Source organism: Chrysemys picta, chromosome 6 (genome assembly GCF_011386835.1).
Source record: "Chrysemys picta bellii isolate R12L10 chromosome 6, ASM1138683v2, whole genome shotgun sequence".
In the NCBI taxonomy this organism is placed as follows: Eukaryota; Metazoa; Chordata; order Testudines; family Emydidae; genus Chrysemys; species Chrysemys picta.
The window spans coordinates 117,363,329-117,651,686 of record NC_088796.1 but is presented as its reverse complement, the minus strand read 5'-3'; the positions used below and the strand labels follow the sequence as shown (position 1 = coordinate 117,651,686).

The following is a 288,358-nucleotide window of genomic DNA, read 5'->3' as shown; positions in this document are numbered from 1 at the left end:
CAGATTTGGCCTGGACAAGAAACCAAGATCCTCTTAGCTCCCAAACCCTTTGCTTTCAAACCACACAACCACATGGGAACATGTTTTCCAAAAACACGGTATTTTGGATGAAACCATATTACAAAAGTGGTATAGGCATCTTTCCTATAGTCTAAACGTCCCCCTTCTGTTTTAACAGATCCTATTGCCCTGTAACGTTGAGCGTGGGTCATTCTAAGGCCTGAGGTCTAAATCAAAGAGTTTTACTTGTGTTCTGAAATATCACATGTAGATCTTCTTATACCCACTGAATTTCTAGTTATGAAGTTACATACTTGGTCACCCCTTCACAGCATCACAGATCTTCCCATTGCTCACTAAGATCTTTGGGATAGAGAGATTCTCTCACAAAAAGGTCTCAACCTCTAGTATTTTGGAGGTGTCAAGACAGAGAAGTACATCGTTGTATGCAGTGTTGTCATAGACATGTTGGTCCTTGGATATTAAAGAGACAAAGAGGGTGGTGATCTTTTATTGAACCAACTTCTGTTGGGGAGAGAGACAAGTTTTCAAGTTTACAAGAGCAACTCTGTGTAAGCTCAAAATCTTGTTTCTCTCACCAACAGAAGTTAATCCAATAAAAGATATTACCTCACCATCCTATCTCTCTAAGTACATCCTTGGTTGTAATGCCACTGAAGGAGAGTAGTTTACTCAGAACTATTTCATTTCCTTTAGGTGGGGCTTTCAGCAGCTATGTTTCACTCCTCAGCCAAATGTTTGTTATTTCAACTTTGCCCAGCAGAAAGCGTTATTTTCTGTACTCCAAGTGCAAGGATATGCCCAATATTTTTGTTGTTAATGCATGTTAACTATGCGCACTGATGGAACAAATAGGCCCCAAAGCCTCAATTTTGCTATTGAAATAAATCCATTTAAAGAGATCCTAAAAAGTGCTTTTAAACTAAGAGTCTCTACAAGTCACTATTCCAAGATTCTTTACCAAGAACTGAACTTGGAGAAAGGGTACAGAACAAGGAGGATTACTCAAGATTCATCTTTATCCCATGCATTGTTGAATGCTTCAGAGTTTCCATTTTCCCGCCAATATGTGGCTCCCTACAAAAGATATTAATCTGAACTGAATTTAGGAAAAGGTCTTTTATAAATGAGGCATCATTTCCTCCCACGGGGATTCGTCCATCCCCCCTCCACCCACCAATCCCCAAATATAAAACCACATGCCTGCTTTAGGCACTGACAGAAGTTCTTCAAACCATAGTCTCCAAGGAACCCAAGAGGAAAATAAATCTGTTCTATTAAGTCAAAGGGGCCAAACTTCCACAAGGTTTCTCCCATGGTGAAGCCATGAATTCAACAAGGATATTTAGAATATTTTAGAGAAAAGTTGTTTACTCAAGATGCATTAGTTTTACTTGTGGATGTAGTAGATTTCACTGGGAGGGGCAGTGGGGAAAGAAAGAAATATCTATAGCTTTAAACTGTCAGAACATCAAACCAGATTTAGGGTTCACAGAAAGGACTTGCCACAGCATTTTCTAAACTCGAAGTTCAAATTACAGTTGCTTCAGTTATGTGAGCTAGCATTGGTTTGTTTTTGGAAAACAAAACTGTTATGAAGCCTCGAGTCAGACATATGCCAACAGTGTCCAATATGTCAATCTCCATTATTTTGAGGATCAAGCAGACCAGCAGAATTAATTTTTATTAAAGTATCATCCTTGCCAGCCAAACAAGTATTAAATTAGTTATAATAAAGCTGATTTCATGGAGAATAAGAGATGAACGATAACGAGTTGCAAGAAAATAAATTCCATTAGGAGTGCCAATTGAGTCAAATTGAGAGAGATTCTTTATGGAAAGAGTGCATGCAATAATGGTGTTTTTTTCTCAAACCAAAACACTAAGTGACTTTCAAAACTCAGGTTATTTTTCTGGCCCCTGATAAGTATTTACAGGCTATGGGCCAGATCCTCAGGTCTGAATAACTCCAGTGACTTGAATGCGGCTATCCAGATTTACAGCTGAGAATCTGGACCTATAGTTTGCTGACTTAACAATTGCAAAAAAAATTTTTAATTTCCCATGTATTATGACTGGGTCTAAACCAGTTAGCACAATAGTCAAGATATATTAAACAGGGGGGAAAAAAATTAGGAAAGATTTTATGCCTGGGCTGGTAAATTATCTGCCTACTCTTTCCACGATGACAGTAATGGCAAAAATTCAAGACATATATGACAAACTATATGGCAAAGATATAGTATAGCTGGATTTTCCTCTTCTATCATCCTCACAAACTGATTGTACTCAACCTTTTACATAACAATACTCACAATTTTATGCAGGAAACATGCAAAAAAAAGTGCTGCATTATAAAACTAGCAGCATATATCATCTTTAATAAAAAAAAGCAAGTAGTATAGCCGCTACTTCCTTCAATCAGAGCTTAGACGTGTGCTAGTTTTAAGTCACAATTGCTCTGAAAGTGCTTATATGAAATCATCAAAAAAAATCCCAAATCAAATGACATCAAACACAAAAACGCAAAGTAAAAACAAAAATCAGACCTCTCTCAAACATATTTAAAATGCAGAAATCCTTAAGGTATCAAATTTGATTTCACTTTTTCATTCAAATAGTATCTTTGATGGTATAATATAATAGTTATCAGACATGTACCATATCCGTCATTTCTAACTGATGATTTTACAGTATGTTACAAACTCACTGTTTCTTCACATATATGTACAGTGTAATAAGAGAAATAATCCTATGAAATACATTAGATATGATCAATTTAGTCTATAGATCATCAGCTGCAACTTCCCAGTTCACTTGACCGTGGGCTAAATTCACAGTCTATGCACTTTTAAAATATACCAATCTAAAAACACCCGGAGACTAAATACTGCTCCTCCTGTTTTAGAACAGAAAGTCATTGATGGCCAGACTCCGATTCCTGATGCCAATTCCTGAGTTTACAGAACTTGTTTTTCCTTTTAGGCCTGAATCAACATACAAACAGCATTACTGTGTAGGGTTGGCGAAGGATGAACAAGCCCCTCACACTGAAGAGATTCTACTGTGCTTCCCAATTCCAGGAGCACCCCAGTTCTTAAAGTTGCCCTTTGCAGAGTGGGTTGTGGAAAGCAGAGCCCCCCACCAACACCACAACTGCCTTCTCTATGAACATTAAAAGAAAACCCCTAACAACCCTCCAAATCAGGCCATGCCTGCTAAATTGAACAATGCTTTCAAGTTAAGAAGAGATGCGCATTTTCAATGTTCTCCTGGGGGCGGGGGAGGGGGGGACAGATCAGCACCCAGGTCGCCCTCTCCAGAAGCACCCGGCCTAGGCCGGGGAAGCTAATGATCCAATCAGTGGACCATATTCAGTGATGAATCCTGGTCACGTGCCACCTGAGGCACATTGCACATACGCTAAGAAGAATGATCTCAGGGAAAATGATACTAAGGCTTCAGTGCTCTTTGTGTCACAAACTCTACAGGGACAGGATGAACAAATGAAACCATGAGTTTCCAGTCAACAGGGTGCCAAGTTAAATCCTTGCTCTACTAAAAGATCCTGATATTGATGCATCGCATGACTACAACATAGTGTTTGATTTCGACCAGAGGAATAATGGTCTATTGGCAGAGAAGGTCTGCCAGAGTTTAAGTAAAGCCACAGCCAAGCTCTGCCTAGACAATATTGCCTTCACCTCAGTCCCTCAGTCCACTCACCTGAGAGCTGATGAAATCCAGCTAATAACAAGTTCTGTCAGTGGCCTTAAGATTTGAGGACGTAATAGACATTCATGAAAAGTAAGCATTCACCATCATATGAGCTGTGTCTATATGCCAGCATGGGGAATTAGCTCATTAAAACTGCTAAATGATACGGGAGTTGCTTTATATTTGAACAACAAACCTCTCTAATGCAGGACAGAGATGGGCGGAAACACTTGTGAGGTGCACTGTACGTCAGTGACTGCAGACAGACAGCATACGTATTGAAAACATCTTTTTAAAAAGTCAGTCTCCACAGTACTGGCTGGTTTTCATCCTACCATGTAACAACTGCATGTCAACCAATCAATCACCTGGTTAGGGGACAAGTTACTGATAATACAGTGGAATTTGCTTTAACCAATTGCATATGTCGAGAAGTAGGTGACTTCCTGCTACATTCCTTTAACCAAGCAAAATGAAAAGTACCCCCAGCCCTGAGGATTAATTAGGTTCTCAAGAGCTCACTATATTACCTTAGTTATTGTCTGCCGCATTTCATTTCAGTTTGGTACCCTGGTTGTGAAAGTTTCAGAGTCAGTACAAAAAATTAAAGTCTCTTGTGCAATTCATAACTGTGGCAGGAAAAAAACCCTGTCAACAAGCAGTTCTATCCTTCCAGATGTTTACTCTGAACTTCCAGATGTTTCCATCACATTTATCTCTCCATTGCAATAGCAAGGAGATGTGTTTAAAGAAAGCGACACTCCTTTATGGTAAAACGGTTAACAACTAAAATTCATTATAATCCTGCGCCCATCTCTATTTCCACGTCTTGCAGATTAAACCAAACTGATCACTCTCACACACTGCCAGTGCCCTTACATTTCAGAGAAAATAAATCATGCAGGTTTTCCAGTTCCCAGGGAGTCTAGGTGCAAGCAATCAGGAATTCATTGCTTGCTCCACCTATGTCACGGAAGGCAGCTACGGAGTTAAAGTCAATATACATAACTAATTTTGGTAAAATAATATTGACAATGTGCAGGGAGGGAGGCTAAAAAAGGAAGGAATAAATCTGTGGCTCAGTTATAGGCAACTTTGTCACACTTCTATCATGTAATTGGGAAGAGTTGTTACTATAATTTCAATGTCAGACACAAGAGCCCAATTCTGCAAACTCTGATTACTAGCTGTAGTGTTTGCTATTTTGAGTAGCCCCACTGACTCCCTCCTATGGAAGCACAGTAGCAATACCACACTGCATTATGGATAGCCTCTAAGGAGACTGCATGTGCGCCACGAATGACCCTCACTATTAGTTCATTTGTATTACCATAGAGCAGCGGTTCTCAAACTGTAGCTTGGGAACAAAGTGGGTTGCGACCCCGTTTTAATGGGGTCGCCAAGGCTGGCATTAGACTTGCTGGGTCCCGGGGCCCAAGCCCCCCGCCTGTGCCCAAAGCTGAAGCCTGAGCCCCACCACCCGGGACCGAAGTGCAAGGACTTCGGCCCTGGGCAGCGGGGATCAGATTACAGGCCTCCTGCCTGGGGCTGAAGCCCCTGGGCTTCGACTTCGCTTCCCCCCTTCTGCGGCCTGGGATGGCAAGGCTTGGGCTTCAGCTTTCCCCCCTCCCCGCCAATCCTGGACAACAGGGGTCAGGCGGGCTCAGGCTTTGGTCCCCCCTCCTGGGGTCATGTAGTAATTTTTGTTGTCAGAAGGGGGTTGTGTTGAAATGAAGTTTGAGAACCCCTGCCATAGAGACTATGGAGAGACAGTCCCTGCCATGAACAGCTAACTTTTTAAATAGATAAGACACTTTTTTGCTCACCCGGTGTGTATCCCCATGTTACAGATAGGAAACTGAGAAACAGAGATTAAGGGCCAGATTTTTAAATGTCTTTATCCATCTAAATATGCAGATATATCCTTAGTGCTTTGAGGAATTCCACTCGCAACGAATCTGTATACTTAGACACCTAAATAGCATTTAAAAAATCTGGCTGTAAGTAATTTTTCCAAAGTCACACAAGTAGTCTAAGATCATGCTAGGATTTGAACTTAGATCTCTGGATTCCTGGTTCAGAGCTTTAATACCTGTCTTTCTCATATAGCAGTGAATGTTTCCAGCCCTGCATTTGGCTAGTGAAGAAGATTCAAATAACAACTTAACTAAAAACCCAATAGGAAAACTGGTTTAACTTCATCCTAAAAGAGTGTTCGAAGATAAGCAATAAAAAGGAAAAGATACATGTTTTAAGCTTGTTATATCAGTTAGATTCTTTCTGCAAATTCCCTTTTTTACTTTAATAACACACTGCAATTATGAAATGCTTTTGGTATGATTTGAGTCTCAGCCTAACCGAGACCCAATTTTACATCTGTGTTTGTTATACGAATCAATTCTGCATAAGCCCCAAAGCAAAAAGGCATCTTATGGAGAAAGAGCTTTATGTTCTTGTTACATTACAGATTTCAAAAGGAGCCTTGTTAAAAGAAAGGACTCAACTATGAAATCACTTCCTTCTGTTTAAAATATTTTACTCAAGGAAAAAACACAAAAGGGCATGAAAAGCAAAAAAAGAAAAAAAAAATCTGTTTTCTGCTTTGACTCAGTCCCAGGATTCAACATCCTAGCAGCTCTGTGGGATGACGCAGTGTGCCAGCTCCCGACCGCTCCAGCCAGAGCTTCAAGCCCTCTTAGTCATTGGGAAAACAATGAGTCCTCTTATGCAACTCAATTGGATTGCACCTCACACATGCTGACAGCATAGCCATCAGAAGAGGATTTTTTTTTTTTCTTGTGGGTGGCTGTCCTCTTGGAGCAAGGCAATGAGATGTGGGGATGGAAGACAGTGTTAGGCATTTACTGGGGTTGATAAACAAGAAGTTCTTTTGTTTATCTGCCTCCCCTTGAAACTGCAGTAAGGACGGATGAAAAAAATTGTACGCTCATTGGCTAACTTCAGAAAGACCAGTTTATGTAAGTTTAGAAATCAAGTGAAAGAATCCCTTGTTGACTGACTTACGGGGTAGTTATTTATGGATTCAGAGGACCATAAAATAAGATCAACATTACATCTCTTTGCAGTGTTTGTTGATTTATATTTGAGGATTCCTCTAGAGCCCCTTCCCTGCATTTTTCATTCTGATCCTCACCCTACCCTCCCCCCATTGCTCCAAAGCAGCTCTGTGCTGAGCAAACCCAATCTTTCAGTTCAAGAGGGCTAGCACGCACCAACTGCATTCTTGAGTCAGCTGCAGGGAATTTCAGGGGAGAAGATCTTTTGAGAATAAAACGAAGGCACTTCCTTTCCCCTCTCTCTGTAGAGGGGATGAGCTTTGCCTCAGACTTTAATGCACTACATTGCATTAACAGCTAGACCACCAAGAAAGCCCAAGTTCTCCTCTTCTGTGTAATGTATTGAGGCAGAAAGAGAAAGCTGATTTGGAAAGAGCCAAGTAGCATAGAGATAAACATTCCATGAGCTTTTCCACACGGGTCTGAAAATATATCTTATCCCAGGGCTGGGAAAACCAATCCCAGCACAGTTTCCCTGCAGTGTCCTTGTGCGGTAGGTTTGCTATACAAAAAGACATTTAGAAGCTGCTACAACTGAAATCAAGCTCATTTCGCTCACCATGAACATTTTCAACCAGACCTAAAAGCAGGCCTCTAGAAGTAAAGATTATGTTACCCCCTTTCTCTTCCCGCCCTCCATTCGGCAGTCTGATTTCTTACTGAGATCCATACTGGCGAATAATATAGTGCGGTTATAGAAAGCTATGCTTTGAGAGTCTCATTGGAAAGCCCAGCTAGAAACTTCCACCTCTATTTGTTGTGCACTGGCTGCATGAAAGGCATCACTCACTGGCTGATGGATCACCATTAATCCATGCCAACAAACTGTTGCCCTTAATACTGAGGAATAACTCATCTGAGAATTAGAGGAAAGTAAACCTGAAGGCCAGAGTCCAAATGCATCTGGAGGCCAAAGTGGGAAAGCTAAGTCCATGTTTGATACGTAGGCAAGTGTGCTGATTTTCAGAAGTGCTCAGCATCGGTGACTGTACAGGTCGTCAACGTCTATGAAATTCATGTAACCTCTTCAAGGCCCTCATTCAGTAAAGCACTTAAATATGTGCTTAAGACCCAATGGGATTTAAGCACATGCTTAAGTGCTTTGCTGAACTGGGGCCTGGATGGTTAACTTCAGAGATGCAAGTTTGAATATGTTGGCCTCAAATATTAATTTTTACTTTTTTCGGTAATCCTTACAGTGGTCATCGCTATGAAATCAGCATTTGCAAAACACAGCCACAAAGACGATAGCTATAATAATTGTGTGGCTATGGTTGCTGAATGTTGACTTTTAATTGGCTTCTACAGATAAGGAAAATTACTGGAACACACTGGTCATCTACCTACTTCAGTCCCTTGGTCCCCACAGTGACCAATGTCAGATACTCCAGAAGAAGCCCCCCATACATACAGCTAATGGCAATAATACACCCAGTAGAGTGGTACAATGAGTTCCTTCCTGACCCCAGCTAGCAGTCAGCCCAATACCGTGGTTCATGAGGATTCACAGCCCTCGTAGATTGTCCTAGCAAGTGTAACTACAGCTTCTATTTTTCATGTAAGCATCTAATCTCTTTTGAAAAGGCTACTTCAAGTCTTATACTTAATATCCTGTGACACACAGGATACACATTTCATAAAAGAGTTGGCCACACAGTAAAACAAACATAACCTGAGAACTGCATTCATTATTGTTTTTTAAGGAAAGCAATTTTATTTATAAGACTTCTCAAGAAGTGTTTTATGGGACTACAGCCAGGTCTACACTAGCACTTATGTTGGCAAAACTTTTGTTGCTCAGAGGTGTGAAAAAAACACTCCCCTGAGCAACACAAGTTTTGCTGGCATAAGCACTCACATGAGCATCTGCCACCGACATAGCTACCACCGCTTGTTGGGCCTGCTTTTATTATGCCAGCGGGAGAGCTCTCTCCTATCGGCGCACTGCAGGCACACAAGTGGCACAGCTGTACTGGCATTAACTACCAAATTAGATTTACTCAGTATTTTTTACTCTTTCAAAGCACTGCTAAAAATGCTTACTATTTGTCTGGTTTACGAGATTTGACCGGCCAGTTATATGACAGGAAGTGCTTTACTGCTACGCAGTTGGAAAGAGTGGCAGTTCATCCAAAAGGGAAAATATAGATTTGCTTTCGGAAGATATGCTCAGAGCTGAAGCTTTCTTCTGAACCTCATCTGCCTGCCTGAATTTGGTGAAAGGGAGGTAGAACAGGTGGGTTTAGAAACAGCATTGAGTGCAGTAGAGCAGTCCATGAATCAAGGGAAAGTTTACCTATTTTATCCTTCCCAACTCAAAACAATTTTTTCTGCCTTAGACAGAAAAGCAAAACATGATAATGATGCAAGTAAACAGAGAATACAGTAACATGGATTGTTAGTAAATTTCCAGCTTGTTCTTGCTATGGCACAGAGACATTTGCTCCTCTACCAAAGTGTTAGATAAGTGAGCACACCAACACTTACCTGCTTGTATTAATGAAACTAAAGCACAGATTCTTGCCTCTTGCTCCAAGATTAATCAGCAGGCAGTTAAATATAAACTTCCATCAATTCATGTTAATGTAACTAATATATAACAAAGATGTCCATGCATTTGAACATTATATAACAGAGATCTGAACCTAGCTAGACATATTTTCACTTCACTTAGTGAGATTTAATAGTTTTTGACATCATCTGTCACTGAACAGAGGGAATGGTTTTGTGCCACATAAGCAAGTCAAGCATTTGTTACCTGGACTATCTCCAAATATGGCAACAGATACCTGTGAGAACGTGCCATTTCTTGAGCAACAAGAAATGGAAAACACAGCGGGTACTTACCTAGGAGATGAAAAGCATGCAGCAAGTAGCAGCTACCCCTGTGCCACTTCCGTGCTGCAGCTGCTTAGCTCTGCCAAATACACAGGCCTAGCACCAGGAAGACATACAGGGGATAACGTTTCTATGAAAGAGGGTTTGTCTGCATTGGGGAGGTTTATAATGGACCAGGAAATGTAAGTGAAGCTGCTCCTGGGGAAGGGGCTGTTTTTGCCTTGTGCATATCAGCATTATAATCCACGTCCTGTTTTCCATCACTCCCTGAATGTTCCCCTTAAAAAAATTATATTACCAGGACAGATGTTGAATTATAGAATGATTGAGGTTTAGAGATCAGTGCCATAAATATGATAATTCCAAGAGTGGTATGAACACTTGGTGTTCGCTCGCTCCTCACTCCCTTTCCCATCCCCCACAAATTTATGATGTGCCAACGGGAAGGTTGGGCATGCATGTTCCAGTTCTCCTCTAGCACTAATGAAATCTTTTATTAACTTACGCTACGGGAAACAGAGAAGAACATTTTTGCTGAAGTAGATACTCACCAAGCACAATGACCACGGTCTTCAGGAGACTCATCATGGTGTCCCGATTTCTGCGGGGCCCAGAACTGTGTCTGGACATTCTCATAGTCCTTTGGCGGACATACCCAAAGATATGAGCATATAGGACCACCATAACCAAAAAAGTGACCAGGTTGAAAACAGCCCAGAAAACCAAGTAAGAGTCACTATAGAGTGGCGCCATATTGGAGCAGTGAGTGATATCACAGATACAGTTCCAGCCGACACTTGGTATAGCACCCATCACAATGGCCATAGTCCAGATGACAACAATTACTACCACCACTCGTCGGTTGCTCATCCGAGTATGCAGCTGCATTCGGAAGACCGTAATGTGCCTCTCAATAGCAATGGCCAGCAAATTGGCTACAGAGGCCGTCAGGCTAGTGTCAATGAGACCCTGGCGAAGAAGCCAGGTGCTTACAGTCAATCTTCTAGTGTTTGGTCCCGTGTTAAACATTAGGTAAAAGTAGGCCAGCCCTGCAAAGAAGTCTGCAGCAGCTAAGTTCGCCATTAAGTAATAAATAGGAAAGTGGAAGCGGCGGTTGACATAAATAGCCACCATAACTAAGAGATTGGCCAGCATTATGAAGATACAGACGGTAATACCCAGTCCCATCACAAGCTTGCTGACAGTGTTCCATTCAGTGGCTAAGTATTTTCCACTCCGGTTATAAAAGAAGGCAATGTTTTCATTGTAGTAGCACTGGGGTTCACTCATGACTGTGGACTGAAAAAAAAAGAGAAAACAGACATCAGAACTGAAAGCAGCATTCCAGTGACTGCAAACTTGCCTCTACAAGTAAGGCACATTCTGAAACAAGGAAACATGAATAATTCTGCAGACAATGTATTTAAATTCATATCCAAGATGACATTACAATTGTTTCAGAGTGGTATCTGTGTTAGTCTGTATCAGCAAAAAGTCCTTGTGGCATCTTAGGGTATGTCTTCACTACCGGCTGGATCGGCAGGCAGCGATTGATCCAGCAGGGTTTGATTTGTCATGTCTAGTCTAGATGTGATAAATCGATCCCCGAACAGTCTCCTGTTGACTCCTGTACTCCAGCTCCGCGAGAGGCGCAGGCAGAGTCCACGGGGGAACAGCAGCAGTTGACTCACCGCAGTGAAGACACCACAATAAGTCAATCTAAGTACATTGACTTCAGCTATGTTATTGACGTAGCTGAAATTGCATAACTTATATTGATCGCCCCCCTCCAGGGTAGACCAGGCCTTAGAGACTAACAAATTTATTTGGGCATAAGCTTTCATGGGCTAAAACCCACTTCCTCAGATGCATGCAGTGGAAAATACAGCATGAAGATATATATACACACACAGAGAACATGAAAAAATGAGTGTTGCCATACCAACTCTAACGAGACTAATCAATTAAGGTGGGCTATTATCAGCAGGAGAAAAAAAACTTTTGTAGTGATAATCAGGATGGCCCATTTCAAACAGCTGACAAGAAGGTGTGAGTAATAGTAGGGGAAAAATTAGCATGGGGAAATAGTTTTTACTTTGTGTAATGACCCATCCACTCCCAGTCTTTATTCAAGCCTAATTTAACAGTGTCCAGTTTGCAAATTAATTCCAGTTCCGCAGTTTCTCATTGGAGTCTGTTTTTGAAGTTTTTTGTTGGAGAACTGTGACTTTTAGGTCTGTAATTGAGTGACCAGGGAGGTTGAAGTGTTCTCCGACTGGTTTTTGAATGTTATAATTCTTGACGTCTGATTTGTGTCCATTTATTCTTTTGCATAGAGACTGTCCGGTTTGGCCAATGTACATGGCCATGCTAATTTTCCCCCTACTGTTACTCACACCTTCTTGTCAACTGTTTGAAATGGGCCATCCTGATTATCATGACAAATGTTTTTTTCCTCCTGCTGATAATAGCCCACCTTAATTGATTAGTCTCGTTAGAGTTGGCATGGCAACACCCATTGTTCAGCCAGCTCTACTCACTATGTATAAACCTGTACTTTTAGCATTACTAACATGTTAGAACTAAGTATGTGCACAACTGGGAAACAGAACTAGTGGGTGGAGCTGAGTAAAAACAGACCCTGAAAGATTTCTTTGGAATTATTAAAAGTTATTTCCACTAATGTTTATTTGTGAAAGTCAACACTATTAGGAAAATTCCTGTAAACCAACATGGCAAAAACTTTCCATGTATACACAAAACGTGTTGCACAACAGGTAAAACTAAAGTTAAGGAATAAAAATGTCCTTTTAGTTGCAATAATTTTACCCTCCACCCTAAACACTGTTCAGCAGGCTGAGCTTAACTTTTATAACTCTCCAAATAAAGCCCTTTCCTAGAAGTTTGGCCTTTAAGTCCTAATTATTTATCAATTAAAAACTCTTATAGAATCCCTCAATTGAATAGGGCAGGGGTCAGCAACGTTTGACATGCGGCTCGCCAGAGTAAGCAAACCCTGGCCGTTTGCCGTCCCGGGCCAATCGGGGCGGCGAGAAGCGGCGTGGGCGAGGGATGTGCTGGCCGCGGCTTCCCGCTGCCCCCATTGGCCCGGGATGGCGAACTGTGGCCAGTGGGGGCCGCGATCGGCCGAACCTGCCACGTCAGCAGGTAAATAAACTGGCCCGGCCCGCTAGGGTGATTACCCTGGCGAGCCGCGTGCCAAACGTTGCCAACCCCTGGAATAGGGCAACTCATGTTCAGTGGGTAACTTCAGTAGGACAGACTTAAGGACATAACACATATGGCTTTAAATTCTTTGTTTAAAGATTGTGAGCGAATAATAGGTCAAGTATAAAAGCCCTTGGGAGAGAGGGGAAGTCGTATAGGATTTAATTAATGAACATTATAAAAAGCTTTGCCAGAATCTGCATTATTATATGAATACCAGACTTGTTGCAAATTTTACGGGAGTAAACTGGATGAAGTTCTAATGCCTGTGTTACGCAGGAGGTCAGAGTAGATGATCTAATGGTGCCTTCTGGTCTTAAATCTATCAATGAATGTTCTCTGTTGCATTCATGCACTAAGTTTAGTGGCTGGAATTTCTTTTTCAGATAGTCAATACCCATATTTATGGTCTGAGCTTCACTGTTGCCTCTCCGCAACTGATTAGGATTAGTTTTCCTTGCAAATATAGTTTTGAGGATTACATTTTTGTAGTTGTTCTGCAAAATAGAGCTAACTGAAAAAATGCAATCCATACAACAGTTGAGTGTATAGCATTGTCCCCTTCTTGTCAGAACCCCCACTATTCCAAACACACATAAGCAAGCTATGATAAAATCAATGCATTACAGGTAGCAATGTTAAGTGTAATGTATCTCAGTTATGTATAAAAAGCCAATCACCAAGCCAGCAGGAAATATATGTACACACAATGCATATATGAATATAGGGTATGCCTAAACTAGGATTGGTTAAATTCAGGAATGCTATAGAACTTGAGTATCCTAACAAGTACCTGACTGTGGAGTCTAATAATACTGAAGATAGTGGGACACAGTGCTCTACAAACTGCTCTTTCGAGGAGTTTCAAAGGAAAGAGCTTTGCTTTTCAGTGGATGCTAGTCTAAAGTCTGTAATTGCTGGCAAGAGTCATCGCTATTCCCAAGGGAAAGAAAGGCATTTCCACATTTCAGACATGCAGGTGTTTGCTCTTGAGAAGAAAAAGGGCAACTGATTCATGGTCACTCTTGGAGTTTTAAGAGACGTCAAGAGGCACATCTGGGATAGCAATCAGGTGTGGTTTGCTGACATATTCAAACAGGGGAGATTGCAGCTGATCAGCTCTCCTCATTCCAGCACACATCTTTATAGAAGAGTTAATCACCCATCTACTGACTCTGAGATTCCAAGGCAATGCATTGATATACTGAATAGTTCTACATGACAGCTTATGGTCAAGCAATAAAAGAATAGGGGATGTCTTTGGACATCCAAAGTGTTAACCTAACATACTGGCATAAGCAAACAGACAGGCCCGTTCCCAGCTCCTGCCCCTTCAGGAAGGAGGCAGGGAAGTTTATATTTTAATTTCCTGAAGTTTCACTCTCAGCATTTCATAGCCCAGTTAAAAACAGATGTTCAAGGTCCTAAACTTTACCTTATCCATTTAATAGATGATTTCAGCAGAAGTTGATTTAAACTGAATTGCAAATGTTCATTTTAAATACATCTTTATAATGTTCAGGAAATAAGTCTATTATGAAGCATAGATGAGACAAATGAAAAGCAGAAGAGAAGGAAGCCAGACTCAGACTACCTGGTTAATCACATCAGGCTAAGCTTAGTTCTCAAAGAGCCAATTCTCCCGGTAAAATAAAATAAAACAATTTGTTAAGAGACCGTCACATTTGTAAAATCTTATTTATTAAAACATTAGTAGAAATGGTTCTAACCAAAGTAAGAGAGGGTCAGGAGATTCAGTACTCAGATTTAATAAATAAAATTCACTCTGCCCCTCTAACCAATGCCCAATCTTCACTCTTACAGGAAACTTACGGTACTTTGCACAGGGCTCAAAGATTGCTATTTCCTATCTTTTTCCTTTAGATTCATAACTTCCCTATTTGAAAGACCCCACTAGGCCAAATCATTGATATCATCTTGTGACCACCCTGCAGGATATAGTGGGGTGGGGAACCAACATCTTGCCTCAGCTACTCTCCCTCCTCTGCCAGGTGCGTGAAAAACCTGGTATTAAGAGAACTGCAACAGCATCCATTCCATCTCTCTGCGGAATGGCCCAGGAGCAGCTCAGGGACCAGCAAAGAGAAGCCAGTGAGTCAAGAGGACAAGGATATCTGAGGTTGGTGAAGATTCCATCACCACCTTTTCTCTTCTGGTAGAAAATGTGAGTGAGAGGAGGTGCTGGCTGGCTAGAGCAGGAATTTGAGATAAGAGCTCTGGAAATTCACTGCAACAAGACTGGGAACAACCTGATTTTCAGGGTGAAAAGCAAATGCTGACAAATTTTCAGAACATTAGCAATTGACGGATATTTTCTAAATGAAGCATACGTTAGCACAGGGAGGGTCTGAAGGGTTAATGGTCACGGTATATAAACCCTGCTGGGACCTGATAGTTTTCAAAGCTCATTAGTGAGCAGCTCTAAAATTAGCTACCCAGCCTAACTAAAAAAGAACACTCAAGTGCGTTTTTTTTTTTATTTCTCATTGTGTCATCTTCAGACCTGAGAAATTCCAGAATGAGCCATTTTCAAGTGTTACTTCAGGTACAATTGACTATTTAAAAACAAACATAAAACAAAATTTCAAAATCCCCCCCAAAAAGTTTTATCAACAAAGCTCATTTCCAATTAAAATTAAAAATTCTGCCACATTTTTCTTACGCTGTTAGAAAACATGCGGAAGGGTTGGCGGCTTCTTGGCTTTTTTAAATGTTGAGGGAGGAATCAAAATCATGCGTATAACAAAAACATCAAATAAAACTCAAGGCCTGAAATTTTGCAAAGGGATTCAACTTGTATGCAGCCCTTCTTGAAGCCAATGAAACTCAGAGCAGACTGATTGCTTTTGCAAGATGAAATCTTAACTACCTTGCTCCCTAATTAACAAAGACCCCTGAGAGAAGCAGTAATCTGAATGCCCTCAGAGAGATCCAGAAGATCGTTTCTGCAACAGAAATTTAGAGTCAGGAAGGATGTGGGATTCTGTACTGAGAGAGACTTGGATTCACATAGAGTATTTACTACAGGAGTTGTCAGGAAAAAAGTGCTGCTGCTTTGAATTTAACTACATGACTTTAAATCTACCAATGTACCAGGAAAACTAGATTTGAGAGACAAACCAGGAAACCCAGCCAGAGGCCCAGAATAAAGGGTAAAAGGTCAGTCAGCATGTGAATAATTCCCCACCCATCCCATAATTACAAAACCATATTTCAGAAAACTAACATTCCAAGTTGAAAAGGGTCTGGTTAGTAGTAAACATGGATTTAGAGCACAGACTAAAATGACTTGGCTGTAGAGTGCAAGATAAAGAGGAGGTACAAAAACCAAGTGTAAAAAATACTTTTTTTTTTGTTGACACAAATCTATTCATCTAAACATATGTTTGAGTAAAGATATTAACCCTTATTTTCCAGTTCCTAAACTTAGAAGAAAGTAAATGATGGCTGTGAAGTCCACAAAAGGGGGAACTTTGATACAGAGAGCCTGATTCTCCACTGCCTTACGTCATGTGTAGGTATTTACATCTTACAATGTGAGTGTACAACATTATCTGGTAGCACTTTATATCCATTTTCCACAATCATTTTAGTCTGTGCTCTAAATCCATATGAGAATCACGCCCAGAACATCCGCAGCCTATGACTGCTGAAACCACCACAAAAACCCAAAAGAACTGCAGGCATCAAGAGATGCACCGAAGGAGGGTCAACACCTTATTTGGTTTTACAGGCAATATTGTGGGACAGCATTAAACTAGTTTGGCTGCTCACATACATGAATGGGCAGTGCTAATAACCATACTGCTCCTCTCTAAGGACATGGCCACATTACCGGTAGATCTGCAATCGATGCAGCAAGTGTTGATTTAGCAGGTCTGGTGAAGACATGCTAAATCGATGGGAGAGCACTCTCCCATTGATTTGTGTACTCCACCTCCCTGAGAAGCTAAAGGGAAGTCGATGAGAGACGCTCTCCCGTCGCCACAGCGCAGTGTAGCCACCGCGATAAGTGGATCTAACTACGTCGAATTCAGTTACGTTATTCATGTAACTGAAGTTACGTAACAGATTGATTTAGTGCGGTAGCATAGACCAGCCCTTTGGAACGTCTACAGTGAAAGTAAAGATGTGATTGGTGCACAGTTAGGCATACCTGTGCTAGCTTTAACCTAGCTAGCACAGGTAACGATTGTAGTGCAAACGTGGCAGAACGGGCTTCAGTACAGGCCAGTATGTACGGAGACAATACCTTGTTCCCAGTGAAGTTAACTAGCTCAACTTCCTCTACCAGTCACACAGGTTCTCGGGGAAAGGACTATGCATTAGCTGCTTGAGACACAGAAGAGGGAGAACGTGTCAGTTACATCGGGGCTCTGGATCCAGGTTCACACGTCCGGGTTGAACCCCAGTGCAGGGGAGTTTTCTGTTACTCTGTTTTTTTACTTATGTTACATGACTGGTTTTCTGGTTATAAACATTATCCTTTGAAGAAAACCCTGGCTGACTATCTTGATGCTTTTATTTCTCCCAAGCCAAGCAATAGTCCAGCAAGTGAAACCTTATTCTTTCTTCTGAGGCTCAAAATTCATATTTCCAAAGTCATTTATTTTTGAGACACCTTCAAGATGTAAGCTGAGAGTTCTATTAACAATGGCTCTGCCTCTCATTTATACTGCAGCCATTTAAAACCCCTCCAGCCATGTAAAGAGGTCTCAAAGGGGTGGCAATTCTTATTATTACACCCATTTTAAGGTCCTTTTACATGGCTCTGGCAATGTAAAAGAGGCCTTAGTGTCAATGGGAATCAAGCCCAATACCCCAATATCTTTAGTACGCTTTTTGAACAAGTTGTGTTGTGGCCCAGTGAAAGCTTGAATGACGATGGAGTGCAGCATCTGTCCTCAATATTGAGCGGTTTATGTGAAAGTGTACCAAAAGGAATGAACAGCCACTGGGGACTGTGCAGAAAGAAACAGTTTTACCACAAGAAAGCATAATTCATTGGAGACACAAATCCTGTTGGAAGCCATGATTACCACAGGTTGCCTGTAAAACCAAAGAGGGTGTTGACCTTCTTTAATGGTTATTCACTGTAAAGTTATTACGAAGAAAAATTCAAAAATAGTTCCCCTGGAATGAAAAAAGAACAGGCAGCAGGAAGTTTGGCTCTCTGACTCTCAAAATCCCTTTCTTATCAAGGGATGGTTGAGCAGTCTGCCAAAGATAAATGGAGTACCGGCAATTTTACTGAAGTTTTGTTTTGAATAGTAAAAGGAATTAAGGTTGCAAATACGTTTCAGTCAGGTCCAGTTAGCCCTTTAAAACATTACAACCGCATGCTCCCAGTCCCCTGCAGGTACCCTCACTATCACTGCCAAAAGCATTTCCCTGCCGCCAGGCCAGGAAAAACAAACAACAACAAAACAAAAAAACCCAAACAACATATTTGGAATTTGTTGTCCAAAGCAGTTGGGGGAAATGAGAAGCCAAAAAAAGTTCAGAAAGATTTCAAAAAGTGAAATTAAAAAACAAGCAAACAAGAACACGCTATCACTAAAGGTCCTTTTCTGATATTTCCAGGCTTCTCGGAAGAATTCTACCCTGGAATGAGGAAAATGTAAAGTTTCTGGTGGGTGCTTTCCTTTTGGGAAGTAAAGAGGACTGACAGAATGAGAAGCTAGCTTCAGTCTTAGGTCTATCCACTGAATGGCTACTCCTGGTTCCATAACGTACAAGTGGTTTTAGATGACAACTTAAAATGGAAACTGACATCTTCCAAAAGCATGGAATAACGCTGAGGTAAGGGAGAGGGGATGCTATTCTTCCAAGCTTTACTTGCAAAAATAAGCTCTACTCTCCTATGATGCCACTCACAGTAAATCATGCAGATGTTCAAAATACGATCACACACTTTCCCTGGAATCCTTGAGCTTGTCACCTCCTTGGAGGGGGTTCAGATATCCCTGGGCTCTGACTCCTTCTTGCACTGGGGGTAAGGGGAGGGGTTTGAGGAGTGAGACAGGGCAGGTGTGGTACTCTTCCAAGACAACTCTCTTGTGCTAAAATACCACTGTCACTCAGTAGATTGTGCAGGTCTTCATAATACGGTCCTTTATCTGTACATGCTGTGATGAGCAGAGAAACAGTTAACAATGGTAACATTTAAAGTATTGCATTAGGCATCTGAGTTAGCATCCACTGAGATTACTAGTCCAGTCCACACACAGCTTGTGTCTCAGATTCTGCAAATGTCGGTACACCTCACTGCACCAGCCAGCCTTGAAAATGTGGACCAAATGCACTTCAGCAACCATAACAGCTAGAGAGTGACTGTTTTTAATGAAATCCTATATTCTAGACCAAGAAGGCATCATGAAAGAGGTACCAGCTCACCATTTTCAGATAATGCTACGCACCCAACCTAAGATGATCAGGCTCCTTTACAAGATGTCAAGCCAGGCAGCCATAAATCACTCATTACCACCTTTGGAAATCTTGGCCAGAAAATCTCTGATGTCATTGGACTGCATTGCAAAGCCAGTTGGGATGTTCACTTGGCAACTGCAGGTTTATTACTCTTATTAAAATATTTGTAATTGCACCAGTTCCCGAGGGCCCCAATCAGGTTCAAGGCCTGATTGCGTTAAGTGCTGTACAAACACAGTCTCTGCACTGATGTACTTTGGGATGAAAAAAGATATCAAAATGCATTCAAAGAGGCCTTTCAGTTCATAGTGAACTGCAACGTGTAGACTTTATGCCCAATCCTATTTATATCAAAATACTGATTGGCTTCAATGGGTGCAAGATTGATTCTCTACAATAGGATGCTTGGACCACTCTCTACCTCCAAATAAGATGCACCTTTCAGTTTTTTCGTGCAGTGTACAAGCAAGGTAAGCATGTGGGAAAACGTAGCCAGTAAGGAAAATGTTTATTCAGAATTATGTTTACTAGTGTAGGACATTTAGCTTGGGGTAGGAAAACAAGTTTTTAAATGGAAATAATAAGACTACTCAGTATTTACCTCTTGAAATATTTTTTCCTGGCAATATACTGGACCTTTGCGTACACAGACAGCATTGATCCATCTCTCAGTTTACTTTGCTTTGATGGACTCTTTCATGAAACATGTGTAAACAGAATATATGAAGATGTACATAACAGAACCTCTCTTTTGGGGACATGGGCAACAATGGGCTCTCTATCAATGACACATTCAAGCCCGACCAACCCAAAGTCCATAAAACACAATGCTATTCTACTCTGTAACCATGAGTACATATTTTGAACACTGACCATTTCATTTGGCGCAATGAGAAAGCCACACAGTATTTAAGTTTCCCCCTTATGAAATGCCTATAATTGGGTGGATTCATGTTTATCACTAGTTATTCATTTCCTGGCCTGTCTGACCACTGCTGATTTGCTCTCGTATTCAAAGTACTCAGCGCTACCGGAGATCTGTTTTGGTAATGTCTTTAATCTGTTTACTCACCTGGAGGGGGAAAAATGCTGCATACTTCACTCTGCTCAGTCCTGCAATTGGGAGCCAACCCCAAACCACAGACAATGCTGTTTTGTCTAAGTGGAGGGGACAAAAATAGCTTTGCTGCTCTTTTCTATATTAAGGCTGTCCTCAGGCGTCAATAGTTATGAGCATTAAAACTAAGTCTATTATCAAAAGTGGGAATAGCCACTGTGGAGGCAGAAGAACCCAAATCATCCTACGATAGTCTAGGGAGATACTAGTAAGATAGTCTCACTAGTTTAAATTACAGCAACACTTTCTACTGGAATTAAAAATGTATCAACATTTCTCCCCCCTCATGTTTGTTGTTCCATTTTATTTCAACACTGTCAATGTAATTCCAAGCGACAATGAGTCCTGTGGCACCTTATAGACCAACAGACGTATTGGAGCATAAGCTTTCGTGAGTGAATACCCACTTCGTCAGACGCATGTAATTCCACTGATCGTACTGCAATTAAAAAGTTCAATTAATCACCTTTTCAAAGGTGCTGGCACTACCACTATTTAGCCACATGTCAGTGACTGGAGTTTTCTACTATGCCACATTTTGAAGAAGCAAACCCCAATGCTGTGCATTTCCCCCTTTTTTGAAGCAAATAGTCATTTCACATCACCTACATTAAAGGTCATGATGTCTCAACTACAGGATTTCACCTTCACAATGGGGGGTAAGGAGTGCAAGGAGGAGGTCGGCATGTCAGCATGTCTTACAAGATTATTCAGTATAATGAGACAGGGAAAAGTACATTGAAAGAATATTTACAATGAAAAGCGACAGTGCCAATAGAGGGCTGCTAGAAATGGGATTGAAAATACACAGGTCCGATATCAGCTACCATTGCATTCTCCCTGCCCTTTTCCCCTTCTACTCATTGCCACACTTTTAAAAAGTTATAGCATTAGCGCATGGGAATCCAAGTCTCCTCCATGCAGAAGCAGGAATACTGGAAAGGAAAGGGAAACAGAAACTTATTCCATTTCAAAAGGAGGAGAATTGCTTTCTGAAGACTGGTTTGGCAATGCAGAGAGGACAATGAAAGCTGTCTTCTGGACTCCCTTTTAAAGCGATTCCAGCTATTTATTTGTGTGTCCCCATTTACATCTAGCACTAGGTAGCTCTGGCTGGCAAAATCAAAAATCGAAATGTAAACAAAAACACAACAAGAGAACGGCGGCCTTTCTAGCGTGTTTGAAGTGCTCTAAGAACTCTTAGGGCTGGTCTTCACTACCCGCCCGGATCGGCGGTAGAAAAATCGATCTCTCGGGGATCGATTTATCGCGTGTCGTCAGGACGCGATAATAGATCCCCGAATCGACGCGTGTACTCCACCAGCCCAGGTAGGAGTAAGCGCCGTCGACGGGGGAGCCGCGGCGGTCGATTTGCCACCGTCCTCACAGCGGGGTAAGTCGGATCAAATACGTTGAATTCAGCTACGCTATTCGCGTAGCTGAATTTGCGTATCTGAAATCGATCCCCCCCATAGCGTAGACGTAGCCTTAGTTCATAAGAGCAAATAATTTCTTCTTGAAGCTGTGAAGTGTAAACAGAATGGATAAACTGTTTCTGGCCTCCAATTTCCCACTGTGGGAAAAAATATAATTCTCTCTCCCTTACCCGCCACCTCATCTTTAAAGCCAACCTTCTAATCACTCTATGCAGTAAATTATCTTATCTAGAACTTCATTAGTTATCGCTTCCCCTTGCAAACAATATACGGCCTTCCAGGCATCCTAAAACGCTTCCTCAAGAGTCCTGCTGGCCACTCAGTAAAGCTTTCTACCTACTATACTATGGGGTTCTCACAGCGTATCTCTCTGTGTAGCATTTTTGCCTATATGAAGGTGAGGGGGAAAGATTGGCTGAAAAGGAGGAGGAAAAAGGAGTAGGAAGAAGTCACACTTTAAAAAAAAAAATCAGTCCAAAACTCTAAAGATGAAGAATCATGTTTGTCAAGTGTTGGTTACTTTTGTCTCTACTACTACTTCAGTTAAGGGGGGTGATTTTTTAACTATTATTATTTGTATTGCAGTAATGCCTCTGAGCCCCAAGCATGAATTAGGATCCCAGTGTGCTATATGCTGTACAAACACAAAACATAAAGATGGCCCTGCCCCCAAGAACTTACAACCTACTGCTATCCATTTCTGTATGTGGGCAAAGTAACCAACACCTGAGAGATTTATTCTTAGATTCTTTCATTGTTCAAGTGCCTTTCCTTGAAGGATTGGAGAGGTGTTGGTACATACAGTGATCAGCTTTAACAGAAGTTATTTGTATTTCCTAGTCATCTCCTTTTCCTAAACTTCATAATCTTCACAAACTTCTAAGAATTAATCTGCATAGCCATCAGGATGTGCACACATCTTCATGTACAGTGTGAGCACAAACTTGAGATGGAGAACATTTTGAGTTATTTGCAAGCTTTAACAAAAGGGAGTTCAATTATATTGAACGCTGTGCTACATACAGTGACAAACCATAACCGTTCTTCCTGATCCACACATTTCACATTAAACAAAAGAAAGATTAAAATGGGGCATAGATTTTAGGCACTGAAGGCTGAGAGGGACATGACCTATTTTGCAAGTTAGTGGTGAATCATATAAGATACTGAGTATAAAAAAAGAGGCGCTAACAGCCATACCAAATTCAATTGCAAAATTAATGCACAGTATGGACAGATTATGGATAAGCTATGCTTGTACCAAAGAAAAACTATGGAAAAACTGTGATCTTTTATACCAGTTAAATCTCGACTAACTCTTTAAATCCCATGTTAAAAGATGTGATAGATCCAAAGAAATTTGTTTGGGGCTAATGTAGGATGATCTTCAGTAAAAAAAGTACCACTCGAGGATTTCTACTGTTATTCATTATTCATTAACTCTAGCAAAAGTGGCCAGTAAGAATATTAAAAATTCTTACAATAAGACTTTTAGAAATAAAATGGCCTAACCATTTTGAAATTAGGAAGACAAGTCCATAACGTGGAATGTGACTATATCTTTTTTAAATGTATTGGAAAAATAAAAATGCCTAAAACATCTGAACACATTATGATGTGACAAAGTGGGGGATTTTCTTGTTTTTTCCTTGTTTTCGGTGGGGTTCCAATGGTTTGCATGCGGAGGGGGTGGGATTCAGTTTCCCTGGGTGTTACTGGTTTAACGAGGTGAGGGGAGAGGGAGTTTGTTGTTACAGAGGACCGGAGAGGGAACTTGGGACCCCAGCCAATGGCCTGGAGCATGGATACCCCAGCGACCGGTGACCTCAGACCCTGACCCGGAGACCCAGCTCAGGAGTTGCAGCCGGTTCTGGCCAGTGGGAGAACAATGGGCTGCAGAGTGAGGACCCAGTGACCTAACCAGCCGGTTCCAGCCAGAGGACAGAAGCAAGGAGAGGAGGCCCCAGTTTATGGCCCTGTTTACCTGGAAAGAAGACAATGGACAGAGGCGGGGCCTGGGATCTCAGATGCCGAGCTGGGAAGCAGGGGGGCTCTAGCTTGGAGAGGGGGAGCAGGCAGAGCCCACCTGGATGCAGAGAGACTGGGAGGTGCTGGGCTGGGGAGGCCAGGCCTGAGGCTCTGAGAGTTTCCTGTGCAATGTTCAACTCTCAATAAAACCCTCTGTTTTATGCTGGCTGAGAGTCACTCCGGTCTAGAGAACAGGGTTGCATCAACCCCTTCAGGGGTGGAAGCCCGGGGGGTCCAGAGCGAGTGGACTCCCTGCGGGGGCCCACGGCAAGAGACAGATGTGCTAAGGCTCAAAGAGGTGTGGCTCCAGGGGGTGGAGGGGCCTGACCCTGAGAGAGAGTGGACCCCCAAGAAGGGCTGTCTCACTGAAAGGGGCACCCCCCACGGACCGCACAGGGCCAATAGTGGGCACAATCTGTGAGTCCGTAACATATGAATTACTGGAATTAAAAACAAATGGATTTGTTTAATGTGTAGAACAGCCTCCTGGAGCAGAGATTGCTTGTACCAGGTTTCAATTCTGGATGAGCCAACTGCCCTGAACATTCACCACCCCTCAGCTATAAATTTTACTAAGATCCCTTAAGCCATGCATCCAAGTACCTAATCATTTTTTATCTGTAGTAACAATATGCTGGAAGGGGAAAAGGGGTGGTGTACTGAGAACCTGAGACAGCTCAGCAGGTTGAGGGAGCTTATGAAGGGATTCTAGTGAGGAGGTTTTGATAATTCAGAAGACTTCATGAAAGCATTAGAATCTTTGACGGTGTTGAAATTAGTGATGGGCAATTTTCAAAAAGATTAGACAGTCTAGAACCACCAAACAACTTTTGGAAGCTCATCTGAATTTTCAAAACTTTCAAAAAGCACCTATTACCCACTCCAGAAAATGTTTATGAAGATCTCCTTACCAACCTTAGTTTTTGGGGTGACACTGAAAGAATTTTACCTCTGGAAGTGCCATCAGGTGCAATTGTAGGCCCCACTCCTGGACAAGGATCTACAAGTGTGGACTCTTGTTCCCACACAGAGACCTACTGAGGTCAGTGGGAATCCATCCAGGATTAAGGGACCATGGACCTCCCAGTGCAGGATCAGGGCCATAATTAAAGGATGGGGGTGGGACAGAGAAGAATTAGATTTGCTCTTTCTAAAATAAATATATCCAGTGTTCTCAATGTATTTCCTAGATAACTGTCCACTGAACATGAGGAAATCCTATTGCATCTATAAATTGAGTTTTCAAAAAGACCATCAGTATTTTTTTATGTAAATCAAATGTAACCCAGCTCCCGCAGGAGGTATGCAACCTTACTTCCAAGCACAGAAGAAGAAGAAAAAAATCCCTGAAAATGTTTGTCTCAATTTCCTCTGCAGCAAAAATTTTGTCACCTCTGCTGACTAGACAGAATAATATACTCCCCAAAAACTATATTTTAGTGAAGCATTGGGATTTCCTAGGTAGCCTGGAAGACATTTAAGTTTTATTAAGTTTTAAAGATTTAAAGTGTTTACAGAGAATACAAACAAAATAACAAACAAAGAAAAATCTCTGTGTGTTTAGTTTGCAGTTTGCTTTAATTGACTTGGTTCCAACCTAATCAGCCTTCCCATTAGCCATTTTGGTTCCTTATGTTCAGACCTGCTGTTAAAAACAAAACAAAACACCACACCTTACTTTAGCCTACCAATAACAGCAATTCAAAATCTCACATAGTAATTTTTTTTTCACTTGCAGTGATCCTGGATGACATAGCCTATTACAAGCTATATGCCAGTTGGTTTACAGTCATTACACATTTTAAATTGACTAGCACCCCAGGCCTAAAGTTAGATTCATGCAGGTGCACTGATCACAATGGGAACTCATCCAGACACACAAATCTACCTATCCAGATCTTAATGAAGAATCAGAGCCTAGTTTTGTAATAGCACTGTGATAAGAAAGACACATAAAAGAGATGAACTCACGAGTGTTTAGAGATTATATCTACACTGTGTGTACACTGCAAAAAAAAAGTGTGTTAACTTGTGTTAACTAACCTGTGGTTTTTTGTTTGAGGGTTTTTTTGGTTTGTGTTTGCAGTTTAGACATACCCTACATGTGGCTGAATTGTTCTTTTTCTAATATAGGGGTAGTACAGTACCTGCTAGCTCATGCAATATTTGGTCGACGGATGTGAATTTAGTAGCAATATTTTGGCCAATAGAGACTTCCTGTGCTTTCTCATTAACAACAACAAATGGAGAGTAAGAGTGTGTGTGTGTGTGTGTGTGTGTGTGTGTGTGTGTGTGTGTGTGTGTGTATAGAGAGAGAGAATGTGCGTGCACATGACTGCGCCTAGAACAATTGGGCCCTAATCCCAGTTGAGACTTCAAGGTGTGACCAAATAACAGTGGACTGTGAACTAGCTTCTATTAATAAAGTACTGGAGCGAACAACAATAGTGTCACTTCACAAAAAGGATAATATTATGCAATGAATGCTGAGTATATCCAGAGTACAAAACATTAGGAGGAATTCTATCAATGACTTGAAACCAAGCCAGCCAATGATTAGGAATCCAATCTTAACACCTTTGCACACACAAGTTTGATCAATTCTACTCTACCAGAATTTGTGTTAGGCTACTCACCTCAATTACCTGTGGTAGCGACATCATTGAGGAGGGCACCAAAGCAGACGGGTCTGCCATGGTAGCTCAGCAGATGTTAACTAAGTTAGGCCCTTCCTCCACACCTCAAGTATTGACACAGTTGGTCAGATCTCAATCATGCTGGCATTCGCTCCTAGAAGGAAGGGGAAAAAATCTTTAGATCATCAAGAAAGCCATGTAAGCATAACCACCCAAATACCAAACTGCCTCCAAAGCAATCTCCGATTAATTTAATTGCATGGCACAGTTTGCCTGTTGGATGCATGACCATTTACAGAAGACTTGAAAGAGAAGTTTCAAAGGGCATCTTTGAAAGTTTGGTTCAGGACAATAAAATATTTAACCCAGCCATGTAAAACTAAATGGAAACATATTGAATCTAGCAACATGTTAACAAAAAAATTCCAATGTATGTTTTAAAAGAAATGTGAGATTGTGCCCTACATAGTACCAGCATTATATGCACGCATTTCTTCACCAAGAAAATTGTTTCAGAAAAATTAGTTTTCAACTTGTATTATATTAACGATTTCTAAAGTACCAACATGATAAAACAACATTTTATTTTTTATTTGAAACAAGATAATATAACTGCTCTGATATCTCTAATTGTAAAAAAAGGACAGATTTCAAAAATGGAAAGTATCTCCTCTCCCCTCCATATTGTCTAAATACTGCAGCATGATATAGTATGATCACATTAACTGCATAATTTTTTCACCATCAATATAGAGTAACTACTAGAAGCTTGAGTCTCATCATAATTGATACTCAGTTTTAAAAGCAAAATATGCTTATTCAAGAATGCAATTAAATACTTAAAAATTCCCCAAACTTCTTCAGAAACATCCCACTGCTATATTTAAAAAAACAAACAAACATTACTGCTCATTACCCATCTCTAAAGGAGACAGGCATTTCCAGTTAAAGGTGATATAATGATCTCAGCTTTCCCAAGACACGCTGAAATAATTTGGAGGATGAACAGAAGTACAGCAGCCCTTGATCATTTTTAGTTTGCATTCATTCTTTTTTGATTGTGCTACTTACACCACTCAAACAAACTGTTTTTGTGAAGTATGATAAATGTATTCCCTTATTGGTTTAAGGTTCAGTTGTTGACTGACTTTTGTTTTATGGGAGGGCGGGGGGGAAATTTATTTAAATATTTTAACTTTGTCTTCTGTTGCCATAAATGTATTCTAACATCCTCATTGTGTCGGGTATCTCTTATATAGTTTTAGATAATTTATCTGGATAGTTTAATTGAGTGCATAAAACGATATTTTAAATGAGTCTGCCCCTTCAATAAGTATGCTAAACCATTTCAGAAAACTGCAATGACCCTTTTTCTGAAAATTTTGAAGTCTGGCCTTTTGCTGCCTGTGTCTAGCAAAGTCTTGTTGTGTTGTTGATCTTACAGCATTGTATTACCAATGGAGCAGTTCCAGAAGCAGTAACAATGGTGGTGGCATGCGTGTAGACAAGGCGCTGTCATTTATACCCCTATGTCATTTCACCCTTACCAGAGCCAGTCTAGATGTCATTCTGGCAAAAATGCCAGCAGCTGCCTGATCCCACCTTTGCTACCACTAGTATAGCTAGTAATGCAACAGTAGGAGATTTAAGAAAGAAGTTTAACAGACAACACCATTGTGTCTTGGTAATTAGCACACATGCCCTCAATACAGTTGCAACATTCTATGCATCTGGTACTCTGTGTGAAAGTAATGTACTCTAAATGTTCTCTCACTTAAGTTGCAGATATTTAAAGGTATACTCAAATGTAGTTTGAGCTACTGGTCTCCGGCAGAGATATGCACATTTGTGAACTCTGGTATGATTATTGCAACTCGTCTTTAGGAACGAAGACACATTCTGAAAAAGCTCCCAATGATACACAACACAGCAGCCTGTGCGCTTAGGAATATAGGTCAATGTAAGCACATTGCGCCAGTACTCCTCAAGCTGCGCTGGCTTCCCACTGAACATGAAGTATACTTCAAAGTCTCAGTCCTGCTTCAAGTCCTTCAAAGGATCAACAATAGGTGCCCAAGAGATGTTTTCTTCCTTGGCAACCTCCCACAATGGCTACATGCCACAACTCTTGAACAACATGGGGAGATTCCTGGAGTGCCGGAGGCAGAACTTTTAGAGGAGTTGGACCTACACTATGGAACTCAGACTCACAGACAGAATGATGGTGCTCAGGACTAAATGCAAAACACATCGACAGCCAATACCTTTGTTAAACAACTCAAGACATGTCTCCTACACCTTTTAAAGGAGGCATGGAGAGTGATTGTCTTTACTGCTATTTCAGTCCTTGAACTATTATTCTAGTATTGGAACACATTACAAGACAAATTTGATTACAGTTTTTCCCACAAACTGTAAACAAAGAACAAAGATGCAACAGGAAAACAGATTTGTTAGTGAAATGCAAAAGAGTTCCCCATTCCGGTTGCTTTGGCCGAGGTTATACCAGCTTCTTTGTGTATTTCCTTTCATTATATGTGTAAAACATGAAATAAAGAATGGTGAAAAGAAATGAAGTTAGTGTGTTCTCTGAAACTGGTTTTAAGATAATGATCAAATTCCAGGATCTCAACTCTTGAAAATGGAATTTAGCAGTTTCATTCACAAAACAAAACAAAAATCCCCTGCGTCCCTGTATACAGATATATATTAATGGCCATGGAAAAGATTTTAAAGTTTTGTAGGCAAACTTAATGCTGTCCCTACCTAACAGTGCCTTTCCTGGAAGATGTTGTGGAAAACTGCTCCCACTGATTGTACTGAACATCCAACAGATATGCACACACACACAAAAAAAGAGTTAATTGGTATTTATCAGACTGAGGCCACAGTGTAGTCATCTAGATCAACCCTGCCAGTAACTTTCCTATTCTTAATTCACTTTCCTCAAAGCCAGCATATATTTAGCATGCCAAGTAAGAGCAGATAGTAATGTAGGAAAGCTGTATTCCACATGCTTCTCTGAGTCAGTCATGTCTTTTTTTTTTGTTTAAGCTCAGTCTCTGCCTGCCATTGTGTAAGGTATTCCTCCCTCTTAAAAAGGGTGATCCTAGAAAGCTTGCTTCAGTTTCATACATAGCCCAGCAGGCTTACCTCACATGTAATTGAAACCGACCATCTTCCATGCACTAGGGTCAGTTTTTCCATCTTCTTTATATAGCTTTCCACTGATCCCGCTTCTCCCCAGCTTCTCCCCTGCAAGAAATCTTTTCATTCTTTCCACATGGCATTCTGCTCCAGATCTCTGCTACTGTCCTCCCACCGAGGAAAAAAACATGGAGACCTCACCATCCCCAAAAGGCCTTTAGAGGAAACTAAATAACCAAGAGAGAGCACTTTAAAACTCCCAAATCCTTTGCAAAACACAGTTGTGGCTGTTTTATAACTCTCTGATTTTTGGACTAAACATGATGCCCTCTGACAAACACAGAAAGCAGATTAACACTGTGTGAATATTAGTGTGCATTTATTTATTTATTTTTAAACCAAAAGAAACTTCATTATTTGATTAAATACGAATGGGTCAGTAAAGATCTTTTCTAGTCCTAGGCCACTAACTTCCCCTGCCACTGATTTGACAGATTTTGTCACTTTCTCCCTAGCCTCGGTAAGCCCGGCCGAAGTGCCTCATGAGGTCTTACTACCTTCTCTAAAGTCAGCTGGGGATAATGGTCCACATACACTATATTTTTCACATTGCTTCTTCTCATTTCTTTTTATTCCCCAAATGTTGTTACTGTTAGAAAATAGTGTTCAGGGTTCTAATGAGAAAAAGGGAAAATTCAAAACAAATGAGCCGAAAACTCTGTTTTACTAACTCTGGGGAGAGCTGTCCAGCTTGGAACAGGAGAAGTCACAGAAAGAAGTATTACCAGATAAGAAAAAGTTACCATTTTCTGTCCTTCTCCTTACAGGGTTGCTAACTTTCTAATTGCACAAAACTGAAGACCCTTTCCCTGCCCCCTTCCCCAAGGCCCACCCCTTCTCTGAGGCTCCACCCCCACTCACTCCATCCCCATCCCTCTGTCGCTCAGGGTTTGGGGTGCAGGAGGAGGCTCCAGGCTGGGCCAAGGGTTTTGGAGCGTGGGAGGGGGCTCCAGGCTGAGGGAGGGGGTTGGGCTCTGGGAGGGGATATGGGCTCTGGGCTGGGGGTGCGGGCTCTTGGTGGGGCCAGAATAGAGGGGTTCAGGGTGCAGGAGGGGGATCCAGGCTAGGGCGTGGGAGGGGGTTCTGAGCTGGGGCAGGGGCGCAGGACAGGGTTTGGGATGTGGACTCCAGGAGCGAGTTTGGGTGTGGGAGGGAGTTCTGAGCTGGGGCGGGGGTTCAGGCGCAGGACAGGGTTTGGGCTCTGGGAGGGAGTTGTGGTGCGGGAGGGTGTGCGAGCTTCAGTAGCGAGTTTGGGCGTGGGAGGGGGCATAGCCTCCACTCACCTCGGCTGGCTCCCCACAAGTGGTGACATGTCCTTCGGCTCCTAAGCGGAGGCACAGCCAGGCAGCTCTGCATGCTGCCTTTGCCCGAAGGTGCTGCCCCCGTAGCTCCCACTGTTCCCAGCCAATGGGAGCTGCGGAGCTGGCGCTCGAGGCAGGGCCAGTGCGCGGAACCCCCCTGGCCGGCCCTTCACCTTGGAGCCAAGGGACATGTCACCGCTTGCAGGGAGCTATGCAGAGTCAGGTTGGGAGCCTGCCAGCCCCACACCAACTGGACTTTTAATGGCCCAGTCAGCAGTGCTGACCGGATCCGCCAGGGTCTCCTTTTGACCAGGCATTTCGGTCGAAAACCGGACACCTGGCAACTCTATCTCCTTATACCTGCCAGACAGCATCAAGGGACAAAAAAGATTCTAAATCCATTGAACCTTAAATTGGTTATGTTCGCTGTATCATGTACAAAAGGGAGAGATACAACACACAAAGCTTAAAACCGATTAAATGCTATCTTAATTTGATTTTATTTAGAAGTTTAATGCATCTTGGCTCATTACTCCTCAAATGGTGAGAGATAAGTTTTCGAGTTTACACATGCTGAGAAGTTGGTCCAATCAAAGTAAAAAGTAGCCTGCTGATTCAATGAACCTCGCCCCAGTGCTCCACTTTCTTCACTGTCTTGCCACTGAATACGAGGTTTTGGAACTCATCTTTGAAGTCCACCATGGGAACAGCACGAGTTACTGGAGGGACTGCCTACCTCTGTGTGACCACGGCCTCCCACAATGGCTGCGTTCCACTGGAGCAATCTAATTGTCAACCTCAGGAGTGAGACTTGTGTGAGCAGAAGACAGCTTTTTAGAAGATCTGCTTCTTGAAGAGATCAGAATGACCACAAACCTCAATGAATGTGAAGTTAAAAATACCTCCATGTTTCAGAACATGCAGACACCAAGTACAAGAAACCAACAGATCAAGGTTCAAACAAAAGTACAAAATACTGAAAAGTGATGGGGACAACATATTAACCAAAATCATTGATGCGTGGAACTCTCTCTTCTCTTAATGTATATATGCACACACCACAGAAAATCCCTGTAATAGAAGGGGCAACAGGATATGACAAATGGGGTCACATCACACACAAAAATATGTATAGTTTCTGCTGAGTATATTTTTCATAGAATGCTTATCTGAATTCCTTAACTAGCCTATCATTTGCAGTAAAGGAGAAGTTACTAAAGAAGTAGTGACTAAGCAACTCATCTGGACTTAACAGCCAAAACCAGTAGACAACATGTCAGAACAGCACTAAAATACTGAAATCCCTGACACAATCAGATACACACACACACACACACACACACAGATTAACCTAAACCAACAGCCCAACGCTAGTATCACATGTGTTGCTGCAGCAACCTGCACTATTCTGAGTAACTCATTTTTATGTATTATATATAGAACCCTGGTTGGAATCCAGCTGGTGGTGGCCGGATAGGTGGGTTTTCCCACCGGAGCTTTCGCTTAGAACCACACTGCTGTGAGCCCCACCCCTTCATCTTTCATATCATCTTCTAGCGTATAGGCATCTGGTACATTTTTAAAGCGCTGGTTGACAAGAAAAATCTTAAAAGCTTTCCAAGTAAAGGTTAAGACAGTTTCTAAGAGCTCTCCAGATTTAACATAAAATAATAGAGCACAAAACCTGAAAATACACAGGAAAACCATTGTGTAGGCAAATTATAAAGGTCGGATCACAAACTAAGTGCGGGGGGGGGGAGTCAATACTGCCTGCTTGCACTGTGTCTGACTACTTGACCTGCTTAAGAGAACTATTACGACGAGAAGCTTCTGATAGATGATCAGGTTCTTGAAAGTGCTCCAGCTGGAAATTAATATGTCCATATTAAAAATACTCCACAACTCTGGCTGGATGATATACAATAGGCACTGCTGTAAAAACACACACACACAGAGTTGATTATGGTCTTGCATCAGTATAAAATCAGGAATAATTCCATTTAAGTCAATGAAGTTACATGGATATAAAATTAGTGAGAGTTCAGAATCAGGCCCTGAGTCCCTGGGAGGAAAATACAGGAAATAGGATCCCCAGACAAATTTACTATAGCAAAAGGGCACAGTGCCAGAAAATGCAATCACTTATTAAAGAGGAACAAGGCTGAACCACAAAAGGACAAGGGCAGCTTCTTACTAATGAGACTTTGACAACTTGCTGAATTACAAGGCAATGAAAGAGTGCCAAGAATTAGTGAGCAGATTCAAACACATCATAACCAAACTATGAAATGGCAGGTGTTTAATACAAATATTACTCTAATTACTCCTACTGTTTATATACATGGTTATCTTTACAGTAAACATACCCAGCCAACAGATAACTATATATGGGGAACTACATAGGAGCCATACATTTAATGATGAAACTGTAGATTATGGAATTTCTTCTGCTTTATGAACATGACTAATCTCTACCAGATGCTATTTGGCCACAAGACAGTATACAGCATCTAGAAAGCTTCAGTTATTTTAAAAGTTCAAGCATTGGGTTCACTAAGAAAACCAGTTAAGATAATTGACACTGTAGTGCAGATCTGACATAGACAACACACAAATATCCCAATGAATAAGGTGCACCGCTCTCAAAAAAATGTTGTACTTGATCACGTTAATTTCTGGATCACCTGTCCCAGACTCAACACGAAGACGAACAAAACAGTCATTTTTTAAGTTATTTTTAAAAGGTAGAAGAATAGATCGCTGTATAGAAGTAAAGGTGAGGTTGGAAGTACATGGTACAAAGGACCATACATGTTGTTTGAGCTCCACAACTAATTTGTTTGAGACCCTAAGTATATATTTACTTCATTGGAAAGAAGTCGAAGCTGTTATAAACAGACTCGTTAGGCCAAAGGATAAACTGGGATTTGGGAATTCGTAACTTTTCACTATGCCAGATTCTCTCTTTGATGATCTGCTGCAACCTTACAGTTTTAAACACTCTGAACCCAAATCAGAGCTAGGTAATGCAATTCGGCTGTAAGTGTGTGTGGTTACACATATCATATAAGAATAGATTTTTTTTTTATGGGAACAAAAGACTACTTTGGAGAATAGGTTTCCTGGGGATGAAAAGTAACTTACAATGTCAAAGGTTACGTCATAAAATCATCTTACTACAGGGCTTAAGAAACAAAGATAAATGCAACTGAAAAGAGTTCATGAGAGACTCTGGATTAGATTGGTGAGATGCCAATCTGTATCAGAAGATGCTGTTCCTGATCATTATTATTATTACATGGTTCCATTATAGGCTTGAAACAAAACCCTCCTGATTTCATCCATTTTGAATATGGCTAATGCTGTGGAATATAAACAGAAGTTAGGACTATAAAAAGGACAGTTATAACCATTTGTTGTACCAGAAGCATTTAGGATAAGATCCTGAGACTGTCAAGGGGAAAAAAGAAAAAACACATGTAAACATGTAATAGGGCAAGTTAACAACAACAAAAATCAGATCTGAGACACAGGTTCCATTTTCAGGTTTTATTTAGGAGTCATTCCAGATTGTATGCAGTCTCCTACTGCCAGAAGTACCCACTGTCTGTCTCCTCACTCTTCCCCTGCAGTCTCCATCTCTAAACACAATTATTTATTAAACATTAGTTTGTTCAGCACTACACAAACCCGAGTAAAAGACTATCCTTACCAAGAGAGCTTTAGAATACAGAAACAGACACAAATAAAACAAGATGTGCTGGCAGGCTCAAAGAATGGCAACAACAGGTTTGTGTACTGTTTTGTTTTTCTCCCTCTGCACACATGTAACTCTGAAGACGACATTTTATTGACGTTGACATGGGTTAGTATTTAGGGGCATCACAGAAGTGAGACAAATAATCTTTTCCTTTAGTGAGCCCCCATTATAGCAATTTGATAGAAGAGTTCACATAAGGATAACAACATTGCTCTTTGTTCAGCAGAAGGCAGTTCACTTACTACATTTGGTTAAAATTTTTGAGAAGTCATCTGCTTCAGAGATAAAATGTGCTATTTATTATGTATTTTAATGTGCTGAATTTAAATATGACAATTAAAACAACTGATTGGCTACTGTTTCTAAGATATTTAAGTTTTTACATTTTATGTCTATGTATATTGTGTAGATAGTAGAGTTTTAATCATAAATTGTAAACCTAGGTCTTTTCATGTGTTTATGGTTGCTTTAGATGATAATATTTCACCTGTCCTGTTTATGTAACACTTTAAAAATCAGCAAAAGGGATATATAAATAAAATTTATTATGAAACAAAAGGCAAAAAACTATTATGTACATAGTTTAGTCCTAATCAGTGTCTAGTTGGCGCTTCTTGGCTTGTCTCTTGTATTCATTAAATGGAGCATCTCTTGTCACTGTCCAGCAATAGTCTGCAAGCATTGATGGGCTCCATTTGCCCTGATAGCATTTCTCCATTGTTGCAATGTCCTGGTGAAATCACTCGCCGTGCTCGTCGCTCACTGCTCTGCAGTTCGGTGGAAAAAAATCTAGATGAGAGTGCAAAAAACGTATCTTTAGTGACATGTTGCAACCAAGGCTTTTGTATGCCTTGAGGAGGTTTTCCACCAACAACCTGTAGTTGTCTGCCTTGTTGATTCCGAGAAAATTTATTGCCACTAACTGGAAGGCTTTCCATGCCGTCTTTTCCTTGCCACGCAGTGCATGGTCAAATGCATCATCTTGAAGAAATTCACGAATCTGAGGACCAACAAAGACACCTTTCTTTATCTTAGCTTCACTTAACCTTGGAAATTTTCCACGGAGGTACTTGAAAGCTGCTTGTGTTTTGTCAATGGCCTTGACAAAGTTCTTCATCAGACTCAGCTTGATGTGTAAGGGTGGTAACAAAATCTTACAAGTGGTGGATGCTGAACACTTTTCCTCCCAGGCTCCAATGACTGTCGGAGTGGCCAATCTTTCTTGATGTAGTGGGAATCTCTTGCACGACTATCCCATTCGCAGAGAAAACAGCAGTACTTTGTGTATCCAGTCTGCAGACCAACCAAGAGAGCAACAACCTTCAAATCGCCACAAAGCTGCCACTGATGTTGGTCATAGTTTATGCACCTCAAAAGTTGTTTCATGTTGTCATAGGTTTCCTTCATATGGACTGCATGACCAACTGGAATTGATGGCAAAACATTGCCATTATGCAGTAAAACAGCTTTAAGACTCGTCTTCGATGAATCAATGAAACAGTCTCCACTCATCTGGATCGTGAACGATGTTGAGGGCTGCCATCACACCATCAATGTTGTTGCAGGCTACAAGATCACCTTCCATGAAGAAGAATAGGACAAGATCCTTTTGAAGGTCACGGAACATGGAAACCCTAACATCACCTGCCAGGAGATTCCACTGTTGTAGCTTGGAGCCCAACAGCTCTGCCTTACTCTTGGGTAGTTCCAAATCCCTGACAAGATCATTCAGTTCACCTTGTGTTATGAGGTGTGGTTCAGAGGAGGAGGATGGGAGAAAATGTAGGTCCTGTGACATTGATGGTTCAGGACCAGAAGTTTCATCCTCTTCCTCGTCTGACTCAAGTGAGAATGATTCCGGTGCATCAGGAACCGGCAGTCCTTCTCTGTGGGGTACTGGGCGTATAGCTGATGGCATGTTTGGATAATGCACAGTCCACTTTTTCTTCTTTGACACACCTTTCCCAACTGGAGGCACCATGCAGAAGTAACAATTGCTGGTATGATCTGTTGGCTCTCTCCAAATCATTGGCACTGCAAAAGGCATAGATTTCCTTTTCCTGTTTAACCACTGGTGAAGATTTGTTGCACAAGTGTTTCAGCATATGTGTGGGGCCCACCTCTTGTCCTGATCTCCAATTTTGCAGCCAAAATAAAGATGATAGGCTTTCTTAACCATAGTGGTTATACTGCGCTTTTGTGATGCAAAAGTCACTTCACCACAAACATAGCAGAAGTTATCTGCACTGTTCACACAAGTACGAGGCATCTCTGCTCACTTTGGCTAAACAGAAATGTGTCCCTTTGCAAAATCAAACACTGACAAATAAGAGAGCACGACACTGTATGATTTCTAGAGCTGATATAGGGCAATTTGTTCAGCAGAGTGATGTAAGCTTCGTTATGATTGCATCATCCATGACTTCTAGGAATAACATGATGCAATTCATATCATGTATGACGCAATACCAGCTGCAGATTGGATCATTCATTGTTTTGCCTAAAAAGCAAGTACTGTCCAAACCCAGTCATAGATTTATGCATAGATCCAGTCAAAGATGTATTTTAGTCATTTCTGGTTTAAATTGAGATCCCTTCCCTTTAGAACTCACTTATCCTCCGCCATTCCCAAGTCAAGGGTCGTATATACTGACCCAATAGCATATCTTGAAAACTAGAGCCAATCAACAATTTTAAGCATCATTTTCGTTCTCAGTGACCCAGAATTAGTAAAGTTTGACTACATTTATTTCAGAAGCATTTTGGCTGTAGAGCAGTGTTATAAGAACAAACATTTTCCCATGATTAATATGACAATTTTACACAAATTAGGGGTTGTTATAAAAAGGTATCGAAGAAGTGGAGGGAATAGGAGGACACCAAGACAAAAATGTGTGTCCTTGGGCCAAGTTCTAGACCAAAGCATAAGCCCTGCCCCTCCCCTCATTTAGGCATTGACGCCGTATGTATGGCAAAAGCAGCATTAGTGTTGCCTGCATTCCATCACAAGCGGCCTTCACCCCCAAGCAAATTATGCCAACCACAGGCAGGGAGATCTTTCCAAGGTACGACGTCACATGGACAGACCTGCAGACATGCACCCATGAGCCCTGGATTGTCCTAGAACTCCCTTCCATAGCTTCTGGTGCAGAGTCTGGAAAAATGCCTCTTCACTAGGAGAGGAGCAGGGGGACCAGTATAGTAGCAACTTACCTCTGCATCTTCTTCCAGGCACAGTTTCTTCTGGTGGGCACCCATTGGCTGAAACTATATCCCTTAACCACTCTGTGACTCACTTTCTCCATACCAAAAGTGGGGGGGAGAGTAATAGTACTGCCTGCTACACTAGAGAGTTCTGAGTCTTAAGTCATTATTTTTTGCAAAGTTCTTTGAGGTCCTTGGATGGAAGAAGGCACAATAGAAATACCAACAACTATGTGCCCCACCTGAAACTGGGTGTATACCCTAATTATTCTTTGTCATTGTGCTCCATTTTTTACAAAATATTTAAAACCAAAAGTACATGAGAAGTAAGTCATATTGTTCCCCATATTTAACAGTATGTGTCACTTTTATTGCACACTAACTAAATGCACTGTTTCATGTTTGTGTTTTTATTTATGCACACACAAGTACTAAGAAAGATTTCACTGCTCACTTTAACAGTTTTACTGTTTTAATATTACATCTAGGCACTAATAAAATACATATTAACACAAAAATACTCAAAAGTGTGTTTGTTATAGATATTTATTTTATATACATAAATGTACAGATGTGGTTGTTTTGTGGGGTGGGGGAAGGAAGAAAGGGTCGCAGTGGTTCCTGGTAGTTTTCTCTAGTATTTTATTGTAGCATCATTTGGTTACTGCAGGAGCTCTTATGTGTTAGCAAATGTCACCATAAAGTATGTAAATATGAAAGAGAAAATGTATTTAATTCTGCTCTGTTACAAAGAGAATTTAGTTTAGTTTTATTACATTACAGTAGTGCTAGGCACCAATAACATTTGTAAGCACCTCAAGCCACAAAATGTTGTCCTCTAGCTTCATCATCACAACATAGACCATGTTACACCAAATTTATGGACAACTAGGTTAAAGTAGCTATAAGAAATTTAACAATATTTCTATTAGACAGGAACACCAAATTGAAACCGTTCTTGAAAAAAGTGCTTAAGCAATTACTCACAAACCAACAAAAATACATCATTTTGTTTTTTGCAAGCGACCAAGGGCAATATTTTTATTACGGCAACAAGGTCTTTGAAAACAATGTCTTATTTTCAGGCCAAAAGTCAAACCTGGCAAATGCAGGTGAGAATCCATCAACTTCACCGTGACTTGACCCAGGTCTAAGGCTGGGTCTGCCTGAATCGGCGGGTAGAAATCGACCTCTCGGGGATCGATGCTCTTACTCCACCAGCGGAGGTGGGAGTAAGCGCCGTCGACGGGAAGCCGCAGAGGTCGATTTTGCCGCCATCCTCACAGCGGGGTAAGTTGGCTGTGTGCTATTCACGTAGCTTAATTTGCATATCTTAAATCGACCCACCCCCCCCCCCGTAGTGTAGATGTAGCCTAAATTTGGCCAATTGTCTAACAGACATTGGTTATTCTAGTTTCCTATGCAATAATTTACTCCAGTAGTTTACTTCAAACAAACCATTGGATAAAAATGGCAAACTATTTTTTGTTTTTATGGCTGCACCAGTATTTTAAAAAATGTGGAAGCACAATTAGTTTTTATGCCAATATCTAAAGTAATGTTTTATCAGGAGACATTGTCTTATTTTGTAGCAGTGAGCAGATTGTTGAATCTTGACCTTGAGTTCAGTACATGCTGTACTAAGACAAATAAATTTGCAGAAGCTAAACTCATGTGAAACTTTACCACACTGACTCAACTCAAATTGATTAAACAGTTATGACCCCAAAGATGCATGTTTGTTTATCTCCGCCCCCCCCCCCCCCTCGAACCCATTACTCATTCCAGGATGTATTTTGCCTGAAGCTGCAATCTAAGATAAACTCCTGCACTCTGCATTCAATTGCTAGGCGATTACAAGGATTACAATACATAATGCCTTTGTTTCGATAATTGGGGGTGGGGAAGGCGATAGGAGAAGAGAATGACAAAGAGGAGGGACGCATATATAAAGATATTGGTGTGACCAGTTACTAGACAACATCAAATTACTTAGATCTTTTGAGCAAGAGAAAATATTTGCTGACAACACACACATTTAATGGGAAAATAAACTTTTCGGTTAGTGGGAAAAGATCAAAGCTCTCACAAAGTTATCAAAATGTCCAGAACTGACATCTTGCATAAACAGAATTTATAACAGTTAAACGAAGAATATTCAAGTAAATAAAAAACATGGCCCCAATCCTGCAAAAACGTATGAAAGTACTTAACTTAAAGTACACTGACTTCAGTGGGACAACTCACTTGTGTTTGCAGAATTGGGTCTCCTTTGTTAACACACCAGGTTGTGTCAATCTATTAAGCCAGTATCAGCCAGTGTGTAGAGACATTTGTTTATAGACAGTTATCTACATTCTCATTTCAGCAAATAGCTCTGTTTATCATTCACTGATCAACTATGTGTCTAACAAAAATCAAATTAGTACTTCCTTAATATTAATATCTGTGGCCAGCTCTATGGATGACAGAAGTTCTGTAATTTTACCTGATATTCCAGAAATTTGGTTTAGACAACTCCTACAAAATTCTATTCTCCCACAACCCCCATCAAAGGAGAAAAAAATTCATTACTGAATTTGAGAGGGCTTATGAAGACATGATATGAAGTGCCACCTCAGAATAAGAACTTAAATAAAAAAAAATTTTTTTTTTTTAAAAGACCAAGTATCCCTACAGCAATGTGTTTTGAAATAGGGAAATCTGCAATGTGCTATTTAGAGGGAAAAGATTTTCAAATCTAATGACAAATCGATATAGATATATTTGAAAGCTGCAAAAAGCATATCACACTGAACCTTTGCCAGTTTAAGATGGCGTTAGGGTAGTGTATCAATTCAGGATCAGTGAACAGAGAATTAATTAATTAAAGAGGCCCATTTCTTTCAACTATCTATTCAAGTCTCTTCTGAAAACCCACTTCTGCCATGATATCTAAACAAAATTTGCTGATTCACAATGGCAAATTTGAGGGATAATTAGAAATAAACAATTTAGTAGGCTGTCTAAGTTAACACCACTGCCTTACCAAGATGTGGTCAGTCACCAACTGTATCACTTTACCTACACTGTGCACCCCTTTCTCCTCTGCTCTTCAGCTTGTGAGGTTCTCTGAGCAGGGACTGTACCTCCTTCTTTATTTACAATGTGCCTAGAACAGTGCGGTGCTACCAAGTCGAGTTAATAATCCTGTGAGAGCTTATTAATGTAGATTGTATTTCAGTACAGTCAAGATGAATGAATTTTAATTCTATGAATTGTTTTATTCAATTAACTTTGGCCTGAGGGGAAATAGTGTTAGCTTGACTCTTTTACCAGACTTCATTATATGAACATAATAAAGGGATTTTGGCAACCATCACTATTTCTCTATTAATCGCTATTTGAATACATTTATAGTATTGTAATTAAACCGTTTAAACAGCAGCAAATCTGCAATTACAGTGTGTAACGCAAAAGAAATTCCCTAGATAGCAAGGAAGGTAAGAATCTACTCCACACATCCACAAGACAGAAGAAACGGGAGTTGTTCTTAGGTTTCAACATTGCTCTGCACCTTTCCCTAAACTGTTCAGCATGGTTTTGGACACACCAAATGACAAGTAACACCACCCTTACAAGATATGCAATATTAACATAACTTCTCAGAATGAAAAATATCTATGTTCTCCGACATAAAATATGTATCCATAATCCCAGAGCCCTAACTGCCCCTCAATTCTACTGATTGGAAGAATTTTTTATTGGAGTAAACAGAGAGGGGTAAAAAACAAGAGTTGGCTACAGAGGTGTGCATTCTATTCCTCATTGAGCTTTTACAGATGAATTGGAAAATGGATTCCTGAAGTTTTAATAAAAGTTGTCAAAAGTCTAAGCAGGCAGTCCCAGAAAACTGAAAGACAATGCCTTCATTTCACCTAAAGCAACGTGTAATGGAACAGAACTCAGCTCTATGTTGTATATTGAAAAACACTAACACACAACTCCATGATCTCCAGAGTATTCGCAACACACTAGCACATCCACCTCTCACAGACTCCTTTTCTTTCTGTGTTAGCAGCACATCTCAAACACACACACACATCACAAAAAAGCACCAACACCATAACTGGTTCTAAGGAACTGGCAACCTTTATCGAGTCTCAGCAGGGGGGGGTCAAAGACTGACTGAATAGGCACAGAAACCGAACGACTATCTCTCTTCTACAGGAGTTTCCTCCATGTCATTAAGGCATACTGGCAAGGAATGGGAGGAAGTTTGCTGTACCTCTATCCTAGTCTTGAGGGCTGTCACAGGAGCTAACTTTACAGAGACAAATTAAAGGCAGATCCCAATCAAGATCGCATAATCTGAACTTTGCGGCAGAATTTGAAATCCAAACCAATATACAGTTCTGAATTTTGCAAAAAGGCCTCTCTTCCTCTCCTTATAGTGGGAATAACCAGTTATTTCTTAGAACATAGTCAATTACATATTTCTTAGTACATAGTCAATTGCAGCTTTTGATATGGTATTAAATAACTGGGCATCTCTTTTCAGCTCATTTTATTTAAGTGGCATTTTCTCCAACAAAATCAGTCTCTACCCAGATGGGGTTTTGCTTACGTAACTCCTGAGTGGGCACTAGTGAAAGTGGAGAATTTCTGAGAACCAAAACAGATTGCGTCTCAGGTCTCCTACTGGTTTTCCCAGTGTGAATTCCATCGTGCTTACTTATTAAAAGACAGGCCTCGAGCTCAGATCAGAGAGGAACAATGGGATGGAATGAAAGGGAGGGAAGGGACATCCCCCTTCAAGAGTGACTTCAATTTTACTTAGTTTACTTACTAAAGCACTAGACATTTGCCCTCAAAAGTTTCCTTGAAGTCTAAACTGTGGGCCTTCCTTCAATAAAAGCTGTGTGTGTTCAAACTCTAGTTAATTAAGGTAAAAGGTCAAAAGCATGTTATTAAAAAAAAGAAAATCAGATCAGCCTCCTTCCCTTCCACCAACCCTGCTGCCCCCATACCATTCACTCTCAGGGCTCAGAGACAATTATTAAAAAGGGGCTCTGGTGAAGCTTCCAACTTCCAGTGGATATAAAGGATTTTCAACCTTTCACTTTCACAAGCATTGTACAGATATTCACCTTCTTAATATAAAAGACAAGAGAGTACTTGGCGATGCAGATTACACAGGGTATAACTGCTCTGTGAAGAGACCATCTTCTGTGCCAACCAATTTACCGTTTCTGCACAAATTAACCCCTATATTTAATTTTGTACCATTCACTTTCTTCCCCCTTCTGCATCCCATCGCTTGTTCTTTCTTGCTACAAAAGCAGCTCTCACTAGTTATTTTTTAAACAAAATTTACCCTCACATGCCGTAATATTTTTCCACAGCATGACAATCAATAGATGATCTCAGACTGAGGGCTGATTTACATCAGTTGCGTTCACAGCTCAGCTTTTGCTCAAAAATGACATCAGACAAACCTCTTGAATAGGACCTTTATGGCTAACCAAGGAAAGAGCATTGTCCTGGCAATACTGTGCATAGTATAAAACTGCATCTTTTTTCTGACCGAATACATTCAGCAACAAGTTTACTACAAACTGCAGAGACTTGTATTTTGTGCAGCCTCCACATATAATCTGAATAGTTTCATGGACTCTGCAAGGATACTGCTTTGTCTGAGAACAGGCACAATTGACTGATCCTACTTTATTGCTCTTGTTCAATTGGTTCTTTAAATAACCATCTGCCATTTACCTGCTAACTTCAACAAAGCACTGTAGTACAAGGCACTGCTAGGAACAGGCTCATTAAAGCCAATGAGACTACTCATATAAATAAGGGTGTGCTGGACCAGGAATCAGGTTCTCAGAACAATCTGATGTAAGGAGAGCACTCTGAAGAAACAGGGAAGAGGTCATTGTATTATGAGAGGAAAACACTATGAAATATCATCTGAACTGTAATTCAAGTATTTTAACGAACTCCAACAGCCCTCAATATTTTACTCTCTCTTATACAGAAGGCTTTTCCATGTGTCTAATCATTCCGTTCATTAGAGTTACCAATTTTGGTTGGATGCATTCCTGGAGATTTCCTCACATGACATAATCTTTAATTAAAGATTAATCTTTAATTCCTGGAGGGTTGGCAACCCTACCGTTCACCTGTTTTTGGACCCCCTCTATTTCGTTTGTATCTTTTTAGATAGAGTGACCGCAACTGAATACAGTATTACTTCAGGTGTGGGCATACAGCTGATTTATATAATGGCATTGTATTTTGAGCATGCCTTTCTATCTCCTCCTTTATATAACTTAATGTTTGTTTTGACTGCTTCTGTACATGAAGAGGCTTTCAAAGAGCTGTGCATGATGATACCTAGGCCTTTTTCCTGAATGGTTTATCTAAAACAATATTGATTATGAGTAGTTCAAATTATTCCTTTCCACGTGCATTATTTTGCGTTTGTCACCAGTGAATTAATTATATATGCCATTGCACTCTCCAGTAGCTTTATGTCATGTCTCTCTGGAGCTTCTCATGGTCAAATTAGGAGCACGATCCTACACCCGTTAAGTGTAAAGATACTTTTGCCATTGACCTGAATTGCAGAAGAAGGCGGCACTAGGGATTGGATTTTCAGCATTGGTTTTATACTGCTTCTACTGACGTCAATGATAGAACGCCCATTGACTTCAATGGGAGCGGAATTAGGCTAACACAGATCACTTTTGAATACCATCCTAGATTTCTGAATTAGATATTTACTGTTTATTAGGACTCTTTGAATGCTTGAAACCAATGTTATTCTTTCTGCAACATGTAAGCATACAATGGTTTGTTGCTGATTATTCATAAGAGAATGTTGGCTCTGCTTTAAAAATAAAAAAAAATAAAAATTACAGAAGCATTTGGGCGAGGGGATTTACCCTCCCCCAAGAAAAGGATTGGATAGCAAGTAGTATTAAGAAAACAAATCAGAATAGATTTCCACTCTATACGGCTTGACAGTGTTCCTTTAAGGTACATGGAAAGTACAAAGATCACCTTAGAAAAAGGCTATAAATGTGAGTGCTAGGATGAAATTATCTTAAAAGTCTCTTCCGAAACATATAAACATCCCATCATGCATGCAGTAAGATAAACAATAGCATATCTGATTAAAGAAAAGAATTTTCTTGACTGTGCTGTCTGTGTACAAAACAATTACTTCCCTTCCCTTAGGGTTTTAAACCAGATTGTTATCTCTAAGAAGCCTATTTCCTCAGTAACAGAAATTCAGACCTGAACAGCACATTTTACCAAGCTTCATGTAGCTTGAAGATACATTTTGAAAGGACAAATCCAGAGTACTTGATTTGATAAATGACATGAACTCAGAAGTCAGTTTAGAAAAATGCACTTCATTGCAGTGCCAAATTGAAGACTGAAATCCACTAAACGCCAAACAAGTACAAAATAAGCAACAGCAGTTCAAGTTTCTCCACACTGTCCCAGTGTGGTTGAACTCTGGCCTTCAGAAATAAAAGGGTCCAAAATAGTCCAATCTCTTTGCCTATTCAGATCTGGATTCTTTAGTTAAAAGAGCCAACATTCAGCTGTCCACAATGACGACCAGGCTCCTATCCCAAGCTGAGTTTCCAGAGTTCACATTTTCCCCTCCATTATGCATCTATCAACACTGAACTTTATATACCATTATGTCAGCCATTCATCTAGCTTGGTTAAATCCCTCCTAAATTCTTCACAGTCTTCTCTGGACTTCACTAATCTAAATAACGGTCATCTGAAACTTTGCTACCTTACTGCTCAACCCTTTTTCCAGATCATTAACAAATATATTAAAAATATGGGACCTATCACAGAACCTTGAGGCACCTGGCTATTACCCTTTTGCTATGATGAGAATTAGCCACTTATCCCTATTCTTTTTTCCTATGCTTTAGCCAGTTTTTGATTGTTTACACACAGTGACTGCAAATTTTGGAGAAGCTTGTTCGGCAACACTGAAGACTTTGATTCTGAGCTTCTTAAAAAGGTATTGATGTGCTGTAATTTACAGGCTTTCTGGATACATACGAAGAGTGTCCAGGTTACGGTATGTTTGGCAATGGGATCTAAAAAGGGGCTAGATCTTGTTGGTAATTGTAGAGTACTTAGGAGCCCCGGTTGTGGACCAAGGACCCCATTGTGCTCAGGGCTGTACAATTACTGTTCAGGCAAACCTTGCATTCAGTTAAGGAAGAATGTCAGATGGCTTAACTTCATATGACAGATGGCCCTTTCTTCATTTGGGGAGTTTAGTTTATCCATCATATGTTAAGTTCAGGATGGGAAGAAAGAGATCAAAATGTCCTTGCTCATTTAGCAGTGGATAATAGGCGACTTTCTTTGAATGGCCAGAATATCTTCGGATTTCATTTTTAAAAAATTAGTATTGCACTGGTTTAGATGTATAAAGTGGTCTTCAAAGACTGCACACTGCTCTAGTAAAGGGGGGAGGGATAGGTCAGTGGTTTGAGCATTGGCCTAATAAACCCAGGGTTGTGAGTTCAACCCTTGAGGGGGCCACTTAGGGATCTGGGGCAAAAATCAGTACTTGGTCCTGCTAGTGAAGGCAGGGGGCTGGACTCGATGACCTTTCAAGGTCCCTTCCAGTTCTAGGAGATGGGATCTCTCCATAACCGCATATTTGCTAATGCTTGGAGCTCTTCCCAAACAGCTTCAGAAATGCTGTATCTGTATGCTGCCACAGAAAACACAGTGCTGCACTAGTTCATGTTTGGAGGCTAAAAAATGTGTTTGCGGTGTTGTAGTCATGTTGATCCCAAGATGTTAGAGAAACCAGATGGATGAGGTAGTAAAACTTCTGTGGTTGAAAGAGAGAAACTTTTGAGCAACACCAGAAGTTGGTCCAACAAAAGCTACTACCTTACCTACCTTGTCTCTCTAACAAACATTTGGTCAGTTTCAATGTTGCTATTGAGGACTCTGAGGGATGCTGTGAAACAGATAGCAGGCATGTTAGTTGCATTCTGATGCTTAGGAAATCTTTGAGCTGAGCTCCTGTAAATATCAGTTTGGAAGTTTATTTGTCTTTGAAAACTCATGGCGATCGGGAGAGGTCCCGGATGACTGGAAAAAGACTAATGTAGTGCCCATCTTTAAAAATGAGAAGGAGGAGAATCCAGGGAACTACAAGCCAGTCAGCGTCACCTCAGTCCCTGGAAAAATCATGGAGCAGGTCCTCAAGGAATCAATTCTGAAGCACTTAGAGGAGAGGAAAGTGATCAGGAACAGGCAGCATGGATTCACCAAGGGCAAGTCATGCCTGATTAACCTAATTGCCTTCTATGATGAGATAACTGGGTCTGTGAATGAGGGGAAAGCAGTGGATGGGTTATTCCTGGACTTTAGCAAAGCTTTTGATACAGTTTTGGGCCCCACACTACAAGAAGGATGTGGAAAAATTAGAAAGAGTCCAGCGGAGGGCAACAAAAATGATTAGGGGGCTGGAGCACATGACTTCTGAGGAGAGGCTGAGGGAACTGGGATTGTTTAGTCTGCAGAAGAGAAGAATGAGGAGGGATTTGATAGCTGCTTTCAATTACCTGAAAAGGTTCCAAAAAGGATGGAGCTCGGCTGTTCTCAGTGGTGGCAGATGACAGAACAAGGAGTAATGGTCTCAAGTTGCCGTGGGGGAGGTTTAGGTTGGATATTAGGAAAAACTTTTTCACGAGGAGGGTGGTGAAGCACTGGAATGGGTTACGTAGGGAGGTGGTGGAATCTCCTTCCTTAGAGGTTTTTAAGGTCAGGCTTGACAAAGCCCTGGCTGGGATGATTTAGTTGGGGATTGGTCCTGCTTTGAGCAGGGGGTTGGACTAGATGAACTCGTGAGGTCCCTTCCAACCCTGATATTCTATGATTCTATGACTGTCTGAGCATTTTCTTTTCTCTTATGAACAGTCCATAAACTGGATGTGATTTTTTTCTTAAAATTAGTTTGTTCATTGTGTTACATTTGTGAGCTTCTTGGTGCACAGGCTGGCTCTTGGATGTGATTTTTTTCTTAAAATTAGTTTGTTCATTGTGTTACATTTGTGAGCTTCTTGGTGCACAGGCTGGCTCTTGCTGTTTGGAGTCTTAGCACGACGAACCTTGAGCCCTGGATTCAGTCCTCTGGATACTACTGCAATAGAAATACTTGTAAATGGTGAATAGTGTTTCAGAGCCCTATTTTGAGCCTACTGGTTTTTGCAAACTGTTCATAGAAATATCTCAATTTGCTGTTTGGTCATTTTAATGACAGTCTGGTTTTTGTCCTGTGCCTGGGTGATCTAGCCACTGCGAATAGCAGGGCCATTGAATCTCCCCAGGAGGTACAGTTTAGGGGAAGAGATATAGCAGAAATGAAGAGGCTTGTGATTTCTTTCGGACAATTAAGTATTTTACCTGTTCTATTTTGTATAAGAAAGATTATATTTGGCTATGTACATCCACTCCAAATTTAAAAGTAGCCGGGCTCCTTCTTAAGTGAAGGAGTGAGAGAAGCAGTATAAACCAGACCTATCGGTTGCCTGTCTAGGAAACTTTACAATCAATTTTCTTTTATCACATACACAGAAAGTAATTGTGGGCATGTTTCATAGTTTCATAGATTCTCGGACTGGAAGGGACCTCGAGTCCAGTCCCCTGCCCACATGGCAGGACCAAATACTGTCTAGACCATCCCTGATAGACATTTATCTAACCTACTCTTAAATATTATAAATGTTATTTATATCTCTAACAGTAAGTAAATGGTTTAAAATAAAGTGTCGGAATGAGGACTTCTTCTATGAATATGCCTATTTGTACACATATTTGCATGCCTAAAATCTTTCCCCAAATTTTCAGGTGAACAAAAATTGGTCAACAAGATGTTCACAGGAAAAACAAGCAAAGAAGGGTCTGAACATGGTTGGCAGAATTGTGAGTCAGTTTTAGTGAAGATGCCTGTGAATAGCTTTGAAGAAGCAGTCAGTGAAGGGGAATGGATGGACAGAAAGTTCCTGCTTCCCTTCCAGCAGTTAAAAAGGAAGGAGGAGAGTTGCGGGACTTGAATTTTATCAGACCCATACCAACTGTGGACTGATGTGGAAGCCTGCACCCCTAACTTTTGGTGGTAGGCTGGTTTGCAGGTATAGATAATTGTGCACATGTGAGGGAGCAGGAGAGGGCTTTACTTAGTTACAGGGCTAGTCTTTTCCCACTTGGTAGAACATGTTACTCAGTTGGTTATAGGCATCTCCAGAATCCAAGTTGTGGAACTACAGCCAAGTGGGATGCAGCACTAACATTAGGGCATTTCATGCAACAAGTACTGGGCGACTACGGCTATTGTCCGATAAGCCTAAATGCAATGGCATGTGTGTATGTTCCTTTCTGAACACCTCAAAGCAAACAAACAAAAAGCTTGTTTCAGGAATAAGTGGTACTTGTTAATTTAGACCCCAGTCTCCTGTGCAGAGCCCTACTGAAGTCACATAGGGGATCAGCGTGGGTGCAGTGGTTCCAAAACCAACAGTCTGAGGCAATTTTAATTTCCCTTTTGTTCTCTGAATCCCTAGGACTCCTTTGCACTCTGATTGTATCTTCACAATGAAAAAATATGTTTTACTGGTTTCCCTATAGTGCTTTACATTTACACTTTGGTTGAGAACTATCATGACATCATTCTGAAGTGTGTGCATGTGTATCTCTTTATCCATGCAAATGTACACTAAATCCCATGGGGAGAGTTTGAGGTAACTGCCATTTCAAACATTTTTAGAGAATTAAAAACAGTTACAGTACTTGCCCCTGAATCTCCCTGCTGATTTTTTAAATCGTTTTACACTCTCTTACCCTTTAAAACGTTTTCCCCTCCTCTCTTGCTGTGTGAAGGACCCATGCAAACAAGAGGGAACTTATTGACTATACTATGAAACAGTCAAAGCAACTACATGGGTGGTGCTGTCAACTAAAGAGTTCTAGTGTTACAAGTAGTGTTGATTTTAAAAATGACTACGTCCCTCCAATTTTCTGTCAGACTTCTCTTTTTTGAATTCCAGGGAGAGCATCTTCTAAATTTTCTGATGAGAAGGCTTGCTACTTCTGTCCATTCTGTTGGCTAGGGAATTTTAAAGTTGGTTTATCGGAGAACTAAGATTGTTCGGTTGGGTGTATGCTAAAAAAAAAAAAAAAGTTATCTTTTTGTTGTTGTTGCATCCTAAATAATGGCACAATTGCGCAAAGTCTTTAGTATGTGATATCTTGTTTCCAAACATCACTTGCTGAATTGAGAATTAAAATTAAAGAAATACATGTAACCTCTTTCCAGGACAAGCTTTGGAACTGATCCACATTTAAAAATCCTGAATGTACTGAATGACCAGCATGACCTTCCTGAGGATAAAAATGAAAACCGGCCTCCTGCTTCAGCTTTCTAGTAAATGTTGTTGGCAACTGCAGCTTCTTTAACACTTTTGAGAGAGCCCAGACCTAATCCGTTATATGTAATCCTCAAAAATAAAGAATGGGGCACAAATGGCTGAGTTGTGGCATTTAAGAAATTGAGGAAAGCAAAGTGTGTGGCGGAGGGTGCCGATGGGAAACCATCCCCTTTAGTCTGCTTTTGATCTTTAAAAAGAAGAAACTAATGTCAGCAACTAATGTCAGTCTTGATTTTCAGTCTGGTACTATACCAAGGACTTACCAGTGCAGCATGTGAGATGAACAGAAAATAATGAAAATTTTAATTTGTCAACCATGGGATTTTGGTTGTTCTGGGCCACTTGATTTGCTGGCCTTGTATTGTGCCAAAGATCAAAGGTTTGATCTTCTTTCTGGGTCGCTTCTGTTCATCAGATAAGTTTGTTTGCGGCCTTGGGTGGAGGGAGGGACATGAGAATAGAGAATTTAAACCAGGCTATTAAGATAATTCTTCTTTATTGTCAATTGTTGCCAAACTTTAGCCAGTCTAACTACACAAAATACAGTATTGCAGAGTTCATTAAATGAGCAATTAACTGGACCAATGAAAATTTTAAAGTAATATTACACCAGAAAGTATTTTCGTATTTCCAGTTTGTTTTGAGAGGCTGATGTGTCTGCAGTAGTGTGAGCCTGAAACCCATTAAACAAAGGCCTTGACTGTCTTCAATGTACAGCTATAGCAGGGAGAGGTTGACAAATGTCTATTTAAGATAACACTAATTAAACTCCCATTTGCACACCATGGTCAGGATCCATGCAAATCTATATTCAGATGTTACATTTGTAATTTGGATTTGGCTTGTTTTAATTCTGGACATCCTTGACTTCAGCAATTCCAGATTATTGTATTTTGTGGTAGTTTATTCTGCCTGCAGATTGAGCAGCAGAAAAGGATATAATCTGAATGTTTAAATGCAAATTGGCTTCAAAAGAATGTCAGTGAATTGTTCAGTTAAGAAAAAGCACCTCTAACCTATGAAAGAAGCATGATTTTTTGTCACTTTCTATTTTTATTTGAAAGGTTAGATTAAGAGTGAGTTTGCAAACTTCATATACTCTATCATACATGCCAGGTCTTGCTGCTTTTCATGCTGAGAAATGTTGGGTAAGGAAAAGAACTTCCTGATCTCTTCCCACTCTCCTATGTGTGAACATTTTACACCTTGAAGTAGGGGATTTGTTTGCCTTCTGTTGTCTTAATGCTGCATAGAAATAAATATGTATTAGTGTAGACATTGCCTAAGTGTTTGCAAGACTGGGGCTTTAATTTATGCTGAAGACGTATCTTCAATAAGCTATCCATGGTGACCAGGGCCGGCTCCAGGCACCAGCCCACCAAGTTTGTGCTTGGGGCGGCACCTGGAGGGGGGCGGCACGGCGCTGCGGTTCTGGCCGCCAGGGAGAGCGGAGCCGCGGCCGGCTCGCCGCCGGGGAGAGCGGAGCTGCGGCAGGCACTCCGCCCTCCTCCCGGCGCTCTGGCAGCCGGGGAGAGTGGAGCTGCGGCCGGGCTCTCCGCCCTCCTCCCGGCGCTCTGGACGCCGGGGAGAGCGGAGCCTTGGCCGGGCTCTCCTCCCTCCTCCCGGCGCTCTGGACGCCGGGGAGAGCGGAGCCTTGGCCGGGCTCTCCTCCCTCCTCCCAGCGCTCTGGACGCCGGGGAGAGCGGAGCCGCGGCCGGGCTCGCCGCCCTCCCCCCCGGCGCTCCGGCCGATCAGGGAGAGCAGCCGGGCTCGGCGCCCTCCCCTGCTGTGCTGGGGGGGGCGGCGGCGGCGGGAGGTTTTTTTGCCTTGGGCTGCAAAAAAGCCAGAGGCGGCCCAGATGGTGACTATGATGAAAATTTCCATCCTCTCCCCACCCACTCCATGTTCCTTCAAATCCAGAATTCATCAGTAGATATCAGCAGTTGTGATATGTTTTTAACAGTTTATTTTGGAAGTATGAGCAGCTTTCTAAAAGTGCCAGAAACAGTTACAGATTCTGGAAGCAGCACAACACGATGCTGCATTTTTTCTGTCTTTATTGGCTTTTATACAAAACTACCAGTTTTTATTTTAAGTTGCCAGACAACCATGGACAAAAATGACTCCCTTCAATCAGATTGTACGAAAGATACATAGTTTTCTGTAATGAAATGCAATCTATGCATTTTGTAAAAAATTCTTAATTGGAGTTTTAGCTACACTGGCAAAGCTGTACAATCTGGTGTTGGTCAAAACCTGCAAACAAACCTTTAAATTATCCAAAAGATCAACGTACATTTTAGTTATACTACATCTCTCAGGGCGTAGTCCCTGTAGTTAAATCACAATGTCATGGGTTAAGCAGTTTGTGTTGCCTTCTTCCAGTATGGTTTGTGCCATTTCTTTTTTCTTCCCCCCCCCCCCCCCGCCTTGTTTTCCTGGTGGTTCTTTTTCTTCGCATTTACATCTGACTAGCAGTACAACAAACAAAAATGTTCACCAAATGCTATCAGGGGGTAGCCGTGTTAGTCTGTATCCACAAAAACAACCAGGAGTCCGGTGGCACCTTAAAGACTAACAGACTTATTTGGGCATAAGCTTTCACTGGTAAAAAACCTCACTTCTTCAGATGCATCTGATCTGACTGAACCAGTGGTATTTGCACCTCCAATAGTTAAGTTTTATTTTGTTTTGTTTAAATTATAGTGTATTAATCAACAATGAAAAGAACTAGTTTGAAGAACAAGGTCCATCTTTCATTGAGTGTCAATGAAATATAGGGGGCATACATTAGAAATAATCTAGTCCAAGTTAATTATAGTTGAAAGTTGTTCTGAACTGGTAATTTGAGTGATTGCTTTTTAGAACAGCTACTCACACAAGAGGAGAGGCAATTCTCAAATTAGTCTTATCTTATTTTGATTCTGATGCTATTCTGACCTGTTGTTTATCCCCATAACCTGTCATGCAAAATCTTTTATACTCTAGTAATTAACATGAAGTGTAGAACTATCAAGTAAACACTTCAAAATGCTATTAAGTTTAAAGCAATAAACATGACCCCAGGCAATGTAACCAAATTGTCCATTTACATCCTGCATTACAGCTTCCTTACCACATCAAAGCAACACCCCTTCCATTTAACACAGCTCATCTCACAACTACTTACACATTGTAAAAACCACACCTAATCTCTCTAATGAATCACTCAACTTCTACCTGTCCCAATGCCTGTGTTGTATGAGAACCACAAACCACCCAAGAAAAACCCAGCTCATATAATTTACCTCTTTGTTCTACTATCCAGACTGTCAAAAGAAGAGTCCCACTGGTCTAGGAAGATACAAATAAAAAAAATCATGTTGACCGCTCCTGACCAGAATAATGGACACTGATATAATTGATAAAATAGAATCACAATTTTAAAAAATTATGTCCCAAGAAAACTTAGCTGATGCAAACTGAAATACTGTTTTGCTTTTTGTTACCCACAAAGTGTAACCATGAGACAATTTGTTGATGTACCAGCACTGCTGGCTGAAAGTAGCAGTAAAAGTTATATATACGGCGATACAACTGCCAATCCCTCAGCCCTTCTAGAATTCCCAACTATGCAGCTAGACCTGAAATTTGCAGGCCTTTGCATTCTTCTGCACCATTGATTTAAATAATTAATATTTGTAGTCTAATACAATACTCATTCTGGAGGGAAAGGAAAAAATTGAAATACTTCAAACATTGTAACAACATTAAGTCACCACCAGTATCACCACTAAACCCGCAACCTCAGCTCAAAACCAAACTTCAGCAAGGCAATTCAAGATTACTGTGCCAGCACCAATGCCCAATTCAGCTGCAAGGTATTCTACATGATAGATCAACTGAAATTCATGTGGAACCTTTGCTGATACCTAGGGCCCTACCAAATTCACGGTCCTAGGATTTTAAAAATAGCAAATTTAATGATTTCAGCTATTTAAATCTGAGATTTCACGGTGTTGTAATTGTACGGGTCCTGACCCAAAAAGGAGTGGGGGGGAGGGGGAAAAGGGTTGCGATACTGTACCCTTACTTCTGTGCTGCTACAGACAGCAGCACTGCTTTCAGAGTTGGGCAGCTGGAGAGCGGCAGCTGCTAGCCAGGAGCCCATCTCAGAAGTAAGAGGCACTGCCAGCAGCAGCACAGAAGTAAAAGTGGCACGGTATGGCATTGCCACCCTTCCTTCTGCACTGCTGCTGGCAGAGCACTGCCTTCAGAGCTGGGCACCCCGCCAACAGCCACTCTCCGGCCGCCAGCTCTGAAGACAGTGCAGAAGTAAGGGTGGCAGTATCATAATACCCCCCTAAAATAACCTTGCAACCCCCCTGCAATTCCACAATTTGAGAACCTCTGGTCCCTGTGAAATCAATATAGGATAGGGTAAACACACACAACAGACCAGATTTCACAGGGGGAGACCAGATTTCAGAGTCCGTGATGCATTTTTCATGGCCGTGAATTTGGTAGGGCCCTACAGATACCCCATGATAACAGACAGGACAACGTCAAACAAAGAAGCAAGACATGTTGTGCCCATATCTTTCTGCAACAGGAGGATGAGTATACTGGTTCCCTCTCATCCCACATGCACACCCCCAAATAAAAGTAGTAGTCAAAGTGAGTTATGCAATATCAACCAGGCACTTCAGGTACAGATTATTTATTGCTACCATTGATATTTGTGTTAAGCTCAGTAATATTAAATAGCCACCAATATCTAGTAAGAAGTTATAATACATAGGTCTATATTAGGGCTGTCAAGCAATTAAGAAAATGAATTGCGATTAATGGCACAATTAATAAAATTAACCATGATTAATCATGCTGTTAAACAATAATAGAATACCATTTATTTAAATATTTTTGGATGTTTTCTACATTTTGAAATATATTGATTTCAATTACAACACAGAATACAAAGTGTACAGTGCTCACTTTATATTTATTTTTTATTACAAATATTTGCAGTGTAAAAAACAAAATAGTATTTTTCAATGCACCAAATACTGTAGTGCAATCTCTATCATGAAAGTTGAACTTACAAATGTAGAATTACATACAAAAAAACACAACTGCATTCAAAAATAAAACAATGTAAAATGTTAGAGTCTACAAGTCTACTCAGTCCTACTTCTTGTTCATACCTTGCAATGCCGGCTACAAAAGTCTCACTTTCAGGTGACATTGTAAATAAGAAGCGGGAGCATTATCTCCCATAAATGTAAACAAACTTGTTTGTCTTAGCGATTGGCTGAACAAGAAGTAGGACTGAGTGGACTTGTAGGATCTAAAATTTTACATAACTGCACTCAAGAACAAAATAATGTAACAAAAACAATCTACATTTGTAAATTGCACTTTCACGATAAAAAGATTGCACTACAGTACTTGTATGAGGTGAATTGAAAAATACTGTTTTGTTTGTTTGCAGTTTTTTACACTGCAAATATTTGTAATCAAAAGTAATATAAAGTGAGCAGTGTAGACTTTGTATTCTGTGTTGTAATTGAAATCAATATATTTGAAAATGTAGAAAGATATCCAAAAATATTTAATAAATTTCAATTGGTATTCTATTGTTTAACAGTGCAATTAAAACTGTGATTAATTGCGATTAATTTTTTTTAGTTAATCACTTGAGTTAACCGTGATTAATTGACAGCCTAGTCGACATATAAAGTGAGGATTGAATTTTTAAGTGCAAAACTCACTTAACTATGAGCTTATAACCAACATCTCCATAATAAAAAGATATAGCTGTAGTCTTTTTTTTATCCAAACAAAAGCCAGCCATCTTCAAATGGTTCTTTGCTTACTGCTACCATAGGACAGGTTGCCAACACATTATTTTATATGTCCTCCCTAAAAGAAAGAAAGAAAAACATTTAAAAAAAAAATGGAAAATAACATGGGGTCACTTTGCCAAATTTTACCATTCTCTTGAATCTCCAACGTGTTATGCAGAATGGCTTCGATTTTTATTTCAATCCCACTTTTTTTTTTGCTTGCTCCTCTGAGTAACATAGTATAAGGTTTTTCTCGCACACAAAGAAATTAACATATTCATTAAACCATGTCTGAAATTCACCCTGTGCAGAGGGGTTCGTACAGCACTTCAGTCCCTTAAGTAAGTAGTAAGTAGGACTTAAGTGGTGCATAGGCCTCCTCCTAGCTGTATTTCACTCCATAGGATTACCAAGCTCATCAGCACCCTTTTCAGTAAGCTTAAACAAACAAACAAAAAACCATTTGAGAGAACTTTGCCTGTTAGTCAGAAATGGAAGCAGAAAGATGATACTGGACTTGCAAACTTTTTACCAACACATTTTTAATAATGAGTAAGATAGCCTCCAGTTTGTATGTAGCATGCCAAATTCAAGCTTAAAAAAAAAAAATTCCCAAATGCCTGATGGGTTCGAAGATGTTTAAAATTTTGTACCAATGTTAACATTTTTAGTGTACCACTCAATTCTCATTGCTACAGAGAGCCCAGACAGTGTTCCCTCCAATATCATTTAGTCTCATTTTTCACTGTAACTGCAAACTATTTCCTTGTTCTCTGCTCATAATATTTCCACCGAACAGATCAACTATATAGCCGCTTGTGTGAGAATCACAAGCTATGAAACTGCAAGGGACAATGCTTAGCCCCGCCTTGCCCTGTATTTCCCCATTAGGAATGGAGTAATTTTAGTCATTTAACTTCCCTGATAATAATTTTAAAAATAAGTGTCTCCACATTTGCCAGTGCAGGATTCTGTCCAGGCCATTCATCCCAAAATTGACCTAAACAGAGTCAGAGGCAAGATGGATATCATATCCGCACCAGATGTCTGCACACACTGTCAGAAAGAGGTAAAACATGCCAGCCAACCAGGATCTTTTAACCTGAGCAGACACACAAGTCTAAGGGTAATGTTTTTTTCTGTCACAAGTAGAAGAAGAACATTTGTTTTCTTTTTAACAAGAAATTCTTCTTTCCTCTAGAGTAAACACCACTTGAACTAAACTACTCACAGTTTTATACCCACTACTCTAATTGCTTGCATTGTGGAGGTCGAAATGAAGGCAGACTTTCTAAGAAGAGGATGCAGGACATACAGCATGATTAACAAGTTGGTCCATGGACAGCAAACTATCTCTACAGAAACTCTGAATAGTTCATATTGATTTTAGAAAGAATATTGTTCCACCATCCAGAAAAGCAGAAGCAAGGCAGTCTGAAAATGGAGAAGCCAATTGAGAAAGGAGCACATCTAGACAAACTGTTGTCGTACAAAGTATGCTTTGCATGGTCAGGTTACAAATTTGTAAAATAATATTTGCATTTTCAGAAATATTAGAACATATTATAATTCTACAGCATATTCTTCCACCCAACAATACCCAAGAATCTGGAATTCAGGGATACTGTTAATCAGCTTGGTGCTACGGGGAGGGTGGGAACAGAAAGGGAGGAGGAAACAGGCTGGAGATATTAGAGCAGACATTTTTCATACTTTCCCCTGTTTCTTCACTAAAAAAAACACAAAAGACTGTACGTGTTTCATATGTTAACGTTTTGTTATAGCTCAAGTGCTGAAACAGTGAGAATGTACTGGCAATATTTCCACTCCTTTTAAAGCAGTTATACCATAAAGATTAACCTAGAAAAACAAAACCCAAATCCCTCAAAACACAAACAGCCGGTTTTTTTCTATGGAGTACTACTTTCCTTTCCGGAAGCAATCTTGTCTTCCTCATCTAAATCCTAACTTTGGGCTTGATCCAAAGTCCATTGAAGTCAGTGGGGGTGTTGTCATTGACATTCATGGCCTTTGAATCAAGCCCTTTAAAATTTCTTTAAAAATTTTATATATAAAACTTTCCCAGTTACTTGAAAATTCTCAGTACAGTTCTTACACCCAATATTGTAGAATGTAATGTTTATATAACATTGCCTAATAGCATATGCAGACACACTGTTGCAAAACACACATGGTGAAAGTTGTATTTTGACTATTACTTAAAATAGCTCATGAGCAAATTTATTGGGAAATAATATGGATTTTTTTCATATCATTTAATTCCAATAGCTAAAATGGATGTGTCAGTCCCAAACTTCTTCCATTCAAAAGGGAAATTATAACAACCTGATATTAAAGGGGCCCTTTCAATTCAAAATCTAGTCAATTAAAAGAAGAGTTTCTGCTAATATCTACAACCCCATTTTCCTATTTGTAGAAGTCTTTTTCTCTCCTTTGTTGCTGTTTAAATGATCCTCACAAACAAGAGAGAAAACTGTGTGTGGAGGAGAGGGGGGGGGAGGGGGACAATGAAACTGACTATGGACAAGATGTTAATCCACAAAGTAAACATGCTGAAAAGACCAGACTTTTTTCAGTTACATATTTCTTATTTTGGTATTATTTGTCACAACTGCAGTTAAAAATGGCACTTCTGTCTGAAGTTTTTGAATTGACAGCATCCCTTAAAAATACATACAGCTTTCATTCCCTAAAGAGGAACAGCTAAACTTGACAAACCCAAATTATATTCTTATTGCCATTTTTCAAAGATACCAGTCCCACTGTGTAACTATTTCATTCCTTGTGGTCCTTCTACGTGTCCCTGACCCACCAGAATCAAGTATGTATGCAAAGTGGACACATGCTTTCTTAAGATGCAAAACTACACAAGGTATTTTTGGCGGGGGGGGCGGGAGGGTGAGGCGCGGGTGGAAGCTAAACTCACATATAATCAGTCACCATATATAACTTCTGCATTTACTGCTTGGGCACTGTAATATGTTTTATAAAAAGTTAGCATGGTGACAGGACACCACGTAACATTGCCCAACCCCCAGCACTTAAGATTTCTGATGGAAATCTCTCACATCTGGAAGTTAATGAACAAAACATCTGGGAACTGAGAGACACAAAATGGTGAAACAATCCCAAGGAGGAAAGCTGCTTAAAGAAATATTATTCTGTTGGTTTAAACAAGAGACTTCTATTTAACTTTGGCCACGTTAAGTTCAATGAAAGATTTCACAAAACCCCTGTTACATTAAGGGCATGGCTACACTGGAAACTTCAAAGTGCTTTGAAGTGTGAGTGTGGTCGCGGGCGAGCGCTGCGAGAGAGCTCTCCCAGCACTCCTGGTAATCCACCTCCACAAGGGGATTGGCTCCCAACGCTCAGAGCCTGTCTACACTAGTGCTTTAAAGCGCTCGGATTTGCTGTGCTCAGGGGGGTTATTTTTCACCCCCCTGAGCCAGCAAGTTAGAGCGCTATAAAATGTAAGTGTAGACAAGCCCTATGATCAGGCCCTTCTGAAGCAATTCACTCCTCATTAGGGTACTCTGAGCTGTTCATCCCAACTGTGTTACTGTCTGCCCTATTTAAACCCTATGTACATTTAGGTTCCAAACAATTCCTCCTTCAGTTCTGCATTATAAATTTCCAACAAGTTTCATCCCTGTGCTGAGAATGCTTTGACAGTTGTCCAATTTTCTCTTTGCATCTCTTAGCATGAAAGCAATTATTTTTTATATTTATAATGCACTGCAAAACTTCCCAGTGACAAACCTTTCATCTTGACTAGATCTCTTCGCACCTCTTAACATGAGTTAATTGTTATCTACTTGCACAGATCACTGGTTGAGTTACTAACCATTTTGTAGCTCACAAATGTTTTGGCTCAAAAGTTGTTTTTCATTTTTAAGCCATGTGTTTTGAAGTAGAGGGGAAAGGAAATATCACTAGTCACTTTTCTCCTGAAGTTTTTCTTCTGTAACTCTCTCTGTATAGCTGATAATATAAAATTATTCCAGGGAGTCAGTAACTAAGAGTTAAGCGCCCAATTTCCACTACCCCAACAATGAAAAACTTAATACACTGTTAATGTACTTGTATTAATACACTGTTAACATTAATACAATGTTGTTCACTTAATACAAGTGAACAACATCAAATAGCAGAATTCAAAAAGAGGGCTCTCTGAAGTACATTTAAATGTGTTTCCTTAATTATTTGGATTAAATGCTAAACAAAACAAAAACCACATACATCTCACCCAAGATCACCAGATCCTGTTTGAGTCATTAATATGATTTACAGGTCTGTATTACAGTAGAACCTCAGAGTTACGAATACCTGGGGAATGGAGGTTGTTCCTAACTCTGAACAAAACGTTATGGTTGTTCTTTCAAAAGTTTACAACAAAACATTGATTTAATGCAGCTTTGAAAATTTATTATGCAGAAGAAAAATGCTGCTTTCCCTTTATTTTTTAGTAGTTTACGTTTAACACAGTAAATGTACCGGAGTTGCCTTTTGGGGGAGGGGTCTCTGCAGCTGCCTGATTGTGTACTTCTGGTTTCAGATGAGGTGTGTGGTTGACTGGTCAGTTCCTAACTCTGAGGTTCAACTGTAAATACAAATCTTACATATGGACCTATCAAAGGGGTTATATAATTGTCCATTTATAAATAAAATCACAGTAACCAGTTCTGTATTGAGACTCCAACTAATGTTAGTACCTACTCTGTTGCTGAAACCACTGGAATATTTCATTTTAATGATACAGTATACTCATGCTAGTAGAAGGCTGCATGGCATGCAATTTTGACTGCCAAATTGAAACATGATTCTCAGACCTTAGTAACTCATTTTAAACCAAATGGGACAACGTAACAAACCTGACTTGGCATGAGAGAGTCTCTTTCTCTCTAAAGATCCACTCATTTTCTTTTCCAGTAGTTTTGTCTAGCCGAAGTCAAGTCACATCCAGCCAAAATTTAAACAAAAAGTTACAGAAGGTATGTCATCTACTGAAGCTCAGAAGCCATATTTTCTCAAACTTTTAAAAGATTATAGCAGTGAGGGAAAAATATCAAAAGAGTTTCTACTTCTACAAAGATCCATGGTTTCTGTTGATTGAGGAGAAGTCAGGGGACGTAAGAAAACAAGGAGAAAGGCTCCCATGATTAAAGGCTGGAGCTGAATATGATGGAGACAGCTCATATCAATGGGAGTTTGGAGAGGTGAAATACTGACAGAAAAGCTATCAAAAGAATCTTCTATTGAATTTCCAGGCAGAGAAGTTTCCAAGTCACCACAAAAAGTGGGAGAAAAGTAGAAAGGGGGAAAATAATGGGAGGGAGAGGAACAGAATAGGTCTCTCCATCTCCTGTTTCACTCTAGGGTTCTACTCGCTCTTTCTTGCTCCTCTTTCTTCTCCTTTAGTTTAACTTCAACTCTTTTGTCTTCAAACTTTCTTGCAGCTCACTCTTCTCTTAACTTGTTCATATGCCTGCATTCCCATCTGCTCTTCATTCACTGAATTATAGTCCCGCCTCTTGTCCTTTCCTTTTACAAGTTCCACTAGAATACTCAGACTGTAGTTGATAATGTTGGCAATAGGGTTTTGTTCTCTATTGAGCAAGCTTTTCTTTTAAGTGACTGATAGGAAAAAAGAGGTAGCAACCACTGAAGCAGGACTTTTCAGTGTGTGTCTAGTATAAAGAAATCCAGGGACATTGCATGAAAAGCTGGATTGGCCCTAAGTAAATCAATGCTTGCAGCACTATTAATGTCCATTAATCAAAGAAACAACCATTACTTATTCCAGGCAGATTTTTAACTGTTTAGATAATTATGCTAGTCCAGAAGAAACAAGACTTGTCTAGCAAGATTGCCTATTAAACATGATTAGTGGCAAGCTATTTACAGGGCAATACACTATATCTCACACACACACACACACACACAGTAATAGGTGATAGATAGATAGATGCTGTCAATATTCATACATACATGCACCAATAAATTAAGCAGATCAAAGACTGAGATACCAAAATAGAAAATACACAAATTTGTTTTAAGAGTGTATGAATTAATAACCATGCTGGTAGAATCTGGTATGTCAAGTTCTCAGCAACATGAGTAAGAGTCCTGTGGGGGAGAGAGGAGAGATCCAGGCAGTGAAAGGGTTAACCATTAAGAGCTGGAACTCCTCACCTGTATCAACCACCTCAGCCAAGATGGAAGTAATAAGTCTAGGATATCTTCACTCTTGGACATCAAAGACCATATGGCATCAAAGAAAAGGCACAAAATAAACTCTGAACCGTATTCCAGAGCAACACGTCTCTAAAATTCCAGCCTCCAACTCAAACCTAGGTCCCTCCCCTGCCTTTGATTTCTTTTGGCTGGTCGGAGCTAAAAGCCAAGCTGTGGTTGGAATTATGAAAGGGAAATAACGCAGTGAACAAAATAATAAAGCTAAACCATTATTACCCGTTCAGTGATACTAGTCACTAAAGAAAAAAGCCACTTTGCTAAATGGAACAAAGCTTAATATAAATCTCAAAGTGCCGCCCGCGTGGAAACATACATGCGATCAGGTAGATTTTCACAGCCCGCGTGCTGCGTGGAGCGAGTCCCATTTCCTACATGACACTTGGACTAAGAGGCGAGACAAATCCAAGAGGAGCCCAGTCGCTCAAAAGCCTCAGACGTGTCCGCAGCTTAAAACAGCAGCAGTGAAACGCTTGCAAGTTCTTCATGCCCCAAACCACTGTCTGAGCAGCAGCAACATTGCATTCCCCGTCCGGGGGGGGGGGACCCCACCACCCCAAAAAGCCATCGCCGACCTGCACAGTATCCGCTGCTGGGGGCGGGGGTTGATCAGCCCCTGGAGCGGGATTTGCTAGGAGCTGATGCTAAACTCTCGCCAGAGGAGAGGCTGGAGGAGACGGGGGGACGGAGGTTAAAGCAGCCGCTGGCCAGGGCACAGAAAGGGGCAAACCCAGACAGTCTCCCCGCATGGCTCCCCCGTTACCTGGACTGGCCGAGCTCGCCCCCTCCTGCAGCCGGCCGGACCCGTCCCACGCGGGACACACAGAGCAGCGGGCGCCCCTCCGCCTGCAGCCGCGCACAGCCCGCTCACTCTGCGGCGGGAGAGCCGCGCGGGGGGCGCGCCCAGGCGGGCTTCTCCGCCTCCTCCCCCACCCCGCCGGGCGCCGCGAGCCAGGGGCAGCGGCTCCGAGAGCGCAGGGTCCGCGCAGCAGCCGGGCTGCGCTGCGCCTCGCCTCGCCGCCGGGGTAGTGGGGCGCCGCCTGCTGCCGGGGGGAGGGGCGAGGGGGGCATGGAGAGCGCCCCTCTCCTCCGCACTCCCGCCACCGCGAGCGTCACCCTGCCCGCCCCCGTGATCTGCCCCGCAACCACCCCTCCGGCTGTCCCGCGCTCGTGCCCCGCGCTCCCCCCTCCGGCTGCCCCGCGCTCGTGCCCCGCCTGCCCCGCACCCCCCCTCCGGCTGTCCCCGCGCTCGTGCCCCGCCTGCCCCGCGCTCCCCCCTCCGGCTGTCCCCGCGCTCGTGCCCCGCACCCCCCTGTCTGGCTGCCCCGCGCTCCCCCCTCCGGCTGCCCCGCGCTCGTGCCCCGCACCCCCCCTCCGGCTGCCCCCGCGCTCGTGTCCCACCTGCCCCCCGGCCTCGTACTCGTGTCCTCCCCCCACTTGCCCCGCACACCTCATCTCCCCACGTACCCGTGGTCCTGCCTCCCCCACACCCCCACCTGGCCCCCACACCCCACCCCCTCATTTCTCTGCCCCACACACCCCTTCAGCTGCCCCCACCTGCTCCCCACATCCTGCAAGCATGCCCCTCCTACTGCCCCACCCCCATGCTCATGCCCCTCCTTCGCACCTGCCCCACACATCCCGCCCCCATGCTCATTCCCCACCTCCACCTGCACCCACACCCCTCCCCTGCCCCACACACTCCTCCAGCTGCCCCGTTCCCATGCCCCGCACACTGCTCTATCTGCCCCCGCCCCCATGCTCATGCCCCTCCTCCCCACCTGCGCCCCCCAGCCCCCCTGGTATTTTCTTCCCCTGGCTCCACTCTGCCCCTGTTTTGTCTCCTTGATTGTCCCATTCAGCAAATCTCTGTGCCCTGTATCTGGTAGCCTCTAGTCTCATTCCCTTTTCCTATTTAGCACCTGTATTTATTAAACCCAGCCTCATGGTCTGTCCAGAACCCATTCGTTCCCACCCACCCCCCTCCTCCTATACATGTGCATATAGTTTCCCAGGACTCACAGTTTCATTCAGTTCTTCCAGTTCTCTCTCTCACCCCAGTCATTGCAGCCTTCATGTATAGCCAACACTATAACTAAGGCTGAGTCTATGTCATGGTGGATTGGTGAGAAGAGTTTCCTGAAATCCATGCAAAAGCTGCTGGTTTCATTGTCATTACAGGGGGGACTTGCTTTGTAAATCCAATCCCCTATGACGTCCTCCTATCCTCTGATTATTAATAAAGACTTCAGATTTTCTCCACAGACTTTTTTGCCATCTAGCTCCTTGCCTTTCCCCTTCTTCACAACATGAAAGCTTCACCTGCTTCCCTCCCTTTCCATTAATTCCTCTGCCTTACTTCATGTAACTCAACAGTCTCCTCCTGTCTGAAACTCTCCCCTGCTTTTCACAAACATGCTACCTATTTAGACTTATAATAACAACATTCTCTTTTTCCATCCTGGTATCTCTGGGCTTCATGAATCCCTAAATCCCCTTCCTTGCTAGTGGATTCCAGTTCTTTACCTAGCAAAAACAACAACAAAAATATCAAGTTTTTAAATCAAGTCTAGTCCAATCTGAATTTATGGTATCAACAGATTAAACCTTTGTGCATTGTTTGTATACAGCTTGCAAGGATCTCTTATTCTGTGTAGTCAGTTGGGACAGTTCTCAAAGACCAGTTGCAATTGAGCTCACTGCATATTGTCTTCTAGGTATCAGCTTTTTCCATGTACCCTTGAGAGGTACATGCTATGAAATAATGACTCCTGCTTGCCTGTTGTATTCAAAAATGTATTAGAGCAACACCCAATCATTAGGAGTTCTGTCAGCATTTCATTACAAACTCCAGGCCTGAGTCTCCTAGTAGTTATATCAGTGTAAAGGAAGAGTAACAAAGTTTCAATAGCTCATACAACTGGAGTTAATCAGTTCATACAACTGGAGTGTAATCAGAATTACACTCTTTGTTTTTAGATTGGGGAGGGGAGTACTGAAGTTATAAGATGACAGGCTGATTTTTTTCTCAATATTAGCATTCATGTATTATCTACACTATACATAAGGCTAAGAATTTAAAAGCTTACACCTCACCCCATTTTCAGCACTTGTGACTTTATAGAGCGGGTGTTGTGGCAATTGGGGGCCAGGGGTTGATGAGGGGTCTACGTCACAGAGTGGCTGCATACCTGAAAGGGTGCATTAGGGCTACTACTGTAGCTGAGAGCTATTAGAGATTCTACTGTCCTTCTAAAGCTCAGGGGACCACATTATTTGTGATTCATATGAAGAGATAGCATATGACGATGATGGATCTTCAGTGTACCAGTAAGATTATCAATTTGCAAAAGTCAGGAAACTCAGCATTCAAGTTTTCAGGGGGACCTCAGCAACCCTTGTAAATGTTCATGTGTGAAAGGCAGTTGCAGGGTGTGATCCATCCACTCTCTTTCAAAGCCTGGCCCAAGGTGTGTATTTGTTGAGGGCTGGGCCATGATGGAATTGTCTTAGCAGTTGAGAGTGGAAGGTGAAGAGAAAATATTCAGCAAAGTTGTGGTTCCAGTTTGTATTTCAGAGTGTGTGTAGGTTTGCATGCATCTGAAAATCAAAGCAGAATTTGGAGTTGCTAAAACTGTATAAAAATCCAGGCCCTAACCCAGGCAACCAAAAATGGATCGGTTTTGCACAGCTCTGTTTATTTGCACAATGGATAATTTGAAATTAGAGCCTTTTTATGACTTGACAGAAACACGCTATTATTTCAGCTCTGTATGCTACATAAAAGAGGTTAAACGTTTCCACTGGCTTTTTTACCATAAGCTTTAACTGTCAAATAACTTCTTTATTTGTATTGCAGTTGCACCTAGGGGCCCCACTCCTGGACCAGGGCTCTATTGTGCTAGGAGCTGTACACATATATAATGGAAAGACAGCCCCTGCCCCAGAGTTTATAATCTAGTGGCTGCAATGACACAGTTTTGTTTTGAAAGATTCTATAGCTTTAAGAGATATTCCTTATACTTGAAAGAAGGAATACAGACAAAATCAGCAATACCTCTCAAACATACACTATAAAGTATATCAAGGCCTTGTCATGTAGAAAATATTTCTTACTGTGTTTTCAAAGGAAGCAGAAGACAATACCACTAACTCTCCTTAAATTACATCCATATTTGTGCACCATCAATATAATAGTATCCTCTGGAGTCTGTGGATACTGAGACTGTCATGTAACAGGGGTATTACTGTTACAAAGATCATCAATGTCAACATGAGCAGATCTCTGAATGTAATATCTGGTTAACTCTTTGTTGTTAGGCATTAGGAAGAACTAAGCATTGTCAGTATATCTAAAATAATAACAATTAAAATTTTTAAACAAAATTGCACATGTAATTCACATACTGAAATACTGCTACTGAGCATGCACATTGGGTATCTCCATGGTGAAAAGACCAGTTACATGTTTAACTGGCTGTTTGCATGCAAAAATTCCTGATTTGCACATGCAACGATGGTAACACCTGTGCATAAAATTTGAATTCAATGACACACTGTGACAGACTGTACCCCTATGTCCATCCTTTTTACAAGACTATGATAAATTTTGTACAAAATGTCTTATGCGGTATCATTTGAAAACTCATAATCTGCTGAACATTATTGTCCGGGTAAAATATGTGTAGCGACCCTGCATGTAAAGTTATAAGATTCTATTGTATAACATTGCTGTGATATGTTCCAAAGTTAGAGAAGCAGGCCCAAACTAGTTCTTCAGAGACAAAATAACCGAGCCAGGTATCAGCATAATCAAATGGAATATCATGGACTATCACCCGCCTAAGTGGTGGGGGTAAGCAAGAAGAAGGGGGTGAACCCCAGCTGGAGGTAATCCTCAAAGAGGGGGAAGGGTATAAGAATGAGAAACAGAGGCTCCCAAATCACCGCTATCCCCTCATCTCTACTCACGACATCAACAATATTTGAAAGACAAAGGAAGCATCACTGAACTGGGGGTAAGGAGGAAGGAGGAATGGGGAGGAAGAGAAAGATCCTGGCTGAAGCAATCCAGCCTGACTACTGTAAGCTTATGGTGAGGAAAACCTTTTTGCTTTAAAGTTCACTTAGCTTGTTAAGTTAGGTATTGGTTACAAAGAAAATAAAAGGTAAAAGGCAAACTAATTCTGATTTTTATGCCTCATTACTTGCAATCACTCTTTCTGTAGTTAATAAACTTCTTGTTTTGTCTAAACCGATGTGTGTTTGGACTGAAGTGTTTGGGAACCTCCACTTGAGATAGCAGGATTTGTGCATATCGTTTTCCATTGATGAAATGACAGACTTTCTATGATCTTGTATTGTCCAGAGGGAGGGAGCTGGGCAATACAAGAAGATGCACAATTCTGGGGACTAGTGTGGGACTGGAAGTTTTCTGGTGTCATCCTGTATGTAATTCATGAGTGACTAGCCTGAGCATTCATGTAATTCAGCTGGGAGTGATTTTGCATGCTAGAGGCTGTGTGAGAACTGGCCAGAAGTGATTGTACTCACTGCGAAGCAATGTAAAAGGCACCCCAGATTGGGGAATTGAGGGGACACAGCTGTTCAGCAATCCAGATTCCTCAACATTATAATATTTTAGAACTCCTTAACAGTAACGATGATCTTGTGTCGTGGGGTAACCCAAAGGATGAGATGGCACAGCTAGTTTCTGTCACGTGAGAGATCTGGAGCCTTGATTCTGCAGTCGGAGTTGGATGGGACTCTTTGCAGAGGTATGGTTGCTTGGGAGGATCAAGGCCTATGTTTGCAAGCAAGCCTGGAGCTGCAACTTCTTAACCATCATGAAGATGATCACATGGGGTGAGAGGGATGTGCTAGTCTGATTTGTTCTTCAGCTCTCTCTGGCGGCTGGCTCTAAGAGTCTGTCTTCACTGCAAAAAAAAAAAAAAGGGGGAGGGCATGCATTCTTAATTTGGATTAGCTAACTAGAGTTAAAACAGCAGTGAAGACACAGTAGCACTTCTTTTAACTCAAGTTAGCAGCTGGAATTAACGGGTCCTATAGAGGACCCAAGGTTGAATTTGAGCTGGGAACCCAAGTTAAAAGTCAACTTACTGTGTCTTCATTGCTATTTCAACCCCAGTCAGCTAACCTGGGTTAGCTACCCCAAGTGAAGGTTAACCCTTTCCCCCCCCCTCCCAGTTAAGACATACCTTAAGTGACAGTCTCATGGGAGACTGCTGACCTCGCGGTACATCCGGGCAAGTACAACGAGACTGCTCCGTACAGGGGATGGAGCTATATAAAGACAATGACACATATTGAAAGTAAGGTGGCAATTGCCGCATCCCCAGAATATCAGACATTCCAGTAGTTCTGGGAACAGAGAGGGCCCACCCCGCCAGTGTGACCTCACACTCACAAAGGATGCCATTTTGAAGAGCGCACGAGGTCATGTCAGTGGGGGCAGATCTGCACACTCTTCAAAATGGTGTTCCCTGTCCACAATTCTGGACAAAAGCACATCTGGTTTTGTCTCAGTACCATACAGGGGACAAAACTGTAGAAAAAGAGGACTGTCCAGCTTAAAACCAGACAAATGGCTTGCCTAATTGAAAGGTAGAAGTTCAGATCCTTTGCTTGGGAAAGGTGATGGCCTCTGTGGTTAAACCAGCAGTGATCTTTCAATTATCATTAAATCTAATATAAATTTCAGACATATTTACTCAGTATTGTAACAGTGACTTGTTATTTATCCATATCTCATATAATCATATAACAATTGTTCACACTGGCTGTAACCATGAAAGAAATGAGATCTTCACTGAGTCTTAGGAGCAGGCAGACATTTAATACCAAGAGAAGACCAGACGTCTGGAGCATATTTACAAAATCATGTACAGATGTACTGAATATGATTAAATATGGAAGCAGTTTCTCACATCTAAAAGCCTGGAAAAATACATATTTCAATAATATGTTATCTAAATTCATGCTCCTATTTTTGTAAGTATATTTAAATCATAAGTGCCCTTTACCTGTACACACATACAAACATATTTATATTTAATCCTTAGAACTGATACACTTTCAGCACTTCTGGAAAATTAGTCATGAAAATCCCATAGAAGCTAGGCAGCTAATTCCCCTTCATCATGAGCTTGAAAAATTATTCTAATGTTTTTGATTTAAACTGAACAAACAAATCCAGGACATTCAGAATTAAGATGGAAAGTCTGGTCTCTGCTCACTCACTTGTTCATGTATAATATTAAAGAGTTCTTTTAACAGTGGATGATTTCACATAAGATTTGAGATGTGCTACCTTCAGGTGCAACAGATCTTGTTAAGGAAAAAGTCAGCCTTAATTGGGTTTTTGATGCTTCAGGTCAGACCACAAATATTTTTCTTTAATAAAGCAATAAGAAAATCCCGAACCTTAAGAAATGTCTGAGGTGAGCATCACCACAATTAACTGCACTAGAAAAATATTTTAAGTGGACATTGTTTAGCTGAACAAATGAAATGGCCTTAAAAATAAACAGCTCTTAAAATATTGTAATTTCTCATACCATTGCAGTTCAGCATTGTCACAGCATGTATTATGCAGCGTAGTTATGATTCATGCAGAATACTGTAAATGCTTTTCAGGGTTTGATATTTTATCCACTATATATATTTAAGAACAGAATGGTAGTTACCAGTTGTAAGTTCTGTAAGGCCTGCATGTTGACAGATTTGAGTAAATAACAATGGTAGCCGATATTCTATGAAAACTTACACCTAGAAGGACCTCCACGCAGATGGGAAATTCCACTGAAGGAAAGCCAGGGTTTCAATGCAGAGTATTTGCCTAGTACCTTTCCACAGTTGCCAACTTTCATGAGGTAAATAAGCACCCCGACTTTCACAATAAGCCCAAAAGCAAGCTAATCCCATTTCAAAACAAGGCCAAAACAAGGCAGTCCCTAAGAACCCCAACACTCTATGTGACCAGATCCTCTGGGACTGTGGTGGGCCCACTGTGCCCCCCTAACTTTCTCCCCCCCTTGCCCCTGCTTGCCGGGAGCCGATAAAAAAAAAGAAGCAACAAGCTACAAGCCAAACAAGCAACAAGCTACAAGCCAAAAACTAGCCAACAAGCCACTCACAAACCAATTCAGCCAAAACCAAGCCCAATTTCTGTGTTTTTTTCCCCACGTGTTTGGCATGTCTGTACCTTTCCCAGATGACCCTGCATGGCTTCCTGCAACATTTTTAAAGAAACAGTGCACCACAGCCTCACAGTTCAGCAGATCCTCCAAAAATCTGTAAAGATTTCATGGCAAGACACAGTTTTCTGTCCAGGGTCCCTCTGGCATGGAGCCTCACCTTCTCCCTGGTCAGATCTACCAAAGTTGGTTTCCTTCTGTAGAGTACTCATACCCTAAATAGTTACCAGTATTGTATTGCAATGTTGACCTAGTGAGTGTTGTATAACCAGGGCCAGCTCTAGGATTTTTGCCGCCCCAAGCAAAAACAATTTTGGCCGCCCCCATTTTTTTCTTACTCCACCCCCGGCCCCGCCTCAACTCCGCCCCTTCCCCAAATCCCCAGCCCTGCCTCCTCCCCCCAGGCTCTCAAGCCTAGGAGGGAGGGAGGGAGGGGGAGAAGCGGCGCCCGCATCGCGGCCACTCGGAGTCTTCCCCTCCCTCCCAGGCTCTCAAACCTGGGAGGGAGGGGGAGCAGCGGCGCATGAATCAGCTGTTTTGCGCGCTGTGACTGCTCAGGATCTCCCCCTCCCTCCCAGGTTTGAGAGCCTGGGAGGGAGGGCGAGCAGCGGCGCGCGAATCAGCTGTTTCGCGCACCATGGCACGCGAGCGGCAGCAGCGGAGGTGAGCTAGGGCGGCCGGGGCACATTTTTAGGGGCAGAATTCTGGCGCCGGCCATGCCGCCCCTAAAAATGTGCCGCCCCAAGCACCAGCTTGTTTTGCTGGTGCCTAGAGCCAGCCCTGTGTATAGCAGACCTGAAGAAGAGCTCTGTCTTCCAAAATCTTCTCTCTTTCACCAAAAGCAGTTGGTCCAATAACAGATATTACCTCACCCACTTTGGGTCTCTCAGTATTGTATTGCCCTTGTAACCCAGCCCTGGACTCTTACAGACTTCCTGTCGCACTCAGCCTGTGCCGTGGAGGATAGAGAGACCATACTAGAAGCAAGTTTGTGTGTCTTTGTCATCGTTTCTGAATTATGAACATTATACCTTCTGCCCGCACAGGCAGAGGAAGTGCCAGAAACCGATCACTTTTAGGCTGTGAGAGGCTAGCACTGGAGTAGCATCATTCCAAATCACTAAAATGCCTATTTTTAAATGGTGTTTTATGTTCATTGTTACTGCCACAAGGTTACCTTAGTATCATAGGCACCAATGTCTGTGCAGATCCATGCACAATATTTTATGCAAATTATCTTCAGATATGCAAATGAGTTCATTACATATGTTGCATCTCCACATACAATTTGCATAAGGCCAGAGACTTCAGCTGATGGTCATAGAACCATAGAAGATTAGGGTTGGAAGAGACCTCAGGAGGTCATCTAGTCCAATCCCCTGCTCAAAGCAGGACCAGCACCAACTAAATCATCCCAGCCAGGGCTTTGTCAAGCTGGGCCTTAAAAACCTCTAAGGATGGAGATTCCACCACCTCCCTAGGTAACCCATTCCAGTGCTTCACTGTCCTTGTAGTGAAATAGTGTTTCCTAATATCCAACCTAGACCTCCCCCATTGCAACTTGAGACCATTTCTCCTTGTTCTGTCATCTGCCACAACTGAGAACAGCCGAGCTCCATCCTCTTTGGACCCCCCCTTCAGGTAATTGAAGGCTGCTATCAAATCCCCCCTCACTCTTCCCTTCTGCAGACTAAATAACCCCAGTTCCCTCAGCCTCTCCTTGTAAATCATGTGCCACATCAGTCCCCTGATTATTTTCATTGCCCTCCGCTGGACTCTCTCCAATTTGTCTTTACTTGTCTTTAGGTCTTTAGTTTCTGTCTCAAACAGTGGTGAGGGTCAGACATAGAGCAGCACAAAACTTGACAGCTGTGGAAGATGGGTGGATGGATAGGGACAGTGCAGCTGGTGAGTGGGTGTGGTGAGCAGATGGGGGCTCTGTTCAGTAGGGGAAGCTGTATTTGTAGGGGTGTCTGGGCCATTGTCAGGGGCTGGTGGCTGAACACACCAGGGGAAAGCCGAATCTGAAGGTGTCCAGGGAGGGAAAGCTGGAGGTAAGCTTAGTGGCTGGGGAAAGCTGGGGGTAGAGGTCTGGGTGGGTGGAGGGAGCTGGGTTTGTGTGGGGTTGCTGGAAGGGCATCTGGGATAAGAAAAAAAAAGGGATCTGTTGGGGAAGTGAAGCCTGGGGCCAGGACTTCTTTTCTCCCCATCACATCTGCCTGCAGCCATCACCTCCTTGCAGGTCTCTCCTGCAGCTCAGCTGAACGTGGGACATTCAGTCTGGGCTGCAGGAACGCATAGGGTTGGCCTGAACGCACAAGTTTCATTTGGCAGATTAGCAGCTTTAAAGGGCCAAAAATGGCCCTAAGAGGAGCAGAGGTGAGGCTGGGGGCTGCAGGTGGGCTGGAGTGAGGAGGATGCGGGGCTGATGGGACCTGGGGACTGTATTGAGAGTGAGTTCTGAGTAGATAGGCTGAGTGCTGGGAGGGTGAACTGAGGGCGGTGGGGGTCAATGGGATAAGGGGGTTGAACTGATGGGGTGATGATGGTAATGGCTGGGGCACTGAACAGACCGGGAGGCTGAATTGAGGAGGGTTGGGTGGGGACAGAACTGATGGGGGACTAAGGGACAGGATTAATTGCTGGACAGGTGACAGGCAGATGTGAGGGTGAGAGCTCCTGCAGCAGGGGCCAAAATCACCTTATCCGGTACATGTGGGAGAGTGGGCAACACTGTCACATGCAGACACCCTGGGGATGGGCAAGGCAAGGGTAGTTCAAAAACCAAGAGACAGACCTAAAAAACACAATACAGTCTTTTAAAAAAAAGTGTCATGATTTTTTGGGCCAATCTCATGATTTGGGGAGGTCCGACTCAGGATTTTTGATCTTGAAAGTTAGCAATACTGGCATCCGTAATGGATGCAGACGTGATCGTAGGAAGCTGGTTAATAGTTTCAGAGCTGAAAAGGCCATTAGGATATTGCTTCTTTGTTAGCATTTCAGCTGTTTGGGATTTTTATTTCATTCATTCATTCATTATTATTAGAAAACTGTTTGCGTGAGTGAGAGACACAGAGAGAGACAGCAAGTGAGCAAGCGTGTGCACGTTTTGGTAGTGAAGCCAGGATGTTGTTCTGAACAGATTCTCAGACAATCAAGCACAGACCCTGCTGTCAAACTTTCTTCCTTGCAGATTCCAGCTGCAGAGAATGATTGCAACCTCCCGGGGGAAGAAGGGAGGCTTGCATTGCCCTTGCAGAAGAACAGCACTGGCTGGGAAGTTGGTGCAGTGGCTGGGAAGGTGCTGCCTTATAACTCCTCAGCAACCTCCTTAGTGGGTGTGATCTGGAGCTCCAACAATAACGCAAAGCTGTTCTCCCATGAGGATTGCTTGCTGGCCCGTGGAAGGGTAACTTACACCTCCTATGGTGAATCTGGCTCCATTGTCTATATTTTTTATTTTTTTAAATGGTATTTGGACTGAAAACTGGGTGCTGTTTCACCACACAGAGAGAGTTCTAAACAACTGACACACCCCTTTTCAGAAAAAAAGGTTTTATATGGAGAAGTCTGAAAGATCCTTCTGTCGTGTACATAAAGCCCCACACATGCTTTTGTGATGACTTTGTTTAAATTCCAGCTTTTTAAAGAGTTGTGAGCTAATTGCCAGTTGGGTAACTGAAATAGGTGCAAGTGACATGTTTACCCGTGGCTGCTAACAAAATGTTAGAATATGTGCAATAGTATGTACTCTCAATTATTAAATATTATTTTCACTGAAGTGAATTTTGCTGTGTTGCACTGCAAGGCCCCCCCTTGCACAATACAAATAAATGTTTAGCTCTTTTTCTTTTCCTTCTCCTACACCTACAACTTCATCCTGAGAACTGTTGAGCATCCTCCATTATCACGAAATTCAATGGGAGTGAAGGGTATAGAACACCTCACAGGATCTGCAAGGCTCAAGAGTCTAAAACTTTAACCATATAAAATAGTGGAAAAGGAGGACTGTAACATTAGCCAACTACAAAGGGTATGGATCCATTTAGTTAATGAAAGCCTTTGCTTGGAGGCAAGATTGGGAGATGTATGTCTGCAAAATAACAGCCCCAACCAAGAACATATGAATGCCAGATGGCAGGAGCTGTTCCATTAATGAACTGATGTTTTCATTGTTTTGAATATGTGTAGCTTTCTGTGTATAATGATTTGATTGCAGCATTAAAAACTTTGGATAACTTTCCCATTATTTTTCAGTTCTATGTCTTGTTTTCCATTGGTCGCAATGGGACCAGCAGGTGCTCAGCACCTCTGGAAATCAGGCCAATGCATAGATATGTCATGCAGTTTTCTAATGGATGCAAAACCAAAGAACAATGGTTTCTTTTAAAGTATGGGCTAAATTCACTTGTGGTGTAATTCAATTAAACGCAGGGATGAATATGACCCTGTTTGTTCATAGAGGAGTATATTTGGGGAAATCTCATCTGGATATGACAATGTCTCTCAAGTGCCTTACAAGATTACTTCCCAGAACAGCTCATTTACCCAGAGTACAGTTTGCTTAAATGTATTTCTTATTAAGGGACCCACTAGTCATAATTAATCAGTGTCCAGCTAAACCTCGCCTCAGGTACCATTTGCCCAAACCTGCTCACCACTTGCACAACTCCACACATATTCACTTTCAGCTCGGACATATAACCATCCACAATGGCACAGACCCCCTTCTTCCCAACCACACTCAAATGCAGAGCCATCACTGTGACCTCATACATTTTCTTATTCACAAACAATATATAACAGACTAACTCTGCACTTCTTTCTATATCCATGAGATATCTTAATCTTACTGTGGTTCACCCAAGATCCCTGGGCCTAAGCAGACCTATTGAACTGGGACTCCTGCTGGTCAAACTGGGGAGAGGGGTCCTGGATGTGTAGGAACTGGCAGGAGAAGTGGACAGCAAAGTTCCCTGGTTTTCCACACACACCCATGCCCAGCCTGACTGGAGTTCAAATCCCTGACCTCCAGTAGGGAAGTTCTGGTCCCAAGTTCCACGCCAATCCTCAGTCCATCTTGTTCATGCCTAGGAGATTAGGAAAGATGGAGGTGGGAGCCTGGGAATAGGGAACTGGGCTGCTCACTGGGACCAGGAAAAACACAGCGGGGAGCCCTATTGGCCATCTCTGCTTCCCAGGACTGAGGACATCTGGGCCTTCCCATCATTTATTTCCTCCCAGATCTCAGTGAGATGTGCTCAGCTTGACAGAAAGAGTCCCAGTTCCAGCGCTGGCAAAGTCTCTCAGAGCAGGGCGTCGCTCTGAGGAGAGACAGAAGGTTCATTGGAGGGAACAGAGCTGCTAGCTGTCCTTCTCTGGAGAACTTCCTGCCATTCTCCCTGGCCCCTCTTGGTAGCAGAACATGAGAGCAGGGTGTGGGCACAGCTGCAGTGAAATTTGCTGTAGAAGCTGAGCCAGCAGCTCTCTTCTCTAGAGGGCCTGCTGTGGTTTGCTCAAAAAGGAGTCCCAGTCTGATGGACTCTACTTGGTATTTATAATATTGTATATACAATACAATAATATTATTGTAGCATCTAGTTAAGGTCCAAGGGCCCCATTGTGCTAGGTGCCGATCAAAAAGACAGTCCAAAGAATATACAATCTCAGTAAGGGAGACAATAGATGCAGATGTCCAGACAGACAGGGGAGCACAATGAAACAATATCAGTCGGCATGATCAGCAGTGATCTCAGCATACCAGCGGTCTAACCTTTAAGTTTTTTGTAGGCGTTAGGACAAAGTGGAGTCCCATTGTAGGTTACCTTATCTGAGAGAAGCTGTTACTACTGCTGGCTGTAGGTGAGCAGCGGGTAAAAGATTCTAGCCTGGAAACCAGAGAGGGGAACATAGGGCAGGAGGGCTAAGGCGGCAGCATTGGAGAAGGAAAGTTCTCAGGGACGATTCAGTGCTTTGCCCACCTCCATGGGGGTAAATATCCCAGTTATGAAGCAGAAGCAAAAAACCATTGTTTAAATTATTTAAAAGCCACCTTCTGCCTATGTGCAGTTTTCAGCGTGTGATATCTAAGGCTGTTACAGAAGCCTGAAAGGAAGGTTAGAATGGTCGGTGGAAATTACAAAAGGGAGTGATTTTAAATCTTTCAGATCTGTGCCTCTAAAGAGCGTGAAAAATACCCAATGAGTTAAATGCTGTTGTCCTCCTTAACACAGTTGCATTTGGGACCGATCTCCGAATATCCATGTTTGATTAAGGGATTTACACCTGGCTTTAAGCTGAAAACTAAACACAGCTTTACTTATAGAGCTTTTAAAAAAGTATATTTTATTTGCTACTTTTCTTAACTGTGACAGCCCTCTTAGCAAAATAAGAGCCCCTTACGCTTACAAATGCTGTATTCTGATTGGCTATCAGTATGAAATGAATACAGTGTTGCTGTTCAATCAAATAAATTTATGCTTCTGGTAGACATTTCCACTTGCCACAAGTAATGAAAAAAGTGTAGGCAGTCATCTCAGCCCCCTTAATTAATAATTAAAGACCCTTGTCTCCTGTAATTAACCATTACCTTTCAGTTATGAATGACTATTTGCAAACCCACACACGTTATTGTTTTCTGCATTTGTTTGTGTGCATGCCTAAGGTACTGCCTAAGAGAAAGATTACAGCATGACAGGGATCAGCTACAGATCTATTTGTTTCAATAGCAGAGAGATATTTACTTTGCTTGTGTTCTTTGGGGCTAGGTAATATAGGGGGCCAGATCCTTAGCCAGTGTAAATTAGGGTAGCCCCCTTGCCTTTGAGTTATGCCAATTTACACAAGCTGACAATCTGGCCCCAGTATTTTTACAGATCAACCCAATTTATGTTTTAAGCCTATCTTTTCTTTCCCCACATCTGAGTTTTGATCAATGCCACAAATTCCCTCCTTGTACACTTGGGCAGTTATTTTCAAAGCTGCCTAAGTGTCTGGATTCCCATTTCCCATTATTTTTTTTTTAATGGGAATTGGCGGTCCAAATTGCTTAGGCCATTTTAACACTCCCTGCTTTAATTCTTTCAGACATAGTTGGCCTGATTCTGATCTTGCTAATACTGATGGAAATCAGAAGTAATTTGATTTTTATCAAACGAGTTGCCCCATAAAACTTGTAGAGACAAGATCAGAATCTGGATTTCTGCTTTATCCTAACCATGTCATGTAAGAATAAAGACAAAGTAGAGAACATTTCTTACAATAGGGATAATATATAAGGATCTAGGCGGTTTGTTCCTATAGTTTCATCAGATAAAGAATATGGATTTTCCTGTGGTTAAGGCACTTACCCGGGTCTTAGGAAACCTGGGTTCAAGCCTCTGCTCTATGACAAACTCCCATCAATCTCCTGATGATTTCAAATTAAGGCTGGGTGCTTTTCTGGAAGATTACTTTAATCAGACAGAAGTATTGAATGCAGTACAAGGATAACTGGGTGAAATTCTATGGCCTGTCTTATGCAGAAGGTCTGACTAGATGATGTAATGATCCCTTCTAGCCTTAAAAATCTATGACCAATTAGCATTGGCCTGATTCTAGGCCAGCCTGGTGTGGAAATGTATCATCTGTTCAGAAGAGATGACAAACAGTGATTAGAGGGAAAATGTATGCTCCTGTTCAGAGAGAGGGCATTGACCTTAGCACGATGGTGGTAGGTGGTGCAGAGTATAGAGATTGTTACACATTCAGAGAAAAGATCGAATAATTAGAAACATTGTCTGGTCGGCTGAATTTATTTCCTACTGACTTCAGGAAACTGATTGGGATTAGTAGAACAAAAAGGTATTACTTTGATTGGAGAAAATCAAAATTAGCAAATTTTGGCACATACAATTAGTGGTGGCTAATAACAATATAGAGCACCTCAGAATGTTCTATCCCGCCCCCCCCCCCCTTATTGTACACATTGTATCTTCTGCTCACAGAAGAGCAGGAGACAGGTTTCAGTCAACACCTTGCTGACATAAACAGAGCCCAAATTAAGAAGCTGTCCCCTTTATCCCCCTCCAGCAAGACACACAAGAGTCTGTTCTTTTGTAGGTCTGAATATCCTCTGAACATTAATTAGCGGTATGGAAGAATTTACCACCGAAAAGGGTGGAGGCTAACAAAAAGTCCGTTATTAAAATGTCTGAGCTGGACAGAAGTCTGTGGATTTGTTTCTCTATCTGCACTCAACATAGACATATTAGAACCCTGTTCTTCACTCACAAAGCGTAACTCCCATTGAAGCCAGTGGGATTTACATCACATAGGGTAGGTCTACACTTACCTCTGGGTCCGGCGGTAAGCAATCGATCTTCTGGGATCGATTTATCGCATCTTGTCTAGACGCGATAAATCGATCCCGGATCGATCCCGGAAGTGCTCGCCGTTGACGCCGGTACTCCAGCTCGGCGAGAGGAGTATGCGGCATCGACAGGGGAGCCTGCCTGCCGCATCTGGACCCGTGGTAAGTTTGAACTAAGGTACTTCGAATTCAGCTACGTTAATAACGTAGCTGAATTTGCGTACCTTAGTTCGAAGTGGGGGGTTAGTGTGGACCAGGCCATAGTTGGAGAACTGGTTAAATGGAATAATGGGGAGTGTGAGTGGGAAGTCCCTATCTGTACATTGATAGTCTTAGTTCTCAATGGCTCACAACTAAGCCATATTATCCAAATCTTTTAAAACTTTGTTCCATCCTGCATAGAATTTCCTGTTCTACCAGGTAATACCAAGAATACCTAGGAGAGGAGTTAGGCACCTAAGTACCTTTGTGAATCCCACCTGAATATCTGAAAGATGGGAAGAATTTTATAAGACCAGGATTTTACATGGTTTCTTGATTATATGAATGCAGATGCAGGTGGTATTGTGCCTGCTTTCTTTTGGCAGGAAACACCATGATGCCTGCTTCCTTTCAGTTGGAACATTATTTGATCACCGAATTGTGTGTATTTTAAGAATAAAACCCATAAGCAATCTATGGGTAAAATTTAGATGGGCATAAATGGGCACATCTTCATTGACATTAATGGATTGGCACCTGGTTAGGCCAACAATTGATTTGTGATATGTCATAGCCAACCTGTGGCAGACAGTGGGAAAAGGTGTGAATTCTAAAATTCAAGATAGAACTTGTGTGCTATCCCCAAGCAGTCAGCTACACAAACACATCCCTGGAGTATGAGGGCACATAAAAACATGATTTTGCCTGTATACATCTAAAAAAACAACCTTGCTTGGATTAAACACTTCAGATATTTTTTAGCCAGCAGGAGACCCAAGAGAGATCAGTACTCATTCATGCTCAGCTCACTCACTGTTAGTAGAAGTCAGTACAATCCGTTGTACTTTTGAAATCTATGTTCACCAGATTTCAGGAAAACATAAGGAAGAAATGTGAGTCTTTTCCTTTAAGGAAGATGGATTATGAGGGCATAAGACACCTGTTCCCAAGAATTATCCTCTGTCTCCTATGAGCATGCTTGTAGGAGAAAAGGCTGAGTGACTCTGAGGTGAGAGAGCTAGTGGCAAGTAAAGGGAGAAGCTCTGGGAACTAACTAGCTCAAGAGAAAATACTTGAGAATCAGATTTGTTTTAGCAGAGAAATATCTAAATATATAGCAGGTATATTTTACAGAACATAGCATTAGAAATATAGTGTCTATGTAAAAGAGTAAGTGCATTGAAGAAAATTCTTTAAAAATGTATCTCCACAATTGTAATGACCTACGAGGAGTATAATCTCAGCTGGTTATTCAACACAGCTGTTGGACATGTCTCTTTCTTTTAGCTTTAACTGTGACCAGTTCTTCATCTATATTGTCACTAATACAAAGCTGTGTTTACTAAAATAAATGAAAGATTACACTTGTGAGGACTGTAATAACTACAATATTAACAAGAGCAATCCTCCAGGGTCAGTCCTGTCCTTCCAAAATACAGGTGCACTGTATATATTTTTAAAACTCCAAAGATGCATTGCTTCCCCTATGAACACAAGCACTAGAGGTGTGCAGGCTGCAGGCTTGTCTCCCCAGCCCAGAAGAGACTGACCACAACCAAAGTCTGATTCAGGCCCTCAACTTTAAGGAGTCTGGTGGCACCTTAAAGACTAACAGATTTTTTTCGGCATAAGCTTTTGTGGGTAAAAAAAACCACTTCTTCAGATGCATAGAGTGAAAATTGCAGATACAAGCATAAATATATATTGGCACATGAAACGAAGGGCGTTACCTTACAAGTGGAGAACCAACATTGAAGGCCAATTCAGTCAGGGTGGATGTGGTCCATTCCCAATAATTGATGAGGAGGTGTCAATACCAAGAGAGGGAAAATTGCTTTTGTAGTGAGCCGGCCACTCCCAGTCCCTATTCAAGCCCAAATTGATGGTGTTAAGTTTGCAAATGAATTGTAGCTCTGCAATTTCTCTTTGAAGTCCGTTTTTGAAGTTTTTTTATTGCAGGATGGCTACTCTTAAATCTGTTATTGAGTGTCCAGGGAGATTGAAGTGTTCTCCTACTGGCTTTTGTATGTTACCATTCCTGATGTCTGATTTATGTCCAATTATCTTTTTACGTAGAGACTGTCCGGTTTGGCCAATGTACATGGCAGTGGGGCATTGCTGGCACATGATGGCCTATATCACATTAGTAGATGTGCAGCTGAATGAGCCTCTGATGGTGTGGTTGGGTCCTATGATGGTGTCGCTAGAGTAGATACGGGGACAGAGAAGACAACAGGGTTTGTTACAGGGATTGGGTTAGTGTTTCTGTGGTGTGGTGTGTCGTTACTGGTGAGTATTTGCTTCAGTTTGGGGGATTGTCTGTAAGTGAGGATTGGCCAGGAGTGGACCACATCCACCCTGACTGAATTGGCCTTCAACATTGGTTCTCCACTTGTAAGGTAACTCCCTTCTCTTCATGTGCCAATATATATTTATGCCTGTATCTGTAATTTTCACTCCATGCATCTGAAGAAGTGGGTTTTTTACCCATGAAAGCTTATGCCCAAATAAATCTGTTAGTCTTTAAGGTGCCATCGGACTCTTCCTTGTTTTTGTAGATACAGACTAACATGGCTACCCCCCTGATACTTGCCCTCAACTTTGTTTCTTCACAGTAAAACATAGAATCATAGAACCACAGGGTTAGAAGGGACCTCAAGGATCATCTACTCTAACCCCCTGACAAGTTGTAGGATTTGTTTTGTCTAAACCATCCAAGATGGCTGTCAAGCCTCCTTTTAAAAACCTCCAGGGAAGGAGCCTCCAAAACCTACCTAGGCAGTCTGTTCCATTGTCCTACAATTCAGTACATAGGCCCCTGGAGAAGATCCCAAGTCAGAGGAAAAAGACTGGGTTTATCTATTCCCTAGAACAGGGGTTCTCAAACTGGGGGTCAGGACACCTCAGGGGGTCACAAGGTTATTACATGGGGGGTCGTGAGCTGTCAGCCTCCACCCCAAACCCCGCTTTGCATCCAGCATTTATAATGATGTTAAATATATTAAAAAGTGTTTTTAGTTTATAAGGGGGGGGTCGCACTCAGAGGCTTGCTATGTGAAAGGGGTCACCAGTACAAACGTTTGAGAACCACTGCCCTAGAGCTTCCTGCTCTACCAGCCATTTCCCTAAAAGTCACCCTGCTACAGACACTGCTTCCTGTAACTGCTTCATAGACTCATAGAATCCTGTAACTGCTTCATGTAACTCACCAGCCTTTATAGGAAATGCTTGAGCCCTTAACAATTAGGTCTGATAATCCCTTCCACCAGTCCCAAACACCAGTACTTAAAGGGGCTCTGCCTCAGAAAAGGGCTGGCTGACACCAAATCCCCCTGGCCCCTAAAGGGGCAGACCATGCTGTTACCAGATGATACTTGTTGTGGTGATGAATGCTCATATATTGGGAGTCAATATCAAGTTCTCAGTGTTAAGAAGGAACAAATACCCTTTTAGTACTTTAGATTAAATAGTCTATATCGGGGATCGGCAGCCTTTGGCATGAGGCCCGCCAGGGTAAGCACCCTGGTGGGCCGGGCCGGTTTGTTTACCTGCCATGTCTGCAGGTTTGGCTGATTGTGGCTCCCACTGGACTCAGTTCACCGCTCCAGGCAACGGGGGCTGCGGGAAGTGGCACGGGCCGAGGGATGTGCTGGCCGCCGCTTCTCACCGCCCCCATTGGCCTGGAGCAGCGAACCGCGGCCAGTGGGAGCCGCGATCGGCCAAACCTGCGGACGCGGCAGGTAAACAAACTGGCCCAACCCACCGGGGTGCTTACCCTGGCGGGCTGCGTGCCAAAGGTTGCCGATCCCTGGTCTATATTGTCATCCTGGTGCATGGAGTACTGTACACCACACATAACTTACACTAGCATTTAAAGGAGTTTCAGCTGTACAATAAATTCCCTGACCATAACCATGATATTTCAGCACATTACAAAGAAGCCTAGAGCCATAAAGTCACCTTGGCTCCACACGGGTGGTTTCCAGATACTCTTTTTGTCACTCAGATAATTTTGGATTGCACACTCCTCCTTTAAGTGACATTGGCCCACAGCATTGTAATAATCCTTGGGCTGCTCATTCTGCAAAACAAATAGCCTAAAGTATAAAATTTAAGACGCTAAAAAGTGATGGAAAATAGCATTTTGTTTTTCCTATCCTGCTTCCCATTGGGTAGAGCTGTTTGATTCCCAGCCTCAGAGATTTTGTTATGCCTGAGTTTCTCTGGATGTTCTTGAGTGTAACTGAGAGCAGAATCTGGGCCCAAGACAAGCCTGGTTCTCTCATAGTGAAAGAAAGGATCAAATATTTGGAAGCAAGGAGAATCCTCATCAACATGACATGCTGCCCTCATCTCCTCTTCTCTCCTTTCACCCCATTCTCTTCCAGTTGGTGGGGGCAGTACCACTGTGAATACTAGAGACTGACCATCATAATTTTACCTCCCCTGTTGATCCTGTGTGCAGGTTGAGGCCGGGGGAGGATTCCCTTGGTACAGCTATTGCCGGAAGAGCCGTAATGCTCCTACCAAGCCCCAGCGTGAGATGTGTACCAGAGGCAAGGCTGTGGACGTGTGTAAGAGGCAGGGCTGCGTCAGCATGCAGTGCTGTGGCTATTAGGATGGCCTTGGGATGCTTTTATAACGTAACTCAGTCCCCAGAGGTGTCCAAATTACACAGGCCCTGGAGCAGGTCAGGATCAGCCGGATTAAAGCCACGTTAGCACACCACCGCCACCACCCTGGTCTATGAAAGAGATACTGCACAGAATCTCATCCTAGTGTTTCCACTTTATTTCAGTGTTTTAAGCGATCTTTACAGTTTCAAAATAGATTGAACAACCCCTCCGCCCCCCAGCCCCGGACACTGTTTTTAGTTACTCCACATAAAAGCATAAGAATAAAATCTTATGAAAGCAACAGCATTGATTGTAAGCTCGTCAAGGCAGGTGCTATCTGTACTGTGTATTTTTACAGGCCCTAGCACAGTAGGGCCTGATCTTGACTAGAGCCTCTGAGCGGTACAGTAATATAAATATGAATCAAGAATGATATGTTGGATATCTGCACTTGCTGGGTGGTTGAATGCCTGGGGCCCTCTGACCTTGTGCCTCCAAAGCACATGAGATGCACTGGCGTCTGATATCATTTCTACTACAGACATACCATGTTACATGCTACTACTTATGTAAACATTGTCCTGGTTTTTCGTCACACTTTGGAAAAACTTGTATTTCACAACTATAATGTCACAGCTATGGATTAAAGCCCGCTAATGACATCATAGCCATGAGGCCCGATTCTTTTCGCTAATTGGGAGTGAAAATGTCACACTCAGTTTTCATTTATACAGAAGATAGATACATATTGTGCAGAGGAGAAATGCATGAACTTGAAATACAAGCCTATGTGATCAACTGAGCTCATTTTCCAATACCAATATGAACCCTGTGCTGCTGGGATTTGAAACTATCAGATCACAGCTTGGAAACATTCTATGCAAGCTCCACCCTCTTCTCTGCAGTCTGAAGTCTTAGAGACTGTATGCTGCAAAACTGTAAAAAGCCAGGAAACCATAAAATAAGCACAGCTGTAATCCATAAAGTCCCCCTTCAGTTCTGAGACAACTCTTAAAACAGTCTAACTTTGAACGTTTCTGTTTTTCTTTTCCACTAAATTTGAATGTGAACGATAACTTTTGGGAAGGGCCCCAGGGGGGTAGGTTGGGAGGGGGGGAAGAGGAGAGGGGAGGGGAGAGAGACGGGAACATTACAAATAAATAAATCTAGTTATCACTCCTTCTTGATTTAATCAGCATTATTTTGTTTGCAGCAGTTCAAAAAAAATTGTGCTGGGCACACAGATGTCATTGGATTGTGCAGACTGAGTAGATTAGATATGAGAGAAACTTTGAAATATTATAGAATATTCTTGGAATGTAAATACATGATTATTAAAAGGCGGGCGAAAAATTGAATTTTGTGTAAACAAAAATCGAACTTGTACTAACAAAAATTACTTGTTGTCTGCAGTACAATCCCTTGGGTTTCATTGCCTCCTCAGAGAAAGAAGATTGTCTGGAAAATAAACTAACAAAAAAAATAAAAAAATCCATTTGGTCCAAGGACTGCTCTCAAGTATTTTGGGATATCTCCATTTTACAGTCATCCATATGTCCCAGGAATGAGGGAGCAACACAGCTGGTTTCTGTATTGTTTATTAGCCTAGGAGGTTTTTTTTTCTACCTGGAAAGCTCCTTTGGGATGATCGTTTTAAAATACAGCATATTTTGCTTTCATTTACAGAGACCTCGGAGAGCCGCTGGTGATTTCATGAACTCTGACAATTGCACTGTGTCCCTTCTCCTCAGAAGAGGAAAAAGGTCCTGTCCAGAAAAGTCAAACCATTCACAAAACATTTTGGATCTCAAATTGAGATCTGGCCAGTGTAATATCCTAAATCAAGGAGACAGTTTGGGGAAATAATCAAGGCTCACTGGCAGTCAAAGGTTAAGGGGACTGAGTGAATCAGAAACACACACATACAAACACGCATTCCTCCTCATTAATCCAAGTGTCCCTCTTTCAAAATAAACACAGTCACTGACCTCCTTCACTTTTCATCTGTGCCTGTGCCTCAAAGCTTCAGAGGCTGTATGTGCAACGAAAGAGAGCAAAGTGATGATGCCAGCCCTGATAAACATCTCCTTCATATTAAATATTGGCTGGATTTTTTTTAAAACATAAAAGACGACCTCTTCAAGGCTTTGAAAGGTGAGCACAGGATCAAAGCAGCCAGTACTGAGGTTGCCAGATGGGAATGTCATCAGTGCAGAAGGAAAACCCATTATTCTTTTAAAAAACAAATAAATGCATAAATATAAACAAGCCCTTGCAGTTTCTAAGGGTCCTGGGTTGTACGGAACATCAGGAACCAATTACACATCTCTGCAGTGAGGCTGGGGCTGACCCCCCGAATTCAATGCTGCCCGGAGCTGGGGTTGAGCGCCTGAGACCCATACCACCTGCCGCTGGGGCTGACCCACCAAGGTACGCGCTGCCCAGGGGCTCAACTCTGAAGCCAACACTGCCCGCCAGCAGCAAATTTCTCCCCTCCTGCTGGTGGGCAGTGCTATCTTCAGCTGATCTCTCGGCAGCAGCTGCTGCTCTCTGCTCTGCCTTGCAGCTGGGACAAATGTCCAGGTTTTGGCAAAAAAGTAGGGATGCCCGGGACAGAGCTGAAAATGGTGACTGTCCTGGCCAAAATGGGATGTATGGTCACCCCTAGCTCAGAGGCCCCAGCTGAGACTGGGGGTCCCATTTTGCTAGTTACTGTACAATTAGTATGAAAAAGTCTTGGTCCTCCAAGCTGGCAATCTCAATAGGCAAGACACGTCAAGAGTCAGAGAAAGGAAATACCATTTTCCCCATTAGCAGCTGAAGTACAGAGACATTAAGTGACTTGCGCAAGGTCACGCATGAAATCTGTGGCAGTGCTAGGAATTGAAACCAAATCTCTGGGATCTCAGACTAGTCCCTAAACCACAAATTTGTCCTTCCTTTCTGTACACTTTGCTGATGGGGGGGAGGGTGAGTAGAAAGTAGCTAAACGGTACCTTAATTAACCCAAAATTTTGTTTTTGATCAAAAACTACAAAGAAACAAAAAAACCAAATCACATACACACACTCAGTGAGATAAATGGGTACAATATAAAGGGTACAACTTGGTTTATTTCACTGGAATTGTTCCCACTTACATCAGGGTGAACTCAGTCCACTAAGATTTTGGGGACACACATGACTAATAGCACCGTGTGTATGCATATGAAACACACTCTTCAATTGTTCAATCTGCTTTTCAGTTGTTTACACTTTTCACCTCCCGGCTGAGTTTCTAACCCCTGAATGTTCTGGGCTGAGTTCTCTCTTTTAGCGTTGTGCACATTGGTCAGCACTTTTCACACGAAGTGTTGGAATAAATACTTAGTAATGGGACTGATTCTGTCAGCCTGACTCATGCTAAGCAGTATCTTCCTCCTTTGGTTTCAGTGGGATGCCTTGCAGAGGAAGATGCTTCGTGGTGTGAGAAAGGGTGGCAGAATCTAGCCCTTCTGCGATATGAAACAGGAAAAGGAAGCTAATCCTTCAGCCAACATGCACTTGAAATTAAATGACAAAGGAGCTCATATTGCACCATTGCTACCACAGTGACTGTAAAGGGAACTGTTCATTCTCAGCAATGTTTAATGATTTTGTTCTGTGATGTTTCACATTACTAGGGGGATGTCTCGTCTCTCTGTAGCTAATGCTGAAGCATGGCTCTTGTTAAAGCTCCCCATTCCCATTCTAGTTCCTATAGGCAGTATAAATAGGGTGGCAGAGGAATAAAGCCCCAGTTGTGGTAGAGGATTCCCCCAGCACAGACACTACAGAAGACAAACAGGAGGCTTCGCTCTGAGCCCTGATATAGGGAGGCATGGGGATGGGGGGAATGTATCTGCAGCACTGTGAATTCCAGGCAGTGCAGTGGCCTATAGGGTAACTTGGGGAGGCTGCCATAAGTTGGATAGGTCCCCAGGGCTGTCTAAATTATGCCAGAGGTCCCAAAGCAGCCCAGGATTGGGAGGGCACAAAGGTGGCTTAAAACCAGCATTGCCAACTCTCTCCCCAAGGCTGTTAGTTCTGTGTGAGATGCAGCCCAGAATCTCATCCCTACTTTATCCCCTTGGTCAAAAACCAGCTGAACTCTTTCAAATTTGGTACAGCCTAAGCTGCCACTACACAGAATTTTTTCACCAGCTGTGTGGTAAATTAAAAACCTGAGTTTGTGGGAGGCTGTGTCCAGCATTTTTAAGTGTGCTGACATTTTAAGAATCTTCCAAACATTGTTTGGCTTGCTCTGTTTAACTTCTTCCTTTATCTACAACTTTCAGAATGGTCTGATTCATAGAGAGAGAGAGAGCTCAGCAAGTCTCAGACAGACAAATTTTGTATATCGAGAGCCCATATCTTATTTATACTAAGGCCCCCTTGCATCACTCTCATTTTAAGGTCACTTTGCCCGGAGAGATTGGCGCAATGGAGTCTTGGTGTAAGTGTGAATCAGATTTGCATGCAGAGATTTTTTAAATGTTATATTCAGAAAACTGCACTATTTGACATCTTGGGTAGGGTTTGCTCTACAGACAGGAGTATTTTAAATCTATGATCAATTCAAAAAGTCATACATTCTTATATATAAATGTACACACACACACACACATGCAAATAAGCTATAACTGGTCACATTTAGACACCAGGTCAAGCCCCAAGGATGAGTAGGCATCACTGTAACAGGTTTTGGGGGGGGTGGGAAAGGTCAGGTTTGGGTCGGGTCTGAAAGCAACTCAACCCTCTCAGGCTCGGGTAGGGTTCAGGTCAGCTTGTGCTCAGATCAGACTTTAAAATTAGGCCTGAGCAGATCTCTAACTTCTTGATCTCTCCGTCAGTAAAATGACCCACCTTCTCTGGGCTCAGTGTGTTCTGGAAACAATGCTCCTTACTTCATCCCAGCCAGTAGAGGGGGCGTTCCGGATTCCCCTCCCCGCACACACTTTTTTTTGAATGATTAAGTTCGAGTGATTTTCAACACCTTCACCTGAGAGAACATCCAGTGCCTAGGGCCCATGTCTCTCCACTGGCACTTGTTTTACACTTGATGTAACTGTATTGACTTCAATACTTCAGTACCGTAACTCCTGGTTTACACCATTGCGAGATCATAATTAGACGCATAGTAGCAGTTCTTTAATATAAGTTCTTCCTTCTTCTTCTGTTTATCGTTTTTAAAAAGGAGGGCTGAGCAAGCTGGGGGAGATCTCCTTCTGAGTTTATAGCAGTTTGATTCCTGGCCAAAACGAGACTCCAAAACCTCCTACAATATGGAACGTAGACATTACAGCTGTTTCCTGTAGAGTTCCTAAAGGGTGGAGCTGGAAAGTTATGTGGGCGAACATGTGGGATCATGGTTGTTTTCGCTATTGTAATGGATATTTTGACAGGGAGATTTTGACAGTTCATTGTGTGATGGGCTGTCAGTTCACCTCATGGCACAGGGTGTCTGACACTGAGCAAGACAATGAGCCTAATAATTTAGGGCCCAATCTTGATCCCATTGAAGTAAATGGTAAAACTTCCATTGACTTCAAAGGGAGCAGGAGTTGTCAGCTTCTGAGAGGAAGCTTTACCATTTATTTATTTTAGGGCTGTCAAGCGATTAAAAAAATTAATCGCAATTAATTGCATGATTAATCATGCTGTTAAACAATATTAGAATACCATTTATTTAAATATTTTTGGACATTTTCTACATTTTAAAACATTAATTTCAATTACAACATAGAAAAAGAAAATGTACAGTGCTCAGTTTATATTTTTATGACAAATATTTGCACTGTAAAAAAAACCAAAATAAATTGTATTTTTCAATTCCCCCATTACAAGTACTGTAGTGCAATCTCTTTATCAGGTAAGTTGAACTTATAGGAGATAATGCTACCCACTTCTTCTTTACAATGTCACCTGAAAGTCAGAAAAGGCGTTCGTGTGGCACTGTTGTAGCCAGCGTCGCAAGATATTTATGGGCCAGATGCACTAAAGATTCTTATGTCCCTTCATGCTTCAACCACCATTCCAGAGGACATGCATCCATGCTGATGATGGGTTCTGCTCGATAACGATCCAAAGCAGTGTGGACCGACGCATGTTCATCTTCATCATCTGAGTCGGATGCCACCAGCAGGAGGTTGATTTTCTTTTTTGGTGGTTCAGGTTCCGCATCAGAGTGTTGCTCTTTTAAGACTTCTGAAAGCATGCTCCCCACCTCGTCCCTCTCAGATTTTGGAAGAGGCTTCAGATTCTTAAACCTTGGGTCGAGGTTTAAGAAATCTCACATTGGTACCTTCTTTGCACTGTCATCAGTGCTGTCCTCTTGCACGCCTTTTTCCATGGATGTTCCCAATCTGACCCTGCTCATCCTCAGCTGATATTGAATCATCAACCTGCGTTCCTGTGCCACCAGGAATTAGCTCACACACAAAACATTGCGGGGGAGGACAGGGCAAGGGGCAGGCACTCAGAATGGCACAGTCAATGAACCTGGATATATATTTCTCATTTTGCACTTTGAACTGGGAAAAAAAGGTGATTTACTGGACACCCTCTGGAATTTACTGCTTTTTTTCTCAGCTTGGAAAAAGGGTCTGTGACCTGATTTATCAGAGTTACTGAACACCTGCATTTCCCATCTCCTGGAACATGTCAGCCCATGTCTTCCTTCTCCTCCGTATCTGGCTCAGGCAGTCCACAGATGTGGAGGGGGTTTGTGGTTGCTCAACACCTACGTTTCCGCTAAGCTGCATGGCCGCGCAGCAGCCTATTAAGTGCTGTGCAGGTGCTTAGGGTGGCGGTGGGGAGAGATGCCTCCCCCTGCCGGCCCCAGCCCAGCCCCACTCCAGACCTGCTGCAGTGGAGAGAGGCACCCCTCCCCCCAGACCTCAACCCAGCCCCGGCCCGGACCTGTCGCGGCTGTGGGAGAGGCGCCTATCCCAGAGACCCGGCCCTGGAGCTGCTGCGGCTGTGGGAGAGGCGCCTCCTGCCCCCAGCCTATGTGCTGCTGAAGGGAGAGAGAGAGCTGGGGGGAGTCCTCTCTCCCTGCTGTAGCCCTGGGGCAGCCTGCACCACAAGCCCATTATCCCTGGCCCCACCACAAAGCCCACACCCCAGTCGGAGCCCTCACCCCCCCCCATACTCCAACCTACTGCCCCAGCCCTGAGTCCCTCATACCCAGCCCCAACCCAGAGCCCTCACCCTCCCACACTCCAACCCTCTGCCCCAGCCCGGAGCCCCCTCCCACACTCCAAACCCCTTGGCCCCACCTCCATCACATGAATTTTGTTATGTGCACCAATATGGAGGTGTTGCATCACACATCACCTCCACATTGGTGCACATAACAAAATTCATTCTGCACATGGGTGGGAAAAATTAGAGGGAACACTGAATCATAGAATATCCAGGGTTGGAAGGAACCTCAGGAGGTCATCTAGTCCAACCCCCTGCTCAAAGCAGGACCAATCCCCTGACAGATTTTTGCCCCAGATCCCTAAATGGCCTCCTCCAGGACTGAACTCACAACCCTGGGTTTAGCAGGCCAATGCTCAAACCACTGAGCTATCCCTCCCCTCCACTGCTCAGCACTTCTGCAAATGTGACTATTCATAGACTTAAAAAAAAAAAAAAAACCTCTTCAAATAAATTATTTGGTGTAGTGTGGCAGGGGACCCACTGCCTCGCAGAAGACCCGGGTTTCTGAGCAGTCATGGCTCTCTTGCTTCCCCTGGGTTGATGGAGATCAGCAGCGGTGCTGTCTGAGATCCAGTGGGCAGACTTGAGTTTCTGTGCTCCGCAGGAAACACCCAACCATGCTGCCCTAACCTACAGAGCATCATTGGTAGCAATAGTAATACCACCTCCCACCCCATCTCCCCTTGAGTCATCAGGAGTGGGGATTGAACATAGGATCTGTGGATCCTAAAGCACAAGCCTCTCCTGCCTGAGCTAAATGGCTGTTAACCAAGGCTAAAGCAGGCTCATCAACCTGTGTCCCAGCCTCCCCTACAGGGAGGTGGAGAACCACGCAGAGTGAGTAAAACAGCGACAGAGGAGGCATCATTTAATATTCTCTAAACTGCAACCCATCTAGCTTTGCCACTGCGAGGTAAAAGTGGAAGCGGTAGGAAAACAAAGTGTTTAAAAGTATCCATTTCATCTGCTGGCACAGTAGGAACAATTCACCCAGCCCATTAAAGGTTAAAAATAAAAAAGCATGCTGAATTCCCATCACATCCCAGCGTAGCCTTCAAGCATTGGAACATAACATTTGAAGATTCATGGCAGGAAAAAACAAACGCCAAGAGGGCTTGCATTGCTCTCAAATATCTTTAGTGGAGTGGGATACATTTCTCAAGCGGGTCAAAAGGTAACAAGTGTAACTAATTACCGTTCTATGAGTGCTTTTCACGCCACTTAGCATCGCCCCGCTGCACAGCTCAAAGCGGAAATGAAATGGCCACGCTACAGGTGAATGCAGCAGGCTTCATGTGACAGCACAGCAGTCTCACATGCAGCCAGGAACAATTATGGGCAACTCTCAAAAGATTTGGGTTTGGTTGAATAAGCTACCGCATGTTGGGATGCTTACCAAACCAATCAAATAGTCTAAGGGTAGGTCTAAACTTACCTCCGGGTCCGGCGGTAAGCAATCGATCTTCTGGGATTGATTTATCGCGTCTTGTCTAGACGCGATAACTCGATCCCAGAAGTGCTCACCGTCGACGCCAGTACTCCTGCTCGGCGAGAGGAGTACGCGGCATCGACGGGGGAGCCTGCCTGCCACGTCTGGACCCGCGGTAAGTTCGAACTAAGGTACTTCAACTTCAGCTACGTTATTCACGTAGCTGAAGTTGCGTATCTTAGTACGAAGTGGGGGGTTAGTGTGGACCAGGCCTAAGGCTGCACAATGGAGTTGGAAATCTCACGCATGCAGGCTTCTTTCACCTTTCTGGCACTTAGACTGCTTCTGGCCAGAAGCTGCCTTTCCCCTACTTCCTTGGAACATTCAATTTTGCACCCATCTGGAAAAAACACTCAGCCACACATTTCAGAAACGTTTGGTTCTAAAACTGTGCTCAGACTCGGGGCCTCTTCTTTGACTGGAATTAGTTTGCCCGTTACTATTATTGGCCAAATCAGTCATTCCTTGCAGGCCCCACTTTCACGTTGAAGTCAGTGGGGTTGATACCAGACACCTCTGTGTTCTTGGGGAACCAGGGTGCAGTATCCAGCCTGACTCATGAAAGACACCCCCTCCCCCCCCCAGCCTCTGCTTAAACCAAAACCCATCAGAGGAAGAAAACTTGCAGAGAGCAGCGAAGGGCGTTGGGAGACATACCTAGACCCCTCCTGACAAGGGTGACAAGATTAAGACATCTCCATTAGCATACAGAATGGAAGCAGAGACAACTCCCCTAGCCACATCTGCATGAAAGATGGGACAGGAAGACATCTCAATTTACATACAGAATGGAGAACAGAGAACCACACTGAATTCTGGGACCAGAAAAAGCAGGGAAGCACTGCATCATGGGAATCTCTGCTCCAGATGCTAATGAACCTATGTCTGCACACGCCCAGCTCAGCAATTATCAGACCAATTCTAGTAATGAATCCTTAATTGATATCCAATACTGAAGCAGCCTAGTTGCATTGTGAGCTCCCTGGAAGAAAACACCCCCCATAGCCAAGAGTGATCAGCTCCTATTGTCTAGTCTAAAGAAAACCCTTGGGTCATCAGTTTACCTATAAACAAATCTAGTGTTCTCCCTTGAACCATTGTATTTTCTCTACAAAAATCCCTACTCACTCTCTAGTCAGGGTTCTGATGCTTAGATCCAAACTATGCATCAGTTCCACTGGAACTCCATCTTCTTCTGACTGATCGTGCTGGGGGCTCTGCCTGTCTCCAGCATTCAGAACCCTCCGCTACCACCATCATCTGGGAACCCCGACCAGTAAAGCCTCATGGAGTGGGTGAGATCCCCCCTCTTTCTCTCTGTTTTCTTTTCTACCTTAGGTATTAACCTTTAATAATGTATGTTATGTTGGTTTAGCTCTCCTTGTGTAGTTATCATTAGTATTCAATAAATAACTTTTATGGTTAAGTTGGTTGCTTCTCTCTCTCTCTTATTGAACTTTACTCTTTTGTGTTTTTAGCTTCCCCCATTCACTCTACAGCAACGCTTCTTTTACCTATGCTAAAGATCCCTGCAGCGCCCAAAATACTGTGGGGTTTGCTCATCAAGTAGGTTACTGCCAGTACCATTGTGATGTGAGAGTGGGGATAGGGACGAGCTGAATCTGGGACACATAAGGGTAACAGCTTGAAAGTGCTGCTTGACCCAGTCCATGGAGCTCAGGGGCATATAAGGAGAGACAGCTTGAAAGTGCTGCTTCCTCCAGTCCAGTGAGTCCAGAGACATATAAGGGGTCAGCTTGACAGTGCTGCTGATTGACCCGGTCTGCTCAGACTTGCTCTGTTAATGTACGTATGGGTGTGTGGGTGTTCATCTGGTTCTGGGGTGGGAGTAACCCAGCCCTAGGGACCCTAGGTCCTGCACGATAGCTCCATTGGGAGGGGACTTGCAGAAGGGAGAAGTAGAGCTCCATATGAAAACACAAGTGACACAAGCGGTACATTGACAGGATTACAGAACCCCCTTCCCCAGAGGAGTAACCCGAATAAATGAGCATACCCCAAAGTAATGGGCACATCTGGTAACAGGGTGCACCAATAACTTAGAGTCAGCCTGTAAATAATTGAAGAGGCTTTAGAAAGTAGAGTGAGCTGGGCAAAATATCAGTAAGGAATTAATAAATAACCCCACAAATGTATACGTTTGCAAACAGCTACTGAGCAGCTCAGTGACTGCTGTCTTCTAGAGAGCAGATTTTCAGTGGACTGGCTTCCCTTTCCAGACCACCCCCAAGAATTTATAGTCACAATTCCATCATCCAAAATTATGAAGCTGCTTTCTCATTAGAAAAGAATCACCTTTTTCTCCTTTGGAGACGAGCATCTTTTGAAACAGGTCCTCCCTGAAGCACTGCAAAAATTTGAGAGTCTCATTTAACAAAATTTCATGTGAAAGCTTTTTTTTTTTTTTTTTTGCGCTCCTTTGTGTGATTTCATCTCTTTCCCCTGCTCTCCAACCCTTACAAACCCAGACCCTCCAAGCAAGGAAGGGAGAATCCAGACTTCAGTAGAGCTGAATTTGCCATCTTGGTTCAATTTCCTGCTCTATCACAGACTCTTTTTGTGATCTTGGGCAAGTTACTTAGAAACCTAAATACCTATGAGGATCTGGGACTAACTTCCATGGACTTCAATGGAAGTCTGGCGCCAAAACACCTTTGCAGATCTGGGCCTTAGACTCTGTGTCTTGTTTTCCCCATCTGTAAAATGGGAACAACAGCACTTCTTTATCCTTCCCAGGTGTGTTGTGAGGATAAATACATTACAGATTGTGAGGCACTCACCTACTATGATAATGGGAACCATGTACGTTTAAAAGTATCCTTTCCTTCTTCCACAGCAGGAACACTGCACCTACCCATTCATGTTTCAAAATTTAAAATTGATAATTAGATATCAAGTGCCCTTAAGGGCTTAAAGTCTTTAAAAGATTTTAAAAAGAAGATGCTTGGCTAAATTCATTCCTGGCACAAGTGGGTGCAACTCTATTGAAGTCAAGAGCGCGGCAGCTGCTTGTGTAACGGCTGACTTTGGCCCATTGGTTTGGCATAAGCATTTGTTCTGTATAATCACTACCTGGGAACATTACCATCTGAGGAACACAGGAAACAAACAGATCTAGGGGAGTGAGCTTTTGCTTCTTTTGTCGAAGGTATAAAGGGGAAAAATGTGTATAAAGGGGAAAAAGGTGGAATGAAAAGCACTCAGTTGGAGAAAATATCTGTGTGACTAATATGTTGGTGAAATTATTCCACAGCAGTACAACTTAAGTGACTTAATCCAAAATACGTCCCTTTACTTATTTATAAATGGGACAACCAACTAAGCTACTGATTAATGGCCAGCTCTCACTCAAAGGAATATAAAAAACTTTGTATCCTCAATACTTTCTTTTTGTAGCTTTTACTTTAGCCCTGGGAAAAATATTAAAAATGTATTATCTTGGTTATGACCATGCTAGAATTTACGTTCAGTTTGGGACTCTTGAGGCTTTTCTAAATGCAATTTTACTTTGGAGTTTATTGTTTATTCCACATGATGAATGGGGCTTTGGCTATGAGAATAAAACCGTCCCTCTGTCTATCATTTCCAAATTTCTCACTAACTAAAATTCCTAGGAAGAGCTCTGTTCTGTGTTTTCTTAGTCTTATTTATTTGGAGTCAGTTTCTGCTGTCCTGAGGGGTGACCCTTTGACCTGCACTCTGATTTTCACTCCATCTAGTAAAAAAAAAACTAAAATAAAAATAAAAAAACCACTTTTAGTCCATCACCCAAGACCTGGTGTTTGGAAGCATTTCCCTTCTGGAGATAAGCCAGTGATCTCCTTTTCTGTCAGGCAAAGATATATGAACTACTAGGCTACAGAATAGTCCCTCTCACAAGCCTCTCCCTCTTGTTTCTCTCTTTGCAAGCCTCCGCAAACTTGCCGTGGAAGATGGAAACGCACTGTGTGTGGTTTGGAAACCAAAAGCCCAGCTTTGGCTCAAGCTGTGTGTCATGCTCAGCACAAAAGAACATTTTAAACCTGTTCCGGTTAAAAAAACCCTCTAAGGACAAAAGGTTGGGAATTACAAAAGAAAAATCAGCAGGGTGTCATTCTTAACAAGTCTGTGAATATTTTCTTTTACAGAGAAAATGATAGTTTTGCTTGTGCATAGCCATCCAACATCATTACTAAGGGAACGTAAACTCCTGGGATGCAGACTGTGTCCCCTAGATCCGTGCGCAGAGGGCACTGTTTAGATCTCCTTCCACCCATGGACGAAAGGTGAGCTCCCTCTATAGCACCATTCCCACCCCCACCTCCTGGGACTCTGCAAGAGACCATTGGTGTGGAGCTTAGGCAGGAGGAAGTCAGGGAATGGATAGACCACATTATCTGCCATCAGTCCTATGGTAATTGCCAGGCTATATTACTTTTTCCATCAAGACCCTCTGCACAATCTACCTATCTGTACTTATATGCCTCCGTTACCATAATATCTGAGCAACTCACAATCTTTAATGTCTTTATCCTCACATACCCTGTGAGGTAGGGAAGTGCTATTATCCCCATTTTACGGATGGGGGGACTGAGGCACAAAGTCTTACGGTATGTCTACACAGCAACTATACATCTGTTGCTGGGCCATGCCAGTCAACTGAGGCTCAGGCTGCAGGGCTGGTTCATGGTTGTGTTTAAGGGTATGTCTACACACAGAGACTTGCCCCACATCATGCAGGGAATCACAGCCAGGAACTGAACCCAGTCCCTCAAATCCAGAGCCAGCGCCATAACCACTGGCGCAGGGAACCCATTTTAAGGGGGATTCCAGGGCTAGCTACAGCCAGGGGATGTGTGATGGCCCAGCTTCATTGAAGTGTTGCTGCCAGTGAGCAAATCAAAGGCCCTCAACATGTTATTTTTCATAGAATTCTTTCAGTTTTTACAAGGGGCCAAAATTCTGAAGCCCTGACTGAGGAAAACCTCTCATTTGCTGCAGAGGGAGTTTTGTCTGTGTAGAGAACTCACAATTTGGCCCAAGGTAAAGTCAGTTCTGGGCCCAACTGAACTGTCATCCTTCTCAATGGGAAGCCCTTTTATAAAGGGAGATTGTCAAGGTTTTACCTCCAGTTGACTGTTTCTTCCTGCGACAGATGGCTGCGTCTAAAACCAACATTGTAAGTGGTGAAAGATTTACAGCAAATCTACAGGTTGGGCTTATAGTAGTGGTTAGTGCCCAGATACCACAGCGAGGACAGTGATAGAGATGCCTAGAGATAGTGTTACAGTCTATCACCTGGCAAGCAGAAACTACTGTTATACGATTAGATTCCTGCTTTTTATCCACTTCCCTGTTCATTAGTGTAGGATTTGGGACAGCACTACACCTGCTCTATGTTTTGTCTCAAATAGAACTGCACTGGGAGAGAATAAACTAGCATGACCCTTGACATTTCTGTTGATTTTTCCAGGAGCTCTCTTGAAAGCTAAATTTGCGTAAATGTGAAACAAGAGCAGCTTGGTGCTGCCAGGAAACAAAGGCACTGATGTATTTGTATACAATCCAGTTCAATCCAGCGAGGAATTCACTCTTTAACACAGGGTGACTCTGATGAGGGATTTTCAAAGCAAAAAGGTGTATTATATATAAAATCAATACCAAAATTCCATACCTTCGTTAAGTGTTAAACCAAAGTTCAGCAATAAATATTCACATTAGAAACTCTTAGACTTCTAACTTTGTGGTAACTTTAATCATATCAAAGTTCAGAAGATATCTGACCTACTACAAATCCATCACATATTTGCTGCTTCAATACCTAGTATCTCTCAGGGACTTATCTGGCCCCTGTCATTGTATCCGAGTGCCTCCCACTCTATCGTATTTATGTTTACAACACCCCTGCGAAGTAGGGCAGTTCTACCATCCCCATTGCACAGATGGGAAACTGAGACAGAGTCTAAATGACTTGCCCAAGGCCACACGAAAGAGTCTATGGCAGTGCAGGGACGTGGCCCCAGGTCTCCCAAGTCTAAGCTTAACCAAAGAGCTATCCTTCCTCCAAACATTAATTTTCTATGTGTAGGTGCAGACTTGGACATCAGGACGTATCTGGCCTGTAATCATATCACCTTGGGTTCTGATCACATCAGGTTTCACAAACTAAGCTGAACCGGACCTGGCCAGTACTTGGTTATGAAAGCTCTGGAGAATGTCATGGTGCTTCAGGAAGTGGTTGGTGGGGATAGTGAGATGTTACTTTTCCTTCTGTGTCAGTATGGACAATTCCCCAGCATGGCTTTAGACGGTGCTGTGCTGCTGGAAGCAATGGCTTTCGGATAACACTTTTTGTAAGCATACGATTGCTATCATGGTTACACTCCGGTCACATTATCAAGGTTTTCTTTGCAATATGATGGCTAGGCTTACTTTAAAAAAAGAAACCGATTCCAAAGATTCTCAGGGATTGTCAACCTGGCCCAATTTGAGCCATGAGGTCTATTTTCTCCCAGTGCAATGGTTTAAGCAATAATAATCATCTAGAAGGTCAATTTACCCCCTAACAAGCCATATCATAGATAACAGTTTGACAGACGTAACAACTATGACCCAAAGCCTGGAAATGGTTATTGGGAGAGCCTGGACAGGTACTTTCAGCACATCATTTAAAAACAATGTTACTTTCATGACTGTTGGCAGGTGATGTCATGGAAAAACATGGATTGCTTTAAAAAAAAGTCTGCAAAGTGTCCTTCGGGGCTCAGACTCTGCTCCTCTTTCTCCACTACACATCTCGGGAGATAATGCATTCTAGTATTGCGTGTGTCATCTCTGTGCTGAAAACTTACTACCCCTCACCTGTCCCCTTATTTGTATCTATGATGGTCTGACCTATCATCTGAGATGTCCCACCACTGACGCAAGCCCAACATGGCAAAAAACAGCTTAGGAAGAACAAGGAGGAGCCTCTTTCCTCTTCTTCACTTGACTTGAAATCACTACTTTCTTACCCAGGCTCACAATCTTGGAGTCATTCTCCCAGTACCTCCAGACTGGCACCAGGTCCTGCCATTTCTTTCTCTACCACATATTCAAACTTCATTCTGTCCCCACTGTCCTTTTAGCTAAAACGGCCACTTCTCAACCCCCAGGAGCAACCCCACAAAAAAACAAACAAATGTGGAAGTACAACTCAAGAAAGTAAACGCTGGTGATCAGGTAATGAGATTTCAGTTTCAGGATTCCACAGGGTGATTCTAAACAAACAAATACGAAAAAGGACTTTTAAAATGATGAAAAGTACCTTTAAACAGCACCCATTCAACTGACTGACTGGATTATTGAGAGAGAGAGAGAGAGAGAGTGCAACACACATAAATAGACAGGGAAAACAGAATATTACAGACACAACGCCACATTAAAATGTGTGTAGCTCTTTAAAAAAAAACCAACAAAACTTAATAGTTCTTTTTGTTGTCTTACCTACTCAATGCGGCATTTTCCAAGAGATGCAATTTTTTATTTTATTCTGTGGTACATTTTAAATGGCTTTGCTTTTGTTCGGCATAGCTGCTCTCTTGTTACTTTCTAGCATTGCACGTTGCTTTCCTGTTTCAGACTGGTGGCAGCCAGTCTAAATTAAAGTCAGATGCCTTTCTTGTTACAGCCAGTAAAGGATTAGGGGCGTGTGTGGGTATGTGTTCTTCATTCCCATTAGACAGTTCCTAGGCATTTCAGACATCTAAAGGTTGTTGTCATTAAGTCTGCACTTACTTTGGATCATTATGGCACAATACACTCATTGTTACAATTATTTGTTTTATCGTTGTGCTAGGTGCTGTGAAGACATAATAGATCAGGGGTAGGCAAACTATGGCACGCGTGCCGAAAGCAGCATGTGAGCTGATTTTCAGTGGCACTCACACTGCCCGGGTCTTGGCCACGGTCCGGGGGGGCTCTGCATTTTAATTTAATTTTAAATGAAGCTTCTTAAATATTTTAAAAACCTTATTTACTTTACATACAACAATAGTTTAGTTATATATTATAGACTTATAGAAAGAGCCCTTCTAAAAATGTTAAAATGTATTACTGGCACACGAAACCTTAGAGTGAATAAATGAAGACTCGGCACATCACTTCTGAAAGGTTGCCAACCCCTGTAATAGACAGTGCCTGCCCGGAAAAGCATAAAATCTTAAGTCATAACTGTGCAACTGACTCAACGTAGGCAGATTCCCACACCCACATGGAGCCCCACAGACTTAGGGGTCCCCTCACCTAGAGTCTGTTCTGGGATCAGGCCTAAGTTTGACATAATGCACAACATACTGGAGAAAAAAAATGAACAGGGAATGGAGGGGCCACTGGATGGGGTAACTGAACATGAACATTTTTTTTTGCACAGACCAGTTCTTTGTACAATTTGAGGTAAAGAGAGGGTTGTTAATGGTGCTAGATAACTGCCCAAAAACTATTACATCAATATCGTACCAGCACATGGAAGATTATCCCCACAGAGAATCGGAAAGGTTGTATGTTACTGGTGCAGAGTTGCCTCACATTACAGTATCTAACTCCGGCTACTTTTTCACAAGGGACAGTAAAGCACATTTTCTGCAACTATCTTGGATCATTTCAGGCTTCAAATGCACAGGCTCGGCCCGGGGGTATCAACTATTTACCAACACCAGAGAACAAAAATAGCTTTCATTTGCTGCATTCCCGGCTGACCATGCAATGACTTGTGGTTGTTGTAGGCCACCACAGAGCTCCCACATAAAGAGCTTTAATGTGCTCTAAGTTCCAAAGCCAAACAAAAGGCTGCTCTGTGCTTTGGAGACCTTACGGGCTGGTGTCACGCTGATTATCTGGTCTTGTGTCAATGTTGCTTCTGGGGGGACCTTAGCTACAGTGGGAAAGCGTTTGAAGCGGCCACCTTGCCAGTCTGAAGAGTAAAAACATTTTCAAGGGATGACCTTGTCTGCAGCTGGCACACCGCCCACCGTGCCAGCCCTTGTGAAATGTTCCCTACAGTCTCTGGCCGCTGGATCGGTGGGAAAAAAAATAAAGTTCCTGGTGTTAGACGATACTGTAACTGGTGGAACTCGACCAGCTCTTGACACTGATGTTGTAGGATGCATGATGCGATGGCTCAGAAGTACAGTTTCATTCCCTGTGGTGCCGTCCCTTGTCACCTCCTCCCGGTTGTAGGCAGTGCAAAAAAGGAAGCTGGCCTCCCCTTGCCATTGTTTGTCAAGGTCAGCAAACTCACTCCTTGTTTCAACAGCAGTAGTGCTCAGTCTGGTGCCAAGGGTCTGCAGCGAGCTTTGGCTTACAGAAACATGCCTCTGTCCCCCCTCTCTAGGCAGGATAGGACTGGATCCTGGCATTGGTGTTCCACATGCAGTCGTGTGCATGTTAGAAAACCACTGTAAACCACTGTGTTTGGAGCAGCCCCATATAGAGGGAAGAGTCAGGTGTGAAGATCAGATCCAGATATGACTTTCTCAAAAGTTTGGTGGTCTTGTGTTCTGGGGTTTTAATTCTGGCCCATCTTTAATTCTTACAGATGTATTCAATAACACAAGGTTAAATCAAACAGGATACCCAGGGCTAGGTTTTGAGATTTTCAAAAGCCATCGGCCAAGAGTAGCCTTCACTCGACTCCCACACACTCCTTGGGAGTGTGGGGTCTGCTGCTGCCTCTGTGCCTTGATTGGCACACTCAAAACAAGCTGTATCTCATGCCGGGCGGAGCTAGGAGAGTGCAGATCAGTGCCAGCATGCTCTCCAAGAGACTGCCATGGAAGAAGACCAGCCACCAGCCCTCCTCCCTATCACAAGTCAGCGCTGCAGTGGGGAAGGGATTGTCAAGGGGAAGGAAAGAACATAGGCCTCCAAAATCTTAACGGAAGCCCAGAAAAGTTCCTGGTATCATTCACTTCCTTGGCATGGCCTTTCCGATTAGACAAGTTGCAGGGGGATGGAGGAAAAAGTGCAATGTTAGGCAACTATACAATGCCGGTTTAAACAAAGTCTTCACCATTTAACCAGTGGAACTCACTACCATAAGATGTCATTGAAGCAAATCATTTAGTAAGTTTTTCAAAACGAGGATACATTTCTAGGAATAAAGAAAACCTCTGGAGTTGGGCTAGCTGGGGTCAGACAGATGAGTGTTCCCTGTTCTCAGATTTCAGGCAGAATCCGATTTTCAGCTGAGGTCAGGAAGAAATCTTTCCCCACAGTACAGTATTAATGAATGAGCTGCACTCTGGGGTCTTCTGTATTTTTGGGACGCTTCAAAGCTGGTCCTGGGGAGAGGAGAACAGAGCGTTCTGACGTGGGGTCCCTTTCCCTCTGCCACATGCTGAGCATGGGCTCTGACTGAAGGTGCATGACAGGAACTTTCTGGTGGGGAGGGACCAGGAGAGACGAGTATGGATGGGATTTGTGCACCACCTCGTTCCCCCACTAGTGATTCATTTTAATTTTATGCCCACATTTTATTTGAAAATGCTTCTTCCCCCATATCACCCAACTTGAACACTCCCACACCTCCACCACATTTCCAATATGCCTTTTGGCATTTCCTGGGGCAAATCATGACTGGGATGTGGTTTCACAGCCAGTTACATTGTCCTCTCGTGTTACGTTGCCTAACATGCTATGCGGATCATCCGGATGACGCATTAAGTCCAGGCAATTAATAATAGACCATTGTGTAATTAAAAACATACTTAAAAAAGGGATTGGTGACTTTTTACACTCATGAAAGCAAGAGATTGAACAGATGAAAGGGGCTTGAACTGCAAAGTTCAGATCCAAATATTTTCAAAGTATGGGGCTGTCTCAATCCAGAATCATAGCTTGGACCATGAAAAGCATAATGAAGCCTGAATCTTGATTCAAGTCCAGAGCTGAACTCAAAGCTCCTTTAGATAGCAGGGCCTGGCTTGGGACCATCACTGCTGAATAGCATTAGCTAAATCCAGGTACACAGTAGTCATACATCACAAGTGCTTCCTCACATTAGTACGTGATGTAGGAGTGCTATAGCCCTCACCTGGACGCAATTGGTCTTGCTGAAAAGTTTGTGAATTTGTTGCCTTTTAGTGGTAAACCAACATATGATAGAGACCTTAAAGTAAGGGTATTGTCACTTGATCAAAATGTCTCTTTCTTGTTAGTAGATCTGCTGTGTGTGCGTATTTCCAGTCATCATATCTGCTTGCCTTAGTGACTAATTGTTTTAAATAACTTAAAAATCTGCTAGTACTGCAAAACCCCTACAGCTAAAGGACAGCGAACTAGATTCACACACAATCTGACTCACGCATAATCTCCAGGATTGTTGAATTGTTTTAACTGTAAAATCTTTATCACTGGTGAGGATGCAAGAGCCAAGAAACAGACTGACCTTCAGATGATGGGTTTGCAGCAACCAGAGTTAATAAACGGAGCCGATTTGACATATAATACAGGGACCCAGATTTTCTTAATCTGGCCCTTAATGGGTATAGGGCAGGACCAAGCAGAAACATAATGCTGACCCCTGAGGAAACTACTTCAGCTCTTCCAGCGGAGGAATATAGAAGAAATAGCATGGCACTGGTATGTAACCGCCTGCCTGAATTATGACAGTCATCGTTTACTGCACCTGTCTCATGGTTCTGTGTCTGCAGTTTGAGGGCTCGGGGAAAGAAGGAGGCAAATCTGTTGAAGAAAGTACAGAATCTGGATTAGAGTATCATGAATATCACTATAGATGCAGCCTAGCTGATGAATGGCACTGTCACAAACAGAAGAAACTTTAAACAAAGGCCCTTCATGGAGAGGAAAGATGTTTTCCTGAAGCAGTTAAAGATCTGTTTATCCAACATGTCCGTAACGGAACCCTAGGTGCTGCTGTATTCTCAGCTGCCATCTCCCATTCACTGCCTGATTCATGAGAGGTTCCCCTCCTCCCCCCTTAAATCATTCATGTCAAGATGCACTGACAGAATTAGGTTTAGGAATATTTACACAGGTGAGAGAGAATACTGAAAGACCATAAGAGGGATAAAGGTTCATTAAGGGCTATGACGTAGCATAACTGGGGCCAGTGAACCACATTCATTACTAAGAAAATAGGAAAGCATTCCAGAAGGTAGAGAACTGGAAATTGTGAAACTCTTGTAAGTGCTGCTAAATTCAGTCCATCCTTTTATTTCCATTCTGAGAGAGGCCCTGCCACCAAACCCCAGCTCTAAAACACCAAACGTAGGAGGGGTGAGGAGGTGTTGAAGCCTGAACCTTGGACCAGTTCATATTTGAAAACTGCACCAGAAGCCAACTCTGTGGGGTTGGAAATCCAGATCCAGATCTGAAATTTGCAGCGTGAGCCCATCCTCCCTACCTTCCTTAAGCCTTATCTAAATTGCCTGGGTATAACTTAAGGTGTGAATTAAACTGACATAATTAAACCACTGCAACCCCCTGTGTGGACATTGATTTCAGCGTAGGAGTAGTTTAAATCAGTTACTGTCAGGGTACATCTACACTACAGGGGGGAGTCGATTTAAGATACGCAAATTCAGCTACGTGAATAGCGTAGCTGAATTCGACGTATCGCAGCCAACTTACCCCGCTGTGAGGACGGCAGCAAAATCGACTTCTGCGGCTTTCTGTCGACGGCGCTTACTCCCACCTCCGCTGGTGGAGTAAGAGCGTCGATTCGGGGATCGATTGTCGCGTCCCGACGGGACGCGATAAATCGATCCCCGAGAGGTCGATTTCTACCCGCCGATTCAGGCGGGTAGTGTAGACCTAGCCTCACTTAAAGTGAAGTAAGTTGCTTATACCACAACAAGAGCGTCCACACTGCCTTTAGCACTGGCTTAACTATATTTGTTGAAAAAACAGTTTAAGTTATAGCAGTGCAGCACTTCCCTGTAGACAAGTGTATTTAACCACCCCACATTGCTCTTCAGCCAATAACCATTTCAAGCCCCTCTTTCTTTCCACCTCTCACTTGCCACCACCCCTCTTTAATAATCTGCAATCCATTACAATGAAGAGTACAGGCATGGCAATGAGGAAGGAAGAGCTGGAGAAACAACAGAGCCAGGAGTTTTACAGGTATCAGGTGGAGAAGTGTCCCATTGGCCTATTAATGGTTTCCCACCTATTTGTAAACCATTCACCCCATCAGTGCTCCCTATAGATCCTTATTTGTCAGGCAAAGCATTTGACAATGAAAATAAAGCCAGGCAGGTTAAAGAACAGCCAGGAAGCCACCCCCACCAGCTCTCCCAATATATTCAAACCAATGTATGTTATGGTCAAACCTTCTTATCCATTTATATTCAGATCAGCATATTATATATAGAGTGTGTGTGTGTGTATTTGTTTGATGTTCTACAATATTAGTGCTTCCGCGGTGACACTCCTAACAACCACACTCTTGTGTCAGGAATGATGGACCAATATCATCATCCCCTGCCCTGAATTAGGTTTTCTTCCCCTTTATCAGGCCCTAGATGGGACAAACCACAGGTTTCCCCCTCTTTCGGTTTAACAGGAAACTTCCACCCACCATTCCCTTAACTTTCTTACACACACTCATTAGTTCTGGACACATTATTTCCTGCCCTCTCTTAGAGGACTGAATCCCCCCATCTGGTTTGGCGAAGGAGCTTGAAGCGTTTGGAAGCTGGAAAAAGTTTCACATTCGTGGAACCAGATCCTCAACTGGTGTAAATCAGCAAAACTCCAATTGACTTGCAGACAGGGCCCCTCCGTTTAATATCTTTGCTTTGAAGAGCTTGGTGAAGGGCAGTAAAATAAGCGAGCAGGATGGTGCGTGCAATTAGCTGTGTGGTTCTATCACTGGCCACTGACAGACTCATAAGTCATCTGTGGAGCTGAGCTGCAGCAAAACTTGACACATGTTTACAAGCCCACAATGCATTTTTCGAAGAATCACTGGCCGCTTTGGGCTGAATGTTTTGCCATTGCAATGAGTGTGAAATACTTCTCGGAAGGGTGGTCAGTTTTCTCACCTGACAGAGACGTGATCTAGAAAGAGTTGCTGCAGAGATGGTGGTTATTACACTTCTGATTCAGAGGGTGTCACACACTAGCTGACTTCCTGTGGTTTTGAGCTATAATGAGTTGGGCCACTTTGGTGTGTCGGTGCTTAGCACCAAGACCCTTGTTGAACTCATCATCATTTGCACTTGAGACAAACTGCTGTGCAAGTTGTAATGTTTTTTCCAGTGGGTAAGGAGAGCCCAATCAGGCAGGCAAGTAACTCCGAGAGATCCCAGCCTGAGTTCTATAGCAGGCAACTCAGAATTCAGCCTGGAATTTGTTTAGGTTTTGCACAACTGGGGCATAACCCTCCAAGCTGTTTCCTGCTCCCCAGGTGCTGGGGCACTAAATACTAAAAATATATTCTGCCCCCGCCAGGGCTGGATTAACTCTCCTGTGGGCCCAGGGCTATTAGATTTTGTGGGGACCCTGTCCGAGGGGGTGTGGGCTGTAGGCTGGGGCAGAGGGTGCGGGTGCAGGAGGGCCCAGGGGATCAGCCCTTACCTCAGGCGGCTCCCAAAAGCAACCGGCACACTCCTCTGGCAGCGGCTCCTAGGAGGGGAGGCCAAGGGGTCTCTGCGGTGCGCTGCTGCCTGCAGGCACTGCCCCTGCAGCTCCCATTGGCCGCAGTTCCCAGCCAACGGGAGCTGCGGAGTTGGTGCTTGGCAAGGGGGCAGCGCTCAGAAACATCTTCCTCCCAGGAGCCTCAGGAATGTGCCGGCCACTTCTGGGAGCGGTGTGGAGCGAGGGCGGGCAGGAAGCCGCCTTAGCTCTACTGTGCTACTGGCGGCAGCCCCAAGGCCCTTTAAATTGCCCAGGCCCCTGGGCTAGGGTTACCATACGTCCGGTTTTTCCTGGACATGTCCGGCTTTTCGGCAATCAACCCCCCGTCCAGGGGGAATTGCCAAAAAGCCGAACATGTCCAGGAAAATACCGGCCGGGCACTTCCCCTCCCGCGGCTGCTCTGCTCCTCCCGACTCAGACTTTGGCTCTGTTTAAGAGCCAAGCTGCTGGAGCCAGCGCTACCGGCTTCGGGCTGCCCCCGTGCCTCCGGACCCTGCGCCCCCGGCCGGTGCTTCCCTGGAGCAGCTGGAGCCGGGAAGGAGAAGTGCCCGGCCGGCGGCTGGGGTCCAGAGGCACGCGGGCTGCTCGAAGCCGGTAGCGCTGGCTCGGGCAGCTTGGCTCTTAAAACAGAGCCAAAGTCTGAGTCCGGGGAGGAGCAGAGCAGCTGGAGCTGGGGAGGAGAAGTGCCCGGCCAGGGGCTGCCCGAAGCCCGAGTGCTACCGGCTTCATGGTTTGCCGGGCAGCCTCCAGACCCTGCGCCCCCGGCTGGGCGCTTCCCCTCCAGGGCTCCAGCTATGCTGGGGAAGCGCCGGCCGGGGGCGCAGGGTCTGGAGGCTGCCCGGCAAACCGTAAAGCCAGTAGCGCTCGGGCAGCCCTTTTTGCGTGGCTGGGAGGGAGGAGGGGGAGTTAGGGCGGGGACTTTGGGGGAAGGGGTGGGGAATGGGCGGAGTTGGGGCGGGGTCGGGGGTGGGAAAGGGCGGGGCTGGGGCCCGTGGAGTGTCGTCTTTTTTTATTTTTTAAATATGGTAACCCTACCCTGGGCAATTGTCCCCTTTGCCTCCTCTGTCAGCGGTCCTGTTGCAGGGTCCCCCCATAGCCCGAGACCCTGGGCTCCCGCCCCTAAAGCCCCTGCGTTAATCCGGCCCTGGCCCCCACACAGGTCAGCAGTTCTTCTCCTCTCACTGCTGGCTGACCAATTCCAAGTACAGGAGCTTCTCCACCGTGCCAGTGCTGTACTGCATCATGCAGTGAAAATAACACCTGTCTAAACCAGACCTATTTTACTTTCTCTAGAAGAAGGGTGCTGCATGCTAGAGGTTTTTTTTTTTCTTTTCTGACCTTCACTCCAGGTTCAGCAATGCATGTACAATTATTTGTGTTTAATATATCACCAAAGGAAAGGAGAGAGAAAATTCATGGCACAGCAGAGCCTAAATGAGAAGGTGACAAGGCGTTTACTGAACTATCCAGGAGATGAAATGCTATTTTGTTACCCCTGAATGGGTTGGGTGGGGGGAGGGGAAAATTTCTCTCTTAATAGGTCTGTGCAGGCAGCTGCAGTATTCCTAATGTACTAGCTTCATTTGGTGCAAACAGAGATCCAGTGAGCATTTTTCTTTGAAATCCCAAAGATAAAAAGACCCAGACAGGACTAAATAGACCCAGATTCTGGATAGATCACATCCCCCTTCTATAGTCATGAAGAGACCTATATTGACTTTTGTGGAGTTTTTCCTTAGTTACATTGGAGTGACTAAGAGAACTAATCTTCTGCTTGTATGATTCCCAGGACAAGGGGTCAGAAGACAGAGGTGCAGCTAAAAAGCAACTAATGGAAGGCGATAGGTTTCATTAGCAGTCAGTGATGCAGCAAGCAGGCAGAGTTGTAGGAAAGATCTTTACTGAGCATGGTGACCTGTGCTGCCTACTGAGAAGCCTGTGTTTGGCTGGTACCAGCATGGCCCAGATGGAGATTCGAGCCCACAGATTTCACACTGAACAAGGTCCCACCTGAAAAGTGCCCCTCTTTCTCCAGTTCCCATCCTCGTGCTACTTTAGGAATGAGTAAGAGAGAGTAAGATATGCCTTAGCTTGAATTTACACCATCTTCCAGCTCTTTGGCATGTATTTTTCACCACCATAGAGGAAAGCTATCTTGTGGTGAATGCACTGCGCTGGGATTCAATAGATCTGGTTCCTCTTACAGTCTGCTCTCCCAGATTGTCTGGGTGACTGTGGGCAAATCACTGCACCATTCTGGGCCTTGGTTTCTCCATCTATAAACCAGGGATTTACTATTTCTTTTCTCTCACTCTGTCTTGTCTTGTTTACTGTAAGCTCTGCAGAGCACAGATGGTCTTATTAGGTGTTTGTACAGTGCCTGACACCACAGGCCCTGGTCTCAGCTGGGGTGCCTACGTGTTACCTAAATGCAGATAACAGTAACAGACTCTTTTACACTCAAACATCAGTATGTGGGCAATAGGTTAAAGTAAACATAAGAGCCTCTAAACTGCATGGAAAGGAGCCTAGCTTATGCTAGTGCACACATCCCCTCTGAATATTGGGCAGGAACCTTTCTCGCATGTAGGACTGAACTGCTTTTAGAGTGGTTCTCTTTGCTTTAAAGATGATCAATTCCCAAAACACTGCACGTGGCTGTGGCTGAAATACCAAGAGTGTGATTCTGGCTGGAGGATCTGCTGCCTTCAAGCTGTGCTCCAACTGTGCTCTCATGGCAGATGACATCAGCAGCAGCGCTCCACAAGCCCAGCATTGAATAGTCTCAAAGCAACACAGCAAATTAATTCCAAGTGTGCTTTTAATTTTCCAACACTGTTAGCCCCGCCCCCCGCATCTTGCACATTCATTATCCTAGTTGGGCAACCAAACCTTAAGCTTTCTTCTCAAGAGGTTTTGAAGTAAGTGGCATTAAACAATCAACTGCAGTTGCACGTATTCCCAATGCACTGCATGGGGCTTTTGCAGTATGGATCTCATTAAAGGTCAAATAAAGCCATGCATGTAAAACCTGGCATACTGTAAGCAAATAATACGTTGCATCTTTAGCCCTCTTTCAGCCAAGGATTTCACCATCAAGAGGCAACATTTTAAAAAGTGGCCTCTAATTCTGTGCATGCAAACTCAGTATTTGCACATGCAGATAGGTATGGGTGCATGCACATCAGGTATTTAGGAGCCTAATTATAAAATTAGATGCCAGTAAAAATTTGGAGACCCAAATCTAAGAACACTCCTATATGGGCCTGATCAAACCCACTAAAATCAATAAGGAGTCTGCTGGCCCATGGAAAGGATACATTCTTAATTTTTCTGAGGCTAGGTCTGAACTCAGATTAAGCTAAATTGATTTGATTTCAGCTGATTTAAACGTGTCCACACAAGGAAGTTACAGCTATTTAACTAAATTGATTTAGAAACCACTTAAATTGATGTGACATCTGTTTGCAGAGCAAGCCTGAGACACAGAGGGGTTAAATTAGTTGTCCACAGCCACACACAGCAAGTTAGCATGAGGGCTGGCAATAAAACTGCCATCTCCTTAATTACCAGTATGCACCACTCCTTCATTGAGAGCACATCCTATTCCCAGGGCAACTCTTTTTCTCTATTCTTGCTTTCCTAAATATGATAAAAAACAGTGGTCACAGTTAGCAAAAAATGTCCAAAATCAGTCCACCATTGCAGCTCCAGTGAACTTCACACTGGCATTCTCAGCACATAGCCAAATCAATTCATCGGAGGTCCGTCAATCTGCTGAAAGTTGACCAAAGATTTCAGCTTGAGAGTGAATGTTTCTTGTATAGTATATTTAAAAAAAAAAAAAAAAAAAAGAATGCTCTCAATGTCATTCATCTCACGCCGCACAGACATAGGCAGACGCTTGTTTGCTAAAGGCTAGAATAATCGAATAAAGTCAATGGAGTTAAGGCAATTTACACGAGCTGAGAATCAGGGTGATTTTGCTCTTTATTTTTCAAATGGAAAATAAAAGGAAATAAAGAATCAAAGGATTGTATCTGTTAAAATTTTTTTAAAATGTATACGACAGGTCTATTGATATTGTATGCAGTCTCGCTTGGTTTTTATTCACTTTCCTCTGAAAGCTGCTCAGTTGTTTGTGATTTAGCATTACATCTGCCTATCTACCTAATCACAGGCAAAAAAAAAAAAAAATTAAATAGATCAAAGTTATGACTCATTTTTAAAATATGAAAATAAAGGAGTGCAAAACTCCCAGAAGAGCTGTGACGAAAGACCAGCCTTCTTAGAAGAACTAGGATAAGAGCAAGAACAATTATTCACAAACATCTTAACCTCTAGCAAATTATTATAGCCCATGAGCTGCAGTACTTCATCCTGATCCTAGCAGATGATCTGTCAATAACCATAAACTGTGGTGTTGATCAATGGCTTTGGGCAGCTTTTGCCCACTGAATAGCTCCCTCTATCAGAGGGATTACTGGGTGAAATTCTATGCAGTAGCAGTGTTGCCAACTCTCACTATTTTATCCTGCGAATCGCAATGTGTGATTATTTTGTAAAGCCCCAGCATCTGGAGTCAAGTGACTCATAGAAACCTCAGAAATATTTTCTAAAAAGTTTCTAGCGCTTATGGCTGCAGAGAAAAGCTTGCAAACATGACTGAAGTGCACCCTAAAGGTGCAAAAACCAGAAGGCAAATTGTGACGTTGTCCAATTAAAATATAACCATGCAAATTATTATTGCTACCACTGTTATATAATTGCAACGAACCTTATACAAAGTGTAACACATGGCCAGAAACAGCCTGCAGGCTAATTAACCCAAAGCCAACCTTTAAAGACATGTTAGAAAGTATGCAAATGGTAATTAGGGCTATTCTATGATAAATAGGCTAGAACATTGAAGTACAAACCTGTATTGTTAAAAAAGTAAAGGTGATGCTAATTGTGTGTGTTTACTTATAGATGCTAGCCATGTAAACAGACAGTTCCTGTCTGTCACTATAGCTATTAATTTAGAGATCAAAAGGGAATATTAACATTTAGATAAATCTAGGGTGATATGTCATTGTCTCTTTGAAGTTTGTAATAAACTGCCTAATGAATAAATTGCCCTATGTTAATTTGTGTAACTAATTACCAGTGGTGCTTAGGAAATAGGTCTCCATAATTGCCTATTGTTTGCCGAGGGACTCCAACCAGTCAAAGAAGGCCTAAATTTGTATTAAAAGGGCTTTGGTCCTGATCCTGTCATCTCAGATCTGCTTGATGCTTCAATGCAGGGGAAGCCTAAGCCACCAGGACTGAGATCCCAGTGCTGACTGGACTGCCCTGAATATAAACATTGGACTATAACCTATGGATTATTTCTGAAAGAGCTCTTTGCAACTACAAAGCTCACCATCTCTGCTATGAATCTGAACCTCAAGAATTGTACTCAAGTTTGTATGTATACTGATCTTTTAACCAATGCTCTCTTTTCTTAATAAATTTTAGCTTAGTTAAGAATTGGCTGTAAGTGTGTATTTGGGTAAGATCTGGAATATTCATTAACCTGGGAGGTAATGTGTCTGATCCTTTGGGATTGGTCTAACTTTTTATATGATGAATAAGATTTTCAGTAATCTTCATCATATTTAACTTGGGTGTCTATGTGAAAGCCTAAGGTGGGGTTACTTTAAGGGAACGGTGTTGTTGGCTTCTGGATAACAAATAAGGTATTATAGAAGCTGTTTTGTGCTGGCTTGGTAAATCTAAGTACTTTAATAGTGCCTATAGTAAGTCTTTCTACAAGGCTATTCTTGTGAGCTGAGGAATTGTATATAATATGTGCATTACAACAGACTTTTATGACACCCATGGTATGCAGTATATTTTTGTTGGGCTAGCCTTCAAAGAGCTCTGTAGTGAAGGAGCCCTCATCTAGGTTTTAAAGCATAGGGCTCTGACATTTTTTTCCATGCTATTGTCCACAGCTCTCAAGAGCACAGTCTGAGATCATATTGCACCAGGCAACGTTTACCAGTCTTTATATGTTAAGATTTGCTTTAGGTTCTTTTATAGACCGAGTTTGGACTCTGGTATTCCAACCCCCATATTTCCTATGCTCCAGTTGTAAAGCCAAAGAATTACCTAAAGCTCTTATTTACAGTGGGTTCTTTTTCAGATAACTATCAGGAGGGAGGGAGGGATGTTTTCCAGCATCCCACTGTGATGTAACAGTTGGCTTTCCTGGTTCACGAACGGCCCCGGAGGATCCCAGCCTCTTGAGGCTCAGTTACTTGCAGTGCGGTGTCCTTGCCAAAAGAACAAGCTGTTGCACAATAGGCTGCGTGCCATTCATCCATAATAAGGGGTGGGGGCAAAGAGTGGGGTTCCAGGGAGAGATTACATCATCTGAAAACCAGGGTGCGTTTCTTGTTTGCATTTAGTGGCTTTCACCAAACCAGTTGCCACCTAGCAACAAGCACCAGGCCAAGGCAAATTGTGAATCAGCAGCTTCTAACCATTGTTTAGAATGCTTCAAACTAAACGTCTTTATCAGTTTCCAGGGTTGGTGTTCCCTCTCCCCCCGCCCCTGCATCACAGTTGACGACATTTTTGCAAACCCTCTCAAGCCTCCAGTGCACTCACCAAGCTTCTGATTTTGCAGAGCTATCTGGAGACTCTTTTCTGGGCTGGGATTCTTTTCAGGTTAAGATACCGAGGGACCTCCTCCATTCAGTGAGAGCATTACAGCCTACCACAATAAAGTCTTGGTCCATGCTGGGGCTGTAGGCTCTACCACAATAACCAATAATACAGGAGATGTCTTCGTTAGCCTGAAGTGGGAGATCTGAGGGAGGTTTCCCTTAGAAGCTCCCTTCCTAGTAGATTGAAGGATGCTTTTATAAAAACACTGATAGGCATATTAACTACTGGGACATAGCCAGAATCCCACCTCTCATCTCCAGATCAAGTAACAAACCATCTAGGACTTCCATGGGGGCAGAAGCAGGCGCCTTAGGACTTCTCAATATGTAACTAACACTATGACCAGGTGGGTCATCAGCAACCAGTATTGAACCCAAAACCTCTGGATCTAAAAGGGTGAACATCTACTGCAGAGGTAGGCAACCTATGGCATGCGTGCCAAAGGGGGCACACGAGCTGATTTTCGGCAGCATGTGAGCTGATTTTCAGTGGGACTCACACTGCCTGGGTCCTGGCCACCAATCTGGGGTGGGGTGGGCTCTGCATTTTAATTTAATTTTAAATGAAGCTTCTTAAACATTTTAAAAACCTTAATTACTTTACATACCACAATAGCTTAGTTATATATTATAGACTTATAGAAAGAGACCTTCTAAAAATGTTAAAATGTATTACCGGCATGCGAAACCTTAAATTAGAGTGAATAAATGAAGACTCGGCACACCACTTCTGAAAGGTTGCCGACCCCTGATCTACTGCATGATCTAAAAGAACCAGCTCTGTCAGCTTGAAGCCAGTAGTTGACTAAACCCTCTAGGTTGTCCAGCCACTAAAGAGGGACAGAGCCAAACTGTGTAAGCATGGATTATATGCCCAAACACACACACTAAGATATGTGGTTATAAGAGATATTCACAAGTATTGGGTGTGTTTTGAGGCACAAGGCTGAAGGACAAATTGCATTCAACAATCCAAGGAGAGTGAGTACATGGGATAAGCATAACTTATATGTATAAGAAGTGATTTAAAATTATTCCAAAATTTCTGTTGTAATGGGAGACACATATCACACAGGAAATTGTTACACAGCAATTACTCAGATTATATTACTTTATACCCTGCATACCAGGAATGTAGTCAAGCGTGAGGCTTCACAATATAGTAAAGTACAGATGGGCTTATTTCCTTCCCCCACCCCCTTATAAGTTCTGTTTCTGCTGACCACATCAAGCTTATTTGCAATTAAAATACATATTTTACTATATCCTTCCTCAAATTAAATGCAGACTCTAAAAATAGTATTCAGAAAGCTATTTTTATTCAGTAGCTGAGTGCTTTAAAAAACTCTGTAATAATGCTTTTTTCTTTCAGTCACTCAGCTGTTCATAGCCAACACTTTCCTGCCTTAAATATTTTGCTCTATTTTCTTAATTACTTCTCTGTCAACAGTTGCAGGGTTCTGTACAGGTCTGAATTTAGTTTAGCTAGGATTTTGTTGGGAAATTGGTGAGAATTCCCATGAGATGACTATATTTTAATCACCTGCATTCTATCACCTCTATTTATCACATCCATGCAGCCTGTGCTAAACTCTAGCCCCACCTGCAGAACCATGCTACAGCTGTCAGACCAGCTAAAAGACCTTTTCTCTTAGCCACATTCACCTTCACCACCACATCACCATTGGCAGAATGTGCACATGACCCACTCTCACCCCCGCCTGCCATATATCCAGACACAACCCTGGGCCAACCTATAGAACTATCATTGTATTTTGCCAAGAAAATCAGCAGAATTGTAGGGGTTCACTGGGACAACGGAAACAAGTCTAAAACCAGGAGCTGCCCTCAGTCCACTGGTCTTGATGACATTCATGCCACGCTCCGAAAGAGAAGTCTTGGAATATCAGGAAACTTTACTGGTTAAGCCGCAAAGAGTCCTGTGGCACCTTATAGACTAACAGATGTATAGGAGCATGAGCTTGCATCCGAAGAAGGGGGTATTCACCCACGAAAGCTCATGCTCCTATACATCTGTTAGTCTATAAGGTGCCACAGACTCTTTGCTGCTTTTACAGATCCAGACTAACATGGCTACCCCTCTGATACTTTACTGGTTAAGTAGACCTCTGCCTTTCATGACTGGCAAAGTCCAGCAAAAAAAACCAAACCCGGTCTCCCAGGATAATCTCAATGTCACTGTAATAAGGCCACCATCTCCTGAGCAACCCCTCTTGGCCAGAAGTCATTTTACAGGCAGCCTGCCTGAGTTTTCCCCTCAAATGTCTCCTTAAACAAATTCCACCGTATTTTAAACAAAATTACCCCTTCTGGGTGGGGTCCAGTTTATTTATTCTCTCATACAGTCTCCAGTTGTCCTCTAGGCCCAAAGCCCTTCCAACTTGACTAACGGAACTCCACAACCTCTTTTCAGGGTTTGGGCTGTTCTTATCTCTGGTTCCTTTAGCACCCTTCACCATTCCATTCAGGCTGGCAGGGCTGGATTATGACATTCTGAGGCCCTAAACTTTGTCAAATGTAAGAGGCCCCGTACCATAAAAAAAATTAAATTTATTATTTTCACAGAAAGGACATTCAATATATAAACACGAAAGCTTTATATTTGCATATATACAAAGGCAAAGTTGTAAAAATAGAATAATCTAACTAAAACACATCAATATGCCTGTTTGCATTATAAAATAGTTTCAAATTAACACTTTTGTCTATGATGTCTTAATTAGTAGATCTGAAAACTTTATATCTACAGCAACACAAAAGCAGTTACAGTTACGCAGACCAGCTTACATAATGGGAGCAGTACAACCTGCAGTATGTCTGTTTGCACATCACATTAATTTTAACACTGACATTGAAGACATTTTCTTTCATGCTTTTTGGAGAGCAAAGTCATTGATGATGTCCTCAAATTATAAGCTATGGAGTTTGTCACTTTGAACGCACAGAATGCCGAGGGCAGATAGCTTTTCTTGCAGCATTTTCTAGGTAGACATCTCTCTTCATGTTCGCTTCTCTATCCTCTGTCTCCCCCAGGAGCACTAATTAATCTCGAGTAAACACCTCGGACATACAGAGTGACAACAAGCTATATGTGCGAAAGAGAAAAAGAATTTACCAGAAAAAAGGCTGGTAGTCTCTAGACAAGTATTGAGAAAGTGAGAAAAACTAGCCAATATTCAAGCAAATATAATTAATATTAGACTTTAATAGCCCATAAATCATATATGCACATAGTTTGAAATAACTTGCTCACCAAGTACTCAGAATATTTTGATATATATGTATATCTTCCTTTACTTCCCTCAAAACCCTCTATTTATCCTTTTGTCAGCACTCTGATATTTACTGTGAAGGTTCCCAAAACTGACAGAGGGAAGCCAACACAAATTTATCCTCCTCAAGATTCACTTGACCCAAGTCCATAAGAGATCACCTGCAAACTCAATCATGGGAAGTTTGGATAGTTCATGAAGCAGAAAGCGGCGTGCACACTAAAATACACAATTGTACATAAGTACAGACCAAAAGAAGAAAATACACTAACACTTAAGAAAACGAAGGAAAAAAAAAAAAAAACAGGAGCGAAGGCATTATACAACTGTGTGTGCTGGATGGTAAACAGAAGATGGCGGCCTTCCGGCTATTACCAGCCCAGGAGAACGCTATGCATGATGTCACTCCTAGGACGAGTCCCATACGAGTATGAGCTTGGCAGGATTGCTTCTCTACTCTGCCGTCTCTGACCTCACATTTTTCCCGATTTTATCGGCAGTAGATTTATTTATTTAAATAAGTTATAAAGGCACGGTCAGAAAAGGCACAGGCCAGCTTAAAACAGTTCACTGGCCATAGTTTGCCCACCCCTGCCCTAAACTGTAGCTTAGTTAGCTTATGCCTTAATATGGCACTACAGGCTGGCAACAAAGTCTGTCAGAAACTGGACATAGTGGTTTCTGTCCCCGGTCATTCAAAACAAAGTCTTACACCAGTTTCAAACTGGGCCCAGCACTCCCAGGCTTTCCCAGGCTGAACCTCAGCCTTCTTCAGCCCTCTGGTTTCCAGGGCCCCAAACCTTGCTCCCCTTGATCAGGTTAAAGTGTTTTGAAACGATGAAGTTCTAATCAGTTATATACAGTTATCTCTACGCAGCAATCAGATTCGTGTTTTCATAGTGCCCATTTTATAACTATTAAAATACACAAAACCACCTGAGAAATCATAGAATGCTACAGATCTGTATTTTACAGGTTGATGTCAAGCCACGAAATTTAGATCAGTGTGAAATGTTTGCAATCAAACCTCAATCCACATGAAAAAAATCTCTTCTTGTCATTACAAACTCAGATCACAGTCATCAAAAGTTTTAATGCATTAAGTGAACCAAGGTCCAGTTTGTTCAAAGATGGCCCAATTTATGGTTTTCTATTAAGATTATGAGAAATAAGCAGTTTCTTACATTTTTGATGAAAACACAACAAACAAAAACAAAGTATCACTTGGGGCTTTTGCTGATTTCTTCTTTGATATTTTGGATTTGTTTGAAACTGAAAATGTAAGCAACGCTCCCATGAGTTTTGGCTGTGTTTGCTTCGTATAGTCTTTTTTTGATTGGAATTTGCAGCTAGGTTAATTGGCCCAAGACAGCCAGGCTTTTAGAAGTTCCTAGCAAAAGTGATAACCTTTTATCAAGATGGAATTATGGTTGGAGTTTTGTCCAGGAAGTTCCTTGTAGTTCTGAATAGGTGTTATGACACCAATGCACACTGTAGTTTTTAAACGGCACATTGCATATTTGATGCTGTAATGTGAGAACGTTGAGTCACAAAAGAGCACCCGCCTGGTGGGGTGTATAAACCCTGCACCAGGATGGAAGGGGTTAAGAAGCTGCTTTGGATTGGAGTAGCCCTGCCCTGCCGCACCTTAGGAGTTAAAAAGGATGATTAGCCCCTCAGTAGTGAGCAGTTCTGGGAAGAGAAGCAGCTACTGAGCTTCCAGGAAGAGACCTGGTAGCTAGCAGACACTTTGCTCACACAGGAAAGGATCATAGGTCCTACCTTTCTGCTAAAACAAGGAGAAGAGGCTGTAGCCTATAACTTGTGCTGGAGACTTTGAACTTTGGAGTAGTGAACTTTGGAGTAGACTCTAGCCAAGCCAGGGCTCCTCTGAAGAAAGACAGGCCACATATCCAGGCTGGAACTGCCTATTTTTCCCCCCTTTGTCCTTTTGTTAAAGTCTCTTGCTAATCTTGGATTGTCTGTCTGTTTCTCTTGGAACTCTGAAAATGGGAGAAATAGTCCAAAGGCCACAGGTAGAGGGGCTGAGAGCCTGCCATTGCTAGGTGGACATTGAATGCGGCTGCTGGAAGGACCGGACTTGTTTAAGTGCACTTTCCACGTAGCATCCAAAGGGAGAGCTCTGCTGGGGACAGGTCCCAGACAGCAATGTAATGAACTAAAATGAGGAAAGCGTTCTGCTGCTTTGCTGTTTAAGGCCACTGACATCTTGACGTGCGCATGGCGTGGTGACTCCAATGCAGACGTTATGATATCCACAGCTGTAAGGAATGTAACATACTGTGCCTTGTAAGGCCTGTGCCTGTGGACAGCCTGCAGTGTGCATGGCACAAGAGGTCTGATGCTGCCCTTGGGCTCAAGAGCAAAGTCAGAGTCCATGCAAAGCTCAGAACATCAGATGGAACCCATACAGGTCTTATAAAGCCGGTACAGGGGCATGTTAGCCTTATAATGTTACTATACCTAGATTTTAGCTAATAACTTCAAAAATCTACCCACCAATTATCCAGAAATAGTCAAAGGTAGTAGTCCTCACTAAGGCCAGCAGATGGAACTACTGGGGTAAAGCTGCTTCTGAGATAGACAGAGCCGAAAACCTTTAGGAAGCTTTTCTCAAAAATTAAATCCACCTCACTTAAAAAACAAACAAACAAAACCAGCCCCACAAAATCAATCAACCCTGCGCTCTCTCTCAAACACCTTGTCCGATTCACTCCAAAGTCTCCTAAAAAAAGTTGACACAAGATCAGGCCTGTAGCAATGTAATTGGATTGGTTCATTTTCAGCTCCCCCCCCCCCCCCCCAAAAAAAAGCATTACAGAGGTCAAAAAGGAATTTATAATGGCAAGCTAACTATGGAGCACCGCTGCTTAATCCACTGAACCAGTCATTTACCAGGGGAAAACAGCACAGTGATATACAGCAGTTGCTCAGGAAACCGATGAATGGAAAGGTTTTAGTGGCAAGAAGTTTAGTGCTGTTGCAGAGTCAACCCGAGGGCTGGGGAGGCATCCTTTTCTAGCTGTGATGCGTTTGCAAAAAGCACATTTGGGTGAGATCCCGCTACTTCCGCTTTTTTTAGACACACAACTGATGCCTAGTAACATAAAGAGACACTGTTCCTTTTTCCTGCTTGTTCAACAGTGGAAGCGCCAGGTAAACCTAGAGTCTGTACGAGGAAGGGGATTAGGTGGAAGGGAAGGTATTTGCAGGCCTGAAAAGTAGGGCCTCCAGTTGACCTTCCATCTCCAAGTCAATGCAGCGATATCATTTGACTGACTCCTGCCTTTCCCAGTCTCCTGTTTAAACCAAACATGTAACACGCCAATGCAGCCATTGCATTAAGCTGAGGAGGAGGTGTGTCTTTCACTGCTTAAAGCATTGAGAAGCCATATGAATACCACCAGCAGAGTCATATTGTAATGATGTATACATATTTTACCACGGAGGAGCCCAGCATATGGGATAGATCTGGCATCAGAGTGAACTACCCACAGGGAATTTGTCAAGTTAGATTATTAATTCTGAATATGAATAATACTATGAATCATGTTTTCTTCCAAACCTCTTCCAAATTAGTACCCACTTATGAACACCTCAGCCAGTATGAAATCCTCAGTGAAAAGTTACAGAGAATCCTCCTCTCCAAACCTCACTGCTTCCATCAAATTTTTCAGCAATGAGCCACCAAATGGATAGACTATTTTTAAAATAAACATCCTGGCAGTTAACAGAGAGAGACCTCAACCTGTATGTCTTTCACGTCCATACTGTAGCATCATATCTGGGTAGGATGAAAGAGCCTTAGGGATAAGGAAAGTTTGTACAGTGACATGTGGTGGAAACTGGTTGAATATTATAAATTCATCATGAATGAACATCTATACTTCTGTTTGCTAATCATTGGCAAATAGATTCTGCTTACAGCGAACATTCATTATTCATAATATCTAGTAGCTTAAGCACCTAATTTTCAGTCTATGGGTTGTTTACACACCCTTCATTTTTTGACTGTTCACTCTACTTTTATTGTGTGTGTGAGAGATTGGTCTCCTAAATCACATGGCATTAACTTTGGTTTGCCAAGACATTTTAAATTAGAGCGGTGATACTCAGACCTCAGTGGTTCAGAAGCCAAATTAGTGATTAACATTACCCAAAAGAGCCACAGTATTGAGAATTGATGGTTTCATTTATGATAGTACTATATATTCATATTTGAACAGTATGTTGGGAAATATTTAGTTGGATATATATATATTTATATATATATATAAATTCTCACAGCAAAATGACCGACCAAGTATTTTTTAAAATCAACTACAATTGGTTAACAGGATAGTAAAAGCATCCTGATTGGTTAATAATTACATCACACAGTGTTTTAGCAGCATGTGCTGCAAAGAGCTGCAGGTGACCTATCAAAGAGCCAGTTACAGCCTTAGTCTGAGTATCACTGAACTAGGGGGTAATAAACGATAAGCAGTAAGTAATACACTTGTCGGAAGAATAAGCATTCGTGCTAACACTGGTGAAACTTAAAGACTAACAGATTTATTTGGGCATAAGCTTTCGTGGGTAAAAACCTCACTTCTTCGGATGCCCGAAGAAGTGAGGTTTTTACCCACAAAAGCTTATGCCCAAATAAATCTGTTAGTCTTTAAGGTGCCACCAGACTCCTTGTTGTTTTTGTAGATACAGACTAACACGGCTACCCCCTGATACTGGTGAAACTTGTTCTTTAAAGATTTTCAAAAATACCTGGTGATTATCTGAATGCCCATGAATAACTAATGATACAATGGCATGGATAACAGCAAACACAGGGCTTTTATTCATGAAAATACACCTCTACCTCGATATAACGCTGTCCTCGGGAGCCGAAAAAAATCTTACTGAGTTATAGGTTAAACCGCATTATATCGAACTTGCTTTGATCTGCCAGAGTGTGCAGCCCCGCCCCCCCAGAGCGCTGCTTTACCGTGTTATAGCCGAATTCGTGTTATATCGGGTCACGTTATATTGGGGTAGAGGTGTATTTGATCTGTATTTTAATATTCAACCAGCTAAACTAGAACTACTTGCAGAATAATGTACTAATCAGTGCGTGAAACTCACCTCTTCTGCAGAGGGCCTGTTTTGGGGATTTCAGTGTTTAGAGGAGATTTCAGTGTGAGTGTGGATGGTAGAATCAGGACCAAGGTGAAAAGCACAGCAAATAAAGTTCCTCTAAGAAACAATTGTGGGGAAAATGGTTCCTTCTGTCTTTCATTAAATGCTGAAACTTCCATTGTTGAATCTCCCAAGTGTCTCGGGAATCTGCTTGTAGACCTGAAATGGGACATTTGGGCTCCAGTCCTGACCTCTACAAGCACATTCTCCTCCAGTTCCTATTTAGCAATGAATTGAATATAAGATCACATGTCAACTTAATAGCACAATTATTTCCAGGTTTTAGGAATCTCTACTTTATTATTCTCCTCCACCTTTAGGAAACTTGACTTGGAAAAAATCCTGAAGAGTCTCCTGGATGTTGCTTTTCTATGTTTGCCAGTAGATCATCCGACTGATGGAGTTATGATCTGAGACTTGGGACTGAATCTTGGGTCAGAGCCTCAGCTAGTATAAACTGACTTCAATAGAGATGTGATAGTTTACACGTCTAGGAACTGTCCCCTGGTGTTCACTCCCCCACTTCTAGGAGACAGAGGCTAGGGACATCCAGTGCCCCTCTGCCATGTACATTGGCCAAACCGGACAGTCTCTACGCAAAAGAATAAATGGACACAAATCTGACATCAGGAATTATAACATTCAAAAACCAGTAGGCGAACACTTCAATCTTCCTGGTCACTCAACAGACCTAAAAGTGGCAATTCTTCAACAACAACAAAAACTTCAGAAACAGACTCCAATGTGAAACTGCAGAACTGGAATTAATTTGCAAACTGGACACCATCAAATTAGGCCTGAATAAAGACTAGGAGTGGTTGGGTCACTACAAAACCTAATTTCCCCCATACTAGTTTCCCCGTACTATTACTCATACGTTCTTGTCAACTGTTTGAAATGGGCCACTCATTACCACTACAAAAGTGACTTTTCCTCCCTTGGTATCCTACTGTTAATTGAATTGTCTCATTAGACTGACCTGCCCACTTGATATGGCAACTCCGATCTTTTCATGTGCTGTGTATTTATACCTTCTACTGTATTTTCCACTCCATGCATCTGATGAAGTGGGTTCTAGCCCACAAAAACTTATGCCCAAATAGATTTGTTAGTCTCTAAGGTGCCACAAGCACGCCTCTGTTTTTGTGAAGGAGTAAATAACACTTCCTTATTCACACCATTCATGATTTTATAGACCTCTATCATATCTCCCCTTAATCATCTCTTTTCCAAGCTGAAAAAGTCTCAGTCTTTTGAATCTCTCCTCATATGGAAATTGTTCTATACCATTAATCATTTTTGTTGCCCTTCTCTGTACTTTTCCCAGTTTTCATACATCTTTTTTGATATGGGGTGACCAAACTGCACACAGTATTCAAGGTGTGGGAGTACCATGGATTTTTATAGTGGCATTATGATAGATAATGAGACAAACAATCCCTTTTCTAATGGTTCCTAACATTCTCTTAGCCTTTTTAACTGCTGCTGCACATTGATTAACAGGAGCGAGGGCCCAATGACCCTCCAATTTCTATTTCCACAATTCAGTGTTTTGTCTTTGGATTTAGAGGCTTTGCAACGCACTGGCAGTAATTCACAATTGATTTATTATAACCCCTTTCAGGGAAGGACCTCAAGCTCCTACAACTTTCCAGATGTGTCTTTCAGGGAACAAAGGAGAGGTTCCAGACCATGCGTGTTCCCTCACATCTTCTCAAAAAACTTCCCTGGGGTTGTTCATGTTCAGTGTCGGAACATCCAGCATGGCAGGATTGGGTTACAGACCTCTCCTTTGTGTGTTGTGTGCAGATTCATAGCAAGAGCTGTTTCCTGCAAACTTTGCAATCTTATTTTTGAATCCCCGGAAACAACACAGGAAGGGAGGAGGCCAGAAAAAAATAAGCCACTGTATGATTAAGTGGCAAAATGCTGAGACAACAATGCATCCAATCCTGCTCCCTTTCTTACTAATGGTAATATTGCCAATGACTTCAAAGGGAGTAGAGTTGGGACCTACCAGGATACTTTTAACTTGTAATCCAGATTTAGAGGATTTATCTAAATGTGGGAATGGTTGATACTATGCCAAGTATTCAGTCCCAAGTCTCAGATCATGGTTGATACTATGACAGTGGCATGGACTTTGTTACCCTAAACAGACTTTGTATCTGTCCACAACTAAATGAAATTCTGGATTAGAAATGCAACAATGTTCATTTTGCTTCACGGGATCACTTTTGTTGAAAACAATTTTTCATGGGAATTTCATTTTTGACAAAGCTACATTTTCCAATGGAAAAAAAATATTTTCATTGGAAAAATTGTGACCAGCCTTTTGGGCCCCACTCCTGTTCCGATTTAGCAGTGGGATATTTGCCATTATTTCAACAGGAACAGGTTCAAACCTCTTTCTCTTACATATATTTGATCTGAACAAAAGAGATGTGTAAAATGAAGCAATATGAGACAGATTCCTTCCCATTCTGTTTGTAATCAATACCTTACAAGCGGGTACCTGAATGTTTTCACTTTCTGGGAGATAATCTTCTCTCGGAAAGTCTCTTGCTCAGTTTGATCTTCATAGCAATAGTTTTAATAAGCAACACGTACATAGTAAGTCAACCTTGCATGACAGCTTGCAAGAAAGGCTATGCCCCATATGTAGTTCTCTGTATATACACGCACAACTGAGTTAAGCAGGTGTGGTTAATATCCATGAGGCATGTCAAAAGCCCCCTCAGGCTGTTTATTTTTCTTGTTTTAAAGCTGATCACATTATCAGGTGTCTCAGTATTACATACAAACTTCCTTCAGGCACAGTCCTTAACAATTGATGGGTGTTTATGATTAGCAGGCAGAAGAAGGTCGCCTGTTGGATGCTTGAGAGAGAGAGAAAAGTTTCCCTGAGGATTGAGAATAATGGTCTGCCCTTGTATAGTGCCTTCCACCTGAACATCTTCAAGGACTTCACAGTAATGATTGTAGCCTCACCACACTCTTACGAAGCACAGAAATGTTCTCAACCCCATTTTATAGAGGAGGAAACTGAGCAACAGAGAGGGTATGTGACATGGTGTCACAAAGTCCACTCCTTGCTACGGGCACCTCCTCCTGGCCACTCTGGGGATTAACACCTTCCAGGTGCTGTGCCCTTCTCTGGTGGTCTCTCCACCCATTGTCCTCTCACCCTGCGGCCCCTCTCTCCCCAGCGGTGCTTCAGAAGCACCAGGTGGCAGGAAGGCCCTGGCTCGGATAGCAACACTCAGTTCTGAAGAGAGGAAAGGTGGGACTTTCCAAGCACTCCGTGTTGCTCTTACTCGGTCTCCTATTGAAGTTGATGGGAGAAGCTCAGTAATGAATCCTTTTGAAAACCCCATCTTAAGCGTCTTGGCAATGGCAGTTAATACTTCCCACTCTTCCCATTTTCAGAGACAATCCTGTTGCAGCCAGTCTAACAGCTCTGCCGGTCACTGCATCTACTGGACTAGTCTATCATACAACATGGCCCTAGGAGTATTAATCCAATAATGCATTTCTAGTGCACACTGGCTTGGAAGTTACTCATTTCTAATTATACAGCATGTATAAAACAGCAGGTGTGATACCTCTGAACGTTATGGTGTCCAAATCCTCACAGGTCTGACAGCTATTTCACTGGTGTTAGGCTTGTGGTGAAAGAACAAATATAGAACAACTTTTTGAAAAACATGTCTGCCTATGTAAAGGAAGGCAGGGTTTCTCAAATTAAATATGTATTGTATTGCGGAAAATGGCTTTGCATGTTTACAATGCCACTATCAGTGTGTAGCAAGTCGTGCTATTTATAAAAGCCTCAAACACATAAGCATTCCACAGTGGGTTGAATCAAACACCATCTCTACTGCCTTCAGAGATACGTTGACCAGCAAAGTGAGGGAAGGGAAACATTAACAAAAAATAAACCAAATAAACACCTCTTGTCTTCTGAAAATTGCCAAATGTTGGGTACTAGTGAACCACCCTAGGGAGTGAGTTTCAAAGGCTTAGATGACAGTTGGGTTGCTTTTCACTGTCACTGTCCCAGGTCTCTGGCTGGCTTAGAGAAAGGGCTGTAGAGAAAGTACCGAGAGTGGAGTTGCAGCAGTGTACATGAGGAGTCTCAGAGTCAACAGTGATGAATGAATTCTCCAGCTGATTAATGTTACCTTCATCAGCAGGTAGCCCTCTTCACCCATCCTCAGAACGTACAGTATTGATGGCAGAGCCGATGCTAGACAAGACAGGGCCCATTTCAGCTGGATTGGTTTGTTACCACTCAAAGAAAAATCTAATGGAGGGCCTGCTCGCCATGCCCCCTGGAGGTTTCTGGGCTTTTAGATGCTCTGTGCCATTATTTGATATCCTGTTTCTCTAAACAGTGTATCAGACTTATCCACAAGACTGGACAGTGTCTCAAGACCATTTTAAAGATAGTGGTAGAAATTCACTGATGTCCACTCTGACTAGAGGCTTGGATAGAGCTGAAGGAGCTTTAATCGGTATGGAAACAGGGTGACATCCTGGCCCCACTGAAGTCAATGGCAAAACACTCTGACTTAATGGGGCCAGGATTTCACCCAAAAAGTTGAAAGGAACACTGTCAGGTTAACATCAGACCTGAAGAGCCAGCAGATCTAAGGACAATAAGAATGAGTTTTTTAAAAGTACATTAGGAACAAAAAGAATCCTAGCATGGTATTGGTCCATTACTAAATGGAAATGGTAGAATTAATAATACTGCAGAAAAGGCAGAAGTGTTTAATGCATATTTTTGTTCTGTATTTAGGAAAAAACAGATGATGTAGTCATATCATATGTTGTCTTTCCATTCCACTTGTATCCCAGGAGAATGTTAAACAGCAGCTACTAAAGTGAGACATTTTTCAATGAGTAGGTCCAGCTAACATGTATCCAAGAGTTTTAAAAGCTGGCTGAGGAGCTTGGTGGATCATTAATGTTGATTTTCAATAAGGGTTTGAACACTGGAGAAGTTCCAGGAGACTGGAAGAAAGTTAATGGTGTGCCAGTATTTTAAAAGGGTAAAAGGGATGACCCAGATAATTATAGGCCTGTTAGTCTGATATATCAATCCTGGGCAAGACAATGGAGTGGCTGATATGATACTCAGTTAATAAAGCATTACAGGAAAGTAACATAATGTCAATCAACATGAGTTTATGGAAACTAGATCCTGTTTAACTTGATTTTTTTTTTACGAGATTACAAGTTTTGTTGCTAAAGGTAATAGTGTTGATGTGATAGACTTCTGTAAGGCATTTGACTTGGTAGTGCATGACATTTTGATTAAAAAACTAGAACATGTATAAAATTAACATGAATGGATCAAAAATAGTTAAATGATACATCTCAAAATGTAATTGTAAATGGAAAATCACCGAGAGGGTGTGTTTCCAGTGGGGTCCCACAGGAATCAGTTCTTGGCCCTACACTGTAACATTTTTAATCAGTGAGCTGGAAGAAAACAAAATTACTGATAAAGTTTGCAGATAACAAAAATTGGAGGAGGAGTAAAGAATGAAGAGGACAAGTTACTGATAGAGAGTGATCAGCTGGCTGCAAGAAACCAATATGGCAAAGTACCAGAAGGTTCAGATGAATTATGTCCCTATGTTGTAAAGGAACCAACAAGGGAAATGATGGTGAATATCTTATAACTCACTAAGCAGCAAGAAAACATATCATCACTGATAAAGTTTGCAAAGACACAGAATGGGATACTCTATTGTCAAGGCTAATTCCCCACTCTGGCACTTCGAGTGCAGAAGGTGGGGGCCCGCAAGGATCCTAAAAAATTAATACTGGCCACTCCAGGCTTGTATTAAACTCCCAAGGTTACAGCTTTTCTCTGACCTTGGATTGGTAAATGCTGCCACCACCCAAGTGAAGAACTGCTTGAAAGCCCAGGAAGGCACACTTGGGAATTCCTTCCTGTGGGGTGCCCTCAAGCCCTTTCACACACCCCCTCCGGGGAAGAGCTGAGAAAGAAGAAGAAGAAAAAAAAAAGGAAATCAGCTGTTGCCACCAGCTAATTAAGTAACGTGCACAAACCTCTTAAGACACAAAAATTCCAATTCTGTTCTTAAAAAAGGTAAATTTTATTAATAAAAAAAGGAAAGAAAATACATCTGGGAACTCAGGCTATTGCTAGATTTTAAAAGAGCAACTACAAGGATTAAGCACCAAGAATAGCTTTCTTGAGGTCCAGCTTAAAGGTTACAAGCAAAACAAAAGTACCTGGGTTTAGCACAGAGGAATCCACAAGCCATAATGAAATAAAAGGGATAAACCTAATCGCATCTTCCTAGACATTTCCTGATCTACTTACATATCTGGGGTTTTAAATGATTAGTTTCTAGGTATGATACTGATGATTTTTCATACTTCGCCCAAGCTTCTTACAACATAGCAGCTTCTCTGTCCGCCTCTCCCCGGGAGAACAGACAGACAAAAGGGGAGTCTTTTTTCAATTTTAAAAAGTTCTAGCCTTTCCATTGGCTCTCTTGACCAGATGCCCACTCACTTCCTTTTACCGATGCATAGCATAGCAGTGAGACTTTTTAACTCTTTACAGGTAGAGCAATTAGAGAACAGCTACTAACAGGGATTTTATAGCTACTGGCTGGCTGGGTGTCCATAAAAGGGAGCTACCCCCTCCTTTATCACATCTATCCTGAGAAGCAGTGACTGAAATAGTCTGGGGGGTCATGGTGAATAGGAAGCTGAATGTGAGCTCCCAGTATGACGCTGTGGCCAAAAGGCTAATGCAATCCTTGGATGCATAAAGTGGGGAATCTCGAGTAGGAGTAGAGAGGTTATTTTACTGGTGTATTGGGTACTGGTGTGACCACTGCTGGAATCCTATGTCCAGTCCAATTCAAGAAGGTTGTTGAAAAATTGGAGGGGGTTCAGAGAAGAGCCATGAGAATGATTAAAGGATTAGAAAACATGCCTTTAGTGATAGTCTCAAGGAGCTCAATCTATTTAGCTTAACAAAGAGAAGGTTAAGGGGTGACTTGATTACAGTCTATAAGTACCTACATGGGGAATAAATATTTGATAATGGACTCTTCAATCGAGCAGAGAAAGGTTTAACACAAACCAATGGGTGGAAGCTGAAGCTAGACAAATTCAGTCTGGAACTAGGGCACACAGTTTTAACAGTGAGGCTAATTAACCATTGGCAGAATTTATCAAGGGCAGTGGTGGATTCTCCATCATTGACAATTTTTAAATCAAGTCCAGATATTTTTTCTGAAAGTTCTGCTCTAGAAATAGTTTTGGGGAAGTTCTGTGACCTGTGCTAATTAGGAGGGCAGCTAGATCATCACAATGGCCCCTTCTCCCCTTGGAATCTATGAACAGATGCGGAGGGCTCTGGTCCAGATGTAGCAAAACACTTGAGCATGTGCTTAATTTTAACCACCTCAATAGTTCTATATCAGAGGGGTAGCCGCGTTAGTCTGGATCTGTAAAAACAGCAAAGAGTCCTGTGGCACCTTATAGACTAACAGACGTATTGGAGCATGAGCTTTCGTGGGTGAATACCCACTTCTTCGGATGCACCCACGAAAGCTCATGCTCCAATACGTCTGTTAGTCTATAAGGTGCCACAGGACTCTTTGCTGCTTCAATAGTTCTATTTAAGTCAACAGGAGTCGGTACTTGAGTCAAGTTTCATGTGTGCTTAAATGCTCTGCTGGATTGCAGTCAGAGTGCTCAGCTCCCGCAAGAATTGTGCCCTAAATGGGGAATGCTTAATAATGTGTTTCTCATCGGAAACTCTGCTCTGGCATACACATACTACGCCTGGAAATGGTGCACCATTCTTTAGCACTGTTAGTTTCCGTTTTGATGCAGACGTATTCAGATTATCATCCAGTTGTTTATTTTTGTACTGCTTCCATAAAACCTTTCAGTATTTGGCACATGACAATGGTCTCTGTCTTAACAGCATTGCTGGATGGATTGTACTACTTTGAGGGACCAGCTTTGGCGTACTGCATGTATTTTAAACATGAAGTCACATAATTGACCTCAGGGGCGTTAGATTCTCATTGTTGTTTGGGTCTAGTCTTTCCCCATGTTGCTAAAAACTATCATTCTATTTTGGCCAAGTGTCACTTTAAAGATTCAACCTTCCTTACCCAAAACAACCACCAGGGGATATTTTGAGGTTAAATGCATCATGGTCATGATACTGTCAAACCATGTATTATCATCTTTTCCTGGTTCAAATCTTTCTACTGGATTCTGAATCCACAAGATAAAGACTGGTTCATAAGCAGAATTAAGCTTTCTTTATCTGACATATGGCAATGCAGTCCTCATTACATAACTGACTTCAACACACCCTTTCTGTCCCTTTTAAAGTATGGGTCCACACTGAAAAGTGAATGCAAAAATGGCACATTCTTACTCAGCAGATCTGCTGCCCTATGTGTTTTCAGTATGACAACTGCTGACTTTTAGGACAGTAAAGATTTTGCTGCCCCTCCCTTTTAAAAAACACTCCTCTTATCCTTCCAGAGCCAACATAACCAGGAGTGACACAGCTGGATTCCCAGCCTATCCCCAATTTTCCTTTCCTTCAGAGTCAGCATGAAGCTCCCACATCAAAGCACATGAAGTCCCCCCACATTTCATGCAGTCAATCCATGCGCACAGTCTGCAGGGCGTACTGCAGGGCCTAAGTGGTATAGAGTGGCTGGGCCAATATCACCCAACATGACCACGGTCCTGGTTTTTTTGATCAGGGAAGCATCTGAAAAGCTCACAGAACTCAAGCAAGCCGCCACAGTATTGCCAACCCATGGCATTCCCAAAATCATGAGTCAGGTCCCCAAAATCATGAGATTTAGCAACATGGTGGTGATGTTCAAACCTTCAGTCATACAGCCAACTGCCCCACATCTGTAAGTCTTAATGCTGACTCAAACACATTACAATCTTGGGTTAAATCCATATCCCTGGACTTCTACTCAAAATCACCATCCCAGACGTACGCCTGACAAATCAGTAAACATAACCAGCCAGTGCCAATCCACGGCTGCTCTTCTGGCTAGATAGAAAGGCATCTGTTGCAGCTCAAGAAAATGTGTTCTTCTTGCAGATTTCTCTAGCTGAATGGTTGCCCCGTCACTTACAGTTATTCTGGAACGACCACACCCAGATTCTGCTGAAGAAAAAGCAACACTACCCCACATGTGACATGAATCAATTAGAATTTTTCAGGCTTTCTAAAGGAGCGTGCTAGGATGTCTGCTTTCCTCTGGGAGACATGGCTCCTCGGCTGAATGTTCAGATCCTCTCTCTAGCCCCTAGCACACATTCACCCATCCACATGCACCCCCCACTGATGCAAGAGAGAACTCTCTGTAGGTACTCTGCTCACCACCGCCCAGGAAAAGCACATTCCAGTGATTCCCTCAGGCTGAATGTGACTTTGGTTACAATGTGCTTAAAATGAAGCACAAGTTCATTGATATCAAAGGAAAGGAAATCAACTCCCAAATAACTGGTCTATAAATACAGCATATGTATTTTAAAAAAATATATTTAATGGGAGTAAACTTGTGGGATACCTCTGCCTTCTTTATCATCATGACTTTTTGTGCCTCTGTCTTCAAACCATTAAAAAGCCGCTAACATCAAATCCACTCTGGGGGTCATTAGAAAAGCTCCCATCTTTGAATTAGCTCCTTCTCTCTGCAGTGTTTTTCATAGAATCATAGAATCATAGAATCATAGAATATCAGAGTTGGAAGGGACCTCAAGAGGTCATCTAGTCCAACCCCCTGCTCAAAGCAGGACCAATTCCCAGCTAAATCATCCCAGCCAGGGCTTTGTCAAGCCGGGCCTTAAAAACCTCCAAGGAAGGAGACTCCACCACCTCCCTAGGTAACGCATTCCAGTGTTTCACCACCCTCCTAGTGAAATAGTTTTTCCTGATCTCCAACCTGGACTTCCCCCACCGCAACTTGAGACCATTGCTCCTTGTTCTGTCATCTGCCACCACTGAGAACAGCCGAGCTCCATCCTCTTTGGAACCCCCCTTCAGGTAGTTGAAGGCTGCTATCAAATCCCCCCTCATTCTTCTCTTCTGGAGACTAAACAATCCTAGTTCTCTCAGCCTCTCCTCATAAGTCATATGCTCCAGACCCCTAATCATTTTTGTTGCCCTCCGCTGGACTCTTTCCAATTTTTCCACATCCTTCTTGTAGTGTGGGGCCCAAAACTGGACACAGTATTCCAGATGAGGCCTCACCAATGTCGAATAAAGGGGAACGATCACGTTCCTCGATCTGCTGGCAATGCCCCTACTTATACAGCCCAAAATGCCGTTAGCCTTCTTGGCAACAAGAGCACACTGTTGACTCATATCCAGCTTCTCGTCCACTGTGACCCCTAGGTCCTTTTCAGCAGAACTGCTACCTAGCCATTCGGTCCCTAGTCTGTAGCAGTGCATGGGATTCTTCCGTCCTAAGTGCAGGACTCTGCACTTGTCCTTGTTGAACCTCATCAGGTTTTTTTCTGCCCAATCCTCTAATTTGTCTAGGTCCCTCTGTATCCGATCCCTACCCTCTAGTGTATCTACCACGCCTCCTAGTTTAGTGTCATCTGCAAACTTGCTGAGAGTGCAGTCCACACCATCCTCCAGATCATTAATAAAGATAGTAAACAAAACCGGCCCCAGGACCGACCCTTGGGGCACTCCACTTGAAACCGGCTGCCAACTAGACATGGAGCCATTGATCACTACCCGTTGAGCCCGACGATCTAGCCAGCTTTCTATCCACCTTACAGTCCATTCATCTAGCCCATACTTCTTTAACTTGGTGGCAAGAATACTGTGGGAGACAGTATCAAAAGCTTTGCTAAAGTCAAGAAATAACACATCCACTGCTTTCCCCTCATCCACAGAGCCAGTTATCTCATCATAGAAGGCAATTAGGTTAGTCAGGCACGACTTCCCCTTCGTGAATCCATGCTGACTGTTCCTGATCACTTTCCTTTCCTCTAAATGTTTCATAATTGATTCCTTGAGGACCTGCTCCATAATTTTTCCAGGGACTGAGGTGAGGCTGACTGGCCTGTAGTTCCCCGGATCCTCCTTCTTCCCTTTTTTAAAGATGGGCACTACATTAGCCTTTTTCCAGTCATCTGGGACCTCCCCCGATCGCCATGAGTTTTCAAAAATAATGGCTAATGGCTCTGCAATCTCACCCGCCAACTCCTTTAGCACCCTCGGATGCAGCGCATCCGGCCCCATGGACTTGTGCACGTCCAGTTTTTCTAAATAGTCCCGAACCACTTCTTTCTCCACAGAGGGCTGGTCACCTTCTCCCCATGCTGTACTGCCCAGTGCAGCAATCTGGGAGCTGACCTTGTGCGTGAAGACAGAGGCAAAAAAATCATTGAGTACATTAGCTTTTTCCACATCCTCGGTCACTAGGTTGCCTCCCTCATTCAGTAAGGGGCCCACACTTTCCTTGATTTTCTTCTTGTTGCTAACATACCTGAAGAAACCCTTCTTGTTACTCTTAACATCTCTTGCTAACTGCAACTCCAAGTGTGATTTGGCCTTCCTGATTTCACTCCTGCACGCCTGAGCAATATTTTTATACTCCTCCCTGGTCATTTGTCCAATCTTCCACTTCTTATAAGCCTCTTTTTTGCGTTTAAGATCAGCAAGGATTTCACTGTTTAGCCAAGCTGGTCGCCTGCCATATTTACTATTCTTTCTACACATCGGGATGGTTTGTTCCTGCAACCTCAATAAGGATTCTTTAAAATACAGCCAGCTCTCCTGGACCCCTTTGCCCTTCATGTTATTCTCCCAGGGGATCCTGCCCATCTGTTCCCTGAGGGAGTCAAAGTCTGCTTTTCTGAAGTCCAGGGTCCATATTCTGCTGCTCTCCTTTCTTCCTTGTGTCAGGATCCTGAACTCGACCATCTCATGGTCACTGCCTCCCAGGTTCCCATCCACTTTTGCTTCCCCTACTAGTTCTTCCCTGTTTGTGAGCAGCAGGTCAAGAAAAGCTTTGCCCCTAGTTGGTTCCTCCAGCACTTGCACCAGGAAATTGTCCCCTACGCTTTCCAAAAATTTCCTGGATTGCCTGTGCACCGCTGTATTGCTCTCCCAGCAGATATCAGGGTGATTAAAGTCTCCCATGAGAACCAGGGCCTGCGATCTAGCAACTTCTGCTAGTTGCCAGAAGAAAGCCTCGTCCACCTCATCCCCCTGGTCTGGTGGTCTATAGCAGACTCCAACCACGACATCACCCTTGTTGCTCCCACTTCTCAACTTTATCCAGAGACACTCAGGTTTTTCTGCAGTATCATACCGGAGCTCTGAGCAGTCATACTCCTCTCTTACATACAATGCAACTCCCCCACCTTTTCTGCCCTGCCTGTCCTTCCTGAACAGTTTATATCCATCCATGACAGTACTCCAGTCATGTGAGTTATCCCACCAAGTCTCTGTTATTCCAATCACATCATAGTTCCCTGACTGTGCCAGGACTTCCAGTTCTCCCTGCTTGTTTCCCAGGCTTCTTGCATTTGTGTATAGGCACTTAAGATAACTCAATGATCGTCCCTCTTTCTCAGCATGAGACAGGAGTCCTCCCCTCTTGCGCTCTCCTGCTTGTGCTTCCTCCCAGGATCCCATTTCCCCACTTACCTCAGGGCTTTGGTCTCCTTCCCCCGGTGAACCTAGTTTAAAGCCCTCCTCACTAGGTTAGCCAGCCTGCTGGCGAAGATGCTCTTCCCTCTCTTCGTTAGGTGGAGCCCGTCTCTGCCTAGCACTCCTTCTTCTTGGAACACCATCCCATGGTCGAAGAATCCAAAGCCTTCTCTCCGACACCACCTGCGTAGCCATTCGTTGACTTCCACGATTCGACGGTCTCTACCCCGGCCTTTTCCTTGCACAGGGAGGATGGACGAGAACACCACTTGCGCCTCAAACTCCTTGATCCTTCTTCCCAGAGCCACGTAGTCTGCAGTGATCCGCTCAAGGTCATTCTTGGCAGTATCATTGGTGCCCACGTGGAGAAGCAGGAAGGGGTAGCGATCCGAGGGCTTGATGAGTCTCGGCAGTCTCTCCGTCACATCGTGTATCCTAGCTCCTGGCAAGCAGCAGACCTCTCGGTTTTCCCGGTCGGGGCGGCAGATAGATGACTCAGTCCCCCTGAGGAGGGAGTCCCCGACCACCACCACCCTCCTCCTCCTCTTGGGAGTGGTGGTCGTGGAACCCGCATCCCTAGGACAGTGCATCTTTTGCCTTCCAATCGGTGGAGTCTTCTTCTGCTCCCTTCCCTCAGATGGGCCATCTAGTCCACTCTCCGCATTAGCACCTGTAGAGAGAACATGGAAACGATTGCTCACCTGTAACTCCATTGCTGGTGCATGGACGCTCCTCTTTCTTCTTCTGGAGGTCACATGCTGCCAAACCTCCTCACAATCCTTCTGTCCCTGCTGCGCCTGCTCTGAATCTTCAGAACATTGCGGCCGTAGAAGCATCTCCTGACGTCTGTCCAGGAAATCTTCATTCTCCCTTATGCAACGCAGAGTCGATACTTGTTTCTCCAGCCCTCGAACCTTCTCCTCCAATATGGAGACCAGCTTGCACTTTGTACAGACAAAGTCACTTCTGTCCTGCGGAAGAAAGACAAACATGGCACAACCTGTGCAGGTTACAACAGCTGATCGCTCACCTTCCATATCACCGTCCTCTTAAGAGCTTGCTCAACTGTTGCAGGAACTACTCGGAGAAACCTGCAGATGAAAGCCTCAGTGCGCTCTCCCCACGCGAACTCCCAGGCAAACTCCTGCTGTTAGCCTCTGCTGTTCGCCGCTCAGCTGGTTCGCTGCTGACTGCCCTTATATACCAGTCAGGCCCACTCAAGGCCCACCAACACAGCCCCCCTAATGCAGCACTTAGCGTACCTCCTCTTGGACAGCTCCCAGGCAAACTCCTGCTGTTAGCCTCTGCTGTTCGCCGCTCAGCTGGTTCGCTGCTGACTGCCCTTATATACCAGTCAGGCCCACTCAAGGCCCACCTGGAACAAAGCACTCCCAATTCACACTTTTCAAACAAACAAGCAAGCAATCAAGCACACGGTCAAACTGACCAACTGTCCCAGCAGCAGGCACTCAGATACTCACCAACACAGCCCCCCTAATGCAGCACTTAGCGTACCTCCTCTTGGACAGCTCCCAGGCAAACTCCTGCTGTTAGCCTCTGCTGTTCGCCGCTCAGCTGGTTCGCTGCTGACTGCCCTTATATACCAGTCAGGCCCACTCAAGGCCCACCAACACAGCCCCCCTAATGCAGCACTTAGCGTACCTCCTCTTGGACAGCTCCCAGGCAAACTCCTGCTGTTAGCCTCTGCTGTTCGCCGCTCAGCTGGTTCGCTGCTGACTGCCCTTATATACCAGTCAGGCCCACTCAAGGCCCACCAACACAGCCCCCCTAATGCAGCACTTAGCGTACCTCCTCTTGGACAGCTCCCAGGCAAACTCCTGCTGTTAGCCTCTGCTGTTCGTCGCTCAGCTGGTTCAGCTGTTTTCCTCTAGTTTATATTACAGTACTCGGAGTAGATGGTAATCTAAACATGAAAGAGGCGTGTGGATTATCTAAGAGGAATACCCTCACAGTTTGTGCTGTATGACCTCGGCGAAAGGCTCATCAGCCCAAGAACAGATTTCTCATACCGGATGGAGAAGACAAGACTCGCACTGCAAAACTGTGCAAACGTTTCATCCCACTGAACACATGAAGCCTATGCTGAGGAATCCTGTTGTCCAGGCCAGACATTTAATTCATATAATGTATTTAATGAAATGCCAGGAAATTTTAGTCTTGGCATCAGGTGTCTCTCGCCTTTGGTAAATGTGCTTATATTTCTAACATGGCGGTGACTGGATCACCTTTGAAATCTTAAAGACCAGTAGACTTTGAAATATTGGAACTACGGATTGGAAATATTGGACAGCATAAAATAAAACCAAGGCTAAAAGGAGGAGGGAACCAATGACTTGTTGAATTACTCATAGTAAGGCTTATTCAACAAGCCATTGGTTCCCTCCTCCTTTTAGCCTTGGTTTTTATTTTATACTGTCCAATATTTCCAATCCGTAGTTCCAATATTTCAAAGTCTACTGGTGATGACTAGCATCTTTGTCATAATCAGGGATTGAACCTGGGGCCTCCTGAAGTAAAAGCACAGGGCTGTCCAGTTTGAGCTAAGGACTAAAAGGGAGGAGATTTGGGAGGGGTCTTATAACAGACTCGTATTTTTGTGGATTGGGCACAGAGGACAACACATACCACACACTGAAAAACAGGTAGTGGAATGTTGTGTTAGGAATTCTGGTCCCTACACAGCTCTGTTTCATGGGAAAATCCATGACTGAGATTGGTTTTCTTTCAGAACCAGAATAAAAAAAAAAAAGTGTAGAAGTTTCCCACAAAAATGACATTTAAAAAAAATTAGTTTTGCGTCAAAGCATTTCATTTTGATGTCAACATTTTAAAAAGATATAAAAAATTTCAAAACAAAAGTCATCTCAAAACAACAACAACAACAAAAGTCAAAACATGCTGTTCTGTAAACATCAACATGAAATGTTTCCACCTTACCAAAATGTTTTTATTCCAATTCTTTTTAATGAGATTTCATCAAAAATCGACTTTTGCCCACAGGAAGTTTCGCTTTCAATGAAATTGCATTTTCTGCCACAAGAACATTCCAGCTCTGGTTGTCATCACTAAATTGCTGCAACAGTTAAAAACAAACAAACAAAGCAATGTTTGCCATTCAGTGGAAGGGGTGGTGGTAAAGCATTCCTGTATAATTATTTTGTAAATTATTTGTGGGGATGAAAAACTTAATTAAGCAAGTTTATTTTATTGTTAAATCCAGGTAGACAACTTTTTCTCGCATAGACACTAAAGAAGATCTATCATATGGTCCAAATCAAACTCAAACCTGAGCAGTGTGGTAAATGCAAGTAAGACATGGATAGGTTTAAGCCTCTTCTTTCACTAGACTTTCTCCTTGGCCTCTGGATGACAAGGGTATCAGGAAAAGGAAACAATTTTTCATCTTGTCCTTGGGGAAGGAATATTTGAAAGATATTTCCTGTGACTGGACTACATCATCCCTGCTGTGTCTGGTCTGAAAATTTGGAAGACCATCTCTCCTTAACGTTCAGCAGACATGTCTTTTCCCATGAATTAGTGGGTGTCAGATTCAGTGAAGGCTTCTAGGTGAGCAGTGCAAGTGGCTGGACTGGGGATGGGTAGATAAAAATGTTTCAGCATTCCAGTGAAATTTAATAGCCCACTGGGACAGTCCCTTGACAGCCGATCCTTCTGATCTCCTTAAATTGTATACCACTTACCATTTCCCTCATGCCAGAGGCAGAAACATTCACTTAATACAATGTAACACAATATCCCGTGTTCAATATGCAGTGCAAAACAGGATAGCCTCTTCAGAGCATTATAATATAATGCATTCAAAAAGTTTTGGATTAATGTAACATCAATTTGGATCACCTCAGACTATCAAATGACATGAAAAAAATCAGATACACCCCAAGTCCCATTAAAACTTGGCCTGTTTAATCATTTCAAGATCACATGTCAGACCCATTGCTCTAAAAGGTCTGCGAGATTCCCAAGGGTACTACTGACTGATACAGAAATAAAATTCTGGGCTCAGTACCATCAGAGTCTGGCCTATTTGCTGCCTTTAAGTACTCTATTTAAAAGTGGTTTTGGCCATTGTGTGGCTACGTTGACCTAGCAGCCTACCTGGGGTGATTAGCATCTGTACATCTTCCAACATTTATTACAAACAGCCTTTTTGGCTTTGTGGCAATTCATCTTGTTCTTCTATCTGGCTATCCCAGGACTCCCAGCATTTCCCTGTCATACTGACTTACTTTTTTCACTTGTTCCTTAGACATGCATCATGAAGAGATACCACAAAAGGATACCGTCCAATCATATACTGTCATGAGGGTTTCTTTAAATTATATATTTTTAAAGACCATTACATAGAAACACCCAGCCCCACAGAGGGCCATGACAAGTTTCAAGAATTGAAATCCTGGATGGGACCCTGCTTCCATAGAAATCAATGGCAAAATTGCTCAGAGAAGCAGATGATATGCTTAATACTGATCTAAAGAGGATGGAAAACTACTTTCAGTACTGGCAGCTCAAACCCAATCCATCAAAAATGGTATTGTCAGCTTTCCATCTCAACAATCCTGAAGCTAAGAGGACACAGAACATAAGCTTCTGCAGCAAGGCAATTGCCCATGATCCTAACCCCTGCTACCTAAGCAGTCACTCTCGAGTGCAGCCTGACCTATCAACAACATCTGAAACAGGTGAGCCATAAAACAAAGAGTTGCATCAATATAATCTGGAAGCGACCAGGTTCTAGCTGGTATTCTGATGCTCGAAAACTATGAATGGCACCGCTGGCTCTAGTTTATTCCATGGCCGAGTACTACGCGTCCATCTGGGAAATATGCTCACACATGGACCTTGTTGGTATCCAGCTAATGTGGAGATGAGATTTGTAACTGGCTCCCTGAAGTCCACTCTGCCACCTTAGCTTCCAGTCCTTGCAAACATCCTTCCTCCAACCATCTGGTGAGAGATGGCTATGTTGCATGAGTACAAAAAAAGGTCTCACAAACCAAAAGGTCCCACTCCATGATAACCTTATTCCCCACCTTGTGCTCACTTTAAATCCCACCGACTATTCTGGGTGGCTGGAGAAGCTCTTTTGTCATCCAGCTTCAACCCAGAAGACACCTGGCAGATGCAATGGGCAGACTCGGACGTAAACAAAGAGCATCAAACTGCCAGGTTTCTTCCTCTGCCAAAGACAGTGGATTACCATTAACCACATTAGGACGGTGTTACATGGAACCTGATGCACAAACGGAATCAAGGATTTGCCACAGTGCAAATGCAGAGTCCTCCAAACCATCAAACATATTGTGAACAAGTGCCCCCTCTTTTCACGTCCAGGAGGTATAGCAAAGATGCACTCTGCATGGATTTCAAACCTTTCTATTAACTTGTTAATGTTGCTATTTCCATATGAAAGAAGAATGGCAAATCCTCATTGGATCCCTGGGATGACAATTGAGGCCCCTGGATAAAATGATGTTGAATAGATTACAGAAACAGGCAGCTATAGTGGGGGGAAAAATGGTAATTAAGGATGGAGGAAAAGGAAACAGGCTGGCCTTTTTACACAAGAAGTTAGGAGACTTATATGGTCTTGCAGACAGCAAGCCAGATTCACTGCATGTGAAACTACTGAAATCAATGGGGGTCACCCCACATTTGGTTTAGCCCTTTATTTCTATACTCCCTAAACCAGACAAGTGTCTTCTATGGCTGAGTGTGTATGTGGAATCTCACATGGGGATTGCCAACATGTTTGCGCAGTGATAGAAAATGGGTTAATATTTACACTAAAATGTGAAAAGTGCCCTAGGAGGAATAAAGTTGGGTGGAGAATAATGTCACTCTTTGGTCACTTGATCTGACAGGAAGCAGCATTTTCACTCTGCTCCAGCTGCTTCTGAAGATGAAGCTATTTTTATCAAGTTTCCCCCAATGGCCTCCTGAAAGTTTATCAGTGAAACAAAGCAATGCAGAAACTCCATTTGTGCTCTAGCTCCAGACAGATATTTACGTAGTGACCTTTTGGCTACTCATGAGAAAACCTTTCGTTTTCCCATGCATGTGTGCACACAAGCCTCTTTTTAAGCTCACACTGATAATGGGTTTCAACTAATTTGTAGGAGTGAATTAGCAGTAAAGTTGGAACCACATCCTGGGTCAGAAAGAGATACATACAGCTCTGGAACAGGCTGATTCATGAGCAAGTTGCTGGACATTCTTATCTTGATGGACACTTGGAAGTCTTGCTTGTGGGTTCCATTCAACAGAATAGAATTCATGCACAAGCCATTGTGGTGCTAGTAATGACAATTGAGGAATCCAAACCCAGGTTGCTGGCATTTGGTTAAGGAACTTTTTAAGAGCATGGGTATTTTTAGCTTAAACAACCACAACAAATAACTACAGGGCATTTTAACCCACTGCTCACCAGGTCAGCACTCCTTTCCCTATGAGACATGTTACAGGAGAAGAAAAAGTTTAGTTAATTTAATTAATGGAGATATCCCATCTCCTAGAACTGGAAGGGACCTTGAAAGGTCATCGAGTCCAGCCCCCTGCCTTCACTAGCAGGACCAAGTACTGATTTTGCCCCAGATCCCCAAGTGGCCCCCTCAAGGATTGAACTCACAACCCTGGGTTTAGCAGGCCAATGCTCAAACCACTGAGCTATCCCTCCCCCTCATTTACTGTCTGAATGAAAGAGGCTACAGTGTGGCCTAGAAGGAACAGATTTCTGCTCTGTGGATTGGGTACACATCAGACAATGGATAATTGTGCTAGACCACTTTGTGTCAGCCAGCTAATGCCAGCTGGAATTTCCCCTGTAATGTCCACCTTGTAGAGAGTGAACTCAGAACATTCCCAGTCATTAGATCTGAAACCCCAAAGCTGAACACACACCGCTTTGAGAAAGATCAGTTCTGGAACTCAGCCTTACAGCTGGTGCCTAAATTTTATGAACCAAAACAGGACCTTGGAGCTCAACCCTCCAGAAGGTTGAGAAGGTTAGATTCCTGATCCGTATCTAAATCTAAACTTCACAATTTGGTTCTAGCTCCACTGTAATCCAAACCATGCCATTGGATCCCACAGAATAGAACATCTAAAATGTGGACACTTTTACCAGTGCAAACATCTCTCTTGGGGAGTGCGGCAGGGAGAGCTGGGGGGCAAAGGGATGGAGGGTGCAGTCTAGGAAAATGGCCATAATCCTTCAAAAATAAGACTAGTGTAAAGCTCACAGATGATTTTGTCATCTTTACTTCCACATCAGTAAATTATCATCATTTGAGATTAAATGTGGGAACATTGGAGAAAAATAGATTTTGCACCTCTTTTTGCATTCAGAAGGTGGTCATAATTACTCAGTTCAGACTCCCAATTAATTACTGGGATTGTTGTTTATTTCTCAGATATTCGCATTGCATGAAAAAGCAGGAGGTTGTATGCCATCATGCACGTGGCTTTTAAATTGGTGTGCGTGCTTGCTGTTGTGACACGCATCTACATGAGCTCTGGCAAATGGACCTGCTCAGGGTTTGTTTACAAATGTTTACACGATATTGTAATTCTGCTGTTTACTTCTCCTGTTTGTTTACATAGTCTAGTGAGGATTACGCGTTACACACCATTGAACAGCACAAATTTGTCATTCTCCTTTGTAAAACTAACAGGCAAATCCTCTTGTATGTACTGCTTTTATGAGTGGAATCTTTTGCCATACTTTTAAGACAAACTCTTCACTCGGACATTAAACCCCCCACCAAAAAAACCAATCACTTGTATTTGGCCAGATTGTGTTCTGCCCCTGCACATGTATGGAAGAGTGGGGAGAAGGTATATGCTTCTCTCTACCCTTTGAGCTCCTAACTCGGGCTAGGTATAAAGGGAGTCCTTGCTGCTCTCTGCCCCAGCAATAGCATTTGCAAAGGGGACAAGGCCCAGGAATTGCCATCTGCTGCACCAGTCAGCAGAACTTTACTCTTCTGGTTATTAGTCAGAGCCACTGATGCAGAGCCTTGCATTTCTATTCTAAGGGCATGTCTACACTGCAAATAGACACCCATAGCTGTCCCAGGCCAGCTGACTCAAGCTCGGGTTAAGAGGCCATTTAATTGTGGTGTAGATGTTCGGGCTCAGGCTAGGACCCTGCAAGGTGGGAGGATCCCAGAGCTTGGGCTGCAACCTGAGCTCAAATGTCTACACTGCAATTAAACAGCAGCTCGGCCCAAGCCCTGAGAGACTGAGTCAGCTGGCCTGGGACAGCCGCAGGTATCTAGCTGGAGTGTAAACGTACCCTTAGTGTCTGATCCAAAGTCCACTGAAACAAATGGATCAGGTCCTTGCTTTGTCAAGCTGCTCTGAAGAGCAAAGAGGTTCTGATACATGTGCTCAACACACCATAGGATACTTGTCTTAGGATGTGTCATGAAGGCTTTGGGAATCAGACCAAAAGTCTATTGTACAATTAATATGGCTTTTTCTTCTAACTGCTCTCACACATTTCACATGCTTGTGTTTTTGAGGGGAGAGCAGGTCCCTATTCATATGTCAGGTTGTGAGATGACAACGTTAATGACAAAATATTTGGTCCAACCACAGTCAGCTATTTTAGAGTAACCCATCTTCACTTTCCAATGTACCATTCAACTCAGGTTGCCTTCTTATTTGTAGGTGTTTTTGTGCCATGTACAGCTACGGTAACTGTGGTAAATTGATCCAGTATTTTTCTACTCATCCATCTCTGGCTAGTCTAATAACACCCCCCAGGATATTTACTAGGACTGCTTGTCTGACCTTCGTATTGCAATTGTTGAAACACTAAGTAAAATACAGTGTTTGACACTATCCCCTTGCAGAGTCAAGGCACACTGCTATATGGGCCTGTATGCGGCACCGTCAGTACTGGAATGAACCCACTTAGGTAACAATACCTGATACCGAAGAATATCAAAACTCTGTTGGATGTAAACCAGCAGAGATCTGGTGAGGGCAAAATAGGATGTGGATGCTGTTTCCTGGAAATCCAAATAAATCATCAAAGATTAATTAAAAGACACACTAAGTGTCGTGTCAAGAGTATATGCTCTGGGGAGAATAGAAGAGGACACTGCAGAGTTTGTTAAGGCACGAGTGGGATGGAAGTGAACACTTGTCTACTGAAAACAGATTCCTTCCATCTGCTTTGCTCCACAACTTATCGGAAGGCAAAGAAAGGACAAACTATTGTGCAAACAGTAGTCAGCTTGGCCAAAATTTTCAAATGTACCAAAGTGACTTAGGAGCCTAAATCCCATTGAAAGTCAATAGGGCTTAGGTGCTTTTGAAAGTGTTACCCTTTGCCAAATTTTCCAAAATAAAGATTTTGCAACGTGCAGAAGACACTTCTCATGACAGAAAGTGACCAAATGGTGTAATATTGGGAATGGCATTCAGTCGATAAGGCTGAATCTTGCAGAACACAGCTAGTGCCTGTTCCAAATGAATCCAATGGAAACACTCTCACTGACTTCCCTGACAGCAGGGTTGAGCCTCCAAGCAATGGCCACCTTGGATGGATTCAATAGAGGCTCTCAGGTGTACCAGATTCAGCGGAATGTTTTACATTTGAGATGAATCAAGAGGCATGTTCAGCCAAGTCAGGCAATGTTCTCCAGAGCATGTTTGCGGGTGGGAGGGGAGGAGAGGAGAGGGGAGAGAGAGGTGAGGGACCAAATAGCTGTAGTCTAGGAGATAATACCCTGATCTGGGAGCCAGGAGACCACTCATTTAGACTGATGGTGTCAAACACTGGCAGATTTGAAGTTTGAGAAATATGGATAGACAATTTGAAATTGGAGGATGACAACCTAAATCTGCAACATGCCGATATTGTTTAGAGGAATACATTAGAAAGACACAGCAAGAGTTAATAAAACCCTGCAAAAGTAAATTAAATACCACACATGAACTATTGCTAAACAAAACAAGACACATAATAAGCAAAAGACATGAAATTCAAAGTAAGCATCTGATTTAGGTTGTAAGCTCTTTCGGCCAGGACCTGGCCTACTATGTTTGTACAGCAGCAAGCACACCAATGATGCGTAGTAATTAATGAAAGAATAATCCCCCAAACCACAAAAATCTGAAAGCATAAAACAAAACAAAAAAATAATCAAGGTTTGGTCAGAGGAAATGGAACAAGCAGAGAAGTTCCATTACTTGCAGGTCTGATCCTGCAAGCTTCTTGCACCTACCGAAATAGACTCCAGTGGGAGTTGAACTCGACTGCCAGATTAGGTCCTAAGACTGCAGAGAATTACAAGAGATGGAGAACTAAATTCAGTGATGCCAGTCTCCATCACCTTTTGTTAAATTTTCAAACAAGTACCTGCATGCTTTTTCCCACACTGCTTCTCCCACCTGGGAGTTGCTTCCTGTGAATATCTCCAAAGCTACCTCATTATCCTTCTTCCAGTCCCTCCTTAAAATTCCTTTGGCACAAAATCTACAAAAAAACTTGACAGCAGTTACGTCACTTGTGTGCTGTGACTACTGCATATCAATGAGGCCAATGTTGTCTCAATGTTTCCTTGTACTCCCCGGTCAGTCTGTCTGTTGTTTCTGATCTTACATTTACATTGTGAGCTCTCTGGGGCAGGGACCTTTTTACCTCTCTGAGTTTGTACAGCACCTAGCACAATAGGGTCCTGGTCCTTGATTGGTGCTCCTAGGTGATATGGAAATACAAATGATTACCACCACCACCTGCATAGGCAACCACTGCTCCATTGAGTCAATGGATTTACACTCGCTGCACTGGGGAATCAGGTTATGAGAATCCAGAGTCAAAGGGCAGCCATGTCAGTATATGACAATGCTGACCACACAACCAACCTCCACGTGTCACACAGATGATGCTAGACTGACAGGAGTAGGGGAGATCAAATGGTGAAGTTCTCCCATAGCCTGCTGGATGTCCTTTTGGGCAGGGCCTGTAATTTACAATATTTTACATCATCAAGCACAATGGGGCCCTGGACCTACCCGGGCTCTAGTTGCTATTACAATATATATATTAAATAATTATAACCAAGTGTATGAATTACTGCATAAAGAATGAAAAAACAATGCAAGTGAATGAGAATCCTACCACAAACACAGCTGATAAAAACGTACACGTTTGTTTAGATGCTACTAGAAACATCCCTAGATTGCAAGCATTTGAACAGTCCCAATGACCATTTACCCAAGGGGACAGGACTGTGGCAGTACCTCCACAACAAGCTGGTGAGAAAGACACATCCTCATTTCCAAACCAAAGCACTGATGTTTGAAGCACTGTAGGGAGAATAATGCATTGTTGTTGGGTTTTTTGTTATTGTCGCAATTGTTAGCCAAACTTTATATCCAAAAATCATATAGCCAAGAATTCTTAAACTTAATCCTCCAGAAAAAAAAGCACCCAAAAAAGCAAACTAAATTTTACAGCATGACCTGATTTGTACAGAAATACAGACCTAAACACAACCCAGCCTCATACAGTGTCTGAGCTAGCCAATAGAAGCGGTACTAAATTACAGAGTGCCCCTGACACATAGTCCGGCTCCCTATGGTTAGGAGATGGTTCGCCTTTTCTTTTTTGGTCACACCGTTGTCCCTGTTATTTTTATCTCTCCTCTTTTCCAGCATATCCCTCCCTTGGTGTTTCAGTTGCCCCCCAAGGTAGGCATAAGCCAGGTGTCCCTTTGGGTTGTGTAGATTTGTTTTATTTCGGTAGATAAATTCAGTCCGTCATCTCTTTGTTCCCTTTCCCCTCCCCTAATTTCACCCTTTTAATCAAAAGTTCTCTCTCCCAGGGTCGCATCTCTTTGAAGTGACTGAGTCTGCCACAGAAACCAATGGCTTAAGTATCTGACATCTTGGCATGCCAGTGGATTCCAGCAGCTGCTACTGGACTGTACTGGCAGGTCCTTCTGTCAGATACCAAAGCCAACAGTATTCACAGGGGCCCAGTCAAAGAGACGCAGGCTTTTCATTCCAGTTGGGATTCCAGCAGCAGCAGTGCTTCAGTGCATAGCAGGAAGTGTTGGAGGCAATTTAAAAAATGCTTAACGTGTATGGGCTTTATCTCCTGAACTTGTGTATCTTACGGGAAATCTTGTTGTCGTTGGAGAGCTAAAGATCATATTATCTGAGGCACTGTTTGTTCCTGTCACCAGAGCACAGGACAGTCATTCCAGCTGTTGTTATTTAGCGAGCAGTCTTTTTAGCTCTTGTTCATCACGGATGCTGCGGTTATCTTCTCAGAAGTGCCCCCTCCGGCCCCCGCAGAAAAAAGCCAACAAAAAAACAAATCAACCCCACACAGATGTACAGTAAGTGTCTCCAAAAGTCCAAGTTTATCTGAGGTTTGAAAAAAAAACAAAAAAAAAATCTCTTGACTACTATTTGGACTTCTGTGCACTGCAGATATCGTATTACATAAAGTGGGTATTTTCCTCAGCCAAGCCGGCTTCAGAAATACCATTTTTTAAAAAAAGTCTCTTCTTTCCTTTAAGATTCTTTTCACACACTACTGCAGAACAAGGCTATTGAAGAAAATCTCTGTGCCTTCACAGCTTTCTCAGAAATATTTTCCAGACAGCATTTGCAGAAGGACCGTCAGTGTGTGAGAACGTGCGGATCAGCCTCAGGGCCAGATCCTCAGCTGCGCCAGAACTCCCCTCAGCACAGCTGAAGGAATGAAAAGGTGACTGTAAACTTATTGTCTTACTGATCCGAGGGGTGACTGAGGTTGAGCCAGCTGCAAGGATAATTTAGAGCAGTCCAAAGGCTGCTGTAAATTATATTTGTCTGTGTAAGCCTCAAAAGGTGTTAAGTGCCAGGGATCAAAGGTCAGTGATTCTCTGGCTATATCCTCTCCTTATGACATGCCCCCTTCCTCCAGAAGAATCGTCAACTGACTGCGTGAGCCTATTTTCTGCCAGCTTTGTACCACCAGAGAGGTGCAAAGCTGGTGAGCTTGGGCAGGGGGTGGAGAACAATCTGGCCCTAAAAGAGGAGGCGATATGTTGCAGAAATACTAGTTTACATAAAAAGATAAATGATTTTGGTTTAATTTCAGATCACAACCACAAGTCAGATAGTTAGAGGTCTGCTACCGTTTGAGGATCATAATTTACTTCAGGCTCAAACAGGTCAGGTAGCAAGATGCTTAAGTGCTAACACCTGCACCTATCGCTTTGTTGCAAGAGCACACAACTGTTAGAACAGTTAAGGTTATAAATAAACTAGACTAGGATGATTTATTAATTCTATTTCTGTGACCACATTTCCCTCTTAAAAGGTAACCCCTTCCTTCCCTAACCTGCTTCTTGACTCCAAAGCTCTCAGAATGCTTGGATGTCAGATGTTGGGAAAATGTAAAAGAAACAAAGAAAACTGACTGACTAAGATCAGCTAATGGCTGATACATCAGCAAATTACAGTAAATAAAGAAAATGAGAGCCTGGATATATGTAAATGACATTCCTAGTAAACCAGCTTTTCTTTGCATCTGATCAATGAAATTTCACATAACCAACTTCCTTTGACTATTAAGTTCTGAGGACTGTGTTCCTCTGTCTATTTCTGCATTATCGATGCAAAACAGTTGTCAAGTGCAATTAGTACAGTCATTTCAGAGTCCCATAAAATTATATTGTTTTTTGCTGTTTACAGACTTAGGCAACTTTTTACAGTGCTTTGCCATGTCATTGTATACCATTCAAGTACTATAGCAAAATATTAATACAATCAGTGCAAATACACTTACGTTTACTTCCTTATTGTGCCATAAAGAATGTCATTTCATTGCTATTAGCTCGAATATTCCTTACATTGGACTTCCAAGAGACATTGTATTTTACCAGTCCGTGTCTGTGACTGAAATATCCAGTTTTGTTTCACAGAATTGTATTAGTCTTGGTGGTACTAGTTGCCAGATGTGGGAGTCATGCTCCCATATGTGAGAGACGTACTCATGTGCACATAAACCAAAACCACCCCTATGAAAAAGTATAGTCACAGTTTATGTATTTTAAGCTTACTTTGATTTCTGGTATGCTATGTTGTATAAAAAGGCTACACCACTGAATTTTTTAAAATCACATGTATTCTGGGATCAGTCACAAACCCTCCTGCATACCCATGCATGCAGAGAAGTAAGGGAAAATAAGGAACCTTCTTATGACTGAGTTATTCACAGCACTGTAGTGTAGGCAGAAGCGATGGCAGATCAGTGTATGATGACCTGCTAGTCCCACTTCTGCATAATAGGTGGGAGGGGATGAGCAGAACCTTGGCTCTCCCCCACCGCCCAGAGAGGGAAACAGGAACCAGATTTCCAGTTCAGAGGGGAAGGGGACGATAAAGTGGAGGGGAAAAAAACCTTTCCCCCCACTTTCTTTCCCTTTATCCCACCCCTTCTTTTTCAGTGGAAAAAAGGGATGGATAGTTTAAAGAAAAAGAAAAGAAAAGAAATAATTGAAAGCAGAATTTTCTTCATTTCATTTTGTTTCCAATTTTTTTTTAAATCAAAATTTGACTAAAATGTCAATGCTTTTGCAAACCATTTAGATTTTGACAAAACTGTACTTTTCAAAGACAAGACATTTTAGCTGAAAACTTGTTGACATGCTCTTGTCATAATTCATGCCTTAGAGAGTCACCATATATCCCCTAGGTGCTCAAACACTGTCCCCAAATGGTTATTCCTTTGCACGTGGTCCAGGACTGATGGAATGATTCCCAGATTGAGAGTGAGTACCAGAATCTGGCCCTACATCAGGTATGACCATTCTCTGCATGTAGTCCCATTGAATCAATGGATTTACTCATGGAGTGAGGCACATTTCAAATGTGTGCAAGGTATCAGAGGTTTGATATACACTTGAAAGTTACATCAGCATAGTTACGTCAGTCAAACAAACTGCAACGTAGATGCAGCTATGTCGATGAAAGAGTCCTTCTGATGATGTAGCTAATGTTATTTGGGGAAGGTCTTGCCCTTACTGTTGGTATAGGCTGCATCTACACCATAGGGCTGTGCTGACAGCTATGCCGGTACAGTTTCCATAGCATACACAGACTCTAAAGGCCAGATTCTGGATGTTTCTTTGTGATGCTACCAGGAATTTCTATTTAAAATTAACGGATAGCCTTGCCACACTAGAGTCAACTCTGCAGGTATCACGTTTTTTCTCTGTTTGGTTCATGGCTGTGTCCTGACTTAAAGAGTATGACATTTACTGTATCATTTTACTCCTCAGCTTAAATCAGGGTAGCAACCATTGACTTCAGTCAGAGCAGAATTAGACCCACGTAGAGTGCCTTTGATAATCCCAAGCGAGGTTCCTCAGAGAATGTCCAAATCCATATGCTATCCATGCTTGATGGATTGTGCTTTGGAATCGGATTTAGCTTAGCCAGATGTGTGTACTTACACATGGGCTGAGATTCCCATTGATTCCTCAGCTCGGGGTGCTCATTGGCATAATTTAGTCCAGCGAATATATTACACATATTGGGCCAGATCTTTAGCTAGTGTAACTACCCATAGCTCTGGTCAAATAAATGGAATGACACTGCTGAAAACTAGCTTTGGATGTGGCCCTGTGTGCTCATAAAATGTATTCCTGATCACAGGTAGGCCAATAACTCATTCCAAAAATATTTGACATTTACTATTTGCTTGTTATACAGTTTGCCTGCGTATTCGCCAAAAGGAAATTTCAAATCGGAGTTCAAGAAGCTTGCTTATTAAGGGGCAGATCCAAACCCAATTAAGTCAATAGGATTCATTCCATTGACTTCAATGGGCTTTGAATCAGGTTCCAAGGCCCAGATTCAGGACAGCATGTATGCATGTTTAATTTAAAGCATGATGGGCCAGACCCTCAAGGGTATTTAGGCACCTAACTCCCATTGAGAGCAATGGAACTTGAGAAGAGGTTTAAAGCCAACCATATGCTTAACTGCTTTGTTGAATCTGGACTTCACATATTTAGAAATACAGTAGGGGCCTGGACACAAAGTGAATTTGTTTTTAAATCTGAATTAATATTTAAGGAACCTTGTTATACTAGTGGCTCAGTTTTTACTGTTGACATTATGATTTCAGACAGGAATATGTGACTAATTAGGGCAGAGAACTAAGAATCGTACTATTGTGTATCACAAAACTGTTTCACTGGGGGAGTGTTTTCCATCAGTTCACATATCCTGCCAGATCATCAGCTGATGTATACAGGATTCATTGACTTGAGTGGAGCTCTGCCCACCTACATCAGAGGTTCTGGCCCACATGATTTTAAAAGACAAAGGACAAAATTAACAGTAAATCATCATCAGCTCTTATGTGGCACTTTTTAATCTGTGGAGCTCAAAGCTCTTGAACACTGCAATACTGAATCAACCTCCCATTTTTTTTAAATACTGCCATAGAATTATATAGATTCTGCCCCTGTGTCTGGGACTTGAATATTCTGATGTTAAATTAAAGATGGCAGGAGGTAAAATATGAAAAAAAATTCTCAGAAATATGGTTAACATGTGTGGTTGGAGATTCTGCCACAAAAAGATTATATGTCAGATAGGTCTTATCCATAGGACTTTTATAGCACTAAAATCATCATGTTTGGTAATTCTGCAAAGTTCCTATATTACAGTGGTACAGTATGGTGTGTCAGATTCCATTAGACTCCACGAAGCCAGTCATTGATGAGGATTTCTATTTGGGGTTTTCCCCTAGTGAATACTGTAAACCACTCTCTCTCTTCAACTTGTGACTGTTCTAGTTGTTATTCTTCCAGAGATACAGGACATGGCTAATCAGAGTACCCAACACTTTTTACACTGAAACTGACAGGCAGAATAAAGCCACATTACCTATATCTGAAAAAAAAAAAAACCCATCTCATGCAAATATAAGATAATGGGACATTTAATACATGAAATATTTGCTTGGGTAATTATGTCATCCTCAGACTAAATAGAGTAGCCTGTCTTTCTTAATGATCTAGCCTCTTTTGTTTAAGAGAATTTGAAAGTTCATTTGTTATTGTAACCTAACCTCTCCAGTATTAATTTCCCCTCTGCTCTGTTGCGTTACTGAGAACTGCAGAGCAGCAATGTGGACAAGAGCTACCGTGGTCACCGTGGGTAGCTTGGAATTCTAGGAGCAACGTCAATGTAATCTGCTTGTATCTGGCACCGGTGCAATTTTCAGTTGCTTTATGAAAAGCCAGCCATTGTTTGCAGTTCATCAGCTACAAAAACAGGACATAGAAGGCACAAAAACAGAAGGCACTGGCAGGTCACCGATACAAAACACACTGTGCTTCAGACAGAAGGCCTGCTTCTGATCTCATTTATACCAGACTTACATGGTGTAACTCTATTAGGGGCACTCCTGATTTGCACCAGCGCCAGATCAGAAGCAGGCTCTTACTGTATATTTATTCAGACCTTGAAGGCCTGCCATTTCTGTCAAATAACCTAATGGGTTAAGTAATTTTCTAAAGACTTTTCCATATTAATGTTTCATATCCCTCTGAACGCTGTGCTTAAAACATAATTGCAGATAATTTTTCCAATAGTTGGCCCAATACCTTTTCTTCTTCCTTCCACTCCCTTTTGCCAAATGATCTCTGTTGATGACTCACGCATGATGTACCTGCACCCTTTACAGACATACAGTAGCAAGTTGGCTTCAGTTTTCAGAGGAAGTTCCTTTTACCTCCCTGTTTCTCGCATCATGACATTGTTTTATGGTCCATAAGTTCCTTGGCTAGACTCTTCCATGTCTTAGTGACTCCTTCTTAGAAAAAGTAGCAAGATTTCAGTACCAGCCACTAGGGCAAAGAATTAGAATCTTCAAACAAGAAACCCGCCCCTTAGCATTCTGAAGTTGGCTATATGCCCGCTGTTGAGATCTGCCTATATTATTGTTAAGTGAAATGAACACTGGGGGTTGTGGGCCCTAACAACATGAGCCTGGCATGTCTACTGCTGTAATTGACAACAGATGGCAAACATACTGTGATGTACCTTTGGCAAGGCTGTTCTAGAAACTGTACTTTAGTGCTCTGCATATAAGAAGCATGGTTTGAATAAAGGAGTGTTGAACTGGCTGTATAAATTTGGGGCAAATCATAAAAGAGCATATGCCTGCTATTGTTTTCACACATACTCTCCCTTCCTCTGCCAAATCCACATCACAACCACCAGCAATAAATACAGTACAATGCAATGGACATTTCCTGCAGACTAACACAATGATGAATTAAGAAACAGAAGAGTATTGAGCAGAACATGTTGGGAAGTGATCCTTCCCTCCCCCTGCCGTCATGAAGCATTGATTAAAATTACATTTCACCCTCACCCCCCATTTTTGTTGAAAAATTTCTCCAAAAGTGTTTGATTTTTTTATTTCTGGAACAAAAAACTTTTTTTAATTTAAAACTGTTGGTTTGGGGGTTTACAGTTTGAAAGCAAAAAAAGCAAATGCTTGATGAAAACAGGTTCCCTCCCCCCTCCACCATTTTCCATAAAAAAGGGGCTTTGACAGAACATTTTCAACCAGCTGGAGTACTGGGGAGTTATATTATTAGAGGACTAGTAATCAGATATGCAGTTCTTCATTGCTATTTCACCAATGACAATGCAGCCCAAGTTGGTGACCAAAAGTTAGAGTTATCTGGCAGTTTTGTTGGCAGAGATGAAGCGAGTTTGGAATCACCTTTCTCCCACCCTTTATCAGTCCCTTATTGTGTGAACGTAAGAACATAAGAACGGCCATACTGGGTCAGACCAAAGGTCCATCCAGCCCGGTATCCTGTCTGTTGACAGTGGCCAATGCCAGGTGCCCCAGAGGGAGTGAACCTAACAGGTAATGATCAAGTGATCTCTCTCCTGCCATCCATCTCCACCCTCTGACAAACAGAGGCTAGGGACACCATTCCTTACCCATCCTGGCTAACAGCCATTAATGAACTTAACCTCCATGTGCAACACAATGGGGTTCTCGCGTTGAAGATTCTAAATGCTTCTGGAATACAAACAATAAATAAAGAGTAGTTGGTTCTTCCATGGCATGAAAGTTTTATCAAGCTGTGAAGTGTGCTGCTTGAATAGGTGGTGAATCACTGAACAGATTCTGAAGCAGTGCAGGACTACGCACTTCTACACGAGCATCTAGTCCTGTTTCAAGGCCCTGATCTGCAACGCTGAGGTCAGTGGGAGCTTCAATGAGCAGTGGATCACTCCCTAAACGCAGGGCAAGATAAGGACTGGGACCCAATTTGTAGCCGTTATCGCTATTAAAATGCTTCTTTTTATGGTTTTCGATATAAAGCAGAGAAATGATGTAGGTTTTCACCATTCCCTAGACCCCACTCTGAGCTCCTTAAGTGCCCAGTTGTAAAGCCGTGTGATAAGGTGTGCTATTCACTGCTGGAATAGCACCTCCTCCTGGCTGTTCTGGGGATTTGCTCTGTGAGGCCAACACACCTTCCAATGATTGCATACTGTCTCTCGGTCTCTTATTCTCAATCCACAGACCTTCTCTCCCTCCTGGAGCTGGTGCTGCCTCTTTGTGACTGGGCCCTCCAGCCAGGTCACTCAGCATCCCCCCCCTTGTGGGGTATAGTCCTTCAAAGTCTCTGTCACTGCTCTAGTAACCCAGTCAATCTTCCAGTTCACTGCCTTGCCAGTGCCACTTCTCCAGTGGCAGACAGGGGAACCCAGGCTCACCCTTGACTCTGGATTCCAGTCCCGCAACTCCACAACAACCAACCAAGGGCTGTTTAATACCCAGTCTTGCTGCTTGCTCCCTGGGCAGTTTCCTATCCAACAGGAACACATCTCCCCCCCATCTCTCTTCAGGGTATGCCCTTTCCTCTGGACCAGGCCCCCAGGGACCTACTCTTCCCATTGGGTTCCCCCCTTCCTTCTCTCTAAATACAGGGTGAGTGCAAATTTTCTCCCAGCAGCCCTTGCTGCTACCAGCTTCCTAGGTTTATACTAGCCCAGCCCACCTCTGCTTAGGTAATTGTCCTCCTCATTAGGGCTTTTCTCCCACCCTTAATTTCCCCATCTTGCAGCCAAATTGGCAGATTGGGCCCTCTTGGCCTACCTCAAAGCCAATGTGGGGAGTATTCTCCATCACAGGCAGTGAGAATTATCCTTCAAAATAGGACTTGTGCGATACAGAAGCTTTGTGCTGGCCTTCTGCACAGGGTGGAAATTTCATCCTCAGTGTGAGCCTTGATAAAGTGTGAGGGAAATTATGCGGCCCCCGGTAAAGAGGTGAAAAGGGGAGACTTCACTGATGCACACAGGGAAATGAAGTAAAACACAAGGAGAGATTTCACGAATGAGTCCATAATTGGTTCAGGGTTGTACTTCCTGAAGTTGCAGTGGAAGGAAATCCCTGCTCAGTGTGCCCAGAGTCAGAGTCGAACGAATGCTAGGGCCTGGCAACATGCACACCATCTACTTTATGGCCTCAATTCCCAAACCACAACAGTTCAGTGAACTGTAAGCAAGAGATTTCGATTTACTCTGCTGTCTGGCCATGGGCTGTGAAAGAATGATTGAAGATCAATTAGATGCCTAATGTTGCTAATACTGTATTTCTGCTCCTGCTGTTGCTGATATACTGTCCAAAAAGACCTGTCCAGCAATTAATATGCTCTGAAGGACACGCTGGTTATGGGATTCAGTAAGGACTGGAGAAAAATCAGAGCCTAATGAATGGCACCTGACTTCCTTTCACGCCACTAACTGAACTACACATAGGTCAAGATTCGTTGGAGAGATAAAGACTAAATAATTCACAGCAGACATAGGAGTTAACCACAGATTTGCTGAACATTTTGTGTAGACAACATACGGAATCTGACTGAATCATGGAGAGACGTGAAAAAAGTGTCTCAGGACCATTAATTTCCAAAGACCACTTTCTCCTTGCTACAGAGCAACTACTGCTACAGGATCAATGCAAAAATCAAATGGCAGCACAACGTCCGGGTGATACAGAGAGTTAGTCCATTTGAGGGAGAAAATCCAAAAGATCCCTAAAGAACAATGGACCAGATTCACCCAGATGCTCTAACTCCTTTGTGTCATTCTGGTGATGACAAGAATTTACAAACCCAGGACAGCTGGCCAGTTTATGATTGTTTTGCCTCACTGGAGCACACTGGTTAATCTGACTTGTTTCCCCCCCAGGCATAGTGTGAGGCAGTGTGGTGTAATGGATAGGACATTAGATCAGATCTCCTGAGAACAGGGTTCTGTTCCTGACGGTTTTATTACTCTTGAGCAAATCCCTTTCTCTCTCTCTTTCCCGTTTTGTCTATTCAGAAGTAAGATCTTCAAGGCAGGAACTGTCTCTCACTATGTATTTGTCCAGCACCTAGCACAATGGGGCCTTGATCTCAGAAAGGGCCTCTAGGTACCTTGTGTCTGACTCAGAGGGGTAGCCGTGTTAGTCTGAATCTGTAAAAAGCAACAGAGGGTCCTGTGGCACCTTTAAGACTAACAGAAGTATTGGGAGCATAAGCTTTTGTGGGTAAGAACCTCACTTCTTGCATCTGAAGAAGTGAAGTTCTTACCCATGAAAGCTTATGCTCCCAATACTTCTGTTAGTCTTAAAGGTGCCACAGGACCCTCTGTTGCTTTCTATGTCTTAGGTTTTTCTATGTGCAGGCCAGAATGGCACTCCTTAAATGACAATATTGATCCTGGAGTGGGATAATGAAAACTCAGCACTGACAAAACAGAAAAAGCAGAAACGGCTAAATGTGCAGCAAAATAACTAAGTGATTTTTGAGAGCAGTGCCTGAAAAAGCTAAAGCTGCCAATACACATTTGCACACAGGAGTTTGCAGGCACACAGCTGGGCTGTATTTAAACAATTAAGAAAAAAAGTGTCTGATTAACTTCTGTTAGCACAGAAGCTGACACAGATGTATTTGTTACTTGTCTGAAAATGATCTAAAGCGCTCACGTCACACCTCAGAGCACCATGGACATGGGCTTATGTAAGGGTCAACTCACGTTTGTCTCCCGATGCATCCAGTGCGCCAGATCTTCAGCTGGTGTAAAGCAACAGAGCTCCACTGAAGGTCAATAAAGTTGTGCTGATTTACTCCACATTTTTATACCTGTTTTGAAAGTGAAGTTGGATTGAAATGCAACACATAAAATGCCATCCCCTCCTCCCCAAATTAACCCTGACCTCATTTAGTTGGAAGATGGAGGCTGCTCTGTCCCTGACTAAAAGGCGGTGCGTGAACTTCAACCATGGACTAGAGAAATGTTTGTAATTATTTTTGCATTACTTTGTGTTGGTTTATGAGTTTTCTGTGCAGAAATGGTTCTGTCACAGGCCATGTTTGTGAAATGCTTATTATCCCTTAGTGACTAAGTGGCGCTTCTCAACACTTTTGAGGAATAGACCATTTAATTAAGTGCACTACCTACAAACATGCGAGATTATGTTTAGGCTCCCTCCTTTTGAGAATCTTGGCCAGAAGGCCCCAACTCTGTAGCCCTTCCTAATGTAATTAATACCTCTGTCTGAAGTCAGTAGGACCGTTGGTGGGAGCCTGGATTAGCTGGGGAAAGGGTTGTGAGACTGAACCCATCATTGGACAATTTCCTTGGGTTTTAATTAAACTTAAGGCCCTTAAACTGCCAGATTTTTGCCTTTACACGGTGCAATTCAACAGCACACAATTGCTAAATAAATCAAACAGAATAATAAACCACAAAAAGGAAAAATATATACCTGTTACGTGGGTACTAGTGCTGAGATCAACACCAACACTACAGCCTTGTTATACTCAGAGCACACTTCAGTTCTCAGACCCTCCTTTTCTCAAGTCAGCACAACTTCAAACTACTTTGTAAGCTTGGCTTTTATTTCCTAAGCTGACTGCTAACTCAGGCTCTTAATTGGGTGCAGGATTTACTAATCATGCACCTGCCTTTATAAGGGGCATCAGAAGAGATTTTGAGCAAATAAGTTTGTCACCTGGACCAGTGTGATTGCTACAATCAGGAGTTTGGAATCTTGGCATAGAGTTCAGTGTGACTCGGGTGGACCAGATAGAAAGTGTGAAAAATCAGGAGATGCGGTGGAGGGTAATAGGCATCTATATAAGAAAAAGCCCCGAATACTGGGACTGTCCCTATAAAATTGGGACATCTGGTTACCCTAATATGACTCCACATGAACAGAAGTGTCTGTCCACACAAAAGTGTATGAAGGATCAAGATCAAAGAAGAATTCTGTATTTGTGGACTGTTTTTTGTGTGTGCTTTCCTTTCCTGTTCATCTTTCTCTTGCTCAAGTTTTAAAAATCAACCGAAGATTTTTTTGGGAAACTTAAAAAAACCCCTAAAAAAATCCACAATAAAATAAAATGAAAAAAAAATTGTTTGCCTGAAGTGGGAATTTAGCTGAGTAGTGTACTGTGTGGAGAAAATATATCAGAATCTGGTCACATGTGATTAAAAGTTCACTTTTGAACATAGAGTAAAAATGTATTAAGATTTTAGTTATTTAATTGCTGTAGTTTTGTCATGCTGTCTGGAGTGGTTTGTGACCATAAGTGCCAACCGGTGGGCAGACTGTCAAAAATCAGGGCAGACACCCCAAACAAGTGGTATGTTCTAGAATTAGATTTCAACAACCCAGTAAGAAATGTGAACTCCTGAAGCACTATAACAGTCTTACCAGAGAGTCACAGACAGTCCCCTTGGGCTTTCCAGTCTATCTTGCCACCCAGGCGAGCTGGACTTAGTGATAGTTGGTTGCCATACACCAAAGACCACAAAAGATTCAAGTTGCTCCCAGTCCCAAGAGACCAGGCACTTACCCCAGGTCAATTTGTATCTCTGATCTCACATGAAGACAGCAGTTGTAGCCAATCGTATAGTAAACTAACTAATGATGTATTAACTAGAAAGAAGAAATGAGAAAGTTATTTACAGGTTAAAGCAGGCAAACATATATACACATATGAATTACAGTCTATGGGTCCAAAAGGTGACAGAGTTGTAGCAATCTGTCAGCTTTGAATGTCTTTTGGGACTAACCCAGGTTGGCCTTGGGGATCTCTGCTTCTGTTTCGTAGCTTCCAGTCCTGTGAGAGTCCAAACAGCAAGAGATGAAAAAATTTTCTTATCAGCTATCTTTCTTTCTTTCTTTCTTTCTTTCTTCCACACTTCAAGCTGAGGGGACAAGCCCTTTGCACATAGCCTCTTCATGGGTGTGAAAGGGCAGTTAAAGTCTATGACTGTGATGTCCAACAATGGCCCATTTAGTTTTGAAAGCCTTATTGATGATCAGGAGATTATCCTTCTTGATAGGTCCACAGTTTCAGAGCAAACGTTTTTTACAGTTACAAAGAAAAAACTTCTATATTACATGACAGCGTATGATAAAGCTATTACAAGTGAGATTAATGCATGCAGCACCCACTGCTCAGCTGAGGCCCAAAGCCTTGGCTAGCACCTGGTTTGCCAGCATGACCAATTGTGCAATTCTCTAGTACTGTGGCTCTGGTGTTCTGTGTATCTAAACCACTCTGAAAACCATGAAGTGTTACATATTTTTACAACTCTGAAGTGGGTCTTCTTTTTCCTTTTGGTTCTCTAAAAAACAAAACAGAACACACACCAAGGAAATTAAATGCATTAAACAATGTTACTGGAAAGTTACAGTTGCAAATTTAAAAGCAAAAAATGCCAGTAAATACTAAGTGCCAATAGCAACACTAAATTGGCCACTTTGTACAAGTATATGGAGTTTTTATTAATTACTGATGAGGGTGTTAATTGCATAACTTTACATAGAATGTGATCAGGTCAATATTGCTATTAGTACCTTTATTTTTACATTTCTTGCCTTGTTTTCCCATTCAAATTTGCCACTTTGGCATTACAGTAGTGCAGACTTTTTGCATGTCATGCAGTAAATGGAATGTGAGCAAAATGATGCCATTTCATTAAATCTTAATCCTGTGTCCCAATAGTTCATTTGTAAAGATCAAGCTACAATACCTTCATCAGAAGAAGGGCCTCTTTCTCAGAGTGGACAATGTCTGATGTGGCTGCAGCAGGGGAAGCGTATGCATGCCAAGGACCCTGAAGTCACTGCATACTTCAAAGCTGTAATTCGAGCTTCCCCAGTGACTTTACAATAAATCAAATAAACCAAGCTAACAGAACAAGGAAGGCAGAAAAAAAAAGTGAGAGAATGAAAGAATGAAAGAGAGAGATTCCAAGCAAGCACAGGGATAGATAAAGGATTGATATTGACATTTCCATACAATTTGGCTCTTCCCCACTCTTCTAGTCCGCAAGCCCAAGGTGTGAAGATTGACATGCAAGAATTTAGAAAAATTTGGAGCTCTGCCTTTTCTTCATGTAGTGATTTTTAGTGCAATACAGACAAGAGTGACATGAGCCACAAATAGTATGGGCAAGGGGCTAATTATGTAAACTGCCTCATGGAGGTGTTTTAAGGCACTTCAGTTCTGGCTTTTAATATTCCTGTGGTTATTCCCTCTCCTATCATCAAGTGATCCTTTCCCTGTCACTCATTCCCAGCTTCTGGCAAACAGAGGTTAGGGATACCATCCTGGCCCATCCTGGCTAATAGCTGTTGATGGACCTACCCTCCATGAATTTATCTAGTTCTTTTTTGAACCCTGTTATAGTCTTGGCCTTCACAACATTCCCTGGCAAAGAGTTCCACAGGTTGACTGTGCGTTGGATGGAGAAATACTTCCTTTTGTTTGTTTTAAACCTGCTGCCTATTAATTTCATTTGGTGACCCCTAGTTTGTGTGTTATGAGAAGGGGTAAATAACATTTCCTTATTTACTTTCTCCACACCAGTCATGATTTTATAGACCTCTATCATATCCCCCCTTAGTCATCTCTTTTCCAAGCTGAAAAGTCCCAGTCTTATTAATCTCTCCTCATATGGAAGCTGTTCCATACTCCTAATAATTTTTTTGCCCTTTCTTGAACCTTTTCCAATTCCAATATATCCAGTATTCAAGATGTGGGCGTACCATGGATTTATATAGAGGCACTATGATATTTTCTATCTTATTATCTTAATGATTCCCAACATTCTGTTGGCTTTTTTGACTGCCGCTGCACATTGAGTGGATGTTTTCAGAGAACTATCCACAATGACTCCACGATCTCTTTCTTGAGTGCTAACAGCTAATTTAGACCCCATCATTTTATATGGATAGTTGGGCTTATGTTTTCCAATGTGCATTACTTTACACTTATCAACCTTGAATTTCATCTGCCATTTTGTTGCCCAATCGCCTGGTTTTGAGAGATCCTTTTGTAGCTCTTCGCAGTTTGCCTGGAATTTAATGGCCTTGAGTAGTTTTGTATCATCTGCAAATTTTGCCACCTCATTGTTTACCCCTTTTTCCAGATCATTTATGAATATGTTGAATAGGACTGGTCCCAATACAGACCCCTGGGGGACACCGCTATTAACCTCTCTCCATTCTGAAAACTGACCATTGATTCCTACCCTTTGTTTCCTATTTTTTAACCAGTTACCAATCCATAAGAGGACCTTCCTTGTTATCCCATGACAGTTTACTTTGCTTAAGAGCCTTTGGCGAGGGATCTTGTCAAAAGGCTTTCTAAAAATCTAAGTACATTATATTCACTGGATCCCCCTTGTCCACAAAATAAATGGACAGGGACTGCCATTTTCATGACAATTCTGTGTGGGATATTTTAATGTCAGGTGGCTAGATGTTCTCAAAGAACTATGTTGAAATGATAAAATTCACTTGATTTGTGACTTAGGTCAGAATGAGAACCTAGATCTCCAGAGAGAAAACTCCAGAAGTCAACAGGTGGGAGGGGATCTACTAGGACTATAAGAGTTGTACTTTCCTTTCTATTTTTGGATTCCATTTTCAAACTCCATCAATGGCCCTTATTTAGGTCCACATCCTGACTGATGTGGGCGAGCACTGACACAGACATTCCCAGTAGGTCTAGTCACATACCCGAGTGCTCACTGGGGGAAGGACTCCACAACCTGTCCCTTATGAGCATTCTTGCCTCTTTACAGTACTTTATCATAAAGGATAGAGATGGTTGAATAATCGATATCTATCTATCTAAGCTATTTATGTGTCCCCACATTACCATAATTTCTGAGAACCTTTCAATTTTCTAATGTATTTTTCCTCAAAACATTCCTGTGTGGTAGGAAATTCTATTATCCCCATTTTATGGCTGGGGAACTGAAGCAGAGAGGAGGAAATCCTGGCCTTGTGGAAGACAATGAGAGTTTTACCAAAGAAAGACTAAATTACTTGCTCAAGGTCACACAGCGAGCCGGCCATGGAGCAGAGAATTAAACCGGGATCTTCCCAGGCCTAGGCTAACACCCTAGCCACTGGACCATACTTCATCTCTAAATTGTGGGGGGAAAGTTTTTGGCAACACATTTGTGAAATCTAGCTCATGATTTGGTTCAGCCATTTTTAGGCCATTTTCTGGTTTATTTTTCTACAAACATGGAGAGATCTACTTTCTGTCCAGGAGAATGTTTAGGGTATGAAAATCTGCATTTGTGAGCAAGCAAGAGCATTCACTGTTTGCTATTCTCTTGTCTAAAAAGGCTTGTCAACCAATCTGAAAATAGATACAATAACTGGTCATTTAGGTGACCAATCACACACATTGAATAATTGTAGGGCAGGACTCTCATTTCTCAGATAATCAGAGGGCACAATTTATTTAAACAAATGACTTGGCAGAAAATTGTTAATACTAGATTTAGGAAAATTACAATGTGTTTGCCGACAGCTCATAAACAAACAGAAAGGGGGCTAAGTATGTCCAATGAATTGTTACAAATAGTTTACCTACCATACACAGGAAAACTGCGCTTTGCAAAAATCTTGGCACTATTTTCTTCTTCACATCTTCACAAGAGCAATCACACAATATAATTTCCTGAAAATACTTTAAAGAAGCAAGAATACTGTGGAATCAGTCCAACCAAAATTTGCTTCTGTGATCTCTCCAGGGTTCACAGACAAAGCAGCTATTCCTTGTTCAGAAGAGGAACTAACTTCTCTGCAGTGGTCATGGAAAGCTAGGTTAGACATTTTTCACTCATCCTTTTCCGCAAGAGTCTCTGTCTTCATTCCCACCGTCCCCTGACAGCCCAATTTTAAGGCCTATGGCCCTAAAATTGGTCCCAATGTACGTTTATCCTCTTTCCTGACAAAAGGGACTTGTAGCTCATGGAACAGGGGGCTAGTTCTGCAGAAGAGTGAGGGAAGGAATATGCCACTCACACCTTCCACATCATAATCTGATCTCAGTAGATGAGGAGAAAGGCTTTGCTGTCTCTCCTTATAGCAAAATGATGAGACATCCAAGAAGGGAGGAGGTGTCTGGGGCCCTTAAATATCTCCTGAGATAGAGAACAGTAGAGAGGAAAGGTTAGGTAATTAGTCTGGAGAGAAGGATTAAATGGGGTGGAGATTGGGGAGGGGGAAATAGAAGCCCTGAAGGGGTCATCTTTCAAGTAAAGACTCCAATTTATGGGATGGGTACAAAGTTCTCCCCTTACTCTGGAGATGCCAATTATAGATGGTACTGTTCACTTTGGGGGATTGTTGGCATGTGGGATTAGTCATTTGCTCTTGTGGTGTTTTAATAAGTACTTTATTTTTTTTTAAAAATCCCTCATATCTTTTAGTTATTCTTCATCTGGTGGTGGGCAGGGCATCCTTGGCACAGAGTTTCAGTTACAGGGGCGAATCTGTGAAAAAAGCCATTTGCAGCAGAGGCGTGTCCCCACCTGCAGCGGGGCCCAGGAGTCATGACAGCTCTAGAGATGATCGTTCCAGTGATCATGAGCAACAGTGTAAAACCCAGGAACTCTCGGTCAATGATCAAGTGTAAAAGAGAGAGGCCGACTGATTATTTGAGTGTGTGAGCCAAGCTACCCGACACCTCCTTGGAATTCCTGCCACCTGCAATTAACACCTGCTGGAGAGGATGGAGATGAGCAGCTGCAGACTGGTCAGCTGCTGCTCTCTGCCAGCCAACAAGCCATTTGTGACTCCAGCAGGTGTGTTCCCTTTTTTAGACCAAAGGGTTTTTCTGGGAACTTTGTCTTACTTCCCATTAGCAAATGCCAGTGGAAATACCCTGATGAGGCATCAAGAGCAGAAGTTTGGAGCTAATCAGAGAAGTCATATATGATCAGGCCTCACTGATGTGAGCTTTGGGAGTAGTTCTTTCATTCTAAATGGTAGAATTATTTTTTTGGCAGGAAGGGGATTAAAATGCCTGCAGCTTTCCAACTCTTTAGCTGTACCCAGCACAACAATGGCTGCCTGAGGTTACACTGCAATGTTTTCTTCATAGAAGCACCTTCATGACCATGTGGTTACACATGTATACCTATGTGTATGTCCAGACTTCTGCGGCATGCATGTGTGTCGTGAGCTGCATCATTGCTCTTGCCATGACTCTAGTTGGAGCAGCTTTAGGGGGTAGGTGGAGGTTCTCTAAAACAATGTTTTTCAAAGCAAACAAGTTATAATGAGACAGGTCTTGAGGTTCTCAGTAAAATACAGCAGCAAAGAAACAGATATTTTTTTAGTTATCTCAGTCTTTCAAAGATGTTATGAAAAACAACTTTTATCCAATCCCAAACTGCACTTTGTTCTAAGCAAACTTTCAGTCTACAGTGCTGAGTCCGTCTTCAGGAAAATCAAGGGGTAGTGCTGATAATCATTAACTGGATGAAATTGGATAAGGATACAATTTTCAAAAGCACCTAAATGATTTAGGAACCTAAGGCCCATAGATTTTTCAGTGAGACTTAGGTACTTTTGAAAATTTACCTTAAATGATGTAGGGGCCCTAATTTCTTTCACTTTTTCTGTGCCTCAGAGGCAGTCAAATATTTTAAGTTAGTTCTAGATTTGACTGTGGTTTTTCTTTTACTGCTATAAATATTCAATTGTAATAAACAGTGTGATACCTAATATTTCAGGTATAGCAAGACTTGGCAATGGTTAGTTTAATTCTAACTTTCTGCAGAACCTTTTCATCTCTTATAAAAAGAGTACTAGACCCAAACACAGTAGTGATCCTAATTCAATATGTAATGTTTTGGACCTTTTCTGAGGAAAAGTCTTGTTTGTTTTTTTTAATAAAGGGAAAAAATAAATAACCACTGATGCTTATCTGGGCCAGCTGCTTTGTTTTTACTCTTTGAGCAAATGGTCCCCATTGTTCAATCCTTGTGAGAGGCAGAAGCTTTTATCTTTGGACTGATCATCTCATTGTTCTCTTCTGGGAAGGAGAAGCCTTTGGCTGTGTAAAGGTTTAAGCCTGTGGTAGGTTTGGAACTAGGGATACCCTGAGTCTGTTGGCTTCAGAATAACCATCACTGTGATTTTGTTCCCAAAGGACTTGATCTTTGCTTTCCCCTCCTCCCACACACACACTTTAATTCCCAGACTACCAAGAAACCCAATTGGGTTTTATTTATGTAACAGAATAACACTAAAATACAAATAAAAACAGACAAATAGTAAAACACCAGAAGAGACAAGCACTGCTATCATGTTCATTAGGCTTGGCATCTTTGTCCTGGCCGAAAAGTCTCTGTGAGGATGAGTCTCTTGAACGTGTACTCCAAAGCGCTGCAAAACTGGGATGAAATCAAATGCAAACTCTTTTTGACTTGGTCCCAGGTATGTTCTATCTGCACTAATCTGACTCCTTATTGCAAACAATCCCATCACTTCATGAATTTCGTGAACTCCTGCATGTATTGGTTGATCAGAAAACGGAATATTTGATGTCATATCATCAGTCTGTCGAGATGACGAACTCCTGCAAAGAGAAACGGCTGTATCAGTTTCTCTTGAGGTGGGATAGGGAAGTCCCCACAGATCAGGTTTAGACAAAGCGCGATTTTCTGAAGGCTTAGAGACATACTCCTTAGAATCTTCTTCGGCCCCTGCACTGTGAAACGCAGCCTGGCAAGGCTGCTTGCAGACTGGGCACTCTGCGTTGGCTTCTGACCCTGCTTGGATAGAAGAAAAGCAGGTCTTATGGAAGCAAGGGTTTAAGCAAAACATATTGTCAAACCCTTCCAAGCACACAGGGCATTTAACGTCCAGAGATGAATCTGCTGGCACTGTGTGGTGCAAATCACCTGCATCAGCTTTGGACAAAGAACGTTTCTCCACTGTGCATTCCACATCTGGGGAAGCCATGATCTATAAAAGAGAAGAGAGAGACAGATTGACATACTTGGCAAGATGTAATGAAGCTGGGACGGGGAGATGTAAAATTACATTGTCCTGCAGCAATGAGGACTCACGTGCCACAGAAGGAGACAATGCCACCAAAACAAAACAAAATATCTCCCTGTAGTGAATCAAGTTATTTCCTCTATAGGCTGGGAAGAAAAAGAGAGATTGTTATTTATATTTTTAAATATGTGAGAGGCACTCAGATGTCCAGGGCCAAGACCACATAAATACCAGTGAACGGAGGCCAGACTTTTCAGTGGCCAGTCCAAAATGATAATAGCTCCTGATTTTTATTCTCTTCTTTCTCTTTTCTTCTATGCTGCATATCCCCCCTCTCCCCCGCCCAGTTTTAATGTTCTGTTTGTTTCCCCTCAGATCCATCCTTGTCATTCCTTTTCTGTTGCATGGTCTCATGTGCTTCTCTTTTTCTCCTTGCTTCTTTATCTCTTTCTCCCTGATTGCAACAGTGTTTTCACTCTTGTAATTTGCATGTCTTTAGATTTAAAATCTGGGGGAGGGATAGCTCAGTGGTTTGAGCATTGGCCTACTAAACCCAGAGTTGTGAGTTCAATCCTTGAGGGGGCTACTTAGGGATCTGGGGCAAAAATCAGTAGTTGGTCCTGGTAGTGAAGGTAGGGGGCTAGACTCAATGACCTTTCAAGGTCCCTTCCAGTTCTAGGAGATAAGATATCTTCATTTATTTTTATTTTAATTTCATACCCTACCTCTCTCTCTTTCTCATGCTCCTTCCCCGCCTCCATTCCCTTTCTTTTTTTCCAACTCAAAGACAATAAATGTCATTTCTCTCTCATTCCCTCTTTCCCTTCTGTTCTTCTTCATGGTTTTTCCTTCCTCAAATCTCATTCCCACTCACAACTTTCCCTTCACCCACTGCAGTCAAAGAATTACACGGGTGTAAGAAAAAATGATTAATCAATGTCAGGGGAAAGACATTCTATTACCAGAAAGGATATGAGAGAAAGAAAGAAACCAACTTAATTCTGTGTCCAGAATGGTGTGTGTGTGTGTGTGTGTGTGTGTGTGTAAATTGCATCACTCACTGACATTCCTATAGAGTTTCTTTTCACTGTAGAGTTGCACTTTAAGGCTGGACCCTACAAGTTGCTGAAGTTGAGAGCTCTCAGAACCCCATAGAACTGAACTCTGTGTCATTCAAGATCAGAGGTAAAATCCTGGGTCCACTGAAGTCAATGACAAAACTCCCGTTGACTTCAGTAGGGTCAGGATGTCACCCCAGGTCCCTGGAAATGATAAGCGCTGTACCTCATGAACAATCTCCTGAGCCATCCAGCCTTCGGTGACATTTAAATAAAATTTAGGAGATTCTGAAACAAATAAAGACCATGTAATCTGAAAGCCCATTTATGGCATGTGTATAAAAATTTCAACTGGCATGTTTAATACCTGTTTTGGGAAACAGTTGTTTGTTTTTATATCCTCATGCAAAGTACAAAGCTCTTTCAGCTACACTGGATGCAAAACAGGAAATTAAGTTGCAGTCACAATTTTCTCAGAAGAATATAATATCCCATCCCACAAAGTTACATTCCATTTTACTGAGCCTTATTATAAGTACAGGCTTGCCTTAAAAATCATTTTATTAATGTACCATCTTCACCAACACTTCCCACATTTAAATTACACAATGTTTAGCCACCTTTATAAAATAGCTAATGACACCTTTTTGTCCTGCCTTTGGTCCCCTTCTTGTCTTCAATTTATTAAAAACACTTCTAAAACTCCCAGTTTCTAAGATCTTTCATCTCCTTCTCGCTACAAAAAATTCCTTTTCCTCCTTATTTACCTTTTGCAAATATTCAGATTGTAAGCAATTCTAAACACTGTGGGTTTCCCCTTTATTTTCTTTCTGAACAAATAATAACAAAACAAACATTTATATTACACCCTCACATGGCAAAGACTCACATCTCACAAGCTTAGATAACCAATTGACTCCTAATTGAGGGGGTGAAGAGATTTGCCCACGGTCACATAGTGAATCAGAGGCAAAGCTGGGATGATTAGGATCAAGGAGTTCCCAACTGTCAAACCTGTGCTCATTCTTAATCTAGACCTTGTTGCCTCTCATTACCACAACGCTGCCTCCACCTCCGCTTGTCTTTCCAAGACCCCTTGTTTCAAACACTTCTCTGCACCCTTAGTTGATGCGGAGAGGGGAGGGCCCTTTCTTCCCCTGAGACCACTCTCTTTGCCCTTGCTAGTGTATGTGACGGAGCTGTCTGGCTGTTTTGGGCAACAGCCAGTCAGCTGCTCCCTAGTGATGGACGCAGGTTTCAGGGTTCCAACCGATGACAGTTGGCGGTTCCAACAGCTGAGAGCAAATCTAAACATCCCATGCTAGCAGGGTGGGGCTTTCTCACAAAGCAGGCACCAATTGCCCATGTCTGGCTGGGGCAGAGGCATTGCTCTTGCTGGCAGATTCAGTAGCTCCATAAACAATGTAGAGGTGACAGCATTGTTCTTTCTCTTTTCAAATCACACCTAGCAGAAATTTACAGCATAACAGAGTCCAATGGCAGATCTAAGTGCAAGGATCAGTTATGAACTACACATAGGAGTGAGGTTTCTCTTTGAAATATGTTACCTGAATTACTCAGATACATATCCGATTGCACGTTTTTGCAGCAAATATGTGCATCAAATACACCTATTGTTCAGCACTTCAGAAACAATTACAGCATAAATGGTTACCATACCAGGATCTGACAAAATCCATGTGTGAAATATGAGACAAGGGGTTATAACATCTAAATCAGGCACAAAGAAAAGTTTCAAGTTATAAAACAGGACACCATGTATTTGAAGATGCTTTCGTACATGATGCAGATTAACACTGAGATAAACTTGCCCTTCACTATTTCTATTTTCTGGCATTCTTTCAGACCCTCTCCCGTTTATTTTACTTTTCTGTTTGCCCAGAAGCAGCTGATGCATCTCAAATGGAGGGGAGAGGGATTTCCTCTTCATAACTTGGCTTATCATTATGCTAACAACTTTCCTATGACCCCTAGTGTTACTGAAGAGGATGAAGTCTGAGATGGACCTAATAATGCTTAGGGTTCACTGTGGGCGGGAATGTTTTTATATACTGTGGCAATCACTGCTCCAGATAGACTCCTTAGTTTAATATAATAGGGCTTCGCCCCCAAAACTGACCTTTTGGTATCCCTCTTAATGCATAAAGAGTGAAAAAATTACTGTCCCTCAGAAGCCTAGTCCCATATACCCAGTCATACTGAAATGATGGCACACACTCAGGGATTTGGGACCCAGCTTTCAAAATATGCTTCCTCCAAAGATCACATAAAACTCATTCCATATATCATCAGTGGGCTGTGGGGCTAGACGCACATGTATGGCATGCAGCCAACATCGCCTCTGTTAAGTATCAATCCTGAGTGTGTTCAGGTGCTGAGGTGGGCCAAGTTGAATCAGCTCCTAAGTTTGAGAAAAAGATTTACTCTTCAAGAAAATAGTGAAAAAAAGTTACGTAGAATTATATCATCACACTCCCATCCTCAGTCAAGCCAAGCACAAACACAGAGAAACACTTGTACACACACACACTTTCGTGCAAATATGGTTTGACCCAGTGACAGAACACATTTTCCTCAAAACTTTAGAAGAATGTAATTCTATTGCTCCACTAGCAGGTCAGGGGTTGGTGGCATATAAGCAGCATGCAGCCAACATCAATTCCTTACCCATCACACTCAGTTTTAGCCCACAAAAGCTTATGCCCAAATAAATTTGTTAGCCTCTAAGGTGCCACAAGGACTCCTCATTGTTTTTACCCTGAGAGAATCATCCATTACTAGTGTGAGGATCTACAGATGAATACACCAGGCCTCAGCTCCCAAATGTAAGAACAGAGTTTCCTTCTAAAACCCGTGATGAATAGATGATGAAAACATCTTATCCTCAATTCCACCAAGCAGAAATGCATGCAGAAACAAAGAGGCACCAATCAGGGTGGGCCAGTTACCAAATAGGCTTTCTGCAAACTTCAGAATAATGGCAAAGGGGCTAGACAGAGGCATCAGGTACAACCCTGAGCAAGAGTGGTGCCTAAACTGCACTACCCCAGGAATACGCTTGGGAGGAAACACCCAGCAGAGAGACAGTTGTTTGCCTGCTTCTCTTTGCTCTGGGGAAAAGATAGTAATTCACTCCTTGCTTATATCAGCAGCCAGGCCTGTCCATACCCACTGAACTCCATGGGGAGACTCCTGTTGACTTCAATAGTTCGGGGATTAGACCCTAAAGAAGGATTTCTTGCTTGCTGGCTTACCGACTCTGACTGGCACAAAAGCCAAGGCTCCAGCTAGTCCTGTTACCCCAGCCTACAGACAGCCCCTGCATTAGGGGACCCTGGACAGGAATGAAAAAGGGGGTGAGATATTTCCATACACGCCCACTCAAGAATACACTATCAACTGGAAAAAATAATCCACTAAAACTTCAGGCGCAACACTATTACAAATATTAGTAAAATGAGATATAAGAAAAGACATTCCCAGAACAGAGACATGGCAACCTAACACAAACAATAACAATTGCCAAGATACAGAACACGATTATGTCATTATACTCCAAAATGTCAGGGTGTCAATCCCCTGGCAGAATGAGCAGACAGAGCTATAAATAGAGCTATTTATAAACTAAAAACAACACCATCAGCTGACTGTTGGGTCAGTCACAAACTGGGGGAGAACTAGAGTAACTGGGAAAGAAGTAGGATATTCCAACCCCAGAGGCAGTTCAACCCAACAATTCAATTTCAGTTCTAGAATGTGATTAAGCCACTAGTCCCCATAATGTTGGTGTGTAGACCCCTTAGCTGGGTGAATTGACAGAGCTATATACACCAACACCTGTCTGTGCCTTTCTGGTATATCCTAGTCCTGAAAGTTCACCTCCATGCGGAGTTAATTTCCAGGATCCTTACTTAGCAGATCAAACTAGGGTTCAAATTCCAAATTTTGGAAAATGGGTTTTATATTAAAATAATTGGATCAAAAAGGGATAATAAGGAATGAGACAGGATGTCCTCAGCCCCGATACACCTCAAAATAAGACACAAAAACACCAGAATGTTGAGACCATAATTCAGACTAAGATTACTCATTTATTCCCATAGTATCATTGTGTAGATCTCCTGGAAAGGTGAGTATGTGAAGGTATGTACGTAATATACACACAAATCCACTCTAACCTCCCTCCAATTTGTTAGATTCATCAGACTGTCACCTCCATGTTTATGCTCTTTTCTTGTGTCTAAAAAAGAAGAGCTCTATGTAGCTCAAAAGCTTGTTTCTCTCACCAACAAAAGATAAAAGATATTATCTCACCCTCCTTGTCTCTCTAATCTCAGCCTTAGGCTATAGTGAGGATTCTTATGGAGGTTGTCAAAGGTTCTGATTCAAAGTATTAGGGGCTGGGTTGCCTCTTAAAACAAATGGAGAAAACTGGGCTAATTAGTACTGCAATTTCCCAGTCCCATTTAAACTTAAAACACAAATGCACATATGTTTTCATCCTGCTTAATGTGTTAAATCTGTGAAGCTATTACACCTCCATCATGAGTTTACTGTCAGGATCCTTACCAAGGTGGTCAAATAAGGCTCATATTCCAAATCTGAGGGACTTGGTTTCCTCTGAAAAAGGAATGGATCAAGTAGGAGTAATTAGGAATGAAACAGGATATTCCCAACCCCAAAATAAAAACCATATAATGAGAAGAAAGTTGGGGCCCAGTCACAGAGTAGGAGGGAACAGGGCAAAGGAGGAATGAAGCAGGATACTCCAAACCCATGAGGCATTTCAACCCAACAATTCGATTTCAATCCTAGGATGTGATTACACCATTATTCCCCATAATGTCATTGTGTAGATTCCTAGTAGGATGAGTAAAATGGAGTTATATATGAGATGCATAACCAACACCATCTTCTGTCTCTGCCCTCCTGGTATATTCCATCCCTGAGACTTCATCTCCATGCTTGTTTTACTTCTGGGAAGTTCCTAACCTTGATTTAACTGAAAACAAAACCCACGTACATCGAAATGTTGGGCCTCATTTCAGAATACAATTGCTACATCAATAGGAATTGCCTCTTCTATGTCCCTTGCAGAGGCGCAGAACTGATTGTTTACATATGACCTGCAGCCAAAACTACCAGAGACAGTTTATCTTCACTTCTCTATTTCCAGTGTAGCGATTTAGTGGAGGGGTGCGGGTTAGAGGGTGCTGGGGGGAAAGGAAATGGTCGATAGTCTGAGGGATATTGCTCACTTCCTCCAGGTTTTGGAGGGGAAAGTAGTGACCACTGCCCTCTTGCAGGAGGACTGAGGTGACAGAGAAGACAACATTTCCCAGAGGTTGGTGCTGGACATTCTCACGCTGCTCCCCCATGAAATAGGGGGGCTCTGGAGCAGGAATCACACCTCTGTTCCCCCAAGTGTGGGGACACAGTGAGGAGCTGGGAGAGGGGAGAGTATGGATTGGGAGGTGATCTCTTCCCCTTTTCTGTTAAATTATGAGGGGAGCAGGGGAACTAGTGGGAATCTTTGCTTCCCTCTCCCAGGCAGCAGGGAGGACAACTGAGGGGCAGCCAGAGGTGCATGTTTACTTGCCTTCCCCCCATGCAGTGGCAGAGCACATGGTAACAAGAGGGATAATTATACCAGTCCTCCAGGCTGTGAGTTAATGGGGAAGGGGTGTCAAGAGCCAGGATGGAGCAGGAGAAATATCCCTCCCTTCCCCTAGGCAGTGAGGAGGGGAACCTGGGGCAGGGAAGAAATTGTCCCTGCCCTGCCCCAGGCAATGAGGAGCCAAGATGGGGATGCTTGGAGGAGTGAGGGAATGTTCATCGCCCATCCCAGGAAGCTGGCAGAGGAGATGGAAGGAGACAGGGGGATGGTTGCCTTTTCCCTCCCACAGACACCAGGGCGAGCAGCTAGGAGGAGCTATTGTGTGTATGAGGGGGAGTAACCACACTGTCCCTTCCCCACAGGGAGCTGAGGGAAGACCGGATAGGGCCTCACCGCTCCCCTGTACCAGATAGCGGGGGACAAAGGAGGGAATGGTTGGGCAAAGCCTTCCTTGTCCTGCCCCAGGTAGTGGGGCAGGAGCTGCGGGAGCCAGGCAAGGGGGTCATCACTCTCTCCTCTCACAGGTAGTGGAGCTAGGAGGGGAAATGGCAAGGGGCACTTCATTTCCCGCCCTGGGAGTGTGTGTGGGAGCAGCGGGAGAGGTGACCTGCCAGTGTTCGCTTGGGGCTCCCCCAACAACTGCCAGCAAACAAGGAAGAGAGTCAGGGAAAATGGGGGGTTGAAACTCCCCTGCAATCCAAGCACATGTCTGGCTTGGCTTGGCTGGTGCGTGGTGATAAGGGAACAGCTGCTGGGCGAGGAGGGGTGAAGCCAGGGGCGGCAGGTTTGTAGAAATTTTGGTGGTGCCCAGAATGCCCAGAGCCCACCCTCCCAAACTCCACCCCTCCACCTGCTTAAGGCTCTGGGAGGGAGTTTGGGTGGGGGGAGGAGGTCTGGGGTGCAGGCCCTGGGCTAGGGCAGGGGATTTGGGTGCAGGAGAGGCGAAGGGTGCAGGCTCTGGGAGGGAGGGCATGTGTGGGAAGGGAGTGGGGGTGCAGGCTCTGGAAGGGAGTTTGGGTGCAGAAGGTGTGAGAGGTTGGGCTCTGGGAAGGAGTTTAGGTGGGGTAGGTGGTGGGGGTGCCGGAGGAGGGGTTGAGGGGGTGGAGGCTCTGGGAGGGAGTTTGGGAATGGGAGGGGCTGCGGAGGGAGGGGGTGCAGGCTTTGGGAGGGAATTTGGGGGTGGGAGGGGCTGTGTGGGAAAGGGGCAGGGGTGCAGGCTCTGGGAGGTGAGGCACTTACCTGGGGCTCCTAGGCAGGGTGGGCCGGGGGGGCCTTCGTGTGCTGTTACCCCCAGGCACTGCCCCTGCAGCTTCCTATTGGCCGCAGGAGCGCTTGGGGCAGGAGCAGCGCGTGTAGACACAGACCCACCCCAACCAGGGGCCGCAGGGAAGGGCCGGCAGCCACGTGGCGTGATCAGGCAGGAAGCCGCTCAGCTCCGCTGCACTGCTGGTGGTGGGTGGGGGCCCCAAGCCGTTTAAAATCGCCCGGGGGATGTGTGTGTGTGGGGGGGAGGTGCCTGGGGGCGGAGTGTGGGGCCGAGGGAGAGCAGGAGACAAACTGCCACTGCAGAGCCAGGCCTATACTAACTGAGCCAGCATCTCCAGAGCAACCAAGAAAGGCACACGCTTCCCAGGAAATGAACTGGGATACTGCACATGCTTTAAAAAGGACTCTGAGAAAGGGGGAAATATCCTAATGGCGACAGCACTGCCAGTAGTAGCCCCAGAAAAATTAAGCTGCACAAATATACCACGCTGGATTAGCTAGACTGGAAGAGTTCAACACTCCAAAATAATAGGGGTTTCAATGGGAAGAAAAATGAACCCAGAGCCTTAAAGATGCTACTGGGCATCACCCTGTCCTGGGGAATCCCTTGGTGATGTGAAACCAGCATAAGGGGAATACTCAGACCCGCGGACACATTATCAACATGATTGGAGACAAGGTACATGTGTTCTAGCTCTGGGCGGGAACCAGATTTTTTGTTTCATGGGGAATAAAGTCAGTTGAAAAAAAAATCCACTCTGAATTGGAACAAAACCAAAACATTCACACAAAACAAAATTGGATTTTTGTTTGTTTCAAAGAGTTTCGCTTCTATAAAATCAAAACGTTTGTTCCAATGACAACATTTTTATGTAATATGTAATATTTTAAAAAATACACCTCTATCCTGATATAACGCGACCTAATATAACATAAATTCGGATATAATGCGGTAAAGCAGTGCTCCGGGGGGTCGGGGCTGCACACTCCGGTGGATCAAAGCAAGTTTAATATAACGCGGTTTCACCTATAATGCGGTAAGATTTTTTGGCTCCCGAGGACAGCGTTATATCGGGGTAGAAGTGTATTATATATTTCATAATGTAATGTTTTTTAAAAATGTAATGAAAAGTTGTTTTTAAATGGAAATCAAATTGTTAAGTTCCAAAAAGGAAAAAATGGAGTGTTTCAACCTTATTAAGATGCTTTTTTCCTCCCACATTTTCTTTTGAAATGTAATTTTGGCAAAATGGACACATTTATGCAAAATGTTTCTCTTTTGATGAATTAGGATTTTCCAGTGAAAATTTTTTGACCCACATGAAGAGTCCACGATCAGACACGTGGGGAAATTCACTGACCTATCTTGCTCAGACTACGTAACCTTCAGAGAATTCCTTCAAGGACATGTGTATAAACAAGGGATAACTGACAAAAATAAGCCTTTCTTAATGTTTCTGTGTGCTTGGTACAACATTGTACCAAAGCACAGACAATGGTAGTGGCCTGCTAGCTGGTAGCTTCAACAGAGTCAAAACCAGTTAATTTCCAAAGACCTAATAGAAATATAGCAACTGTACACACAAGAAAACAAAACAACCCTCTGCCCCAAAACCAACCGATCAAAACAGAAAACAATCCCACTCCCAAAACCTCAAAATGCTGAGTGCAGCAACACCTAAATACCTTTAAAAATCTGGGCCTTCATCTTTATTTACTAGACATACCTGAAGTTTCATGAGATTGGTTTTAATGACATGAAAAATGAAAAATGCCTGAGAAAATAGGATATGGATGGAGAAGGTTTCAAAAACAGACCATAGGGTTCAGGAGATCCAGACACGAAGGTTTCCAGACGTTCAATATTGCAAAAGAAACTGAAGAATTTTAAACCTGTATGCGCTCCTTACATTGCTTTGAAATCCCAGCCTGAGTTTCTTAATGGCTATGCTTTGTTATTTGATACTTTGTTTAAGCTCGATTTGATAAACACGGAGCAGGGGTATTATAACAAAAAATCCCCATGAAGCTCAAGGTTAATGCACAAATAGAATGTGTTTTGGAAATGTACATTACTAGTCTAATTTGCATAAAAGGTATGGCTGTGACTTCAATAAATTGTGAGGAATTAAGAGAGTCAGTAAAGTCGCTACTATTTAGATTCCAGCCTGCACAGTGTCTGCCTCCTCTTTGCAATAACCAGCATTAAACAGGGTGGGGGATTTTTGAGGGTGGTTGGTGGGAGAGAACTAAGGCCTGGTCTACACTAGGAGGGGGATCGATCTAAGATACCCAACTTCAGCTACGAGAATAGCGTAGCTGAAGTCGACGTATCTTAGATCAACTTAGATTGACTTACTTCACGTCCTCGCAGCGCAGGATCGACGGCCACTGCTCCCCCGTTGACTCCGCTTCCACTTCTCGCAGCGGTGGAGTTGCGGAGTTGACGGGGAGCGTGTTCGGGGATCGATTTATCGCGTCTAGACGAGATGCGATAAATCCATCCCCAATAGATCCGATCCGGCAGGTAGTGTAGATGTACCCCAAGAGTAATGGGATAGAATTGAGCAAAAGAACATTTAGGATGAAGCAAAGGAAAACATGTCCCCTTGCGTCAGTCAATAACATCCAGCCTGGATAAAATATCATTAGAAATGTACTGTAAGAGGATTCAGAAGGTGATTTTATAGGCCCTTTGTAATGCTAATACTCTATGATGAAACACTGTTTTCAGTGTGAATGTTATTAATTCTGTGGATTCCTTAATTAAACTGCTGGGTACGTGCAGAGCTGAAAATCTCTCTCTAATATCTTCTAACGGTGGGCATTCTGTGGGGGTGAGGTGGGAAGCAGAATGAATATCTTACTAAGTGATGCAGGGGATGTATCATCACTGGCAATTGTTAAATCAAGATTGGATGTTTTTCTGCTTGAGGAATTATTTGGGGGAATTTCTATGGTTTATGTTATACAGGAGGTCAGATGATCACAATGGTCCCTTCTGGCATTGGAATCTATGAATCTTACAGTTATACATCACTTTCTATCCCAGAGGGGCCCTAAACACTTTACAAACTGAGCACAAAATGTTCATCCATCCACTGCTGGAGTGACAGGATGCCGCCCACATAGCATGCTGCATAAGTGCTGCATATGTCAGAGAGGACATTTTGGCCAATGACGCCAACCTCCTACGCTTGTGTTCTCATTTTTAAAGGTCTTGTCTGAAACTGACAAACTGAGTTACAGGATTGTCAGCCTCTAGGCATTGGAAAATCACGAGTCAGGCCCCCAAAATAATAATGAAATTTGCTTAAAATCATGAGATTTTAAAAAAAATATATTATTTGAGATTCTGTTTCTTTGTCTTCTGGATTTTGAGCTTTCAGATTACCGCCGGATCATATTTTTCCAGCTTCTCTCTGCAGCCATGAGGGCTAGAAAGTTATTTTTTACTTTAAATGAAAGCCAAGATTCCCAGGACTCCAGGATCTGAGATGTTGAACAAAACACCAAATATGGTCAGGCTCTCAATAAAATTACAAGAGTTGGAAACACTGGAGCTATAACCTCCCGAGATTCTTTACTTCAGGTCCACAGCAGTTCTATATAAAACTTGGGCTGGGTCTAAGGAATGTCTCAGACTACAGCCCTATAAATACTGTGTTGGATAACTTCTGAGGATAATAAATAGTCTGCTTGAAATAACCAGTTGAAATAATCAACAACCAGATCTCACTTTTGCCAGGCCCAAACATTCAACAATCATGAGTCAGACCCCCAAATCACAAAATTGGCATAAAGAATCAGAAGATTTAAAAGAACTAGAAAACTGGGGAGGTTGGTTTATTTTTTGAATTTTATGCCTTTATGGGAAGCACCCACCTTCTCTTTGCATGTTATCATTTCCGGCTCAAAACTCAATGTAAAGGCCTTGATTCTCACTTACATAAAGGCCTCTTTACATTTCTCTGGAAGTGTAGAGGTACCTAAAGTAAGCATAAATGTAACATCCACCCACTTCCAGGCCCCATTACACTGCCGGGGAGGCGGGTTAAAATTGTCTTAATGTAAATGAGAATCAGGGCCCATATCCACACACAAAAATGGAGTCCTCTTCTCATGTGAAGGGTTTTTTTGTTTTTTCTGGCTTAATCATGCTTCCGTTGAAGTCAAAGGGAATTTCACCCATGATTTCAGAGGAAGCAGAATTAGGTCCTTACTTGGAGATGAGTCTGAGCCGTGGATTTCAGATTTGAACATGGATCCAAACTTTCCCCATAGTTTATGGAATAAGGTTCAGACCTAGCTGATTGGTTATTTTTAAAAGGATGGTTTGTTTTCATTTATAATTTTTCAATCTAGGCTCATAAAGTGTAACAATACAACTTTGCGAGCCTCTCTTACGGCTAGGACTGATGGTATCATGCCAGATTTTGATCTCAATTACTCAGAAGTAAATCAGTGAGCTCACTCCCAATTTGCACTAGTGTAAACGACTTCAGAAACTGGCCCATCAGTCTCAATTACAGGAATTTCTTGAGTTTGAATTTACAGACACTGCAAGGGAGCTGCATCTGGCTATAACTGATGTTCAATCACTTAGTAATAATGGATTCTTCCATCAGACAAAAGCTGAACATGCAGTTAGTTATGTCCCTCTCTTTTAAGTGTCTGTAAAACTTAAATGGCTGTTTGAGATGTCGGAAACCTGCTGCTTTTGCAGTTAAGGGAATAATTAATTACCGGTAGCTCTCCAGCAATACACCACAAGTACAGAAATTCTAGCATTTTTTAATAACCACCATAATATTTCATTGAAAACATTGTTAAAGAATGAACCTAGGAACACAGACACAATGTAATAAAAGATTGCCAGGGAAACAAATACATGTTGTGGAAGTGAGCTCCAATATGTATCTGTTAATCAGAAACAGATCCCAAATACTTCCTGTTAATAAAGGAAACAAAATTGTTTACCGGATTTACCATTCTGATTTGTGGACTGAGAGCTATTGAAAGGTCCTGGGCTAATTATATTGAAGATGTTCGTACTCAGAAGAGAAAAGGTAGCTGGTTGTGCAGGCTTCTCCCCTAATACCACCTCCTCTCTCAGTACACCTGAGCATTTGTGGTCTTTTTGCATGTGTAATGACTCCCTGCCGGCACCTCTTGTACTTGAGGCATGAGCATCTATAGCAGAGGTGGCCAAACTGTGGCTCGGAGACTATTTTCCAGTTAAAGTGCAGCTCGCAGAGCCCCCCCCCCCCATTCTCCATCTACCCGACTGGGGACAGGGGAGAGGGGGACTCGGGGCTTCTGCCCTGCGATGGGGTGGTGGGGCTAGGGCTTCTGACAGAGACGACTGGTGCCTGCTGAGATGGGGGGGGGGGGACAATTTAAAGATTCGCTTCCTCCAACAGGTTTTCCCTCCCCCCCCCCGGCAGGCCTCCCTCTTACCCTCAGCAGTTCTCCCAGCAGCTCCCAGCTGTTTGCCGCTGCCTCTCCCCACGGATGAATGCAGCTCCCAGCTTGCCAGCTCCAGCAGCTGCCATGCTGGGAGGGGGCCCAGCGGCACCATGCGATTGAGTGGGGCCAGCAAATCCTGGTAAAAATCTGGGGGGACATGTGATCCCACGTGCCCCCCCACATGTCCCCTCTGGCTTCTGTCCAGCAGGGGGAGGGAGGGGGGAGTGTCTCGGGGCTTCAACCCAATGGGGTGTGCCTGCTGGGGCTCAGGGCTTCAGCAGGAGCAGGGCTGAAGCCACAAGCACAGATAGGTGCCTTCCATGGGGCTGAACCCCCAAGCCCCAGCACGCGCACTCCAGCTCTCGAACTTCTGAAGATTGTTGTATGCGGCTCCGAGGGTCAGTAAGTTTAGCCGCCCATGATCTATAGCGAAAGAACCAACACCCCCAACTTCAGCTGACTCAGCCACTAGAGGGGGACAAAGCCCCATATTAGTAATGAGGAGTGTACAAGGAATTAAACATCTGCTATATAAAGTAGAATGAAAATAAAACACTGGGCCAATTTCCTATCTGTGCAAGCCAGTGCAAAACAGTTGCACCAGAGCTGAATTTGGCCCATTGTGTAATATGAGAAAAAAAGTATTTAGCGCACAATGATGTGGACTTATTTTCTTTGCACATTTCCTGCAAGCATTATTCTTTTATCCGTCCTTCTGTTCCCAGCGCAAATCCTCAAGCTACATCAGAGTAGATTTTTTAAAATTGGGCTGGTCACCATTTTTACATCTTTGTGATGTAGAAGGAAGGCCTCAAAGTTTAATTGTTGGCTTTTTCAGATTTTTTTTTCCTACTTGTTTTTACATTGGAAATATCAGGAAGGTCAACCCTGATATTTTTTGCCAGAAGTGCTGATGGAGGGAGGTCTCAAGGCATGTATGTTTGTAGTGCTCAGACCTAAAATGGGGAGTGGGTATTGAGTCATTAACAAAGATGTCCTTTCTCCAGAATGTTTGTTAGACATCAAATAGGTGTTAACTAAAATTATTATTTTTAAACAGACTGATTAAAAATTCCTTCCTCTTCCAACTGTTCAACTTTCATTCTCCTAGGTCTTGAGATCTTATCAATTCACTAGTTCTCCAGTCAGCATAAAAATCTTCTAGGTGAGATGGAACCTGAATTTCTAAAGTTAAAAAGCAGGCCTTTATCGATCACAAAGAAGGGCACAACCATATTTTTCCCCCCTGGGAGTTACCTTTAAATGGATCAAATATAAACCTAGTTTAATTTTCCTTTGCTGGGAAAGGATCCTCTCTGTCACTGGGAATTTCTCTTATTCAGGAAACAGAGCAATACTTGCGTCAGCCGAGTTCTAAAAAACAAGACTGGGTCTGCGGCTGCCACTGTAACTAACTGAAAATATTCCTGGGTGGGTGGGAGGGGGGTATGTGTCAGAGGTACAGCTTCCACCTCTTTGTGAGTACGGAGCACTTCAGTTCATTGCTCACTCCAGCGACTCTGGACAGCGCCACAGCCTGGCCTCCTCAATAAAAGGCAGGGTCACTTCAGTGAAAGGCCTTTGAGGGTCAAAGGAGAGTGAAGGGGAGGGAGGGGAAATGAAGGATGCCGGACGGTTCTCCAATGAAACTGCATATTTGCAACTTGTTGCCTGCAACGGTATCGCCATGACTTGTATCTCCCAACTGTGAGATTTTAGCCCCTGACTGGGAAGGGTATTTTTGAGAAAAACAACAACAGCAACAACATAGCAGGCCAGATCCTCAGTTGGTATAAACTGGCAAAGTTCCTTTAATAGAGCTATGCCAGTTTACACCAGCTGTGGATCTAGCCCCTTAAAATTTACATCCAAACAACCAAATTTGAACCCCAAATTGGATGGATCCAAGCAGCAAAACTGGATCCTCAAATTTCCAGGGAGTTCAGAGCTGAGGGCTTGGGAAGACGCCATCTCTAATGAAAGGAATTGTTTTTGTAGTGATTTAAAGTCCTGTATATACCTCAGCTCAGTAAAATCCCAGTAAAAATCCCCGTGCAGTGAGTCAACTGCTTACCACGAAAGAGTCTATATGCCGGCCTGCAGATCCAGTAGTCAAGAACAAAGAGTTGGCCTGCCATCAAACCTGGCCTAGCCAGCCCCAGAGGCCCTGCTTCCTCTGTGCACCAACCAGAGAGGAAAGGGAAATGCAGAGGTGAGAGTCTGCAGCTCTTTCTGTTTCCATAGCACCCTGAACAAACACGCTTTGTCAATTGCTATCAATTACAGGGCCCCAGAATCATAAAGCTTTCTTCTTGTAGCAAGAACGAGTGCCTGGACAGCATCCCACAAAGAAAGTGCCCCTTGTCTGGTGTATTCCACCCACTCCTGCAGTTGCTCCCTCCCCCTTCTTTTCCTTTTTTTTTTTTTTGTTGAGTGCAGGATTTATAAACTCTTTGAAACATGTTTTTGCCAGATGTAGGCCCCAAGTGCCCTGTCAATAGCTTCCTGTCCTGTTCCAAGTGCTAAGCAGATGGAATTACACAAGATTTTGCTGAATGAATCCACCCTCCATCTCCTTAATTAAACTCTTGGATTGTAAGGAGACGGCTCTACTCCTGGCAAAGATCCAGCTGCTCTCCCACCCAGCACTGTTAATTACCAGCTCATTAAAACCACTATATTTCCACTGAGTAGGTGTCTGGAAGCAGCATTTTCCCTCTGATAATTGTGTTGCTTGCCTTGCTAATTAACTCAGCAGTAGTGCAATGTGTCATTCAGGACTGGGTAGTGTTTACACTCTAAAGTGGTTTTGTTTTACGGCTTCATGTCTCTCTCTCTGTGTGCGTGTATACAGCACATATATATATATATATATAAAGAGAGAGAGAGAGCCCTGAATTTTTTTTTTTTTGATTGTATGTCTTGGTCCCACTGACTAGATACAGTTTGAATAAGAGAATGGTGATACTCTCTCTCAGGTAGCAGGCATGAGTTTGAAAAGACTTTTATGTGAGTTGGGCCAGGTTTTGAAAATACTGATAGTTCTCTCTCTCTCTCAAGTTCAAAAGGCCATATTAGCCGCCCATTGTAATTATCCCACACGTGAGGAACATCTTTAAAACATTGTGATGTGTGTTTCGGAAATAAAAAACGTAATATTAGCCCAGCTGTTCGCATTTTACCCACACTATTCGCTGTCTTTGATGATGGAGCTTGTTTGAAAAGAAAAATTAAAACAGGAGGAAGGGATGCTTTAGCGAATAAACTTCATCTAATGAATGGGGATTTCCAAATGTCTGGCACCAGTTTTAAGCTGAAAGCTAAAACCAGAGTGTCCTGTGGGACGGAAGGTCTAAAGGCCAATGTTCTTCACAGACAGCTTGAGTCCGTCTGTGTGTTTCTGAGCCCCGCTACTGGTAGCGATTACCAGTCACAGACCAGGGCAAGATCCTTGGCTTCTTTGCATTGCTTAGGCAGTGGAAAGCAGCTAGAAAGCTTCCTTAAGGAGCAGCTGGAATTCAAGTCGCTCACGTTATCCTGCACAGCGACTGAGTCTGGGTGATAAGATATATTGGAGGTGCTTTGGGGTCAGGCTGGTACATACATTGCTCCAGCTGATCCTTGGTTAGCAGAGTGGGCCCTTCGGAGATTGCCACTTTGAATCCCAGGTGGGGACTTAGGGCCCCTTTCTTCTCTTCCCACCACCCTTGACAGCTCTTCTAATGTAAGGTGAGTTACAAACAAACGTGAGAGCAGGGCAGACCTCCAACTCTCAGTTACAAAGGGGGTTCTCTCTCAGGCCAGCCTCACAGCAGACACTCCCCTTTCATTCCCAGTGTTTCGGGTGCGGCTAGAGGTTCTGTCGTCATGTGGCGGGCTGGCGCAGTCGGCCGTGGCATTGCTTCACATGCTGCAGCAGGGGAGCACTGGCAAACAGTCAAGGGGAGAGGCCTGGCCATGCTGGAGCTGGCACCGTACAGCTTCCCTCGGCAGTTCCCCTCAGCCAACTCCCAAACTAGAACCGGCTCCTCAGGATGGATGCGGAAGAGTGACATCACCCCAGCCCTAGGGTAGGATAGTCATATTTCCCAAAGTGAAAACGGGACACCACATGGGACTGGCCCGAGGGCCCCCCCTCCCAGTGCAGGGCTGGCCCGAGGGTCACCCCTCCCTGCCCCCGAATGTTCCTCCATCCCCCCCAGGGGCATGCCCAACTAGACATTTGTCCCACTTTCTCTTGCCAGGTGCTAGCTGGCAAAAGCAAATGGGACAAATGCCCAGTTTTGCCCAAAAAGTCAGGATGTCCGGGGCAGGGCTTAAAAAGGGGACTATCCCGGCCAAAATGGGATGTACAGTCACCCTGTGCTCTACCAAAGACTCCCTAGGAGTGTCCACTCCTTTGAAGTTGAAAGACCCCACCTAGAGCCTGGGATAAAGTGTCAGTGAGAGGAAACCAGGGTTGCGTATGATCCTGTGTGCACTGAGGATAAGAACAGTTTGTAATTATGCTCCATGACTATGGTATTTGCTTTCTATTGTTGTTTGAAATGCCCTCTCTGTTTTAGCATTTTAAGTTAAATTGAAGACCTGCACAGGCTGCTGCTTTAAAAAGAGAGACAAGGTGGGTGAGGTGATGTCTTTTATTGGACCAACTTCTGTTGGTGGAAGGGACAAGTCTTCGAGCTACACAGAGCTCTTCCTCAGCTCCGGAGAAGTTAACCAGAGTTAGACAGTAGACAAGACACACTAAAATTGCACATTGTGTATAAGAACCTCCATGGAGAGAAAATACCAAGTACTAAGGAGCTATTTAATCTAGAGGAGAAAAGCATACCAAGAACCAGTGCTAGAAGTGAAAACCAGACCGACACAAATTCACATGAGGTGTGAGTAGCCACTGGAGCAAACTCCCCAGGGAAGTGGTGGATTTTCCATCTTTCTGAAAGATATGCTTCAGTCCAACACAAGTTATTGGGTTCAGTACAGGAGTAACCGGGTGAAATTCTATGGCCTGTGTCTACATGAGGTCAGACAATGATCTAATAGTTCCTTCTGGCTTTAAAATCTATAAATTCCCTCCAGTACCTGCCTGTGCAGCAGCTGGAGTTTACTGGATGTGCTCTAGAGCAGAGGTTCTCAATTTTTTGTTGTGGATGGACCCCTCTTCAAATGCAATGTTAATCCCATACGCCCAATTGAGAAACTGATTGACAAAAGTATGTGTACTTCATACTGTTAGTGATGCTTTAAGAAAAAGAGTATACGAGTACTTACAGATAGCAGTGAAATGGGTGTGCCTGCTTCTTACTGCAGAATCTGTCCATCCTTGGTGTGATGGTTAACACTGAAGATGTGCACTGACATTTTTTTTTAAATGGTAATATTTTGTGGACCCCCTGTGCTCTCTGTCAGGAACCCTACAACTTGCATGTTCTGCCTCCAGAGCCCCTATTGGGCCCTACTGAATCAGAGTGCAAGGGATCTCTTTATCAGCTCTGCATTGTCTGGGTTCTGCGACTATGCTTAATAGTTACTTGCACAAGCTCATTGAAAAATAAAAGTATGTGCAGTAAATAATGAATCTCATTAATAACATCTAAAGAGAAAAAAGAGTGTGAACATAATCCAAGCGTCTTCAGAAGTGAGACAATATAGACACAGGCACAGCACTAAAACTATGCAAACATTTTTTTAAATGCATCTTACATATATAAGGTTATGTTTTCTCCACTGTAATAATGTATTTCTATGTTTTATTGATCTGCAGTTTACCTGTAGCTGTACCATTACACTCCCTCAATAAAGTGATGTTTATATATAATGGAAGCCAGTCTTCTGTACAGCAGTTGCTTTGGTATGTGAAAAAGTGATCAGTAGTCAGTGTACAAAATAGTTTGCATGCAAAGCTGTTCTTATTTGGCCAATAACCATTTCTATAGGTACTGTTCAAAACCTGGACACTATTGAAAATTCTCAGCTAGGTCAGCGTAGCTCTGTTGAAATCCAATTTACATCAGCTACAGCTATGATCCATTAGCTAATAAACAGGGCTTTTTGGTTTTGGTCCTTCTCTGTGTGTGCTGCCTGTCTACCGATTCCAATATCAGAATAAGAGTTGGATGACCAAATACTCTAATAGCACCAATACCAGACAAAACTATTTGGAAACATTAAGCTCACCAAATATGGGCAACATTCAAGCAATCTGGGAAATGAATTGTTCCATTCACCCATCCCTAATATTACACATGAAATTATTATTATTATTATTTGTTTCACTAAGAAGCCCCAACTGAGATCAGGGTCCCATTGTGCTATGGGTTACACAAACAAAGTAATAGATAGTCCCTGCTTCAAAGAGCTTACAATTTGAATGGACAAGACAGAGTGAAGAAGGGCAAAGGGATATAACATATTAGCAGAGTGAACAGTAATAGTTTTCAGACATCATATTAGGTCCATGATTTTTTTCCAGTGGAGAGAGGATTTTTGTGTATCTTATTAAATGCTTTGGGTGGGGTTTTGCTAATAGGGGATTAGCTAAATGGAAATATCTGTATCATATTCTCTTCAGTGTTTTAGCACTCAGTTATGGGACTTCCACACACAGTGAGCATGCAGAACTGGGTCTGTAGCTTGTAATTCTTGGAAAAATTGCAAATGATTGGTCAAACCTGAAAGAGTCATGGAATAATTTTGCACAGTTGTCTAGGGAGTGTCACACCTTTATTTGACTTTTTGCACATATTTCTCATTTGTTTTTTGCATTTTTTCATATTGTTACTCCTTCAGGGCCTCGCAGGGTTGTTCCCGTTAGAAGGAGACACTGATGATACAAGTCGGGTTACGGTTCTTCTTTGGTGTATTCTTGTTTATTTACAAAGAGTGCACAAAAAGTCCTCTTCCCCTGAGCATAGTGAGACCAAACAATAGCAAGTCGTTTCCTTACTCAGAAATCCCCAGGTCTGCTGCCACTCCAGTGACCTTTGTCAGTGAGACTCTCCGCTTCCTCTCAGGGTCCCACTCACTACTTCTTCTGCTTCCCTGGCACTCAGAGACTGAAAACCAAAACTCCTAGCTCCTGCATTTGCTTCTGACAAATCCCTCAACCCACATGGCTTAGCTTTGATCTGCCATGTGGGCCACTGCAGTGGGCGACCCAACCCTCATTGCCTCATTGTCTTCACTACATAAAGGGGTTGAATTGGTCCTTCCACGGAGACTGAGAGTTCTTGGCACGCCCATTGGCTGTAATGACGTCTGCGATTATGTTTGGGTCAAAGACTCACTTGATGGCAGCTATCAATACCTTCCAGCATAATCATATATTTTAAAAATTATGACTATACATAGAGTCTATGGCCAGAAGGGACCACTGTGATTATCTGGTCTGACCTCCTGTCTAACATAGGCCAGAGAACTTCCTCAAAATAATTCCTAGAGCAGATCTTTTAGGAAAAAAAATCCAATCTTCATTTAACAGTTGTCAGTGATGGAGAATCCACCCAGGTCCTTGGTAAATTGTTCTAATGGTTAATTACTTTCACTGCCTTATTTCCAGTCTAAATTTGTCTAGCTTTAACTTCCAGCTATTGGACCATGTTAGATCTTTCTCTGCTAGAGTGAAGAGCCCATTATTAAATATTTGTTCCCCCTGTAGATACTTGTAGACTAATCAAGCCACCTCTTAACCCACTCTTTGTTATGCTAAATAGGTTGAGCTCCTTCAGTCTATCATTATACAGCATATTTTCTAATTCCTTAATCATTCTCATGGCTCTTCTCTGAACTCTCTCCAAGTTATCGACATCCTTCTTGGGCACCACACCTGGACACAGTATTCCAGCAGCAGTCACTCTGCCAAATACATAGACAAAATAACTTCTCTACTCCTACTCGAGATTTCCCTGTTAATGCATCCCAGGATCACATTAGCTCTTTTGGCCATAGCGCCACACAATCATACATAATAATTTTTCCCTATTATATTCCTATGGATTTGTCTTGGCATCAGTGTTGCCAGCTCTCCTAAAGTACTAGAGTAAGGTGATTTTGGCCCACACTACAGGACCTCTCGCTGGAACAGTCAACTACAACCAAATCACACAGATTTATATAAAATGCTGCCTGATGGTGCCAAATATTCCAACTCATTAAATTTGTGCCCCACAGCCCCACATCTGCTCAAAACCAGCCCAGCAATTATGCACTCCCAACCCTACCTCTGCTTCTTGCCCCCTCCCCCCCAGTCCCATCCCTGTATCTCCAGAAGTTCTTCATTGCCTTCACCTTCCCCAGCTCTGGTATGGCGGGGAGGAGCAGACTGTTCCATTTTTCACAGAAGGAGGAGTGGAGCTTGTAACACGCTGCTGGGGATACCCAAAGCTGTGTGCCCCTGGGTTACTTCTCTGCCTCAGCAAGCTTTGCAAGAGACTAGACTGTGGCTATGTCGTCACTTAAAATGCTACAGCATAGCTGGTAGCTAGATTGACTGAAGAATTTTTCTGTGAACCTAGTGCTGTCTACCACAGGGGTTAGGTCAGCTTAACTATGTTGCTCAGGGGTGTGGATTTTTCACATCCCCGAGTGATGTAGCTGCATCAATCTAGTTTTCTAGTGTAGACCAGCACTGTGTGTCAGCTCCCTGCCACATTAGCTTGTCTTCCTCACCAGCAAACTCTTCACGGCTCTCCCAGCCCTAGCCTGGCTTAGCAGGTAACCATCAGTGAACTCCAGCCCCTGAGCTCCTCAGAGATATTTCTCTGCAATGTGCAGCAGCTATCACTGTACATTGATAGAAGATATTAAGTTCGCTGCTCTGTCGAAGAGCTAGTACAGTACAGTTTATTAATTTAACTGGGTTTAATACACCCTTCCCTTCAAGCACGGCACTGAATTTGTTTATAGAGAAAGTGAAACAAGTTGATTAACAGAAGAATGTGGATTAAGTGATACAAGCAAAAGGGATAATGGTAGAGATGGTCACAAGCAAATAAAAGTGGAAACATTCATCTAAAAGACTAAAATGTAGCCTAGCATGATACAGTCTTTGTTCAAGATGGTTTCTTTCATGCACAGTCTTCTCCCTACTTTTTACTGGCAGGCCTGGCCATGACCACCCCAGAGGTCAAATCACTTGGTTTCTGTGTCTCCTAATGGGAAGGATAAAGATGGGGTCTCTCTCTTCCTTATGTCCCCAAAGGCAAGTTTTTGTCTTATCAGTCAGGAAGGCCTCCTGGGGATTTAGTCTCTGTGTTTCTCTGGGGTGCCGGACCAATGTTAATTCTATGTCTATTGAATTCAGGATCAAGATACCCTCTGTTAGTTTAGCTCAATGGCTTTGTTTACTGCTTATATATAAACCCACATTCCTTCATCTAGGCTAGACCTGTTTATCTTTTGTTGAAAGAGGGCAAAGTTAAGGTTGTATGGGCAACCTTGACTCTGCATTTCCTGCTTTTCAGAAGCTTTGCTCAACTCAGCATTCTGAAAGGGCCTGCCTTACCAGCAAGCACCCTTAACTCTGTGTTAATTTATTTGTTTGCCATTTAGGTTTAGAGTTGAGCTGATCATACAAAAATGAGCGGAGGGCAGCTTCACTGTGAAGGCTCAAAAATCTGAAGGCAGCTAAACCCACTTTGTGTATAAAAATGATTTTAAAGCAATCTTATGATGCACTGGTGTCTGACACATGCTTTTAGAATGCTTGGGACTAACCCTACTTTTTAAATAAACATGCAAGTGTCTTTGAATACAAATAATTTGGTTGCTGAGATTTTGCTCCAGTTAAACAGAGGATTATGTTGCACAGTAATTCAGCCATTAAGTAGAAGTGACTGTGCTCTGAAAACTCTTAAGCTAGGGAAGTAACTTAGAGCTCAGCCTTCTCAGTTAGGAACAACTCCACATTGTGGATGGTGTGAAACTGCAGAGCCCCAATGGAATTCCTCCCTAGAATTCCCCAGCATGCAGGCTTAGCTGTCCTGTTGCTACAGCATATCAGAAGGTAGCATGCGCCACCCAATATATCTCAGCCTTCTGCTGGCTGGTGCATCGGGAGAGCTATACAGAGAACAGTGCCTGTGCTCAAAGGGTGGTAGGTTCTATAGCTGTGCCCAAATGATGCAGAGAGGGGCAGAATTAGACGCACCTTCATCCCCTGCATCTCCCTGGCCTTTAATAAATAAATAACGAAAGGCCAGCGGGAGGCAACCAGTGGAGCATTGGTGTAAGCAGTTCTCAGTGCAGCAAGAAGAACTACCTTTTTGGGGAGAGTTATTTATCAGGAACATAGGAATGGTCATAACTGGATCAGAGCTGTAGTCCATCCCATCCAGCAGCCTGTCTTGCATCTGAAGAAGTGAGGTTCTTACCCACGAAAGCTTATGCTCCCAATACTTCTGTTAGTCTCAAAGGTGCCACAGGACCCTCTGTTGCTGTCTCCAAGAGTGACCAGTAGCAGCTGCTTCAGGGAAAAGAGCAAGGAACCCTGCACAAGGCACTTGGGAGCACCTGCTCATAGGGAAAATGCCTCCCTGAACTCTGTTGGAAGCTGGCTTGTGCCCTGGAGCATGTGTGTTTTTAGCCCTTCCAAAACGACTAGCTTCCATTTTTATTATAGCATTTTAAAGATTCTGTAAAGACTGGCAGGTCCAACTGGTGGCCTTTCCTGCTGTGTCTCCTCCATTGACAAGAAATCATGGTGCAGACAAGTCTGTGCATATAATGCAACGGCTCTTTTTCTGTTTCCTTCATTCTTTAATGATGGCACACAAGAATGGTAAGGCCAGATGCAACTGCAAACGGCAGCTTCGGTCACATGCTTACACCTAGACTTTGTCCTGTGGTCACTGCCCAAAGAATTTTTAATTGCACAATTACACAGTGGAGCTGGTAATTTTTTTTGTATTGATACATTTCAGGCTTGAGATTGAACGGGGACAACAAAAATATGTTTTTTAAAGAAAGGTTACATTTTGGGTTTAGCAACCTGGTCAATATATATTTGATGACAGGACAAAAATTGGACAATACAAGGTTTGTGCATAAGGTTGGAATGATTGACAGGAGCAGGTTTGGCATAAAGGGGATTTGACCTTCCTCTGTTCTCAAATCAAGAGAAAAACTAGTTGTAGCAGATCCATTTGCCATTGCTATCCTGCCTTTCTTTTTTCTGATCTGGGTGTAGATTTCTGGCTATGACCCAAGAACATCTGAGTATGGAGTGGGAGAGTCTGACACAATAAGACAAGTAAATATATTGGTTGACATGCAGTTGGAACAGTAAATGTGTATAGTGTGGAGGAAGAAATACCCCAATCAAAGAAAAAGCCTGGTAAAATCCAAATCAACAAAATGAGAGATGGGCCTGAACCGCAAAATTCAGATTCAGGTTTCCATCTAGAGGCAGAGTTCAGGCCCATTGCTAAACAAAACTAACACTACCCTTGTCCTACAATTCAGCTAGAAGTGTCACAAGCTGCTAGATCAAATAAGAAGTTATACAGGCATCTGGTCAGGGATCAAAACAAACAAAATTACAGCAGCAGACTAATGAGCAGCATAGGCCCTGAGGCCAAATTGCTCAAACTTGGTAGCCTAAAGTTAGTCACTTAAATCCATTTTTATGATGCCTAAATAAAAGTGGTCTAATTCAAGAGGTGCTGACCATGCTCAACACATGTTGACTTTGAAATGAAGTCACTTAGTGCCTAAATGCGGACTTAGGGACCATCATCAAAGCACTGACATTTGAAAATGCTGGTTTTAAATGTTCACTAATATTAACTGTAAAAGCATCTTAGTAATATGGGACCACAGTCAGCATGGTGGTTTAAAATATCTGCTGAGAGCAAAGTTTTCTTTTGGTGTTCATGAATGACTAGATTAGCCAGAAGCAACAGAGGGTCCTGTGGCACCTTAGAGACTAACAGAAGTATTGGGAGCATAAGCTTTCGTGGGTAAGAACCTCACTTCTTCAGATGCACTTCTTGCACTTCTTGCATCTGAAGAAGTGAGGTTCTTACCCATGAAAGCTTATGCTCCCAATACTTCTGTTAGTCTCTAAGGTGCCACAGGACCCTCTGTTGCTTTTTACAGATTCAGACTAACACAGCTACCCCTCTGATACTAGATTAGCCAGGTGAGCATTAGCGAGGTTGCACTGTCATTCCTTTCTAACTTTTCATTAATAACTTTTACATGCCTAGAAAGACCACCTGGATACTGAATTCCAAACAGTTCCAGGACAAGGCCAAAACAAAATGAAAGACAAGGGAATTTACACAACCGATAGTAAAAGTTGTTCTGTTTGCTGTCAAGGCTCCTTCCCCACTCTGAACTTTAGGGTACAGATGTGGGGGCCTGCATGAAACTTCTAAGCTTAACTACCAGCTTAGATCTGGTCCGCTGCCACCACTCCCAATGTGCTAATTCCCTTCCCTGGGAAGCCTTGAGAGACTCTTCACCAATTCCCTGGTGAATACAGATCCAAACCCCTTGGATCTTAAAACAAGGAGAAATTAACCATCCCCCTCCTTTCTCCCACCAGCTCCTGGTGGATCAAGATCCAACCCCCTTGGATCTAAAAAACAGGGAAAATCAATCAGGTTCTTAAAAAGGCTTTTAATTAAAGAAAAAGGTAAAAATCATCTCTGTAAAATCAGGATGAAAAATAACTTTACAGGGTAATCAAACTTAAAGCGCCCAGAGGACCCCCCTCTAGCCTTAGGTTCAAAGTTACAGCAAACAGAGGTAAACACCCTAGTAAAAGGTACATTTACAAGTTGAGAAAACAAAGATAAAACTAACACGCCTGGCCTGGCTGTACTTAAAAGTTTGAAATATGAGAGACTTATTCAGAAAGATTTGGAGAGCATGCATTGATGTCTGGTCCCAAGAGCGAACTCCCACCAAAAACAAAGAGCACAAACAAAAGCCTTCCCCCCACCAAGCTTTGAAAGTATCTTGTCCTCTTATGGGTCCTTTGGGTCAGGTGTTAGCCAGGTTACCTGAGCTTCTTAACCCTTTACAGGTAAAAGGATTTTGGAGTCTCTGGCCAGGAGGGATTTTATAGTATTGTACACAGGAGGGCTGTTACCCTTCCCTTTATAGTTATGACAGCTGTCCATTCAAAGAGTTATTCAATGGCACTATCAGAATAGCTACAACTCTTATCTTTTTTAGACAGGGGATGACAGCAGATGTTTCTACCACAAACAGAAGCCAAGAAAAAGCCCTACAAAGAGGACTCTGTTAAAAAAGGCATTCCAGCAATCAGTTGGCAAATGCTCTTCTTTCCCTTTAACATAATGCCTATAACTATTTGCTGGGACAATAAATCATTAGCTACTGACTTCTGAACCATTGCTAAGTTTTGTGATGTTGATACGAATTATAAACCCAGTCCTGCAAGATGCTGAGTACTCTGACACTTAATTTAAATAGGTGCTTAACTCTAAGCATGTGAATAATCCTATGCAGATCAATGGGATTACTCATGTGCTTGAAGCTAAGCATGTGCTTAAGTGCTTTGCTGGATCAGGGTCAGGGTGTTCAGCAACTTGCAGGATGGAGCAGTGTGTGAATCCCCGTGCTTAGTTTGTAAACTATCAGAAGTAAAGCACAATGCCTGATGAGACCCAGCTCTGAAATATTCTTGGAAGCCTTCAACTTTGCTCTGTGTGCTTCTTGGAGGAGAATAACCTGTTCTGAAGCAGCAGACCCACAACTATCTAGATGCAGATCGGCGTTGATCCCCTGGAATAGTCCTGCAAGCCTGCAGAGTCTGTTTTTGAAAGACAATGGGCCAAAGGGGTAAAATTCTGCTGTCAATGATATCAGTGTAGTCTCTTGGACTTCAATAGGGCAGAAATGTTCTAAATTGTACACCTAAATAAGAGGCCTTATTTTCATAGGTAATGAATATCCATAAGTCACATTGTCTTCAATTGAAGCCATGGGTGTCCTGCCTTTCGGAAAATCAGGTCATTTATTCAGGAGCTCAAATGTGGGTCCAGTGTCTAACTTTTGGTACATAAACTTGAAAATCTTTACCTAGGTTCACCCTAGTGTAACTGAGATCAGAGTTTGACCCAATGTGCAACAAGAACTTCCTCTTTGTTGCTTGGATTTTTATCATCATCCACCTACCACACAGTTTTCTTTCTTTGAGCTGGTCTAATCAATGATTTTAGAACATATAAGAACATAAGAATGGCCGTACCGGGTCAGACCAAAGGTCCATCCAGTCCAGTATCCTGTCTACTAACAGTGGCCAATGCCAGGTGCCCCAGAGGGAGTGGACCTAATAGGCAATGATCAAGTGATCTCTCTCCTGCCATTCATCTCCATCCTCTGACAAACAGAGGCTAGGAACACCATTCCTTACCCATCCCGGCTAATAGCCATTAATGGACTTAACCACCATGAATTTATCCAGTTCTCTTTTAAACGCTGTTATAGTCCTAGCCTTCACACCCTTCTCAGGTAAGGAGTTGACTGTGCGCTGTGTGAAGAAGAACTTCCTTGTATTTGTTTTAAACCTGCTGCCTATTAATTTCATTTGATGACCCCTAGTTCTTGTATTATGGGAATAAGTAAATAACTTTTCCTTATCCACTTTCTCCACATTACTCATGATTTTATATACCTCTATCATATCCCCCCTTAGTCTCCTCTTTTCCAAGCTGAAGAGTCCTAGCCTCTTTAATCTCGCCTCATATGGGACCCGTTCCAAACCCTTCATCATTTTAGTTGCCCTTTTCTGAACCTTTTCTAGTGCCAGTATATCTTTTTTGAGATGAGGAGACCACATCTGTACACAGTATTCGAGATGTGGGCATACCATCGATTTATATAAGGGCAATAATATAGTCTCAGTCTTATTCTCTATCCCCTTTTTAATGATTCCTAACCAGGAATTTTCCAGCAAGGAAATGAAACTGAGCTCCAAGGAGATGACAGGGAAGGACAAGAAGAGAAAGAGTGAAAGAGCATTAGTGTGCATACTGTTACCAAATGAGAGTTAACATCAGTCATGTGTCCAAAGCATGCACCATATATGGGAGTGGCATTAGGCACAACCACAGGAATAGGAGAGACAAACCAGCAAGAAAAGAAGATGTAATGGCTTCTACCAGGTTTACTGTAAAATGAATATTATTGTTTCAGCAACCATTAAACATACACATGAACATAGCTTTATAGACTCTTCAGACCAGATCCTTAGTTGGTGTAAATCATCCTTGTTTTATTGACATCAAAAGAGTTACACTGATTTACATCAGCAGGAGACCTGATCTAATTTAAGGCCAGAAGGGACCAGAAATGTCAAGTTTGACTCACTACCTAACACAAGGCAGAGAATTTCACCCTGATCTATAATTGAAAAGATTCATTTGTGAAGAACAAATAGTTAACTGGACATTGACAACAAGGTATTGTATCAAGTACAGGGACATAGCTTCAGAGACATAAACCAAAAGGCTTCATCCCACCCTATTTGGAATGAGGCTTATAAAATAATACACTTAGAGAGCAATTTGCCTGCTTTGATTCATTCATTTCCCTTTAAGAGATTCATTTCCCTCGCAATCAGTTGCAGTTGTTTTTTTTTTTTACTATGGCACCCTTTGAAACTTGGAAGCACTTCAATGACAGATTCCCAAGTCTGGTTCTTGCCCTATTTTCTCCTGTGTGTGTGACCTGAGAGTTTCAACACTATTTTCTTTCCTGAGTCAGGAAGAAGGGGGCAGCTGGCTAGGGCCTTCCACTCATCACTACATTTTCACCTACAGTATGTTTGCTTTTCTTTCCCAGCTGCAATTTTATCTAGCCTCCTTCAATCATTCATTTACTGGCACATGTGTTGTGGTCCCAGTTCTACTCTCACTTAACCTGTGTGCAACCCCATTGATTTCAGTCGGGGTGCTTGTGGGTAATGGACAGCAGATTTGTCTCATTTCTTCCTCTCAGTGCAGGCACAAGTTCCATGAAAAACAAACAGGAGTGAATGGCCTGGATCAAAAAAACTGGCTGTAAAAAGTTTAGTGAAATCATGTAAAGACAGGCTGGACAAATCGAGTGACCTGATTGGTTACCAACCTAACAGGACTGAACTTCTGGAAAACATTTGCTGACAGCCCCACAATATACTAGAAGTGAGGCATTACCTTAGCTCACTATGCATCCTGTAGTGATCACATGTAGTTTAAGGGATTTAAACAGGCTCTTCTATGAAAAAAACTGAGCAAAGGCCAGAAGGTAGAAGGAAAACTTTGGCCACTAAAGGTACGTCTACACTGCAGTTTTGGCCTGCGCGCAAACACATTTTCCCCCAAAACCTCCCTACCACCCATACACAATACCCTCAAGCATATGCTTCTTTGCACCTATGCTTGCTTGCATGGCTGGGGTGTGGGATACAGCTATGTTTTAGCTTGAGTTGGAGTACAGCCCACCCACTTTTCATTGAAGATGCAGGCAAAACCACTTGAGTGGCTGATAGCCCTCCAATGCCCTTTCCACAGTTTCCCCACCACTGCCTTGAGGGGCAGGCAAGACATACCCCCAGGCAACACACGGGGGCGAGTGCAGAAACAATGAGGATACAGTCACGCAGGTAGGTCTTTGCTGTATGAACGCACAAACTTGGGTTTGGCTAACTCATGTCTGTAGACCTGGGTATCAATCACCCAAACTAAGTGTGCAGTATAGACATGTTCTAAGGCTTAAGCCATCCTATTGAGTGGAAGAGGACTTGGAGGCAGGGTTGCCTCTTTACCAACTGGGAAAAGCGTATGGCATCTAATCCTGCTAATCTCCTGAGATCTGAAGTGAAACTCTAAGGATTGTTGGGCATCCACACAGAATCAGGACATTTGAGTAGAAGACTAGCATCTATATATTATTCCTCGAGTCCTTATGTGTCCCATGACTGTTCCTGGGCTGGGCACTCCGTGTAAGATTCTGCTGACACCTTCAGTTTAGTTTTAGGCAGGAAAATCACTACATATGTGAAGGGAATGATACATTAGTGCACCGAACTCACACAAAGGGCTTCCCCAGAATCAGGGGTGGGAGAAGACAATGCCTTCTGAATTCAGCTCTCAGCTTCCAACAGCACTGTTGCTAAAAGAGCAGTTCCCCACTTCTTTTATCCCTTCTTGGCTAAAAGCAGAATGGAGGAATCTGACTCAATGGCTGCACAGCTGTAGTAAATGAATGAATAATGATCATTAAAACACTGTTTCTAGAGTACTTGTCTTCCAAGGATCTCAAAGAGCTCTAAAAACACGATAAACAAAAATCACTATATTTCAGGGAGTTGAGTACAGTTATTCCCTATCATTTGACCAATGAGACAGGCAGGATATATTGTATTATGACCTTAGAGCTAGGGAGGCAGTATGAAAGTCAAGGGCCATGGGTTCTCTTCCCAGTTCCTCCACTGACATGCTGTGAGACATTGGGCAAGTCAATTCACCTCTCTTTCCCCTTCCACCTTTCGTGTGTCTTATCTATTTAGACTTTAAGCTCTTCAGAACAGGAATTTTCTATTTGTACAGCAGCTAGCTCAGTGCTCTCGGTTCAGGCCTCTAGCCACTACTATAATACAAACAATTAATAATAATTGGAGTGAATACTGACACCTCCAATGGCCCAGTTATACAAGAATCCCTAGAAATGAGTGCCGAGGCCAACATTTTCAAACGTGGGTACCTAACCCATTCAACAGATGTGATCCTCTCTTGTGATCAATGATTCTCTCGGGCCCTGGAAAAACTCTCTTACATTGTCCTTTCTAAAATAACATCTCTGTCTTCAAGCCAGGACAGCAGCATGAAGCACACTGGTAGCCAGCCCCAAGAGAACTAGATGTTCCATTAGCCATAGTTAACAGTAGTAAAGATGGCACATTCTATATTTTTTCTACTTCCCCCCCCCCCCCCCCCCCAATTTAGCAATTGAATATTGAAATTTGAGGCATTTTTGTTGTAGGTTTCAATCAAATTAGATTTTGTTCTTAGGAGAAAAATTTCCACAGTAGTCTAAGTGCTGAACTAACCTATTGCAAAAATGTATTGTTTCTTTTTGGATTTCCCCCTATCCCACTCCATTTTTCTTCCTTCCCCAACCCATTGCCCCTGGAAAGGTGAGGCACAACCTTCACTCCTGCTAAAGACGACCAGAAGCAGCTCTCCTCTGAGTGCCTCACTGTCACTACAGCATTGGTCAGAGGGAACGGCGTCCTCGGATCCAATTTCCTTTCATCTCACTGCCTGCCAAGGCTCAGCATGGTGCCGCCAGTGCATCTGTAGCACCGCCAACTTCAGGCGTTTGAAAATCATGAGTCAGGGAGGTCTCAATTCATCATGAGATTGGCTTAAAAATCACAAGACATTTTTATATAATAAATATGGGGCTCTTTGCTTTTGGCTTCTGATTTCTGAGCCTTCAGGGTCCACTTGCTTCAGCTTTTCAAGGTTTTCTTTGTAACCAGAAGGGCTAGAAACATACTTTTTTTAAAAATGAAAACTGAGATTCTCTTGCAATCCCTTGGTATCAGAGGCTTGGGCTTTAAGAAAAGCCCCAAATATCACAAGACTTGTGGTAACACTGCTATACTTCATCTGCTATCTACACTGTACATGCAGTTTAGGGTGAAGTTCATCTGTGTGTAGAGGGCCAAAATGAGGCTTATGCAGGCAGTGGGACATAAGCAATGCACAGATCCTGTGAACTCTGCACAGGGGTGAATTTCACCCTCATAGATTGATAATGGCATCATTCTGTGTTAGCTTCTTTAAAAGAGAACATGTGCATGGATAATTCAAGGTGGCTGTTTTTTTCTTATTTCCCCCCTGTATTCCACATTAACATACAACATGCCATGCAGTAGAAATAAAACCCACTCATCCCTACATCTAGCATGTTAACAGGTAACCAAGCGAGAAAATGTGACTTATCAGCAAAAAGTCTGTTTTCTTGCAATATCCCATGTCATCATACCACAGATCTTCCAAGCAAGATGTATTTACTTTCCCGCAGGACACATTTATGGATAGGTTCCACAGAAATCACACATTTTTACTTTTGCTTCAAAAAGGGTCATTGCATGCTCTGTGAAAAATGGTCTGCCATTTGCCAGACTAGAAAAGGTACAGTAGCTATTGTATATGTGGCAGACCCACTTTGGCAGTAGGGGAGGAAGGGCACTCCCATTTTACCAATCCACAAACGGGGATGCTTTCCACCTGGTTTATAGCTATGGCGATTTCACCAGGAAAAAATCCTGGAAAACTGTCTTGTTACAGCCTTGGAGAAATAGTAATAACCCAAGAGCCAATGACCAGCTTCCAACAAAGAGTGTGTCATTCTTTCCCCCTGCTATGAACATACTGTAATTCCCCCACCACACAGTTTTATTCGCTCACATTATCACAGGGGAATGACTGCAATTGGTAGCCAATGGAACGACAGACGGTGCCGGGGAAATTTAAGCTGAGAAGACGCGCTGGCTGAGTAACGAAAAAAAAGTAGGCTGAGAGATATATTATTGGAATCTGGACAAGAAAAATGTCTGCTCTAGGACTATTGCAACTAAACAACAACAAGAGGTTATGACCCATGCTGTACTTGGGGAATTAGACGCACAATCTTTGCATTCAGTCTTTCCACAAGGGTATGAGGTAAGGCCACGCTGAGCTGGTTCATGGCCTTCTGTAACTCATCATGTTATGAAATGAAAATTGGCAGAGAGGAGGGAAAAGAAAAACTGACGCGTTGGCTAGGCTGTTTCAGTTCCTGGAGTTTCTCTCATACAGAATTCTCCAGCCACACGTTCAGAGGTACCTCATCTATTTTGTTTGAGTAAAGGGCAAACTGCATTGTTTACATGTCACATTTTATTGATCACATGAATCCTGTGGGGAAAAGTATGAAACATCTGGAATCGAGGGCTGCTGTTGTGCAGTACTTGTCTTTGAAGAGAGAAAAACTGTTTTCATTTACCTCTGTGGTGTCATGTCAGACCTTGACCTTTGTTAAAATCCTCTTTCTTCTCGGTTGATTGCAGTGATTTTTTTTTAAATCTGGGGGAGGGGAAATGCAGAGGCAAGAAATTGAGACTTTCAAGACCATGCCAATTTTTTTTTTGGTTAAAGTTTTATTTCCCTCTTTCCCCCCTCGCGAAAAGTGTGTGTTAGAAACCTAATATAGCCCCAATCAATTTTTCCACAGTAGGAAAACCATTCCTGCAGTAGCTTTCATTAATCTTAAAGCTCGATCATTAATTCAGTTTATAAGAGTGGCTATGCACTGTACAGATTTTATTTTTCAGTGTGATACATCATTTTACATTCAGGAGGAAATTCACCCCATGCAGGGAGCCACTGCAAAGCATAAGTACTATTTAAGTTTAGTTTAAGCCCTCAAAAAAAGGTTATCACAAAGTAGTGTATAGGCCTTTTCCTGGCCCTCTTCACAGGAGTGAATTTAACCCACAAAGAGCAGCTAGGTACTGAGAGTGATCCATGCCCTGTAAATACATAGAGAGTGACTGATAAATGTTCACTTCCCACAGAGAGATGAGGAGTTTGAACTGTACCTTCTTAACCAATTACAAAGTCTGCATGTTGAGCACACACACACACACACACACACACACACACAACCCTACCCCTTTTTTGGGGGGGTCACTCTGAGAACAGTGTGTCCATTTGAAAATTTCCTTTCTGACAAATCTGACCTCTTGGAAATTCCTGTAGTGTCACATAATTTCCATGATCTACTAGACTGGAAAGTGGTCAAAAGATGATGTCTTTTGTGGGAGGGGGGTCCCTCAGGCAGGAAAGTAAAGTGACAGTATTTACAACTCAGTGCATTATTTCCTGTGATGAGGGAGTCCAGGAAAAGCAGAAGCTGGTCATTCTCTTGGCCTGATCCAAAACCCACTGAAGTCAGTGGGAATCTTTGAGTTCAAAGATTAATCAGTGTTATTAGTGGACTTTGGATCAGGCCCTTATGGCTGAAGCCTTAAAAGAGAGCTTTCATTTTTATGTGTTTTTAAAAGAAAAATATCCCTCTAGCCCAGCCCAGAAATCCTGAGCTGAATGTTGTGTATTTGTGCATGTTAGCATGATGGAATAGTAGTGTTGGTAAAGACTAGATTCATTGAACTTAAAAGCATTTCCAATCACCACTTACTCCCTTCTGTCTCCCTCAAACAAATGTTCAGAGAACATATCCTTGGCAAAGGTCTGGTTGAGCCCAAACTTCAGCTGCACATTGTGGCTGAGTTTAAGGGGCAGATTGTGATACCATTACTCACGTTGAGTTGTGCCCTGCTCCACAAAAAGTTCCAATAAAGTTACAGGGCCTATTTGTGTCTCACAGTATGGCCATTAGACTTTACTGAGCTCAGTTTAGATTGTACTGAAATCACTGCCTCTCTCACTCTCCTTGTCTCTCTCTCCATCCTATCACTCAGGTTTCCAAACACACAAAGCTGCCCAGTACATACAGAGGTAGCCACATCCAGCAATTCTGGCATGAACGCCCATAGCTATGTACAATTAAGTTAATTTGTTCACAAAAATAACCTCCCCATCACCCTCAGGCCAATGGGTTGGTGAAAAGTTTCAATGGGACCCTAAAAATCCATGCTGGGAGTGTATGCCAAGAAAAGAGGCCAAAAGTTGGGATGAGTTATTACGTTCCTGCTGTATGCTTACAGGGAGGTACCCCAAGAGTCCACGGGATTTTCACCATTTGACCTTCTATATGGAAGAAAAGCTAGGGGACCCCTTGATCTCATTAACGACACATGGGAAGGATGCAATGAGGTGAGGGAAGCACCAGTGTCTGAGTATGTTCAAAGGTTCAGGAGGGAGTTAAAGGACATGACGGAAGTGGTCCAAAACAACCTCCAAGACAGTCAGGCCAAACAAAAGGTGTGGTATAATAAAAATACTTGTAAACGCACTTTTGACTTAGAAGATTTGGTGAGGGTACTCAACCCTGCAAAAAGGTTCAAAATGCAAAACGGCTGGGAGGGGCCCTTTGATGTGGCAGAAATGGCAAATGAGGACACGTATCAAGTAAAAAGCCCTATGATGATACTGTTCCCCAACTGGTACATGTGAACCAGCTCAAAGCCTATCACAGTAAAGAGGCTGGAGTAAATATGATCTGTTAGGTGGAAGGGAAAACTAAGGCACATCCACTCTCTGATTTGATGGCTGAATGCCAAGATGGGTCAACTCTGGAAAGTATGGAAATCTGTAACAAATTGACACCAGTCAAAAAGGGGAAGGGGGTGTCAGTGCTGCAAGGGTGCAGCGAGGTATTCTCCAACAAGCCAGAGAGAATGCACTTGCTGTCCCATAAAATCCTCACAAAAGGGACACAGCCCCCTCCCCGCTTCCAGGCCTTACAGGGCCACCGGCAAGGTGAAAGAACAAATTTGTACAGAGATACAGAACATGTTGGACCTCGGAGTAATTAAGGAATCTGATAGCTTGTGGGTAGTCCCTGTGGTCTTGGTGGTCCCCAAAAGGGATGGCGCTGTAAGATTTGTGTGTGGACTATAGGAAGCTTAATGCTGTTACTGTAACAGACGAGTCCCCCATGGCAAAAATTGATGACACGCTAGATGTGCTGAGCCAAGCCAAATACCTCAGTACTTTTGATTTAACTAGATGTTACTGGCAAATGCCTCTGGAAGAGGAGGCATAGGCGCCGACTCCGTGGGTGCTCCGGCCCCAGAGCACCCACGGGAAAAAAATTGGCAGCTGTCTGTGGCCCCACCCCGCCCCTCTGCTCCAACTTACCTCCACCTCCACTGAGAGCGCGCCACCGCATCCTGCTTCTCCTCCCTCCCAGCCCTTGCGCTGCGACACAGCTGATTTGCGGGGCAGGGAGGGAGGGGGAACGCTCGTGCTGGGGGAAGAGGCGGGGCTGGGATTTGGGGAAGGGATCCAATAGGGGCAGGGAGGGGGCAGAGTTAGGGCAGGGACTTTGGGGATGGGGTTGGAATGGAGGTGGGGCCAGGGGCGGGGAAAGAGGCGGGGGGCGCAGGCACCCACCGCAGCCGAAGAAAGTTGGCGCCGCTGAGAGGAGGCACAACAACAAGAATTTGCTTTTGTCACTGACATAGGGCTCTATGAATTCACAGTTTTGGTTTGGTAAATGCTGGTGCAACCTTCCAGAGACTGGTCAACAGGGTGTTGTATTTCAAGTCACTCATTTTCCCGTTACTATGTTCATCTCTCTCTTTCCTTTTCCACTTCAGCCACTCAATTTTCATGTTCTCTTAGCTTCTCTCTTCCACTTCATTTCCCCCTCACTCTCTGTCATCTCTGGCCCTTTCAGATTTCAGACACCATAACCAGTGTTGGCAGCCCCTGGATAGGCCAGTTCAGATTACACCATTTAAAAAATCTGAATAATTATAACATCTTGCCCTTTGTCTGGTACCTTTGATCTGATGAGCTCAAAGCATATTATAGTCATTTTACAAATGGGAAAAATGGAGGCACAGAGAGAAGAAGTGACTTGCTAAAGGTCACATACCAAGTCAGTGGCTAAGCTAGGAAGAAAACTCAGAAGTCCAGATTCCCAGCCACCTGCTCTATGCACTAGATCTAGAGGATCACACTTCCACTCATGGACCTCATTCTTGGGCCCATGGACAAAGAGTAATGCATGTGCTTAACTTTGCACATGTGACTATTTCCCATTGAAACAAATGGGATTACTCACATATGTAAAGTTAGGCGTGTGTCTACATCTAAGCAGGATCAGGGCCATAGTCAGAGCCATAAAAAGTTATTTGCTTTGGACATACACATTTGGCTTAATCAATCAGAGGGGAATTAAAGAGCATCTGGAGTAAACTTAAAATACGAGATAATAAAGTGACTTGAAATCATTCAAAGCAACATGGCATTCAAAATAGTCCAATGGAAAGTAACACGAGCTGGGAAATAAAGAGACTCAGTCATAGAGCTCATTTTGACCTGGAAGACTGCCAAATGTTTCTTCATGTCCCAGTTCCTTCCCATTTGTTTATGGCTGAATGAAGTAAGAAGCTGTGGATTGCCATTTAGACAACATAGGATCAAATATACTTGAGCCACCACAGTTAACTGTGGCTTGATTTGATCTTGATTTCAAGAAATAAACAAGAACTGTGTGAGAAACTGGCACCCATGTGGGACAGAAGAAAACCATATTCGCCAGTAGTTAGAAATGCATCACATCTCTGTAAAGGAAAAGGAACCCCTGTAAAAAGATAGTGGCTTAACAACGACAGAACCACGGGGAAAGAAAGAAAAAAGAAAACCTTATGGGAAAGTCCTCTAGAGTTTAATAGGGACAAAACAGTAACAGTTTCGGAGTAACTGCACTTTCTGTATTCCTCCTTCATGGTCCACCAAAGGCACCCACTTAAAGGTTTGCAGCTGTCACCTCCCCCTCCTGACGTAGTGTTTTCCAGGCTGCACAACTCCCTGCCTTACACTGCGGGTATATCTACACTATGGCGGGCCTGTGCTTGTGGGACTCTGGTTAAGGGGTTGTTTAGTTGTGATATAGATGTTCCAACTTGGGCTGCAGCCTGAGCTCTGGGCCCCTCCCACCTCACCGATCCTAGAGCCCAGGAATTAACAATTAAACAGCCCCACAGCCCAAGCCCCATGAGCCTGAGACAGCTGGCACAGGGCAGTTGTGGGTTTTTAATTGCAGTGGACACATACCCTGTGATATCTCCAACAAGCCAATTTGCCTTAACAGGCCAGGGTCTGGGCTTTGCTTTCTTTCCAAAGGCTACCAACAGTGTATTGCCAGCAGTTACAAGTTAGCACACAGCTCTTTCTGAGCAAGCACATTTATTCTTAAGATGAAAGCATTACAGAGAAAACATATTCAAATCCATAAAAAAAACCTATATGCAACTTTACCAGAGGTCACCCAAGCTCCAACCTCAAGCTCTGATAGGTGTCAGTCCTTCAAAACCCAGCTGGCAGTTCAGCCGTTTCTTTATACAGTTTGGGCTTTTGATCTTCAGTCTCCAAGAACAGGAACAGCAGACAAAAGGCTGGGCTTTTGCATAACCAGAGGTGGAGAATTTGCATTAACTCTCCCCAGGGATTTGTGCCCCAGGTTTGTGCAGACCTCAATCCCCTCCCCAGGAAATCCAGTTAACAATATTGTCCCAAAAGTCCACTCTTGTCTGGCATATTTTTAATATAGCCCTTTGAACTTCCAGGCCTTACATCATATTTCCCCCTTAGAAAGCTAACATACAATCCCAGCCCAGAGTAATACATAAACAATACGTTGAATATAAGGGACCCCAAAGATACTTAAACTTAATTCAAAAAGGTCTCTCAAGGATGTGGCAGGATATGCCATATCTATCACAGGAACTAATAGGGGTCAGTAGAAATGTAACTAAAATCATCATATAATCATTATCGCTATCTGGCCAATATAATTTATCAGAGAAACATATCCTCATTTTTTAAACCATTCAATATAAATCTATAGCAGGGATAGATTTCTCTATTAAAGTCTATAGGGTCATTTTAAAACAGGTTATACTTTTCTATTAAATTCTAGGCAGAGAAAGAGGGACAAAAATCATATCATAAAAAGGTTTCCACTTCCTTTCCAAAGTTTCTTCCTGTCTAGGTAAAAGTCCAATAACGAAGCAGTAGATTTTACATTGGTTAGTTTGTGTCTTTTCCCGAAGCCTTGTGTGTTGATCTAGGTCAGCAGTTCCCAAGCTTTATTGGTTCATGTACCACCTTCTTAAAACATTGTTGTGACGTGAAAGGATGGAACCTCAAGCTCATTTATCACAGTTTGGCTTATTTTAGCTCATAGGGAATGAGATGTGGCCTCTGAATTGTTGTGTATTCAAGTCCTTTAAACTCTGCGTATTATGCCATTCATCCTGAGCAGCAGAGTTACTCCAGGTGACATCACTGGTTGCCAACTCTCAGTCGCATCATGAATCTCATGGTATTTGGGGATTTTCGGAAAGCCCCAGCTGTTGGAGTCAAGTGATTGTGGGAGCATCTCAGCTTCCATTAAAAACAAAATACAAAAAGGTAAGTGCCTAACCCGCATGTTTGCAAAAAAGAAAAACTTGAAAATGTGACCTAACAGTTTGGAAACCAGAAAGCAAACAAAAAAGAAATTAAAATGTGTGTGTGTATATATAAAATCTCATGATTATTTGGGCCTGGGGCTTATGATTTTTGAATGCTTTGGCATGGCAATACTACAACAAAGGGGCATAAGAATACCAGCACTTCTCTAGTGACCACTCACCTAGTTCTGAAATACTTCCTATGTGTCTTTCCATAGGCACCAGACCTCAGCTTCTGAGGTACTACAAATACATCCATTTCCTGGAGGCCAATCCCTAGCTGTTGTCCTCTCATTTGCTTATGTTACCCTTATTGTGGTGACTGAATCTTGACTTAAGTGGTATATATGTAACCCCCGGGTCAGTGTGCATCACAGGTCCTCCTCTGGGCCCAATCCATAGAGGATAGGAATTTATCATTACAGCAGTTAAGGACGTCTGGCTCTTTAGCTAAAGCTGTAACAGTTCAGGTTTTAAGCTCTGGAGGTCCCCAGTTCAGTCTGTGTCAGCCAAGATGCTGACCAGGGCCGGCTCCAGGCACCAGCTTGTCAAGCAGGTGCATAGGGCGGCCGCTCCGGAGAGGGGTGGCACGTCCAGGTATTCAGCGGCAATTCGGCGGATGGTCCCTCACTCCGCCTGGGACCTCCCGCCGAATTGCCGCCGCAGATCGCGATCGCGGCTTTGTTTTTTTGTTTGTTTGCTTGTTTTGGCTGCTTGGGGCGGCCAAAACCCTGGAGCCGGCCCTGATGCTGGCCATCGCACATAAGCCTGTTGAATATTCATGTGTGTGATATTAAGCCGATTTAATATTCATGTGTAGTCCACCTGCAGATTAGATCATAGGCCAATTCAGAGTCAAGCAGGAAGGGGTTTCCATATCACCATAATTCAGAATAATATGATTTGTCTTCTCACACCTTACCTTCCACCTTTTCTCCTTATGCATTTTTAAGAAGGAAATGCCCTGCTCACTAAGTTCTCTTTCTGAGCTTTTAATTTCCCCATTGACTTCAATGAAGTTCTCCCTATACTTGCATCCCGGAGAAGCTAGACTGTTTGTTTTTGGGCTGGTGTTTTTTTTTTTTTTACACCTCTCTCCAGCCCCTCCAGCTTTCTTTCCTGGCAGATTTTCCTGAGTTTGTGCAGACCTCAATTTCCCTCAAGGTGCTCTTGGCACCTGATTAAACATTAATAAGGAAGTGGAAATGGGGCTGTGCTCTTTAGGTGTCTACAGAACACCTTGGCAAATGGGGATATCGTGCTAACTGAAACATACAAGGTGCAATGCAATTTCCATCACACTTCATTTCAGGGCTGGATTGCACATGATTAAACGGCACCCTTTAGGGCAGCAGCACGTGAGCCGAATGAAAACAGTGTGTTTGATTAACAGGCAGGCTACATTTCCTGTAAGCTGCTGAAAGATGCCCACAGCTGCCCAATTTAATAAAAAAAAAAAAAAACCACAACAGCAATCTACCATGTGTGGAGGTCTTAAAATCACATGCTGACTTTTATTTGTCCGACGGTTACTTTTCCTCCCTGTTCGTGGGCTGTAGTTTGGGGTGCCAGGAACATGAAAGTGTCTAATGATTAGAAAGTGATCACTTTTTTTTTTTTTTTTTTTTTTAAAAGAGGACTGCCCATCCTCCCTAGTGCTAAGATATGAAGCAGGCAGAGCCCTTCTGCTTTTTATCTGCCTTTGACAAGGGTGTTCCTCATTTCCTCCCTGTACATTGCCTATTAAGCCTTCCTGAAAACATTTTCCTGTTGAATAAATTGGACCCAGTATTTTTAACTGGCATCATCCTGCTTTTTTCCCCGTGATTGCCTTTTATATGCAGTATTTTTCCTGTCAGGTACAGCCTACTGGCAGCGATCCCCCTTTCTTTTTTTTCATGCCCAAATGCCATGTTAACTTGGAGTGAAATTGTCCTGCCTGCTGGGATGGGGCATGCTGTTTGATGCACAAGAGGGCCCAACGTGCTTCAGAAACATTTCAGCAGCCAAACCCCATGCAGTGGAAGACTTAGTAGTAGATGCTAGTGTGTCAGTTTGTGAACTCGGGTCTTTTCCCGGAACAGTTCCCTTCCTTTCTCTTCTCTCTTTCAATGTCTGAGCCTGATTTGTTTATTTTTGGGGGAAAATTGAAATATGAACAACAATTTATTCACAGTAGCATCTGTCCTTCACTTATACCACCCATTGTGGGGGGAAGAATAGTAGGCCCAGCTTGAGGGGAATTTAGGCTGAATTGAATGCAATCACCCAAATTAGAATTTGGACAGGTCAAGAAGGAATAAAACTTTTCCTTTTGCAAAGACTGCCGGAGGAGTTTAATCCTAAAAGTGATCAGCCACGTTTGGTGGTCTCAGGCCTCCAGCAGTTAAAGTAGCAGCACGGTTGGGATATTTTTCCAATATGAACGAGTACAAAAAGCGATGAGTCCAATATGACAGAATAATCAACTTGCCTAGTGAAACTGCTTGTGACTGTTAAGAATATAAAATATGATCTTCCAACAAGTCCTGAGATTTTTTTAAAAATTATTATTCACTTGTAATGTCTGATAATATTCAGTACCGAGTATGAAAACCATAACAAAGGAAATAATTATTTGAAAATAAATGAAAGAGCACACATTTTTGGACTCTAAGTTGCATTTTCCTTTCTTGGTGCTCATTAAAATTGCCCTCTCTATGAGGCCTTTCATCAAAAAGTCAGTCATCAGCAATGCTTGCTGCTAAAATGTCACATTAGCATCCCCTGACCTTCTTGTGTGGAAGGGATGCTGTTGACTCTCTGGTGTCAAAGGGAGCCGACTGTGGGCACTATGACACACACAAAGCTCAGAAAAAGGCCACCTAAGCAAGTTAGAAATGAAACACCAAATAGTACTTCAGAGTTGGCATAGGATACGGAGAATAGAAATGAGAAAAGGCTGGTGCAAACAAGGATCTGACCCTGTTCTGAATGGAAAAACCTCCCCTGGATTCCAAAGGGTACAGGTTGACATCAAGAGACATGAACACATTGATAAGTGAGGAACGGAAACCTCACACTGCTAGTATGTAGCCAGCAAAATGTCATTCATTCAAAAGACCAAGCAAGGCTTTCAAGAGACCTCAAACAAGATGGCGATGGAGGAAGACTGTACACTATTATTAGGGTTCATCCAAAATTTTTCACTAACATGTTTTCGATGGGATATTGGGTTTTTGACCAAACTTTTTCTGGAACAACAACAACAAAAGTGTCTGGTTTCTAAAAAAATTGAGTTTTCATTTAAAAACCAAGAACTTGGCCAAAAAGTTGTTGGTTTTTCAATAAAAACCAAAATTTTCTGTGGAAAATACCCTGCTTTCCCACCAGCTCTAATTACTGGTGTACAAGTAGCATTGTTTGGCACTTTTTGTACTCAGAATAGTGAGAAATGTATGGAAAAGTCCAAGAGAACTGACTAAGGTTCTAAAGAAATGTAACAGGGTTCTATAGATATTATAGGCAATTACATTCTTTGTATATGGTTTAAAAAAAATCTTAAGAATTCCATAGCTGGAGTTTAATTTCTTATGAAATACTATAGGGGAGAGCAACACTAGAATGAAAAAGGCCTCATGGAACTTCAGATTTTATCACAGAAGCAATTCAAACCAAGACAACCACAACCCCTTATCTGGAAGCCCCATGGAATGATATAATAATAACCTCTAGAAATCTATAGCAGGGAAATCTTTAAATTGGCTTACGAGTGACTATCCTTCCTGTCGATGTTTAATGTTCTAAAGTTCTACAGCACCTTGCTGATTTCATCCCTGTCAGATTTGCTATTAAAACCCCTGTGCTCGAATCACATCGGCAGACTCAGGTGGAGAGGTATGATGATCTTGTGATTAAGGCACTGGACTGTGACTCAGAAGATCTGGGTTCAATTTGTGGCTGTGCCACAGACTTCCTGTGTGACCTGGGGCAAATTATCTCGCAATTGATTCCACATGGGTAAACTGTGCACATGCATGTGGAGTCAATTGTCAGATCCAGGCTTCAATACCATTGTGGCCCAGCTCCCAGGCTCTAAAACGGGGATAACAACACTTCCTTTGTGTGTCTCATATTTAGACTGTAAGCGCTTCCGGACCAGGAGTGCCTCTATCTATGGGTACGTACAGTGTCTAGCATATTGGGGCTCCTATCACAGATACAGCCACTGGGAGTCCAGACAGCTACACAGGACCTGTTGGTCTGATTTCCAGAGATGTTGAGCACTCCCAAATGTACTGAAGTCAATGAGAGCTCCAGATGCTCTTTTGAAAAAGCAGGCCTGTATATATGGGTGCCCCTCTTGGGGGCAGGATCTTCCCACAGGACCACTTAAACCCTGCACATCTCCAGCTGGCTCCATCACTCCACCAAACAATGGCCAAGGATTTGGCCAAAGATCCTACAGCACAACCACAAGGACGGTGTGTCCGGAAATACTTCTACAGAACTGACAGCAGTAGTGGTGCTCAAAGGAAGAACAACAAGCTAAAATGACAAATTAGAAAGCAGGAAGAAATGACTAACAAGTTGATCTTTCATAGTCGTCTAATGCTGTCTCTGGCTCCCATATGAATGTTAATTCACTGTCTTGTGAGTCAGCGGAAAATGTCTGTCTTGGTCATAATCAAATTAAAACATATTTCTGTTCATTGGCCACTGTGTGCCATGTAGCCTGGACAACACAGCTGCAACAATTCTCAAACCAGGAAGCTCTGCTGTTCTTGAACACAATCTTTTCCCTTTGGAATTTTATTATCTGGACTACATCTAGAAACAAAGATGTAGCTTTTGTTCCTGTAAAGACCCAGGGTTCTGCTTCCATATTTCATAGATTTTAAGCTAAAAAGGGACCATGACAATTGCTTACCCTGGTCTCCTGTGTAACATAAGCATAGAATCTCATTGAATGTTGCCTATGTGAATCTTTGTCCCTACCTAGAAAAAAGAAGAGAGGGTGAAATTCACCCCGTGTAGACAGCCAGCATAAAACCCATGCGGCGCTTGGGACACTCAAGAACAAACTCAAATGGATGCCCTGTTATCTCTCTCTTCAGCAAGAGCTTTCTCCCTTCCCAGTCTAGCATCTTCTTCTGTTTGATTAGGTAGTCAAGTCGTAATGTCCTGCGTGTTGACATTAGCAGCAGCTATGGTGGAAAAGTCCCAGTAAAATAAATTCAGCATTATGGCTTCACTTGCACACACAAATAGGAGGAGGAGGAGCAGCAGCAGATGGGAGAGGATGGGCTTGTGAAATACAGAAGGTCAGGCTAAGTGGTTATAATGGGCCCTTCTGGCCTTAGAATCTATGAATGAATAAATGACGGAGAAATTTATTGGCTTATATCAGTGGTGGGCAATCTGCACGTGGCCCGTCAGGGTAATCTGCTGGCAGGCTGCAAGACATTTTGTTTACGTTGACTGTCCTGCAGCTCCCAGTGGCAGCGGTTTGCCGTTCCCGGCCAAGGGGAGCTGTGGGAAGCAGTGGCCAGCACATCCCTGAGGCCTGCACCGCTTCCCGCACCTCCCATTGGCCGAGAACGGCGAACCACAGCCGGTGGGAGCTGCGGGCGGCCGTGCTTGCAGACGGTCAACGTAAACAAAATGTCTCGCACCCACCAGAAGATTACCCTGACAGGTCACATACGGCCCACGGGCCGCAGGTTGCCGACCACTAGCTTATACACTAGAAGAATGATACATTAAAACAAATGGAAGGAAAACACATTTACAATAAGTTTATATCTGCTTATTACACCAGCGATCTAGACCCCTACAAGACAAGGACTGAAAGGGGTATCCATCCGCTATGCTTAAGTCTTATATGATCTCCCATGGTGGGGAAGCGGCTCTGTAAAGTCTATGCAGTTACGTATGGGGCATTACTGCCTTTGGCCCACCAGACAGTGGTTAGTTGTTACATTTGTTTTTACTGCTTGCAATAAAAAGCAAAATAGAAAAGCAGCTCACCAGGCCTTGGAAAAATGTAAACTCTGAGCCCCAGCGCACTGGAACAGAATGTATGCAGCAAGATGCCGTGTTCCAAAATGAGATCACCACAGTGACTTGTCCTGAAAAGGAGGCAAAGAAGGAATCTGGTGGGTGAGGTGAGCCAGAGGGCAGACAGATGTGAGTCAGTGGGGGGTGGCGGGGGAGGATAAGGAGGCAGATGGGGAACACAGAGCACCAAAGCACTGGAAATGATGCTCTTCAGTGATTTTTTTTCACATCCCAATACCCTGAGATGGGATGGATTGAGTCCCATTACAGTGCTGGCAAGTGATTCTCTTTTTAAAGCAATCACTAAGCATGTAAGAGCCTTAAACAGGAAGGGTGGAAAGAGCACAAAGGGCTGGATCCAAAGACTCCCATTGACTTCATTGGGGTTCGCATCAGTCCTGAAGTGAGTAAGGAAGTGTTCACCAAACAAACGTCATGCCACACCCACAATGAATCAGAAATGCTATGCACGGTCTTAATTAATGACCTTTGCATGAGCCGCCTGCTGCAGGGTAGAAGATAAAGCCTGTCATACTGTGAGGCCCTACACAGTGGCTACTAGGGATGGAATAAGAAAAGATAGGTGCAGGAGGACTCGCGCTCGCTTCCTGGGCCTTTAAGGAACTCAGAAAACATGGTCAATCTCAGCTGCAATCACTTACTGGATCACGTAGCTCCATATAGTTGGGAGTTGATGTATTACTAACTTTGGACAAACCACCAAGGCCAGACCCACCCTGAGATTTAGGAAGGAAGGGCTCCTTTTTGGATAGAAACATTCAAATTGCCATATAGGATCAGACCAATTGTCCATCTAATCTGGTATCCTGCCTCAGGCATGGGCCATTACCTGATGCTTCAGAGGAAGGTGTAGAATTCATAGCAATTATGGACTAATGTGCCCATCGGGGAAGTTTCCTCCTAACCCTTGTTAGTTTAAGCCTTGAAGCATGAAAGTGAGTATCATTTAGAGAAGTTTTATCCCATCTAATGTAACTGTATTTGTGCTCATTATTCGTATAAATGTCTAACCCTTTCTGAATCCTGCTAAGCTCTTGGGCTCAGTCATCCACTGTGGCACTGAGTTCCCCAGGCTAATTACGATTTAAAAAAAAAACGCATTTCCTTTTCTTGGTTTTTAATGTGTTACCCTTTATCTTCATTGGCTGTCCCCTTGTTCTAGTGTTGTGAGTAAAGGTAAATAGGAGCACCAGATGTATCTTCTCCATCCCATTATTATTTTGTATGCCTTTATCACATCACCTTTTCTTTGTCTCCTCTCTAATCTAAGCAGTCCCATCATTTTCATCTGGCTTCATAGGGCAAACTTTCCATAGTTCATATCGTTGTCGTCACCCAATACTGAACCCCTTTGATTTCTGCTATATCTTTTTTTTTTAATTAACGTGGGGAGGACAGAACTGAGTACATACTGCACTCGGTCAGAGCATAGACTGGAATTATACCACCTTCAGACCTATTTTCTATGCAGTTCTTGCTGCCCCAATCCCTGATATTTCTATTTTTAATAAGATATTTCTTTCACATTTCACCTCCTCTTCATAGTCCTGTGCATCTGACATTGCAGTCAAAGAGCAAATCCCTGACTTTAAACACTAAGATACATTAAAAGAAAACTCAGAAAAGGATTTGCAGTCGAAGTGTGACAGACGTACAATATGTTAAAGCACTCATTACACCACACATCCAGAACCAGGCATGATAAAGGTGGAAGGGGAATAGCCATTCGCTTCTACACTGATTCTAATGCAAGAGATTCCACCTTGAGACAAAATCCTTCAAGGGCGTCCCGCTACCCTGTAAATCATGGAACAAGTACAACATGTACATCCTGCTATGTTATGCCCCCCAAACTGCAGAAGTTTTCTACAGGAGCTGACCGCAATGCTGTCTGACATAGCAATGGAGTCCTCAAAACTTATTGACCTGGGAAATTTCAATACCCCTGTTTGCAACAACACTGATGATACAAAGGCCCTGAATCTCCTATCCTTGCTTTCCACCCATGGTTATTCCCAGGTAATCTCTGCATATAGATTCTGCTCATGTGATTTTCAGCCTGGACATGGATATAGGAAACAAGAGACCTACCCCCTTTACCTGCCCTGGACTGATCATTTCTCCTGCAAGCTATGAGAACACTTCCAATCTTCAGAGAAGCAGCTATACTGGTCTGCCCGAGGACTTTATGCAGCCACTCAAAATCCAAACTCCCTCTCCCAAGGCCCACAGAACAGAAAGCCCCCTGATCATTCACTAACTGCAGGCAGAGACAATCTGGAACTTAAACACCAGCTTTCTTCCCATCACTGCCACAGATCTTCATAGTTCTCTGATGGCCCTGGGCACAAGTGGGAAGGAAGAAAATGCAAAGCATTGGTGATAGAAAACATGGACAGATACAGAGACACTCTGTCGCAAGGCATCCCCTCAGCAACGTCAACAGGATTACTTGCAAGCTGGAAATTAAGCATGTGCTTATTAAGTACCTTGCTGGCTCAAAGCCATTTACCTCAGTGTAAATCCACAGTAACTCCATGATAAGAAGCAGTTACTCTGGATTTATACTGATAAGAATGAGTACAGAATGGGGTCCGAACCTTCAGTTTCCGGACTGATTCTGGCTGCTGACCGCACACATGTGGGATGCCATTTCCTGAACAGTAAAATACCTTACCAATTCCTGCCTTTTTATTTGCACTGTTGCCTTTTTCAAGAAGGAAGACGTTTTTCCTTGCAAAAACCTGAAGTAACACAGACTGCCACAGTTGGAATAAATATGCCCATTATTTCTACAGCTAGCTAAACACTGCTCACTTGTTCTCGTGTGCTAAACAAAACAGTTAGTTATATTCATTCAGAGAGATGCCCCATATTCCTGGCTCTCAGGACTTTGCTATTTATACCTCAATTCACATTTTACATTTTTCAAGGGGGAGATCTTCCCAATAAAAAGCTGTTTAGTTTTCCTGGGATCGCATTAAATTGTGATCACTGTCCGGCACTGAAGCCTGGAAAAAACCCATAAGGGGGTTGAAAGAACAGACCATGATTTATAAAATACTGATTGTATCACAGATGTGCTTTAGGTAAGGGTCCATTGCTTTGTCTCCACAAAGCGGATGGTATCAGAGATGTGCTATTTACATGCTAATTCTTTTATATGCATTTGTCAGGCTCTTACAGTTCTGGCACTAATTTTCCTCAACTCAAATGTACATTTACATTTCTATGAACTTGGGTTTGTTTCTTTACCATGATGTGAACTGTCTTCCTGAAATAGCTTTAGGCTCAGAAACCGAGCTGTGTCCTTCCCTCCACTCTGCCCCTTAATGAATAAAATCCTGATCCCACTGAAGTCAGAGTTTTTGCCATAGATTGCAATAAAACTAGCATTTCACCCAATGTCACTACAGTAGAGCTGGGTAGGAAATGAGTTTCCCATCCTGCGAAAACTTTTGAGATAGCAAAACATTTTCCTCCCACAAACTGAGATGAAAAAAGTTAAAATCTCAAATTTTGGTGAACTAAAAGGCAGAAGGGGGGTGGGGGGAGATTCAGTTTGGGTCCACTGAAATGTTTTGTTTTGCTAATTTCAAAAAGTGACTTGTGTGAACTTTAACCCATTTTTAAACTATAATTAGCTTAAATGTCAAAATGAAAAACTATTTTGAACCAGAAAATTTTATTTAGAAAATGTCAAAATGAAACACAATTTTGATCATTTCTAAACTTTTTACCCCCAAACAATTTTTGAGTCATTTTGATCAAAACCAACCCTTTTCCCATGAACAGTTTTGGTTTTTTTGAAGAAACAGAATTTTCCATCAAAAATTTTGTTGGAAAATTCTCAATCAGCTCCATGCTCCTGCCTGCCTTGGGGGCGAGTCTACCCCAATGTTCTACTATGGTCAGAGATCCAGGTCTCTCAGAAGCCATCTCAGCTTCTTTAGCGTGCGGAAGTGCAAAGAAAGCAAAGATCATCCCTGCTGCGTCTCCTCCTTTCTCAGCCTGTCTGGGACCACGGCAGCACTGCAGTAAATGCCTGATTTCTTTCATGTTTTCATATACAGCCGAAGAGATACCTTTCGTATCAGTAAATAATTTCAGTACTAGCTCATGGCGTATATCTAATAAAAGACTCTCCAAGGAACTAACTGATTGACTTGAACCTGCTTGTTATAACTGTTTTCTGTGTTCCTTCCCCTCAGGCAAAAAGGCTTGAAAGTTATTAAAATACTGAATACAGGGCTTTTTATTTTTAAATGGAGGGGGAAAGAGTTCTGGCACTCAGTGAAGCATGGCTCCATATTCTAATAGGGAGGGTTCATCCAGTGAGAGGACAATAGCTCACTTGTGCTGGCTCTCACCACAGCACTGCCATACAGGAAGGGTATCTGAAGGTCACATGGAGCACACCATCGCCCAGCTATATTTGCACAGAAGGAGACATAAACCTGATGGATTGCAGCGACTTTATGCTGGACCTTGCTGGGAGCCCCTGTGATATGTAATAACAAACCTTTCAGCTAGTGCAAGCAGAGATTTAATGAGCTTCCCTTATTTCAAAGGGACTCCTTTTCTCGCTCTCTCTCTCGCTCTTTTGGACTCAGTACTAACTACAAGACCTCAATTATAGTCTTAATGGAGTTTCACAGCTAGTAAGATGAATAATTATTTTATTGGGCAATTATGAAGTCCAATTAACTGGCAAATGCAAAAAATCAGGGAAATATGGGATGTCATAATTAGGGCTGGTAGCCAGCCTGAACAGCAATTTGAAACCAAGCAATCCAGCAGTCTGGCAAACTTGTTGATTAGAACTTGAACCTTTGTGAATTTCATTCTCTTCTTTCCAGGACTCCAACCCTAGAGCAGAGAAGAGGAGGGTTGAGAGTCTGAAGATGCCAACAGCCGTTGACAACCAACTCATGATTTATTTATTTATTCTCCTCACAAGCCACCTGATTTAAAATGTTCCTTAGCTTTGTGGTTCCTCTTTGCTGCTGTTCTCCTGCTCTCCCTCCTCTCCACTGAGTAAACACATGCAACTCTTTTCAGATTATGACCCTGCCAAAACGGCCCATCCAAACACAACCCTCCCCTTTTCTCCAGCCACTTCCACAGCGCATTGGCTTATTGTTCCCAAGAAGGCAACACCTAGGTACACATTTAAATGATGGGCCGTAGATGAATGTATATGAGTCATGTAGAGGACTACTTTGGTGAACCTGTAAGAAGAGAATAGATACTGAACTGCAAGAAGAGGTTTGTGGGAATCGAAATGTGAAATAAGATTCAAAACTCAGGCTGGTCTTAAGTTGGAGAAACAAATCCCGGGCACTCACCACATGGCATTTACCCAAAGTCTACAGCTTCCTTGCAGAGACATCAGAAGGCTCTTTCATTTCTTAGACTTAAAGGTATTTCATGGCTTTAAGGGGCTGTAATGCAATTGCAGACCTGCAGCTGCACAGCTGTGTATTCAGAATTCAGGCTCTGGGTGAAGTCTGAGTCATGTTTATTCACAGCTCCCTGTTGGTATTGGCAGATTTGTTTTGTATGTCAAATCATCCACCAGTGAGGAGTCTAGATCAGAAGGTGCTGAGGCAAAGGATTTCACTTGTTCAGCATGGCTGAATAGACCCACCAGAAGTGACCTGGTTTCCTGCCTCTTTCCCCTTGAAGTTCAGCTAGGGCAATGTATTGGAATGGTTGAAAAACTGGAAAATCGAAGAAAAAACCTTTTTACCTGCTGTGTGGGGGAAACTTGGACTATGCACCTGATCCCCAACTGCAGCCAAAAATTGACCGGGGCAACCCAGAAGAGGAGTGAAAAAGTGACTTAACATCACCTGTGTGTTTTCCCGAGCCTGGGGTTGCTCTAAAATACACCACCAGCCAATGGCACACAGAAAAGCCTTCTTCTCCAGTCATGCCCATAGGGGGCGAATGCATTTCATATGTCCTTCCTCACTTACCCCTCAGCCCTCTTTGGAGAAAGGGGGATATCAAACTCTTCTTTTTTTGCCAGCTCACTAGCAGATTAAACATTATGAGCAAGATTCAAATGGAACCACTCTAAAAGTGGATTTAAGAGGCTTAAAGGAATAGACACCTTAAGAAGTGGTCTGATTTTCAAAAGTCTTGGGAACCCAGAAGCTCTTACCGAGCTTTGAAAATCTTGGTCCAAATCTTGTCTCCGCGCTCTCTTATAGCCATGGTTCTTCCTGAGGTCTTTGTAGAAGTCAAGGGTGGAAAAGATAGAGCTAGATAGACCTTGGGGAACCTCCGCCATCTTGATTGCTTTTAAAAACCTGCATGTGGAATATAATTATTTCTAGATCTGTAAAATATCTAAGCTTCTGCTCTTCTTGATTCCAGATCTTTTATGTATTTGACGGACTTTGGCCATCAGAAGAGGATATTCTTATTTTGGAGATCTGATAGTCATTTCTTGTGGTCCTGGACTTGTAATGAGCCTTTATGACAGACATAATATGATACTGAATGCATCAGCTAATGAGTTTGGGTGAAAAAAAAAAACACTGACAACTATCTTTGAAAAGTGTCACAGTGAACTGGTTAAATAGTCAAGGAATGGGTGAGGTGGGGAAGAAAAAAAAAATCTACTGACTAGTGGTTTCATCTCTCAAGAGAAGTAGCAGAAGTCCCATTCCTTGGCAGATCTAAAATTAGGCAGGAACAAGCTGTAGAAAATGTACTACAGAGTACAACCCTACATTGGTAAGTGGATAGATTAGATGACCTAATAGATCTACTTCATCTTTATTAGGCAGCAGGTTTAAAACAAATAAAAGGAAGTATTTCTTCACACAATGCACAGTCAACCTGTGGAACTCTTTGGCAGAGGAGGTTGTGAAAGCCAAGACTATAACTGGGTTCAAAAAAGAACTAGATAAATTCATGGTCCATCAATGGCTATTAGCCAGAATGGGCAGGAATGGTGTCCCTAGCCTCTGTTTGCCAGAAGCTGGGAATGAGCGAAAGGGGATGGATCACTTGATGATTAGCTGTTCTATTCATTTCCTCGGGGGCACCTGGCATTGGCCACTGTCAGAAGACAGGATACTGGGCTAGATGGACCTTTGGTCTGACCCAATATGGCCATTCTTATGTTCTCGGATTCTACACCTAGATTACTTTCCATTCCTTGGAATGGGTATTATACTATTTAATTTTTGTTTGTTTATTTCAGTGTCTATTTAACAAGAGCTATTTGAAAATATCTCTTATTTACCAAGTGCAGTAGGATATAAAGAACAGTATATATGTAGGTAAGTAAATGCACATATTTTACTTATCTTACACTGAAGGAAGGCTCCAAAAAATCAGGGAGCAAAAAGCAACCTAAATTTCTCAGAAAGGATGTTATAGTAGGACCAACCTGATCAAAGTCTACAGAAGCTGGTGTGTTTTAGAGAGAGCAAGGCTTTTCTAAAGATTTTAGACGCAAGGGATTATTGTCATAAAGCTTTGTGAAAATGGAGAGCTGACTTATCTATAATAAATTCTCAAGGAATCCCCTTATTTTTTCCTCTCTGTAAAAGTACTTAGAGTCCTAGGACTTCAAGGGAGTTATTTCTGATCTAAACTATTGCAAATGAGAGGAGAGGCAGGCCCCAGATACTGATTTAAGCCCTTGCAGGGAAGCTTTCAGGTAATACAGGAAGAATTTTAGCCTAGAAGTTTCCGTTTTGGTCAAATAACCAGGTCTTTACATAAAATTTCCAAAGATTCTTTGACACCAACTGTTCTAAGCTTCCTTAATCTAATGGACCTTGAAGAGTACTGATGTCTTTAAACAGCCAAGTTGTCAAAGAGAGTCAAATGAAAAAAACAAAACAAAAAACAAAAAAACCCCACAACCCTCAAATGAAAGAGTCCCATTCAATTACATTGCATCAAGACAGACAACTAAATATTGACAAATTTTATAAGTGATTTTATACAAATTCAAGACAACTAAATAGTAAGATGGGTGAACTTGAGTGCCTCGTATTAAATTAGGGTATTGATGTCATAGGCATCACAGAAACTTGGTGGAACGATGATAATCAATGGGACACAGTAATACCAGGGTACAAAATATATCAGAATGACAGAGTAGGTCACCCTGGAGAGGGAATGGCACAATAAGTGACAGAAAGCATAGTCAATTATAATAAAAATTTTAAAAGAATCAAACAGTACCATAGAATCTCCATGGATAGAAATTTCGACTTGAATAATAAGAATATAGCATTACAAATATACTACTGACCACCTGACCAGGATGGTGAATGTTCAGGGAGACTAGCAAGGCTACAAAAACAGAATACCCAATAATAATGGCAGATTTCAATTATCTCCATGTTGACTGGGAACATGTCACCTCGGGACAGGATGCAGAGATAAAATGTCTAGACACTATTAACAACTGCTTCATGGAGCAGCTAGTCCTGGATCCCACAAGGGGAGAGGCCATTCTTCATTTAGTCCTAAATTGCACATAGGATCTGGTCCAAGAGATGAATATAGCTCAGTAACAGTGACCACACCGTAATTAAAATTTAACATCTGTGTAGGGGAGAAAATACCAAAAGAAACCCACCATAATAGTCTTCAACTGTAAAAAAAGGGGACTCCACAAAACTGGGGAGGTTACTTAAACAGAAACTAAAAGGAACAGTCACAAGAGTGAAATGCCTGCAAACTCTATGGAAACTATTTAAAAACATCATGAATAGAGGCTCAAACGATATACACACCCCCAAACAAACCAAAAACCCAATAAGAGAACCAAAAACTTCACCATGGCTAAACAGAGTAAAAGAAGTGGTAAGAGATTAAAAAAAAATCATCCTTTAAGACTTGGAAGTCAAATCCTACTGAGAAAAATAGAAAGGAACATAAAAAAAATCTGGCAAGTCAAGTGTAAAAGTATTATTAGGGAGGCCAACCAAGTATTTGAAGAGCAACTAGCAAAAGACCAAAAAAAAAAAAGTTTGTAGTTAGTTTTTGTAAGTGCAGCAGAAGCCAGACACCTGCCAAACAATCAGTGGGACATTGGACAATCGAGGTGCTAGAGGATCGCCCAAGGAAGACAAAGGCCATTGCAGAGAACCGAAATTAATTCTTTGTATTGATCTTCACTACAGAGGATGTGAGGGAGATTCCCACACCTGAGGAACTGTCCCAGATTCAGGTGTCAGTAGAAGAGGTTTTGCAACAAATTGATAAATTAAACAGTAATAAGTCACCAGGACCAGATGGTATTCACCCAAGAGTTCTGAAGGAACTCAAATATGAAATTGCAGAACTACTGACTGTGGTATGTAATGTATTGCTTAAATCAGTCTCTGTAGCGGATGACTAGCAGATAACTAATGTAACCATAGGCGCCGACTTCTGCTCCCGCTGGTGGGTGCTCGACCCCCCTCTGCTCCTGCCCCCACTCCACCCCTTCCACAAGGCCCCCCCCCCTACAACTCCTGCCTTGCCTCAATTCCAACTCCTTCCCCAAATCCCTGCCCCGGCCCCACCTTTTCCCCTGAGCATGCCACGTTCCTGCTCCTCCTTCTCCCTCCCAGCACGCCGCCAAACAGCTGTTTGGTGGTGGCTGAGTGGGAAGTGCTGGGAGGTGGGCGGAGGAGCAGGGATGCGGCGTGCTCGGGGGTGGGGGCAGGGGGTGCTTGGCTGCCAATGGGTGCTCAAGCCCCAGAGCACCCATGGAGTTGGCGCCTATGAATGTAACACCAACTTTTTTTAAAAGGCTCCAGAGGTGATCCTGGCACTTACATACCAGTAAGCCAAACTTCAGTACCAGGCAAATTAGTCCAAACTATAGTAAAGAACAGAATTATCAGGCCCATAGAACACACTGTGTTGGGGAAGAATCAACATGGCTTTTGTAAAGCTCAAGAAATGCCAACCATTGACATTAAAAACTTAATTTCAAATATGTTTCAGCACCTTTGTGTCAAATTAATCCCTGGACTTCAGTTACAGGAGCAAGATGTTGCAGACTGAAGAGAGTTTGTCTTCAATGGCATTAGGCCAGGGATGACTTTGGTCTATATTGTTTAGAAGCCATTCTTTAACTTTTGAACTTTCTGACTGCTGGGTGGAACCACCCTTTGAAGTTTACTCTAGCATGAACATCTTAAGGAAAAAGACACAATCAGCGTTGCATTTCAGGGAGATTACTACACATTTTACTTGGGTGGCAATTTGAGGCACAAGGCCAATGAGTGAGGATTTCAGCTATCTGAGTTCAGCCTGGCAAATCTTACTGTTCTCATGACACTGAAATTATGGAAAACCAAAAGGGGAAAAGTGCTAAGTTGAGGCACAGACACCTATTGTGAATTACTGACACAGACATTGCGCCAGTTATGCCACTGCTAGGTGTCCAGTGTTCTGTTGAATGACTATCACTATTTGCCTAACTGAATTTTACACCTATGAAATAGGTCTGAGTTGTTTATTATATAAGGACATATGCGGATTTATGGTTGGGAAGCTAGAATACTATGCTTCAGCGAGGTTCATTGTTCATTTTCATTCTAAACTTGATCCAGCTAGTGTAGTCTGTTATTGGCTACACATGGCCTAATCTTTATATGACATGGTTAGTGGTAAGAGGCCAGTCCAGACTCAATGAAGGCAGAGGAAAGACTCCCACTGAGTCTGATGGATTTTGGATCAAGCTCTAAGCTTCCGAAAAGCAAATCACTTAGCACGTGCTTAACTTAAAGTATGTGAATAGTCCCGCCAAAGTCCAGGGGATTACTCACCTGCAGAGTAGGTCAAAAATGGCCAGGGAGGGAGTTGTGTGGAAAATCGATTAAAACAAAACAACATTGTCTAAACCTTCTATGGAAACTTGTGATTTTTGACAAATTCAAAAGCCAAAATATTTCAAATTGCAGATGCTGCTGTTTTGCCTCATAGGACTGACTTGTAGTTCAGGGACCTCAAGATCCCATTCATCTCTATAGGCTGGGCTCCCTGGTCAGACTACATCACCTTCCATGAGGCACTGCAGTCTCCCCTCTTGGAGGGGATGTCAAGGTTGCTGCCCGTGAAGGACTCATTGCCATGCCCAGAGTCTGTCAGGCTCTTTCTCCATAGTACAGTGTTATTTTCCATTTCTGAATACGTCAATGATGGGCAGCTTATAAGCAAGTATAATAAAATAAAGAGAATAATGTTCATCGATGGTGCACTGTTATGGTTAATAAAATCGTTTATACTTCTGTAGTATTTTTCATTCAAAAAAATCTCCAAGCACATTCATATGTAAGTAACTAACCCCCTCAGCATGAAGATCAGCATTTGTTATTGTTTAAACTAGTTGGAAGTGGACATTTCCAGAACATTTTTGCAGATGCCTTCACATTTTCTGTCAAGTTTTAGAAAATTTCAAAGTTTTCAAAGATCAGCTCTACATTTTACAGGTGGAAAAACTGAGGCTGTGAGAGATTAAATAACATGCCCAGGGTTTCTCAATGAGACAGGAATAAAATTTAGGAGTCCTGACTCTGTTCCACATAGGAAAAGGGGAAATATTAATTTACCGGTGAGTCTGTCAACCTTACTCATGATGAATAGTATATTACACCATAAGTAGACTTACTGAAACCCATGAAATCTGAATTTATTTCATTCAGTCTACCCACGGAATAAACTACTACTCACCATGAGTAAGGTTGGGCCCTGACTGTAGTTAAGGTTAGACTGTGACTTGCCTGCACAGAGTAGGGATGGGGAGTAACAATAACCCACTTTACACTCCTGTCTCAACTACCTGGACCTGAGTAAGCAAGCACTGTGCATGTGCATGGAGAGAGGAAGGGACTGGTTCCTTGGCTCCACCCTCACCTTGTTGACCAGCACAGCTGAACCAATGCAGGAAGCATTGTAAGGTGTGGTTGGAATAGATCATCAGCAAATTACTCCCCAGAGCAAGGAGGGAGTTGTGACTCTGAGGGGCCCCTCCTGCTCTTGCTCAGAGCTATGCCTACACGTACAATCTAGCCCTTTGTAAAATAGTTATTTTATGATAATCCCCAGAGTTAACAATGCACCTTATGAAAGAATGAGACTGCAGTTCACTGCATCCAGACAGCCATTTCCCACCCTCAAGATGAAAAGGGTAAATTGGACTATCCGCTGCGATTTCCCCTCCTTTTATTCCCTCCCACATCCCATCAAAAGCACACAACTGAGCGCCAAGTTCATTGCAGCGGAATACTATAAATGTCAGCTTGATGTCACAGAGATGGAGGGAACAGCAGTGCATTCAGAGCCCGTTTCCAGCTTTCCTGGAAGAGAACACAATGGCAGCATTGTGAGGCCCCTGCTGGAACAGAGCCAGATTTGCCCAGACCACTCAGCTTTCCAAGAAGTTGCATTTAGATACAAGAATACCTGCGTACCTTCTTTGTTTTGCCTCTGGTATATAACTCGGGGGGAAGGGAGCGGGAGAAATGTGTCAGCCTGGTACAGTGCTACAGGCTTATCTCTTGTTCACATGCCGGGGCGCTACAGCTGGTAAGTGCAGATTGTTCCCGCAGAGGTTTCAGGTCACCAACATTCCTGTGTGTTGTACAATTAGGTGCAACTTTCACCTACCCCCCAGGATCACAGATTAATGTGGAGTCAATGGATGTAAATACTGATCCCATAACAAAAGATCAGGATAAAAGAGCAGTAACTTCTAAGCATATCAACCCAGACCCCTACATTTTAAATGGGGTGGAGATGGAGCATTTGGCCCTTATCTTTGGATATGTGGGGGGACACTCTGTGCCACTCCACTGATGCAAATTGGCCCTACAGCCAGCCAGCATAGCCCTATTGGGGTGATACTTTGGTGGCTTGTATAGAGGTTCCTTTAGCAACGTCCTTCCTTGTTGCCAGCATATGGGACGTGACTGGGACAAAGGGTGCGTGGCTGGAGATCTCTTGCTGTCCTTTTGGCTGTTGGCAGCTACAGGAAGTTATAGCAACCTTCAGGCTGCTCACTTCTGCCAGGGACCTGGCCCAGGATTGGAGGCGCATAAAGGTTGTTTGGTTATTCCATGATTCGGTCTTCTCCTGGTTCTTCTCATACATCTTTCATCACTCTTTCAGCGGGACCTGCGAAGGATCCTCCTCATCCAGCCTCCAGCATTCTCTGGGGGTTCCACAGGGCTCTGTCCTTCATCCCCTTCTCTGGGCAATCCCATCCACAGACACAAATTCAACTAATGTTTCTGTGCTGATGACTCTCAGCTCGGCCTCTATGCTCGAGAGCAATCTCCTTCTGTCCAGATTAAAACATCAGACTGTCTCTCTGACATCTACTTGTCAATGTCTTGATGTCAGCTCACGGGAAACATGGATAAAAACCAGGAGTTCTTAATTTCCAAACCCTCCATCTACACCAAGCCCTTCCCAATACCTCCTTTCTCAATCACTATGGACAACACCACCATCCTGCCTGTCACTCAGGCTCATAACCTGGATGTCATCTTTCATTGAACCCTCTCTCTAGGTCCTTGCATCCAAGCTGCATCTAAATCTAGCCAATTCCTTCTGCATAACTTACCTAAGATACGGCCTTTCCTATCCATCCATGCAGCTAAAGCTCTCATCCAAGCTCTCAATTACTGCAACATCCTTCTCTCTGGCCTTGACAAATGCAATCTCGCGCTGCTCACATCCATCCAGAATGCTACTGTGAAGATCATTTTCCTAGCCCATCACTTGGACCATGTCACCCCATTCATTCACAGTGGGCAATTCATAGTCATTCATGAGGACAATGGACAGTCATGGGCCAGGCAAGGAGAATGGGAATGACCCTGTAGCCTGGTGGTTAGGGTACTCATGTGGGAGACCAAGGTTCAAGTCCCTGTTTCAGGGACTAATTACACTGCTCTTTACTAGTGTAACTTTACTAATTCTGGGTCACTGAGAACAAAAATTATGCTTAAAATTGTTGATTGGCTCTAGTTTTCAAGATATGCTATTGGGTCAGTATATACCACCCTTGACTTGGGAATGGCGGAGGATAAGTGAGTTATAAAGGGAAGGGATCTCAATTTAAACCAGAAATGACTAAAATACATCTTTGACTGGATCTATGAATAAATCTATGACTGGGTTTGGACAGTACTTGCTTTTTAGGCAAAACAATGAATGATGCAATCTGAAGCTGGTATTGCATCATACGTGATATGAATTGCATCATGTTATTCCTAGAAGTCATGGATGATGCAATCATAACGAAGCTTACATCACTCTGCTGAACAAATTGCCCTATATCAGCTCTAGAAATCATACAGTGTCGTGCTCTCTTATTTGTCAGTGTTTGATTTTGCAAAGGGACACATTTCTGTTTAGCCAAAGTGAGCAGAGATGCCTCGTACTTGTGTGAGCAGTGCAGATAACTTCTGCTATGTTTGTGGTGAACTGACTTTTGCATCACAAAAACGCAGTATAACCACTATGGTTAAGAAAGCCTATCGCCTTTATTTTGGCTGCAAAATTGGAGATCAGGACAAGAGGTGGGCCCCACACATATGCTGCAACACTTGTGCAACAAATCTTCGCCAGTGGTTGAACGGGAAAAGGAAATCTATGCCTTTTGCAGTGCCAATGATTTGGAGAGAGCCAACAGATCATACCAGCAATTGTTACTTCTACATGGTGCCTCCAGTTGGGAAAGGTGTGTCAAAGAAGAAAAAGTGGACTGTGCATTATCCAAACATTCCATCAGCTATACGCCCAGTACCCCACGGAGAAGGACTGCCGGTTCCTGATGCACCAGAATCACTCTCACTTGAGTCAGACGAGGAAGAGGATGAAACTTCTGGTCCTGAACCATCAATGTCACAGGACCCACATTTTCTCCCATCCTCCTCCTCTGAACCACACCTCATAACGCAAGGTGAACTGAATGACCTTGTCAGGGATTTGGAACTACCCAAGAGTAAGGCAGAGCTGTTGGGCTCCAGACTACAGCAGTGGAATCTCCTGGCAGGTGATGTTAGGGTTTCCATGTTCCGTGACCGCCAAAAGGATCTTGTCCCATTCTTCTTCATGGAAGGTGATCTTATAGCCTCCAACAACATCGATGGTGTGATGGCAGCCCTCAACATCATTCACGATCCAGATGAGTGGAGACTGTTCATTGATTCATCGAACACGAGTCTTAAAGCTATTTTACTGCATAATGGCAATGTTTTGCCATCAATTCCAGTTGGTCATGCAGTCCATATGAAGGAAACCTATGACAACATGAAACAACTTTTGAGGTGCATAAACTATGACCAACATCAGTGGCAGCTTTGTGGCGATTTGAAGGTTGTTGCTCTCTTGCTTGGTCTGCAGACTGGATACACAAAGTACTGCTGTTTTCTCTGCGAATGGGATAGTCGTGCAAGAGATTCCCACTACATCAAGCAAGATTGGCCACTCCGACAGTCATTGGAGCCTGGGAGGAAAAGTGTTCAGCATCCACCACTTGTTGAATCAAGGAAGATTTTGTTACCACCCTTACACATCAAGCTGGGTCTGATGAAGAACTTTGTCAAGGCCATTGACAAAACACAAGCAGCTTTCAAGTACCTCCGTGGAAAATTTCCAAGGTAAAGTGAAGCTAAGATAAAGGAAAGTGTCTTTGTTGGTCCTCAGATTCGTGAACTTCTTCGAGATGATGCATTTGACCATGCACTGCATGGCAAGGAAAAGACGGCATGGAAAGCCTTCCACTTAGTGGCAATAAATTTTCTCGGAATCAACAAGGCAGACAACTACAGGTTGTTGGTGGAAAACCTCCTCAAGGCATACAAAAGACTTGGTTGCAACATGTCACTAAAGATACATTTTTTGCACTCTCATCTAGATTTTTTTCCACCGAACTGCGGAGTAGCGAGCGACGAGCAATTTCACCAGGACATTGCAACAATGGAGAAACGCTACCAGGGCAAATGGAGCCCATCAATGCTTGCAGACGATTGCTGGACAGTGACAAGAGATGCTCCATTTAATGAATACAAGAGACAAGCCAAGAAGCGTCAAGTAGACACTGAATAGGACTAAACGATGTACATAATAGTTTTTTGCCTTTTGTTTCATAATAAATTTTATTTATATAACCCTTTTGCTGACTTTTAAAGTGTTACATAAACAGGACAGGTGAAATATCATGTAAAGCAACCATAAACACATGAAAAGACCTAGGTTTACAATTTATGATTAAAACTCTACTATCTACACAATATACATAGACATAAAATGTAAACTTAAATATCTTAGAAACAGGAGCCAGTGGTTTTAATTGTCATATTTGAATTCAGCACATCAAAATACATAATAAATAGCACATTTTATCTCTGAAGCAGATGACTTCTCAAAAATTGTAGACCAGTGTTATTCATACATAGTGGAACAGCTTCAACAGGAGAGACCAAGACAGACCCATCCCAAAATACCCCTTACCCTGTGGCTGGGGCATTCTTCTGCAATAGTTCCCACGTTCAAGTCCTTTCTCCACACCAGATTGGGGGTGGGAGGGCATAGAGAAGAGAGAACTGAAGCTGGGTCTCCTACATACCAGGAGACTATCCTAACCACTGGGCTAAAGTTTATGAGGAAGCTCCTCCTCTTCCCACTGGCATTTTGTGAAACTAGTCCTTTGCTTTTGTAAAAATACATGAAAGTAAAAGCAAAAAAAAAAAAAAAATGCAGTCAAAACTAAAAAAATTTCAACTTTTTGACTGAACATTTTTGAACCCCCCCCCCAGTTTGAAACAAAACAAAAACTGTTGATTGTTCAGATTTGCCAGTGAATGAAAAAAATCCATGATTTGCTCCGTTCTGTCGGTGGGTTCCCAAAGCTGCCTCTTGCAGTCTTAGCCCAGTCATGCAACAAGCTCTAGGTGTGTGGTCTCATGCAGCTGCACAGGGTGAATTCTATGGGGCTGCAGGCAGGCAGATGCATGAATTGGGGCCTCAGGCTGGGATGCTCATCTGGATGAGCTGGTATTGAAGGAAGAGGAGTAAAGAAACTAAAATATAAGGCGCAAACCTTTTCAGTTCAGAAGAGGGCCATCAAGAACATTTCACGGTATCAGAGGTGGGAGTTAAGGAAAGCAAAATGCCCCTCATTGCAGAGATCTGGAATGTCTTTGCATGAAAGGAAACATAACTGAGTTACTTCCACAAAAAACAAACCACTTTGCAATGTGTGAGCTTGGGAATGTCTCTGAAACTACGGCTTTGTTGAAGTGTCACTCTCCTTTTTCCTTTCAAAGTGTTGTTTTTCCTCAAAGGGCCTCTGACAATGAGTCCCAGCACTTGAACACGGGCACATATACACACATTATATATACACACATATTATATTACACACACACACACACACACACACACACACACACACACACAGAGAGAGAGAGAGAGAGAGAGAGAGAGCGCTTTATGGTTCTCCCAAGGATTTCTCTGGCTGAAAAACAAAAAACAACAAGAACAAACAAGTGACTCCGTGTGCAGCCTCTGAAATAGAGGCAGTTATAGTTTGAGTTTGAATTTTAGAGCCTTCTGCCGAGAAAGGTACTGTACAGATCATTCAGACTCACAGTATGCCAATCTAATGTACAGAAAGAGATAATGAACCTTTACACAACGGAATCAATCCACAGAAGGCATTTCTACATTTGACTGCAAGCAGGTTTCAAACCATGCATGTAATTTTCAAGACTGACACCATGCAGGAAAATCAAATCCTGTTCTACTTTATGGTTCCCATGTTAAGCAAAACAAACTATGAATATTTGATTTTAAAATGCATCAGTCCATAGTGTTGGTGAATACAGGTTAAACAGTTGAAGCATGCTTTTTTCCTATTTTGGATGTCTTTTCAGATCCTAGTAAAACTTCTCATTGATGTTAATTATTTGTATGGTCTTCAAATAGGCTTATCCTTTGGTATAGGGGCCTTTTCCTCCTCATTTACTAGAGTGCTCCCCTCAAGGGAGAGTGCTTGATAGGTTTTCTGGTGAGTGTTTGCTTGTATAAGAAGGGAGAACAAACAATTAGCTTTCGAGCCTAAAGTCATTATTCTTATGGAGGATGGCTGGCTTTATGGAAGGATTATTTTGTGGATTAAAGGGCTTGCTGAGCAATGAAGATCAAAAAGCACTCCAAGTGTGAAAGACCAAAACCATGGAAAATATCTTACATAAGAGGATTGACCCAAAGCCCATTGACCTCAGTGGAAAGGCTTCCACGCACTTCAGTGGGCTTTGCATTAGGCCCATGATGTACAAATCTTGTAAGAACTGATATGCTGTTTAGGTGGGAGGCACTCTAAAGTTTCCAACACTCATTGTATAGGGTCAGTATGTCTGACATGAGTAAGACTTACTGCTGAGTTTTGAACCTGGCAGAGCACATGTCCTGCTTTCTCAGTGAGCCCTCCAAGCAAGACATGACACTGCAATAGGGAATCACAAGGACATCGGCCACTACCATCATCATCAGCTGTAGTACCAGAACACCCGCGGTTTATAAGACACTGTCTAAAACACACAGCAAGACATTCTTTCTTCCCCAAACAGCTTACAACCTACACTCTGTAGTCTGCTCTGGGATTGTTCTGTACCAACAGGGGTTTTCCCCATCACAGTTGTTTGCGTTTAATTGTGAAGAGCTGGATTGTCACAACTCTTGCACTAAGACCTGCTTTATAGCCCTGCTCAGCCCCACTCCGATTAAAACGCAAGCCGCAGAGGGAAAAGCACAGGCTGCTCCCCTGATTGGGCTTGTTACTAGGGATGCAGGGAGGGAGCAGAAAGAGGTGGCCAGTAAGGGGAGACCTGGATCCACGCCCATTCACCGGCCAGAGTAGCCGGCTCCACACACAAGTGGAAATGAGTTGTTCCATGAAACAAGGAAGGGCAGAGCAAGGGGAGAGCAGGGGAGGAATCGTGACGGAGTCACAATGTTTTTTTTTGTTTGGTTTTGAGGCAGTGCAGCTACGGGCCATTCCTCGTTCAGGGCAGATCGCAAGGTGACAGTCTGGCCCCAACGCCAGTGATGGGATTTGGGCCAGGGCTGGATTCCAAAGCTTGAGGCTGCTCGCGAAGGTCAGCCCGGCCGATGGAGGAACAGGGAGGACAGAACTTCACCCAATTGGCTGCCTTCCCCACTTCCCTGCCTCCTAGGGAAGGGCAGTCAACTAGAGCTGCTGCAGGAGGCAGAGCAGAAGAGCTCTCCCACCTCTTGTCAGGAGCTAAGGCAGGCGTCGGCACCCTTTCAGAAGTGGTGTGCCGAGCCTTCATTTATTCACTCTCATTTAAGGTTTTGCATGCCGGTAATTCATTTTAACGTTTTTAGAAGGTCTTTTTCTATAAGTCCATAAGATATAACTAAACTATTGTTGTATGTAAAGTAAATAAGGTTTTAAAAACTTTTAAGAAGCTTCATTTAAAATTAAATTAAAATGCAGAGCCCCCCGGACTGGTGGCCAGGACCCGGGCAGTGCGAGTGCCACTGAAAAATCAGCTCACGTGCCATAGGTTGCCTACCCCTGAGCTAAGAGAAGGCTTTTGCGGGGGGAGGGGGGGGATGAGAGCAGAAAGATGCAGCCACTGAGAGCAGCTCTGCTGCCCTGCTCCCCTTCTATGAACAATGGCTCAGCCTGCCTTCTACTCTTCCATTCTCCATCCCTGAAACGGCAGGCCGGGGGTGGTGAAGAACCCCTGGAGCTGCAGGAAGAACAGAGGTGACATTGGGGGGGGGGGGAGAGAAGAGAAAGGGCTGGGCTGGGACATCCAATTAATTAGAATTGTTGGGTAGAAGCTGGTAGCTCCTGCAGCAGGGGTAAAAATAAATCACCCTACTTAATACATTTGGGAGGGATGGGCACACTTCTTTGTCACCAGCATACACTGAGGGTGAGCAGAGGGTGTTCAATAGAGAGACCAAAACCCCACCGTATCCGGAAGACTAAAGGCCCATTTTAAAAAAGTATTTAGGGGCCTAACATGCCTTAATGAGTTAGCCACCTAACTGCCATTAGCTTTCAAAGGGAGTGAGGCACTTAAACTACTTAAAAGCTTTGTAAATCCTAGTGGTGCCTATCTGTATCTTTAGGCCCTCTGATCTCTACTCTGAAGCATATAAATGGTGGTGCACATTCTTGAACAACCTGATCTAATGCTATTGATTGCGTATCAGCAACAAAACAAACTTTCTTCTCATACATTTCAGCTGTTTCTCCCTTTGCATCACCAGCAGTTCCTTTATCCCCTCCCCTACTCACCATCCCTCTCGAGTCTTTACTTCCCATTTCATGCAACTGAGTCCAGCTTCAACTGTCGTTTGGTAGCAGCCAAAGGTATATAATTTTATCTGGATGCCCCAAGGCAGGCTAGATGAGGGGACCCTTGTCCTCATTTCATGCCAACTTTTTATTAGTGTTAATGCTTTGAAGTTTAATGGGGGGAGGGGAATGGTTTCCTAAATTTAATTAGAGATGCTCCAAGTACCCTGGGCCCAGCCCAGCACTGCTCTGAATTACTGCCACATGGATTTCATTTGAAACTAAATACAGAATCAGAGTTTCTCATGTCATTTTCAAATGAAAACCAGGTGCTCCAGACTCAGAAATGCCCTGCAAACAGCTCTTGTTATATTTTGTCTGAAAAGGTTTAAAAAAAAAAAAAAAAGGAACCCTGGTTTTCATTACTGGAGTCTATGTAAATTAGCATGTGATAGGAGCTGTAATCTGCCTGAGAGATTTTGTTCTCAGAGCCCTGGACATACTGTCTGTGGCAAGTTTCTCTCAAGGTTCAGTTAACAAGTTACACAAGGCATCGTGGATATAACTTGCAGCATTTTTGCATGCCCCGGTAAAACTACTTTGTCCTTCTGTAGTGCATTTCATCCAAGGATATCAGAGCACTTCCCAAATGACATGGGTAACTTGTTAGCCCCATTTTGCAGATAGGGAAAGTAAGGCACAGGGTGATTAAAAGCCAACATGAATGTGGGTGCACAAGGAAAGAAGAATTAAGATGTCATCCATGACCTCTGTGTGTCCATGTTAGAGATCCTGGGCCTTAGGCTGGGCATGGGAGGAGATAACAGGGGCTCTGTATGCAATACTCCCTCCTCCTGCTCCCTCACTACAGGCAGGTGGAGAGGGAGGAGGGGCAGTGTAGCCTTGGAATGGGCAGAATCTTGACTCTGCCCACAGCCAACTTGCCAGTTAGTGGTACTCAGCTGCTTGAGAGCAAAGATACTACAGTCTGTAAAAGCCTGTGGCAAATAACGTCCATGGAGGAAGTGCAACCTACTTCCATTCACAATGACTTTCTATTCTAACACATCAAAAGTAGAGAGAGCAAGTCTACAAGGGCAGAGTATATTCTCTACACCGTGGTATGCGGTATCCTACTGCCCTGCTCTCTATTTACACGGGGCTACACAACAGAGTCTGGAAGTCAGCCAAGGACCTGTAATCAGCAGAACTGTGTGTGTCTAGTTGGATTCCTCAGTCAAGAGGAAGGTGGCACACCAGCAGCTGCAGCATCACCTCTTATGAAGTATCAGCAAGGGAATGCAGAGGGAAAGCTCCTATCTCATTTAAAAACTTGGTCTAGAAAAGTGGGTGTGCCGTTCAAAACACAAAAGAGATGGCTTTTCACTTCCTTTAAATTCCCAGCTGTTAGTATAGTAGTGTCCAACTTTAACCAGTTTATTTGGTCTTCCTGCCTTTAGTTTTCTTTCTGGCTGAAGTGTGTGCCTTTTGTACCCTTCACCAAATAGTGTGTTTAGTTCCTCCATTCATCCTGACAGTCAGTCACTTTCACACCCTGCTAAGGTAATCTTGCTAACTGGTGCTCCCATCAAATGGAGAAGTCTGTCCTAGATTAATAAAAGGGTATTTCATCCAAACCAAGCGCTGGGGTAGGGCGTGTCATGCCTGGTTTAGAATGTTCTGTCACCTAGGGTGACCTGAGAAGTATTGTGCCATTTACATATTTCTTGAATCACATCAACAAGTTTTATGCAGCATAGGAGAGGGCAATTTGGGCATGTCTCAGAAAATGAGATTATTGTGGTACCTTGTGACCTCAGCCACACTGTGTCAGGTGATGTACAAACAAAGACACAGGCCCTGCCCAAAGGACCTTACAGTCCAAGTCAAATTTCTCTTTAACATGTGTACTTTGTTGAATAGAGGCCTTGACCGAGGTGGGAAAAAAAGGGGCTTTGTATTTACAAACCCAGAGTTTTCTAACCACTAGAGAGATCTGTGATCTAATACTCTGCAACATCTCCCAGAGTTTCATGCCAACTTGAAAGGTGAGCTGTGAAGCAAAAAATAAACTAAAATGGTTTATTGCCCTGTACAGATTATACATTCCCTTCGTGATGTACTTTTAAGGAATTAAGCACTTTAAAGGAAAGATGAATTAAGCACATTAGCGAGACGAACATAACCTGAAGGGCTCCCCCCACCCCCAAGCCATAAACATTGAATAGGTCACCATCATATTTCTCTAAAGCTGATTATTTCCCATTGTTCTTTTTCCTTTCAAGTTTTCTGGAAATAGGAGTGTGTTTTTCTCCATAATGCACAATACTATAAGCCAGGCGTTTGAGTTGAACCTGGAATCTCACAAAGAAGAATTAGTGGGTGGCATTCCACAGGGCTATGATTTTAATTTTTGTCTACAGCATTTTTGTTTTAACCCTGTATCTGCTGGGTGCCATTATTATTGCTATGACCTGTCAGGACAGGGCTTTCCATTACAGGGGCTCTGTGTAAATATTTGAACTAGAAATAACTACTCCCATAAACCAAAACAAGTGTAGCAACTGTAACGTGCTTCTTTGGCATAAGCTCTGCTCTATTGCTATTGGACTGATTCCTGATCTGAGTGAATGTGGAGGATGAGAAAACTAGGAAACAAGGTAGCTCAGAAAAGGAATTCCCTACTTATAAAATGGGAATAATACTTCTTACTCACCATGTAAAATGCTTTGAGATCTGTGGATGAAGAGAACCAGATAAATCCTAAAAGTAATTAGCCAAACCCCCAAAACAATTAAATTTGCTTATAGACAGACAACAGTGTAGTTCCTATGACATCATTTACCAAATCTAATCACATCCTTGCTTTGAAGTGAACAGTTGAGATCATCATCAGTTTTGCTGTACTCTCAAAGGGATAGATTGTGCCATTCAGGAACAGGCTAGAACAGAGGGCTGTGCTGAGCTCCCAAGTGTGCCTGCCAACTATACACTCCTTTGCCATTTTTACCAGAACTCAGCATTTCCTTTCACTTGTAAAAAGTAATTATGTGGAGTGGTTCAAATATAGCTGGCAGACACGTTATCAAGGAGATTTCACCGGCTGGAGAGTCTGAAGGTACGCCTTGTGACCCTGGCAGATCAGGTGCCAGCTTATGCGAAAGCCGAGGGCCGCACTGAACACTGACAAATGCATAGCTGGGAACCAACCTGGTTAGTATAGTTAAAATAGGTATTAGTGTTAGGAGAATGTGTTTAGACTTCATGGAATGCTTGTAGGATGCTGCATGTATTAATTCTACTTATAATAGCCGTATCCCATGGTAGAAAGTTATACTGAGCGTTTGCATTGTAAACCTCTGTACTTGTGTAACTCAAAACAGGAAAAGAAGCATTAATTGCGGTAAAGTGCTCGACCTGCACACAAGATGGTCCATTGAAGGCAAATGAAGCACCGTCTAGCACCAAAGGATGGATTGGTGTGGATTACTTTCCTCACTCACTCCAGGAAGGGGAGACCTGCACATGAACTCATCCCATCATCTTGGATTCTAGGCTGAAGGGGGTAAAATCCCTGACAAGGAGAAACTTGGATCTTTTTGCTGTCTGGACTCTGAGGGGCAATGAGGCCTAAACATAAGCAAGAGATCCCCATGCTCCTTGGCATGGGTGAGCCCAAAAGGACATATAGAGCTATTTATTGTTGATTTTTAAAAAGTAATAGAAGCTTCTAAAACCCGTTACTTGGTAGAGGAAAATGTTTTAAAGTCTGCCTCAGACTTCCAAACAGGTCAGACAAGTAATATACCTTCAAAACAGGCATGTGGTACCTTTTCAGATCTAGACCTGAAGCCCATTAATCACATTGGCCACAGGATGCTTTATGAGCAACGCTTGAAAGAATTTCATCACACTGCTTAGAAGTGTTACGTAAATGATCTTGCCTGTTTGTTGTGGTGAATGGCTCAGACACATTACCAGGAAAAAAAAAAAAAAGCCACATCACACAGACGTGACTAGATCATACCACAATCCTGGCTCACTGGTACTTTGATTCTTACTTATTCTATGTATCTGTGAAAGAGTGTGATTCAATGCCCACTGAATTCAATGGAAAGCCTCCCATTCACTTCAGCAGTGAGTATTGGAGCCAGTTCCCAGTCCTCAGTTCCGTTTATTTTGACAATCTGTGAACAAAGCTCTGCTGTGGAGCCAACAGTTAAAAGTTCCAAAAGACTAAACTATTTTCCTATGCCAGGCAATGTGGGTCAGTCACTAACCTTTTACCATAGGCACCATTCTAGAGAAAAAACATTCACTGTGGTCCAGGCCAAATAACTTGCTGCTCTGTGCATACTAATTACCTGAAACATTCAAAAAACATAGTACAGTCAGTTTCCATTTTAATGAGGCCTACTCTACCAGATGCCAACCAGAGTTATCACCAGATTAGACAATGGTAGTAAAATAAAACATTTTAAATATAACAAGTTTTGGGTCCAAATCAGCACAGATGGGGCCACATGCTCAGCTAGAATAGCTCTCAGAGTGGTAGCCATGTTAGTCTGTATCAGCAAAAACAACGAGGAGTCCTTGTGGCACCTTAGAGACTAACAATTGTATTTGGGCATAAGCTTTTGTGGGCTAAAACCCACTTCATCAGATGCATGAAGTGAAAAATACAAATAAGCAGAATATATATTATAGCACATGAAAAGATGGGAGTTGCCTTACCAAGTGGGGGGGGATCAGTGCTAACGAGTCAATTCAATTAAGGTGGAAGTGGCCTATTATCAACTCCCATCTTTTCATGTTATGAAAATCTTATCCTTAGAATAGTTCTATACCACCTGAAGATCTGGTCCACAGTTTATCATCAGTGGATTCATGGGATAGGATTTCTCATTGGTGTGCCAACTCAGCATAATGTACTCTGATCCTAAGGGTGGTATCCTGGCCCCTTTGAAGTTAATGGGAATTTTGCCACTGACTACAATGGGGCCAGGATTTTATCATAAGGGTATGTTATCACTATTTAATCCTCAACAGAAAGTTCATTGTCTATTAACAATACATTTGCTGCTTCCTTCCAAGGAAATACATCAGGATTTATTTAAAATAGAAGATGATATAATTGTTTCTAAGACAAGCAGACCAGTGTTCTCTGATATTTCATGTATTTTTGTGCAAAGAGGATCTTTGTCTGAATAACATGGAAAAGTTCAGCACAAAAGTTTGCTGAGTCTTGCTAGCTGTAGCGTGCACACACACACACACACACACACACACACACAACACCCCCCACACCCCTTGTTGTCAGGGAGTACAATTGTTGGCAATAGCCAAAGCCATGAAGTTAGTGGATCTGGAGAATTCCAAAAAACTGATTCAGGTGCCTTCAGAGAGTAGGAGCAGCCCGCTCCTGTTTTGCTTCCCTCCTCCTTCATTAATTTAAATTGCTTTAGAAATCATATAATCATAGAAGATTAGGGTTAGAAGAGACCTCAGGAGGTCCTCTAGTCCAATCCCCTGCTCAAAGCAGATCAACCCCAACTAAATCATCCCAGCCAGGGCTTTGTCAAGCTGGGCCTTAAAAACCTCTAAGGATGGAGATTCCATCACCTCCAAAGGTAACCCATTCCAATGCTTCACCACCCTCCTAGTGAAATAATGTTTCCTAATATCCAACCTAGACCTCCCCCACTGCAACTTGAGACCATTTCTCCTTGTTCTGCCATCTGCCACCACTGAGAACAGCCGAGTTCCATCCTTTTTGGAACCCCCCTTCAGGTAGTTGAAGGTGGCTATCAAATGGACACAAGTCTTCCCAGAACTATTGTTCCTGATACCATCACTCACAATTTGCCCCTAATATCTTATTTAAGTCAGCCATTCAACAGTTAACCCTTTGCTGGCATGTCTGATTTTCTGTATAACACCATCTTTGTACAGCTGAACCTGGCTGAGTCAAGATTGGTTCTGTTAACATATGAAGTGCTTTGGATAAGACAGAAAAAGAACATTCACATGACTTAGCTCAAGAAATCACTGTGACTATTGAGGTTAGATAGGGCCTGATCCAATGCTTATTGAAGCCAATGAGAGCTTTTTCATTGGCTTCAGGGGGGTATTGATTCAGGCCCATAGGCCATAAATTCTAGAGAGACACTACTGCTGATTAGGGCTGTGCATAAATTTATCCCTTGTAGTTTACTATTTTTTCCTCCAATAATATTGTTTTACTGTATTTGACTAGCTATAAGTGACCAAATAATATGCACAAAAATGATGAGGAGTCCAGTGGCACCATAAAGATTTATTTGGGCATAAGCTTTTGTGGGTAAAAAACCCACTTCATCAGATGCATGGAGTGAAAATTACAGGTACAGGCATAAATATATACTGGCACATGAAGAGAAGGGAGTTACCTTACAAGTGGAGAACCAGTGATGACAAGGCCAATTCAATCAGGGCGGATGTAGTCTTTTTTTCCCCTCCATCTCTTGCAGTTTGTTTATCTTTTAAACTTGACTGTACAAGATGATTGGCCACTTCCCCTTTCTGGTTCTCACAAGGCTCTCGGTTCCAATTCTGTGAGCTAGGAAGTTCAGGTGGGACTCAGCTGTGCCACCTGATCTGCACAAGCAGATCCCTGTGCCTTTGCAGAGCCCTATTGATTTCAGGGGGACTCTGGCTCAATTGCTAGGGTTAGTCTGTTTGAATCTGATAACAAGATTAGGGTAATAGTTCAGAAAAACATCCAAACTTTAGGGTCTGATCTAACACTTATTCATTGAATCCAAAGGCTTAGCAGGATTCAAAACATTTATATGGATAACAAAATCCAGCGTTATAACATAAAATAAATTAAACAAACAAAACAACCAACCTAAGGGCTTTGGAAGCTCAATTTTCAGGACACAAGCCAATTACTGACTATAGGGTTAGGAGAAAACTTTTCATGCGGGCAGATTAGCCCATAACTGCCCAATATAGGTTCTCTTCTTCTAAAGCATCTGCTACTGATCATGGTTGAGGACAGGTTACTAGATCAGATGAACTGCTAGAGTGGTCCAATATGACAATTTGTATGTTCTACTGAAGTCAAAGTTTTTCCATTAACTTCAAATGGGCTTGGATCAGGCACTTTTGGTGATTCACCACTGTGGTGCTGAGTGATCACTCACTGCTTTAGATGCTTCTAAACTTTTGCAAAGTGATGCAATCCATTGCATGACAGAGGCATCACTGATGAACCATCGCTTATGAAACTTACAGAGAAACAAGTGACCACATTCTCAATAAACCTGACTCCTTATAAAGTAATTCCATAATTTTTGGTGAGTGGTTAAAATTTGCGTTTTGGGAAAGTTTTGTTGAGTCTGACTTTAAGCAGAAGTTTTATTTGATTCCTGAGAAAATGTAATTATTTCATGGAATAAAGTTAGGGGCATCTGGATTTAGATTTCATTCACTTGTGACTAATACCCTGACAACCATCCACAAGATCTACAAATGAGGAAAAAATCTGTTAAATGCAAACCTAGTTACCAAAAATCAGAGCAGACCTGTCTGGAGAAAGAGGAAGAGGGGGAAAAGAAAAATTCTTGATGATTTGACATATGACTGAGTGACATCAACAGAGCCATTAATTCAGAAGGTGCTGAAGTTCAGGAAATCTGCTTGCCTCTGTGGCGAAGATTTCTTAACAAAAATGTTTGCCTAGAACAGGCTTCTAATTACTTATTCAGGCTCTGAAATAAGTAACTTGATTTTCAAAAGTGCTAAGCACTGAGGAGTCCCCACCGAACTTAGTATATTTCTGGGTGGTCAGCAGGTTTGGTTTTTTTGGGGGGGGAGGGAAGGGGGAAATCAGTCCACCTACTAAAAAGACTAAGTATGGCATTAAGCAGCCTAGCTTTAGAACATTACTTACATGTGTTAAGAAATCTGCATTAGAGATGGGATCCATATAACCTACATACAGTCTAACAAGATCAGCGCTCAGATATGGGGGCCACAAAAAGTACCTAATCAGTTAGTGTATACGATAGGTCAGATTTCTAACTGATTAGCACTAGGTGCTTTGGGCTAAATCCGAACGCAGCTAGCTGAATACACAACAAACACTATGACACTATGAATATTCAACAAAGACTATGAAGAAAACGTTTGATTCTCTTCACCTACATTTTGGGGGATACTTATATGTTCTGCTACCTATTTCACTGCTATAATATGTGCAACTTATTTTTCTCTTGAAAACATTTAAGTACATATGGGGAAAAACATGGGCAGCATCATTCTGCATGGCACCAGTTAGCAGTCAGAGAGGCCAAGGACTGAATGACATGGAGACTACACTCCGGTATATCCTAACCCCTCCAACACATGGATGAGACGTTGTTGGGATAATGAGGGGAACTTGCATGCCATTACTCATACTGTACTTGTCTCGTGGATAACCAAAGGACTTAGCTAACCAAGGATGTCAATCTTGCACCTGTTACAGACACTAACATCTGTAATAATTGAGGGTTGTGCATGGAACAGCCTAAAAGAATTGCAGCCTTTGATGAAAGAAGATTTACCTCCCTGCTGAAGAACAGTGTGAGCGTCTGTCCAGTTCTTTCTGCTGGTTGTAGCCTCCATGTGTAGTAATGTATGTTGACATCAGCATCAATGTGTGGACTTGTAAACTGCACAGGAAAAGGAAAAAGAATAGTGTCTTACAAATTTGCATCTTTCTTTTTTGCAGATTTCAGTAGAGTGTGTTCTAAACATTTGTTATATACACCTGAAAGCCTGGCCAGCTGCTAGGTCATATATCAACATGTGAAAAAAGTTTTCAAGGAGAATGCTGAAGTATGCTGGCCCAGAGAGATCACTGTGTGGTGTTCTTTGACCTAACAGTACCCTCTAGTGTACTTGCTATGCCCGCTAGGAAAGAACTTCTCAGGAGTTTTCATGTATTCAAGAGCTTTGGATCCAAGTTTTTCAGGGACAGAGTATTCCAGCCTCTAACGCCCAAATAAGCATTTTCAGTACTTACTACGTCAGTCATTACTGCAGCTATGCAACCCAGAGCAACCAGCACTGCCTTAGTATTTCTGAGGTCCTAAATTATCTTCTGTCCACAGACCTGTTCCCTCTCCAAGCTCCTAAAATCCCTCCATGCTACTACATTTGTATGCAGGGGCATACTGCCTCACTTGTGTTAGCTATCTGCAGCCTTGCTTCTCCATACAGAGGAACTACAATGGGTTAGGACTCCATATGTCTGCAGGGGGACATGGGACATTTAGTCCTTTAATAGGTTAGGTATGTATGAGATATTCACTTTAAGAGCATCAGCGTATTTTGGTCTGGTGCATAGTAGAATGTTTATTCTATTAAAGGGTCGCTTCCACAAATCATTGACGGGGAGTCCATTGTGAAGAAAAATAATTTTATTCAGGAACCAGTCTGGGTGACACCAGTAGTAGTGCCCCTTGCACTCGCTCACCATTCCCTCCTCTCAGCTACAATTCTTTCCACCTTTATTCCCCAAAACAAAAACATTAAAAATGTAAAGGAGCGAGAAAACGGTCAGCACCCGTTTTTGGAAGGCAGTTATGCAAATATCAGCCTAATGATTCCAACTGCAGGACCAGAGCCAAGGGCAGGGAGAAGAGGTACACCATAAAAGCAAAATTATGAAGGCTCCAGTTCAAGAAAGTACCTAATCATATGCTCAGTTTTAGGACCACGAATAATCTCATTGAAGTCAAAAGGGCTACATGCAGGCTTAGAGTTCGGCACATGCTCACATACCTATCTGAATCAGGGCCAAATGGGTTGTGGGTTTGGCAAGTTATTGTATTTAAATGGTTTTTATTTCTATTTTAAAATAGGAGCTATGATCATTGAACTCAAAACCATATCCTACTCTACACAACTTGCCTTCTTCCTCTCTTCAGCCCAGGCTTTGCCCCTGTCATTAGCTTCCCCCCCAACTCCATTTCTTCCTCCTGGCCTGGGACACAGTCTTATGATACAGTTAAGAAAGAGGAAGAAAGCAAAGCAGGTGATTTAGCAGGAGCTTAATTCCTCCTCCTCCAGTGTGTCATGGGCATTGGATTTGGATAAGAAGATGCCTGGGGCAGGGACTTTGTCTTTTATATTTGTGAACCAGCCCAGACAGCGACCGTGACAGGCAAGAGAAAAAGATAGAAAAGTGACGACCAACAAAAGTGATCCAAAAATAATTTGGCTTGGGAAGAGAGACTTGCAGGGCGGCATTCAACACTTGCCCACTGGCCGTGGCACAGAGAAGAATGACAGGGTGAAAATAATGGCAACTGGCAAGTAAGTGCAAAGACAGCAGAATTGGCAGCCTGACGGTAACCCTGAACACAATCTACGGGGGGGGGGCTCACTCAATCTCAGTTTTGACAAGACAGTTTACAATCCCCAGCTGTATGTTCCATAGAGATTTTCTTCACGGGTGGTTGGGCAGAAGCATCCAGTGATACCAAAACAAATTTAGGCCCCGATCCAGCAAAGCACTTAAGCACATATTTCATTGACAGCATGTGAGCTGCCCCACTGGAGTCAATGGAACCGCTTGTCTGCTCGAAAGCTTTGCTGAACCAGCCCTTATTGCAAAAGACGTGTGTGGTGCCAGTGCATATACTGCAAGGAAAATTATCTATTTTCTGGGTTATAGTTTCTCATCTGCATTCCTAGTTACGAAGCCTATCGCATTACTAGTTCAGGTGAAATGGGGCACATACACGCTGCCTGTATTGTACTATAAGAGAATCTAAGGACTCCATAAACCCAAGACATACATGTAGCCAATCATGTGTCTTACTTTCATCCTATTTTGAGCCCACCTACACCCTGCAATTCCAGCCTTTTCATATGACTTAATGAAAAGGTAGCAGAAAGAGGCATGCTTACTCATCAAGTAAATTATACAGTGTTGGTGCCCTCCCTCTCTGAATTTGGTGCTGTCTCAGGAAACTTCTTCAAGGAAGTTTACATGTTGAAACAGAGGTGGAGGAAGGAGAAAGTGAGAAAAAAAAATGGAACCGCTCCACATGACATGGGCAGTGTTCTCATCCAGATGTTTACAAAGCAAGGAAATATTTCAGAGCAACTCTTGCCCTCTGCTAGAACTGTGCCACCCCACTGAGCGTAACAAAGGGCAACATTTACCCCATGATTCAAATGCCAAAAGCCTGATTTTCAGAGGTGCTGAGCACCTGAATTTCCCATAGACTTTAGCTATTGGGGTGCTAAGTACCTCTAAAAATATCCAAGCCCTAAAGCTCTCACAGCTTGTATTTGGGTGAACTGAATTTTTCCACTTTATCATGTTAGAGCTCATTGTCCTTAGTTGTATTGTGTGTGGGCACAGGGTCATGTTTTTGCATGGATAAGCGGTCTATGAAGCTATGTTTGACAATATCTGTTTATCCCCCTTCAACACTAATATAATATTACTTAAATCCCACTCTCCAGGGGGCAGTGTACACCACTCAAGTCAATGTGGATGGAGTCCTGGATGGGGACACTGGAGACATGAGTTCTAGTCCTGATTGAGCACATTGGACCAATCAATGTGCCTCAGTTTCCCCACTTGGGAGATTGAGATTATAATGTTGACTTTTTTTAAAAAGAACTTTGTGCTCTATAGAAGAAAGATATAATACCTATTACAAACAAAAATCTACATTAAAGGAATAATAAGGTTGTAAAGTTAAGCACCAAGAAGTTAGGAAATGCCAGAATTAAGGTCACTTTATAATACAGGTCTTTAATTACATGACTTTTTCCCCCCCACAGGACCCAGCCTCCTTCACTGCACAGAATAAGCAGTGCTCCCTTACTGAGCTGTTATTCAATATTTTAGTTTCGCCTCATAATTCAATGTGTAGCCCCACGCCCTGTTTACTGCACAACTTTCAACCCGTGCTCTGAAAGCAGCATGTTTATTTTCCGCCTGGGCTTTTCTGTGGTGCTCATCACCATAGGATCTGAGTGCTTCACAGCCATTAAGTGTTCACAGCACTCCTGTAAGGTCAGGGGTGATATTAGCACCATTTTACACATGGGGAACTGAGGCACAGAGACCAAGGTGAAAAGTGTCCATTAATTTGGGGTGTCTACAACTTGATTTTTCAGATGGCTTCACAATACATAGCACTTTATATCTTCAGAGCATAGGCTTCACTCTGCCCAACTCCCAGGCCCTGTCTCCTTTTTCAGTCTATACCCTCAGCACTAGAGGTCCAGCTCTAGTCTCCCCTGCCTTCCAACCAGGCAGCTTCTTCTGCCATCCTGCCTGGGCCCAGCAAGGTGGGAGGTCATTGAGAGCACAGGAGAGACAGACTGTGTGGTCTCAGTTCTGGTACCCGGACCCAGCACAACCCACAGCTGCAACTGCGGGAAAAATCCTGCTCCGTGCAGATGCAATCTTTAGATAAATTAATGGTGAAGCTCGATTAGATTTCTACTGGGCCTGTGCAAACTGCAGTTTTTCAAAGACTTAGAATGTGGCTGAATTTGGGCAGATTTTCATGGAGATGGCAAAAGGCACCCAGCATGGAAAATGTTAGCCCAAACAGTTAAAATTTAGCAAAAAGTTGTATAGAACTGAACACAGGTCTTAAAATGGGAAGTTTCAGGCAACCTTAATAATGGGTGGTAGTACCAGTCTCGCCTATTAATTAGTATGCAAAGTTTTTTAATTCCTCAGCTGCTCCATATGCAGGATTTCCTCTGACATCCATGCAAGTTGTACATAAGTGGCGGTGCCAAAACTAGGCTTTTTAGCTACTACAAGAACAGACTGTTCCCTCTCGCCTCATCCGCCTTAGGCCCTCTTGATCCTTAAGGTGTCTGAAGAGTCAAAACTGTTTTCCCCACCTTCCAGTCCTGTTTTTTAGAGACAGGCCTGAAATGGAAATATTTGCAGGAGGATTTCAAACAGCCCCACAAGGTGTGACATGTGCCCATCACTCAAGTAGGAACCGGAATCTAAACTGAGATTTTAGATTCGAAGTACCCTCCCCACTCATCATGGGCTCTGGGGTTTTATTTCAGATCAGTGCACAATAACATGGAGAACATTGTGTCTTTTAAGCCACAACCCAGCAAAGGAAAACATGTAGGCACTTCATACATCATTCTCTAACAGCAACGCTATGGTCTAGTCCCAGAGAATGGGGCATATCCCTCCAGCTGTACTCTTAGCAAATCCACCCACTCCTGGGATTGGGCAGGGAGAGGGGATAAATAAAATAGTCTAAAGAAAAGGAAAATAGTTGCCAGGCCCACAAGGAGCCTGGCCTCGCCCTCACACAAAGGAGGAAAAGTGTTCCAGGCTCCACAACTCCGACAGCCTAGCATGGGTGAAAGCCCAAGAATTTGGTCTAGGGATCTCAACAGAAAAAACAAACCATCCCATCTTTGCTCAGAGGGCTCATGCTAGCAGTACTATGAAGCTGTGCCTCAACGAGTAACCCAGGGCCCTGATCTGGGAACCCTAGCTCTGCATAGTTCAGAGTACCAGTCTAACTAGCAGGAGTGTCCTCTATTTTAAGGGCCTACTCCCAGACCTGACAAGCTTCACAGGTGCAACAGGTTGGGGTTAATTGTGACCACAAAGAGCTTTTTAAGCCCTTCATGACTGGGTGTGGGGGGTAATCTGCCTCACCACATGACCCTTTTCCATAGTGTGGAAGAATGGTGGGCGATGGGGCCACGTCCATGCCTCTTGTTAGCATCCTACTCCTAGAGGGAAGCAGGAGGAAGCACCTTCTCTGCTCTGACTGCAAAGGGACTGCTCACAGCAGTCCCTGCACTTCACACAGGAGAGGGAAGCTTCTGGGTTCCCCATTTGCCCTGCATCATCTCAGGCCTTGTATATGCTGCATCAGTTAGACACCAGGGGGTGAGTTAATAATGGAGTGAAACTTGAGTCTGAATTTCCTGCTTTTTATCACTCTAAATCAGACTGATAATATTTCCAAAATATAATTATTAGGGTTTATAATTTCCTGTTCTTGTAAATCTCAGGAAGAAATAAAAGGAGAAAGCTCTCAAGCGAATTTTATGAGACATTCCCATAGTCTGTGCATTACTGACACAATAAACCATAGCAGCTTATCAGTTGTATTGATGAGAGTGGATATAGTCAGAAAACAATTACGCATAGAACATTAGTAACCGGTAGCCTGCACACTTTGATGTTGCACTCAACAGCAGTTGGTGAATTTTATGAGACTCAAAAAAGTGCTTCATATCACAAAGCCTTTTTACCTCTGCTAAAATGACCAGCTTAATCAAAAGTAAATTTGGGATAAAAAAACCAAACCCCAGTTATTCATGGACTGAGAGCTTGTATGGCTTGTGGTAATTTTTATAGTTAAGTTGTAAATCATTAAAAGCTTGAGTTTCTGTACAATAGAAAAACTGATAGACATACACATAAATTTCTGTACACACACACACACACACAGATTCTCACCCGGGTCGGGCCTCTGTATTCTGGGTAAAGAGACCTAACATGACATGAAGGGGCTCTAAAATCCCAGGCTCTGGCTGAGAGAGAATTCCCCCTGTACAGGAGCTGTGAAAGACATCTGTAGGACAACTTTGGAAGCCCTGGTCTAGAGGGCATGCAGGGAGTGGGAGAGATATGTCAAGGGCACAACCACAGCATGTAGCATTGCTGAGAGTCTGGCCAGCATTGTAGACCAGAGACAGCCTCCTGTAACTTACACAGTCCTCCTGGACTGTATCAATTATATCTTTGGTCTGCGGATCAACCCAGGATCAGGAGAGTGCAAAAGTGACAAAGCCACATTATTCCCCACTGTCCCTGAGCTGTGCGTTCCATGCTACACTCTGAGAATCTCACCCAGAGCATTGTACTTTTAAAGAAGCTTCCTAAACTGTGCCCACAACATGTGCATCGTTAATGACCCATTTTATTCCTATATATGCCTGCTAGACACGTACATGCTTCTGTCCTGAAGCCTGAGGTTTTATATCCTTTCCAAAACTCTTAGGGGGATTTTTAATCCCTGTTATGTTATTGTTAACTATATACATGGCCAACCATTTTTTCAGTTCCACTAAGGTCTTGGCCTCAATAGTATCTTGTTACAATGAGTTCTGAGCATTGGGTGAAAGTGTTTTCTTGTTATCCGGTTTAGATGTCCTGCTTCTTTGAAATCGTTGGCGTGTTTTGTTAGTGTTAGGACTATGTGAGCTGTGGCTGAGGCTGTATCCTTATGTCATACAGTGGAGCCACTGCGGCTGCTTTTGCATAGACAAATAGTTCAGGATCCTCACAAAAGGAAGAAAGGAGAGTAGCAAAATACGGACGCTGGACTTTAGAAAAGCAGATTAACTCCCTCAGGGAGCTGATGGGCAGGATCCCCTTGGAGGCTAATATGAGGGGGAAAGGAGTCCAGGAGAGCTGGCTGTATTTTAAAGAAGCCTTATTGAGGGCACAGAAACAAACCACCCCAATGTGCAGAAAGAATAGCAAATATGGCAGGCGACCAGCTTGGCTTAACAGTGAAATCTTTGGTGAGCTTAAACACAAAAAGGAAGCTTACAAGAAGTGGAAGCTTGGTCAGATGACTAGGGAGGAGTATAAAAATATTGCTCGAGCATGCAGGGGTGTAATCAGAAAGGCCAAAGCACAACTGGAGTTGCAGCTAGCAAGGGATGCTAAGAACAACAAGAACGGTTTCTACAGGTATGTTGGCAACAAGAAGGTGGTCAGGGAAAGTGTGTGACCCTTAATGAATGGGGGAGGCAACCTAGTGACAGATGACATGGAAAAAGCTGAAGTACTCAATGCTTTTTTTTGCCTCGGTCTTCACAGACAAGGTCAGCTCCCACACTGCTGTCCTGGGCAACACAGTATGGGGAGGAGGGGAGCAGCCCTCAGTGGTGAAAGAACAGGTTAAGGACATGCACAAGTCCATGGGTCCAGATCTAATGCATCCAAGGGTGCTGAGGGAATTAGCTGGTGTGATTGCAGAGCCATTGGCCATTATCTTTGAAAACTCGTGGTGATCGGGGGAGGTGCCGGACGATTGGAAAAAGGCAAATATAGTGCCCATCTTTAAAAAAAGGGAAGAAGGAGAATCTGGGGAACTACAGACTCACCTCAGTCCCTGGAAAAATCATGGAGCAGGTCCTAAAGGAATCCATTTTGAAGCATTTGGAGGGAGAGGAAGGTGATCAGGAACAGTCCACATGGATTCACCCAGGGGCAAGTCATGCCTGACCAACCTGATTGCCTTCTATGATGAGATAACTGGCTCTGTGGAAATGGGGAAAGCAGTGAACGTGGTATATCTTGACTTTAGCAAAGCTTTTGATATTGTCTCCCACAGTATTCTTGCCAGCAAGTTAAATCAGTATGGATTGGATGAATGGACTGCAAGGTGGATAGAAAACTGGCTAAATTGTTGGGCTCAACAGGTAGTGATCAACAGCTTGATGTCTAGTTGGCAGCCGGTATCAGAGTGCCCCAGGGGGTCGGTCCTGGGGCCGGTTTTGTTCAACATCTTTATTAATGATCTGGACAATGGGTTAGTGTCATCTGTGAACTTGCTGAGGGTGCAATCTAAGCTGGGGGGAAAGGTTGATACACTGGAGGGTAGGGATAGGGTCCAGAGTGACCTAGAAAAATTGGAGGATTGGGCCAAAAGAAATCTGATGAGGTTCAACAAGGACAAGTGCAGAGTCCTGCATGTAGGAGAGAATCCCATGCACTGCTACAGGCTGGGGACCGACTGGCTACGCAGCAGTTCTGCGGAAAAGGACCTGGGGATTACAGTGGTGAGAAGCTGAATATGAGTCAGCAGTGTGCTCTTGTTGCCAAGAAGGCTAACGGCATATTGGGCTGCATTAGTAGGAGCTTTGCCAGCAGATCGAGGGAAGTGATTATTCCCCTCTATTTGGCACTGGTGAGGCCACACCTGGAGTATTGCATCCAGTTTTGGGTCCCCCACTACAGAAAGGATGTGGACAAATTGGAGAGAGTCCAGCGGAGGGCAACGAAAATGATTAGGGGGCTGAGGCACATTACTTATGAGGAGAGGCTGAGGGAACTGGGATTGTTTAGTCTGCAGAAGAGAAGAGTGAGGGGGGATTTGATGGCAGCCTTCAACTACCTGAAGGGGGGGTCCAAAGAGGATGGAGCTTGGCTGTTCTCAGTGGTGGCAGATGACAGAACAAGGAGAAATGGTCTCAAGTTGCAGTTGAGGAGGTTTAGGTTGGATATTAGGAAACACTATTTCACTAGGAGGATGGTGAAGCACTAGAATGGGTTACCTAGGGAGATGGTGGAATCTTCATCCTTAGAGGTTTAAGGCCCGGCTTGACAAAGCCCTGGCTGGGATGATTTAGTTGGTGTTGGTCCTGCTTTGAGCAGGGGGTTGGACTAGATGACCTCCTGAGGTCTCTTTCAACCCTAATCTTCTATGATTCTATTAAATAGGAGGTGAGGTTGGGCAAACAAAGACCTGCAGGCAGATGGTGTCCAGTGAAGTTCTGCCAAGGTACCAGACTGCCCCTTTCACAGTAGCCAGGCCTGCTTTTCAAGGTTTCCACTGACAAAGGCTGATGGCCAAGTAGCACTCATGCAATATTCAGGAAGGCATTTTTGGCTATGATCTTTTCAAGCAGTTCGGTATATCCCTATCAACAATATTAGTCTCTGTCCAAAGATACAAAGCCCCACATTCAACACATGCATACAAATGACTTTTCCTCTCAAGCTCAGAAAGTCCAATATTTTTCCTAGCAATGAAAATGTGTGTTGTATGTTTTATTTCGACTTCCTCTTCCATAGCATATGTACTGTATGTGAGCCTACATATCCTATAAAGAATTAATTTCATACCAGGTAGTTGGAACCTCCCTCAGGTAGTTGAAGGCTGCTATCAACCCCACCCCCCACCCCCAACTCTTCTCTTCTGCAGACTAAATAAGCCCAGTTCCCTGAGCTCTCCTCAGGAGTCATGTGCCCTAGCATTTTTGTTGCCCTCCACTGGACTCTCTCCAAATTCATTCCATAATGTATTTAAATATATAATTCAAAATAACAAATTCTACATCTTGTATTTAGTCTCACAATTTGTTTAATACTGGTGCTGTAACTGGAAAAAAAGTTAACTTACATATAGTGGGTTCTAATGTGTTATCAATAGGATAAAAAGTAGTGTCGTAAACCTCAGGCACCCCTTTCTGGGGGGGCCCATTGACTGTTCTGCTCTGGGGCATGGAACTGCTGTCAGCAGGCCTGAGTACTGGTTAGCAATGAGTTGCTCTCTCTCTAAAAACAGTGAAACACTGGGTATCCATTAAGTCCCCTGCATTACAAGCAATGATGAACATAGTTTCAGAAAAAAAAAAAAAAAAAAAAAAAAAAAAAAAAACAACCCCAGTCCAGCTTCTCATCCACAGCAACACATGCAAGAGCCATCACAGAAAGCCAAGAGCACACTATAGGACCTGCCGTCACAAACTGATTGCACTGAAGCTTTTGCTACTACTTCTGCTAGTGCTACTGAACTGACCATCTCTGCCCACTTTTCTCCTTTTCACTAGGATCATTTGTTTAGCTAAGCTGCTCCCATTATTAGCCTAAAAGTGGAACTCCGCTTTGCTATAGCCAATAGGAATTGACATTCCCCCGCTTCCTGGGGTCAACCTGACAGTAGAGTGCCTCTTGGTTACAGGCATTCTTTTCCCTTATTAGTTTCATACACTTTCTACTGGAAAACTGGAGTGGATGTCAAATGTCAGCTTTCTGACTACAACCCTGAATCCGTATGGAAGGGCCCTTGCTCATCTTGAGCACCAGTTTTTCAGTGGGTTTCACCCTCTATTCAAAAATAGTCTGAAATATGCTCACTGCCATTTCTACAATGACTATCATGGAAGATGGGTATCTTAATGTCAGCTGCAATTACATTAATAAATCTAGGCTTGCAACTGAACACATTTTTGCATGTAGAAGGATCCCTGCCTACCATAAACTGGGCTTGATAAATTAGGGCTTGATGCAATGCCCATTAAAAATCAAGGCAGAGACTCTCATTGACTTTAATAGGCAATGGATCAAGCCTTTAGTGACCATCTATACTATAGCAATTCAGCAGGCTGGCTGAAAATTCTATCTAGTCACTTAGTCCGGTTAAGCCACTTTGAGCTGTAGCACTGAGAACCATTTCTTGTGCTCTTCCCCCTCCCCCACACCCCACAACTCTGAGCACTAGCAAGTTATCTATCATGCCTCTGACATAACACTATCCCCCATGCTGTGGAGAGCCTGAGATGAAAGCAGGTGGCACTTTCTACAGGAAGTGTAGATGTCTAAGCAACGCTGTCACAGCCAGCAAGTCTAATTATTTAAAGCATGTGGCGGTGGTTCCAAGCCCCTTCTCCCTGCTTTCCCAGCACTCCTTAAAGAAATTATACTCTTCCTGCAGATGCTGGTGGGCGACCGCTTGGAAAGCAAATGTTCTGCCATATGGGATGTTGGGCAAGGTGCCACCCTCGCCTAGATATGCTTGGCATTTGGCCTTGATGTCAGAGCGGAGAATGAAAGCATACCACTCTGCCAGAAGTGTTTAAGAATTGTCCATTTTAGGTTTCCCCAAGTGGCATGAAAAGGTCAGATGTTCATACGTCATGCCCTTGGTTTAGGAATAACAGCATTAAATGTGAGCTGCAAAGCATTGTCCAGACAGGCCACAGAGTGAAAGCTGAAATTATAAAAAAAAGAGCTAGGGTTCACTGAATACTTCAAAATTTGGGATATTTTCCAACCCATTCTCATCTGAAGTGGTTTCCATCTTGTAGGGTTCCGTATAGACCAATTTTTCTGGGTTTTGTGAAATTTTCTGCAATATTGGTTATTTTTTTCTTAAAATGGTTAAAAATGTTCAGTATGAATGGGGGGTTCTGGGGGCAGGGATAGCTCAGTGGTTTGAGCATTTGCCTGCTAAACCCAGGGCTGTAAGTTTAGTCCTTGAGGGGGCCACTTAGGGATCTAGGGCAAAAATCAGTACTTGGTCCTGCTAGTGAAGGCAGGGGGCTGGACTCAATGACCTTTCAGGGTCCCTTCCAGTTCTATAGATAGGTATATCTCCATATAGATAAATGAAACATTTCTATAAAAATTGATAAACACCTCAGTAAATAATTATCAAAGAAAAATTTATTAAAGATGGAGTGTCAATAATGTTGACAAGCTGAGCAAAATTTTTTTGAAAGAGGGACATTTTCCAACAAAATAATGTTGAGTGTTGAAAAATGCCAACCCACTCTACTCCAGACACAGCGAACAGGAATATTGATTCACATCCTGAATGGCTGTTCCATCCAACCAGGCCTGTACATCTTTTTACTTTCTGTTCGCCAGCATCCTCTCAAATGCTGGGACATACCCATATTTCTACCTGATTCCTTGCACCAACAGCAGTATTTATGCATCCTACATATGTTGTTAGTCTCCTGTTTAAAGGTTTTGGTCATCCAATCAGGAAGCAGAAGCAATACCATGTGGTTTATATGATCCCGCAAATAAACAGTTGTCAAAGTGAACAGTGTTTGAACAGCCTACAGGCTAAAATGTGTTTGTACAAACTATTTAGAAAATACATTGAATGCAGAAGAAATCAATTTGTCAACAGAAAAGAGGGTTAAATCCAACAGGTTACGATGTTCATCAAATTACCTGCTCAGTTCTAAAATGAACTTTTCTTTTAAAATAACCCCCCAAAATGGTTCCCTCATAATGTTGCTTTTGAGGCTTTGCTGCATGAGATGCCCCAAAAGTACTTGTATGTCAATGAGTTTTGATTCTAAGTAGCCTCAGTGAAGCATTTGGTCAGCTTCTTGAGAAGGGACTATTCTCAGTAAGTGCCCAATCAAGAAACACTTTCCCAAAATTCATTTTCAGCTGACACCAATCCAATCTGAGCTTTCCTGGGAATGTTCATACTAACATGTAAACAATGACGTCAGCCTGTAAAGAACCGAGTCATGCATGGACATGTGGCTTGCCCATGTGACTCCAGGCTCCATCTTGCTGTTGTGATTGTCCACAGGGCAGAGGATATAAAAGGCTGCTGCATCTCCTCCATTGTGTCTTCAATCCTGCTTCTTGCCTCTGAAGGGACTTTGCTGCAAACTGAAGCTCTGAACAAAGGACTGAATGACCCATCCCAGCTGTGGCTGTACTCCAGAGATTTGATTTGAACCTGCAGTTTATTCCATCCTGAACCAAGAACTTTGCCATTACTGTATGTAATTGATTCCATTTAACCAGTTCTAGCTCTCACTTATATTTCTTTTTATGAATAAACCTTTAGATTCTAAAGGATTGGCAACAGCATGATTTGTGGGTAAAATCTAACTTGTATATTGACCTGGGTCTGGGGCTTGGTCCTTTGGGATTGAGAGAACCTTTTTTCTTTTACTGGGGTTTCATGGTTTTCATAACCATTCATCCCCATAACAAGTGGCACTGGTGGTGATACTCAGAAACTGGAGTGTCTAAGGGAATTGCTATTGTGACTTATGGTTAGCCAGTGGGGTAAAACCCAAGTCTTTTCTGTTTGGCTGGTTTAGTTTGCCTTGGTGTGCAAAGGAACCCTAGCCTTGGGCTGTAACTGCCCTGCTTTAAAGAATTTGTCCTGAATTGGTACTCTCAGTTGGGTGCCACCAGAGGCAGCATCGTTACACCGTATATATGTAAGCAGGCAGAGAGAGTTCACTGCTTCTAATGCCTACCCAGGAGCTCAATACCTCAGTCTTGTACAACTCTTTTAGCTTGCAAGATACCAACTGCTACTCCAAAGGACTGGAAATCATTCATCAGGACAACCGTTATCTATCCAAATATATAGGAGACTGAATGCAATGGGACTAGCTGCCATAGTGAAGACCCCAATGTAGGACAACACCACTGAGCGGCTCATTACTTTAATTCTTAGGGTTTTTTCTTTTGCTTCAAGTAACATTTTATTTTGAAGTATACTTGTGTCTCCTTGCAGCCGATCTGAAAGGCTCTTTGCCAGCCAAGACCCAATTGTAGGGTTCTGTGTTTTCTCTGCAGCGCTTATACGACCTCATTGAATCCATAAAGAAGAGAAGAGAGTTTTGTTTTTTACATTCCTTACAATGCTTTGGTAGACAGTGGTGTTGTCAGCTGCAACAAGTAGTAAGGGGATCAGGTAGGAGTTGAGTAGGGTTACCATTCGTCCGGATTCCCCCAGACATGTCCAGCTTTTCTGAGTTAAAAATAGCGTCGAGGGGAATTTGTAAATGTCCGGACTTCCCCCCCCCCCACCCCCCACTCTCCAGCAGCCAGAGAGAGCCCCTCCTCCGCTTCCCCCTCCTCTCCCCTGCAGCTGAGATCACTCCCTCCCTGCATTCGCAGATCGCCGGACGTTCAGGCCTCCGGCAGTCTGGAGCTTCTCCCCCTGCCAGCGTGCCGCTCTGCAGCACTCTGAGGGCGGGAACCGGGCTATGCACTCCGTGGGGGAGCACAGCAGCGTGCCGGGCTGCGCGTGAAGCCCAACATGCTGTTCTGAGCGGCACGGTAAGGGGGATACAGGTTCTGGAGGGGGCAGTCAAGCGACAGGGAGCAGGGTTGGGAGTTCAGGGGGGCTGTCTGGGGGTTGGGGGTGTAAGGTTTTGGGCAGTCAGGGGACAGGTAGGGTCCTAGGGGGGCAGTTAGGGGACAAGGAATAGGGAGGCTTAGGTAGGGGGTGGGGTTCTGGAGGGCAGTTAGGAGCAGGGGTCCCAGGAGGGGGCAGGGAGGAGAGGGGTTTAGATGGGTTGGGAGTTCTGGGGGGGGGGGGTGTCTGTCAGGGGGTGGGGAGTGGTTAGATGGGGCATGGGAGTCCCTGGTGTCTGTCTGGGGGTTGGGGCAATCAGGGGGTAGGGTCCTAGGGGGCCAGTTAGGATGGGGGGAGGGTCTCAGGAGGGGGCAGTCAGGGGACAGGTAGGGGATAGGGTCCTAGGGGGCCAGTTAGGATGGGGGGGGGGAAGGTCTCAGGAGGGGGCAGTCAGGGGACAAGGGGCAGGGAGGCTTAGGTAGGGGGTGGAGTCCTGGGAGGCAGTTAGGTAGGGTTACCATACGTCTGTTCTTTCCCCGGACATGTCCGGCTTTTTGGTCCTCAAATCCCCCTCTGGGGGGAATTGCCAAAAAGCCGAACATGTCCGGGAAAATAGCTTTGCCCGTATCCCTGCCCCAGTCCCCTGCTTACCTTGTGGCTCCTGCAGGCTGTGAGCTGCAGGCAGATTCCCCCATGACGGCTGCTGCTGCTCCCCTCAGACACCTCAGCTTTGTGTAGCTGAAGAGCTGAGCTGCCCGAGTGCTACCGGCTTCACGGTTTGCTGGGCAGCCACCAGACCTCCAGACTCTGCGCCCCCAGCCGGGCGCTTCCCCAGCGCAGCTGGAGCCCGGGAGGGGAAGCGCCTGGCCTGGGGCGCAGGGTTTGGAGGCTGCCTGGCAAACCGTGAAGCCGGTAGCGCTCAGGCAGCTGTTTCGCGGCTGGGAGGGAGGAGGGGGAATGCGGGGCACTCAGGGGAGGAGGCGGGGTGGGGAAGGGGCAGGGGCAGGGCCCTGTGGAGTGTCCTCTTTTTTTAATGAGGAAATATGGTAACCCTAGAGTTGAGTTCACATAGAATCCCAGCCAGCCAGGTAAACAAACTTTCAGTTAACCTGGATTACGCAGAGGCTGCAATCAGCACATCCAGTTTTCCGCAATGAGCCGCAGTCCCTTCAAGGGGATTCATATTCACACAGCCCTAAACTCCTCCTATGATTCTATAAAACAGTGTGAGATACAAGGTGATGACTACACTGCAGGAGAAGATGGCCATCAGGGAACAGCTGTGAGCGAAGAAGAAATACCTGAGCTAACAGTAAGCGAATCACAGAAAAGTGAACTGCTTTGTTAAGTCAAACTTTCAGTGCAGATGAGAAGAGACAATCTATTTATATCCTGGGGTGGTGGGAGAACCCCAGCAAAAGGCTCAGCTACTCCTGGGGAAATTCTGCGCAAATGCAGCACTGCAGAACCCTTCCCCCCCCCCCCGCCACAGATTCCCTTTGATTCCTTGCAGAAAATGGTTTCTGTGGGGAAGCAAAGATGCTGCACCAGTGCTCACTGCCCTGACAGAGGGACACCAAGCACAGACTCCTAAACAGTCTCACTGCTCTGAGAGAGTCTCCAAGCAAGGAGTCTGTGGACTCCAGCCAGAGGAACTTTGCCTGGATGTGCGTATGGAGAAGAAGCTGGAAAAAGGCAGCAGTTGATTTGAATTCTGCGAGGGGGGACCTACACTCAGATGGGACAAAAGGCCCGCTCCTTCAATTGAGGGAGGGACCACAGATTCCAGAAATTAACTGGTTAAATGCAAAAAAAAAAATTAAAAAAAAAAGGAAACAGGAACAAGAGAGCAGGTCAATGGTTTAAAAAGAGAACCCTGGATAGTGCCCCCAGCTCCATAGTGGAGTCCAAGAGGTCAGTGGCCATCACCCAGAGAAACTTTGGATACCTGCACACAAGAGAGACCAGGAAATGGGCCCATATGAGAGGTAACAGCCTTTATGAATTTCAGGAGGCAGCCAAGGAGCCCACCAAACTAAAGGCCTGCCCCCTCAGGTGAGGGTGGGGCACCAAGACCAGAAAACAAATGATTACTTAGGACAAAAAGATAAAACAAGAATAGGAGCACAGGTCAAAGGTTCCAAACAAGGGAAGCAAACAGGGACATGGAGCAGAGACCACAAGAGAGTCCAAGGAGCCAGCGGACACCACCCAGAGGGCTTCCAGTTGGATATCTGTACAAATGAGGCACCAGAAAAAGGCCCCACATAAGAGGCATCAGAATGGAGACTGAGGTTTTCAATTCAGCCACAACCAGGTATCGTGCATGCATCAGCCACACTCTAAGCTTTTGCCGTTCCCTTAATGTGCTTCAAGTACAAACCACTTATGGAAAAAAGGCTAATTCACGACTTTGTGCCTCTTCTGTCTTCGTCATCTCTGCAGAGGTGGCCAACTGGAATGACAGTTTGGTGGATTTTATGGTGTTGACCGCACTAATAATTTGCGCAACCTAGGGTGACCAGACAGCAAATGTGAAAAATCAGGACAAGGTTGGGGGGGGGGGGGGGTAAATAGGAGCCTATATAAGAAAAAGACCCAAAAATTGGGACTGTCCCTATAAAATCAGGACATCTGGTCACCCTAGCGCAACCAAATGGTTCTTAGATGGCATCATCTTTTTGTTGCTTACTGATCTAGTCCAGCTTTGACCCCACGATGGCTTGGTTGTAGAACCCTCCATATATCTCATTACTGATATTGCAGAAATTGCTTTTTGTCTAGATGCTCTTTTAGAAGTCTGTCCCCAAGTGAGAGTTTCCCTTTAAGCCCCAATCCAGCATGCATTTAAGCATAGACTTAAATTTAAGCATGTGCTTTGCTGGATTGGGGCTGCTGTATTAATTCAGATGGAATATATTGGCCCGAAGCATTAAAGATGTTAACCTGAGCCTGCAACAGTCCAACACTAAATACTTTTAAACATGAATCAGGGTTTGATGTGCAGAGACCTCAGCCTACTTAGTACCATGGCAAACACCACTAAAGCTGCTTGTTTAAGCATTTAGTAAAGAGCCAGTAAAAGAAGGCAAAACAAGATTTGAAATGTAGACAATTCAATAAGCCTTTCATTTACCAACATCCTTTTAGCTGTAGAGGAAGGAATCATAAGGAAACCTCTACCCCCTTGTTTGACAGTCTTAGGCTTTGTCTACACTGCCAATCGAATGACAAAACTTTTGTTGTTCACAGGTGCTTTAAAAAGCCCCCCTGGAAAAGATGAAAGTTTTGCAGTGGCCACAAACCTCACTCAAGTTACCTTCTCAATTAGCTGATCTGTCTTGATTCTAAGGTGACTGGGAATCACACTAGTGAAATTATTGAAGTGATAGAAATTAAAGATATCCTGTATCATTTTATATGGTTTTGAAAAACAAAAACAATACTCCAGTGTTCCATTAGGACAAATGAAAACGAAATAAAGGGTTTTACATGATTGATATTTGTTAGAACATCGATAATAAATTAATTTTAAAAATTGGATCTATTCTGATTTTTCAAATAGGCATATGTTCATGTGTTTACCAGTATGTCGTCCCAATTTATTTCTGTAAGCACAGAAAGAGGTTGTAATAACCCGAATGTATTACAGAACAATGGCTTGTATCCAGACCTAAAGTATTACTAACTCAATTGCCACAGGCAAAGAGGTCATAAAGTCCATTATCCAGTTTGATCATATCACATTTTACCTCCCCTCCCTTTTTCCAAACCACTAATATCCCCATCACACGCACATACTCATTTTATTAAATTACTACAAAATAATGTAAATATTTTTCCTGTTTTTCATACGTGACCAGTATTGGTGACTATATAACTCCACCGTATTAAATATTATTGGAACATAAGACCAGATGTCTTCATGTTTACAACACATTCTTTTGGCATAACTTGTCAAAGCCACAGTGCAGACTTGGCAAATCTGAATAGATGTCGTGCTTGCTGTTCTCATTTGAATATATGAATTGTCTCAAGTGCCTTTGTTATAAACTGTACAGCTCAAGATTTATTTTTTTAAGTTAAGGTCCTAGGTATCCTAGCAGATCAAAGTATCCTAACAGCAAACATGAAATAGCTGGGGTATTCACTTGGGTCCCAGTTCAGCAAAGTATTTAAACGTGCTCAACTCCATTTGTATTCAGCAAAGCAGATGAGCATGGGCTTATGTCCCATTGAAGTCAACAGGATTTAAGCATGGGCTTAAAATTGTGTGATTAAGTGCTTTCCTGAACAGGGGCCTAGAACCCTTTAGAACCTTGATGAAAATATAGCTGACTTGCCACTTTCAGAAATGAGTAAAAGTTTCATCTTTGTAAAAGCACAATGCTACCATACTTGTATCCAAAGAACAGTGCTGTTAGAAGTCGTTCTAGTTTTGAAGGTCACTAAAATAGCACCGCTCTAGGGGACAATAACTAAATGGAATCTTAGAATATCAGGGTTGGAAAGGACCTCAGGAGGTCATCTAGTCCAACCCCCTGCTCAAAGCAGGACCAACCCCCAGAGAGATTTTTACCCCAGATCCCTAAATGGCCCCCTCAAAGATTGAACTCACAAACCTGGGTTTAGCAGGCCAATGCTTGAACCCCTGAGATATCCCTCCCCCCCATAGCTTTTCATGCATGGCAAGTCACATGGCCATTCTGTACTGGTGACCAAGGGGCCAGTCCAATGTCCACTAGGGTGACCAGATCACCAAAGAAAAATATCGGGACGCGGGGGGGGGGGGTGATGTGGGGGGGGGGGGCGTCGCGGGGGGGGTGACGTGGGGGGCGTGGCAGGGGGCGGGGCCAAAAAAAAAAAAAAAAAAAAAACCTTCCTCCGCAAGTGCTGGAGGGAGGCCCGGGAGACTCAGGGGAAGCGCGGGGCCGGGGTGAGTAACAGTCCGGCCTGGTCCCTTGCAGGCAGGACTCAGTTGGGTGGTAGGGCGAGGAGTGGGGCGGCCCGCGGGGCCAGGCGGCGGTTGTTCTCCCCCCCGGGCAGCAGGACTCGGGAGCAGCCGCTGCTGCAGCTCCCACTGCCGCGGGGGAAGAAGCGGCCATGGCGCTCCGCGGCTGCAGCTCTGCCGTCCCCGAACCCCCCGAGCCGGGGCCTGCTGCGGGGACCCAGCAGCGCGCACGCTGCGCCCAGCCCCTGGCCAGTCGCGTCTGGGCTGCTGCCCAGCTGGTGCTATCGCGCGGCGGCCCCGGAGTGGGGGCAGCAGGCCCCAGCCCCCCCGTTCTGCAGGGGAACGAACGGGGCTGGGCGGCCGATGCCTCCACCCCGGGGCCGCCGCGGGATAGCACCAGCTGGGCAGCCCAGACGTGCCTAGCCAGGGGCTGGGCCCAGCGTACGCGCTGCTGCAGGCCCCGGCTCGGGAGGTTCGGGGGCGCCAGAGCCGCCGAGCGCCATGGCCGCTTCCTCCCCCGTCGCCTGGCCCCGCGGGTCGCCCCCCTCCTCTCCCACCACCCAACTGAGTCCTGCCTGCACTGGGCCAGGCCGGACTGTTACTCACCCCGGCCCCGCGCTGCCTCTGAGTCTCCCGGGCCTCCCTCCAGCGCTTGTGGAGGGAGGGGGAATGGTGAGCCCGGGGAAGAGGCGGGGATTCGGGGAGGGAGCCAATCGGGGGAGGAGGGGGCGGAGTCGGGGCAGGGGGGGGGCGCGAGCACTTCCGGGCTCGAGGCTCGGGGCATTTCCTTGTTTGTCCGGTTGTCCCGACCGCATGTCGGTCGGGACGCGGGACAAACAAGGAAATATCGGGACGGTCCCGATAAAATCGGGACGTCTGGTCACCCTAATGTCCACTGAAGTCACTGGGAGTCTTTCCATTGACTTCAATAGGCTCTGGATCAGACTCAAAGTTAGTAACTCTGCTTGCCGTTGACCAAACTGACAGCTCAAGTAAATACAAATACAGACTGGCAGCCTTACTATGTTCTCATGACAAGGGGGGGGGGGGGGGTTCTTCCCAAAAGATTTTTTGAAGTCACTTGGCAAAACTATTCCAAAAAGAAAGAGTAAGTCTAATAAATCTTTGTCAAGTACGTACAGAGAATCATTACTTGGTGATCACAATATCTCTGTGCTTCAGTTTCTCCATTATCAAATGGAGATATATACTGGAGGACAGGGTGTTTGTAAGGCACTTTGAGCTGCTTGAGTAGAAAGGACTATGGAAATGCAAAGATATTATTATTATATTTTTAATGGGGAGAGGGATAGCTCAGTGGTTTGAGCATTGGCCTGCTAAACCCAGTGTTGTGAGTTCAGTCCTTGAGAGGGCCACCTAGGGATCTAGGGCAAAATCAGTACTTGGTCCTGCTAGTGAAGGCAGGGGGCTAGATTCAATGAACTTTCAGGGTCCCTTCCAGCTCTATGAGCTAGAGCTATCTCCATATATTATAACTTCATTGCAGAAATTACAAAATAAAGTGTTTCAGCATTAGTAGCAAACTACATGACAAATCATCATTAGGCATCACCTGATGAAAATCACAGTACATGGTTATGTTTCTGAAGCCCCTCCAGCAGCATGGATGTATAAATGCCCTTATCACTTGTGTAATGTAGCCTCAACTTTATGAAAATATGGTCCTTAAACTAACCTGAAGGGTTCCCCTTCTTTTATTACAAAAGCACATTAAGTTTCAGACTCTACATTTGTCATTTTGAGGTTGAAAGATTTTCTTTAAGGCTTTGGTTAATACAGGGGCTTAGGAAAACTGATGCCTACTCATTGGAGCGTAAATGTCTCTAGCTGTTGCCTTCAACAACACTAGTGAAAAAGGTGGCTGTGCCCTGGGGTAAATAATAAAAAATTTTAAAGTTCAATGAAATTCAGAAGTATCTTGCACCTGACTTTTGAAATATACTAATGATGACCTCAATGGAGGATTAACAATTGTACATAAACAGGTAGTTAACTAGAACTCTGGAATAGAGCTGGCTAAATAAGGGGTACTTGGTTCACTGATAATTAAAATTGTTTTGGACTGAATTTTTTAAATTTTTTGTGAATCGAAAAGTGGAAAAAAAAATCATTAGTGGTCAGAGAAAACTGTGTGTGACCCCAAATGGAATGTTTCATTTTGATGTCATCCATTTTTAAAGGTTTTGATTTTTTAAAAATAAGATTAAAAGAAATTTCTAATCAAAAAGTCGTTGCCTACTCAAACATCAAAGCAAACGTGATTTGGGGGGAATTTCTTAGCTTTGTTTTTGGATGAAACAATTTAGCAAAAATCAACATGAATTGGTGAAATGGTTCAGTGTTGCCAAATCTGCATTTTTCTCCAGAAAAAAGTTTATTGGAAACTATTTCACCTAGCTCTACTCTAATGCCTTACTTATTCATCCCAGAAGGTCAGCCTCTTGCTTTGCAGTTATTATCAGAGTTCCTTCTGGGACCTTCTAATAATTTTAGTATCTATTCCTTCTAATAATTTTAGTATCTATTTCAAAATGTAATTAGTAGTCACTAGGATACATAGGACCCTGATTCTGCTCCCATTGACTTAAAGGTTTTCCTGCCTGATCATGGACCTTAAGGAGGCCAGAAATTTGGTGGTAACGAAATAAACAGTTGCCATTCAGTTAGCTCTGTCTCTCATTATTGCCGAGCATGGCTTCATTTTATATTGTCTAGACAGTTATTTAAAACCAAAATGAAATTAAAAACCATATTAAAATTAAACCTTACGATGTATCCTTTTATCACAATCCCTCGGAGACTTACTGTTGGGTTTATTTGGCCCTAAGGAAAAAACACTTAAAGACTAAAGACTTTTTTAAAATTTAGTTAGTGAATCTGAAGCCTCTGTTTGAGTCTGTTATTAGTATTTTTGTGTCTATGATTTAAGGTTTTGGGTAATCCAACATTTTGCTTTGAATCATGGTGGCTCTTTGTTACAGGGTATTAGGAGCTTTGCGCTTGGGTGCAGGCCCCGATTCAGGAAAGCCCTTAAGCAGTATGAGTTTAAAGTAGGGTTGCCAGGTATCAGGTTTTCGACTTGAACACCAGGTCAAAAAGGGACCCTGGCGGCACTGCTGACCGGACTGTTAAAAGTCTGGTTGGCAGCACAGCAGGGATAAGGCAGGCTCCCTGCTTGCACTGGCACTGCACAGCTCCTGGAAGCAGCGGCATGTTCCCCCTCTGCCTCCTAGGCGTAAGGGTAGCCGGGAGCTGCCCCTGCCCCAAGTGCCAGCTCTGCAGCTCCCATTGGCTGGGAACTGCAGCCAATGGGAGCTGAGGGGCAGTGCCTGCGGATTGGGCAGCGCCTGCGGATTGGGCAGCATGCAGAGCTGCCTGGCTGTGCCTCCACGTAGGAGACAGAGGTGGGAGATGCCACTGCTTCCAGGAGCTGACTGAGGTGAGGGCCACCTGGAGCCTGCACCCCTGACCCCCTCCCATGCCCCAACCCCCTGCCCCAGGCCTGGTCTCCCTCCCACCCTCCAAACCCCTCGATCCCAGCCTGCAGCACCCTCCTGCACCCCAAACCCCTCATCCCCAGCCCCACCCCAGAGCCCAACCCCCAGCCAGAGACCTCACACCCCAACCCTCTGCCCCACCCTGAACCCCTAATTTCTGACCTCACCCTGGAACCTGCACCCCCTGCCCAGAGCCCACACCCCCTCTCACACCCCAACCCTTTGCCTCAGCTCAGAGCCTCTTCCCATACTCTGAACCCCTTGGCTCCACCCCCCAGCCCAGAGCCCCTTCCTTTACCCCAAACTCCTCATTCCTGGCCCCACCCCAGAGCCTGCATCCGCAACTCTCGCCCTCTCCTGCATCCCAACCCTCAGCCTGGAGCCCCCTCCCTCACTCTGAGCTCCTCATTTCCGGCCCCATCCCAGAGTCCACACACCCCCAGCTGGAGCCCTCACCCCCTCCTGCAATCCACCCCCCCAGCTGGAGCCCTCACCCCCTCCTGCAATCCAACCCCCTGCGCCAGCCCAGTGAAAATGAGTGAGTGAGGGTGGGGAGAGTGAGTGACAGAGGGAGGGGGGTGGAGTGAGTGGGGGCAGGGCCTCAAAGAAGGGGTTGGGCAAGGATGTTCAGTTTTGAACAAGTAGAAAGTTGGCAACCCTAGTTTAAAGTTCAGTGTTTAATATTTCATAAGAAATAAGAAATCCATCTATCTTCAGTTCCACGCAACATACTACAGTTAAGTGTTTCCTGAAACAGGGCTATAATACAGGTAATCTGCTCTTTGGGGAAGCAATATTGCTCTGACATTATTTTCCACACTAACTAATAGTTTGGTCCTGTTGCCGGCACAGAGGGCCCGAGGGGGCAATAGCGGGGTTCGTTGCCCGGTGTGCCTCGCGCCGATGAACACATCAGGGTGGAGAAGCAGACAAAGTTTATTCAAGAGCTCTGAATAGGCACTAGGAGACCGGCATGTCTCAAATCAAGCATGCTGATACAAAGTAGTTTTTTCCTTTTTATCCTTTCCTTCCTTCCCCCCCTTTCTTCCCTACCCCCCCCCGTAGCAGTTACATTAAATGACCTTGGCTGTGTGGCTTGTTCGCAATGTTCCCTTCTGCAAGTTATTTTGTCCTTCAGCTAGAAGCATGTAGGTTCCCCTTATCACTACCGCTTTCCAGCTGCTGGCCTGTGAGGTTAGTAAAGTTTAACATGGAGGGGCTTTGGTTCACTTTGGCCTAGAGTGGGGGGGCTTCATCAACTCTCGTGGTCTCCCCTCCGAGTTACCTAGGGTGATGTCTAGTGACACCAACAGTCCTGCAACAGGCATGACAACGCTATTCTGCAGGACATAGTTTGGCACACAGCTTGCATGGCTCTGAGCCCAACTCCTGGCTTCTCTCATCCTTCCTGCCCTGCAGCTTCACCCTGACTGCCTCTGGCAGCCCCAGCTCACTTTCTGACCCCCAGTTCCTGCAAGCATCATGTGCATAACAGGAAAGCTACAGTCTGACTGACAAATCCATCTTCAGATTAATTTCTCCTCCCTCTGCCCGTAATGCAACCCAACAAGAAAAGCAATGGGCTGGTAAAACAGTGGGATTTGCAACATCAGAAATCTCAGCCAAGTACTATGCAGTGCTCTTGACTTGGATACATTTACATGCCGCAAGCCCGCTTCTTAAAGTGCTGGATAAAGTCATGAAACCTATTTATATTTTAAAATTCAAAACCAATGTTTTTGGAAGTTTTTACCTCCCCCCCCCCCCAAAACAGAACCCAAATGACACTAGAGTTGTGATCTGAATGAGAACTACAGAAGCAGTTTGCTGCACATACAAATGGAGTGTTATATATTTATTTGGATTTCTGAAATGACCAGGAAGGCCTATCTGAACACTCTAGTTCCCTGACATATACCTCAACATACAGCAAATCAATATGTTGAAACAAACAGCAACTCCGGAACATATAATGTCACTACAGGCCAGATTTTCAAGTGCTCAACCTCCAGCTAGCCGAGCTCTCTCTGAAAACTTGAACTAACTGGCCAGGCAGCAGAAGATAATCTAAAACTCCCATTTCCCCTGTGAATATTTACTTCTTCAGCAGCCCTCCTACAGCGATGTATCCTGAAGACCAACACATGCAAGCTATTTCCTACCACATGAAATGAGCCCCTTCCCTTAGTTCTAAGAAGGGTCCTCCAGATAATACTACGTACACTGAGGCTGGGTCTACACTACCCGCCTGAATCAGTGGGTAGAAATCGACCTCTCGGGGATTGATTTATCGCGTCCCGTCGGATAAATATTTTTGACATTCTGATAAAGTTGTCAAACTCACAATGTCCAAACTATTAATTCATAATGTTATTGTCTAGATGGTTAACCAAAACAATCCCCCCCTATTTGGATGTGCAAATTCAGCAGCTGCACATTTAAGTGCACCTCTGTATGTGCAAATGCAGACTTACACATGCAAACTCTGATACAAAAATTTGTGGCAATAATTAAGTACAACTGTGGAAAATAAAGTCCAATATGGCTAAAACAATTCTGGTGAACAGATTCAAAGTAGCATTTTAAAAAGGCCTTTTCACTTCAGCAGTGCCAGTTGGAGTCCAGCCCAGCCCAGTGGAGAGTGAAAGCTGTTATCATCTAATGGCTTTCTGTTGATCCGTGTGAAATGAACTGCCACAGTTTATCATTAATTGGCACTCTTTTTAGCAGTCTCCCCAGAAAGACCAGGATTGACTGGGCCATGAAAACTGAACTACCTTTTCACCTATAGAAAAGGCACAGAGAAACGATATTAGGCTTTTTGTATTGAGTATTCAGTGAAAAGGCCAAAATGCACAGTAGTAATATGCTAGAAATTCACTCTTCGGGATCCTTTATTTAAAAGCAATTATCGTATTCACCAACAGATTTTCCACTACAGTTCTTGCAGCAGATTTTCCAGAATGGTTTTAAGCCTTTCAGATGACAGATAAAGAAAAGAATTTGCCGGGAACAACATATTTTATGAATGGTATCACTGAGGGGTACATGAATTTCATAACGTGCTACCTACTTAAGAGTACAGTGAACTCTCTGCTTATACTGGTACCGTGGTGCAAAATTTACACAGTTAGTCTTGCTTTGTTCCAAGAGCATCTACTAGGGAACAAGGAAAGGATTCTTCTCACTATGGGGTTTCTTTGTTCCATTCAGTGATTCAGACAAACTCAGGACAGCCTGCGCATATGCATTTAGCAAGCCTTCAAAGAGAAGCGGAGTATTCTGCATGCAGCATGCAATCTGTTTTGCATTCTCTTTATATCTCAAATGATCAGAATTTGCCAAAAGGGAAAACAGGATAGAAGGCAGGATATCAAATCTTTACTCTTACTTGGCCAGATTTCATAGTCAACTTCCTAACTTCATTCTATTGGGATTTAGATTATTCAACTTGAAAGGGCACTACAGATAGCCGGATACGTTTCAGTGCATAACATTACTCCTATTGCTCACAGCTCTGGAGTTATGTAACAACTGGCACTGAGTTACAATGCAATGCAAACAATGCTGTGAGGCTGTAAAATCTGAGGCCATAAGCACAACAAATGGCCAACAGAGGAATCAATAAGACAGCTGTGTTTTCATGGCTCCGTTGGCCCCTTTGATATATAGATGGAACAGAATGTTATCAAATTCTCCACAAATGAATCTGATCTGCCCATCAACTGCATGCAGATGAGAAAAAGTTGTTGCTATATTTTAAAATAATTTGCTTATTCATTTTCTAAGCACTAATCTGTACATATAGATGCACATACATCTACGTACGTTTGTAAATGTTCAGCTGTCAATCTGGAAAATGTCAATGATTTCAGAGTTAGTGTATATTGTAACATAAGGCATCGGAGTAGAAATGACTCCAAGATGAACATGGAGAGCTTAGTGGAGTCAAATAGCACTGACAAATATGATTAAACCTAGGCTTGATTCAACACCCTAGTGACAGAATTCCCAGAAAAGGCCTTTGGGACTTCTCCACTACCACAGGACTTTTCTGTCGTTCCCTTAAGTGAACCTTATATCATGTGCTGGCAACACACACCACAGTGTGGGACCCATAAGGTTATACATGAACTATATGTAAAATTTCCTAATCTACCTTCTGTGCAAATTGCAGCATAGCCCTTTGAAGAAAAAAGGTGCAATCTGCCATTGTCTGTTTATAGAATTAAGCTTTAAAATTCCTTTTGGATCAACAACCAGTTTGGAAGTTTTAATCCATCAGTAAATTGTCTAGGAGAGTTAAAATACTCAGGTCTAGTGTAACGGGTTGCAGACTCACCATCGCAGCGCCTCCTGCTGGTGCTCTGGGAATTAGCTCTGTCCAGCCGTGGAGCACCCTTTGCAGGTGGTGTCTCACACGTTGTCTGCTCTGCTGTTTGTCTGGGACCCACGTTGCTCCCTGGCTTGTGGCATCCTCTTCTGGACAGAGCCCTCTGGCTGTGCCACTGCTCTAGTCTCCCCCATTCTGGGGGTATTCGCAGTCCTTGGTCTGCACCTGCCCTCATGGCCAACTGCAGCCCCAGAGTCTGGCCCCCTGCCTAAGGGGCAAGCCACAGTCTGTAGTGGGCCATGCTCCTCCATGGCCAGGTGTAGTGGAAGGGAAGGACCCAGGTCTGCCCACTACTCTGGGTCCCAGCCCAGGGACCCTCTGGTGGCAGCTATGTCCTGCCTTCCTTCTCTCCCCTTTACTGCTCACACTCCCTGGGCTACTTCCCCTTGGCCCTTGCACCTTCTCAGCCCTTTATTTCAGGGGCCTCAGACTGGCAGGTATCAGTCTGGAGCTTTCCCTCTGCTCCCCTGAGCCTGCCCAGCAGTGCTGTATCTCAGGCTCTATCCCTAGGAGCCAGTCCTCCTCCCTTGCTTGTCAGGTAGAGACTCCTATCTCCTCTGCTTTGCAGCCTTTATATAGGGCCCAGCCTGGCCCTGACTGGCTGCCTTTCTCTGATTGGCTGGATTCTGCACAGGCTCCCTCCTGCCTGCTTTAACCCCCCCTCTGCCAAAATGGGGCAACTGGCCCACTACAGCTAGGTAAGAACTTTTAATATTCTAGAACAGGGGTGGGCAAACTTTTTGGCCTGAGGGCAACATCAGGCTTCCAAAACTGTATGGAGGGCAGGGTGTAATGTATTAAATTGCTCCCCATAGGAATGTGCTACTTACAGTGTACTACTTAGGTCTGCTAGTCCTGGTGCGCTGTAAGTAGCACATTCCTAGGGGAAGCAATTTAATACACTACACCCGGCGGCTCTTGCAGCTGCTCTGCCCGGGAGGAGCTCGGAGCCCCACCACCCAGAGAGCTGGCAGCACGGCGTGCTGAGGCTTCAGGAGAGGGGGGACAGCCTCCCCAGCCAGGAGCTCAAGGGCCGGGCAGGACTGTCCCACAGGCCGTAGTTTGCCCACCTCTGTTCTAGAATGTTCATCATTATTATTAATAATACCTAGCTCCCATATTGTGGGGTTTCTTCAATAGATCTCAAAGCACTTTACAAATTAGGTCATTATCATTATCCCCATTTTACTGAGGGGGAAACTGAGGCAGGGAGCAGTGAAGTGACTTGCCCAAGGTCACCCAGCAGGCCAATGGCAAAGCCAGGAATATAAGCTAAGTGTACTGAGGGGGCATTTCCCTTTACAGGCCAACGGTCAGCCAGACATAGCTTTTTTTAGAACAGATGTAGGCTTGTGAGAGAAGAGAGTATTAGACACTGCTGTGAAGGGGTCAGGTAATTCCTATGAAGGGCAGAAAGAGCTCACCTGAGCGAGCATGATAGGATGCAGGTACTCTTCTGTTGCAAGCCAAAACCTCTGGGCCTCTGCAGCCTACTTAGGTCCGCAGAATAGCTTTGTTTTAGTGTTACTTTGAGTCTTATGTTTGAAGAATAAAGATGTGCCCTGAAGGAGGAGCCTGAAAAGACTCCCAGCCTCATAGCAGGTTTTCCAGGACTGTGGAGACAAGCCAGTGGCTTACACCAGGGCTCCTACATCTCAGTCTAGTGCTCTAACCACTACGCTAAACTGCCTTCCGTGGCTGATATATAATACTAAATGGGTCACTGCTGCTGTTATAAAGTATCTATTTTTCTTGGATTTTTTTGGTTCCAAATTTTCAAAAGGGGGTCTCATCCAAGCATCCACCCACAACCACTTGAGTACTTACGATTTTTGCACAAGCAAATGAAATTTGAGTGCCTCACACTTAGGAATTTACCCTCAAAACCCTCTTGTGAGGAAGAGAAGTATTATGATCCTGATTTGACAGAATGGGGAACTGAGTGATGAAGGCCCAGCTCCTCAGAGGTGTGTAGTTTCCTAACTTCCATTGAAATCTTATACACCTTTGAGGACCTGGGCCTAAATGACTTGGCCAAGGTGAATCAGGAAGTCTGTGACAGAGAGGGGAAGTGATGCCAGATTGCCTGAGTCCCACGCCAGTGCCTTAACAACGTGAACTGTAGAGCTCTTCTAACACTGTGGTCCCTTGCCTTACGAGATAGTCCAAAAGGCTCTATTTTGAGAGATGAGGTTTAGTGGTTTGTTGCATTGAGTAATCTTTATTCTTCTTATGGGACATTCGTCTGGAAATTTCCTAGAAATAGAGAGCTGGAGAACTATCCAACTGTAGAGATAATTAAAAATGCCTTTATAAGAGAATTGGATAAATCATACTGCTTTTTTTATCATGCTATTTTACTTGAAGTCACCATCACCATCACGGATGCAGTTCTATTCGTACCTTAGTCTATAAATGACACATCTATATTTGGTATTGTCTTGTCTGTTTGGTTTGTTCAGCTGGAGTTGTAGCATTTGATAAAACTTCTGGGATTCTGGAATCGGAGCTTTAGAACCAGTGGATTTTTTTTTTTCCAGAGAAGACTTACATGACGGACTGCAGCGCAGAGCATACATTTTTGCATATATTGGCCAGGTAGTATACAGGGATGAGAACACAATAATATTTTATTGTATTGTAATAGTGTATATCCAGTGGGCATCCCCTCTCATCACTGTGTCTCTCCCTCCAGCCTGAGAAGATCATAGAAAAAGAATGTAATTTTTTCCTCTTTCCTACTGTGTATGTGAACACCACTTCTAAAGCTGCCTGAACTGAGTGCACTTTGGCACTCACTTTTGTACTATGAGCTACATGCAAAGCTTCCAGGGCTTGAGGTGTCTGAAGCTGAGGAAATCAACAGAGGGCCAAATTTTCTGAGCACAGCAGAGGAGCCCCTGATTTTCTGCCCCAGCCCTGGCACAGGTTAGTGCAGCTGGTTACCCTCAGTTGCACCAGCTGTCAATGACCTGCAAGGATGCACGGTCCAGGGGTTGGAGCAGAAGCTCCGGATTCACGAGACCCTCCTCTGCAACAGACATTTTGTGCGACCTTGGGCATGTTACTTGGTCTTTCTGTACCTCAGTTCCCCTGTGTAAAATGGGGAGAGCACCCTGCTTCACAGAGGTGTGGGGAGGGTAATGGTGGCCACACTAAGATATATGGAAAATAGAGTGCCTGCTAGCTGAGCATAACCAGAGCACAAGTGCACACCTCCTCTCCTTCCTGCCCCAGGCACACACCTCCCTAATCCCCATGCCCACAGGGAAATTCTCCACCCAGGAATGGCACAAAGAGGTTGGGGGTAGGCCAGAGAACCTGCCTCACAATGTAATGAAGGTGCTGCTGGTGCATGAGTAGGCAGCCAATCCCCTAGACTGAGCTGAAGGGGAAGGACTAAGCCATAGGTCGTTCTGGGAAGGAGAGAGACAGGAGCCTGTTTTGCCTTCAGCTAATAGAGGGTTCCTTGGTACGTAGGGAATTGGCAAAGAAAGTGCTGTGCTGGGGCAGAAGGGATCAGGCTGAGGGCCAGAGCTCTGTGTGTGAGGCAGAGCGGCAGCCTGGAGCTGGCTACAGTGGGAAAGCCAGGTAACAGGCTGCCTGAAACCCAGGCCAGCACAGTTGAGAGCCCAGCAGTAGTGCAGGGAGAGGTGTGAAAGGAGAGAAGCAGCTGCAAGAGGATGGAACCTGGGAGTGGCGGCCACTCAGCAAACCTGAGAGTACGAGGTCAGTTGTACGTTTAATGCTATTTTACATGTTAACGTACAGCAGCAGCATTTCAAACATAGACTCCCTGAACTGGGGCCGCTGCACTGCGTACTTATCCCTCTGGTGAGGTTTGTCCCGGAGCTTCATTTGTAATGTAAGAGGTGCCAGCACTCAAACCATTTTTTTTACTTTCATAACGGGCACAGCAAGCCATGAGGTGCTTGTACTCAGCCCTTGCAAGCCCTGGCACAAATTAAGCACTGGTTTACCCACTCCCTGAATTCATAGCTGCATCTCAGTTATTGCTGTACCCAGGGTCATTAAATCTCCCACTTTCCCTGGGATGCTCTTGCTTTTGGGATGAAACTCCCCCCGCTCCTAGCCTCTATGGGCGCAGCTCAAGTTCTCCTCGCAGAGTTTGAGTCCTTTAATTCCCCTGCCTGCAGCATCCATTTGTTGCCTCATTGTGTCTTCCCACTGCAGGAAGTGATACCAATTGGAGTATTAACAGGTGAGGGGATATATTGTAATTTACTGCTCAGAAAAGCACCTGTTTTTCAGCAAGGAAACTGTGAAACAGAGATTTACAGTCCCACCCTTCAAGTGTTGTTGGAGGAGGGTTTTCAATGGGCCACAGAGCACCCTTCGTACTAATATGTTATGCAAGTCTGCCATCTGCTGGTGAATACCAGGGGAAAAGCTGCTGAGTTAAGATCATCAAAATGGACACGTTTGGCCTTTTTGTACATTCTTGTTTGAATATATCAGAGATAATGGGGCAGATCCTCAGTCCCTTTAAGGCTGCCTTAAAGCAGTCTTAAAGCCAATTTGGCTGGCAAGGTACGAGTTCCCCCTTTCTGACTAGGGTACTAAAGAAGAGATTTTAATGGATGTGAGAGGGGTCAGACTGAAAATGTTCATTTCAGATGCAGTCAAATCATGGAAAAGGTAGAGCACAGGCTGTGGCAATGCAAACCTTTCCCACCAATGTACCTCAGGTCTGACTTGAAGGGTCCACCTCTCGGAGGGGAGAGAATTGTTCACTCTCCATGAACTATTCAGTCCTTGACCTCCCATCAACAACCTGGTTAGTTCCAGTTAGTTGGCAGTTTCTGGGATATGAACATTTGTCCATTAAGAACTGGAGTGACGTAACAAAACGCCACCACATTTTTAGACCTCGGTAGCTGAGGTTAGTTTTTTTGTTAATCAGTAAAAAACAAAACCAAAAGCAAACCAACTGCGCCCCCCCAAACATGACCTATTTTAAATACAAACATTGTTCATTACATAAAACTGCATACTTATTTGAACTGAATTACACAAATAACTGTCATATACTACAAATGACTTTTGAATGGAATCATACTAGCTTTCATCTGACATACAATTGTAGTATTTTACACTGAACTATATTTAAAAATTAGAGCTGGTTGGGGACTTTGTTGCCTATTAAAAATTTCAATGAAAATGACAATATTTTTGTCAAAAAAAATTCTAGGGTGTCATCAGAAAAACAACAACACAAAAATCCCCAAAACATTTTGGCAAGCAAAACCTGGGAGAACAAAAATTGTTTAGCCAAAAAACCTGAAATGTCTCAGTTACACTAGAAGTGTTCCCATGAACATTTCCATTTTGTCAAAAAGCCATTTTCCCTCAAACATTTTCAGGATGGTGCCAAACCTATGGAAAACTTACCATTTTTGTATTAAATTTGGTAGGACAGTTCCATAAGAGTATCTGTACAGTGCATAAGGGGCAAAAGGTCACTGCTTCCTTCCTTCTTGGACCCCAATAGAAATAAATGTGGTCCTCAGAGTCCAATGTCTCTCGTCTGTATTCGTTAAGAGCTGTCCACTTATTTTTCAGTTGTTAGTTTAAGTGGGACCTTGGTAATTTGCACTGACTGGGAGCAGTATTGAAAGAGACTTTTTGCAAATACGCAAGTGAACAAGCAAAACAAAGGCAGTGAGGATAATGCATCCCCAAATGTGCTTTGATTCACTTTGATAATTTTAAGAGATAATATGGTGGTATGTTTGCTGTAGGTATATTTTAAAACAGTAATGAAGTCTCGGTGATGTAAGACTTTACCGTGGCACTGTCTTTGCTATTGCAATGTTGCCGGGAAATGGGCAGACTGCTACTTGCATATGCAAATCATGTGAAGTGTGGATTGAGACTATACTATATTTATAGTATCAGAGGGGTAGCGGTGTTAGTCTGAATTTGTAAAAAGCAACAGAGGGTCCTGTGGCACCTTTAAGACTAACAGAAGTATTGGGAGCATAAGCTTTCGTGGGTAAGAACCTCACTTCTTGCATCTGAAGAAGTGAGGTTCTTACCCACGAAAGCTTATGCTCCCAATACTTCTGTTAGTCTTAAAGGTGCCACAGGACCCTCTGTTGCTTTTTACTATATTTATAGTTAGCCCTGGGTTTTTATTAGATTTGTTTTATCCATAGGTCTGAGTAAGTCTAACAGTTATCACCCTTATTGCCTATATGTTCTACCTGTTTGTTAATCAGAAGGCAGTTTCAAACTTGATAAAAATTGAATTTGTGAACAAGGTTGCCTCAGTTAAAGCGATATGTCTGCATTCTCCATTCTGTTACTTTAGCCTATAATCACTAGATGGCAGTAACAAAATAATTCAACCAGTAATAACCATGTCATGGGATTGAATTACTACAAGTTTCTCGCTTTCCACCTAGAATTAATTTCTGCTAGCAAAATCTGATGATTATAGCTATCATTCTCCACAGACCCACTAAAAAAAAAATGCCCAAAGCAATCATGATTGCCACTAGTACTATAGCAACTTGTGATTTTCCCCCCAACCCTCAAATGCAGTTCTCATCAATTCCCATGCCCCTGCTTCATTAGGCAGCAAAATCTGATGGGCATAAACACAACAGGTTCTAGGCCTCACACCTTTTAAAATGTTCTTCCTTTGCCATTGTAGCAAAATATGACACCGAGAACTTCACAGGACAGCTGTCCCTCCTTTGGATGTAGGAATCCTTTAGTCTTGATCAGCCAGTCTGGCTTGTTTGTTTTGGTTAAATTGAGATCAATTGTCTTGTCAGTTCTCTGATTACTTTAACTTTGTGTTCCCAGCCATTTGGGAGTTTTGACACGTCAGTAGACAGACACACACTGCAGCAAGCATGCTAAGGTACCATAAGATTTTTCTAAATCATAGAAGTTTGTCTTCAAACACCACTAGATCTGGGAGAAATGGAGTTGGTACGGCCACAAACATTTATCTTCCCCATGTCTGAAAAGCACTGTACAGCACATTCTATATTGCCATACTGACGTTTATCATATGAACATAACCTTTGCTTTTTTAAAGGAGAAAGAACTTACAGTATGTGAGGTATAATCACCCTTTTAATGGGAAATCCTTTCAGTACACTACAGTATGTTTTTAGCCCCACCATCAGCTCCACCTAAAGATTGCTTAAAGCCATTTTTCCTTCACTTGCTTCAGGTGAGTGAGATACACCACACTACTTAAATATGACATCTAACCCAATATCTTACATTGATAAATATCTCTAACAAACTAAAGGAGCACCTGGGCATCTGAGTTTTGTTCTTTCTCACCTAAGAGTCTAAACTCTAAGAGTGGCTCTGGTGTATCTGAGTAGGTCAAAATATTACTCTTCCTAGGTCAGTGGCTAAGTGTGAAATGCCTGGCATGTTAGAGTGACAGCACCATGTGTCTCTTTATATTTTTATTATTGCTTTTCCAATATTTTGTCCTTTCAGCATTCCTAAGAAAGCTGATGCCGTTTTTTCTAAACCTTTTTAATTATAATAGGTCCCCAGTGCTGGTATTTGCCTTGGGTAAACAAAACCAAATGCATCATATTTTACACACTTATTTTCCATAAGTCTGGATAGATCCTGCGATAGACTCTCTCAAGGCTGTAATGTCATATTGGGGTTTTTTGTAATTATACAACTCCAAGGCTCTAAAACTACTTTACAGAGATTAGTTAAGCTTTATAGCATCCCTCTGTTGTAGGTATTATTTTATACCACTTGTACCAATGCATAAATTCAGGTACAGAGATTAGAATGATTGACCCATGTTCATAAAACATGCCAATGGCAGAGATTAAAATAGAACTCAAAATTCCTGACTTCTAGCCCCCTTCCCTATCCACTAGACTTCTTCCCCTTGAATTCTCTGTATACACCTAATTGAAAAATCATAAAATAAACTAGCAAAAACCAAAACAAGCTCTCCCCATTTTTACTGTGTTCATGTCTGCTGAAAGGATGAATTGTCGAGGAAGAAAACAATATAGTCATGAGACTCAAAACCCAGAAGCGCTGGTGGGGCCAGATTGTGCAGTGCCCTACCCTGTCAGTCAACTGGTGTTTTGATGTGCCAGATGTACAGGATTGGAGCCTTCACAAGTACAAGCAAGGGACTCCTTGACCGAGGTCCAGAGTAGGGAGTTTGACAGATCCCCTGTGCAGATATGGTGACCTTTAGCAAGCCACTGAACACTTCTGTGCCTCAGTTTCCCACCTGTAAAGTGCAATAATAACATATCCACTTTTGTAAAGCACTCCACCTGGGCTATTTTGGGTGTCAATGTAGAGCAGGCCCCAGAGTGGACAACCTGGAGACTTTGGCTTGTACAGAATATTAAGATGTGCATTTTAGGATGATCAGCGGCACCACTTCTCTGGTATCCACACTGGCTGGCTATTAGTGTGCCGGTGGACTTTAATGCGTATCGACCTGTAAAACTGCAAGTAGCTTAGGACCTTCCTGTTTGAGGGACCACCTCTCCCCCGGGCCACACTTCCACAGTTGTGATCAGCACAGGCACTTGAACTGGATTTAAAATAGAGGGGCCTATCAGCAGAGCATTGTCTATAAAGGGCCTTCTGCTTTGGAACCTGCTCCATACTTACATCCAAAATAAGCCCAGGTCTGTTGCCCTTGAGGGCACGTGAAGCAGGGTGTGGTCCTTGTGACATGTCATTCCATAGGCTTCATGAAAATATGCTTATGATATGAATATGCCATAAATGAGATAAACTTTATGCAAGATGGCCCAACCCCACAGCAGGCGACTCCGAGTTAACTCCGAGGGTGGGGATGGCTTATCCTGGCTGGACCTCCTGAGCAGCAGCCTGGGGGTTTTGGGTGAGTGTCGTGCCGGATGGGCTGGGGAGGGTCCCTCTTCCCCCAGAGCTCACTGCTGCCGGCAGGGAGAGGGCTGGGGGGAGTCCTCCTCTCTGACCCCCATCCCTGGGGCAGCCTGTCTGTTGCACCCCAAACTCCTCATCCCCAGCCCAGCCCCACGCCCTGCAACCCCCTCCCACAACCCAACCCCTCGGTCCCAGCCCAGAGCCCACAGCCCTCCCACACCCAAACTTTCTCCCAGAGCCTGCACCCCAAACCTCCTCCTGCACTCAAATTCCCTCCCAGAGCCTTAGGCGGCGGGAGGGGGCGGGACTTGGACCCATTCTGGGCACCACCAAAAATGATACAAACCTACCGCCCCTGTCCCTGAGCAATTTATTCCAGTGCTTAACCACCCTGACAGGAAGTTTTTCCTACTGTCCAACCTAAACCTTCCTTACTGCAATTTAAGCCCATTGCTTCTTGTCCTATTCACAGAAGTTAAGGAGAACAATTTTTCTCCCTCCTCCTTGTAACAGTGTTTTATGTACTTGAAAACTGTTATGTCCCTCCTCTCAGTCTTCTCCTCTCCAGACTAAACAAACCCAATTTTTTCAGCCTTCCCTCATAGGTCATGGTTTTTAGACCTTTAATCATTTTGTTGCTCTTCTCTGGACTTTCTCCAATTTGTCCACATCCTTGCAAGAGGCATCTATTTACGTGTGCCTTTAAAGATGGAGATTGATAAGGCTGATGTTTGCAGGAGTGGGGAGTTTTGTTGGCCGAATTTTCTTATTATCATATAATCATCGAATATCAGGGTTGGAAGGGACCTCAGGAGGTCATCTAGTCCAACCCCCTGCTCAAAGTAGGACCAATTTCCATCTAAATCATCCCAGCCAGGGCTTTGTCAAGCCTGACCTTAAAAACCTCTAAGGAAGGAGATTCCACCACCTCCCTAGGTAACCCATTCCAGTGCTTCACCACCCTCCTAGTGAAATAGTTTTTCCTAATATCCAACCTAATTATGGGTTTGCTGCTGGTTTTATTTTGATTTATTATATTTGTAATTGTGGCAAAGGTGTCCAGAGCAAAGGATAGGGGTCTTCTCTATAGACATTAGTAGAAATTCAAGAAATAAAAAATGTGGGACAGATTCTTATAATGGAGCTGCGCCAATTTACACTAGCTGAGGAGCTCCTGGCCATGTCTGAGGAGAATCTGGCGTGTACTCTCTCTGTATATACTATATAAAAATCAGTGCTTTTTATTACTCTATCACTGTTAATAGCTCATGGGACAAGAAACTAACATGTACCAAACTTTTACAAGTAGTTCTTGTTACAATAGAAAATGTACCTTTTTAGATCCCAACACAACTTTTCATAAGCTTTGAGGTAACGGCATTTCACTTAGCAGCATGTTGCACTGCTGCTCTGATATCTTTCTTGTCAGATCAGAGGCAGAGTACAGCAAGCCCCAGTCCAAAGAAGTGACTCAGTGCTCTCTGGGGAAGCTCTAATCATCTCAGTGACAGATTTATTTTAAAAGTCTCTGCATGTAGTTGAGTGCAGGGTTGCTTCCAGGGGCTTGTTCAATTTTCCCTCCAGAGGGTTGTTTAATAGGCCTGGTGCTGAGTTCTAAAGATTCCGTACCCCTTGAAAAATGTTTCACTGCACAAATATGCATCACTGTATTTTGCATGCTATGTCATCTTCGCTCTAAACCACGTGAGTAGGGCAACCTTGTGTTGCCTCATCTGAAGATCTTTATACCGGTGGGTATTTTTATTCTTATTTTATAGATGGGAAAATCTGAAGCACAGAGAAATTCAGTGAGTTACCCAGATTCACCAAGTGTATGGCAGACCCGGGGCTAGTTTTCAAGTCTCCTGACTCACAGTTCTGTTCTTGAATCACCAGACTAGACCTTGCTGCCTTCCAAAGGAAGGAAGGACTAGGAAATGTGGAATCAGCATTTGTTTTTGAACCTCTTTTAAAATAAAGGATTAGGAGAGATTGCTAGGAATGGGAAGTTTCCCAAATAGTCTTCAGAACTGCAGTTTAGAAGAGCTAAAAGCATATAGCCAGCGCATTGGCCTCACTGTGGCCTCTGTGTTGCACCAGTAATGCAAAGAGGCCACGAAGTCGGGTTAAATGGCCCACAGGAGGAAGTCTCTAGTCTGGGAGAATCCTCAGGTATTTTGGAGCTGATCCTCCTCTCTGTCCTTCAGCACAGGGGAGCGTGGCTTGAGTGCTGCTGTACCCCAGTGATCCCTAGCTGCTGGAACAGTCCACTGCTTGGTAGCTGGCAACTGGATGCTATAAGGGACTCTGGGTTTCATTACTAGGAGGTGACAGCATGTGTCACAATACCGCAGCCCCTCTTGCAAGTCACATACACACACACAGTTACTGTGACTAGTATGCTTGTCACTGCTCACTTTGGCAGGCTGACCCTTTGGTCAGGAAGCCCTTAGAAGGAGTGTGTAACATGAATTCACATATTTGTCCTGATTCTCATTTATTCTAAGGCCCCTTTTGCCATTCTGGCAGTGCAAAGGGGCCCTTAGATGGATGAGAACTATGCTTGTGCTCACTTTAGGTCCCCTTCAAACTACCAGAATGGTATAGTGTGGCCTCAATGTAAATAAGAATCAGGTTCAGTGAATTCAGAGAAATTCTCAAGCATCATACCTCCTCAACCCATCTTATTCACTGCAGGATCTCTTCTCATTGGTCAACCCAGCTCCAGGTAAGAAACCCTTCCATGCACAGCTCTTTAAAGACCATTGGTATCTGGATATAGGGGCCCTATGGATAACACAGCACATAACCCTGGTGATAACATCTCCACTAAATAATGTATATAGCGCATAAACAATTACCTCCTAAGTACTCCCTAGTCAAGTTCTTGAAAAGCTGTGATCCATAGCCTACACTTTTTTTGTATGTAGATTCCCCATTGATGCAAATGGGAACGCCACATAAAGTCCAAGGTGAGAATATGGCCCATATGAGAATGGAGCATAGACTGCAAACTGTATTTCTTGTGCCTTATCCAGGCACAAGACTGACATTTAGCATCCCACTGAGTGCCACAGACTAAAAGAAAAGTGTTACATTCTGGGTGGGGTAAACTTATGGTACTGTATGTCTTTTGTGCAGTCATTTGCAAATTTAACATTAGGACCCTACCAAATTCATGGACTGTGAAATCTGGTCTCCCCCATGAAATCTCACTCTTGGAGGGGTGGGGCCGCAGTATTGCCACCCGTACTTCTGCACTACCTTCAGAGCTCGGTGGCCAGAGAGCAGTGGCTGCTGGCTGGACACCCAGCTCTGAAGGCAGCCCTGCCACCAACAGCAGCACAGAGGTGAAGGCATCATGGTATGGGGGGGGAGGAATAATCACATTTTGGGGCGGGCAGGGCTGGCCTTACGGGAGAGTGACCACCCAGGGTGCCGTGGTTGGAGAGGGGGGAGTGCTGTGGTCACCTCCCCTTGTCCCCTACCCCAGCCAGCTGAAACCATGAAATTTAAGATTTTTAAACCCCTATCACCATGAAATTTACCAAAATGGACCGTGAATTTGGTAGGGCACTATTTATCATTGATCGAGAAGTTTTCATGGGATTACACAGTAACTGCCCTACTCAGTCATGTCAAAGGGATTGATTTGTGATTACAGATAAAAGGATGCAAAATTGCCATAAAAAGATTTTTTTTATTGCATTTGCTATGCTAAGAATAAATGCTGTCATTTCAAACTTCGGGCGAGTCTCTGCAGAGATAGTACACGTCAAGAATTCTTCAAAGTGCATTAGTAAATGGGGATAGCCATTCCCCATAATTAGTACTGATATTGGTTAATACTGTCACTAAAAATTCCAACTCTTTCTCTCTCATTGTCACTAGTGATTAAACAAATATAAGCATATAAATACCTTTATGAGGGACTGTACATTTTATATGGCAATGGTTCCACCTGCAGCAACCCTCCCAAATCTATTCATCTGACAGATAGCAACACTTGAAAACTCACCATCCACCTAAAAAAAAATCAGAGCTAAAACATTATCTTTATACAGCACAGGTTCATAGCAATGCTTTAATCTCTACACACACAGATTTGCAGTGACCTGGCTTCCACTGAACCCAGTCCTTCTCTATACCATATATTGACAGAAACCAAGGATCTCCAGAACAGATAGGGCATGAAATTTTCTGACTAGAGTTTTTAAAAGGCCAGCTGCTGATTGCAACATAGGAAGATCATTAGGAATGGGAATTAGTTACTGAAAGATAAAATGCCAAGCTCTTACAATCTGGACACCTCAAATTAATCTCCTAAATTCACATATTGAGATACCTGAGCAAGTCACCCGATTTTCAAAAGTGATGCGTGTCCAGCAGTTCCCCCTGACAAACATCTCATTGACTATGATTAAGCATTTAGGGGCCTGATTTTAGGCGCCCCACCAATTATGGAAAAATTGGGCAAAGATTTTATTCTGAAGCAAGATCAACCATTATGAAATATATTTTACCCACTACGCCTTGGATAATGGTCTTAGCAAAGAGCTAATGCAACACTGTGGTTGAGACTTCACTAAGCACGCGGAAAAGACGGCAAATTCCAAGTGCTAGTTTTGATAGCAGCCTCAGCATCAATCCCTCCAGTCCCTCTATACACGTGTGGTGCTGTGTTTCTGTATACTAGTCCCTTTAATGTCTCGGGAGCATGAGTTGTAAATTCAACCTCCCTGCAGCCTCTGGGATGGGGTGACTCATCCAGTCAGTAGGCAGGCCAGGTTGCTTCCAGCTCCCCACTCTCCCTGGGTGTTCCACACTTGCAAAAATGCAATTATTTTCATCTCCCTCATCCTAGGAGCTCGTCCAAAGACGCTGTTGAAGGGTTGCACTGAAATGATACCTCCCATCTCCTCCTTGGTGGTCCTCCATTCCTAGACACGCCAAGGGATTTTGTGGGCTGCATTGGCTGCTATAGGCTCCATTCAAGTGGAGTGGAGATTGTGGCCACTTTACCCCATCGGAGCCTCTCTGCTCCCAGTGGAGTATTTCTTTGGCCTTCTTCTGAGGTCTCTGTCCACAGAAGTTTGAAGGCCCAGCAGTGAATTTGTCCCCCAATACTTGAGGGATGTGTCCGCAGTTGCTTTGGGAAATACAATTATGAGACTCTGGTGCATGGTAAATCTCAGCCACAACTGAAATTGCTAACGCAAGATTTAAGTTTAATTCATGAAGCCAGGCTGAGAAATGATTTAAAAATATGGTTCTGTCCTGTAGAGAAAAGGACATTAGAGATGGACAAATACTAGTCGATGAATAATTTATTCAACAAATATTTTTGTTCCAGTATTCAACCAAATCTGAATTGAAGGTAAAAGCAAAGACAATTGAGTTAATGCTAGTGATAGAAAGGTGTGCTGTGTGTCCTTGTGATGGGGCACACCTCCTTTCCCACTGACAGCAAGCATCTCTGCACTCAGGCAGTGCCAGTTAGTTGTGCCTGCAGAACATGTTCTGCCTGGAGAAGGGGAGCTTAAAAAGTTGAAGCTGGCTACAGAGCAATGAAGAAAAGTTGGCCCAAGGAGAAAGGCTGTTAAAGACTGTGATAGAGCCCCGTATCCAGAGGAACCTAGCCCAAGGCAGTGACTAGCCTTTCCTTCCCTCCTCTCTTCCCCTCCACCCTCTTGGTTTTCAGCAGACAGACATTGCAGCCCTGAGAGGAGGCTCTGGATATCTGCTCTCCAGTGCCCAGTGGAGCAGTGCCAAGGACAGGAGATAATCAGACTCAGAAAGGACTCCAGGAATGAGCCCAACTATTGTAGGGAACAGTGAGTTTGCTCAGGAGTGGGTGTTCTGAAGGGACAAAGACAGCAGCCAAGCACAGGCAGAGAGCTGGCTGACTACAACCCTCCATAATTCAACACAGCAACAAGGGCTAACTTTTTTGAAGTCTTTAAGTGTCCCAGAACTAATAAAGTCAGCATGACACAGAATGATGCATTTTGGAATCTCTTTGATAAACCAGGAAGTGCCAGAGCATTTCACAGAGGAGAAAACGATTTTGTAAAAGGTTATTGAAAGTTTTTGCTGTACTGAATACCCCATGCAGTCTAGCATACATTTCTAAAAGCAGGCTTAACTCCAGACTTGTCTCCATTTCATCTTCTCTCTGCAATCTCCTGCCAGATGTCCTGCTGTAATTTAAACGTAATGTGACCCAAACTGAACTTATGTTCCTTCCCTTGCCCTGCCTCTCTCACACTTTCTGTCACTGGTCTCAGCACCACCATCCTGCCGGTCGCTCAAGCCCATAACCTGCATGATCCCTTTTTCCCTTGCCCAATGCATCCAGGCATGGTACAATTCCTGTTTCTTCCTCCTCCAGGGCATTTCATAAATTCAGTCTTTCTTTTCTATGCACAATATTAATACTCTAGTTCAGGGCCTCACCTTCTCCCATCTGATTACTGAACCCTTCTTTTCTCTGGCCTTTATCACTCCCCTCGTGGCAGCTAGCATCATCTTCCTTTGGGTCTTGCTCTGACCACACTTCCCTCTTTGAATCCCTCCACTGCCTCTTATCTTCAGGGAGTCGAGCTGAAGCTTCCCGATCTCTTCAAGCCCTCTGCCCTTCCTCCCTTATTCACATGTTTTCCCTTATTGCCCGTTTCCTCTGCTCCTTCAACAGTCCATCCATTTGTCAACTTCTCCCAGAGCTATCTCTGTACTTTCTCCCATAGCACCCCCTATCTGAATGACTACACTACACCAGGACCCCCTCCTTCAGATCCTCACGTTCTATCTCGGCTGTGACACCTACAAGAAATCATCCAGCTAATGTCGGGTTGGTACTAGATCAGCCGTGGATAGCCAATTAAAAAATCCCAAATCCCCAAGTCAAAACATCAGGGACCACAACTTATGCAATAGCTATTTATATAGCTGTGCGATCTTATTTTCAGTACTCTTCTGCTGCCTCCCTCCATCCCCTCCGTTTGTCATTGAGACTTATTGCAACTTGGCTCAGATTAGCGTAACTTCTTCAGAGCAGAGACTTTGTGAGTAGGCTAGGTTCTGTACAATGAGGCCTGGTCCTGACTAGGGCCTTTAGGTGCTGCCATAATACAAATAATCAATAATTAATACAATTTTCATTATAATTTGGCAGTTTGGCTTTGTCAAAGCCTTTAACTATGAGACTGTAGGATCCATGGAAGAAGCACTGAGGAAGGCCTCCCCCGATAGCTACAACTGCTACTTTGAAAATGCCAGTTCAAACTGGTGGTTGCATTGGGCTCATTTATAGGTAAGCAACCTTTTCATCTCAGCCAGCGCAGCCAACCACTTCGCAGCCCTGCAACAGAGCCATAGTTAATGGTGGAATTTTCAAAAACACTTAAGGGAGTTAGAAGCACAAACAGGTTGACAAAAAATATATAGGGCTAGGTTGTACCTTTAGGCACAGCCCTATAGAAGGAGTAGGGTTGCCAACTTTCTAATTAGACAAAACTGAAGACCCTTGCCCTGTCCCTGCCCCCGAGGCCCCGCCCCTGCCCCAGCCCCCCTCCCTCAGTCGCTCGCTTTCCCCCATCCTCACTCACTTTCACTGGGCTGGGGTAGGGGGTTGGAGTGCAGGTAGGGTGACCAGATGTCCCGATTTTAGAAGGACAGTCCCGGTATTTGGGGCTTTGTCGTTTATAGGTGCCTATTACCTCCCACCCCCTATCCCGATTTTTCACACCGAACGCCTGGCAAACCTAAGCAGGGGTGGTGAATAGCTGCACCACACTTACAAGAGACCCTTAGGGTCACACTTCCCCCTCTATCGCCTCCCTTGCTCCAGGGTTGTGTCAGACAGTAATTTTCCACAGCCCCTTAACGGGGAATGGATCAGCATTCACATAGCAATTCCCATTAGTACCCGCCCCGGGCCGGGCAAGCTAATGATCCAACCAGCTAATCATCCAGCTTGTAGGATCATGGCCTAATCTTGCTCCCATGGACAGATAACACAAGACACAATATGGCAGGAGAGGGAATGGGAAGGAGAAGGATGACAAAACAGTTGATTCGACACTGAAATGTTAATGTGTAGATATGTAAAATAAAGTTTCCACAAAAGGGAAGCTGCTTGTGGGTTTTAGCGAGTAGGTCAGGCCAGCTGGTTGGTTCAACTATTAAACTGTCAATAGAAAAACTGTTCCTATAAGAAACTTACCACTACTTATGTAGTTTTGTTGTCAGGGTGGCTCCCAGTTCTATATAGGGAGCATTTCTGTACCTTCATGGTACGCTCCTGCTGAATGTTTGTAAGTCTGAACTGTAGATCTTCGCAGGTAAAGGTATTCCCTGTTTATTCGGAATGGAAAGCAAGTTTATCTTTACATCCTTTCTTAAATCTGGTTTTAAGAAGGATGTTTTTGTGTTTAATATTATTATTAGTCACCTATACCATGCTACAAACATGGATTGCTTGACAGACAAAGAGAAAATCAAGCCTATGAAATTATTCCATGCATGGATTTGACCCAGTGTTCATGGCCCAAAGATCTTACAGTCCAAGTTATCTGACAAATATTAGGTGACAACTGTTAGATAAGCTCAATTCAGTCCATGACATACTTTAACACAGACGATTCCTTTGGAACCATTTTGTAATTCGATTAGACTGGTTCTTTAATTATTTTATTTTTCTAATGTGGATTTTGGAGCACTTTGGTAATGAGTTATAAGATTTGTATATTGAAATTTAAGTATAAGCATATGTGTTGGATACACTTTTGGCACAACGAAATGGGGAATTTAGATCTGCATAACTTTAATATGAGTCATGCTGTTATAATTCAAAGATTCATAGATTCATGGATTCTAGGACTGGAAGGGACCTCGAGAGGTCATCGAGTCCAGTCCCCTGCCCTCATGGCAGGACCAAATATTGTCTAGACCATCCCTGATAGACATTTATCTAACCTACTCTTAAATATCTCCAGATATATGGCTAAAGTACCCTACAGAATATATTTAAGCAGCACTATATATGTTGTGTCTTAAAGCTTCTACTTTTTAGTACATTGCTTTGACTTAATTTTGAGGTTTGCTGCTTTTTTAGAACATGTGTTGTGATCCACCAAGTCTGGTATGTCAGATTATGCTGACTCATGGACTTTACTCCAACCAGTGGTATATATGATATATGGGGAATATAACATGAACCCGTAATAGGAGGGTTTTATACATGAAAATTTAGAAACCACTGCTCTTTACTGCTTGCTACAAGTAATTTTTACTGTTAAAAGCATACCATGGGCCTGATTTAGAATTGCGCTGGGGGATGGGGAGTAACACCATTGCAGCCAGTGAAATTACACCAAAGTAACAACGAGGAGTCTGGTGGCACCTTAAAGACTAACAGATTTATTTGGGCATAAGCTTTCATGGGTAAAAAGCCCATTTCTTCAGATGCATGGAGTGAAAATTACAGATACAGGCATAAATATACTGGCACATGAAGAGAAGGGAGTTACCTTACAAGTGGAGAACCAGTGATAACAAGGCCAATTTAGTCAGGGTGGATGTTGTCCACTCCCAATAATTGATAGGGAGGTGTCAATACCAAGAGAGGGGAAATTGTTTTTGTAGTGAGCCAGCCACTCCCAGTCCCTATTCCCTATACTTATTCCATATGCCCAAATAAATCTGTTAGTGTTTAAGGTGCCACCGGGCTCCTCGTTGTTTTTGTGGATACAGACTAACGTGGCTACCCCTCTGACTCTTACACCAAAGTCAGAGCAGAATCAGGCAATACGCCTCTCAGACACCCTCATTTTATACTAGAATGACATCCGTGGAATTACTCCTGATTTACACCAGTATAACTGAAAAGAGAATCAGGCCCCTTAACTTTAGGGTGCTTAATTTCTCACAATGAACACAACCCCCAAAAAGGTTTTATATTCAATATGTTGTGACTTTTCTAAAGGGGGGGAAAAGATAAGTTCAGCATGGCATGCCTCCCTTCCTATGCTGCAGAGACAATTTACTCCTGTAACTCTTTTATATTGTCCTAGCGCTATTGCACTGCTGTGAGTGCCAACTAACTCTTAACCTGATACAAATGGCTCCATCTTCAGAGTGCTGGAGCAGCCTCAATGGTGAGGTAGCTTTATACCACCTTTCCAGATCCCCTGGTCCTCAGGTCAGCCACTGGGTTAATTTAGAACAGCCTCAGAGCTGATTTAAATAACGTTGGCCTGTGAAAGCTTTCCACAGGTCATTATACCACCTGGGGATTGCTGGAGCACAGCCCATTCTGGTCGTACCATTTCTCCATGCCCCCAACCTCTCCACCTTAGCTAGTGCTTTAGCACAAATGCTCTTCCCTGTAACTCTTACTGTTGTAGAATGATTTTCCCTTTCGATTAAGAGTGTTGTATACGGAAAGGTGTGCTCTGCTGATGTATCTGTTAAAGTACTGTGCAGCCACTCAGGTTACGGCAGCTGATTGCATTCTTTTTCTCTGCAGGTGAGGCAGAATGGTATGAACCCAGTCTTGGATACTGAAGAAGCACTTGAAGAGCTTCCCTAGAATTAGTGACCTTGAGCTGAAGGAAGTAGTGCTGCCAAAGATAAAGGAGGGAAGTAAGACAAACATCAATGGAGGCCAAATTCTTCCCATCCTGACAATCCACTTCCATAAGCAGGATGTTCTGCAGATGTCTGCTGTGCACAGGAACAATGTAACTTAGCTGGCATGCTGCCCTTACTTTTAGGGAAATCTACTTTGGCAGATCTGGCTGTAGGTGCCAGATGTGGCGCGAGGGATAATTCCGTGTCTTGGTGCATTAAGCTAGTTAGCTCCAATTGGCCAAATTCATCCCTGATGTAACTCCCTTCACTTCAGTGGCATTACCTCAGGGATGAATTCGGTCCAATGTATCCATTTAAATCCATACTTTGCCCTAATGTGTCTTTCCCCCTCCGTATCCCTTACTGTATGCCTCATTCTGGCTTCTGACCCAAAGTAGCACTGGAATGCTCTGAGAAAGCTGCATCTGGCATTTCACTGAAACCCAAGACTCTCAGCTTCCTTGAGTATGCTACATTCATTCCTATGGCAGGCACAGTTGCCTTCTGTCAAATGCCATTTGTTCGTCTACAATTTCTTTTCCTATCAGGTCTAGCACCCCAGAGGAGACCCGGACAATAACTTTGATGGCAGAAGCAATGGCTCAGAGGCAAACTGTGAAGGAGGAAGGGAGGACTTGAACTTGAAATGTAAATACTTGGTGTGGATGATTATTAAGTTTGG

At 43.2% G+C, this 288,358-nt stretch overlaps 2 protein-coding genes and 1 long non-coding RNA gene across 36 annotated transcripts in view; all 3 read right to left on the bottom strand.

Annotated features, from left to right (window-relative positions):
* LPAR1 (lysophosphatidic acid receptor 1) overlaps positions 1–100,334 on the bottom strand; it is a 141,668-nt gene extending 41,334 nt beyond the window's left edge. For 2 of the 31 annotated variants that reach the window (XR_010588708.1, XM_065549708.1), the window contains exons 1-4: positions 56,244–56,389; positions 53,781–53,826; positions 26,549–26,702; positions 10,205–10,952 (exon numbers count right to left, since the gene is read on the bottom strand). Coding sequence is in view for 24 of the 31 variants with exons in the window: in XM_065549708.1 (XP_065405780.1) it covers positions 10,205–10,952; positions 26,549–26,608 (808 nt within the window). In the remaining 7 variants the exon portion in view is untranslated. Of the gene's footprint in view, positions 1–10,204; positions 10,953–26,548; positions 26,703–53,780; positions 53,827–56,243; positions 56,390–61,213; positions 62,198–62,534; positions 63,531–64,616; positions 64,769–68,147; positions 68,531–68,812; positions 68,898–95,011; positions 95,064–100,180 lie in introns of those variants that run through there. The other 29 variants (XM_042850379.2, XM_005294777.4, XM_065549717.1 and 26 more) reach the window with 27 other exon arrangements.
* A 16,253-nt stretch (positions 100,335–116,587) lies between these two features.
* Positions 116,588–160,624, bottom strand: LOC135972284 (uncharacterized). Of its 4 annotated transcripts, XR_010588711.1 has the most exons (6): positions 160,384–160,624; positions 159,418–159,975; positions 159,198–159,280; positions 157,372–157,478; positions 152,919–153,124; positions 116,588–117,142 (listed from the first exon to the last, which is right to left on the bottom strand). It is a non-coding gene; the product is annotated as an uncharacterized LOC135972284 (long non-coding RNA). The 4 variants fall into 4 exon arrangements; XR_010588712.1 differs by lacking the exon at positions 152,919–153,124 and having other exon boundaries at positions 160,384–160,623; XR_010588714.1 differs by lacking the exons at positions 116,588–117,142; positions 152,919–153,124 and adding an exon at positions 138,220–138,340.
* Positions 160,625–163,110: 2,486 nt separating this feature from the next.
* Positions 163,111–268,682, bottom strand: LOC135972281 (E3 ubiquitin-protein ligase Topors-like). Its single transcript, XM_065549704.1, has 3 exons — positions 268,099–268,682; positions 241,230–241,337; positions 163,111–166,633 (listed from the first exon to the last, which is right to left on the bottom strand). The coding sequence occupies exons 1-3, from the start codon at positions 268,099–268,101 to the stop codon at positions 165,890–165,892; spliced, it is 855 nt and encodes a 284-aa protein (XP_065405776.1). The 5' UTR covers positions 268,102–268,682; the 3' UTR covers positions 163,111–165,889.
* Positions 268,683–288,358: the final 19,676 nt, after the last annotated feature.

What these genes read in the sequence shown, in the direction of transcription:
- LOC135972281 (XM_065549704.1), bottom strand. An exon ending in CACTGTTCTTCAGCAGGGAG is followed by an intron (nt 166,634 to 241,229) that starts GTAAATCTTCTT and finishes TCTCTTTTATAG; the next exon opens with ATCATGGCTTCCCCAGATGT.